This window comes from Dermacentor variabilis, chromosome 2 (genome assembly GCF_050947875.1).
Source record: "Dermacentor variabilis isolate Ectoservices chromosome 2, ASM5094787v1, whole genome shotgun sequence".
Classification (NCBI taxonomy): Eukaryota; Metazoa; Arthropoda; class Arachnida; order Ixodida; family Ixodidae; genus Dermacentor; species Dermacentor variabilis.
Window position 1 is genome coordinate 49,322,116 of NC_134569.1, and position 288,358 is coordinate 49,610,473.

Below are 288,358 nucleotides of genomic sequence, written 5' to 3' on the forward strand. Positions count from 1 at the left end.
CGAAAACGCTGTATGTATAAATGTATAATGTATAAAAGTCATGTATGATAAACAGCTGGCGCATCTGATCTGCGCACCAGATTTTGACGACCGACGAGTGTGCTTGCTAGAATCATTGTGCTGAGTGTTACCTGTCTTGTTGGGCACAGGTTTGCACAATAAACAGTAAGCTTCGTGACTTGCGTTGTACTACTGTGGCTCTTCACCGACAATAAAACATGGCAATACGTACACTTATAGCCATCACTGTCATGTGCCCTACACCTTCATTGTACCACTGACGCTGTTTTCACGAACCTGACAACGAAGAATTACATATAAACATACCCCCATCTTGTCGAGAACAATTTCTATACAATGCACATTCTTGTCCCCTGCATCATTATTTTTTTCTTCTAGATTCTTACTTTAAGTAATACATATTTATATGACCTCACCCCTTTCCTCCAAACAAACCACCCTATAACCACTGGGTTCTTGTCCAGTTTCTTGTAATGGGTGATTGCAATCAAACAGTAGTTGGCCCATGATGCACACTCTAGCAACCATCGTCATCCTTCTCGGCCACCTTTTACATATGGCGTGCCCCAGCGTGTGTCTCGTGCATCGTGCTGTGAGCCACGAGGTCAGAACAAAAGAAAAAAGCTTCTTCGGCTACTGCCATCGGTCCGAACGGTTCTCAGGCCTTTCACTTGCTGACTCACATATTGTTGTAGTGGACCCAACCTCAGTCCCTATAATGTGGTGACCCAGACGTGACTATTGTACAGTAAGCACAACGTCATGGACGAGGCCACAAACGAGAGACTGACAACCAGCGCAGAGGGCCTTGCCACGGTGCACATTCACCCGCCGACCTTTTTGGCCACAAAATCCTGCAGCCTGGTTTACTCAGGTGGAGGCCATCTTTGACCTTTGGCGCATTACCTCGCAGCGTGCGAGGTTCCTTCACGCTGTCTCGGCACTCCCTCCAGAGGTGGTTGGGGAGTTCCAAGACATTATGGACGCACCCTATGACACAAGCCCCTACGATGACTTCAAAATGACAGTGTTGCAACACAAGTCTGTGCCCTATAGCAACCATCACCACCTTTCTCGGCAACTTTCTAATATGGCATGCTCCGGCACGTGTGTCTCGTGCCTCGTGCTGTGAGCCGCGAGGTCAGAAGAAGAATTAAAAAAAGAGCCTCTTCAACTCCTGCCATCAGTCAGAACGGTTCCCAGGCCTTTTGCTCGCTGACTCACACATTGTTGTAATGGACCTAACCTCAGTCCCTATACACATAAATGTAATCTTCATCTATTGCAGTATTGCTCGTTCTGGCCTCCGAAATACATGCACAGACACCACTGCTCTCAGAGTCAGTGTGGAGCACAAAGTTAGCTTGCACTAATTTTTCAGCACTGTTGTTCCGCAGTAGCTTAGTGGTTAACACACTTGACTCTCAAATGCGCATTGTTTCATTGACACGGGTTCTAAATGACATGGTTAAAAAAAGTGCTACAGGACTGCAACACTCCCTGGCATCAGTGCACTTGTCAGGTGCATTGTTAAAGCTCTCATTAGCAGTGACACAGAGTGCAGCTCAGTGGCATCTGCGCAGGGCAGTGGTGGCATCATGTGCAGCGTCTGTTGCTAACCAACAAATCAGCCATTGTAGATGCCTAAATTCCCTCTTTATGGAGGAAAATTCATTATTGGTGGCCTTCATTGTAGAAGCATTCTCAGCACATATGAAAGATTGGAATTCAGTCGGGTTATAATGAATTCTTCGTTATGCAGGTAATTTCCTTGTAGGGGCTTTTGTTGTATAGGCGTTTAACCGCAGCTATTCGAGTCTACAGAAACACTATTTGCTCCTTATGTGGCTAGCAGAGTAACTTCCTTCGTATCTGCGAATCAGGCCCACTTGTTCAGTTGTCAGTGGTGGCGGCGGAAGTTCAGCTTAACCGACTAAGAGGTTTGTGTTGAGAGCAAGCTTTAGCTCAAGCCCAACTCCGACGCGGCCTATTCAAATACATGAAAAACACAAACATTTTTCTGAGATAACCGCTGGACCGATCTTAATGAAATTTGTTGCATTTGAGAGAGAAGGTTAAATCCTAGTGACTGTTGGAAGAGAAATTTCAATCTAGGGCCTGAATTTTGTTAAAATTATTTTCAAAAATACGAATGTTTGAAAAATATAGAAGCACAAAGTGTACAAATTGATAGCTCTGCATCAAGAAAAGATATTGCGGTTAGGTAAATGGCATCCATTACATTATTCAAAGCAGACAAATTAGATATGTCAATTTATATCTTAGGTGAATTTGTTGCGTTGTGTACAAGAGTTCTGCAAAAGCTGTATTTCCATATTACTGAATTTTTTTCAGATTCATGTGTAACATATCAATTTTGTCCACTTTAGATGTACTATTAGATGCAGTTCACATAATTGGGATATCATTTTTCCTTGCCGAGTTACAGAGTTGTAAACTTGATAGTTTCGTTTTGTGAAAATTTTCTATTTTTGCCAATCTTTAATAACAAATTGACAATCTAAATCAAGAACTTGAAACCAACAGTCACTAGATTTTAAGTTTTTCTTTTAAATGTAACAAACCCTGGTCAAATTTGGTGCAGTGGCTGCCAAGAAAAACGAATTCTCCTTTTACATGTATTTAGACAGGAGCACCTGAGCTAAAGCTTCCTCTTAAGCGTATTTTTTTTTACATTAGGCTTAAATGAAAACAACCAAATTCTCAGACACTGTTCCCTATGTTCGAGAATTTGGCTTAACCCCTAAACCGTTTTGGATGAGCCCTGCTTGTTCAAGCCCTTGTGTCCCCAAAGCACAAGTGCAGCTCGTCCGCAGCTTAACTGGTGTTTCGGTTGGCAGAGGACACTATAAAGGCACAGTGACTTCTTTCTTCTGCCTCTGGAGCACATTTTTCATGTGGCAACTGGTGGTTTCAAAATGGCATCTGATGGAAGCTATGCGTGTATTGCCGGCTCATCTTCTGAAAAAGAGGAACTTCTTCGTCTGCTTCGTCTTACAGTTGTAGTTCAGACACCGAGGTGTACATCGTTTGCCGAAGTGAAAGAAAAATTGGAGGACGCTTAAGCTTCGCCTTCAAGAGTGGAACGCGACAGCGTTCCCGTCGACCCGCCAAGGGGTGTAAGACAATGGGCTACGGCGCAGCGACTACGCGCCCCGCATCGAATGCGGTGAGCGTCGAGCAACGCAGCGTTCGGCGCGACAACGCAATGTGCGCCTGAGCAAGCGACGCACGCCTGAGCCTTAGAAACAGCTCGTTTCTAAGGCAACACCGCGTTCACTAGAGGCGCTTCTGTACCGCTTTGAAGCATCGAACTCGTGGCTCAGTGGTAACATCTCCGTCTCACACTCCGGTGACCCTGGTTCGATTCCCACCCAGCCCATCTTGGAAGTTGCATTTTATTTATGAAGTGCCTGCCGTGATTTATCGCTCACGGCCAACGCCGCGGACGCCGACGACACCGGCTTTTCTGCGACACGAGCTCCTTAACGCTATCGCGTTAAAATGTGACAATGACTGAGCTCAGTAGCTGCTCGGATGAAAAAGACAAAGAGGAAAGCTCACGGGATGACACTGCCAGTGGAATAAAATTTATGTCAACAGTGTTCTGCTGAATCCGCTAATGTTTCTTTCTGCACCCTATAAGGAGTTCAATGTAAGCTCACCGGCTGAGTTGTTTGAATATATGTTTTTTAGGAGACAAGCTGGTTTTGAAGACAGTCAATGGAATAAGTTGGAAAGCAACTCTGCGTAATCCCTTTTTTTTTTTAGCTGCACCACACGCTGCCAAAGCTCCTATAGTCAAATAACATGCTGTTAACTTGCGCAGCTAATGTGAAAAAGACTAAAAATTTCTCTATATATTTTGTTCCATAATTGTTGATTACTAGCTGGTGGTTGGTGCACTTATATTATGGGATACAATAAACTTCAGTAACCTACATTTATTTATTCTATGAGTCAGTTAATATTTTTGTCTAAATCACCTGCTTTTCGCAACAAGGATCTTCATCAATGGCAAGGAAAGGCATTCTGGGTAAGAATATTCTTAACAAAACAATATGGCTAAGGGATTAAGCAGGTTTGGCTTAATGGCAGTTTACACTATGCTGTTTCAAACTGCCTTCCTAGGGAAATAAAAGGCTCATTCTAAATATAATATGAAACAGACTGAGCAGACTGCAATAACATGATAATTGGCCATGACATTGGACTGTCAATAGAAATCGGGACAAGGAAAGGTGCCATTCTGTTTGATGAATAAGAAAATATTTCTGTATTCATACATCACCCACAACATATTGCATGTGTTGATATCAGTTGACTCACATGCTGCTGTGCACTTCCTGGCTCTTCAATGCAATGACAGAATTATTCTGAAAAAAAGAAGGATGAAAGCTTGTGAACGCACACCCTAAAATGATACAGCAGGCAAATTTTTATCGACAATACACAAATACAAGATGCAGAAATAAAAACAAACTGTCAAACAGCTTGTGTCACCATCCTGTACTAGCTATTTGAAGGTTAATAATTTCTGTCGTTTGGTAAAGAGCAGAAAGTGTTCCTCAATCTTATGATTTGAGACCCCCGGGGCTTTTGAATAGTTCGAAAGGTCTACTGAACTGGAGACCTTGCAGTGACAAGCATTGTCATAGAAACAGCAAGTGAAACATTTGGAAGGGCATTTCCAACTACTTGAATGAAGCCACATTCTTAAGTTTGAGATGGCTCAAACTGAACACAAGAAGTGGTACTGTGTTGACAATGATCGCAAATAGGGACTTGGGCTGTTTTCAATAAAACTTGAGTCCTCTAAAACCCTTAAGAAGCCACATTTCACATTGACAGTAGAGTGTGAATAATGTGAAAAGCACGTAAAACATAACCCTGGCAGATTGAAACGTGACATGCCTTTTCTTGCCAAGGTCTCAGCATGACATCTTGTTTCAAATTAACAATGCAAAATTTTTCCTTCAATAAAAAAAAAATACAAACCCAAAGGTGTGCCCGATAATCTGCAAGCTGGTCCGTGATGGCCAATGCTTCAAGACCTGCTGCTGCTAAGTGAAGCAATCATTACAATGATAATTATTCTCTTCACATGCTGTTCCCACTCAACATAAAGTCTTTGTATCTATGTATCTTTGTATCAATGATAATTATTCTCTTCACATGCTGTTCCCACTCAACATAAAGTCTTTGTATCTCTCCATGTAATTAGGTCACTTATTTAATGCTTAGCAGTTATCTGTGCTTACACAACTCACACATTTACTGCAACAGCCCAATTTCACTGTTGTATAAATACCACCGTAAGCAGGCACACGCAAACACGCACATGCCAGACAGGAACGAACAACACAAGAAGCCCCAATGGCAGATCAGTGCCTTGGACAAAGTCCACGTTTTCGAAGTGGTCTTGCCCTCCCTGCAAGGAAGCACTTCCTCCGCTGTGACACGAATCTTATCTCTAGAGGCCGAGCGGGAAAAACGAACACTTCCAGGCGGCTGCAGAAAATCTCTGTGGCTCATCACAAAGCCCCGATGCTCGTGCAGAGATAAGAGATCTTGCAGGACCATGATAGCCACGCTCTTTCTGTGCGGTCGGCAACAGTGGCACGGAAAATTTGCACCTCGAGCTGAGAGCTGGCAGAAAAACAGGTCTGTGCTGAGGGGACGTTTCTCCTGCAGTGGTAAAAACAGTGACCCCAGGACAAGCAGTAAAATGTAATGTGACTGCACCAATGTGACAGCACTACTGTTGCAGCAAACATGTCATATCTCATAAGCCGAGCAATGACAGGCGGCAACAAAGGTTGAACAAACACCAATGGAAAGGACAAAGGCTCACAGCAAGATGAAGACGAAGTGATTAGCTGTGTTTGGGATATTTCCGGAGGGCTGTTGCTGGGGCCAACATTTTGACAAGGAAACTTGTCTTCATCAAGGCAAAAAGTGCTTTCCTTGGCAGCATGTATATATAGCTCACCTTCCCCAGACTACAATAATGGGAAAGAGCAATAAGGGGATGTGTAGGGTCCGGGAAGTTGAAATATTCATGAAGAAGGGGTGTTTATTAGTGACAGCGAAAGAACGACAGATGAAGAGGGGTTCTGGTGCCAGTTCTGCCAAAAAGTAGGGGTGACCATAGGAAATAGGTGCCAAGAAGAGCAATTATTGCACCGATGAAGAGAAGTCCCCTTGTTATTTCATGTTGGCTCCAGTAGCATGCATCTACCAAGAGTGTTGCGTGCAGGGACATGCTTGAGGTCGTAAAGTCCTACTGCCTATCATGTGTGCCTGTCGAGTGGGTGACTGAAGAAGTTATTCCATTTTTCCTCGCAAACTTTACCAGTAACACTTCCCCCAGTTCAATTCACATTTTTCAATTAGTGCTTACCGATATGGTCGCTACAGCTCAGTGGTGCAATCCTGTTTACAAGTGTGCATATAAGTCAGAATACCCCATCTCTACACCAACTCAATCACTCACTGCTTTTCTTCAATAACCAAGCGCTGTGACACAAATCTGAAGTACCAGCTAAGACATGCAGTGCCCAATAAGAATGATATTGAGCAATTAACAACAAATGTAATGTACTGGTCCCTGGCGTGCCTCCACTTTATTTTACTCTTCACAATTCATTATCACTTCATTCAATAAATGAGCTGAAATGGTTCTCAATTAATCATGAAATGGTCATCTAAAAAGAACAACGCACGACATGACCCTGTGATTAAAATGTTGGCAGTCCGGTGTGATACAAGGACAATTGCGCAAGCGATGCACTTCTAGTGGTTGGCAAACTATAAGAGAAATTAGGAAAAAGAATGACCGAAAAGAAACACTGAAGAATTAACAGGAGACACTGCTCAAGATCCGTGCAGCATGTTCTTACTACACAGATCTGCATGGCTACTGCATGGTCACTGTGCATTTGCCTCACTTATATATATTATGAGGCATGGTGTGGTCACTGCAAGCTTGGGCAGAAAGCTGAACTTTAACTCTAAAGAACTTCACAGGTCATTTTATGTAAATTTATCACGTACAAGTAAACATGTCCTCAGTTATACTTTGCCAGTATTCAACTAAGGTTTTGCATCGGTAAAATGTTCACTTTCAGGGTTTCTTCTTTATTTTTTATTTATTATTATTATTATTTTTTTTTTTAGGCGTCAACTTGTCAGGACAAGAAGCATCTCTAAAGATTGAACACTGCATAGCTGTCCTGATTCACACACTGCGAAACGACCTCAATTCTCTACTCCTAACAGGTCACTATGGGCGAGCACCAAATTTGTTATTGGTTGGCATGTTACTCTTTTGTAATCGTGCCAGTGATTCTGCACTATCATAGGAATGCGACTTATTAGCAATGAAAATGAGAGCTGAAGGCCGAACTTGCCTTCAACCATAATTACAGTATAGCATCACCGATTTTATTCTCCACACCTCTACAATGAACACCTCTACAATGAAATGACCTGAATAACGAAGGACTGACTGTGTCCTGGCCACATTCCTACCTTTCATATTTATTGTGACTGCCTCTACAACGAAGACCACAGCAACAAATTTGACTGTACACGGGAGGAAGTTAGCTGATTTGTTGCTTTACAACAAATCGCTGCGTAACGATGCCACCACTGCCTTCCGCATACGCCATTGAGTTGTGCTCTGCGCTAGACCTAACGGCAATGCTAGTGACGCACTTGACGAGCGTGCAAATGTCAGTGAGCATTACAGTCGTGCTGCACTGCTCCAGAATCGACTTGTACGCTGCTTGTAATGCAGTAGCTGGTGCGATCGCTGACAAATCATTACTCGCTGACATCATTACTGACAAAATCATCACTGGCAACCAGTAATATCTTCAAAGCCATCTAGAGTGGAAAGGATGCGAACATCAACGAAAGCAACAGCAATGCAGAGCCGGCAAATGAACCAAGAATTCTGACTTTAGGGGGGCAATAGCAAGACTTGACAATGTGCAGCTTTATCTTGCATCACTCCCCTTTTTTGCTGTGGAGTATGCAGTGAACTTTGGTGCAAAATAAGGTTGACTGCACTTGCATATTCTATCAGATGAAGTGTCATGAAATATTAGCGAATTATTTCACAGTCTCCCTTGAATTCATGTTAAATAAAGGTTTTCTCTTGTTGAACGTGCATAGCCTATTCTATTGTGAGCGGTATGGTGTGTGATCTTTATAACAAAGTGATCTGTATGACGAAAGATTTTGGAGGTCCCAAGCACTTAGTTATAAAGGCGTTTCACGGTATATGGCAACATAAAAACATAGTCACAGTTTCATCTGCAAGGCGAATCATCGATTGCGACAGCAAATTAGTGGACAGCTATGTGAAGTAAGGATAGTAGTTTTATCGGCCATATAGGCTTGTAAACACAGGCACACTAGTTAACAAGCTTGGTGTCACACACGCACAAGCAAGCATGAACACATCTGACTTGATGACCGTGGAAATGCACAGTCAAAGTGCTGGCATGAGGAAACGCGTCAGCAGCGGTAAGCAAAGTGACATTCGTGCTGTACAGCGCTTCGATGAAAAGTGAGCGCCAAGGACACACAGCATGCACAAAGCTATGAGCTGCCGAAGCACCTAGACTCTGCTCCCTATGCATATTGCTCTCAAGATAAGACCGAGAAAGCATGAGCAGCCACCACACGTGCACTTGCAACTGGAGTAGCCCCCTCTCACCCTTCCTCCGATGCCTCGCACGTGACAAGAGATGGCGCACTTCCTGCCTGCTTTCGTTTCTTTCGCACGGGTGAGTTTGAGCCGCGATCATCGGCTTCCCTCGCATGACTTCACTCGCACATACAGCGGAGGGCGCACGGCAACGGTGTTATCGCCCTTGGACTTGATACGGAACTTCATGGCTAAGGCGATGCCGACAGCGGAAGTGCACAAGGAGTGGCCATATAATTGCTATCACAATAAAATGAAAACTGTTCTTAAAAAAAAGAAAAAAAAGAAGAAAACTTGGGTGGCTGCTCATGCTGCACTTGAGCGAGATGTAACTGGTAGCATGGGTGAGTTTGGCTCGCTCTTTACCTTTATAGTAGTACTTCTCTGCGATTCTCCTGCTGACGCTGCCACCTTGCCTCCACATCGAGACACAATAGCAAGGCGCACCCTTTTGTATGTTGGGCCCTCTTTGCATTGACACTTCACTCCCTGAATTGTTTCCAAACATATGGCACATTGCCCAGGCATTTCAACAGTGCATCACTGTCTATTCACCTTCTTGCAGCTATGTCTTTCGGCAGAAGGGTCGACGCTACCCTCTCCACATGTCCACCTAGGTGTGTCCTTTCCATTTTTCCCAGCAGCTGCGGCGGTGATAAATGTCAGCGCTCGCTCCACCTAATCACAGTGAACCTCCTTCTCAGGAATTTCCCGCTGTCTCTCCTCTCCTCCTTCCTTCCCTCAGAGTGGTCTAGGCCAAAAACTAAATGGCATACCCCTGCCACTGAAAGTCTGTAATAATCAGCGGAATGCAATCAAAATAAAGAATCAACTTAAAGGTGCTTTATGTGGAAAATACTGCTGTCTCAACAAGTACCAGGACTTCCACAGTACAAAGGAATTTTCCTTTCATGTCAGGAGCCTGTCACTGTGGAGAAACACCAGGTGAAATTGCATTCTAGTACTACAGAAATGGACTTCTACAATAAAGATTAACACAAAGAACCCTAATGTATCATACGTCTTGTCGTGAAGTCCAGCACCAGGCTCAATAATGTGTACACCTTGTGGTGTACGCATGGCAGTTATAGACTGACAAGTTTTGAGGCATTAGCCTCAAACACATGTTTGCACCTCTGTTCCTCATACATTTAAGGGACATTTGAATGGGGCACTTACCCAGGTGGACAGGTTATTGTGATAGTGTTTCCGAAAAAATCCCGCTCCATACCTCTGTGAACCACAACATCACGTGCCACGATCGAGAAGAAGCATCTGAAAGGCTCAGAAGCTAACCTCTGCCTAGCTGTCAGACTCCTTTGCGGCACCTGAACAAGCAGTCCTGTCTTACAGGGGAGTTTCATTCAGCCAAACACTTCACAAAGGCACAGCATCGTCAAGTGTTGCACTCCTCACGCAGTGAAGAGAGATGTCTCTCCCCTGTGTGGGCACTTCCCTAGCAGGGTTTATTTGGCAACTAAAGTCTGCAAAAAACAAACACAAGCCTGTAAACAAAGTGGACACTTTACACTTGTGTGAGAGGCTTACACACTGCACCTTCTTAAAAGATGCTTAAGATATTTTTTTCTTTTTCACCACATCTATACAAAACGAAATACACCTCAGTGGTGAGAATAATGGGGAAATAGCTGCATTTAAGACACTTGACTAGCCCTGTAATCTTCAGGAAACAAAGGCAACATGATGAATATTAAGTAAAGCCGTATTTCTAAACTACCCTTCTGCAATAGCAAAATGGCCATTCTTGGCCAGGGAGGAGGCTTGCCAAGCCAAAGAACATCAAAAAACAAGACAAGTTGGAACGTTGTCCTCAAGTTCCTGCACCAGCTTGCCAAAATGTCATGTGCTTTGACAGCGTCTACTTGGAGTCTAGTAAAACATTAATCGGCAAAGAACTTTGCATTCTACAGGAATTAAAGACTTAACCGAGCAAGTTCCAAAAACATTTACTGCGCAAAAATGGCCATATTACGATAAATTACTTCAAAATTTGTGAGTAGCACAGACACATTGGGGCTGCGGTTTTAGCACAAAATTCAAGAAGGGAAGTTTTTTTTCTCCAGTAATAATCAATCCTTTTACATCAGGCAAATCAAATTATAGTTTTGAAGAGATACTTCACCACTGCAAGCCGATTTAATGTCTCTAACTGTAGGCTGATTAGTTATGTCGCCAAGTACTTAAACATTTTCAGACTTCAAACACATTCTTGGGCAGGTATACTTCGGAGAAAAACTTAATGATTTAAAATATAGCTTTCATTCTTTTTTTTTAGCAAACATTATGTGCTCAAACCAGTACCTAACTTCCTGATATGAGATTCAATGCCAAGTCCGGAAACACGGTACACACCTCAGATGCAGGTTTCCAGAGTACCACTGATACGCCTAGTCTCTCAATTTCACTTGCACCCAGGTTGTACAAACCTAATTACAGGAACGAGCAAATGAGAGAATGAGAAAAAAGAACATGTAAAATTTTCTTTTTTTTTTTCGTAGTTGAGTGAGGAAATCATGGGATTTAACATGCCAGAACAATACTGGGTTTATGATCAAATGCATGACCTCATGCTCATCAGCAGAATGCCACAGCCACTGAGCTAACACAGTGCGTGAGTGCAGTTGATAAGATACACCCTCGAACGTCCCCCTAAATTTCCCTAGAGAAATCTGCAATGGCATTCTCCTCGCCATTCCACTCATTGCTACATTGAAGCAGTGGCAGGGCCAATACTCATGCGCCATGAACATAGCGACCTTGGTCTTAGTAAACCTCCACAAAATCCCCAAGTCAGTCCCAGCTATATGCATAATGGGGTGTATGAATCATGCAAAGGTTATAGAGGTATCACTTAAGCTCGTGTGTGCGAAATCGACCCTTCTCTGGATCGCACCACACCAGAGAAGCGGCATTTGCTTGCTAGCACTTTCGCAGCAGCCCTAGCAGTCGAGAGCTGTGAACCCTAACCTACGTTTCTTAGTGAGTCGCGACTGCAGTGGGTTCAGGCCAGTGACGACAGGGACAAATCTTTAACTGATGGCATTTATTCACCTTAGTTACACACTAACGACAAGAAAAGCAGGCAACAACAAAACCACAGTGCCAGACTGTTCTGCGCAGCTGTGGTTACAACCACAAAATAGGGGAAGCACACAAGGGGCTTATAATGGTTCAGCTCACCAAGTGTGGATCCCCACTCTTGGTCTTGGGGTGCTGCAGAGGGGATGGTGCCGGCAGCTTCCACAGCTGAGTTGAGATGTGGCCAGTCACAGACTCTTTAGCCGAAAGACAAAAGAGCCTCGAAGGAATTATGTTTGATCTTTAGCTGTGGGGAGAGGGAGTGTTACCAGAAAAGGGAAGTAGGGAAAGGGCCCACGAAAGTTAGCGAAAGCAGAAGTGCCCTCTTCACACAACTTTCCGTTAGCGCATGCGTAATCGTCACATAAATGTCACTTCTGGAATATTGCGGTGCGTGTGCATTCCGACAGGATACAGTATCAGAATTTAGTAGCTATATAAATCTGTGCCATAATGTATTCACCATATCAACGTAATCAAATGTTTAGCTCTTATTGGCCAGGATATTGTAAAAATATTCTTACTCCATTTTCATTCCAAATCTGGCATAAGGCCTCTGTAATATGCCAAAATGGCTCTGGCCCTGCACGAGATATTTTGATCTATCATGGAGGGCTAATGGCAGATTTGGAATAAAAACAGAGTGGAATAGCTCTTGCGTAATCCCGGCTATTGTCTGTCATACAACTGCAACTGAAGCATCTGACAAGTTAACCAATTTTACCGGACACATTAACTAAAAAACACCACGACACCAAGTTTCAGAACCTGAACTGCACGTTGCATTAATCTGTATGCATCCCACAGCAAGCAGGCAAAATTTGAACACATTCAGTGACGCACATAATTTATAAGTCAATTTTTTTTATATCACACTAGAATGGTACGCCAGTCTGCCAAATGTTTTCTCAATGATTTCTCAAGCATGAAGCAAATGATGACTTATACTACACTTTTATGCAATCAATTCCATCGATTCATCTGGAGGTGCCTGAATGTGTTGAGCATGGCCATGATATGTTTTTATTCCATTTGTCTTTCTCATCGCACATCTTCAGTGGTCCAAAAAGCGCTCTGCCAATGTTATCACCTGGATTGGCCAGTTGTGAGTGGTGGTTAGTAAGATATCTAATAAAATGGAGCAAAAAGAATCGCTGTAGTTACACAGGCCTAGGGTTCCTCTATACACCATGAAAGTTGAAGGTTATGGTCATGTGATATCAATGATGCACAGGTTAGTTAACCCAGTGCAGTGGTTGCGAGCCACACCATGATCATTTCACCTCCAAAAGCTGAGTGCATCAGGCACTCAACTGGATAACAGGGAAGATAAGCAGAGAAGGGCATCCGATGTTTCGTAATGCCCTTCAGTGCAGTAGCACAGTTAGAGTAGTAGACCAGGCTTATCTTGAGTCAAATGGGGAGAAGTACAGAGTGAAGGAGGGATGACTGGTTGATGAATAGCACATCCTGCCTTCAGCAACACAGAGAGTGTGTGGCTTGCAACATTGACGTTCACATCAGCAGTTTGTGATGACATGTGACCATTACATATGGCACTTGCAATGCATGGATGCTTAAAGAAAAGTTTAATTCTGGAGTTTTACGAGCGAAAACCAGAATCTGGTTATTAGTCATGTCGTAGTGGGGGGCTCCAGATCAACTCTGACTACCTGGGGCTTTTTAGCGTGCAACCAATGCACTGTAGGAATGAGGCTGCCATGGCCGAGATTGAACCCGCAACCCCATGCTCAGCACCGCGATGCTGTAACCACTGAGCTACTACGGCAGATGCATGAAAGAGTCCTGCTCACCACACCCCAATGCTTGGAAGCAGTGCTCCATTTAGCACGCATTTTTATTTAGTTGCATTAAATGATGCTATAAATTATGATTTAGTCGTGTTCAAGGAACTGAGGCCCCACACTGTCATTATGGAGTGCTCTTTAATAAAGCCAAAAAGAGGAAGATAAAATTTTCATTGTCAGTGCTCCTTCCAAGAAAAAGAAAGATGACATTTAATAACCCAATTTTACAACAACTGAAGTTGATTGCAGCATTTCTGGGAAACCTAACACCCCACGCAGTACAAGAGTCTCTCGCCGACACAGGCATACTGGCCTATGTACTTTTCCCAGTGGAGGCACATCAGAATTAACTGACTACATAAATGTGTGCTATCAAATGCACGTAGCTGTCAACAGCAATTTGGTCCCCAACTTTACCTTTCCTTCTCTTCAGTATGACTGGAACTAGACAAAATTAATCAAAGCACAGACATTTCTGGACAAAAAATACACGTTAAACTCACCTTTGCCATTAGCATAACTTGAATATGACATCTATATTAACAGTTACAAGTGCACAAAGCACCAAAGTGTTTGCTAGTTGTTGTGTTTAAGCCTAACATATGTGGCACAAATGAAATGCACATATTTGCACATATTCACATGCACATATTCTTGTATTAAAATATGGGAGGTTTGCCACATTTCTCTTGTACCTGATCCTTTGCCTACTCTATCACTGTTGCATGTTTGAAGGAAGGCTGACTGTCGCCTTTCTCACAATGAGTGAGTGGACAATGAGTGGACAAAATTCTGCATGTGGTGCTGATGGAAAAGGCAAAGGACCAGCATATAACAGAAATCTTGGAAAGCCTTCCATATTGTTCAAAGAAAAGGAAATATTCATGATCATTCCATTTATCATGTTAGTAATACCTTAGTGAAAGTAGTTAATAAACGTAATTTTTAACTTCGCATTTTCAGTATTAGTGAATTTTTGTCTTGCACATTTTTACAGCTCTTGAGCGTTCCTGTCAATGTATCTGCGATTAATTCATTGTTTATGCTACTACAGTTCTCCAATAATAATAGCTTTCTACTTTATATACATTTTAACTCCATTATAACGAAGTTGTATCTAACACAAAAATACCTTCACTGCATCCAACATTCATCATAAGCATACACTCATCGAAAGCCGATATCGGTGAGAATTATTTTAGATTTCCTTGCTTTCTTTAATCATAAGTCACATGCTCGCAAGCTATATCAAAGTTGGATTGTATTACTTGCTGCAGCTATGCCTTATCTTGTGTAAATCAAGTAAAAAGGGTAGTCAAGGAGGTCCTTCACGAGGCCCTGAAGCCCAGAGACCATTACCATTTCTTGACTTCAGGACCTCCTGCTGCATTTCCCTGTACTGGAATGCTTCAGCCTACTGATAAACTTGATTCTGATAGGTACTGAATTCCCTTTGTTTATGGCAGGCACATAGCCAAAATGTTTATCATTTTTCGGAGATCTAATCTAAGCCCCCAGTGCTTTGAACAATCTGTTCTCCCCAATATATATATATATATATATATATATTAATTTATTTATTACAAAGTTGTACTAGAATACCTCACACACAGAACAAGAATTGTCTGATGGAAATTAACATTCATTCACATGCATCTAATGCCCAAGTAATTCAAACTATGTAGTCAAGGTGGCACAATGTTCTGTACGCCTCATAGTGGAACACTTAATCCAATATAGGTATTAACTAACACGTCATGCTTTCCTCTTCGTGTGTTTGATGTGCTTTCATATATTATGACATAAATGGCATCTAGCTGATTATATATAGGCAAGCAAACTTGGGAAGGAGCACCAATCATGGATTACATAAATATATGCAGCTCTGGTCTGTCTTTTTTTTTTATTAGATTTGTTTTAACGCACCCAACAAACACAAAATGTCCAACATGGTGGCAAAAGATGCAGCAACAGGACACAACGGCAGCCATAAATGAGGGTTGGAGCTCGACTATAGATATAGTATTTTATACAGCGCTGCAACAATGTATACGCTTGCAGATTTAGGAGGCACAAGATTATTGAGTGAGAAGACATGATGATTCTACTATGCCAGGCCATCTCCTACATATGTGCTTTTAACAGTATGACCGTAATAATGGTCCTGCCTTTAATACAGTTCTGTTTTCTTTTAAACAATGTAGTTATGTCCCTTGTCCGAATATTTGCTTCACATTGCAATTTTCATATGCTGAAGCTTCTCCATAAACATGGAGATAACTTCGTTGACGCTATCTGGCCCCCCATGAATGGACAAGAGATCCAGCCGATTAACCTGCTCTTCAGCTGTCATGTTTTGCAAATATTTCTTTACTCTCTTCAGTGCTGACCCTTATGAATCATTTGAGGAGTGTGTGACAGGTCTCTATGACATTCAACTAGAGTGTCCATTGCACAGCCTGGAAGCTTTCTTTCCTGCATGGCTTGCCATTTCGCCTACCAAATCTCTCACTCCCCATTTAGCATAGTGACATGGCCATTCTCACAGCTCTGTATAGTGTTGTTGTCCGATCTCTCGAGCGGCGCTTGAGAGAGGTTGTCGATACAGGAAATGTACAAAGCTTCAATGTAGTGCTTGTCTAAGTAAGTAGAAGCATAATTACCCTGATATTTCTGTATGCCGAATGCGCACCTGTAGCACTTTGCACTTCCCTTCAAACTCGGTCACTTTGTGTGGATCCAATATGAAATTTCCCTGCTTGTCTTGCGGGGGAAAAAAAACCACGAAACTGACACTAGGCTCTCTTGCCCAAGTCAGCACACTGACATTAGCAATAATGTTTATGCCAGCCTATGACAATATGTTGGGGAAATTAGTTTCTTTGTATGCGAGCAAGTACGTATCTCTTCTGCGAGAGAAATGGGTGCATCACCGCTTGCACTTGCATTTCTCTTTCGTTTGCGAAAATGGGCAAAGAGTTTCATTTTGGGATGGGAGGGGGCAGTCCCCCGAGCCACCTTGGGCACTCCCTTGAATACGTGCCTGGTTTATGGATACAAATTAGACAAGTTCACGAATACAGTCCAAGCAGCAAAGCTTTTGTTTTTATTGTTTTTAGTTATGAATAAAACTAAGTACATATACATATTTAACCTCTTCTAGCCGGTTGCTGCAGTCTTGCAACATATTGGTCCTAAGCTGCTGAGTCCAAACTCAATGCTTAAGTAAGAGAAAGCCTCATACTGATGTTGTGTGTAGTTATCCAACGAAAATGTGTCAGCGTGCCAACATCTGTAGAATAGGAAAAACTGCTTTGCACATGAAGATTCTAACAAGGCTGGACATGTCAAGAAAATTTATGGCTGCATCTATCCAGGTGCACAAATTGTGCTTGTCATCTCTGCAGTAGTAACCGCTTTGCAGCTGCCATACGGTGTGGGACGGTCTTGCCTTCCAAATTAATGGATGCACAGCAATAAATGTAGTTAATATAAATGCGTTATTCAACACTAGATAACCGCAACGGTCTTTTGCAATAGCTCTTATTGTAGGGCATTAAATGGTTAGAAACTAATTTAAAGGTGTTCTAACCATGCACATAAGTACTCTTAGGTGATTAAAAAGTTTTTCAAATGCAAAAATAAATAAATAGATAAATAAATATTAAGCAATAGAACGTTAAATGCTGAAATAGCCCTTCAACTTCATAGTGCTAATGGGCTGCATTATGCTATTGATTCAGTAACATTTGTAGTACAGAAACAGTTACAGGGGACAACCCTGGCATTACAAGACATGACATAAAACAAAAAAAAAAGCTGATATATTTCCTTTGGTTGTCTATATTCTAACCTCAAATATTACACAATTAAGGCTAGAAACATACGATAAAATTCAATACATTTAAACATGAGGAACTCCAGTGTGCCATATGAACAAATACTTTGTACAGCAACAAACACTGAACACGAAGTGTTGAACTGAAGATAGAAATTTTAACAAGTGAAAAGAAAAGTTACATACTTAAATACCACAGCCGGCCCATTTCTTGTATTTGACATTAAGACAGTGTGAATTAACTCACCAGCTGTGTAGTAGGAAACAGCGCAAATCTTCATCTCACGATAGGTATGCCTGCAATAAAGACAAATATAAGCTCAACCGTCTGCATAAATAAAAGCTAGCAAACGGTGCTGCTACGTTTAGAATGGCAGAAGAGAAGCGACCATTTATTTATTTGTTTGTTTATTTATTATACATACTTTCACAACAGAAAGGGGTGGTGAAAATATACAATATTTGCAGTACAGGGAAAGAATAGAAAATCAAACTATAAGGCACTTTGAACGGCGATGTTGAAGTTAGTGGTGTCACAAATTGAAGCTGTGGAGGTGGGAAGGCAGTCCATTCAATGGCTGTTCTTGGCAAAAAGGAAGAATGGCACACATTAGTTCGACAAGATGGCCCTTCAATTTTGTGTTGATGGTCGATGCGAGACGAGATGTAACTTGGTGTGGTGAAAAGATTTTCTTTAAGAGCAGGGTTAAAATAATATATTTTATGAAAAAGACAGAGACGAAAGTACCTCCGACGTTACCAAAGGTTAGGTAGATCTAGTGTTCTTGTCATGGACATGATGCTAGAATGACATGGATAATTTGAGAGAATAAAACAGGGAGCGCGGTTCTGAAATGACACACTGTACTCAATTGTAAGCCGTCATCAAGACATATGAGCAGAAAAACTTACAAAATGCCAAACGAGTTTTCATTTCCTAGTAGACGACCTTTGCAGGCATGTGTTAACACGATCAACAGTTTGGACAAGCTCTATAACATATACAAAGGACACGGGTTTCTAACACAAACCGTCCCCTGCATTTGCTAGCAGGTATCAGCGCCTTTACAACATGTGGTTCGCGAAGATCGGAATTAATGCAGTACGCCCCTCTTGCAAAACACGTGAAGGAATGTCATCAATCACTTTCGAATCCCTGCAAGAACGAGCACAGTGTTTTAGATACTAGCTTGTCACTTTTGCCTGACACATTGTTTCTATCGCGGTACAATGACGCGTGTTTCTCCACTGCCACGGGTAAAGGCGACAAGAACGCGTGAGGGGCGGCACATTAACGCCGAAATAATGTAAACAGGTTGCATAGGAACGTCGCCATTATTACAAGTAAAGCTCCTTCTTTTTTTTTTTTTAAATATGTAAGCGTACTGACACTGACACATTTAGTACGTACCGTGAACTTTAGAAGCATTTCGTTGCAAGTCTCATAACATGTCCCATATTGTTTATTTCGCGTAGTATTGGCAATGTGACACGGCCGCCCGTGTTTCACATCGAAAACAGCGCAGTCAAAGCTGCTGCTCACGTACATTCTCAGTTCTTCTTACACCAGTGTTTATTCCGGCGTTACATTAAGTTAGATGACACTACGCTACCTGAGCCCTAGCTTTAGATCAAGCAAGCTCAAATCTTAGCGACCAACCTGTTACGCGAAGCAGTTTTCTTCTGTCGCATCAAAGAGCGAAAACGTTACGTTAGCTAAAAAAAAAATATAAATATATCTGCGCCAGACAAACGGGAATTAACAAACGTGACGACAATGAATGTCCACCAACGTGAAAAAGAGATTTGTGGCGCATTGCATGGTGTCATTTGAATCGTTTAGAAATCGTGTGACAACAAATAACAAACGAACCGCCCCTCTCACGCCTTTCGCAAATGATTTTTTCCATTGGTCTTGCGCAGCATCACGACCAGCAAATATTCCTAAGCATATAAAAGCTGCTAAATCGCATTCTTGAGACTACTGCACAGAGAGGACAAGAATAACGCACTGTAACATGCAGAAACATCAGTAAAAGTCGACAAAGAAACGCGCAGCGCCGGCAGTTTCGATTTTGATTTCGCCGGCAGCGGCGCAGTCGCGTTGTCCTCGTCTGGCAACGGCAGCGGTTGTTTACATCTTTGCGAGACCATTCCCGATTCCCCCTACGCGGTCGCCTTTCCCCCCCCTCCCACTCGTGATACTTGGACTCAACCTCTCTCTCGGGCCAATCAACGACTCCTGTTATTTGGTCTAAAGTGCTATGTACGGAAATGATTGATCAAGTGGCATGAATGTGGTGGCCGTGCGTTTTTGTATCCCAAAGCGGTAAAGAGATTGTTCACCCTTCCCCCACTCCGGGTGCCCCGCTACCGACGCAGCGAGCTGCCGCCGTCGGCCCGCATTGACCAAGGTGTATACACACAGCAGCGGTCCAAGAAAGAGACGCCGACGCCGCTGGTCTCGGAATATGCTACAACGCCGCGTCGGTGAAGCCAGTGCTGCCACACCGCCGGATTGTCTACCCGTCATGAGCTACACTCTTGTGTGCTGTGTTGTGTGTGGTCGTGCTTGACGCCGCCAAAGGAGTTCCGATATTTTCCGCTCCGGGCCTCCTTGTTTTCCTTCGACGCTTGCATCCATGTGGGCCGCGATCTTGTTTGGGTGCCCCGGTCCGTGCCAGCGTGCCTCGCGATCGGATTGCTGAGTTTCACCGCGGCACACAGGTGAGTCGGGTATTTACCCCACACCACATATGAGGGTTATTTAGATTTGCTACCCGCAAAACAGCTTTCGACGCCGATCGGCGTTCGCGACGCGAGGGTTAGCGGCTCGTTCGGTCGGTTTCTCTTCCAAAAATAACAAAAGGAGCGAAACATTCTGGACTACGCATTTGTGACCCCGGGCGATTGTGCCGCTTTTGCGCTCGTTATTGAGCGTTGTCGCTGTTAACGACGATTTTTGCCGGTGGTGAAGCCGACCGAAAGAAGCCGCGCTTGAAGTGCGGCTGCCCTCCGGCTGCCTGGGTTGTTTGCGATCGCATCGCAGGAACTTGCGCACGAGGCGGCGCTGCTCATTTTGTTTTTTTACTTGTTTCATTTGTGTTGTTTTCGTGCCCACGCTTCGGTCCGTGCAGCGCCTCGCGGCGTAGCCGGAGCTCAGGATCCCGAAAACCTTCTTTACGGAGAGTTTGGCGACAAGGAGGAGCCTGAGGCAGCTGACGTTTGGGGTGACGTCGCAAGGAAGGAAATCGTCATGTGGCGTCACAGCATTTGACCGCGCCGCCATATTTACGCACAATTCAACGTCATCGCAAATGACTGTGCCGCCATGTTATACGCGCAATTGCTAACATTGCAAACTTTACGGAAGCAAACATGGCGGCGCCCTTCCAACCGAATGGGTCGTCTCGAGCTAACGCCGGTCGTGGAACAACGTTTTCCTAGCGGGCCAGTATCAGCGTATGCTGACGCTGACCCAGGGTCACCGCTCTATTTGATAGCAATCGGCGTTCTGAGGCTGCGGTAGCCTTTTAATGGGGATTTATTACGAATCTAACTTTAATGTTGGCATTTGTTTGTTGAAGCTGAAGAAAACTTTGTTCTGTCAAGTCTCGCGACAGTCTTTCATGAACGCTGCCACGCACGCGCTCCGCGTTCCTTGTTCTTGGCTCGACCACCGCACCGTTGCTAGCCGCGTTGCTACGTTTTGATGTCGCGCTGTGACATCATCGCAGAGTGCTTAGTGTGGGCGGAGCTACGGTGTCGTACTAAATGATGTGTTCCAGATCGTATCAAGTAATCGTTTTGCCGCTATTGTAGTTTACAGAAACTGTAAATTTTGTAAATAGAAGGTTGCACGGAGATATAAACATTCAGGCTATGCTATGAATTCTCAAGGCGTTACCACTTATTTCATGTGAGACTACACTGGCGGACAACTTTCTGTCCGAGTGCTGGGACTTGTGTGAAATGCCACAGTTCTGACTACAAGCACAGGTAGCCTCGGCTGCGTGATTTCCTTTTTCTTTCTTTCTTTTATAATTCGAAGAAAGACATCGAAATAATTTCTCGCATCTACAGCGGCGACTGCCGACAGCAGGTGAACTCGCTGTGACTAGACCTGAACTTTGTGTGGTTTCTGAACATAGCACCGCGTCGCAATGTTTACCAGGATACGTCGTAACCTTACTTCGTAGCGGTAATGGGTTGTTTATTTGACTTTAACATGAGGGAAAGGCAAGTAAGGAAATTACTGCTGACCGTTCTGTAACCGCCTGGCTACATCTGCCGGCACCTGAACTGCTTGAAGCAGCGGGGTTAAAGTTAATGGGGAGGAAAGGGAAATAGAATACACGGATCACTATGAACATAACTTGCGGATAATTGCGTGAATTCTACCTCGAGCAGGGCACACGTCTTGAATTGTTGATCGCGAGAGCCCTTGTTCTGTGTCAAGAAAGCATGAGCGCGCCCCGATCGGTTCAGCCGTGCGCTCATCTCCACTGACTGCTTCGGAGAGGCACGTGATGACTGCGTTGTTTCGGCCGTGTGCCGAGAACTAAGCGATGTTGTATTCGCTATTGAGGCCGATCCGTGAATTTTGTTCTCGGCTATCTATCCGTACCTTGGTCGCGTTCGAAAGAAAAGGAGGGAGGTTGCGCGCGGGGTCGACCGTCGAGGGTAGAAATTGGAGCGGCATTGTCGGTATCTCGTTCTCGTCGTTCGAGGACGGCCTTTTCGAAAGCCACCGGGAGCCGCCGCTGCTGAAAGGCGCGTATTTTTTTCTTTCTTTCCCCTCCTTTCTGCCGTGTGTGCGTGTGTGTGTGTGTGCCGGCGGCGACCGCGTCAACGCGCGCTGTGCGGGAGGAAATAAAGACCGGCCAGGGCCTACAGGGAGGCCGACCGGCCGGCGCGTCTTTTGCTTTTTCCTGGGAACATTGGGACGTCGAGGTGCCTGGCTCGCTTGCCGGTCGTGTCTTGTGTACTACCATTGTTGGGAAGCCCGAAGCGAGCGGGCTTTTTTTCTCTCTTTGGCGCTCGTTGTCGTCTCGGGGGAAGCGGAGAGGGAAGGGAGCCGTAAAGCCGTGCGCGTGCAAGCCGGAGAGCTCTGTCGGCGGCGCCGTTCAGATGATGCCGGCGCCAAGCACAACAGCAGCAGCAGCAGCGAGTGTGTTTCACAGCAGCCGTCGCCGTCTCTGTTTTGTGTGCGCCTGCCCCAGCCGCCGCTACGGCGCGCGTTGGGGCTAGACTTAAAGCGCGAGCGATGCGGCCACGCGGTTCTTGTTCTTATTTTTCTGTTTGTTTTGCGGGGTCGGCGGGGTGGGGAATGGCGGGGGGCGCGGCGCGAGAGAGGGGGGCTGTGGGTACGTACGCGACTGCGCCGTCGCTCGCCGTGTGTCTATGTTGGGGGGCATTCTGCTACGGTTACCAGTTCGACGTCCTGTTGGGGAGGGTCCCCGGGTTCGTTCGTTCGTTCTCGGCAGCCGCCTCAGCCTCCTGCTCTCATGTGCTCCCCCTCTCGACTCGCCGGCTGCCCCCCGTCCGTCTGTCCGTTCGGCGGGTTTCTTTCTTTGCGTCTTCTGCGCGTTTGGCTGGTGCCCTCCGTTTCTCCCGGTTTCCGTGCGTTGAGGCGTCGTCGGGGCCGCACGGAAGCTGACGCAGACGTTGCTTATGCCGCGCAGAGCAGGGTCCTTGTTTGTACAGAAAGCTCCGCCGCCGGGTTGTTTACGTCTCGAGCGCCCTGGACACGCTCGGGATCGGCAAATCGGATACTTCCCGCGGCCAGCTCCTCACCTTCCTTTCCCAGCGTTAAATGTGTTTTCTCCGTATCGATTTGTCTTGCTTTCCTTTCTTTTTTTCCTCTCTCCTCCTCTCTGCAAATTCGGTGTGCGCGGTGGTGTCCGTGCGTGCACGCATTATCGACGTTTTCTTGTCCTTTCGCGGTTAGTGGCCATGGAGTTCGGTGTTTTCTTCCGCTTCTCTGCGTTGTTATTACGACAGATGTTCCCACACCGGGACAACCGGTGCATGAAAAAAGGGAGCGAAGCTGACGTTTGTCGCTCGCACTGTCTCCGATTACCGAGGGCCTTCTATTTATTATGTAGAATCGGTGTTTCGTCACTGCTCGATATATTATTTCAGTACTGCGTACCAATTTGTCGAGCAGAAACTAGGTGCCGTATATTATATCGTTATCCTTACATAAGCGAGACTTTGAGCGTATGAATAGGTGGAATGTAATGGTAACTGCTTGGTAGCGAAAATGAGGTTGTTTTGTACAGGTGAACACGCACTTTGAAGTAGGCTTCGCTTCCTTCTTGCCATTTCGGTTGCCGTTTCTTATTGGCCCTTGAGCACATATTAACTCGCGGCTTCCTTATTTTCATATCCTCCATATGTTGTGTTCAAACTTATCATTCCAACACCCTTTTTTTTTTATTCATTATGCTCCGTAAGTTAATGCGGCTTCATAACGCTGTATAAGTCATACACCTCCCCCCCCCCGCCTCGCAAATAAATAATGAAAAAAAGAAAGCAGCATGGCCGCTCGCTAGGAAACACGTGTGTGTGTGTGTGTGTGTGTGTGTGTGTGTGTGTGTGTGTGTGTGTGTGTGTGTGTGTGTGTGTGTGTGTGTGTGTGTGTGTGTGTGTGTGTGTGCGCGCGCTAGTCATGGTTTAAAAACGTTTCAGGTGCGAGTCGGAGCTGTCTCGGCATTTACCCGTCACACATGCCGCGCGAAGTTAGCCATTCAGCCGTGTGTGCCGCAAACCACCGAGAAAGGCGAGTGAGAGAGAGAAAGCGGAACTAAACACGGCACGATGCACGCACTGGTGCTGGTTTTGACCAATTAAGCTGATCGCCCTTCTTTTCGAGAGAGAGAGAAAAGGTTGACCTCCTTCCGTTGATATTCCTGCCGCTGTGTAGGCGCATTGAGGAACAGAACCGCTTCATGACGCTCTGCTGCTATGGGTACTTACTGATGCGTCTTCCAGCGCGGCCGTATTATCAGCGCACGTCGTCTCGGCGTGTTACAACAACACGACATCGACAAGCTATTGCTAAACTTAGTTTTTTATGCATGATCAGTGTGGAGGACGTGGGCGTGCCTCGTTAGGTTTTTTCGAGCGGTTGCCGCATCAATCTTCCTTCCGCAATCACGAGCGGGGGGAGGGAAGGCGCGTACTTACATTATGCATAAGGTTAGATCGTGCGCCTAGAATTCATTCCTGCGGGCTCGTGTCAGTATTTGCGCTTCGAAAATGCGCAGGGAAGGCACAGTTCGCAAAACATTCGCTGATGCGGTGACTCAGTGGTTCTGGCGTTGTGCTTTTGAGCCGCGGGTTGGATTTCCGCGGGCGCGCGGCTACATTCCGCTAGGGGGTGTAATGGCGAAAACGCTCGCGAATTGGGTACGTGGTAAAGAGACCCTAAAGAGAGAAAAAGAAATGGTTTCACCCCTATCAGTGAATTACCCTTCTACAATACCAGAACGCCACTTGCGATGTACACCGTGAGAAGACGCTTGGTAAGCTATGTTATTTGAAAGGCGCAAAAAAAAAAAAAATATAGAAAGGCTGGTGGCGACGCCGCCGTGAAGTTCCCGCACCCGCTAGCTCGCCGCGACGTCACAAATTGTGAAGGCGTCTGCTGGTCTCTAGTTAATCCTTTATTGTTGAGAAATGAACTGCATTATGTTCTAAAGGAGCCAGTAACTGAACATGGTGAGGTACGGGAACTTCTATTGTGTCAACGCTGCTCAAATACGAATATATATATATATATATAAATATATATATATATATATATATATATATATATATATATATATATATATATATATATATATATATATATAATATAAATTATGGGGTTTTACGTGCCAAAACCACTTTCTGATTATGAGGCACGCCGTAGTGGAGGGCTCCGGAAATTTCGATCACCTGGGGTTCTTTGACGTGCTCCTAAATCTAAGTACACGGGTGTTTTCGCATTTCGCCCGCATCGAAATGCGGCCGCCGTTGCCGGGATTCGATCCCGCGACCTCGTGCTCAGCAGCCTAACACCATAACCACTGAGCAACCGCGGCGGATATATATATATATATATATATATATATATATGAATCTGTAATTTCACACTGACGTATCTGGCGTTGAGATTTCGGCGCGAAATGAATAATAAATGACACTTTGACCTTCATTTTCTCTTTAATCAATCCATTATCGCAAAATTAATGACAGTATAGCTTTTGAAGAATGGGGGGGGGGGGGTGTCTAAACTGAAGCTCTCCACTACGGCGTCTCGTAGCCCTGCTGTTGCTATGAGGACGTTAAACACCCGCCGTGGTTGCTTAGCGGCTATGGTGTTGGGTTGCTAAACGCGAGGTCGTGGGATCGAATCCCGGTCATGGCGGCCTCATTTCGATGGGGGCGAAAACACCTATGCAACTTAGATTTAGGTGCACGTTAAAGAACCCCAGGTGGTCCAAATTTCCGGAGTCCTACGCGGCGTGCTCGACCGTTTCGAGCCCCGAGCTGCCCCAGTTTACAGCGATTCTTGCCGCTTTCTTTGGGGGCCCATATTACAAGCTCCAGCATGCGGGATCACGCTCGTTTTGCTCGAGTGCATTGTTTGCATATGCCGTCCCTACATTTATCGTCCTCGCCGCCCGAATTAGCATATATGCTAGGCGCACGCACGGCGAGGCCTCGAGTCTCCCCGACTCAAATTATCGCGAGACATGAAACTAATGTATGTGCACATTCACGCTGAAATGTGAGATTACACATTTCGGCCGTGCACTCACAGGCTGCTGCACGGCATGCGTATGTATACGTGAGCGCGTGTTCTGTAGTCGTTGGTCAACCAGTCCGCTTGCTTCGAGCCACTCGGGTCGAAAACTCGGTAGGAATACAGGGGAAACAAAACATCAACAATATGCCCCGGTCGGAGCTGGCTCAAGTGCTCGCGCGGAAATGGTTAGTTTGACTATTCTTTTTTTTTTTTTTTTGGCGCTCTGGCCGCGAGGCTGATTGGTCCTCGTGAATAAGTGAGTACTTCACGAATAATGTGTTTGTTTGTTTGTTGGTTGGTTGGTTGGTTGGCTGTCATCTGACGTAAGCTTTTGGCTTTAGCAAAAGGCAACTTCGATCTGGCGTACTTAGCCTATAGTCGTAGTGTCTTGAGTACGTGAACATTAAGCTTCGCCGCCGCGCTTCGGCTGCGTGATCGCTTAACGAGTACGTTTGCCTATTCGCTTAATAACAGCATTAGCTGGGCAGTTGCGTAGTTGACGCTGGTCGAGAGCGTTTTAAAGTACAGGCTGTTAACTAGCAGGTTTTTTTTTTTCTTTTTTTTTTTCGGCGCAGGAGCTGGAGACAAGCCGCCTGACTTTAGTAGCTTGGTCTATGCCGACTGTGTGATGCGAAAAAGAAATAAAATTGTCGCGGATCTTGTAAGTTTCATCAGAGAACGCTGCACGCCTTAACTAATGTGCGCCCAGGGTAACAGTTCTGATGCTAAGTTCGAGTGCTCATTTCGGGCTCTCATGAGAGGCCGTCGTGGCACCCTTTGTGGAGAGAGATCAAGCGCACGGTTCTGTCGCGTACTCACTGCAGATTCGAGCTGCGAGCAGATTGCCGTGAAAACTTTTAAACAAAAACAATATTGTTTTTATTTCAGAATTTTTCAAGCGGTCATCTCCAGCAACTGGATTTGTAGCGTCCCTTGGCCGCTGTGACCTTAGTGAGGTCGAATAGCTTTGCTCTGTGCGCATCTCGACTTTGTGATGATGGGCTCTGAAAACTGGGGTTGCGTTCTATAGCTATAGTCCATTGCGTTGTGCGCCCTTGAGGCCAGACGCATGCGCGGTTTGCCCCTTTTCGCTATATAGCTGATCGCTGGAGGAGTTTACTGTTCGGCCATGCAGTTGGTATGAGGCCCTGCGAAGAAAGGTTCGGTGAGTTTAATCTTACTGGCTATTATTTTTATTGGTGCAGTGCTCGAGCTATTGACTTTCGTTACTCGTGCGTGATTATAATGTTACAGCTTGCTTAGCATAATTGCTTTGTTGTTTTAGGGTTATGTTAAGGATAAACGCTCGCACGCAGCAGCCGCAGTAGTTCGGTGCGCTCTGCTGCGTAGTACGAGGTCGCCGGTTCGACTCCCGCCTGTGGCTGTCGCATTCCGATGGCAACGTAAATGGACTGCAGAAGCGCTGCTTGTGCACGGTGATTTTGGCGCTCGTTAAGGAAACCGAGGTGATCAGAATTATTCCGTAGCTTCTCACTATGGCGTCTCTTGTCTACACAGTGTTGCTTCGCGACACTAAGCTTGTTGTTGCTGCTATTATTATTATTATTATTATTATTATTATTATTATTATTATTATTATTATTATTATTATTATTATTTATGACACCGTAGTGCACGTTGCATCGCCCACTCCCTTGTTCGCAAAGTTCACAGGCGTGACGGTACTGAAACATCACAGTCCCCCCTTCTCTCTTAGCAATCGACGGCTAACCGGATCTCACTGGAGTGCTTGGCTCGACGTTGGCGTCCTTCTCAAGCACCTGGCTTCACTGTAACCTGGCTCCGTGTCCGCAGATAACCGGCTGATGTCGCTAGCGTCGCAGGCGCCCGCCCATTCAGGGACACTGTCCAGCAGGCCAGACGCGCTACTGTACCAGAGAACAATAACATATCCGCGCGGCGCCTGCCGGTTTTCAACATCGGCCCCGCGACGTATTCTCAGGCCTACTGTAGTCAGGCCCTCCTGTATTTCTCTCCCGATGGGGGTCGATTTCGGCGACACACACAGGAAAACATCCAGGGCCGTTCCCCGCACTGCTGCAGAGAGCGTGTCTTTGACGTCACGTTGACGTCACGACGTTTCTGCTGCCTGTCAGTAGTGGTGCACTGTACGTAGTCGAGAATACTATAAAAAGATCGGATGGGAGTGCCAGTGGCCGGAGCCGGCGCAGGTAAAGCCGGCGTCAAACGTATTGATGCGTAAGCATTCTTTGGCGAGTATCTCAGCAAAATCTGTGCGTCACACGAAAAGTGTTAACTCCTTGTATCTGCACAAAAATGTGTAATTTGCCATGTTAAGGCATTTAATCGTTATAATAGTGTAAATATAGGTTATTGGTAGCTTTATAAGTGATAAGGAACAATTCAAATCAAAAGTTGATCAGAGAGAATACCAATATGATCAGAGTTCTGCGTACCAAATAGGGTTACATAGGGCTCCATAGAATATGCATGGGGAAGCCTGCAGTAGGGGTGAGCCAACTGAAATTCCGGGATGAGCCAACTGAAATTTAGGGGCGGGCCAACTGAAATTTGGGGGTGGGCCAAGTTGAAATTCGGGGGTACGCTTACGCATACTTAGACAACTCCAGTGCAGCTTCTGCATAATTCTTTCTATGCAAAAAAGAAGGCCGCGAAAGCGAAAGAACGCGCGAGTACTTTCGTATTTTTTTTTTTGTTTAATCTGCCATAATTGCGCAGACTTTGTGTTTGGTGCGCGTCCTTAAGATGGCGGAGTCGGTCCACCCTCTGTGGGCTCTCCCTCCCATGGTCCGTGTGGTCGATGACCACGCGGCGTGGCTCGCCTTCAACGCGCATGCGCTCTGTCGTCACGTCCGCTTCGGCTGGTCCTGCATACTTCTGGAGCGATCGACGAAAAGATGATCCTATTGCCGACGCGCATAAGTTGTTTTGACGTCTGCCGCTGACAGTCGCAGAAGTCTCGCGCTATTTTGCGACAAGTTTATCAAGAAATAAATGCGCAGCGCCCCTTGCTCTATACGCTTATCTGCTACGAACCACTTTCACCAAGGTTGAGTAGGTTTAAGCGAGGCCGCATTCCGAGAAAACAACGCTAGCTGCGCGACCGCAGGAGGACGACACGACGCAGGCGCTTTCGCATTCTTGTGGTCCTGTAGAGCTAGCTGTAGGCGCTGTATTTTCGAATGCTGCTCCACTACTAGCATAACTTCGCACTCTTGTGAACGAAGCCGGCGGTAAATAACGAACGGCAGAATAGGAAAGAGGAGAAAAAAGAAAGCCGGGTTTTCTTTCTTCTTGGCATTTTCCCGTTTTCTTTCTTTCTTTTTTTAATTTCACAACTGAGGACCCCTACTTCCGTAAACGATGCGTGGACAATTCCCTCCCGAGACTTTCCTCAGTCAGTCGACATCAAAGAAAGTTTTTTTTTTTCTTTTCTTCTCGAAAGCAGATTGCTAGCATGCACCTGTTAGTGTTTACTCCAACCGAAATTACGAGACGAAACAGTGCACGCCTTGCTTCGCATGGCGTTCCACCAGCTATGGAGTCACACTGCTTCACATTGTGGTTGAGGCATTTGTAACGTATGCCTGTGCCTCATTACAGGACTGAAGCGTGCGTAGAAGATATTTTGGGAGGAGCTGAGCATGGCTGGTGTCCTTGAAAAGCGCGCGATAGCTCGAGTATTTTTTCACCGCAACGCGCTGCGCGGTATGAAGAGCGAGTGTCTCGTGTCCTCCCAAGCGAAATCTCAGCGGCGTGATTTCGCGCTCAACTATATATAGCTTGCGCGCACACACACACACACACGCAGAGTTAAGCGCGCCTAATTACGAGAACCTCGCACAAAGAGTTGTAAGCAAATATCGAGGAGCGTGTTTCAGAGAGCGGGAAGCACACCTCACCGAAAGAGGGCAGGATTGTTGGGAGGTGAGAATGGGCAGACCGCGCTGTTCGCAGCACGAGAAAAGGAAAAGAAAAAATAAGCTCTAGAATCATGAGTATAACGCGTTTTCACGTTCGGTGAGCGGCGCTGTTCGGCACCAACCGTGAAAGAGGGGCAGTAAATTTTCTTTTAAGTTCTTCTTACTTTCGTGGCACAGAGTGCCTCCAAGCTGGCGTAACCAGCTTACTTGGTAGAAAACTTTTCTTCAGCTGTCGTCGTTTCTCCCCTTCCATCAGAGATGGGACGCCATAGACGTTGCACTTGGAGAATAGACTTTATGTACAGAATATTTACATCGACAGCTATTTACAGTGGGTCTGACGTATCAACTCGACATAGCCGATAGTGCGTAGCACCACCGTTCGTACGTCCAGACCCTTGGGTTACACTGGGACCGGCGCCTTAACTCGGCAGAGCCGAAAGTGCAGAGCACCTTTCCTGCGCCCGGAACCACCGTGAGAGGTCGGGAGCTAGGTTTTAACCCTTCAGTTGCTCCTCCCGAATCCCCTCACGGCAAATCACGACACCCCAATCACCTGATTGGGTTAACTGGGCTGTCACTCATTGGACACTCTCTTTCTCTCACCCTCTCTCCGCGTTCCTCGGAACATTCAGAGAGATAGAGGGAGAGAAAGGAACCACCCAAACAACAAATAAACAAATAACATCCCAACCGTTTCGTCTCCGCGACATATATGGAAAAGCCTCCCGACACTTTGACGAACACTTACGGGAAACGACCATCTGCGTCGCCCCATCCTCGCACCTTAATTAAAACCATCGCGCACTGTGTGCCGCAAAGGGGCACCCCTGCCGAAGTGCACCCACCGATTCACCATGCCGTCTTGTGCATGGTTCGTCTCCTCCGGCGGGCCCGTGAAGCTAAGTGCACAGATGGATTTGTCTCGGGTGCCAGCCTGCCTTTCAAGAGACCGCGCGTCGGGTTACCGATTCCTCTGGCTTTAAGTTGCCCCTTTGTACCCCAAGCGTGCCCATTGACGCCCTAACGACGCTCTTCCCGTGGTCCGTCCCAGGCAGGGCGCCTCCGTCCGCGCTTCCGGGCCAAAGGGCCCCTAACGTCGCACCCTTTCCTACGTTTCAAGACCGCACGCGCGACAGGTTAAGATGTCCCGAGGTGTCGGCGCGGGCTATCTGCCGCCAAAGAGCGCCTTTCGACTCATTACGGAAGCGCCCGGCTGGTTTTACTGTCGGCGAACGAAAATGGCGACCTCCCACAATTCTGGGGCGAAATTACCTTTCAGCGCCCATGCCGTTTGTCAACATACTTTACAGGGGCCTTTGCCTCAAGCCGAAACGGTTGGTGTCGTTGGTAGGAGGGGGGGGGGGGGGGGGGGTGTTGTAAGGAGGTCATGAAAACCTCCTCGTTTGGAAGAGGCACCGCTCGGAAGCTCTTCTCAATCGGTTTGTTAAAGAGAGTTCTTCTCTCCGGCACCAACCGCGGGTCGACTGCACGTGGCTCTGTATTCATCATCCAGTTTTCGAGAGCTCCCGCTGATAGATGCCATGTAGGAGCCGCCACACACACACACACACACACACACACACACACACACACACACACACACACACACACACACACACACACACACACACACACACACACACACACACACACACACACAAATAAAAAGCAATCACCCCCATCTCCGCCCCCTGGAAGCCCCCGTCTCTTTTCACGCCGGTCGGTCTCATTGGATTGCACGCTCCGCTAGTGGAAAGATCGTTTGTCTTGGCAGCTGCTCATTGTGGACTGACAGCTTCAAAGGAAGGCACCGAGCAGCAGCAGCGCGATCTGCCGCCGACGAGACTTCGGGCGCGCGCGCATGCGTGTTCGTTAGTGCGTGCGAGATGAAACCACTGGTTCGTGTGCGCGTTCACCGAGAGAACGGAATATAATAAGGCGGCTTCGGTGAGCTTGAGTGCTGAATACATGTACGGTTTCCCTTGTCCCGCGCCGGCGAAGACGAGAGGGGGGGGGGGGTGCAACTGCCGCCGCCGCTGGCCACTGCCGTTACTGCTACGAGCCGAACAAAGCGCCCGAAAATGCGTGCAGACGCCGTAGCCGGGGGGGGGGGGGGGAGGCGGGTAGTGAACCGGGTAGAAAACATGCAGCGAGGCGAGGCGGCGCCAGCAGCGGGTCGTGTTTACGCTTTGCGAGGCCTGCCTCCGCGTCTGCTTACAGTGTGTGCGTGCCCACGTGTGTGCCCACGTTTATTATACACGTACGTCGCGAGACCATAAATCATAAATGTGCTCTCCTTTGGGCTGCGTTCGAGTCGCCCGTATTCCGGGGCGCCTGCGTTTTCTTTTTTAAGGTAGTCGATACACGATCCGAGCCTCGGCGATGTCTGACCCCGGTGTTGTGTCTCTTCTGCTTCCATTTCGCGCGGCGTTCGTCGGCTTTCTCGCCATCCGCTTTTCCTGCGCATTTAGCGCGCTACAGTTTTTAAGCACCGTGGGAACCTCGACGGAATCACCCCTCTCCCTTTTTCTTACTTTTCTTTTTACTTTTTGGTTTATTTCTCTGTTGCAGAGTTTCGGATGCTCTTTCGTTCGACCTGGGGAGGTACTCTGAGTCCACCTAGTGGACTGTCCATTTCGGCCGTTCCTGATTGGCTAGGTCCGCTCGTATACTCCTCGCTCGTACAGCTGCATCCACTCAGGAGCGGCCGAAATGGACAGTCCACTAGGTCGACTTTTACAGAACACACCCCCTCCCCCGGGTATCTTGCTGTTTCCTGTTTGAGCTAGGCCCTTTGGTAAGGGGACCGTACCTTCAAGCGATGCCTTCTGTTGGCGCCTTAGTGGATGTTCTTCTACTACTACTATTCTGAGCAGAGTCTGTCCAGGAGTCCCGCACCACGCATATAGCCAGTTTAGTTTGGCAAGTTCACTTCAGGCCGTTTTAAAAATTGACCAGAAACCGTAGACATTCGTCCCTGTAATCCCATAGTTCCCTTCTGCCTTAGTTTGTATTTTGTTTTCTTTCCTTTAAAAAAAGGAAAAAAAAAGACGAGGTCGTTAATGTCAAACATCAGCTTTCGCCTTGTAGGTTCCTCCAGCTTCCGCCAGACCAGTGCACCGGTACATGTACTACCCAGCAGCCCCATGACGCCGTTCCAGAAAGAGGTCCTAGATCCAGAGCGGCAGATAAACGCTATCAATCAGTCAACCTGCAAACCAATCAGTCAATCAATAAAGCAATGCCCTACGGATGCCTCTGCCTGCACGCCTGCGGGCGCTCCTCTGGGGCTTCGTCAGATCACACGCATCGGTCCCCCCGTCGGCTTAACAGGGGAACGGCGAGTCTGAGCGCTGGGTTCCGCAACTCTGTAAACAACCTCCATCCCCGCCGCTGAAGCGCTGCAGTGTCGTGCGAACGGCGCCGAAGTGCGAGTCATACACAAGCTTGCGTTGTTACTTGGTGCAGAAACAGTGAATGAGCCGCGCTTAAATAGTGTCTTCGTGTGCGACTTTTTTTTTTTTTTTGAGGAAGCAAATTGTCCCGCACGTTTTTTTCCTGGTGCGGCGTTTCGTCCGTCGACGACGCGGCGTCAGATTCGCTCAGCGTGGCGTAACCACGTAAGGAAGGCGATTGCCAGATGTTCCAGGAAAGCGTGGTGGCGCAACTTGCGTATGCAGGCCGAAAGGGGCTATTAGATAGAAGCAATTTTTTACAAAATCCTCCGTCAGTCGGCTCGTCAAGATTAGCCGTAAATATAGGGAACCGCTGCATTCGGCGCTGCCACATTATGGAATTCGTCTCTAATTTCATAATTAAATTTCAACTTTTAACATAGACAACTTTTTTTTTCCCTTCGTGTTACCTGGTCCTACCGTGTGGCGACAACGACATGAGTGAGGTGGGTTTTTTGAACTGCGCTGCCTATTTTCCTTCAGCGTTTTGTATTGTACCGAGACGGCGGTTAGGAGCTTGAAACTAGGCTTGCTGTGTCCGTCCGTCCTACCTCTTGCCCCGTACGTGTTCTCCGAGATCGGGCCGATAATAACAGCCGTTATCGAACTCCTGCCCCTGCGCGAAAGTTCAAGGGACCACGACATCATATATTGCGGGCTCGAATTACGCACTGCATGCTAGGGGGACATTAACAAGAAACGCTGTGTAATAATAATAATAATAATAATGTTTACTTGCATCAACATATACATGTTGCTGGAGGCCAGCGGAAGAAGGTGTCGACATTGACAGCTTGACGAAGCCACAGGCCCGCACTAAATAGCGGCTGCACAGCTACGTGGTGCCATACACGTAAATCGTAGTGAACTTCAGAAACATGTTAACAGTCCGAAGTTACATATTGAAATGCGACAGTTTTAGTTAGAAAAAAGGAGACTGTTTACATTCGCGGCAACGAAAAAAAAAAAGGGCGCAAGAAGTAACATTACAAACAAAGCCAATGTCACATCTACATATCTCAGTTTAGAAAAAAATATACTCGAAGAACTCCACTTTCGTACATATGACACTAATATGTTGATCATTAGAAGAGAAGATGGAGTTCATAGTTCCATTTCTCGAATTTTGCGCCGACACCACAAGGCCAATACGTCAGTGTGACGCAACTCACATCAGTGTATTTTTTTTTTTTGCCCTACATTTGGACCGTTGTGGTTCATTAGAAGTTCAGTCTTTCGCTTTTAGAACACCCTGTCACCCTTTAGTTCAACTTTTCCGGAAAAAAAAAACAAGAAAAATCGGAAACATTCTAGACTCAGGCAGACGCCGTCAAAAATACTTGACGTTACGGCGACGTGGCCACCAGTCTGTGGCATTTTTTGGTTGGGCGTCGTTGTAGAAGGTATATTTACTAACGCAGCTGAAATAATATTTCTCTTTAGCGTCTCTTTAAATAGTACGCCTCCCAAAATTTTGGCGCATTCGGTGCAGTAATGAACCTGTATTCGAAAAAGGAAAAAAAGAAATCTCTACGTGTATGTGTGTGTGTTTCGGAGTTGAACCGTAGTCTGGTGACATTAACGGGTGACAAAGCGACGCGCGCTCTGCGTTGTCATTTCGCGTCTCGGTATATATATATATATATATATATATATATATATATATATATATATATATATATATATATATATCCGCTTGGTTTCGTTTTCGCAAGCGCGTCTCGGCGGTCAGCCCGATTTTTATTTTAAAGGCGAGTCATAGTCCGACGTCATCGGCGCGCGGGCTTAGCGTCCCTCACGCCGGGAGCGTAGGAGCGCGTTGGCCGCGTCCGGTTACGTCGGCCGCGCCAGCGCGTCGAACCGTCGGTCGAACTACGGACGCTGTCGTCCTCGTAAACGTGACGTAACGTGTGCGCACGCGCTACGTCGGACTATATTTGATAGTGGTCTAAAGAAAGGAAGGACGCACGGTTCTGCAACCCGGACTATATTTAGCCCTCTTAACGTTTCTGCAGGCGTGCCCTGGTTTGTGCCGTTCTTGTCGCGCGGGTGAGGCTCGCGGGCGCAACGCTGCGGCGACGCCCTCGCTGCGCCGTTGGGCGCGCCTGCAAGTGCGCGAACGAGAGGGTCCGGCATCTCGGGCTTTCGGAATGTTTCGGAGCAAACGATGGCCGGGGGTGGACGGTTTCGAAAGACGCCGTTCTGCGAGGGTTACCCGCTTCGCCTTAGTTTCTTCCTTACCTGAAGCGTCCGCGACCAGTAGCACGCAGCTCGCTGTGCGCGTTGAAGCTGAAAAGAAAGAAAGAAAGGAAGAAACGCGAGAGGAAGGAACATTGGTAAAAAGAAGGAAAGGATAGTAGGCGTAATGATGACATTAAAACACCAGCTGATCGCAGCGCTTAATTGGGAGTTACGCGGCATGCATGCCTTATAAGAGAGAAGGGAGAGGAAAAAGTCGGTGGAACGAGGAGGACGGGGGCCGGGATCGCGACGAAGGCATGCGCGTTGTGTTCGCCGCGTTGCTGGCGACGCCGTCGCCGTTTCCTTCGACCTTCTGTGGGCAGGTTTCGTTGCACCTCATTACTTTCTTTTCTTTCCCCGTCTCGCGCCCCTTATTTTGTTATGCTCGTCGCAGCCTCGTCGCGCCGTGGCAATTTTATTAGTCTATATACGTGGAAGGAGACAAGACGGACGGGCACGCTTGCACGAAGGACGGGCGCTCGTACAGTTCGAATCTCGTGTGTCGATCGCGTATTCGTCGCTCGTGCGTGTGCCAGCCGCGAGGCAGGGCCGATCGGGCGACGGCATCTCCGCCGTCCCTGCAGCGCTGCGGAGGCCTGCCTGCCGGCGGCGTCCTCGGTGGTCCGTCCGCTATCACGCGCCGCGCACGTGTGCGCGTTGTTGCGGCACGCCGTCGTCGTCTCGACAGCTTCTCTGCGTGTATCCTCGCGAGTCGAACGGATCCACTGAGCTCTTCGTTCTCAAGTGCTCGTTACCGTCTTTTGGCCACTTTCGCCGACGCTGTATGCGCTCCGCATTCGCGATTGCCAGGAATTTGCACTTGCGAACAACTCCGGCGTAAGAGCTTTTCGTGTGCGCGGGCTGAGTGGCCGAATGCACAAAGCTTTTCGTTCGTAAGCGTTGTTTGCCGTTGGCGGGCGTCACTGTTGGCCGGCTTATGCTTTCTAGTGCAAAACACTTTGTGTGAAAATGGGCGAAGGTATTATTATTATTATTATTATTATTATTATTATTATTCCCCCTGTTATGGTGGAAGACATTGGCAAATGAATTCACCAAAACGATATATGCTACAGCAACGCAGCCATTTCTTTTGCGCTCGCTTGCGGCGTCAAGTAAGGTGTGCCAATATCGGTTAGGCGATAACAGCAAAGGGTGGCCGAAGGAAGCCAGAAAATAATGACACAGCTGCCGGATTTGCTGCTCTGCACACCGCCCGCCGCGGTTGCCCAGCGGCTATGACATTGAGTTGCTAGAGCTTATAGCTCGAGGTCGCGGGTTTGATCACAGCCGCGGCGGACGCGTTCCGACGGTGGCGGAATGCAAAAAAATACTCGCCTACCGTGCGTTTCTGATGAGTGGTAAACAGCCCCAGGTAGTCAAAATTAATCCGGGGCCTCGTAATCAGATCGTGGGTTGAGCACGTAAAACCCCAGAATTTTAATTTTTAACGCGACAGTGTTAAGGGCCCTGTGTCGCAGAAAATCCGGCGTCGGCGGCCCTGCCGCCGACGCCGACGAAAATTACCGTAGATATATATTTAGGTACATGTATATGCCACGCATTGCTGTATGACACGCGGTATTAGCCGGTTATATTTCCACACGTACCATTATCTCCCTAAAGTTGCTCGCACCATGTCTTACATTCTTGACGAAGTTACTCCTCGAAATATTGAGGATGACGCCCCACCAACAAATGTCATGGAACGTAACACCGACAGCGTACGCCTTTTATGTTAAATCTTCTCAGAGTTAGACATTGATGTCACGTTCCGCGCAAGAGTGACGGACTGTAACTGACGGTGTGTGTGCTGTGTTATGTGCTCTTTCTCTCTCCTCCCCATCTTTCTTCCCCCCCCATCCCGCTCCCATGTGTAGGGTAGCGAACCGGTTGAGCTAAACTGTTAACCTCCCTGCCTTTAACCTCCCTGCTTACATTCACCATAATCGTGTTTTTTGGGGGGTGGGGGAGGTTCTCGGTGTTAGTGGCCACGCTCCGCCATCTTGGACTGTAGTGAGCGCGTTTGCTCAGTTTCGCGCGCTGTGACGGGAAGATTAACCTGCCTAGGAAATGGTCATCGTGTTTGCGCTACAATTTTGTCGACCGATCGCCGGTTTGCCTGCAGATTACCCGTTAATAGCGCGAGTTGGTCCTGAAAAGGCGCTCGTGTAAACTTTCTCAGTCTCCTAAGGAGGGCCCGATGCGCGTATACCGGAAAATTACAACCTCAGGGTGTTGGATCACACGTTGTTTCCAGTTTCTGTACGATACAGTGCTACACGCATTTCTCCGACCTTTGTGTAATGTTGGTTTGCATTACGACAGATGCTTGAATTTAAGAATAAAAGGGCATTATGGGGCGGCGCCGCCCACTTCCTAAACCACCCCCTTTGCGGGTATCTGTCTGTGCCTGCGGTCGTCGTCATCATCGTTGTAGTAATTGGTTGTTTATTTAAATAAATAACTAGCTAAATAAAGGAAAAGGAAAGGAAGGAAAATTGCTGCTGACCGCAGTAACGGTCTAGCGCAGTGTACTGACACCTGAACCGCGGTCAGCAGTGGAGGGAGGGGGGGGGGGTGTAAAAGGAAAGGGAGATAGATGTAGCATACTGTTACAATACAGGATAACTGTGTACATAGCAAAATAGGTAAAAAAATATCAGTAGTTCGCTTGTGGAGCGACTTCCTGGAGAGATTCCTGGAGAACAAACACTTTTTACAAAGTGTTTTGTTATTTTGTTTCAATGTTTATTTGGAAAATTGAAAATCTCTGCCTGTGTACTGTACTGCCAAGTTGATAAAGGGGGCAGGACCTCTGTCAAGCTTACGAGCTTTTCAGGGTGTCTACCAACCGGGAAAACCGAGAATTCTCAGGGATTTTGAGTAGTCTGGAAAAACTCAGGGAAAACTCAGGGAATTTGTGCCTCTATCAGGGAAAATTAGCTGTAATTTTATTGAAAGGGTCGAAAGTCGCGGTAATGCTGGCTCGAGCAAGACAGTAATCGTTATGAATCGTCTTTGACGTCCTGTCGTTCGCTGAAGGAGTTGCCAGTGTACAGCCAACGACCGACTTTCCGGATTCCCGATAATTTGTTCGGCCTCGCGGCACCACCACGTACCCCATAGAGTCAATGTATCAGAACGTCTGAAATTTCGGACGCAAGAACTCTTCGCCGTCCGATTTTCCGGACGTTTTGCCGTGACTACGGGTCCGTAACAGCATTAATCAAAGCCACCACTGCTGCCATTTTGATTACCTCGCCGTCTGAAACCGGCGCTCTCGAACGCAGATCCGCTGGCAGCCGTAGCCACCGCTGCGGCAGCGCTAGGCCTAGCTGCTTCGACGTTCGCTATGAAGCTCCTTGCCGTGGGGTGCCGTGTTGTTTATTGAAAGAATTCGCTGCTGTCGGCAATTGCACGGACTCCATCTTTGCGGTCCTCGCGATTGGCTTAGAAGCTTGGAAAGCACGGTGCGTTGCATAATACCGGTTCCCGAAAGTCAGCTTTGCCTTCGTACGGAAATGAGCCCTTAAAGGCAGTAAATGAAATGCACTTATTTTTTTCCAACTGGTCGACTTTTCGGACGTTTTCGCGGACCCTAAGGAGTTCGAAAACTAGGACGTGGACTGTGCAACTGACCAAGAAGTTGCTTCAAGTGGTCCGTGGGGCGAACGAGTGACGGAAGGAGTACAAGAACAGAAAGGACCTACGCATTGACGAATGAACGGGAAAGGAAGCGTGCTGCCGCCGTTTTGACCTCAAAAACATAGTGTTCACTGATGCCGAGATGCAGGTGTCCCTCATCCAAACCAAAATAAACTCTTTAAAGCAGTGAAGCACAACACTGAGGCGTCGTGCGCGGCCTGAGAGTATGTCAGGACAGTTGAGGTTGACTTACAAGCTGTTGAGAGAGAATCTCAATTGTGACAAAGTTCGGGCCTCATACCACTGAGCTTGCTATCAGTTGATAGAAATAGTTCATGTTCGAAAATATTTGATTTTGTATGCATCTCCTTTTCTATTCGTATTTGAGACAATGTCCGATTCGATTTGCAGACTGAATTGAATTGAATTTTGTCACACGGCGCCGCGCACTGGCACTGTTAGGTCAGGTGGAGCAGCCGGTTGTCGAGGAAGTCGCACAGTGTTTTGTGAGCAACCTCCCGCGGGCGAGGCGGACCGCTCGGCCATATTAGCACCTCGGCGCTGTCGACCGGCAGACCACCGTGCTCCCGTTGGCAGCTCAGGAGTTCCTCCGGCGATGCCTCGAAAACGCAGCACCGCAGGAGCAATTGTGCGAGGGTCTTCACTGTACCATAGTTGTTGTAGACGTCCGTAGAGGATTATACGCGACCGAGGAGTTTACTGCGCGCTTGAGTGCACACGCATCCGTCGAGCAACCGTTGCAACCCCAACTGTTGCTGCCGATCATCATTATCATCTATTATCATCAATTTCAACGCTTCCTTGACATTGCTTCTGGTAAATGCCGGGAGCGCGACTGGCGGCCCTCTTTATCTGAACGTGTCATGTAGTGCCGACTGCTGCGCAACGTCAGCTCCCGTGATCTCGGAGGCCGGTGTTATCGACTCGCCTACAGAGCGAGGCGCGTCGGGTCGAATCGGCGATGCGCAGCCAGGAACATTGTTAGCAGGCTCTGTTGTCTCGCATCGACTCTGCGACCTCGTGGCGCTTGAATAGAGAGGCTCGCCGTCTCGCCAGCGGGGAGTTCACCTTAAACGTGGTCGGGCCGGGCAGGGTCGTGTCGGCTCGACTTCCAACTCGAGCCGCCCGCAAGAAGGTGTCGTTCGCGCCCTTTCAAACCCTGCGCCCCCTTGCGCTTGAACGCAGGACTTCGCACAGCCATCACCACCCTTTGCTACTCCCGCGGGCCATCTCTCTCTCACGCGCAGAACGTGGCATCCACAGCCCGCACGGCCTTCACCGTGTCCGTACCATGCGACTATACATGGCAGATGTCTCGCATATTGTTTCTCCATCCGCACTGGTCGGACCGACGCGTGTAACCGCTGTGTTCCGGCGAAGACGTGTTCTTTTCCTGTTGAATGGCGGCGTGCGCGTATCTGACGCACAGGATGCATAAGTTGCAAACAACGGGCCTGCGACGTGGCGATCGTTGGCGACGGCGGGAAGGGAAGCAGTTGCGTAAAGCGCCACTTGTTTGCTCGCTCGGCCGCCCGCATGGGTGGGCGGCCTTTCTTTCCTTCCCCCTGCGCTCACGAGCAACAACCGGACGCTCTATCGCCGGCCGCAGTCGTCGTTCTTGAGGCAAACAAGTCGCCGACCCTGAGCAGCAGCAGCAGCAGGGTGCGCGCCTCTTGCCGCGACGGCCCACGGCGTGCCGCGTGCAGTTCCTTTCTCACGCGGGAAGTCGCCGGGCGGGCGACGGCCGAACGCCGTGGGCGACCGACGCGCCGTCGCCCTCTCTGCGCCGTCTGCTACACACACACGAGAGCGACCCACGCATTTATCCCCGACAGTTTTAGAGGGACGCTTATTTGAAATGCTAAATCGGTCTAGGCAGGCAGGTTATATACACTCTTGTCAGAAACTGTATGGATTGTTCAGCATGTGAACCGAAAAAAAAAGAAATGAGAAAGAAACTTACCCGTCCTCAGTTACGCGTCAGAAGTGCAGCGCCCATGTCGTCACGGACAGCCACGGTACTTCCGCAATTTCGGGTCCGTGTACATTATTATTATAATTGTGCAGGATAAGTACAATAATGCAGTGGTTTATTTGTAAATGGTTAGTCACTACATTTCTTTAAAACGGTAACAGTTAACTAGCCCCGAAAGGCGCTCGCGCTGACAGTGACCTATTCGAGATACACCAGAAGTGTGTCCTGTACCAGTCCAAGGGTGCTCTTCTGGGAGTTGACGAATTTCGTCGTGTTGACGTTTTCAGCCAATCAGGGAGGGCGTAGCCTCCCTGTCAGCCAGTCGGAACAGAGAATTGAAATAGCGAATTTGACAGGGGAATCCGGGAAACCGTATTCTGTAACTGTTAGCTTTGGAACCGGTTAGGTCTAGCTGTTACGTCTGGGTGACGTCACTCGGAGAAAGAGTGGTTGCCCTAGCAACCCTCATGATCATGCTCGCCACCGCGCGCGACCCTTGACCGAACCACTTCTCCGCAGTTCCTCTCATGGCAGACGACGGGTTCCTTTCCAAATGATTGACAGCCTGGGCGACGACAAAAACATTTGTTGTCACGCCCACCAGGGATGACGACAACGAAGCGCCGACCAGTTGCGTCCGTGAGAGCGAACCGTTTCCAAAGCAAACCGTTACAGAATGCGGCCCCAAAATGCTGCAGCCGCAAATATTGGTCCATCCGCTACGATATGTTTGTCTTCCGAGAAAAAGGTCGCGGGTTCGATGCCCCGCTGCTCTGACCGCGTTCCGATGGCGGTATGCACTGACGTCATCGTTGTACAGCTATCGCAATGGAAAGCTCCGCTTCATCTGGACCCGCTTTTCTATATAGCAGCGCAGTGGTAGCTGTGAGTAGAACAGCAAATTGGCGTACGTGACGTCACTTAAAAACTCCTTATATAAGGCTTCCTGTTGGGCACTTAGTAACGAGGGGGGGTTACATGTTTGAGAGAATGGAGAGACGGCTCGCCCAGTGTCCGCCGCTAATCCTGCCGCGCATCCTTCCGTGAAGTTGGCGTCGCGCAAGGGGCGATCAGCAAAGCACGGTTACATAGCAGGGCAAATCAACTGCGGGGGCATCGAAATGAGAGAAATACAATATCTTATGCGTTAATAAGGCTGTGCGTCAAGTTTCCTGTGCCCCAAGTCAGAACTTTGAAGTAACAAACTCAGCGTTGCGTACCTGGTGTACGTTGGACATTACAGGTTCTTAACAGGGCGCGTGTACGCACTGCCCAGTACCGTTGACCCACTTATGGTATACGTTCGCTTCTGTGGACTGCCGGCCGCCCCCAGACGCATTCCGTCTCGTCTGCAGCCGTGCGCGCGCAGCGTCTCCTTCGGAATTTCCCCACGAATCCGCCCAGGCGGCGGCGGCGGCGACCGGCATGTGTGTCGCGCGGTGCGACCCTCGCGACGCGGCGTCCCGAAACGCGAGCGATCTGTCAACGCGGCGGCGAGCCACATATGCAGCAGCAGTGCGCTCGCGGAGGGGGGGGGGGGGGGGGTGCGGGAGGACCGACGAAGAGAAACACAAAGGAGGCCACACCGCGCGCATACAAGCGGGCAAGCGGCGCTCGTTCCGTGTGCAGTGTCGCAACGCCAAACGCCTCCTGCCTTGCATTGCCTGTCTGTGCAGCGGTGAGCGCGCGTCACAAGTGCGTTAGTCGGCGCGTTCGCAAACGCGCATTACGGGCCCGACTCGGCCGGCTGCGGTCAGCGGCAGCTGTGTGCCAGTGGAGGACGAAAAAAAAAAAAAAGGGTTCGACGAGCGTGACTGCTCTCGGCGTCGTGACGCTGTTTTCTGCGGTCCGCGTATGGCGTCAGAGGGGGCAGACTGGCGGCACGCCGCAGTACTACACGCTCGGGCTATTTTGTTGGGGTCTCGATCGGTTCCCTCTCTGGCGTAAGGGTGATATAGGCCGGGCGCTTGACATGTTATGTATGGGTCGAGGCGGGGCATAACGGACATATTTCTTTTTTCCCGCCCCACTTATTATTTTACAAATTTGTCTGTTTAAACGTTATCGTTACAGCAACTGAGCATATGTCAGTAGTAACACGTTTCACGTATTTATTAACGAGAGGCCTCATTTCAGTATTTTATACTCTGGGACCTATTTCTGTATGCTGCTCTACAATGTCAGTATGTATAGAAGGCCAATAACAACACCGCTCATATCCTTGCGATTTAGAGGCCGCAGGCGCCTCACAGCGGTTGCTACTACGATAGCTCGCCCGAACTATACCCGAAGAGCGAGCAAATCGGGCGGCCCACGGAGACATGGTGGGGCTTTGGCGCGTCTGTGCCCTGTTTTGATTGGTATATAACGAAGGATGGAACAACAGCAACGACGATAATACAGCGATACAACAATAATAATGTGTATTTCAGTTTTGTCACTAGCTTTTGCCGAGTGTTCTCCCTTCCTCTGTTGTGTCAGAAGTACCTCCCCTCCCCCTCCCCGCGCCATTCTAGTTTACTTTGCCATTGGTATTGCAGTGAAAGTAACGGCATATGTATTTATTTGCTCTTTTGTGCGCCAGTATTCATGCCCTAATTGCCCACAAGTGGCTGGCGGCCATTTCTTTTTTTTCTTTTTCTTCTCGCGCGACGAATTTTTTTTAGTTATCGAGTGCTGACTGCTGTTGGCTTTCAGCGCGGTAGCGGAGTTATGAGAGTGTTCTGTACGTGGACGCGTTTATAAGCGCAGCGACTGTAGAAGCAGACGGGGAGGGGGGGGGGCGGTGACCCGGCGACCGGCGGCGTAGTATTATAGCCCTGCCGGATGGGAGGGAGGTGGCTGCAAGGAGTGGTAGCCGTGGTTTATGGACAGCGCGTAAGGTGGGGGGGGGGGGGGGGCGGTGCTCAGGCCTGGCTTCCGCGGTTCGGTTCACGAGAGCGAAGTCGTTGCTTTGTCGCCCGCCCGTCGCGACCTCGCTCCCGTCTCCCTCTCTAAAACGTCCCGTAAACGGCCCAGACGTTTCCAAACAGCGTGGGAATGTTTTCCTTGGAGGAGTGCGAGCAGCGTCCCACGAGCTGCTAAAATAGAAGGCCCGCCAACGGCGATAATTTACGATAATGGCCTCGGAAACTGCGTGACTCCGTACATTGTTTCTTTAGAGCCCCTGTTATGCGTACGCACAGTGCCCACGGAATGAAACTCGTCAATTTAGGGCTAACGGATGCGCGTACTTTCGTTTCCACCGTTTGCAGTTCGTGGGACATCCGGCGTGATTCTCGCGTGTACACGTAGATCAGAGACCGCATCGCCTTTAGCGACCAGGGGCAGAATTCACGAAGCTGTTCGTTCGTAAGTGCTCTATGCATGCCATTGACCAGCAGCCTTCGCTAGTAATATGTCCAGTACAGGATTGGTTAACATTTCCTTTTACGAACAATTCTAGCGTAAGAGTCTTTTGCGAATACGGGCTCACATTCGTTGCGGCATGACATGGTACTCTGGAGTAATTGTACATACGCCGTGTTCTACTTAAAAATTTTCTCTAACGCATTTTATTCCATGAGCAATAGTTCATACACTGCTCGCTTCGCACGATTGTACAGACGATGGGATGAGAGAGCTGTCTTTGGAGTCCTGCATTGTTTTTAGGGACACCGAAGAAGAGTGTCGAGCCGGATTTGTAAATTAGACCAGAATACCATAAAGTCTTATCGCTGGCGGACCCTTGGTAAGCCATGCAGCAAGAGCTCTAAAACAGAGAACAGGCCTGAAGCATATGTTCTGCCGACCAGCCTTCGCTCCTTTAAAATAATAATAAAAAGGATATGTAGAAACAATATATCCGGCTCTCCTCAAATATCAAGCACGACGCAACGGCTCAAGTACTGTCAACCTCACGCACCGTAGTCGTGAGTTCCACGAACACTTGTCCGGTCAGCTATCACGTTAGAAAAAACAAAGGGTTGCATGTACCAAGTCGAAAGGTTACTTGGTCAGGGACCGCTATAATTTGTGTTTTTTTTTTCTAACAAACACTTGCGCGTGTGCGCACGAGTGCACCCGCGTCCAGCTTGAGAAGCAGACGACACCGCGCTCGTGAACTCTCAGAAATGGGGCGGCTCTCTCTTGCGCAGTGTGTGTGCGTGTGCGTGTGTGTGTGTGTGTGTGTGTGTGTGTGTGTGTGTGTGTGTGTGTGTGTGTGTGTGTGTGTGTGTGTGTGTGTGTGTGTGTGTGTGTGTGTGTGTGTGTGTGTGTGTGAACAGAGAGGGGGGGGGGGGGTTGGACCGTCGTTCCCGAAGCTTTGAGATGTGTGCGGGCTCGTTTCACAATCGTGTATACACGCTATTCGCTGACTGTTTCACCGAATGGCACATGAAAGGAAACTACGTGCGTGTGTCGATCAGTTCCCCGGCGCTGGAAGTAGCTGACAGTTTATACCGGGATAGAAGCAGTGAAGCGTGAGAGCCGGGCTGCTATCATGACAGATGGGGCCTTACGGCCCATTTGTCTTTACGAAAAGCTGGTACCTGTTTTAGCAGGTGCTGCTGTATACGCGTTGGCAGAAAAGGTTGTACCCAGCTTTTCAGTTTACTCTCTTTTCTGCGAAGAGAAAGTCTGACTGACGCTTAGAATACGATGCTCCACATTGTCTGCGTAAAAAAGAAAGAAACGAAAGAGTGGGGGTGATTGGTGCGAGGCCTGTGGCACTATAACGTAAAACTATTCCAAACTTTTCTGTTCCAATTCTGCAATCACGCCTTCGCGATTGGTGAAAAACATTCTTGGACCACCACCACTTCAACTGTCTGTCAGGCGACGTCACGAAAACCCCGATAGCTCCCCCATCTGATATGACGTGTGCACACTGATTATGCATTATTAGACCGAACAAAATGAAAATAGTTATTTCGGCGTCTTTTCTCCATTAGCCCTAGGCTATTGGTCAAAAGTTTTTGGGCTGCACCCCCTTCACCTGCCTGTCACGCGACGTCACAAAACCGCAAAAACTCACCGCGTCAAAGTGACGTGTACGCGTTAAAGATGCATTAATATGCAGAACAAAACTGAATTTTCTTCTGAATAGCCGAAGGCTGCCGCCGATCGCTCAAGCACTGGCTACTCGCACCTGTTGGAGAGCGTGGATTGATTTGCATCTATCAAAAGTTTTTGCGTGGCCGTGTAACGTTTTCGAGCACTTTCGGCACGTTTACGACGTCGTTCTGCCAACTCTTCTTTGCTGAGGAACCGTTTTAGCGTCATTTTTGAGCTTCCGTTGTGTGCCGCCGCGATTGTCGACGAGCCACCGTAAGCTAAGTAAGGAAAAGTGGACCAATCACAGACGCCGGCCCCACCCTCTTCACCCAGTTACCGATTTTCAGAGCAGTGGCTCGGCCCCATCGAATCCCTCTCCACTTGAGCGTGCTCCTCTCCTCTCGTGAGCCAATTAGATAAGACAAGCCGCTCGGTGTAGGCAATGTTATTCGTTTTTCAAGCAAACAAAAGTGACCTCCTATGAACGAGGAGAACGTTTGATGGGTCTGTTGAGACAACCCTGTGGGTGATCGCCCGATGATTGGGTCGGCGGTTACGCAAATTTGACGTCAGGAGATTGGAATAAAAACATATTAGAATAGTTTTACGTTATAGGGCCCCAGTTTCATGGTTCCACTCGCGGGGACCATTTTCATCTGCGGGCGGCAAGGATCAAAGACGCGCGTCTACGAATGCGAGTTTTCCATGTGCATAATAGTTCTTTTTTTTTCGGAGGGGGGGGGGGGTAGCTTATTAGTTACGTAACCTTTCGTGTCTATCCTTTTGTGCCGTCCTCCTCTTTCTCTTCTTCTTTCGCATTTCTTAGAACGAGGGTCAGTTCCGATGTCAGTTTAAAGACAGGTGAGGCAGTTACGAAAGCTGTCCCTTCCATTCCTTCTCTTTAAAGGGACCTTGCAACTTTGAGTACACGGGAGTAAAGATGGTGATGCCTTTCAATGAACATGTTTCCGCAGAAATGTTTGGAAAACGCAATTTCTACCTTCCCCACTTCTCAACACAGCGTTTCCTTTCAGCTGGGAAGACGCCGATAGCATTGCCCTGTCTGTGTTGCTGTTTTCATTTTTCCCTCTTTACGGGGTGAATTTATACAAAGACAAACGAGTGGTTACAGGACATGCTCTGGTGTCGCTATAGAGGGGCTTGCATGCGGGCTTTTGCTCCGGAGTAATTCGTAATCATCGACAATCGACCAATGACTGGCGTCTATGGGTGGCTGCGCGGGTCAGTGCCGTCATATAGGCAGGACGTACATACATAAAAGAGGTGCCATCGAAAGCCGCACGAGAAAGCGAGAGATCAGTACGAGATCGTGTGTTTCCTGATGCATAATATTTGGCTCACACGTTCACGGCAACAGTGTCTAGAGATCGCAAACGTTCTTTTGTCGCGCTCAAAAATTTTTGCGGTACACAACAACAACAAAATTATTTGGTTCGTCGGGGACGCGGGCTTCGTCAAATGATCATCTAGATTTTTCTTTCTTTCTTCCTCCCCTTTGTTTGCAAACTATTGTGAAACCATTCATTCCACGTGGACCGCCCAATTATTTTGCCAGCCAGTTCCAACAGCTGGCCTGGACCTCGGGCAGTCCACTGTATAAGCTGCGATACGAATTTTCTTATGGAAGTAGAGTGATTTAGCGTAGCGCTATCGTTGTGCTGTTACCTACTGCGCATCTGAAGTCGGAGTGGGGGTGGCGGGTTGGAACAGCCTAATAAAGCGCTTGAAAATACTCTCCGCACGTCACACTTACTTGAAGGTATTGCATAGCCTGATCGAAAACGCTTTCGTTTTATAGCGAAGCTGTATACGGCTATAGCCTAATCGTCCGTCCGTCGCCTGTACGCCGAAAACTCCGGCGGAACCCCCCTTCAAATGCGCGAAAAAGCAACAAAAAGAAAGAAGCAGCGCGATTGGCGTCGTCAGTAGTCGCGTCGTTGCTCTCCGTCGCAGCCGAGCGCGCGCGCAGCGGCTTTTCTCCGGCTCCAAAATGGATAGGCTCCGCGCCATACGTACTGCTGAGGAGCAGGCAGCTTTCGATCAGCAACGCCGCGAGCAGAACCGGGAACGAGCTCGTCTACGCCGTGCCGAGCGCAAGCAGCAACTGCGCACCGAGGATCCGGCAGCCTATACCAAGCCATCGTTTAATGTACCGTCGGGATTAATCCACTGATAAAAACCGGGGCTATACGTTTCAGCTTCGCTGGTTAACCATCTGTACGGAGTGCTTGGGCGGTGATTTCTTTCCCCATATATGCCTGTAGCTTCTCGAATTGCGTCCTCTGTTGTGTCCTGTGAGCAGGCTAACGGTCACATGAGGCGCGCAAATATAGTTGACGGCGGAACGCTAACCGTTTTGTTGGAGATGACCGAGTCATTGATGCCGCTGATTTGATGACCGAGTCATTGATGCTCATTTCTGGATTCGGACACGGCTCTGAAGAAAGGTGGCCTCAGCCTTTGTGACGTTACCCGTCGCCGGTGTCGTTGGGCTTTGTTAGCGACACCAGCTAGATATCATTGATCGATCTTAAGTTGTGGCATTCATATGAATGCGACAGTAGCGCATCGCATTTCTTAACGCAGCGTGGCAATACTGACGCGACAACGTTTACATGAGGCGCATTCCGTTTCGTCCGAAACAAGCGGCAACTTGCATGGAGCGATTGGCGTCCCGTCGGTGAGGGAGAACACACGGCTGCAGCCGTCTCGCTTTTCTTGGATACGATGCTCGCCGATAACTGTCTGTATCTTTGAAGAGAAAGCTACGGGCGCGTGGCTGCTGGACATGTGTTGCCGCGCCAAGCAGTTTGGTAGCGTTTGTCGGTGCTTCTGGTTGCTCGGAACAGACGCCGAATCGACGCAGCTTCCACGTGCGACGGTTTCTCCTTTGCCCCATCGCGCATGAGAAAAGCCGCAAAATAAGTTAACTTTCATGCTCAGTGGTACGTGTTCTGGCTTGTTACTAATAAGGTGTTTATGTTTGCCCTTCCTCAGTCTAACTTAACGTGGATTAAAACGCGGGACTCTTCTTCAGAAGCGCTCCCACTTGCGCGCGCTTCTGAAGAAGATAGTCACAGAAAGATGTCCGCGAGTGTGGTATTGCGATACGACGCGCCACTCGTCGCATTCATATTAATGCCGCTTTAGATTAAACCAGCTGGCAGCTCCGTCTAATTATCGCCCGAAGGCCACGAAGTCGATCTGCAGCCATATTGTTTAGAGCTGTCACAGCGCGCCGCTTCGCGTGTTCGCTGTGCGTGCCGGATTGCAGAATTCACTAGTATTAGTGCTTGCTATAAAGTACATTATAAAATGTAATTTTTGTATAGGCTTTCTCACCTCGGAGTCGCCTCAGTCTGATTCCCAGGTATTTTTCGTTTGAATGCATGTTCAAATTTATGCACGTATGTTTACTTGTACGCCCCTGTAATCCATCGTGTTTATATATATATATGTTGCGAAGGTTTGTGTTGTTAGTAAAATGACATAAGGAGAAGGAGGGAATTGGGCGGATGGGGCACCACAAGGTGTGTGACCGACGCGTGACTGGTGTCGCTCTCTACGCTGAAGGCAGCGCACGTCGGCGCCCATCGTACGGGTCGCGCTGCCGGTGCACTCATATTCCGCAGAGCGGCACGGCACGGCCTATTTAATCATCCTTGGTCGCTGTCAGGGGGAGAGGGGGGGGGGAGGTGCGCGTTAGCCTGCAGACTCATGGCGAACCCGTTTACGCGCCGGGCAGTGCTGCGGCACGCGCCGTCGCGACGCGGCCATGTATGTATGTGTGTGTGTGTGTGTGTGTGTACGCGTCTGCGTGTGTGCGCACTAACAGCGGTGTCGTGGAGGAGCCGCCAAGGGTGCGCCGTTGTCTCGCCGCCGCCGCCTCCTCGTCCGGGGAGGAAGGCGCGCGCGCCGCACGCCCCCTTCCGGCGTATGTGCGTCGCGTAAGCTCGAGAGCCGCGCTACAAAGTATCGCGCGTCTTCGCCGCTTCCTTCCTGCGTGGATCTCGCTCGGCTCTGTATATATACGCGCGAGCTTTCTCCCCGCCCTCCCTCCCTCATCACTGCCCACTCGAACAACGCAATCGAGCTTTTCAAACCCGCCTCCTCCCTCTCTCTCACTTCTTTCTCTTCTTTTCGTGGCTGGGAGTGGGTGGGGGGTGCTGTCGCAGAGGCGTGGGCGTGTGGCCAAATTTCGGTTGTTTCGTTTCTCTTTCTTTTGGCGAAGGCAGGGAGGCATCGCTGTGCGCTGTGCGTGGCAAATGTCCCGTGACTGGGGAGTAATTGCGCGATGCCTTTGAGTTTGACATGCGGCGAGAAAGTCTCGAGCAATTAAGGATGCGCTGCCTCGCCTGCAGAAACGCTTGCTTATACACAGCCTGTTGGATTATATAGCTGTCTTTCGCGGCAGCGCTGTGCTACATTTTAACGCAGTAGCGTTAAAAAGCCCGTGTTACAGAAAATCCTGCGTCAGACGTCGCATCGGCGAAAAGATTTTCGACCCAGGCCGTCCATATGATGCCAGGAATAGACTGAACTAATTGAATTTTCAAGCTAAAGTACGTAGAAAAGTCGTAAACTATGACTTGCACACAGCCTGCAGACATGATAGCTCTCGGATCGTAATTTGACTATACGAGAAAACATAATTCTGTTACGCGAAAACTCAAAGAAACCTCTTCACACGAGCGAACCGGCCGCGGCGTCCGCCATTTTGCGCGCGCCGCCGCGGTGAGTGTCTTGGGGCCCCCGGAGGGGCACGCCCGGTGTTACATTCGACCTGCGGGGGCTGGCGATCTTTGGGGAAGCGACCGTCGAAACCTGCCTGGCCTGCTGCAGCGACTCGCTTTGTAAAGACGACAATGCGCCGCGTCCTCAAACTGTAGCCGCCGGAATGTCTAGACGCCGTCGGCGGACCAAGTATTGTTAGTGGATTCGCCGTCACCGTCACGGTTTGTTTGGAGCGGAGGAGCTCCTGGAAGAAGATATTTTGCGGCGCCGTCTCACGGGCCTCAGAAGTCGTCAGTCAATGGACAGACGCGGCGACCACTGTCTGCGGGGTCAACTCTGGGACCAAGAGGTGCCTCACTCGCTCAGGGCAAGACCCGTGGCTGCGAAAACCCTCTCACCTCGGTGTGGTCAGTGAAACCTGTGCGGAAGTGAGTGTGTAAACCCTCCCCCTCAAAGGCGGGTCGGTTACGATGACTTTGGACGCTCCGAATTGGTCGAAGGTTGACGGCCGTTTTCCCTCACCTAGGGATCTAGGGAGGACCGAGTGTTTAAAAGCAGCCGTTGTCAGCTCTTCAGTGTGCATTCTCTTTCCGTCATGCTAGACTGATGAACTGTAACGTTCTCACGTAGATACTGTAAATAAATCCCATGTTCCTCGCTCTCGATGAGAACGAGTCTCTCCCTTCAACAACTTCCTCAGCGTGGACGAGTTGGACGATGGCATGGGCCAGCTACCATCTATTTCATGCCCGACCCCAATCCTTACACCGGTTCCTTGCATTAACTCCAGCTGGCGCTCCACCACAAAGCTCGCCTTCGTGTGTAGCGTTCGCGGCAAGCGTTTCCAAGTAAACAGTACGGTTACATGCGCTCCAGTTGCCGGGAAGCGCGAGAAGGAGTCAGGGATCTTTGAATGCTATCGCGTTCCACTCTTAAAGGCGAAGCTTAAGCGTCCTCCTAATTTTAACGCGTCGTCCGAAGTCGTTGCGTCACAGTTTGCCGCCGGAGCTCTGTGCTCGCGCGCGAGATTACGCCGTCACGCACCGGTGGCAACTGTCAGGTCTTTGTTGTGTCCTTACGGGCGCCATTAGAGAAGTCGCGTTCACACGGCTGATGATGAGCTGATTGCATTAATTAATGCGTAGATTATTTGTCTTGCTGGTAGTACTACGACGTGATGGCTGCAAGTGTACGTTAGAGGATGCACGTTGCAGTGGAGCTTGCTGGATTGCCGCAGCATATATTAAATGCCATTTTAGGCGGCATCTGTTTTTTGGTCCCCGTCAATGCTCCCTTCTCCTCTGAAAGAAGGGGGGGGGTGAGGGGGGGGGGTCACGCGTGGCAGTGTCGGAGGCTTTCAGCTGCAGCTTGGAAAGCTCTGAACTCTGTCCCGGCGATCAACTCACCTCTCGTATTCCGCGTTCGGACTGGCCCGCGTCTCTGCGTCTGGCTACGAAGCTATGACGAAGTACAATCAACACTCGGGGAGACAGATTTATTTTATGCGAGTGAGTGTTCTTTGTTTCCCTTCCGAGCGGATCTGGCAGCTATAAAAATGAATCAGTTTCGTTTATAGTTATTGAAATATTTTGGAGCACTGTCACTAATGAAGTACGAAATGGCGTCTGCCAGACTGTCTACGAATGAACCTTTTGAGAAAGCGCTATCGCGCTGTCGTTGTCGTGCGCGTCCCTTCTAGTCGGCACGATGTGCCTTCGCCATCGCGCACCGTGACGCTGAGGTTTCGCGTTAATGACGCGCTTCGCATCATATCTGCGCGACGCCTCACCGTCCTGAGGTTTGGTGGGTCTGTATGCGTTGGGCATCGCATCGTGAGAAAGCTGACTCATACCGAGGTGGCGGGCATTTTGCCATGGCGCCATGTTTAGGTATATGGAACCGAATTCGCAAAGTTCTTGATTCCTACGAACTGTTCGTCTTCAATCACTAGCGTTATAACGCCCGCTGTCGCGATCGGTGAGCGCCTGTGATACGAACCGATTAAACCGTAGGAACGGCTTTGCGAATACGCGCGCGCACCCTGTGTTTGATTGCTGTGACGACGACGGCGTTGAATTCACTCTCTTTATCTTCTCTGCGCACGAACGAAGGAAGCAGCCACAAAAAAATGAAAAGCTATTCCACTATGTGAAGGGGGAATGACCAGCTAACGTGTACCATATCATACAGGGTTAGACAAGGGTGCACATAGCAGTTTTTATCATTACGTAATGGTAGTGGCTATAGCTTTGTGGTTACTACGGTATACACTGATTGGTTCGGTTACAGCCTTTGACAGATTCTTAGCCAAAGTTTAATCTATACACGACCGTTGTTGAGTAATTGAGTGACTGAGATTGGTATGGTGCTTAAAACTTTTCTAGCACAAACTGAGTGAACCATTTCTTGTCTGGTTTTGAAATGTCCACATAAATGTTACCAGCGATGATCACAGGGGTAGTGTCATCACGGATAACCCATGCAAAGTGCGTGGTCATGAAAACTTCTCGATATCACACTTGGGTGTGCCTGGAGGTATATACACAGCAGATGTCACCATTCCGTCTTTCGTTTGCACGACGCAGACATTCCCACGGTTGGTAGCATGGCATTGTCTTGCGAGTCAAGGGTGTATGGGTGTACATACATTTTGTCCTTTGCGTATATGGCAACGCCTCCTGCTCGTGAGTCCGTGTGTGTTCACAAGTGATTCCGTATACCCGTCGACATGAAACAATGCATCATGATTTATTTATTTCATTTATTTTTATTTATTATTTATATTATTATTAGAGGCTGAGTGCCTGAAGCCTGCTTCTCCTCCGTCGCAGCTCGTCCCGGTGTAGCAGGTTATCCGGGATCGGCCCACCTTCATCTTTCTTTATTGTTGGCGCATAAACACGAAAAATACATGGAACCCTACTCGTATACGGCTTCTGTGTAAAATGGATCCTGCACTGGGTAGATTGACGAGCTGGTTGCCCTCCCAAGACGATGGCATCGGACAGTGGGCGAAATACTAATGGTGTTAGTGGGCAACCTTTTGTGTCTACCAGACAAACGAAGCAAATACGAAATGGTTCCACGCACGTGCATGCATGGGCACTGACGCGACAGTGCCAAGTAATAACACCTACAGAACAAGAAATGTGGGTGGTTGGAAAATGCTGCAATACAACTGACAGTGATTAAACTGTAACGCTGCTCCTCAGAAACTAAACAATTAAGATAGCGCTAAGCAGTGAAATAATTGACTCGAGAATATGTCCCACAGTTATTCCAGTGAGCCGAGTGTTATAGAGACCTGTTACTAATTTTAGTGCATCCCGTTTGGGAAGGAATGTGCATTAGATACGGAATCATCTGGGTCCGACCGAGTTCACGCAGTCTTTCGGTCTCAAGTGCTGTTTTCCGTTGGCTGACCGCCTTTGAGGAATAATATGTCCAACGTCGCCATCGATAGGCTGGCCTTTACCTATAGGCCTTTACGATCAGGCCTATAGCGTAAGAACTTTCTTTTTCTCTGTGAGCACGGGCCTTTCTGTGTTTGTGCGACATTGTTGCCGGATACGGCGCAAACACTGTGGTGTGTGTGACGCGTTTGCTCAGATTTAACTATTTGCTTAGTCGCGAACTGTATATAAATGAATATTGTTTGCGTACGGTATACTATCTACCCTCTCCCTTATCCGCACTCCCAATCTACCATAGCCTATGTACCTCCGTCCTCTCATCCGCTGTGCCGGCGTTCATCTGTCAGCCCTAAAGCTTATAGGGCGGTCGTCAGCAGGAATTTTTCTTCAATTCCTCCTCTCTACGATTAGCATAATAAAACAATCAACTACTACTACTACTACTACTACTACTACTACTACTACTACTACTACTACTACTACTACTAATCTCCGTCGTTCCCGATTCGTGAGGCCATCAACGAAGCTGTGCCATGCAGCAGTCTGTTTGTGCACTGTGCGTGGGGATAAATAAGCCTTCCAATGGCTTCGAAGCGGGCGAACTTGCCCTCCTCCCTCCGGTTCTGGCAATGCGGAAGGAAGGCCGCGTGGGAGCGAACACGAGCTCCGCCAAGGTGACGGCGTCGCGTTCTCGGCGCGTCTGTCTGCCTGCGGCGGCGTTGCTTTCGGCCGGCGGCGCGGGCGTCTTTTGTCGGCGGCGTACCCGAGGGAGGCCGCCGCAACCCAGTTTCTCACGGACGCGGCCCCCCTGTTTCTTTCTGCCCCGGTTGTTGTTGCTCTGACGGCGCGGCCTCCCGCGTCGCCGACGCCGTGGTGGCAGCAGTGGTTCAAGGGCTCCGCCACCGCTCGCGGAAGTGTACGGCCGACGAGGGAGCCGTGGTCTCCGCCACAACAGCGTCCCTCCTTTCACTTCCTGCTGTGTCGGCGGCGGCCGCGTTATGAGATTGGCCGGCCCGATTTGAGCTTTATGCGCCCCGTGCCAGGGCGCTTCCCATCCTTTTCCCTTTGCCTTGGAGAGAAGGCGCTGTACTCTTAGCGCTGCGCTTTTAGCTTGAAGATTTTCTTAGCGTGTTTTTTTTATATTTGCTTTGGTTTGTTCGCCGTCCTTCGCGCCCTGTTGATGTCATAAACTTAGCTTCGACGGCGCGTTTCATTAGCGCTGAAGTAGCGTTCGAGCTTGGCGCTTGTTATTGCCAATTCTTGCCGCTTGGGTGGCGGCATCGTATGCAAAAGGTTAAAGAGGGCGCCTTTACATACACTTGGTGAGGCCGTCCACCTGTGTAACGGGCGGTGAAATCTAGAGTGCGCCAAGCAATGGGCAGCGTGCGCTGGTTCATGGTGCGCTGGTTCATGCGCCGCAACGAAAAACTTGCGAATTGGTGTGATGCCCATGTGGGTGGGACCAACGCTAAAGATGAAAATACGGCAAGGGATTACAAATACGGCAGGCACTGGCAAACCACACGCCGTGTAATATGCATATGTTGCGTACACACAGGCGCTCGATTTCTTGTGGCAATCTGTTTCAGAGGGCGATTGTAGCGATGGCACTCGCACGCTTGCTTGTGTGCGCACGGCTTACGTCGTATCCTGCTATCGACGGTTGTAGTCTTCCTGTGTGTGAGTAAATCCTTCTGTGGCTTAATAAACTGCGATCTGATAGGATTCGTCTTTTTCGATATCCCACCACGTGTTTGTCTCGCCCCAGGACTCCTTCGGTATGGGTATACTTGCTAGTTTTCCTCGCCCTCCTGGTGGCGTCCTTTTCTCTTTCCTTTTATCGTCTTCCTTAGCTGCGGGACAGCTCAGGTGTCCACTGACAAGTGATATCGTAGCGAATCCCACCGGTGTATATGATTTGTTTCCTTCTCCCCCAGAAGGCCCAGCGTGTCATATTTGATACGTTGATTATGGTACTTTAATATGCTGATCAGAGCGGGAGAAACTTAAAGCAAAAGCCATATAGTGTAGCGTTTCTAACACGCTGCAGCAACAAACATTCAGTTGTCCAGAGATCAGCAAACAAGCTTCTCTCTCTCTCTCTCTCTCTCTCTCTCTCTCTCTCTCTCTCTCTCTCTCTCTCTCTCTCTCGTAATCTACACCTCGAGGCACGCCATTTATTTTTCAGTGCCACACACTTTGACTGCGTCTCGTTCCTAGCAAACCGATCGGTCATAATGAGCGCCTCGATCTTGCTCCCGCGGTATGGTGCAAGACTATTGCAGTAGCTGCCTGTCTTGAACGACTAGGAAGGTAGATGTGTACGGCGGAGTGATCGATCGACGTGGCCGGTAACTATATAGCGCGGGCAGTAGCGCATTCTGCCGCGCTTCCGTCGCTGTTCTTATAACTTATACGCCGGAGGTCGTCGCCGCGTTGCGCGGGGCGCTATTCGCGTGACGCGATCACACCTGTGCGACTACGAAGAAATTTTGCATCTGAGGGCTGCGACAAATCAGAACGGAACACAGCACGCGAACGCCTGCGTGTATGATGTGTAGTACAAGCCTTCCTGGTTTTAGTCCGCGCGTGCCCACTGCATTTACGCGTAATTGCGTCATACCGTTCGGCGCACGCGTTCTACCGCTGAGCGCGACGTGGAGCGTCCTGTTCGCGGCCACGTACAGGGTGTAGGCCTTGCTAAGAAAGCAGAATGCCAAAAGAAAGAAAGAAAGCGTCACACGTGGATCGAGATTTCGATGAACGCTTGTGGAACCCCCAGAGGTCGAAGTTAGCTGGCGGAGCCGTCCCTCTATTGAAATAAACAGCCGCTGATAATCAGTAACTCTCCTGGGTGACTTCTGAGCTGCGATTTCGTTATCAGGCATCTTCTGCTGAAGCGGGGAAGGGATTCTCAAACAGCTTCTCATGTCGCTTTACCGAAAGTACAGTGTCCTGTACTTTCCTTCGCGGGATGGCAACATGTAGCGGAGGAGGAGCGCCTTTCGAGTATACGGAGGCATGCGTGTGCGGGAACGGGACGTGTGGCGTAAGTGCGTCACGGTCGCGTTTCCTCCCCGGATCATCAGCCTGCGCTGTATAATATCTCTCCCGGCATGTCCTGTGCTAAGCGCGTCTTCGCTTGTGCAGTGCGCCTTGCTTCCTTCTGCTGTCACATTCCTGTACACTCACGAGGAAGTCGGGCGGATCGTGTTTGCTGTCGAGGTGCGACGCTGACGCCGCCTTCTTGCCGACGGGTCCACACGCGGCCGACCGAGAGCATATATAACGAGCTCGCGGCGATCGTGCGCATTTTGCCGCGTGTCACAAAGGGCGCTCTCGCTGATAACGCGTGCGACTCGCTTGTCTCGTCCGCAGCGTCCCTCTCATTCCTCCTGTTTCTTCGTGCCTTTCTTAACGGGAGTCAGGCGCCAAGGCGGGGGGAGGGAGGAAGGGCGGGTGCGCCAGCCGCAGGCAAGCGGATCTCGTGCGCGCAAACACGCGGGTCCGGTCCCGCGCAGAGGCGTGTGGCGCAGCGCGCGCGCGCGCGCGCGCCTGTGTAAACAGAAGGCGCGCGAAGACGCGGCACGCTTGGCTCACGTGAGCCGCGCGCAAATGAAACGTGCAACCGATGTCGCCGTTGCCGTCGAGCGCTCGCGCGCGCGTGCTCGCTCATTGTTTTTTTTCGCGTCTGTTGTCGTCGTCAGCTGTGGGGCGACGACTGCGTCTCTGTGTGCGATAGAAGGAGGAGGAGAAGAAGATGACCGCGGAATAAAAACAACCGAAAAAACGCGGGAGGAGCCGGCGGCGTCAAAGGCGGACGAAATGCAGGTCGGAGGACTGAAGGGCAGCGCGCAGGCAGAGTGCGCGGGGCTCTCGCCGCCTCCTCACAACAGCGACAACAGCGCTGCGCGGTGCTGGCGATGACGACAAGCGGGAGAAAGGTCGCTTCCTCCTGGCCGGCGCGTGCACATGGCCTTCGTTGAGTGGAGGAGCGAGCGAGCTTTGCTTGCCCGCGGAGTCGGTGGTGAGACGACCTGGTCGCGTGCGATCGACGAGTTTTCCAGTGCGTGCGCGTGAATCTGCCGAACAGCGTGTCTTCGCGGTCCGCAGTGTGTTCGCAGTGGTGTCTGTACGAACGCTGTAGGTCTGTGCTGCGCAAGCACGGCTGCAAAGCCCCGATCGTGGGAATAAAGCGAGAAAAGAAGAAGAAAAGAAAAATGGTGTGCGTCGATCGGCAGCAGTAGCAGTGAGTTCGTTGCAACGAAGCCCGCGGTCCTTGCGAAGCCGGCGTTGTTGTGCGAACGGAGTTTGTTTTGAGTCTGCGGCCCTGACGGTTGCGTCGGCGCAGTAATATTACATAAGCCAGCCACACGTGACGGTTCCGCATGACCCAGCAGCCGGGAGTGCCGTTTTGCTCGGACTCGTCCAAGGCCGGCGGCGGCGAACTACATTCGGCGGCAGGAAGCGCCTCCAGGTGGGTGTCTAATTATTGGCGCTCCTGTCTGGGTCTTACCGGCTTGCGCGCGGGGCCTGCGAGCGCGCCTCGCACGAAAGTTGCGCCGAGGTCCTGCAATGCGTTTTTTTTTTTCTTTTTTTGGTTACGCTTCTTAGGGTACGAAGGATGCACTCGCCAGTGCGCGCGCATCCGTACGAGGTTGTTGCACGATCCTACCTTTCAGGTTCGCACTATTTTTTCACGCGTAATCTGGGGCCTGGGAAGAGAGCTTTGCTCGAAACACTCGCTGAGGTTGAGGGCACGTTCAAGCATGGGCTAATTTGCTGTCTCAAGCACAGACAAGCAGCGCGCCTGTAAACGAACAGGGATAGGACATCTAGAGCAAGTCTCGTCATTGCTGTTTGCCTCCTCACGCTGAAATCTGCAGCTTCACGTGGTCTCCGGGGTGCTTGCATCCGTGCATTACAAATGCAGCCGCTGCGCCGCACCTGACACGCTCCGCCAGAAAAAAGAAATGAAAATAAAGTGGTATCATCGAAGGAAGGAAGAGACAGAAACAAAGAAAGAAAAGTAACTCAGTTTTCTTCCATTTTTGAGGCAGAAATATCACACAAGCTTTAGTTAAAATGAACCGGTCATTTGTTTTCCATAATTTCGAAGGAGGCAGGTTGTCACTTTACGTGACTTTTTCTGTTTGATGCTAAATCTGCTCTCTCTACATATAGCGTCTAAAATTATCTGCGTTCAAGAAGTATTCAAGGAAAGTAAAGTACGCGAGACGAAAAAGTTAAAAATAAAAACAAGTTATTTCTGTGCTGTGAAAGGCAGTATTCGGTGATTAGACGTCGTTGTGAGAAACTGAGCGGGAGAGCCATGTTTTCGGAAAACAGTCCAGTCTGTTGTATCTGGATTCTTCTTTGCTTTTGTATTCAGGCTCGTGTTTTGTCCATGCTGTCTTTGCCCCGAAGCTTATCGCCGCAGTAAGTTTCCGGCAGAAGTGACCCAGTTGTCTCTTAGGGCAGCTTCCTTCCCTGCCTTCGTTGCTACTTGCAGCGCAGCATCTATCTGCCTGGTGGGACTCGGTTGGGAAGCAGCTTCGCTGCGTTGCTTGTGAGTTGGCGTCGCATACGCGGACACAGCATGGCGGACAGTGCCCCTTGCAGCGTCTGCCGTTGAGGACGTTGGCGCGAAGGTATACGTGTTCGCTCGCGAATATTCTGAATGAGCGATTCTGCAAAATTCATTGCGTGAATGTTGCAGAATCGGCCTTCATCTTTCTTTCGCGTGGCCTTCGAATTGCGGGTTTTACGTCCAGAAGCTGCGAAGTGGGCTATCAGGGACGCCGTAGTGGATCCCTCCGGAGTACTTTTGACCAAGCGGGGGTTCTTTAATTCGCACTCAAGGTATGGTACACTGGCGTTCTTGCATCCCCCCCGCCCTCCCCTTGGGAACTCAGTCAGGAATCGAACCCTCGACCTTGTGCTCAGTACTAGAACGCTATAGCCACTGAGCCGGCGCGGCTGATGCAGGTGGTTTTCCCTCCTCGTGGCCTCTCAAGGATCGGGGCGGTGCGCGCGTTGACCGATCTCGGAGGCTATGGCCTGCTATATATAGCCTTGTCGCATCGTCCACCAGAGGTGAGTCCCCGTCGTCTTGTTGCCACTGTCCCCGCGACGCCTCGGCGATCACGTGACGAGGACACGACGTCTTGGAAAACTGAGCTTCGCCCGCGGGCCCGGGCTAACACGCACTTCGCCGAGGTGGCCGCACAAGCGAACTATGATTTGTCATATCTTCGAGCGACATAGTCGCTTTTATTTTATTTATTTATTTACTCGTTTACTTGTACCACATCGCGTGTATTGTGCAGATATTTTCCTCGGTCCCAGCCTATAGTCTCGCGACGTCGCTTTTCACATGTGCCGTGTGTAGCAATGTTTAGCGGAGCTAAAGTGCATCCGTCAACACGTTACAAAGCCGGGCTGCCGGCGCGAGCCGAAGGCCATGAACGGCGGCGCCTTGTTTACGCCACGAGGCGTCTTGTTGCTCGCCTCTGTTTACGACCTCGCGCGTTCGCGCCATCGCGCGGCCCCACAGGTGTGCCGAGCTCGACGTCTTTGGCGCTGTTTACATCGCGACGGCTGAAAACGAGCACCTCCGCGCCGTGTCCCCCGGACCGTCGCAAAATGCGTTCGCCTGTGTGCAGCGGCGTGTGCGACACTGCACTGTAGACTAAGAGGATCCTCCTCGGGACACGCTGAAGGAAAAAAGATACTGAGCCGCCTTGTAGATCGGTACATTACTCGTCGAGAAATCCGTCATCGTTTTCTCGGCACCACTGTACGACCGTATTGGGTATATATGCCGCCGAAGGTCCGGTTGCTGTGATCCTCAGCTTGAATCGGCCGCACCGAAGAGGACGAGTGGACTCTCCACCACTCTCTGGATTAGCGATTGCCGACGTGTCGCGTGAGTTGTACCAAATCGAAGAATAGGTGGCGCCACTCGAGATTTTTTCCGTTCTCGTCACTTACTTGGTCGCAAGAACTGTTTTCACTGCGAATGAATGATTCGCTATTACTGTAGCCTAATCTTTCAATCTAATAATGTCGTTTGGTGTCCCTAGGGGAGGCTCAGTTATGGCGTTACGGCTCCACAGAAAGTATACAGACGCTGAAAAAGTATAGACACGGTAAGCGCAGTTTTTTCCATCTTAGTTTACTTTCTGCGGCGCCGTTACACCAGAAATGAGCCCATGTCAACCAGCCCATATTTCATTACTTCTGCACAGATTTTTTTTTCCCCATAAACGGGGACCCAGTTTTCAAAACAGAAATAAAGCGGGAAAGATAGACGATGGTGAGTCGGAGGCGGCAAGAACAGAACCTCGCAAAGTTTTCAACAGTTTTCATCTCCAGGTAACCACAAGCATACAAATAAAATTTGCTGTAGAATACAGAGAAGAAAAAAATATGTAAGTATGTGTGATTGAGACATGATAGGCGTTTCTTTTATTCGAAAACTGGGTGTCTCGTATACCTTGCGGTAACCTGGAAATACGCTTTTGCTCAGAATAATAATCAAACAACCAATTTGCAGGCGCAAGTTGGAATCAGCTAGCGCAAGACAGGGGTAACTGGAGATTGCAGGTAGATGTTTTCGTCCTGCAGTGTACATAAATATAGGCTGGCCATGATAATGATGATATCGACCTGGCTAACGCGGTTATAACGTCCCTGCCCGTTCTTCGTCTCTGTTTCGGCATCCTTGTAACGCCCTCGAGGGGTTACGAAAAACGGTGAAGATAAATCGGATGGAGATTTCTTTCTCACGGTACCTTGTGACGCCTATACGTGGCAGTGGGCTTTCGCGGGGTGCTTGTAAACAAACACATCGGTAACTGCTTTTTTCGGGCTGACGCAGTTACAAACAAGGCCCGCTCTCTCGGCCCGGCTGTGACTGACATTTTTTTTTTTTTTTTTAAGGAAGTATACGCTATGCAAACACCATGCAAAGCCAGCTGGCCGCCATTTTTCCAGCCTCGCGGTCGCAGTTTTCGTTTGTTTATTTGTTTGAGGACAGAGCCACGCTAACGCCGAGCAGTTGCTGCATTTATATGATCGCGTTGGTCTCGGCGCTCTGCTCTGAAGAATGAACAATAACGGGGAAACAGCTAGTGCGTATATTCGCGTCTTGAGTGCAGCGCAAGGATGCGGTTTTATTGAAGGGCACTTCGCTACTACCACATTGTTAAAAATAAATTATGGGGTTTTACGCGCCAAAACCACTTCATAATTATACCGTACGCCGTAGTGGAGGACTCCGGAAATTTAGACCACCTGGGGTTTCTTAACGTGCACCTAAATCGAAGTACACGGGTGTTTTCGCATTTCGCACTCATCGAAATGCGGCCGCCGTGGCCGGGATTCGATCTCGCGACCTCGGGCTTCGCAGCCCAACACCAATAGCCACTAAGCAACCACGGCGGGTTGCCGCTTTGTTGTATCGCTGCATATTCGGATTTAACTCGTGGTAAAGTGCGTTCTGCGGGACGCTGTATAGTGGGTGAAGGCCTTCGGATTAATTTCGACCAACTTCTGGAGATTCTTAAAGTGCACAGAGTCAGTACACAGACGTTTTTTTTTTCTTTTTCTTTTTTTTACATTCTATTGCTTCCCATATTGAATGCTGCTAAGGCCGAGGTATCGATCCCGCTACCTTGCGCGCGGCTTCGTAACATAGTAGCCGCGTATACCGGGTGTCCCACGCAACAAGAGCTAAATTAACAATAAAAATACGGAAATGCCACGTAGCTGCATAGGCAGAACCAAAGCAATGCTGTTTGCCGTCGCTTGGAGATACTGGAGCTTATTTTTATGCATTCCACCTAATTAATAAGTGGTTATAATTAATCAACTTCTCAAATATAATTCTTAATAGCCTTCCGCCATTCGGGCGTGCAGTTTAAAGGGGGCGGCTTCTGAAACTGCGCACTTCGAGGCGCACGTAATCGCGCACGTAATCGCGCTGCCAGTAGTTTTTTCTTATTCCTTTTCCGTTTCATATCTCGATCGTTATTATTTCATTTCTCTGTAAAAAAACCAGCAATTATTGTTTGCATGCGCACGAGGTTGGACCTCCAGAGCGCGTGGAGCATGCTAAAACGGAGGGGGTGTCTTCGCAGACTTTCCGACTGCGTGCCTTAATTAGTTGCAATATAGCCGCCGGGTAGAAAGATTGGCGTTACATTGAACAGGCAACGGATGTAGGTGCGCGTCTTTATGCAGTTTCGTTATGCGCTAATGAGGGGTTGACGAATGTAAAACCAAGGCTGCTAGCTCTCACTCGCTCGTGCGCTTCCCATACGCGTAACTACAGGCGAGTAGAACTTTTCTTTCGTTTCCCTCGGGCGGTTCGCGATGGTCACTCCGTGCACAGTGCGCAAGTACGGTGGTGCGCGAAGGAGAGCGAACACACTTGCGTTGTTTAAGGCGCGTAAAACAAGGGACCGTGACCTCGTGTGCCTAAAGGCTCCGGTATATATATATATATATATATATATATATATATATATATATATATATATATATATATATATATATATATATATATATATATATATATAGTCAGCCATACCAGTTAATTGCGAGACTTCCCACGCGTGGTTTCACAATTCGGACACAGGGACCGAGCATGAGGGTCTGCTGATTGTCGCGCCACCTATAGGCTATAAGCGATGAAACTAACCATAAAACGCCGGTTTCTCGAGCGCAACTACGAGAAAGCGAGAAGTAGGCCTATACGCGAAACCGAACAAACGACGTTTCTAATTAGCATTATCTCTCCCTCTCGATCCTTTTTTAATCCTGCTTGTAGACTTTTTCATTAATTCTCTTTTTTTTTTCAGCCGGATTAGTCATCTTGTTATGTTTTAGTATGCTGCGGCGTTTGAAAGCGAATTTTCAAGTTGTCACGCATTGCTGGCGTGTCAGTCAAATTACCGCCGCGAATTGACGAAGAAGGGGGGGGGGGGGGGCATGCCCGGAATTCGAAGTGGTGTTTCGGGACTGCTCTGATCGCAGAACTCCGTATACGGTGTACTGCAAGTCTATAACCCACAACGAAGGTAAGGCCAGAATAGCGACCATTTCTTGTCGCTGTTTGATCCCGGCGTCGACGATCGCCATTGCTGTCCCATTACCCGGGTAAACGCACGCCGCCCGCATTGCGCCTCCCACTACGCCACCGAACCACAGCGAATGCACTCGTGTGCTAAGGACGGGTACGAAACAGATGTGCCACAACACGACACCACCGTCCACGAACCGACTCCGTGTCAATAGTCGCCGTTCCGGCATATCGTACAGCTCGTCGCGATATGTACACACGCTCCACCATTCACGGGGGAACAGAACCCCATTCCGGATGCGGCGGGTGTCTCGGCCGTCGTCTCCACCGAGACGTCGCACGTGTATACGCTCCGCGTGCTGCTGCATGGCTGCTATTCTTGCCGGCGCTCGCGAATGAAACTGGCAGTGCTCTATCGGGAAGCCCCCATAGCAAGGGAAACAACACTACGCGGGCGCAGTATCTGATTCCGCGGCTCGTTAGGCTTCCATCACTGACATCTAGCACGCGCGCCTTTCTTTCTTATGTGCGTGCTGCTGCCAGCCTCCTCTTTCCTGTGAGGGCAGCAGCAGCAGGGGAGAACACGTTGTTTGTGCCCGACGGCGTGGGCGCGACGGATGTCCAGAGGGAATCCGGTATACGCGTAGTTCGTGTGAGCACGCAAGCGAGGCCGGAATCGAGGCGTATAACTATGGCGAAACCATTTATCGGTGGATGCCGTGTTCGTTGCGCTACGTGTTTATTTGTGAGCGTGTGTTTTGCCGTTTCTTCGCGTCTGGCGCTTCTCTCTTTCAGCGGTGAATCCTGCAACCACCCTATAACTATAACTAGGTTTGCCGAATTGCAGTTATACCGTTCTGAGCATCTTTTGAACGCGTCTGCACGCGACCCTTTTGTGCGCTTAGTTTCACCTATGCCTCGCTTTGCGTCTATTCTGGGGTCGTTTGCTGCTCGCGCTTTTGCGGTATGTGCGCCTCGACGTGACCGCGAACTTGAGTGTCCTTTTACTGACGTTTCGGAAGCCGCGCAGGTTCCGTGTTCAAAATCAAAATGCACATACGGAAAATCCTACACCCTCCTTTTCTATACCATGTCACCGGACGAGGATAAATTTTCGTCTGCCCGGCATTGGGTAACGCGCGTTCGCGAGCGACGTCTTCTTTGGCTTATAGTCTGTGTGATCTAATTATCAGGGCTCCGTTGGCACGGGTAAGCTCAACAGCCCGCCTGACGATGGGCTTAGCTGTGCGGCCAAGGAGGCAAAAGTGTCGCGCACCACTATCTCGTGTTTTGCGGGCTTTCTCTTAGACTTAGAAAAAAAAAGAAAAGAACAACCACTGTCGTTTCGCACGTATTGAGCGCAAGAAAGATGGATTACGAATTTTTTATGATCGTCTACAATTTTGTCATATGCTCTTTTTGCTCTAAATATAACTTTTCGGAAGTTGATTATGTAATAACTAATTATGTAATTATGCGAAGTACAAGAAACGGTCTGACTTGATCCAAGCGACGGCACACATTGCTTCTGTCCAGCTGCGTGGCAATTGGGTGTTCTTAAATTTTGGCGCAAGTTACGGTGGGACACACGGTATACATACATTTGTGACGCCGAAAACACACGATTCGCACGTGAAACGTCAACCATTGGTGCATGGGAGCATACTGCTTTCAAACGTGCACTTCATGGTGTCACCACGCAAGCACATGGTTTCAGCAATAAGTTTTTATTAGATACACGATATGATTCTTCACGCCGACAGCGTTCTTCGCCTTTTTTTGCCAACTCAGTGAATTTTGCTATGTTCGTTGCGTGGTGCTTGCGGAGGTGGCAACTTGCACACAAGCTAGTAACCGAGGTTATAAACAGGGATAAGTTGCCTCAGAAAGACTGGCCAGCCATTCTGAGGCACCTTGTGCCTATTTATGACCTGCATACCGCATGTGCTACCGTTTGTCAGGGCTTTCTTTTCTTTTTTTTTAAATCTAGTGAGAAGAAATCCGCGTAACATGCGCGCGGCTCACGTTATGCCGCGCGTGCAAGCAGTGCCTGAGAGGCGGACCTCTCTCGCCCTCTCGTCGGCACCTCTCTCCTTCAGCATCCGAGGTACGCGGGCGCCTTCGCCCGGCAGATCGAGTTTCGGTGCTCTTGGAGACTCGCTTGGTCCCGCGCCTCTCTGAGCAAGGCGGCCCCCATTCTGAGGCGGAGCAGACTTCCCGTGAGCTTTCACCCGTAGTCTGCGACTGACACCCTAGTGCCGTAACCCCTGTATTTTACGCGCACATTGTACATGACAGGAAATAAACCCCCATTCGTTTGTACCACGGCTGGAGCCGTCTCTATACGCCATGCCGGTGAGTCAGCGAACCCGCCGCGGCGCCACTTTGCGTGCGCTGCGGATTGAGGTCGAGCTACGTGTCTCAGACATTAGCTAGCCGGTTCCGGGCACGTTGGCACGAACCACCGCAAAGTGGACGCGCGCTTGCTGCGCTGGAATGGCGCAGATTTTATTAAACTTTATTTAATCTTCATCATGGCAGCGTCACCCTTAATAGTAAATGAGTAAGTGGTCGTCGGCCAATGTGTCAACGTCTTCAGTGCAATAAAATAATAAAGTGATCTGTTAAACCAGGAAAGGTACAGTTTATGTAACACCTCACTGCGGCTGCGCTGCAAGCAAGTTTCCCGCGTCGGCATCTTTCTGTCGCGAGCTGTTGCTTTTCGGGGAAAAAAAATGATGAATGGTTTTCCCATCTTTATTATTCATTTTGCCCCTTTTCCTGCGCACGTGTACGTACGGGCAACTGCCGCTCGATCGAGGCTCATGCCTTGTGTTTTGATCGAGCGGCCGTTGTTGCGAGGGCACGGCGGCAACCGTGCGCGCACGCAACGGCTGCCGACCCGAAGGGAGCCGCGGTCGGCTCTAACGCGTGCAGCTATTGCGCTTTTCCTTTCCTTTCTCACTGAGCCGTGCAAGCGAGGCAGTGCAGGAAGACGCTCTCGCGGGCGCACAAGCACGCACACATACAGCGTCTCATTTTGCATTTGTGCCTGGCAGCGTCATCAACAGTCTTGTCTGCGCTGCAGCCGCCGCCCCATTGGCCGATGCTCCCTCCTCCTTTCTCGGTGTGCTGCACCAGCAGAAGCAGCAGCGTTGGCCGCTGGCCGGCCGTGCGCCGTTGTTTGTGTCGAGCATTGTGCTGTCGCCGGCGTTGGCCAAGGCAGCGCCGCCCGCCCGGCGGTTCCGAGAGCGATATGGCCTCCGCCCTCTCTTGCGGCGTTCTTGGCCCACTGACCGACAGGGCGGTTTTTCTTTTTGCCCCGTGTTCCAGAAAGCTTGCGGCTCGCCACCCAACCCCCACTCGTCGCTGTTGTGGACGGTGCAGCACGGTGGGGAGATGGATCTTACGCCTACTCCCCCGTGCTGAATGTCTACCCGGCACTGTTGCACAGGACCACACTGTATAATCTCTCTCTCTCTCTCTTTCTCTCTCTCTCCCTCTGTCTTCATTCCCCTTAACTCAAGCTTGGTCGAACCTATCCGCGATTAATTCACGTCGAATCGTTCATCTATACGTGTGTGCCTCCCGACCAGTTACTGTCTTTTGTCCCTCTGCTTGCAAAACGATACTTATCCGTTTGCAGAACTAGGCTTAGTCCGAAGCACACACAGCGCCTTCATTCGTGCCTCTTCCATCGCGTAGGCGAAAGCGTTATTTTGTTCACCGCACTGATCGACAGTAGCTTCGTATTATCCATCCACCTGGGAAAACGGCCAGACGAAAAAAAAAAAAAAAAAGAAGTTGAAGAAGTAAAAGAATCCTAAGTACGATCGTTGTGTAATCGACTAGTTCGCAGAAATACCAGCTGGGTATTACTCGCTCTTGATCGATAAATGCGAAGTTACTTTCGCTCAGCACGATGAAGAAAGCACAGGATTCGCTTACGCCTCAGGGCCTATGCGGTTCAAGCGGTATGGTGTTTGTCTCAAATAGCGTAGTGGAGCTATAGCCCGCACTACTTGAATGAATGAATGAATGAATGACAGTAGCTCGACGAAGCTCTATTTCTTTCTTTCTCTCTCTCTCTCCTCTCCCTCACACACACGCACGCACGCACGCACGCACGCACGCTGTCGGTGCGGTTTCAATAAGCAAGTGCGTGTATCCGCCGTTGTTAACTAAGCCTCGTGCCCGTAGCTTCATAATGAATATCCGCTAGTCCAGACAATTGCTTCCACGCACAGTCGAAACGACGGAAAGACGTCTTCCAGCTGAGCTGTAGAAAGCCTTCGTGCACGCGCCCACGCCCCTCGTGGGCGTTGTTGGGAAGGTTCTCCAATCTGCGCGTGATTCAATGCCATCTGCTTCGAATCCTTAATCCCTCGCCCATCTTTCGCCACTGTATTGTGAACACGGAAGAAGAAAATTAACTATAGGAGGGACCTTTACGGCCACGCAGTCAGCCTTCGCTAGCCAACTCCCCGTGAGTCCGTTCCCTTCACCTTTTCTGTCTCTCTCAGAAAAGTCGGCCCAACACTGCTCGGCGGACTCGGCCTAGTGTGCATGGTTCCTGATAGGTGTTAATTGACCTGCACTAGTTCGGGGGCCATCTGCAACCGTTCAGTGCACGTTTCACCCCCCCCCCCCCCCGATATGCTAGTGCAATTTCGGTCGTTTATTGCAGCAATTATCGTCTTCGTTGCAGTGTATTAGTGCGGACGCTGCAAGTTGTTGTTGCACCCATTATCCTTTGGGAAGAGCGCGCGTTGAGCTTGGCGTCTGATGACACAAAATTTACCCGTGATCACGTGTTCTGCCGGTTCTCTTTGCTTCAAATGCATTGTGCAATGCTCCCTCCTAGTTCTTTCTTTAAAACTTCATTTGGGCCTAGTTGGTACATAATTCTGAACTTAACGTTACAGCGCAAACACCTTTGCGTATGCGATAAGTTGGCAGATGTCAGTAATGTATTCTCTGCGCCTGCGCGGTTGTGTGGCCTAGGTAAATAATGCATCGACGACGAAGAAATAAAGAAGCTGTTAGTCAGCGCCAGTGTGTGTCGTGTCTTCCGTTTGTAGTTCGTCATAGGTGTTTGCGCTGTAACTTTAAGTTTAGTTCTTTCTTTCCTCCATGATTGCGAACTAGACACCCCCCCTCGGCGGTATTGCCGAAACGACTTTGCTTTCATGCAGCCGTCGTCGCACTTTCATTTTTGATAGTGATGTATCCCTATCGTGGAGATATCGTCAGGCTCGTGGAGTGCTGCATCCCTCCTCCATCTAACCTAATATTGGCACTTTTGTTTATTTTCTTTTTGCGAATTTCGCGAAAAATTATCTCGCGAATAAATTGCAGAACCGCTTTCTCTCATTTTTCTGCCCCCCCCCCCCCCCCCCCTTCTCTATTTAGAAGCGCCGGTCTTTAGAAGTATGGCGTATGTTAGGAATTTAATGCCCGCAAATTATCCCGCTCAGAAGGGAATAAATATGCAAAAAAAGATGAAAAACAAGAAAAGAGGTTTTTCGTTCGCGACATTTGCGAAGGTGAGACCATCGTGCTCGTGGAAAAAGAGACGAATAAAATCCACGGCTTCCGTAACGTCAGCAAAAGTTGTCATCTGCCTCGTCACTTCAGATTAACGTCATTCGTTCAGTGGAGGGTGAAAAGAGTGCGCACTAAGACGAAATGCAATATTAGCCTTTGATATCGCGAATGACCTTTCGGAGGTCTTTTCCTTGTGAAAGGGACATACAATGTAATCAACGATTAGCTCATCCCAAGCCTCTGTGAGCCCGAAACAATTACACTGAAGACGTCGTTAAAGACCCTTTAGCAGTTCTCATTCATTCATTCATTCATTCATTCATTCATTCATTCATTCATTCATGAGGACCATGTACATGATGGTCATAGCGCTGGTCATTGAGAATGAGGGAAATTTCTTTAGTGCTGCTGAGACTTCATTGATTGAATGATTCATTCATTCGTCTTTTTTTTCTTCTTGAATATCCGTCATTTCATTGCCCATATGGTAACAGCAACACCTCTCATTATGAATAATATCGAATTCCCGAGTGTTCCTGCCTGTCCGCCTTTTAATGAGCGGTGTACTGCTCAACGATACTCTAGCAGACAACACTGGTATGCTTTGCACTTCGATCACAATCTTCTGATCGCGATGTTCACATTTGAATGTAATGCAGTTTGCTTTTTTTTTAAATGTTTGTGCAGCGTTGTGCTCTTTAGGTGACTCACATTACCAGTAATTAATTCCAACAAAGATTTTCATGATTTCATTCATGATTTTATTCACTTCGTGGAAAATTCAGAACAAACGCGTAGCCGATGTTAGGCGAATATCAGTTAGGCTGAGGTTAATCTGCATGCTTTAATGCAAAATGTAAGCTGCCGTGAACGCGTGGATGTAACGAGGGGTCCACGGCCCTCTACTCTGACGCTGCACCGCTCCCAAAGAGAAATTTCCTTGCATCGGAGCAGCGCAAAAGACAAGACAGAGAGTAAAGAAGCAGGGCCGCCTGACGTACTCCGCACGAACGCACGGAAGTCCACGTGACTCACACTCGTTCTTTTCTTCCCTCTCTCTCTCTCTCTCTCTCTCTCTCTCTCTCTCTCTCTCTCTTCAAAACGCCGTGTGCGTCGGCGGCCGGTGTCGTAACACTCGGTACTCATTTTTTTTTTTTTTTTATCAGCTGTGGGTTTCCGTATGACGCGGGAAACAGTGATACATTGTGTCGCAAGCGACAGGGAATGGAGAATGGTGGTTATTATTTTGAATTCCTTTTTTTTTTTTCCTGCGGTGCGAAGCCATTGTTTCGTCGATAAAGTTTAAAAGGTTATACGCAGCTTTTCAGCACACGTGCATTGCTTGCCTCGTCGTTGTCGGCTTGTTTTGTTAATGCGGCGCTTTCTGTACAATCCACTGCATAAAGCAAATCGAATTGCGTAACGTGTCGGTATTGGCGAAGAGAACTAGACATGTATGCACGATGCAGCATTACCAGCTGGTGTGCTGCACATACATATGTCCCTGCCGCTGAGGTAACTCGCCTATTTCTTACGTCAATATATCTATATCTATATATTGTGGAGTAGAGCATGTGCATCATCACTGCGCGCCCCCCCCCCCTCCCCTTCCTCCAAATATCTAGATTGTTTTCTTTATTTCTGTTCTCTCTTTCGTCTAACAGGGCGATCGCAGAATTCGTAGCGGTCTTTGAAACTGCAGAAGGTCGAATGACCGTTCTCAGGACCTTGAGAGCTCTTCAGTTTCATCAAAACCTTATAGAGCTCATTCAATTTTGTTTTTCACCGAATTCATTAGCGGAATTTCGTTTGGATATCTGACCGCAGGCGTTGCGCAAACCAGAAGTCGAGCCAATAAAATCCTTTTAGCGGGTTTACCAGCCAACTACCCCATCTTGCTTGGGGTGGTTGGCTGGTGGCAAACTCGTCAGATAGGCGGCTTGCGGGAAATCTTTTATTCTTTAACATATTTTTATTCCACGTGCAATCCAAAAAAAAAAAAAAAGAATGTTACCTTGCTGTTTTCAAACTGTCTGGCAGACTCGATAGTGTTTTAGTCCTTTAAACAGCATGCTTCTTCAGGAACCCTGTATGGGAAGCCTTTGAAAACTCTTTCATCTTTGTTTTCTTTTTCTTTTTTCCCAGAAAGGCGGTGAAGGTACATATGGCGACGGTAAGGATTTAATCTACCTTGTTTCGCATTTTTGTATCCTTGAAGGGGCGCTCATAACTGTGGTTGCGGAGGAAAATTATATTCAGCATTCGGGGTGTAATAATACGCGCTAGCTATTTCATTCGTCAGTTTAGACAAGCGTGAACCCTCCTGTCAACGAGCGTCCCCACCTTTCTCTGGGACAGTGAACCGTGTACGCGTGGGGAGTACTTCTCACATGTTTTCAGTGAACAGCGATGGAGATTCTTGTTTGGAGAGAAGAAAAATTGGGATGCAGTGCAGCGCATTAACTGTCTCTCCAGGGAGGACACCTCAACCGCGCTGTACATGGGGTAGTGAGGGTTAAAAGAGGGAAACGCCGGGGTAATTGCGCTCACCCTCTCCCTCAAGGCGGGAGCCTTCGGCTACTTCGGACGCTCGGATTGGAGGAACGTATAAGCGCAGGTTTCCCTGGCCTGGGCATCTGGGGAGGACAGGGGGCGGGGGGAGGGGGATTTAAGCGGGATTTTTAGGCTCCTCTGGTGTCCTTCCATTCAGTCATGCTATAGACTATTGAGACGTAACGTTCTGTACTCTTCGTTCTCGATGAGAACCTGCTCCTCTCTTCAACAACGTCCTCAGAGTGGATCCAGCTACCCATTTTCGTCATGTCCGACCCGAACTCTTACAGCCGTAAGAGATAATGCTGACGTCTGTCCAGGGATGGCCACGTGATGATTAACGATGTAAACGAATTGATGCACGCAATGATAAATTCATCTCGACAACACTCAATTTTTTAATTTTTTTTTTGTAATCCGAAAGACATTTCGACCTTAAATTAACGAGAAAGGCTGCGAAGTATGTGGCTTCAGACACTGATGTCATCAGTGGCGCGGCTGCTGCGCGATTCAAGGCAAATGGCGACGTTTTCTCTTTTATTGTCATTATTAGTAGTGCTAGTATAGCAGTTACTGCAAAATAAAGTTCTGCATGGAGAAGTTGCTCTTGGAGTGGTGGTCGTCTACTATAAAACCCATACCTATCGCTAAACAGACGAAACGCGGACATGAACAAGAAACCAAAAGACACCACCAGTGCCGTCATTTGTATTCGTCTGGGTTCCGTCTTTCTAGGTGCAATTACCTCCTTTGCCTCCGAGAAGATTTCGCAATAGTACGAAGTACAATAATCAGGCGCGTTTGGTGTGCGTGCGTGCTTGCGTGTTAACAGCTTTAGTTTTGTTTTTGTTTTCCTTCGAAAAATCGGTGACATGCAATCTGCCCTATTGCATGCGAGCCGGAGTTTCTGAAGCGAGCGCTGTGAAACAGCTCATCATCTTTTTCAAGTCTCTCCTCGCTAGCGCAGCTATCGCCAGTGCGGTTCCTTCCGCTCTTCGCGGACGCTGCGCTCACCTAAAGAGCGTTCCCGAACACACTTGATCCTTATGGAAGAAGACACTCGACAGGCCCCTAGTTTACGCAGCGCTGTCGTACGGGTCGTATTGTACCTGTGTCAGGCGCTCACTTTGAGTGACCGTTGGAGCTAATTAGCATTAGCGAGCCTCATTGGCAACATTTTTTTTTTTTTTTGAGCTCGTGGAAGATAACCGGTGGGTATCGCGGTTTTTAATGGCGTCTGATTTCAATGATCTTTGGAAAGTGGTTGTGTCACGGCAGTGTTATAACATTACAAAAGGAAAGATTTCCACTTGCTCACTTTCGTCATATAGGCGACAAATTTTTTTTTTACGTGAAACTTCGTTCACTGGGCGGATTTTCAAATAAATTTCTTGATTATTGTGTTTTATTTCGCGCTGTGCTTTGCTTCCGTCTAGTTACCTTATGACGGGCCTTGCGCCATCGGGTAAATCTGATTAGTATTTCACTGATTGCCATTATTCGGCGCTATTTTCTTGGTTACTCTGTTCAGAGAATTAAGGCGAAAGCTTTCAAGTAATTTCTTCAGCTTTGAATTGATTTACTGAGGCTTTATTCTTGGGGAATACTCTGATACGAGGCTTAGATGTACACGCTGATGCTAGGCTTAGTATAAGCCAGCAGAAGCGGCAAGGACGAAAGACGCGGGTGGCCATGCCTCCCTAAAGTTACTGCACTAGCCTGTCTTGACGTCATATATGTTGACCGCGTTTACATTGCGTTCTATCGGCAATCGCTTAACGGGGCAGAAGGACTGCATCGCATTCTAATGGATCCAGAGAGCCGACATGCCAAGCTTTCAAAACTATTTCTGCGTCGAAACGGCCCCAATTGGGAGCTCCATTCCCCACTATACTTTATGCCCCGGTCTTTACGTGAGAAACCCAATTTTGTTGCACCTAACCACTCACCAAGTGCCAATTTGTAATTCGCGATACGGCAAGGCAGGCGTATAGAGCCAGTGGAGCGTCGTATAACCTTTGGATGCACTGTCGCGTTTGCTAGCGTACTCCAATATTTGCATGTGCTATGTAGCGAAGTTTTGTTCTAAGTTCGTCTTATGGCCGGCGCGTAACATATCAGTAACAGCTGTAGCACGTGCTTAGGTAAGTTAACTCTCGATTATCTTGTATGGAGAAGAGTCGTCATGCCCAAACGTAACCTTTCGCGAGATGCTCGCGCGCGCACACGATTGATGTGTTGGCGCATGCATGCCTTCCCAGGTGCATCCGCAGGTAGCTCTTTCTTCTTTTTCTTTTCACAGCGGGGCTGTATACACTTAAAAAAAAAAAAATGGGAGGGGGCGACGAGAAAAGAGGAGCCAGCCGTTTTCCTCCTCCAGGCCGGTGAGTTCCTCCTTGACGCGCGCGTCACATGCCGCGCCCTCTTGCGGCAACGAAAAGGGGAGGGCTGTTTTTACCTTGCGTGCGCATCTGGCGTCGCCGCCGCCGGTGACCGGAACATCGGCTGCTATAACTCCTTTTCGACGGAGAGTAATGCTAATTAGCATAACCTGAGGTCTAAACCTTTCACGACAAGCGAACACCAGTGTCAAACCTCTAGCTCGAAAGCAGCGTCCGGCTGCTGACTTACAGCGAAACGAGCCCGCAGTCAGGCATCTCGGCCTTGACGCCGCAGATACCACCAGCCAGCCTTCGTTTTGATGCGTGAAATTAGGATGAAGAGAAGGTTAAACTATATAAAAAAAATGTATGCATTTGTGGTCGTTTTGAAGCGCCGTCCGCAACGGCTTCGAAGCGAAAGCAAAATACGTTTGCTGGCGCCGTCGGCACGCTGCTGGGCCGTGTGAGCGCAACACCGCCGCAAACGACGCCGTCAAATCCACAGCTGGAGCGCGAACCCTTCCGCAGAGCAAGGAGGCGCTCGAGCGCTCCATGCAACCAGATATACAGCTGTATATCCAGCGTCACTTGCGTGCGCGTTCGTCTGCGTCTCCGCCCGCCAGTGGCGGCTTCTCCGTGACGCATCGTGTAGCGCGCACGACACTACAGAGACAGCAAGCACCGAACAACAATAGAAGATAGATACATTTCCTAGAAGGCGGGGCAAGCGTACAAACAACAAAGTATCCAAAAAATAAATTTGAAAGAAGCCTTTACAAATTGCTGACTTCCGCGTTGCCAGCTTTGCACATACGGCTGTCGGTGTCTGTGAAGAAGAGACGCTCTCGAAGATGACATGTAGAGGGACAATTGAAACTACAAAGTTACGAAAAGCCTAATGAAAGGCACAGGGATACGGGGCTAACGGATATTCCCAGATGTGAACGGGAGACCAAGCTAATGGGACACACATGGTGACCGCAGCCTAGTGCATTGTGTCGAGTGCCGGGATTCTAGACAGCTGCAGGGCACTGTCGCGCTTGAACGTCGGTACGTAGCGAAGCCACCCTCTCACTAGCAGAAAGCACGACTAGCACGGCGCAGACACAGCTTTGCAGTAGAGGCGCTCGGAGAGAGACGGCATACTCCATAGCCGGAGCTGTCCTTCCCGGTCACTTGTCGCGACGGTTACGCTTCAGCGACTGTATTTACGCTATGGTTATACTAGTTGTAGCCCAGCAGTAGACTGTATCGCAACAATCTTCGTTACCACGACTCTCGTGGAGATGGATATAACACAACAGGCGCCAGCAGTTAGCCTTCCAATATCGTCAATGATGAGGGTCACTAACTGACATATAACAGAGGGTCACTCACTGGCACTACTATGCAGGTCGAAACATGATGGCTATATAAGAAGATTCCAACGCGTATGGATGTAGGCAGCTCTAGCAGTGTTTGTGCATGTGCCGTGCGTTTATGTGTTGTAGTCGCTCTGTTGTGCACATATGCTATGTGTATGAAGGTGTTGCTCAGTCGTGACATAGCCGTACTGGAAGTGCAAAATAGAACGTCTATTTTTTTTTCCGTTAGAGTTACTGTATGCTAGTAACTCTATTTCTCGTCAGGTATTAGCGCCATCTATCGTGCAGTGCAGTAACTATACTGTTAAGTAGCTTGTGTTGCTTAAAGTGTGTGTGTGTGTGCACGACGGATTGATGTATGGATATCTCTATGTTTACGTAAGTTTAATGCCGCATGTGTATTTATTTATAATGCCTTTTCCGATGCCATTCCTTTTCGTGCTTCGACAGTGATTAGAGCGACGCATCGCCCGCGTTATCGCGTTAGCGGCAGTTAAAAACTTGCACATGGTTCCTTGTATGCGCCTTGAAATTGTGCTTTTGTCTTCTTTTTTGCAAATGTCAGTAACGTACAATATGCTTATGACGAGTACGTTGCTTTCCAGCTGCGAACTGGCCCATTTCGTAGGCCTACTTGCACCCATCGCTACTCTTGCCTGGAGTCGGCCATGTTGGTTTTGGAGAGGGAGGAAAGTTGCTCCATTTAAAGACGAAATTAGGGGACATTGCCGCTTCTTCCTTAGTGGATGTATGTCTGCCTTCCCTCACCTTTTTCAATGTCCGTGCCTCAGAGCTCCCGCGCCCTCTATGAGGAGGCAGAGCAAACCAGTGAGGCATGTGCTGATACCTGGCGGGGCAGGAGGAAAGCTAGTGTCTACGGGAGCTGTAATCTGGGTGGTTCAGCCAGCACGGCAATTATGGGAAGTACATGGATTTGCCTAAACTTTGTCATTGTGGCTTTAAACGTCTCTTTGGTTTTGTAAATTCATTTTAACTAAGAACTGTGTAATCATTCGCCGGCAGGATTCGAACACAGGGCATTTAGCACAGAAGCCCGACATTGAAATCATTACGCCACGGACGCATGCGGCACACAACGGCCTTATGAATTTCTTGCGGCCAAGCCAGCGCCCTCAGACGCTTGGCGTGTTTTAATTCGGACACATCGACAGCTTGAGCCGCTATTAGTCGCGAATGTGCGCGTTCGCAGAGTATTCTACAGACGCGGTAGCACCAAAATAAGGAAACGTTTACACTCAGAGGTGTGCGTGGTCTTTTTTTCACAAACTGGAATGACTGAGATTTTTTTTTTTTTATTGAATGTGCGTGCAGAAGAGGTTAGCAAGAGGGGGATGTCCGCTACTCCTCTCTTAGGCAGAATGTTTACTTATAAAGAAATCGACCGACTAAAGCAAGCAAACAAGAGAGAGAGAGAGAGAAAAGAAACTATGAAAGCCAGATACATTATACGTAACAATTAAAGATAGGCTGGCTCAAACAGACGCAAGAAAGAGATAGAGTATCCTGTTTTCCGCGACCGTGCGATATTTCAATTGATATTCGGCACTTCTGTCGCCTTTCTAATGTACATATTGTGTGTTTTGCCCGCCTTTTATGCCTCGAATTAAAACCAAGTTGATCTGAAACAACAACAAAAATTTCCTCGGCAATCTAATTCGGGGATTTCCGCATCACCCTCGTCGCCTCCCGCTGCCCGATATTGCCTGCATATGTAGCCTGCCTTTGTCGCCAGACGCTATTTCTGTTCACGACAGACAATCTGTCTCCAGCGTTAAAACAGCCCGCACACTCATGGGAAGTGCGTGCGCCTCGGGAATATATACGCAGCAGTCGCATTGTCTGTTGGAGTCACACATGTTGCAGAGCGGCGCAGATATATATATATATATATATATATATATATATATATTCGTGGCGCCTGCGGCACATAGGATGTACCACGTCCGCCGCCAAAGTTCCGGAGTGGTGGCGGTGGCTAACACTCCCAAGGTTAGTTCTAGTAGTAAAAAACATAAATACACGAGAAAGTGGATGGGAAAACGGCGCTGCGGTAGCTCAATTCGTTAGAGCGTCGCACGCGCAATCCGAAGACGTTGTTGAGCGTCACGGGATCGTCCCATTTGTTGGTGTTGCTCGCTCTTTCATACGATTCCAGCCATTCTTTAGCGTCTTTCTCATCGGCGCTGCTCAAGATGTCAGGATCTCGCTGACGCTGGGCACCGGCACATGCGATGCCTGGCGACGTCAGGCATGACGGACGGTAAAGTCCGCCTGCGTAATTCTAGGGTGATCGAAAACCGCAACATTCTATCTACACCGAAATCTAAAGCAAGCAAGCGAGATGACACGAGAGCAGCAAGGAGCCAGAGCAGCCCAGGTAATCTCGAGCTCGCGCCTAGCTCGCCAGAGAACTGGCAGCACCGAGTATTCCTCTTCATTACAACACACAGGCACACGAACGCACGCACGCACGCACACACGCACGCGCACACACGCATAGTTTGATTCTGCCTGCGCGCGCGCGAAGGCAGAGTTGTGATCTGCAAAGCTTGAAAGCAAACGTTCTTGTAAGAATGGAATCATTCAGACGATAGCGGAACATTTGCGGCGCTTCCGATGACGTCTGTCGCTTTATCGGGAATTGGGACTATAGTCTGGATATTCCGCCTTGTTTCCTCGAGGCGTGATGCAGCAAGGGCTGGTCAAAGATACTTTTCAGTTGTATCATGATACGATACAAGATACTCGGGCAACAAGTATTTGAAATACAGATACAAGATGCTACCGCAATTATTTTATCCGATTCGATACTTTTCTATTTTTCTATTAAAATACTTCGATACATTCGCAATTTTTATTATAGGTATATCTATGTAACAGCGAACGCGTATGCAGAGAAGTGTTCGCTTGGAAATTTCTTAACTCCGACCAACTTTCTTTCGTTTTAATGAAAAGTCTGTTAGTATCTCAAAAATTTTGTCTTGCTTGCTAAGGTATAATACTTTCATTCCACAACAATGTGGGAAAGCCACTAGACGCAAGGCAACCGCATTCTAGCATTCATCAGACATTGTAACAAAGCACCGCGAAAAAGAAACACCGATAACGACACTATAGCGGCATCAAAATTTGCGCTAAAGTTCGGTGGCTGCGAGCAAATGCCATAGCACCGACGCAACTAAACACAAGAAATCAAGAAAAACAGAAGGTCGGCTGCATGCAGACGTTCGCGCGCTTTTTCTTGTCAAGGCGGTGCCCGCTGCCACGTGACCCTGCTCCGCCAATAGGCCGGGACGCGCAGACCTCATCGCCTGCCCTCGCTGGAAGGCTCTGACGGAAAGATAAATAATGTCGCTGCGTTTAGTTTCATTAAGGTGGCTTAGTGACAGCATTATCAGCTTGATAAGCGAAGTTCAGCCAGCCTTTATAGTCTCGCACGGTCATGTTGCGATAGCAGCGTCTTGTACGTTAAGATACAGGACACATTCTTTCATGCATCAGAAATACAGGTACTAATACACGTCTTGCCAGACGTATCATGATACAGATACAATATACGCAAAGACTATCTAAAATAGTATCTAAGGTACGTGTATCTTCCATACTGCCCAGCACTGGATGCAGGCGCGACGCATACAATATGGCGCCGATGGTCCCAATTTGCCTTCGTAACGTGACGGAAATTTGACGTTTCACTTAAGAAACTGTAATGTAGGCCCTGAGCCCAACGTTCTCGATACAGCAAAACAGTTTTCCTCCTCAGTAAAAATGAAGCAGCTAGCCCAAAACGTACGATTATTCCGTCAACGGAACGTTTCTCGCTTCCCTCATCTGCTGTGTACAAGCCATCGTATGCTTCATTATACTCGCGGGCAACTTTCTGTGCCTATGAAGGGAAAGCTACGGGCGCGTGGCTGCTGCACATGTGTTACCGCGCCAGGAACAGTTGCTCGGAACAGATGCTGAATCGACGCAACTTCCACGTGCGACGGTCTCGCGTCGTGCCCAGGCGCGGAAAGGAAAAGCCGCAAAATAAGTAAACCTTTAAACACGGTTGTGTGTTCTGCCCTGTTTAAGTGTTGAATAAAGCGCGTGTGTTTTCTCTTCCCGGGCCTAACCTAACGTGGATTAAAACGCGGGACACCTTGCAGAGGTGCTCTCACTTGTGCGAGCTTTGCCTCCGTAGCTTTCTCTCCATAGCCACAAAAAAGTTGTCTGCGAGCACAGCCAGGATGCGTGTCCCCGAGAAACGGAATGACTCATCGTATATTGGCGCCAACGCGCTTGTTTTCTAATTTGAGACAGGACACGCGACCAACCACGTGGCGATGAGCGCACGTTCTGGGCCTCGTTATCCCTGGGTGTGTTCCAATTCTGACCAGCATCAGTGTACGTAGACAGCTAAGGAGACAGCCCCGAGGTCATGTAATGGAGCGCGTTTCGAGCCGTCTGGAAGACGTGTGGAAGACGCTTCTGCGCCGTGAGGCCACTGCGCGACGACATTAGAAAGGTGAAAAAAGACACACATTATTTGTGTACTTTAAGTCTGCGCCTGCGAACTTTTGAAAAACACGAAGCAGCTTACATTAACGGCGTAGTATAGCGTATCTGCGTTTTCTTGTGCGCAGACAACCTTCCTGTCGGCTTTCCAAGCGTCCTACTCAGCCACGATCTCATTTGGATATATGAAAGTAGCCTGCATCGTTTTTGACTTCGTGAGAATTGGAACGAGACTTAAGATAGCTGCTGTCCGCGTAGCCGTCTACGGCGACTATTGAAACACAGCCACTATCTCGTGAATACGCAAGTGACTCAGCCCGACTCGGCTGGCTGAGAAGCGGCCGAATATCACCGATAGCGTTGCGCGCGCCACAAGTAGCCGCTTGCACGTCGCAGTCGCCTGCGCTGCCCTCTCTCCGTTCACTTCGCTGCTTACTCGCACTGCGTGAGGAAACATTTTGCCGGAGTCCCCGCCGCAGTAGGCGACTCCGGAAACATTGGATCACGTGGGGTTCTTTAACGTGTACCTAAATCTATGTACAGGGATGTTTTCGCGTTTCGCCTTCATCGAAATGCGGCCGCCGTGGCCGAGATTCGACCCCGCGGCCTCGTGCCGCGGGGTCGAACACCATAGCCACTAAGCAACCGCGGCGGGTCCGTGAGGGAACATCTAAGGTGCAGCCTTGCGTGTACGTTTCCTTTTATAAATTAAAAGTCGCCGTTGTCATAACCTCTGATGATGTGAAAAGTAGTTACTCTTGCTTACAACACGAACTCATTTGTGAAAAGTGCGAAACGTCGCAGAAGCTTTGTAATGTTCAACGAATAGTGAGCATGCGAGCATGCGTTATCGACAAAAGATTTTCATGATCCCACATGAAGGGAAAAATGCGGCGTTACACATGCCGCCACCACATATTTGCGAAATTGCAGATGCATTGCATGGTCTTCTGCGCGCTACCGTTCACTTTCTTTTTGAAGCGCCTCGTATAGCTGCCAATGGCCAGAAAAAAGTATCGGTCAGTAAAATTCGCAGCTGCACGTCACGTGTCGTCATCTTGACGAAAACGCAAAATTGCATTTTGCAAAGCTTCCGCTTCCCGACACAAACGTTAAAGCACGTGACCTCTGGACAGCCAATCAGAGAGTCAACGTAGTGGATAAGGGAGGTCGGAGAACAGAGCCTCTGCGCGCCAGACCTTCAGCTTCGCAGTTTTCGGGACGCAAAACAAGTCCCGTACTGTTATACCCCTACTTCCCTCTCGCCCGTCCAATTTCCAAGTTATTGTTGTCTTTTCGTTTCGTTGCTTGTATTTGCTTGTTGCAATTCAAAAATTTAATAAAAATGTATTCTCCTTTTTTCTCTTTCTTTATAGTGCAGTTTAGTAAAGAGTGCGCTACTGCTACAAATTCTTATATTTGCCTCATTAATTGTCATCTTTTGTGTGTGTGCGTGTGTGTGATCTTACTTGACGCACTCTTTGAAAGTTTTGATTGTGTTTGTCTGTATTTACGTATGTGCTATTTAACGAGCAGTTTCTTTTTCTGTTCATGAGTGATATCCGTGCTTGCCTCATAATCAGGTCGTGGTTTTGGCATGTAGGACTCCGGAATTTAATTTTGCGTAAATTTAATTTCGCTGTTAGGTATTTTTGTTATTTCTAGCCTCCCGTGCCATACGACGCGTAACCAGGGGCCTCAGACCCAGTCGAGCTTTTGGTACTGTGCTTTCATACAGCTGCTGTAGCTTTTCGTCTTGGATTCCTCCCAAAGCTTGGGAGTGTGAAGTCTAGGGTGGTGCGAATGTTCGAAACTTTCGAATAACGAGTCAAATACCTACACGTAAGCACAAATATTTTCCGCATATCTAAAGCTGCGCGCAATACAACATAAAACAGGCCGCAAACAGGCAGTGGAACAGGCCGAAGAGCCCTGCGCACGCGAACTGATTACTTGTCCATAACTCTCCATTTCTGCTTTTAATAGACAACTCTTCATAACTTGCTAACGCTTGCTAACGTTATGATTACTAGAATTTGAACATCGTTCTATATTCGTTGCACATCATTTGCAAAGTATTATCTTTGATTCGCGTTTGGTACTGTTCGATTCGTGTTCGTTCAAGTCCGGTTCGGATTCTAAACGAAGACAAATATGATGTAGCTGCGCACAGACGCTCGTTTCTTCCGAGGCAGGGAGCATGCGTGAGTGGGCGGGTGCATTCTTGTAGGCCGGCTGCTGTTAAAGGAGAAGCGTAAAGGTCACGTGTGCGAGATGCCAATAAGCGGGCCGCGGAAGTCGTACGTGCGCGCTGCGCCTCTGGGAGGAAAACAATTTCGCTCGCGCACCGGATATGAAAACCCGGCGCAGCTCTGCAGCAATAGGCGCGGAGTCATCGAGCCGGGCCGCCGCCCTCTGAGAATGTTTCCTGTGTTTGGCTAACGCGATGTACACCCCCCCCCCCCACCCCTTTTCTCATTTTACCTCCTCCTCCTCCTCCTGGTCCTGCTCCTTCCAGTTTGCGTCAGTTGGCGCGCTGACGTGGAGGGGTCATCAGGCCGTGGAGGAAGGAAACAGATAGCAGGGAACACACCGCAACGCGATTGAAGCTAAGCCCTGTGGCCCAACACGTGATCGCGCGTCAAATTGCGCGGCTGGTCTTAGTGATCCCGCTCTGCATGCAGAACCGCGGCAGGGCAGCCCGAACAAACGCGCACCGAATAAAAACTACTGGCATAGCTACTGGGAACTAGAGTGTACTGGTAACCAAGCCTCTCAGCAAATCTGGATTCTTGCTCCGTGATCTCGACGCAAGAGGTCACGTGTTGGGCCTCCACTGTAGCTTGACGGAGCGTTCGCTTGCCAAGGCTGGCTGCGTGAGGTAACGCTCCTTCCCATATTTTTCCTTCCTCCATGCATCAGGCTCGCATTTTATCGGAGATTTCGCCGTTCGTTGTATGCACTGAGAGGGGAAAAGAAGAGAGAGAGAGAGCGAATAAAAGCTCTACTTCTCGGCGAAATGCGCAGTGTAGGAAATGCGAGAGCTTTCTTAAATGTATATAGGGTGTCCCAGCTAACATTAGGCGAACTGTTCAACGAAACAAAAGATTTCAAAAACACGGTGCAGGATACAATCATACGACCTACGGTGTTCGATCGTCACACCTCTGACAACCGAGCGCCGTAGGTTTTATCATCGTATCTTCCACCATCTTTTCATATTCTTTTTTTTTTCATTGACCAGCTTGGCTAAGGTTAGCGGGGCCGCAGCTAACTAACACTAACCGAGCTTGAAGCTTTGGTACAATGTTCGCTTATGAGTCTGTAGGTCTGCACGGTGTTCGGTCATCTGTCATCTTTCACCACCAAGATTATTTTTGTGAAGTCATTACTTGGCTAAATATAAAAAAGGAATTATTAAACAAAATTAAACAGCATAGCTAACGTATACGGCGAACAAAGCTTCTAGCACACTCTAGCTAGTGTTAGTCGGTAGCTAGGTCCCGATACAGTCTTGGAACTTTGGGACCTGCTTATGTGTATTACGCACATGTCATTTTCTGTATTTTTACCAATAAATAAAATTATTATTATCAGTTTGTTTATTTACTATAGAGCAAATAATGACACGTGTACTTGTTTATATTTTTCGGATGAGCGCTTTTCGGAACACCCAGTATATAATTTTCACTCAGTATCGCATTCGAAAGATTAATGAAGAAATACTGATATGATATTTTCGACTCTCCATTTTATGTATTAAATGACAGTCTGGGACACCTAAGCCCTAGAAAAAAAAACAATAAAAATAATGCTGGCAGACCCAAGGGCGTCCTAAACGATGTAATACGTGTTCTACAGCCACTTTTGTCGGACGTCATTAGAGAGTTTTAGAATAGGGGCCCCAAACGTTTTGGGTCCCCAAAGAAATAGCGTCGAAGCCACTGCGCATGCGCAAGACGCAAACTGCCTTTGGGTTTTGCGTTGGGAACGCTATTTCACCGATTTAGCGGGAGCCCAAATAGCGGCCCCAAAAGTTTTGCGTCGGCAAACATGGCGGCACCCATCGAAGCGACGGCTCTAACCTAGCACCAAACTGGGTTCGATTCGCGGTAACACGTGAAGTTCGCAAGCTAGGAGAAGTGACTGCAGTTATCGCCTTCTCTCAACTAGCGTGTGTTATGAAGATTGACTCATTAGACGCCGCTGATTTCGAATTCGATTGTGGATTTTATGGCTCGTAGGCCTAACGCGGCTAAGCTTGGCTGGTGAAGGCTAGTAAAGTTGGTTTGCTCAAAACAAAGCGCAACTGATTGTTTGCTGCTTTCAGAACAACATATAAATTGTAATTAAATGCGAATACACGAAAGTCAAAATTAATATTCCTATCATAAAATGGTATATTTTATTTCATTATTTCTAATAGCTTTTCTTTGACGCCGTCGTGGCGCTGTCAGCGCAACACGCTATCCGCAAACGTAAAACCCTATTCTAAAGCTCTTCACTCCTACGTGCCCCAACGCTAACACCCACAAAGCTCTTTGGGGCCCCAAACTATTGGGGCCCCTATTCTAAAACTCTCTGTTACCCTGCAGAAGGTGGTCACGTGGGAACAGGACATGGAGACGTTTCGGCACCCGCTCCGGCGGCCCCGGTCTCCTCGTGTGCTGTCAGGAGGCCCGATGTAGCAGAGCAGCACAGACGACCGTTCACTTGATGGTCGGCGTTTGCGTTGTGCTGTTCGTCCCTGCCTCTGTCTATGTTCGCACGCCTGCCTTTCAGTAACGCGAATCCCTGCCGACTTGCTCAACTATCAGTCGTCCTTATGCTGAATTACTGTGCTACTGCGCGGTTACATCCCGTTGGTATACATGCACGAGCGTGGGAATTTGACGACATTATATTCTTTGGAGTAAGCTTACCTTTTTAATAGCGCGATGTATTATGTTGCTTAATTGTATGTATGAATTGCGTGCGTTCACACCTCTATGCGAATATAGAACAGTATGTTTACATGTTGATTGTGTATGTTGCGTATGAGTATATGTGTGCATGAGCGTGTTTTTTTAACCTGCGAAAGTTATAAAACATTGCGCTTAAAGTATGTACGCCGTAACCGGCGTCTGTACAGTACCTTCGGTGAACGCATCTAGAGCGCATTCTAATTTTTGCTAGCCGTAGAACCCGTTAATGTGAGTTGGCAGTTGAAATATGTGGAAATTGCGCCACAATTTAAGTGACGCGTCTCATATTAAGACAGCTGCGTACGATTACCCTCCTCCTTAGCCATACTTTACCTCCTCACTTCGTTTGTCGAGCGATGGGGGCCAAGCTCCGCCTTCACTGGCTCAGGATGTGACGTCGTGTTGTCCACTTCCGGTTGTCTTGGAGCCGGCGCGCGAAGCTTCTCCGACCTCTTCGCTAGGCCTGGCCGCCGATCCCCGGCGAGAGCTATCCAAGCAGCGTACTACGTTGCAAGCGTTATGTCGCAGCGGCCAATCGCTGCTGGAGCCACGTGTTGTAGTCGTAATCCTGCGGTCTGAAGTGACGGTCGCAAACGCGTAGTTCTTTGCGCCGATCGGATAGCGACAGCCCGATGCGCTGCAGCCACTCCGCTCGCCTGTTACCTTGCCAAGGGACATGATGTCGCAGCTTGACATGCCGCCAGTCGCTAGATTTGCTGCCCACAACGCAACAAGGGCGACTCGTGGTGCTCGTGAAAAACAATCTCGTGACCAACACTGACCGCGCAGCTCGCGCCCACACGGAGCACGTTGTAAACACAAGCAGACGTACGACACTTGATCTATGCCGGAAGTGCTTGAGCGCAGTGGTAAATTGTCAGTGTGTATACTCTTTCCGTAATTTTTCTTTTTTAGCGATACATATTAACCAATATTCCAACTATTACGAACAACATTTGTTCGCTATAAAGGTTGAAAACTGACCGAAGGCACAGCGAGGGTAGCCAATCGAATAACTCGTCGGACTGACGTCACGCGCCCCCGCTACATATACCAGTGGACGGGGGCGGCTGAAAAGTTAAGGGCGCGGGCGCTCCGATGGGTAGCGATCTACATTTTTTTAAACATTTTAATGAGTTACATGCTTGATGTGGAGCGCTTAAACATGTCACTTAATGGCCAGAGGGACCTATCCTAACATCACATGGCACTCAACACTGTTGGGACAGCGTGCGCTTTACGAGCCCACGTTGCGGATTGTAATCGTGATTCACCTCCTTATTAGGGGCGTAGGCGCTGCGTATTCGTTGGTCGAACCGGAAGGAGGCGTCGCTTGAGAGTCACCACCACCATAACGGGTTTCTTTTGTACGCATATACAATTTCCTCTAGCTCGCTGCTTTCCACGCTCGTTCACTGACGTTCACTCATGTGATCCCACATTCATCAGTGCCGCAATATTAGCGAAGGGAGTGGTACATGACAACTTACTACATCCAACCGCGCTGGTTTGCGTCGCGTCGACATTTTGTCCCCCAGCCCCATAGAAAAAGAAATGTTGCCTTTAACGTCCAGAAATATTACAATGCATTATAAGGTACGCGGTGATGGAAGACTGCGAATTAATTTTCATCTCCCGTTTTTCAACAGGCCCCTAGATCGAGCGGTTTTTGCATGTCGCGAGCGCATTGTGTATGGAGCTTCGTTTGGAATATCTGTCCTGTCCTTCGTTTTCGGAAGAGAACTTAAATCGTACATGTGCTTGCATCTTGTTGACGTCATGACCCTAGCACTTCACATATATGTGAACAGTTGACGCGGGCCTTTACCTACTCGTGGATCGATTGGTCCGGGTGTCTCTCGAGCATAATAGCTTGAAGCACGCGGCACTTTTGTATCGGTCAAGTGCGCCTGGAAATTACCGAATCATTTCTTCTCGGCCTATCGAGCGTGTATGCTTTTATCTTTGCTGTATTTCTTTTATCGTGCCAGCTTGTATACGCCGAACGCGGAGAGTGGAGCGTGTTTGTCCCGATAATGCTTATCTCTCTGGAGAGTCTTGTTGCCTAGCTGACGACCTTTTCGTCTCTCTGTATAGACGGCGGTGCTACGTTATTAAAAAAAGAAATGGAACGACCGACTTCGTGGCATACTCTTTCATTAGTATGTTTGTTCGCGCGGATATCAGCGTCATTAACCGAGGGTGTACCCTCGAAGGCGCAATTCAGCACGGAGGCGTTGCCCCCTGACGTGATTCTGTTTCACACGCACTTGCATACTATCGCGTGTAGTGAGACAGTCGGAACCACACGTACTTACACACTTTATTATGAATGGCATCGCGCCACCTGGCACGTAACCCGCTTGACATTACTTGCAGCAACGTCCGTGTTTACGTTTCCCGGATATCCAGCCTGCAGTCTGTACATTAAAGTCATCATCATCATCAGCCTATTTATGTCCACTGCAGGACGAAGGCCACCTCTTCTTTCGATCTCCAATTACCCTCTTGCACTAAGTGACGCCATCTTATATACCTGCGAACTTTTCATCACACCACCCTATTCTCTGCCGTCCTCGACCGCGCTTTCCAATTTTCTTGGCACCCATTGTGTAACTCTAATAGAACACGTAATTGAAACATGTTGCGGCTGTCTCATGTATCAAACCGAGCCAAGATAGCGTGTTGGATACGACGCTGCAGCTGCTCTTAGTCAAGTGGCGTGGACCGTTCGAGCATCATCCGGCGACATTAGAGGGGCATGGAATTCTCTGCTACTTGCAGCCTGTGCGAATTCCGCGATAACCAGTGCAGCACTATGAGATAACGAAACTATACTGAGACGCGAAAACGTGGGCGGGGCTGAGTCGAGCGCGAACGAAACCTTTCGACCGCCCATAGTCGTTGTCAAGAGTAACGCCAATGGGCTCTTTTAGAGCGCCACTCTTAGGTGCCCGTTCCTGCGTTTAACGTCGGCGTCCCTCAGCGTAGCCGAGCGAAAGAGCACAGTCAAGGATGAAAGAACGAACGCGGAGCGCATCGGGGGATGAAAGACAGCTATAGCGAAGAGAGCACGAGAAGGAAAACGGAGGAGGAGGATATGGCGGAAGCGTGAGAACAAAAATGTGCTGCACAAGACGGGCACTGCGGCGACGACCGCTACGAGATGGCGTCAGAGCAGCGCGCCGTTGTCTGCTCATTGATGGCATGTGGCGAGCACGTCCACCGATACCATATATGGAAACAAAGCGCTGCACGAGCGGAGGTCTGTCTGCGGCGGCTGCTGTGAATCGCGCCCACGCCTCACCCTAGCGCTGCCTCTCGCGATCTCCGATTAGCGAGGGAGTCGCTCCACACTTGGCTCCGTTTGCAATGTGCCGCACGAGACAGATTGTCCGCGTCAGCCGATATTTCGCGAAATGAAAACGCGTATGATGCTGCGCTCAAATTTCGCCTTAGGGAGTATCTCAATCGTTGGTGTTCTTTTCTTTTTGTCTGAGTATAGAGTATAATTGCACAAGTAGCATTTTCTTCTGTCTTATAATGCAATGCAATGACCATTATATTACGAGTGGTTGAGTACTAGTGACATAATTATAATGAGGAGTGCCTGCGTTACGGGCTAGTACTTGAGTGTTCCGGGTGAGTAGCAAATCGTGTCCTTGCATATACTTCAATTTCTCCATTACCAAAGCTTTGTTTGCGATAATGTTAACGCATTAGACGTCCTCGAACATTGATCAATCATTTTCGCGCGTCAGTCGCTGCGCTTGACGTGCGTTTTGAACGGGTCGTAAGAGGTGCTGTAATAGTAATTACTTGTAGAGCTCTCGAGGAATTCAGTCTTTGTACCTTAAGTGTGGGGTCAACAGCTGCCCATCAAGTAAAGAAAGAAAAGAAAAGGAAAACGAATAGAAAAAAAGAAGCAGGCATTTCTGTTGGAACCAAGTTTTCTTTTGAACACATTATTAAAGAAAAGAATCAATTCATATCAGTAATGTCGGTGAAAAGAATGCCGAAATCTTTTCGCGCTCCTTTGTGCAATTGCACTAACTAGGGAGTTAAATAATAACCAGGAGATACGTCGATGCGGCAAAAAATAGCGATGAACACTTGCAGCACTGTAAGCACCCACAAGGCCCGAAGGCAGGCGCATGTTTCTGCCTGCTTGCGGGCATATATATATATATATGTGTGTGTGTGTGTGTGTGTGTGTGTGTGTGTGTGTGTGTGTGTGTGTGTGTGTGTGTGTGTGTGTGTGTGTGTGTGTGTGTGTGTGTGTGTGTGTGTGTGTGTGTGCGCGCGCGCGCGTCGGAGTTTCCTTGTATGGCGTGCGTCCCGCCGACCCCCTGCACTGCAGGGGCCGTGGCGTTCTCTAGATATTTTCATTGTTTGTGTTCGGACGTCGGAGGCCATGAGTCGTGTTCTTTCTGAGCAAATATGTAGTATACAGGATATCTGGCCATACAGAGGAAACCTGAACAGGTGGGCTCCCTGTGTCCCAGTACGTTCTATACTGGCTTCGAAGAAGCTAACCCGGTGCTTTTTTTAAGTATAGGAGAGGAAATAGGGCTACCATGGTGCGGCCGTCAGAATAAGATGTTTCTGCGACACGCAATGAGTGCGGAAGACCAACATTGTGGGGCTTGTAAGCTGTTGCGTAGCCTTTCTGTGCTTCGCGACGTTATGTTTGATATAAAGGTCGTCTCTCATCTTCATTCTCATCTTCAATGTCTTCATTGTCGTCTGCTTTTCCGTTATTGTCGGTTCTTTCCGTTCTTGTCACGGAAGTTCCTGCGACGGTTTGCACTCTTTTTGTTTCGGTGTACTTGCATGGTTTTCCTTTGTTCGCGATGCCGCGCTAACCCGACACTGCCTTTAGTAATACCGCATTTTGCGCAGAATATGAATATTTGGTTATCGTATTATATTTATAGGAAGCAAGGGGTAAAAAAGTGTTTGTCGATCTTACACGACCAATAATTGAGACGCTGGCTTTGCTGCGTATTCCGTTACCGCGCACCCAACTGCGCAGGTATAATGTAGTCAGTATACGGTGTCGTTAATGGTAAACAGGGCGCTATGTGCAAAATCTATTACTACGCTACCGTTACGATCACCGCCCCGTGCAGGCGCGTGCCAACTGCCCGTACGCTACAGCGATACTGCCAAGGCGCATGCGCGTGTGGCACCGCCTGAGAAACGCGGCAAGAACACACGCTAAGGCATTCTGCAGGCGAAGGAAACGTTCTTAAATGACCTGGAATCTCATTCGACCGTGGATGTTTCGTCAAACTGTGCCTAAGTGGCGCCCTCTCGCCCATCTCTGTACACGCTTGACACGTTGACCCTCGCTTCTGCTTGATGTGTTTGCTCCGATCGCATTATGTCGCTAGATAATGTCTTTGCATCAACCGCCCCCATAAACAGGGGTCGCCCGTCGCCATCCGATCTCGAATATTTCCCAGTCCTTTCCTGGGACTGAGCTCGTCACAACAGCAGCGCGCCGTCCACGGACGAGCATGCGCACGTACGGCATCATTCCGAACAAGCCCTGTTTACTGGAGAAAGCACCCCATGCAAACAGCGGGCTCCGTGCGATAAGCAACCGAGAGGCGCGAAGGTCAGCCGATTGTGTGCTGGCGCTGCTGCTGCTGCTGTTGCTTTGCTCAGCGTCCTGTCATTTTTTTTTGTCCGTGTGTGTGTGTGTGTGTGTGTGTGTGTGTGCCTGCTCGCGTAAAAACAACGCGCTCACTCACTTTCCCTGTCGTTTTGCCAAGTCGCCTGCTTCCCCTCACACTCACTTGCGATAAGGGTCGATACCGAAACTGATGCAGAACAGGTATTGCCTGTGTATTCAAAAGCATACACAGGCAGTTCCCGCTGCCTTGCGTGTATGCTTTGCATCAGTTTTTTTTTTTTTCCCGTCTGCGTGCTATATCCTAGCCTTATCTCCTCCACAGTGATGCGCGCGGCAGCTGAACAGACCGGAAAGAAGGGCTCGACTCGCGCTGTCTGTCTGTCACGCGCTCGAGCGAATTTCGGTACAGTGTCGCCTCGTAATTTGCTGCTCAGTTTCTTCCGTGTTTCTTTTTTTCTTTATTTCCCCTCCCATTGGCGTTGTTTTCGCAGCCGGCGGGCCTGCTGCAGATAACGAGATGGTACGCTAGCGCAGCGTGAACGAAATAGGATAGTTTGGGTTACGAGCGCAAAAAAGGAAGTTTCGTTCGTCACGGCGCTGTGGGACTTGCAGGGACGCCCTTGCGTGAGGTCCGCAGCGTATGCCGAAATCAACGGTAGCAACACAGAGATAGCGGGGAATGATCTCGTCGACCATATTGTGTCACACCAGCTGATAATGGGATTCCGGTGCCTTTCGAGCTTAAAAGAAGGGCAGCAGATGTTTAAAGAGCGTCTGAATGTTGTGAAAACTGCAGTTTGACTTTCTCTTTAAAAAAAAGTGTTTAGTTTAAGGTTATGGAAAGAGTAAGAGAGAGCGAGATACACTGACAATTCGCTTCAAGAGGAGCACGACGCCGACTCGCCAAAGTAGGGAGGGAACGGAAAAAGTCAATCGAAGGAAAGGGAAGGCACTGTCAAGCAGATGCAAGAGAACGAGAGGGTTTCATTAACCTTTCTGCTTCAGGAATGGATGACTCAGCAATTCGTTCGTTCTCCCCTGAGCGTGTCAACCTGCTGTTTGCGATGAGAGACCGTCGGCGTTTTTTTTTTTTTTTTTTTTGTCGCTCTTCCTGCCTAAATCTCGTGGAGTGTTGCACTGCAAACCATTTTTTTCTCGCCGATGACCGATGTACGCAGTCTTACGTTCTTGAAATCTTGTCGCTTAACGGCGACGTTTTTAATTTCGATGCCAGTAATGGTGTCAAGATAATAGGATTAGGTAATGGGTTCTCTTACTGGATATTCTTTTCTGTATATGAACGAGGATTGCCGGAAAGAGCGAGAGAGGACAATCTCGGGTGCGGTTGTGTATGGCGGTAAATGAAAGGTAGCGCATCCGGGCATCGTTTTAAAAAGGAACAAGTAAATGAAATGCAACTTGCGCCATCGTCGCTATGCCAATGAAAGGTTGTGTGGCAAAAGGAACTGGCAAGCTGGATTAATATTATAGTGGTGCAAGAGTCTACTCTCTGTTTCTTGGTTCCTGTACGTCACCATTGCATAAGCGACCGCAGGGGAACGTAAGCGGGAGTAGTGCCTCCAGACGGGTGACATATCACTGACGTGTGAGTGGCATCGCAGTTATCATCGAAACGGTCTTCCTCGTCGGCAAACGGCGTTGTCGCCGCCGTCCTTTCGAGCATTGCGATCGCGTCGACGGCAGTGGAGGCCGCGTCGAGGAAAAAAAAAAAGAAAACAATTTCTTGTACCTCACGGCACAACACGGTTGCGAATTTATCCTTATTTCGGATGGCCGCGTATTTCCCAGAGGGCGAGAGAGAGAAATGAAGGGACGGTGTTGTCGCTACGTGCAGTCGGTGACGGCGTGGTACGTATGCAAGAAGATTTGTACTGTTTGGCTGTCGTCCTCTCTGTACGATGGTGCATGGCTGCTTCGTTTTCCGTTGTGTGTGTGTGTGTGTGTGTGTGTGTGTGTGTGTGTGTGTGTGTGTGTGTGTGTGTGTGTGTGTGTGTGTGTGTGTGTGTGTGTGTGTGTGTGTGTGTGTGATTGAGGAGAGGGGCTACAACTGTAGAAGCAAACAGACAACGAAGCCAGCGAAAGCGTAGGAAAAATTACTTATTCTGTAACGCGGTTTAATTAACAAGCCAGGCAAGTCTGTTGATCGAGCGCCAGACACCGAGCGCGCGAGCTCTGTTCTGGAGCGAGGCGTTGACGATGGCCCTGAAGCACACGCCTCTCTTCTTCTCTACAATTTTTTTTTGTAATTGAAATGCAGTACTAATAAGAAAAAGGGGGAAATGGAAATATACGAAAGGGCAACTTGACGCACGCGGAAGCCGGACCACCATATTCAGCATTTTGTTAACCGTTAAGCTACCGCGGCAACATCCTCCCGTCTACTTGGTGGGTATTTGAGTATGCGTGCTGGATCTACAGCCCTGAGAGGATTAAGCAGCGCCACCCACGGCCGTGGTGGCGGCCGGGCACCATACTTCCAATCTCAGGCGTCAGAGTACGTGAAATGAGAAGCAGGCAACTGGTCTCTGAACCCTCGACTTTGGCATCAAGACTGCCAGAGTCCAGGCTTTCGCTGTGTGCGTGCGTGCGCTCACGTAAAATACTGGCCCTGTACTCTGCCTCACCAACGCCCTGCAGTCCCGCTACAACTCGGCCTGTCACCGACTAGAGCCGGCTGCGCGTCTCGGAGAACGGAAGAAACGGGACGCAATGCCTGCGCGCGCCGATATAATGCCGTCGTGAACCTCCATGCCGCCTTCGACGGCAGTGCCAGACGGTAACGCTTATCGCATTACCGGCGAAATTAATCGTGAGAAGGGTTCTGCCGGTATTTTTTTTTTTTCTTCTGCTTCTTGTTCGTGGTTGGCAGACGCGAACCGTAGTAGCTTGTGGCTGCATTTGGAAGTGTTATTTCGTGACGCAAAGGATCAGGAAATTTTACATAACTTATGCGGAATCTGTATGGAAAGTTGGTGAATGTGGCCAAGATTGACTTGCGTTTTGCTTATAGTTTACTTATTTCAGTGTACTTTCTGGTCTTTACGGCTTGGCAGCTTGCTTTTGATTGATTCCTGCTCGGACTGTTGCAGCGGAACGAACAGTGGTGTCCGCATGCATTGTCTGCAGCCTGTGAGACGGAAGCATGTAGCCTTTTCTGTGCAAATTATAATTCTGCGTGCAGCTGCATAATTTTTGTTTCTTTGGTTGTTTTGCTTCGTTGCGTCAGAGGCACTTCCACTCTCATATATTCTCGACCGCAAACACTCGCTAACCTCCCACCTCTCTCTGCCTGCTGTCTTTTCTGTCTTTATTTTTTTTTTCTAGGCAAATGGAACTCTTACAGAGTGTGTTCGCCCAGTTGCGCCGGACAGCGCCCTTGGCGTCGACCTCGGGATATAAACTGAACAGATCAATAACGCACCACATAACGACGCCAGCGTTCCCGCACATTGTGCCAGGCCCTTTTTGGCGGGGTACCAGAAAAAGAGCGGCCTATCGTAGCCGCGTTTGTTTTGATTTACGAGCGGACAAGCCGGGGCAGAGTATAGATGGCGTAGCAGGACGGCTACCGTCTGTCGGTGTCACTTCGTGATTGAGCGGCCTCGGCGAGTCAAGGTCCAGAAGGATGAGCTTAGGTGCGTTCTCTGCGGTTTCCGAAGCACGCCGGAAGCGCGACGTCAAGGAAGCCCAACTTTGTCATCATTTAGGAATTCGACTGCCGGCTTCTGACATGGCCGGCAGCTCTTAAACGACCCACTGCGGGCACTAAATAAGTCTCAGCTAGTGGTCTGCTATTGTAAAAACCTGCCCCCCCCCCTCACGCACAAAGAAAGAAAAGAAGATTGAAGGAACTTACTTGTTAGTTAACAGGCCTGCCATTTGAAGACCAAACGTGAGCTTCTCATGGGAAAGCGGAAAACGTTTGACAGATAGACAAGAACGCAAATACAGCCCTCGTGCATTTTTGTTCTGGTCTCGCTACCAAACTGTTCGCGCTTTCGCACAACATGATTGAAAACCATATAGCCCAATCAGTTACGTTGTTAAGGAAACCACCATGTTTCGTGGTTATTGTACACCGGGTGTCCCAACTATCGTCCATCAAGATTTAAAAACATGCAAATGTCACGTAGCCGGACATAACCAAGCTACTGTTGTTTGCCGTCGCTTGGAGGTACTCAGATAATTATTTGATTCCGTATAATCAACTTCTCAATTATTAATATTATATGAAAAGTGTAAATGAGAAGATTATAGAGCAACGTGAAAAACTCCCCGATACAGCTTTCTGTTGCTCAGGACGTGCTACGCGAAAGTGTTTTTCGGAGTGGGAAATAAGCCCGCGATTACGCGCAGAATTGCTGCGCCGCCACTGGCCGCTCGTCGCCGTCGCTCGGAAATTGCGTTCACAGGGTTGCGCCTTCAGACGAAGGATCAAAAGCAGCTTGTTTGTTGTTCGATCGATGCATGCGACGTGAACGCCACCGGAGTCGTCGCGCTCGGTAGAGTCGTAGTCCGTGGCGTGCACTTTCAGGACCTCCGGGTTGTAAACAGCGGCTCGGCCGCCCGCGGTGTATGTAAACAGCCGCCTCTGGCTGGTCCGCGCCTGCCGAGCGGGTGTCACTTTAGGCCCAGTCCGCGCTGCTACGGTTCTCCGACGGCGAACTTCCACGGAAACATCGCGCCGAAGCGAGCTACGACTCGTGTCGAATGTGGCACTCCGCTCAGGCTTCGCGTCGCTTTGCCTGACGCCTAGAGTAGCGCGAAGTTCGAAGGGTTTCCCAGAAAGAAAGCTTTGCGGAGACAAGGCATATCTAGAGTCTCCTTGACAATGCCGCTGACGACCATTTCCCACCCTTCACCCTGCGGGACAAGCGCTATATTGAATTGAGCTGGTTTGTCACACACAGTGAGAGCACTTGACGGCGCTGAGGACAGTGACGAGACAGACACAGCTGTGTTGACCCTGTCTTTAGCGCCGGCAAATAACTTTCAGCAACCCGAGTTCCGCAGAACTGATTTACTTATTTCATTCGCGTGGTATACTGATAGCGTCGTATATGAGAACGGTACAAGGTGGGTTAATCGGTTCGCGCGATAGGAACAAATGATATACCACTCCCGCAGAATGCGTTGTTGGGATACTCTCACGCCATGCATGCACAGAGGTATAAAGAGTCACACACTCCATTTGTTCCTGAAGCGCATTCTTATTTTTTCCACCAAGAATCACTCAAACGCTGCACGCTGTTCCGAACGGCTAACAGCGCAAAACAAAGAGAAGACGAGCGAAAGAGAGAAACAGAGCTCGCGTGTCTTCGGTATCGCGCTCTTGATAATGCATCACAACAAGCGCAAGGCTTATGTGCTGTCAAGAGTGAATGAATGCGACATTTATTATTCCAATCTTAGCCCCGTGAGCTACGTTGGATCTCGAGAATAAAACCCGTCCATAGGACGGACCATATCGTTGATTTTGTTTCCAGGATGACATGTCACGTTGGTTTAACGCTACCAATTACAATTACTCCGTGTCGGCTGCCTTGCAGGGGTACATTCTGAAAAAAAAAAAAAAGAGAGCGCCACCATTTGGAACCGATTTTTATTTTCATTCAACTTCAAAGGGGAAACGAACATGCTACTTGGCGGCACCCATAAGCCGAATCTAAACCGTGGACAGGTTCCCTCTTTACATTGAGTACCGCGTGCGGTGGGGACCTTTCGCTAGGGTGGAGTAAGAGAGAGAGAGATAGAGTACTGAAGAGAGCGGGCAGCCAGAAAGCCCCATTTCCGGGTTAGTACTGAATAAAGAAATAAAATACTATGAGAGCTCATCGGGGCTACGATGCGCCTTTTCCTTCAGTACGCTTCCTGCTTGTGTGAAATAGATGTATCTCCTGGACAGGAACCTTTATTTGGGGGGTTGGGGAGGGGGGGGGGGTGCTTCTCAGTGCAGCCAGCTGCTTATTGCGGCGATGTTGAAATAAAAAATAAAAATAAGCACTACGCCAGAGTAATATACCGGCCTCGGCATTTGTTTTCTTTTTCCGAGCAACTCAAACGGGTCCACGGATCTCGACGAAAATCTTCTGAAACCGTACCACTTCATTCATGGGAAGGAGTTCTTCACTCTCTCTCTCTCTCTCCGCTGCGGAGGCGTGCCGCGAAGGGACACGCCCAGACCTGTTCGTGCCAGGTATCGGTGTACGCGCATGCATGGGAGGTTGAGGTATGGCGGGGTCACGTGAGTTGGGTGCTCACTTCAAGGCGACCTTCGCACTGGCCCGTAAACAGAGGTGGGGGGACCCTGCGAATTTCTGGAACGTCACTCTATCCACAACGGCCGGTGGGCACAATAGCGTATGCCGCCCATTAGCAGGTATGCGCTCGCGATGGCCCCGGCGCATGTCCCGAGTAATATGCGCTGATAGCCAGTATTGTGAGTACCGTAAATATGCAAAGTATAGTCCCTCCTGAGCCTTCCCTTTTCATAGCACCCTCCTTGCTCAGATGTTAGCCATCGCCGGAGCAGTAAGCGGAATTCTTTTGTTCCTTTATTTCTTCCTACAACCACAGCGGCCACACGTACGCGACACAACCCGATGCGTCAGCGTCGAGTTGGGCCGTGTCGATAAACAAGACGGGGGTGGGGTTGTTGCTGCCACACAAACGAATAGCCGTGCAAACTGGATCCTCACTGAAACCTGAGCGATGTATGCGGGGCTCCCTGTCCTGTGGCTTCCATGACGGGAGAAACCCTGCGTGCATAGCAAGGTTTATGCCATGCGACGTTGCAGAAGAGGACGCCCAAACAAAGCAGGGTATCTTGGAAACGTTGGAACTCAAGCGGAGTTTGCGTGTTTTGGTTACGCTAAGCCGTTGGGGTATGCGGAATTTCTAACGTCCCAAAGTTCCATGTAGTGTTTTGACAGCTGTGAGCGTGCGCTTGTCCGAAAATGAGAGAAACCCTACATTTAATCTTTCTGTCCCACAAAACGAAGCAGACTGCATGGCGTTTATGGGTGATAAGAAAACTGGCGTTTGATAAAGTTACGGTTTAGGGGCTACAACTCGTATAATTTTCCTGCGAAAGTTACTGGGGGAAACTTCGTTCCCGTGGTCGCTCAGTTGCCGTGGGAACGATGAGTGCTTGTATAGCTTTAGACCTTCCTGCGGCGTTGTGTATTGCGTTTGGTCTTTCTAAATTTCCAAGCGATTATAATCTTCTAAACGCACGAAGACAGCAAGTTTCTGCGCCCAAGCCTAATCATTGCGAATTACGTATTTTCGCGTAAATAACGCGAACAAGAAAATATCACGGTTGTAACGCGAAGTGACGCCGCAGAGAAACCGGAATCGACGCATGCGAGCGGGTGCCGGCAGGGCGCTTTATTCGTCGTTACTGTGAACTACCGTCTCAAAATACAGGACGAGTGTATGCACAGTTAACCCGTCGTCACTGCTGACGTCACTGTCGGGGAAGACGGCATCGTCCACCAGGGCTTATGGACGGGCAACCCCTCAGAAGTGCTCGCGGCACAATCGAAAACGGCAGAGCCGGATTTGATTGCGCATGTTCGAACATAGGCGCTGTACGCGGTAGCGATCGCGGTAATGCGTAGGCAAATTGCAGTTCGAAGCACCAGAAAAGAAAAAAAAAGGCTGTGTTTTTGTCACGAATCTGAATATAACGCGATGCGCGTTCTGAGGCCGCGTCTAGATATATCTATACGACATGTCTATATATCTATATTGTAGGTCTTGTGTTGTATTCGTGCATATACGGTAATGATACGGTTATCATGTATAGCGCAATATTTTGTTGAGCGTGATCACTTTTCAAAGTCACGAAGCTGTTCGAAGCCAGGACGATGAAGTTTATGTAAATCAGTTATTTACGGACCTATCATTCCCATGCTGGCAGAGCGGCCATGCTTGCAGCTTCCGTACACACTAGTGCGAGAGTTCCTTCTAGTAATTTTGTGAGAAGCCAAGTGGCACTCAGTTCACTGATCGGCTTCTTGGAATTCGGTGAGCGTGGAAAAAGAGGCTAGAGCTCAGACACGGACGATTAGCTGTTGTCAGCTTCTGTACCGAGAGCTTGTACCGCTTCTTTCTTTGCTACGGGGAAGTAGGGAGGGAGAAAGGGTTCGAACAGGTGTTGACAATGCTAGGGGAAAATGTCCACGAGCGAGTCGGGATTTAGCCAGGCGTTCCGGTCTGCGCCACCGATTTCAACAGGCGCAGTCGTTTTCTCGTGGTCAGTTTCGAATGAGCCTCTCGCGCAGACGGATCCGCCTCTTTTGCGACTTGTAGCCGCCAGAGTGGGCGACCGGGGTCGCGCGAAGCGGACGTCTCCCGGGTTTCTTTTCGTTGCTTGCATCCGTCATGTTTCGGATTTCGTCCGTTGGCTCCTGTCAACCTTTGTATGACAAACGATGTGCAACTGAGCAGCAGCAGTCCGCCACATCGTGTTCAGGTGACCGGTTCGCCCCGCGGGGTGCTTCCTCTTTTGTCATAGAATCGGGGCTGAAACGCGCCGCTTTCATTGCTATACCCCCGCTTTGCTCAACGAGGCGCCAGTGTTCCAACGGCTGCGCTCCGCAAGAGTCCAAGTTGCGGCCGTTTGTATGTGTGCGTGCGTGTCGTTGTAGATGCTCCGGGCACACAGCCGACTGCTAGGCTTGTGATTAATACTTAGTGGATACCGTGGGGGACATTGCATCGCGTAGGATAGAGAAGCGAAGAGAACACGTTGCGTCTGGATTTCTCTTTTGTCTCTTTCTGCGTCCTCGTCCTACGCGCCGCCCCGGTGTTATAGCCATTTTTTTTCTTCCCTTTCATGTTTGTGGACGCAGGAATGCGTGTACAGAAAACAGGGCCACGATAACTACCGAGATACGTTGCACTTAGAACTAGATTATGTGTTAGTCAAGACAAGTAGCTCGCAAGAAGGGCTGCTGAAGCTTAGCTGTCCGGGCGTTTATGTCCTTGGGTCGATCCTGTGCCCGCGACGCCTTGCTAGCGACTTTTCGCTCGCAAGTAGTTGCGCGCGTTTTCAAGTGCGGTGATGCCTCTCGTTGCAGGCGGCAGAGGAAGGAGGTCGTCGTGCGGCGACAGGGGTTGGCCCGGCGGCTGGCCCCGTTCATGTAGCGGCGGGCCCATGGCTGGTGTCCGGCTCGGGGCGCTGCTGCACGCTGCGCCGCCGCTCCTGCTGCTGCTCCTGGCGCTGGGACCGGCGCCGGCGCTGGGCCGAAGCGCCGCCGCACCCGTCGCCCACCACGACTGGCCGCCCGAGCGTGAGTCTCTCTTTTGTTTATTCCTGGCACGGGCCTGCCCGATGCGAGCGAATCGCCCGACTTCCCCGCGGCCCTTGGTTTGGCGCTACGCCTGACGTTCTACTAATCTTACTCAATCTAACGTGGCTCCCGGAAGCGCCCCGGGAGCTGGCACGCGGTCTGCGCGTTTGGAGCTGGATTAAGCGGCTTTGCTGGCCGTTGTTGGCGTGTATGCGCAGCATTCCTCTACCTCGACCGAAAGTGGCTTGCCGCAATGCTTGGAATCTGTGATGCGCTGAAGGAGCCACAGGTGCATCGAACAACACTGGACAAACGCGGTTCTCCCGTGTGTGACCATGCGGTGTTGTCTTTGTCGGTTGGTAAAAAAAAAAAAAGTTGCCCTCTGAAATTGTCCAAGTTGAATATTGGCCTAGTCGGTCTTGGCATACTTGATAATGGAAATCGCTGTGATTCACATAACACACGAGAGGAGGAACACGCACACATTCCGCTTTTTATTAGCAAGCATTCCCTCTGAATGTTTGAAGAGCCGCAGGGTTCTCGGTGATAGTTGTATGTTGGGATACCCTGCTATTCGTTGTCTCTTTCCCGATACTTTTCGTCACTTAACGAACAACAGGGACACGGGTAGGAAATAAGGTGACACTTGGCACCTTCCATGTCTTTGTTCTTGGGCTTTGTGCTTTCAGACCGCTCGATCAACCGTTTTGGACGCATGTATTATTTTTTTTCTCTTGGTCAGAACGGCGCTTTGCACATTAGTATTTTTATGCACCTAACAATGTTGAGGCAGCTCTGAGCGATCTCTAAGACGTGCCACAGCAAGTTTACCAGTCGTTATTTTTGTTAGTGTGCTCGGAGCCTGCAAAGCTGAAAACGAGAGCGGGGAGCAAGTTCAGCGAGAAATACGCGTCCGATGAACTTGCCCCAGGCGCCTATGTGCCGTTCCTAAAAATGTCATTGACCCAATGGCCCCATCTTCGTAGCACCTCGTGGTCGACCCTACCTCCGTATCATGGCACGTGCGGACGACAGGGACTCCAGTTGCAAAAATCTATAAATAGACTCCCCTGCGAGTGCAATCACCACCATGCAGGAAAAGAGGGCGAGCTTTGTGTATTTATTTACAAGGACGTGTATTTACAAGTAAAAAAAAAAAAGGAAAGTAAGATCAAGATCATGAGTTACGATGAGAGCAAGCCTGGATGGCTAACTCTGCGACCGTCCTGTCTTAAGCCAGGTAACGCGCAAGGTCACGTCCAAATCGCCCACACTTCGTATCTTGCTCCACAAGTGCTTCCAGGTGTAGTGAAGTGTTGCACAACAAGAGACAACTGCATGGCAATATGTGCAAGGGAAAGGTCGCCTTGTCTCTGAATGCGTGCAGGGTTCAGCATACGTTGCACCGGACAGCGCGCAGCTGCCATTCACATTAGGGTGCTTCGATGTCCTCCTCGCCCGCCGCGCCGTGCGCGGCTGGAGGTGGGCGCTCAGTCTGACTCGCGGCGCTCCAATCTATAGGCGGGCAATGTACCGCATAGCCGGGAACACCCGGTGATTTGGGGGCCCTTTTAATACCAGGAAAAGCTTCACAAAGGGGCTGCAAATTTGCGCCCCGCGACGTATCAGCAACTGGGACTGCGTGGGCGATGCGTGATCACAACGCCGTCGAGGGGGAATGGCCGTGTGTGTTGTCCCCCTCCCCCCTGATGCTGAGCCGTGCTCCCTCACGGGTAGCAGAAAATAGCATCATATTCTCCTTCCTCCGAAACACTGTATACCTCCTAATCCTCGCGGAGGAGCAGGGCGTGCGGAGGTGGAGGCGAAGCTGATGAATAGGAACCATGTTCTACGAGTTCGTGGTCGAGAGCGTTTTGGTTGGACGTTGCAGGTCCCTCGTTTCCTTAACGTGCACCCGAAGCGCGGTACGCGAACGTTTCTGCATTTTGCCTCCGTAGAAATGCGGTGGACGCGGCCGGGAACCGAAATCGCCACCTCCTGCTCAGCAGCACAACGCCACAGCCGCTGAGCCACCACTTCGGACAGTTTCAGTTTATTGATGCGATTGAAATGTTTTACAGAAAAAGTAACTCTACGAGGTCCCATAGTCGAAGACTGGGGAGGGACCTCCAAGTGGTACTGTTGGGACGAAGCGTTTCATTCGGTGGACTGCGGCCGATTGCCTGGCACAAATGACGGGAGCGGGCATCATTCAGTGTACGCATCATCATCGTCAGCCTGATTACGCCCACTGCAGGGCAAAGGCCTCTCCCATACTTCTCCAACTACCCGGTCATGCATTCCCTCACAAATATTTATTCAGACAGTACGCGAAAAGAAATGGGTGTCTTTAATGTATGTAAATGGTTATAAATCGTCTATAGGCTTCTAATTTATGATTTAAAAGTGCGCTTCTCTTCACTACATGTGTTGGGGGCTTGTCTCTTGCGCATGATTTCATTACAGGAGCCACGATTCAACTTTGCATGTCACAAGACAAGCAAACTATGACTGCTCATACCTGCTGATTGCAAGAAACGACTGCGGCTCCCTGAGCTTGGCAAACTGCTTCGCGGGAAAGTTAGTTCCACGTTTTCATGCGCTGGATTCGTTGAGCGCAGACATGCACGAAAAAAAAAAAAAAAAAGCATACGTCGGGCAGTGTATCAGGCTTTCTATTTGCCTTAGCAGGATTTTCCTTTTTAAACAGATTACCGGTGACAGATGGCACAGTTCTACTACCCAGGGTATGTAACTATTCGAGAAGGCGGCGATCATAGCACGATGTCACGGTAAATACCTAAGTGAACAAAATCTGGCTAACGAACCTTTAATTAACTGTTCACGTAAGTTTGCATGTTGAGATTTATTCAAGGAAGCCACATAGTTCTCAAGGCACATACGCATGGTCTTTCAAAAGGCGGCAACCCGCCATGGTTGCTCAGTGGCTATGGTGTTGGGCTGCTGAGCACGAGGTCGCGGGATCGAATCCCGGCCACGGCGGCCGCATTTCGATGGGGGCGAAATGCGAAAACACCCGTGTGCTTAGATTTAGGTGCACGTTAAAGAACCCCAGGTGGTCAAAATTTCCGGAGTCCTCCACCACGGCGTGCCTCATAATCAGAAAGTGGTTTTGGCACGTAAAACCCCAAATAATATTATTATCAAAAGGCGGCACTCATTCATCTCACCGACCCTCTAGGGTCTCATCAAAACTACGTCTGGCCCATGTCTGACCACTTCACTCGTGAAACGGACCGAAGCACGCCAGACAAAGTGGCGCAGCTCAGGCCATACGCAAAACGTGCAAGCGCACCCACCCCCCCCCCCCCCATCTCGCCCATACGTGGAACACTAACGGCATCGGCGCCTTCTTGCACGTGCGTGCCAAGGGTGCATTTTGCGGACTAGCTATCGCCTCAAGATACAAAAACGGGGGCCGATTGACAGCTGAAGGTGTGTATCCGGATTCGGGTAGGAGGAGTAACTTTTTGGGCATATTGAGAAGTTTCCTCCCGCTAGGAAATGTGCGCGAATCCCAGGAACCGTTCCAACAGCAGGAACTGCATCCCCCCCCCCTCCCATAGAGTTTCACACAATTACCAGAGGGAACTATGTCGCTGTAGTTTCTACGGGAGCTGCAATCAGGGCGGCTCAGCCAGCATGCTAATGATGGCTAGTGCATGGATCTGTCTAAACTTCGTCCTGGCTTCAAGTGGCTTCGTGATTTAGCAAACTTATCGTTTTCAAGAAAGTAACGTGTCTTACATAATTAAATTTTAAAAAATAACAAGAAATTGTCTGATGGCAAGATTCGTACACAAGACCCCGCACAGAAGCCCAATATGGAAACCACGGACGCATTCACAAGCAGAACCGTCTTAACGACGATTTTGCGTGTTCCCCACATTTATTGCTTTCGGCATTGAAAAAAAAAAGTATAGAGTTATCCGAAATTTAGGCCAATGAAGGCAGATAAAGCCTAATAAACGAAGGTACAACACGAAGATCAGACAAGCCCATGTACTAACCATAATTCCTATGGTGGCCGAACGATCACAGTGCCACAGTTCCCTCTAGTAATTTTAGTGAGAAACTATGATTTTGCCTGCTCCTGCACCGCTTGTCGCCACCCAGCACCCACTTCCCGCACGATTCGTTCAAAAGTTAAAACGAAGGACATCACCTAATAAATTCGATAAATGCGTTTCGTGGCGGCTGCGAAGCGTTTTCGTGCATATCACAAAGTGGGACGACCCACTGACCTGTAGATGGTTTTAAGCAGCGAAGGGCAAAATTTAACTGGAAAATCAACGCTTCTTGAAGCCCAATTTAGGAACGCATATCGCAACAACCGGTGCCCGCCTCGATATCTCACCGGCTCCGATTCGTAAATTGCAGGATGCACTCTAAAATAATTTTAGCTGTAATTAGTGAAGTCATGTTAGTCATTTATGCGGTTTGATTTCTCGTGCGAGTAATGTGCCTTTCTTTTAGTTGTCCAGAAGGAATAGAATTGCGATATCTGCCTGTTCCTTTACACTAGGTCTTCTGTAAGTGCGGTTATGAACCGCATCTGCGCGCCTGGCCTCACCGTGGCTAGCGTTACAATCGATCTGCGCGGCCCGTTTTGCGGCGGGCGACAGAAGGAGTGGCGTATTCGTTTGCGGGGCACTGTTGGCGTAGCGGAGTGGACCTTTCTAGAGTTACTGTATGTGCTACCGCAGGTAGCAGAGTTGCGCGTCTGTTTTATCACGCCGCTAGCGCCTCTATTGGCAGAACGTCGTCACGTGGTAGCCAAGCAACCGTGCATTGCGGAGAAGCAGATGTTCGGGCCAATTTTTGTATTTCCCGACGCCGCCGCTGCAGCGAACTGGATTGACACAAGTTATCGCCAGTCAAATTCAAATCCAATCCGACCGATCTTGCCGTTCGCTGTTCACGTGCGTGCTAGCTGCGTAGCAACAACGCAACGTGCGCAGCGCATCTCACGTTTGTTTCGTCGGCCTGCCTCGTGAGACCTTACTGCAGTAATTGTTTTTCTTCCTTTGTAAAACTAGTGAAGGGTGTTCAGGTAAAGACACCTGAACAAACAAATTTTCAGTCAACTGCCTATTGCGTCAAGTGTGTATGAGATGAAATTGCTTGACTAACAGCTACGTGCTTTTTGGGCTGTGCTAAAAAATTTACAGCTGGAATATTAAAAGCTACTGCAAGTCTGGATTTTTTTTTGAATAATGGAAGCACGTAGAGTTATACAGGAGATTTAGCTGGAATTACCAGTTTTCACAGAAGTGTCGTAAAAAATCGTAAAGAAGTGCTTTCACAGAAGTGTCGTAAAAAATCCAGCTCACATTTTCATGATTATGCACTGCTTGGGTTGTTTCTGAATATGAAAGAGGTTACTACTAAGTAAATATATTTAATCTACTACAGCTTATGTGAAGCAGGATGCAAGAGGAATGAATGTCGTCATTTAACATACGGTAAGGGCCTAAGTGTGTTTTGAATTATTCCCTATAATGTAGCTATGTCAATGCTGTGAGAAAAACTTACGCTACACTCCCGCAGAAGGCTACTTTTGGAATCCCTGCAGTGAAAAGGCACATAATGAAATCACACTTGCAGGTGTAGCTGATATCCATTGCTTGCTGGTAGATGGATATGTTCCTGCACAAGATCTAATGGGGTACCAGAGTCGAAATATCAATGGTTGGTCATTGATTGACCAGTAATATTTTAGACTGGCTACATGTTGAGAGCTATGGCACATAAGCAAGTATGGGCCTCATTATATTTAGTACAGTTCCCTTTGTAAAAGAGCACCACTTGATAAAGCTCATTACATCAAAATATTTGCACGCACATACACTAGTGTTTTTGTTTTTTTCTCTGAAATTCGCATTGTGATTTTATTGCCAAAAAAAGAGGCAGTCGCGGCTCGGTGCTTTTTGTTACTGTTTACATGCTAAAAGAGCACTGCTCTTAGTAGCGTATTTATCTCTGTTGAAACAAAACCTGAGTGCCAAGCAGTATTCAAGCGAATGAAGGTTATTAACGTATCTGATTGTTCACCTCAATTACTAACGTTTGTCCAGTTTTTAATACGCTATGTTATTTCGAACCTTAAACTACCTAGTGAAGTAGCTTTTTCGCACAAAACTTTTTGTAGGAGTTCCGGAATCTATAAAATAACATCACCATATTCCCTAAGTTTATTCGGTGCGATCTAATCGTTACCGTCGCGGTTCACGAATGCTGCACTGATCGGCGTATATAGAATACACAATCTATTCTAGATACGCGAGTGCCCATGCGTTATTAGGGCGGAGAAAGTGCACAGGTGAATGCAAGTCCAAAAAACAACTAATATACGCGCTGCATCTTACGCCGCGCGCTAAAGAAGGGCAGCGCCTTTTTCTTCACAATCTAATCCAGTCAGCTGTTTCGATGCGCTTTGTTTGCGATTAGGCGGAAAAGCGGTGCACAAGCGATGCAAAAGCGCCCACGGCCGATCGACGATACGCTAGGCATGTCGCCTGCAAAAACGGAGTGCGGCTTCGCCGCATTGACTTGGTTGCTTCTCAGGCAAGATGGCGGACCTACGCGTAACTCTGCTACCTACGGTAGCATATACAGTAACTCTAGACCTTTCGTAGTTGCAGCGCCCCCTGGCCAAATTCAGGGTAATGAAAGAAAATAAATACACCTATTGATCGCTCTTATACAGTAAAACGTATATATGCATGCATATAACTTATTTCTCCATGAAGTATCTAGACGTGCGCTTGTAATGCGTTACCGGTCCATTTTATCCAATGGAAAATAAAGCGCCGTCATGGGGAACGTCACGTGATAGCCAGCGCGCTTGCTTTCTGCAGCCAATCCAATCCTTCCTGACGCCAACGCTAGCCAAAGCGCTGCGCAGCGCGCTCCGCTCAGGCAGCTTCTAAAGCGGACCGTGTTCCTCGCTCCGCTAGCCCGCTTACGGCTAAGCGCACGGCGCATGCGCGTTCGCGTTTCCGCTCCGCTTAGCTGTTTAGCGGAGCGTAAACACGCTCAACTAAAACACTCTAATATCGCCCAGCTTCTTTCAGCGAGTAAGTAGTTGGACCGGTGGTTGAGAATCCTTTGTTGGTGCCTGAAAGCAGTGGGAAAGGAGCGTTATTGAAAAGGGAGGGAGGAAGGTGATCGGGATGAGAAGGCGAAGCCACGTCGTTCGTTCACTTCTCAGAATATAGCGCTAACCTTTCGCTTTCTCATGAAAAAACCACTTCTCTCCCGCTCTGGTGTCAGCTAGCGAAACGGGAGCGACTGTCGGGCGATGTGTTCTTGCGTCCAAGAATGGCCTCCGCGGCGCCCCTTACACGGGGGGTGGTGGGTGCTGCAGCGCTGGGGTCGCCGACCTGCATTTCGCCGCTCTTTCGCCCCGTCCACCCTTTTTGTTTCTTTTTTTTCTGTCCTTTCAGGAAATGGCGTCTCGCCTGGCTCCACACTGTTCCTTCCCTCCTCGTTTTCTGCTTGTGTGGCAGTCAGTTGGCGCCTCTGGCGCGACGAATTCTTTTTCTGTTCTCTCTGCGCAGCGTGAGACGTGTCGGCGGTTGTTCTTTTCTCCGAAGAAAGAACGAGGGGAGAAGAAACCGTGAATCGCCTACTCCAAGCCGCCAGCCGGCTCTTCAAAGCTTTGTTTTTGCACTAAACAGCAGCAGCCAGTAGTTAGTAGTAGTAGTAGTACTAGCAGTAGCAGTATTTCAATGGGGGCGAAATGCAAGAACGCCCGTGTACCGGTCATTCGGTGCGCACTAAAGAACCTCAGGTGGTTCAAATTAACCCGGAGTCCCCCACTATGGCGTGCCTCGTCATCATATTGTAGTTTTGACATGTAAAGCCCCAGAACTCTCTTAAATTTTAATTTTTTTTTAGTAGTAGTAATAAAGATATAGGGTAAGGGAGTAGATATATGCCAGAGGAAAGTTCTAATAAAAATAAACGTCAGGAAAATATGAGGACATAGGTGACAGCGAATGGACATAACTGTAGATACGGAAATAATAAACGAGATAAAAAAATCATGCGGGAGACCCTCCTATGACGCACGTACATATAAGCTCAGCACTCTGTCATTCAGCCATCCAAACGGACGCTACGCGCTTTCTCGCATAGCGTTCGTTTGGGAGAACAGTCTTGTGCTTGGACCGCAGTCATACATACATTAACACGGCAAAATTGGCTTGGCAGGACGAAATTCGGTCGTTTGGTTCGTGGAAACGCCAGCGGCTTGGGTCGGGGATGAGTTCATTTAAGTCCGACTGTCTGGTACTCGCAGTTGATTGGCTAGACCCGGCCGCTTGGTGAAATGCATGTAAACACGGTCGGGTCGGTGGGGATCAGCCCGGCTTCTGATTCGAACGGCAGGCTTCGAGCTCACGTAAACAAAGCTAGCGGGTGCGCGTGTTCCTTAAGCGGTAACGCCTTTCACGTTGCCGTCCACTTGCGTTATTGAACGAAATACGCTGGGCACCATTGCTCAATAGATCACCTAAGGTTTCGATAGGTGTCGTACTAAGTGTTTCCGTTTTTTTCTTTTCTTACAGCGATAGTTCTTATTGGCTCACTCCCCTACCCCTTTTTGATGTCCGTCGCAGAAAACTCGGTGTGCGTTGCGAGTTTACAATGGCAAAAGAATGCGCAGTGCCCCGAGTGAATTCTAAACCGGGCAGCCCTCAGGGGTTTTTCCTCTCTGCCGATGCTACAGCAGAGAAAGATACTGCGCCTAGAGTGGGCGGTCGTGCTTCTAGCTGATGTGATGGGCTAGCGCCATTGAGGCGAAAGAACTTAAATGAAGCCATCTGTAGCGGTATACGAAATAGAGGAAGAACTAGTCGCGTCTCTTGATTGTTCACCGTTGAGGTGCGCCACTTCTGCAGCTGCTTCAATCTTGGTTTTATGCGGACGACATTGTGTTGTTTGCTGACAGGCAAAGTGATATGCAACGCGTGGCCTAATATCTGTCTACTGGAAGCGGATAACTTAGGATTTAAATGGGGCGTTAAAAAATAAGTTTTATAGTACTCAGTAAAAACAGTGAACAGACAGTGTCAATACAGGGCCAGGAAACTTTGGGTAAGTGTATACAAATACCGTGGTGTATGAATAAACGAAGGCAATACAACATGTTTTTTTTTTTTTAGAAGTTCCAGCGATGGAGGCGGCCATTACTTCTACGAGAAACCAAAATGCCTAATTCAAGAATTCACGTAATTATTACCCTAGCAAACTAGCTAAATTGTTATTTAATGATTTTACGGCACATATTTAAATCTATGAATTATAACCGTCGAGTTCGCAAGGTGTATTTACTTGGAATCAATTCTCTCGACTGCACCAGTTTCGAGATATTAATTTTCGGTGTCCGATGAAATGCATTGGTGTTCTAGTTTTGTACTTCAACATAAAAGAGCTTTTTTTCTAAAAGAAGAAACGAAGAGGGAGAGATAGGGAGGTTAGCCAACACCACCTAGAACAAGTTCTAGGTGCTTCTAGGTGGTGCTGTGTTACTCAAGGACGTGCCCGGTTGGTTACCTCGCATTTGTTGAGGGGGAAGGAGGAAGAATATATTAGAAGGAAAACGAAGAAAAAGAATAAAGAACCTGTCATTGTGAACAGACTAGCAGGGGAATGTCCGCTAACAGTCGCAAACAGCTTCCGCACATGTGTTACTTTGTCACATTGTCCAAGCTAGTTTCGGTATCTCTGACCTTGCGTAGTTTGTTTACTTGTTCAAGATTCCCAGGTGGTGGAAATTAGTGCTTAGCCACTACGGCGTCTGTCATAGCCCCCGCGTTGCTATGAGAAGTCGTTCCTCAGTCTGGAATTGATGCTCGTCCGCTGCGACTCGTCTGTGTGCCGCTAAGCAAGAACGTTTGGCCGGTTGGGGCTCTTGCCTATATAGCTGAAACACAGTAGCGCCGTCGTCCGCCTATCTCCTTTTCTTGTTTGTTTGCTGAGTGAGTTAGGATGTTGTAGGCACAGTTTCCGCAGCCGCGCACTGTTTTCCATGGGTCACTGCCAGCAATCGCAAGGCCTCTCGTGCGCTTCACGGGTCCAGTAGAACAGGCGCGATAACGAACCTGATAGCGAAGACAGCCACCAGGGACAGTGACGAACATCTCTTACCAACATATATATTTGTCGTGCTCACTTGCTTTATTCTAGGAACGAATCTGTATGTGAGGCGTCCTTGCGTTAAAAGGACGAATAATGAAAAAGAAAAAAATAATCTATCGCATTCATAGATTGGATGCAAGATTTTTTTATTTTGTGAAGTTGACGCAAGCAAAACACGAGACTTGACGGAAGGGACAACTCGAAGCGGTACTGAAAACTGATGGTTTAATGAAGCGAGCGCGAAGCTTTTATAGGTCAGACGCATGTGTGCACCCGGAAAGCAACGTAAAAACCAATAAAATACTCAGCGCTACCTTAAACAGGGGTGCGTTACAAATACTAAGAAAACGCTGACAGAGCACCGAACACGTGTGTATCACATGGAAAGAAACAAAAGTTTTGAGAAACCGCAACTGACGGCGAGCTAGCGCAGTCGCCATCGTTACAGCGTCGCGTGGCCACTGCCTTTACAATCTCTCTTTCCAGCTAGAAAGAGACCCTGCCATCACCTGCATCAATCTTATTGCCATATACACCTGTCAGTAGCGCCAGACCTGTTGCATGTATTCCTTCGTCTTCGTCTTTAGCGCTTTCTTTATGAAAACTGTCAACATTTGTTTCTTCCCATGTGATACACACGTGTTCGGTGTCTCAGTAGTCTATCAGCGTTTTCTTAGTATTTGTATCGCACCCCTGTTTATTGGTTTTACGTTGCTTTTCGGGCGCACACGTGTGTCTGATCTGTAAAAGCTTGGCGTTCGTTTCATTAAATCAGCAGTTAGTACCGCTTCGTGTTGTCCCTTCCTTCAAATCTCGTGTTTTGCTTGCGGCAACTTCCCAAAATCATGAATCACTAACTGGCCTACACCCACACTCAGCTATGTTGGATGCAAGGTTGAGTAAGCACTCGGATGCCGGAAATTAGTCCCGAGCTTGTGCTTTCTTTTTTTAGGCGAGTCCATTTATACGGCGATAACCGTCGCGCGGCCAAGGAAAGAACACTTGGCCCCCCCCCCCCCCTCCCCCCGCGCTACTTGGGCGTGTCGCATATTAAGTGGTGCTGGTGTCGCTGGTGGGCAACTGGCGCGTCAAGCGGAGCCGGCGCGACCGTCGTGTGTGTGTTGGCGCTCTAGCAGCCGGCTGGGCCGGAGGATGGGGAGGAGAAGCGGCGGCGTGCCAAGGATCGGCGGGAGGGCAAAGAGGGAGGAGGAGGAGGAGGCCGTTGGTGGCGGCTGCTCCGGCCCCTGGGACGCGTGTTTCGCCGATGACGAAGGAGGAACGGGGCCGGCCGGCGCAAAAGCGTGGCGCGAGCAAAGCGTGGCGTGGCGGCGGCGTGCCCTCGGCGGTGCGGCCGGCGTCCAGTCAAACAAGGCCGGCGTGGCGGCGGCGGCGTGCGTGCGTGCGCGTGCGCCAGGAATGCGACCGCGCAGGATCTTTCATTTTTTTTTCTCTCTCTTCGTGTTCTTTTCTTTTTTGTGTTCTCTTTCCTTCGCCGGGCCCTTCTTGCCCTTCGTGCGTGGCGCCGTCGGTCGATTCCAGACGGCCGTCCATGTTTCTTTTGCGCGTTGCCTCCGAGATCGCTGGAGCGAGTTTACGTCTTGGAAGGTGAGGTGTGAAGCGGCGTCTCTAAAAATAAATAAAAGATAAGTAAACCGCCGTACCTCGATGGCGAAGATCTGACTCGTCTTGGCGAAGATCTGAACGTAAATCACGCGGATGCAGCGGATTGATTAATCACCGTCTCATCTTACACGCTTGGCTGCTTGGTTGTGTAGGTTCGCATTAATCGGGGACTAACAGGGCGAAAGAAGGGACAATAATTACAAAGACAAACACAGCGCTGTGCCGTCGAAGATTTTCTTTTTATTGCTATTGGGCGCTAATTACGCCAACCAACCCATGCGCACACGCGACTTTACAAGGACGCGTTCATCTTTTATAGACTGCAGCGCCACCTCCTTTTGTGACGTCACAAGGATTCCAAACCTTGCAATCGGGAAGTTGGGGTGGGGTGGCGACGGGGAGAGAGGTGCACTTCGTCGTAGTTTGTCTTGCTTAACTTCATCTCCAGCAGTTCAACTTGACTTCAAGCTCCGCATAACGTGTTGGCACAAGCATTTGATTCTGACATCTGCCAGCAAGCCCTTAACAATAACTCTCTCTCTCTCTCTCTCTCTCTCTCTACTCTTTCACCAAGAATAGTCAGTGGCAAAGCTGAGGAGTTATTTGCTTCAGCAGGCACGTGGTGCCCCCACTTGAGGGAGAGGTGGCTCAGTCCTCCGCAAACATATATTCGTCTCAACGCCCTCGAGTCAGAATATAGTATTTGGATCTGACTGCTGGTACGATCTGTTGGGAACTCGGCGCTGACGCCCGTGGTTGTACCTGGGTCGCAAGCCCCAAGGGTAGCGTTGGCCTGGCGGCCTGGGGTACAACTGCAAGCATCCGAAGGTCCCGGCAAAGCATGAGTCGACAGGTAACAACGAAACAACTTGTTTATTTTAACATCGCAAAGAGTTGGCGGTCAGGTTTGACCGAAGTAGAGAGACGGGAGAGCACTTCACTCAACGGAAGAAATCGGAGCCCTCCTCTGGCGTCCGGGGGCAGCTGTTTTTATACTCTCGCAGTTGAGGGCAAGAAGGAACCCCTCAAAAGACGAGCACGTGAATGTACAATGGGCTAATGGTGACGCACACTGTCGTAGCGATGCCGTAGCACCATGTCGTGGCGCTGCGCACGATCTCGTAGCACCTGGTCGTGGCGCTGCGCAGCACACTGTCGTGGCGCTGCGCAGCATACTGTCGTGGCGCTGCGCAGCACACTGTCGTGGCGCTGCCGGTCGGACACAATGACTGTAACGAGAAGATGGTCCCTGCTTTGGCATCGCCTGTTTCGGGCACAATGACTGGAACGAGATCCCTGCTTTGGCATCGCCTGTTTCGGGCCCAATAACTGGAAGGAGATCCCTGCTTTGGCCTCGCCTGTTTCGGGCACAATGACTGGAACGAAATCCCTAGGCGGTCGCATCGCCGCAGACGCGCCTGGAAACACCTGGCGATGAGTGTTGCGGTGACGACGATCGGGCCAAAATGTCCGCCGCCCCGCCGCCGTCGCGCCGGCAAAACCACGTGTCGCAGGCGAAACGCAACAGACCGCCCCGCCGGGGAAAGGAGATCCCGATGGACAGGGGACTGCATCCGCTGTCCGGAGGGATGTCGCTCGATGATGCTCATAACCGAAGTCGGGCGTCCCTTGACGTTTCTTGAGCGCAGCGCACAGAGAAGGCCTCGTTCTCTCGTTCAGGTTCGCACGGGACACTGCAAAGTGACTTCGGGAGAGGTCACATTTTTGTTCTCGTTCCCGGCAAGCGTTAGAACTACGCTGAAAACTCAACCGCTCAGTCAGCAAGCACGGCACAACCCTCACTAAGCCCTGCCAGGCTCTTTCCCCTTTTTATACCACTGCCTAGTTCCTTACAGTAGTCTAGCATCACTCAGAACGCGTCCACAAATTGAAAAATTGCACTAGAAAGCATATCATCACTTTGAAACACTAAACAAAAGCAATATGTTAAAAAAAATCCTGCCTCAGGAAGAAAAACATCAGTAACAAACAATTTTGAGGCTGATTCCTACGTTAGGGGCTTCGACTTAAGCCATCGGCGTTACCGTTGAGACTCCCCTTTTTGTAACGCACCTCAAAGGAATATTGTTGTAAAGCGAGGCTCCAGCGCAGGAGGCGGCCATTTTTGGGAGAGATGGTCTGCAGCCATTGGAGAGGGCAGTGATCTGTCTCAATGATAAACCTCGAGCCGGCTAGATAGCATGACAATTTCTGAACGGCCCACACGAGACATGCACACTCTTTCTCGGTGGCGCTATACGCCTGCTCACGACTGGTCAGCTTACGACTAGCATACAGGACGGGGTGTTCTACTTCTCCATTTTCCCGTTGGCACAGTACAACGCCCATGCCTCGCTCACTAGCATCGCACTGAACAATGAACCCTTTTGTATAGTCTGGCGATCGTAGCACAGGCTGGCTTGTTAGGGCACTCTTTAGGGCGCTAAAAGCTCTTTCCTTTGTCTCGTCCCAGACGACTGTTTGAGGCTCTGTCTTTCTTAGAGCATCCGTCAGGGGAGCCGCGATATCAGAGTACCTAGGGATGTACCTCTGATAGTAGCCGGCGACACCTAAGAACGACCGAATATCGGTCTTTGTGCGCGGTTGCGGAAAGTCTCGCACAGCGGCCACTTTTATTTCAGAGGGGCGGCGACGACCCTGACCAATCACGTGACCGAGGTAGACAACCTCGGCCTGTGCTAACTGGCACTTAGGAGCCTTTACTGTCAAGCCTGCTTCGCGCAGGCGGGTTAGCACTGCCCGCAAGTGTGTCATATGCTCAGACCAGGATGCGGAGAATATCGCTACGTCGTCTAGATACGGTAAAGCGAATTCTTGCTGTCCCCGCAACACTTTATCCATGAGACTTGAAAAACAGTATGGCGCGTTCTTCAAACCATAACTCAACACTTTAGGACGGAATGTTCCCATTGGTGAAATGAACGCCGCATACCTACTAGCCTCTTCTGTAAGTGGAACCTGCCAATAACCCCTGACAAGATCTAGGGTGGAAATAAACTGAGCGCTACTAACTTTCTCAAGGCGCTCCTCGATGTTAGGGATCGGATAAATTTGATCCTTAGTGATGGAATTAAGCCTGCGGTAGTCGACGCAAGGACGAGGTTCCTTGCCCGGTACCTCAACTAAAATCAAAGGGGAGGTATAATCACTCTCACCTGCCTCAATAACACCGAGCTGTAGCATTTTCTTTACCTCAGCCTCCATAATATCGCTCTGGCGGGGTGACACCCGATACGCCTTGGATCGTACTGGCTCTGTGGAGGTAAGTTCTATATCATGAGTAAGTACAGAAGTCCTACCAGGCCTCTCAGAGAACAGACCTTGAAACTCTTGTAATAGCTGGTGTAGTTCGGTTTTCTGCTCAGGCGACAGCGGTGCTTTACTGATAAGGTCACTAATGACTTGACCGGTGTCTTCCCTGTTCGTCACTGAGCCTAGTCCCGGAAGCTCGACCGGAAGCTCTTCAGGAACGTTTACCATCATGCACACCACTGCTTCCCTTTGTCTATAAGGTTTGAGCAGATTACAGTGGTAAACTTGCTGTGCTTTCCGCTTTCCTGGCAGACTTACCACGTAGTTAACGTCCGACAGTTTCTGAACAATTCGCGCTGGGCCCTCCCACTGCACGTCTAGTTTGTTGTTTAGCGATGTGCGCAATATCATGACCTCATCGCCAACCTCAAAACGACGGGCCCTGGCTGTCCGATCATAATAAACCTTGGCCCTCTGCTGGGCCTTTGTCATTGCTTCACCTGACAACTCCTGTGCCCTTCTTAAGCGTTCGAGGAGCTTAAGCACGTACTCCACCACGACTGGGTCGTCGCCCCTACCTTCCCACGATTCTCGAAGCATGCGAAGCGGAGATCGAAGCGAGCGACCGTACACCAGTTCAGCTGGCGAAAACCCCGTAGCCGCATGCGGCGCGGTCCTTAAAGCAAACATCGCCCCAGGCAGACACAGCTCCCAGTCAGTTTGATGTTCAAAACACAAGGCTCTCAACACGCGCTTCATGACGGAGTGGAGCTTCTCAACGGAATTCGACTGTGGGTGGTACACTGAGCTGTGTAGCAGCTTTACCCCACACCTTTCGAGAAAAGTTGTCGTCAAAGCGCTAGTAAACACTGTGCCCTGATCTGATTGAATTTCTGCAGGAAAACCAACTCGCGCAAATATGGACAGTAGTGCATTAACTATCTCAACTGAGCTGAGTTCTTTAAGCGGCACTGCTTCAGGGAACTTTGTCGCTGGGCAGATCACAGTCAAAATGTGTCTGTACCCCGTGGCTGTTACCGGCAGAGGTCCCACTGTATCAATAACGAGCCGTCTAAAAGGCTCCGTAATGATAGGTACCAATTTCAACGGCGCCCTCGATTTGTCCCCTGGTTTGCCCACCCGCTGACAAGTGTCACATGTCCTCACGAAATGGTCTGCGTCCCGAAAACACCCTGGCCAATAGTACTCTTGCAAGAGACGGTCCTTAGTTTTCTTAACTCCTAGGTGTCCGGACCACGAACCCCCATGTGACAAGCGCAACAGATCCTGACGATAGCATTGAGGCACGACCAGCTGATCGAACTCCACTCCTCGGCGGTCTAGATACTTCCGGTACAGGACTCCACCTCTTTCCACAAAACGCGCAGTTTTCCTGGCGATACCTTCTTTGACATTGCAGCGCACGTTTTCCAGGCTGCCATCCTTTTTTTGCTCGGCTATCAAAGCCGTCCGGCTGACTTTTAGCAACCTATCAAGTCCGTCTGACGTAGGCGCGATGAGCAAATCAGTAGATAGCTCTTCTAACTTTCCCGCGTCGGGATTTTCCTCTCCAGTATCTGGCGCCTTCAACGCTACAGACTCAATTTTATTCTGTTCGGGCGTGCTCTGAATATCAGCTTGCTGCGCCTCTGACCCTTTTTCGTTGTTTGATAACGTCGGCCCCGCAACTACCGCCTTTGCAGCGAGCTCCCGAACCTTCGATCTGGTTAAGGCCTGAACACTAGCTTCACCAAACAAAAGCCCCTTCTCGCGCAGGAGGTGATCGGACCTGTTTGAAAATAGGTACGGGTACTGGGGTGGCAGCATAGATGACACTGCCGCCTCTGTCTCAAGCGCTCCGAAAGGTCCTTCAATAAGCACTTTTGCTACCGGCAGACACACGCTATGAGCTTCCACGGCTTGCTTGATCCACGCGCACTCGCCCGTGAACATATGGGGTTCTACGTAAGACGGGTGAACTACATCCATCGTAGCTGCGGAATCGCGAAGCACTCGGCACTCTTTCCCGTTTACGAGGAGGTCTCGCATGTAAGGCTCAAGAAGCTTCATGTTCTCGTCAGTGCTGCCTATTGAAAAAAACACAACTTTTGGTGTTGTTTCCGGACACTGCGCCGAAAAGTGACCCGGCTTCTGGCACGTATAACAAACGCCCGCTCGCCTCATCTCGAACCGCTTTCTGCGTTCGGCTTCGGCTGCCGTCTCTTTACGTTTGGTCGGATTGCTTTCACTCGCATCCTCACTACGCGTGTCCCCCTTAAATCTCATGGGCGTGAACCTTGGCCTCTCAGACTTGGAGCCAAATTCACCCTTTTGACCGTCCTTAGCTCCGCGAGCTCGACGCGTCACAAACTCCTCGGCTAGCTCAGCGGCTCTAGCCACCGTACTCACGTCTGGCCTATCCAAGACCCAGTATCGCAAGTTCTCCGGTAACCGACTATAAAACTGTTCTAGCCCGAAACACTGCAGAACTTTATCGTGGTCACCAAACGCTTTCTCTTCTTTGAGCCACTCCTGCATGTTCGACATAAGCCTATACGCAAACTCTGTATATGACTCACTTTTGCCTTTCTCATTTTCCCGAAACTTCCGACGGAACGCTTCCGCAGACAGCCGGTACTTTTTTAGCAGACTCGATTTTACTTTGTCGAAATCCTCTGCTTCCTCTCTATCCAAGCGAGCGACTACGTCGGCCGCCTCGCCGGGTAACAAAGTGAGCAAGCGCTGTGGCCACGTTTCCCGAGAGAACCCCTGCTTCTCGCACGTTCGCTCAAAGTTAACCAGGAACAAACCAATGTCCTCTCCAAGCTTAAACGGCCGCATCAGGTCAGTCATTTTGAACAATACGCGTTCTCCTGCACCGTGTGCCTGACTTCCATTACGAGCGCGTTCCATCTCTACCTCGAGACGCTTCATTTCCAAAGCGTGTTCGCGCTCTTCTTTTTCTTTCTGCTCTTTAAGTTCGCGCTCCTGTCTTTTTGACCTCTCCTCAATAGTCTCAAGGCATTCCGACAGCTCGTCATCCTCAGCCTCTAACTCAAGAATAGCCGTTATCAGTTCCGGTTTTCTTAGTTTGTCTGAGACATCCAGACCCAACTCTCTTGCAAGCTCCAACAATTTCGGTTTGCGCAACGACTTCAAATCCATGGCTGCTCTGAATGCTGCTTTCTCTACTGCTTACTATTGTCTTGCCGCAAACTAACCCGGCAGCAACGACAACCACAATTACCAGCTCTGTTTCTAACACTAACAAAAAGCCTGGCAACGCTCAGAAGAAGAAAGTCCCGCACTCACCAAACCTCGCAGGCAGGAATTCCGCGCAGTCGTTCCGCTGCAGGCAACCAGTCGTCACACAGGGCTCGTTGCACTGCTCCCGGATCGTCGTTGAGCTGCTCAGCATACTGTCAACTGCATCTCTTTGCTGCTGGCCTCCGTTGTCGCGATCTCGCCGCTGGCAGACAGTTGTTTGAAGTCGTAGGCGATCTCACCGCTGGCAACCAGATATTTGGATCTGACTGCTGGTACGATCTGTTGGGAACTCGGCGCTGACGCCCGTGGTTGTACCTGGGTCGCAAGCCCCAAGGGTAGCGTTGGCCTGGCGGCCTGGGGTACAACTGCAAGCATCCGAAGGTCCCGGCAAAGCATGAGTCGACAGGTAACAACGAAACAACTTGTTTATTTTAACATCGCAAAGAGTTGGCGGTCAGGTTTGACCGAAGTAGAGAGACGGGAGAGCACTTCACTCAACGGAAGAAATCGGAGCCCTCCTCTGGCGTCCGGGGGCAGCTGTTTTTATACTCTCGCAGTTGAGGGCAAGAAGGAACCCCTCAAAAGACGAGCACGTGAATGTACAATGGGCTAATGGTGACGCACACTGTCGTAGCGATGCCGTAGCACCATGTCGTGGCGCTGCGCACGATCTCGTAGCACCTGGTCGTGGCGCTGCGCAGCACACTGTCGTGGCGCTGCGCAGCATACTGTCGTGGCGCTGCGCAGCACACTGTCGTGGCGCTGCCGGTCGGACACAATGACTGTAACGAGAAGATGGTCCCTGCTTTGGCATCGCCTGTTTCGGGCACAATGACTGGAACGAGATCCCTGCTTTGGCATCGCCTGTTTCGGGCCCAATAACTGGAAGGAGATCCCTGCTTTGGCCTCGCCTGTTTCGGGCACAATGACTGGAACGAAATCCCTAGGCGGTCGCATCGCCGCAGACGCGCCTGGAAACACCTGGCGATGAGTGTTGCGGTGACGACGATCGGGCCAAAATGTCCGCCGCCCCGCCGCCGTCGCGCCGGCAAAACCACGTGTCGCAGGCGAAACGCAACAATAGGGATTTCTCGCTAAATTCATGGGCTGTTGTAAACCCTACCGCCACGTCCTGCAGCTTACCTGCAGATGGCACCACATCTTCAGGTACATGAAACGTGGTCCCTTGTTAAAAAATAAATATAGATTGGACATTAGGCAAAATAAGAAGAGCTTGGTGGCACAACCGACCGCCCAGTTTCAAAGGGGACGCTCGTTAGAGCACTGCACGGGCCCAACCCTGGCCCGGGTGTATGTGACCGAGCTCAGCCCGGGCCCGTGGTTCCCAGACTGGGTCCGCCTCGGGCCCGTGTTACTAAGCCCGGCCTGGGCCCGGGCATTTATTGCTAAGCATGCATTGCTTCCTCTGTTGCGTATGCGTTTAGCTTGATCGTACGATTCGGTCCTATGAGGACATTTAGCATGCGATCGCATATGCGTATACATTCAAACAGGCGAATTCACCAGCATACAGCTTGAAATAAAAGCGACACCCCTTGCGTTAGCGCTAAAATAATATAATAGGAGAGTTGTAATAGCGCAATCGCAATAGCGATAACAGGGAAATAGTTTGAAGAGCGTTTCTTTGTCTAATTTATTTTTCCTTACGTTGACACAATGTTTGTTTTTGAGGGAAAAAAGAAATTAGAGCGTCATCTGTTTTCAAATTCCTTTGCCAAGGTATACGAAGAGCCAGCTTTCTGCTCGTGTCACTTCTGCTCGGCACAGAATGCCTTGGACCATGCAATACATAATGTTCGCCTGTGCTCGAAGGCACCACTTATAGGCCCTTTAATCAGCGTGTACGAGTCCGGCCCGTGCATGTGGCTTCAAGCCCGAGCCCGGTACCGTGCACTGCTCTAACGCTCATAGCACGCCATCCATCCATCCATCCGTCCGTCCGTCCGTCCTTCCGTCCGTCCGTCCGTCCGTCCGTCCATACATACATACATACATACATACATACATACATACATACATACATACATACATACATACATACATACATACATACATACATACATACATACATACATACGTCCGTCCGTCCGTCCGTCCGTCCGTCCGTCCGTCCATCCATCCATCCATCCATCCATCCATGCCTAGTTCGAAGCCAGATTCTCCCATATGTTTGTTTATTCAGGATCGAGTGGGTAAATAAATCGTCTAGCGAGATTTAAGTCGTCGTCTGACCAGGGGAGTGACTCTTGCGTGAAACGCCTTAATTTCTTGAGTGGGTGTCTTGCTGTTCAGTAACTTACATGCGTTCGCGCGAAACTTTTCAATGACACATTCGACATGGTCATTTCAGAGCGCTCCATCCAGTGCGGTGAAAGACAGCGTTGAAGCTGTATATAAAAGATAAGTGGGCCCTGCAGCAGTGATAACCAGGCTTCAGTATTCCCTCGTTAAAGCTTAGTGGTTTTCTCACCCAATATGTAAGCTTTGCGGAAGAGCCCTGTGAACAGCAATAGTTCATGTCGTATAGCGTGAGTACATTTAGCCACGTGTGTGAAATGTTTCGCGATAGCTGCTACTGGTCTGCACAACGGCGTTCTATACTCACGCATAACCTGCTGTGGCAATACAGGGAGAACTACCGCGGAAGAATTTCTACACGCGTGTTACTGTGGTGGTAGTACGGCCGAGTTTGACTGCGCCTTTTGGTTTCCTGTCAGCTTTGCTTGCTACTCCCGATCGCTTTGCATGAGCCAAAACGAGGAAGAGTAAAGCGACAAAAAAAAAAAAAAAGTGTAATACGGAGTAGTGTATTTCGGGTCTTACTTTAATACAAGTACCGTAGAAGGATAGGTGCTTTCTGCTGCCCTATTTAAGCTAAGACGAATGTGACGTTGGGACGATTTTCAGGAACGCTGTCACGCGTATGAGCATCCGCGTTCCTAGCTTTCCCTACGGCGCGCCACAGCGAGCTGTTCGCCAGTATAGTTTGAGAAGTGTGCTAAGTGTTGAAAGAAAGCGTTCTGAACGCGCGGAACGTGATTTTCCGCGCCGGCGGAATCGTGAGAAGCGTTTGATGCGTGCGGGCCGCTGCAGCTGCGCACGGACGGCGGGTCGGCACGCCGAAATCGCCGGTGGAATGCGCGCGCCTCTTTTCCTGTTCGCCTGGAATGTGGAGCTCGTCTCCTTACATAGCCGCTCCGAGGGACGCAGAAGTGCTGCGCGTGCATTCGGCCACGTCGTACTTAAACTGCGCGTGGATACCCTCCGCGCTTCTTTTCGCGTTCGATTATAGTTTACGTTTCTTCGCTCGTTCGCCGCCACGGGCAGCGACCTCGGGCGGCTACCACCGATGCTCTACCGCGACTGTGCGGCCATTCACCGTGCCCCTGGCTGCTGATATACCCGACCACTCGTCAGCTGCGTGCGTCATTATATATATATATATATATATATATATATATATATATATATATATATATATATATATATATATATATATATATATATATATATATATATATATAAATAAAAAACTTCTAACCATTCTGAAAAAGTTTGAAGTGATGCGAGAGCACGAGAAGCGTATTAATTTTCCAGTCTTTTTCCATCGAGAAGTGAAAACAAAGAAAGAACTTGAAAAAGAGGAATTTGCAGAGCTTTTCATTCGTAAGTGCTGTTTTCCACTGACAGGTCGCCTTCGATATATATTAGTACTGTATGCTACCATATTAAGACACTGCGATGATTGATTGGCTCGTACGCTGAAACTGTTCGTAAGAGCAGGTGGCAGCCATTCGTGATTATTCCTTTCGCACGTCTGTAATAACTAACCTTACTTTTATCTCGCACCGGGCATAGGGCGCTGCGACGCCTTCGTTTATCACCCCAGTCTCGCCAGCATGTGCCCCTATAGAGATGCGACGAAAATGAGGATGCATTTCAAACGACACGGGCATGCAGGCTTCTGGGCGGCTTCGCTCGCCTGGCCGTCAGGCGTCGAGATCGAGTTCGCGCTTTCAGGAAGGGCCATGCGGGTCCAGAGGTAGACGATGGGCCCTTCGACATTTCGAAATCTCGGGCACCCTTGCCTCGTGATGGGCCGAGTATTGTCACGACGAATGCTCATCGCGTTCTGCCCAATTATAGTTTCCGCCACTCGCCCGTCTCTGTGTTCCAAGTTGAGACTGATCTAGCGTATCTTCCAGTTTTCTCTGCAGTCGCGTCACCCTTACAGCGGAGCAGTTACAAGACGCTAAAGATAGGCCTCGCGTTTGCGTTCGCGACCGTCTGTGTAAACGTGGCACCGTTGGCTGTCCGCGCACGAACGGAGGAGGGGGAAGAAACAGGACGAAACGATTGGGTGGCACTCGCGTAGCACCCACTCGTCCACCCCCATCCTCGTTCAACCGTTTCCGTCTCGGCTTACGCAAGCACGCCGCGGCAATTCACCGTCGGTGCCTTTTTTTTTTAATTTTTCGTACACTCATTAAGAAGCGGGTATAGTACGCGCGCGCGCGCGCGCTCGGCTGCGCGCGGGAGGGTAATGTTCCCGTGCCCGCGACACACGCCCGGCCAGCGTTGGCCCGGCGGCGCACGCTGGCACGTTTCTCGTACGCACCTCCCCCTATGCATTTCGCTCACTTCCTCGCCATTCGAGAGCAGCAGCGCCGGCTCTTTGTCTGCGATTCTAAAGGCTCATTCGAGCAGGGCGACTGAAAGCGGTCGCGCGACCAAGTTGGTCGCAAATAGTCGCTTTTCTCGGAAAGCGACCGTCCTGGGTCAGTCGCTCGATTTTTCGGTCGCGCGACCGTGGTCGCAAAACTGCTAAGCCAATCAGCGGCTAGTGTGCGTCTTCATTCGGAGTCCTCCTGGGTCGCACCAGATGCAAAGTCCACGCCGCCATGACATATTACAGGAACGTAATTGGCGTCTTACCTCGTGGTGCTGGGGCGCAGCAGTTCCAGCAACGTATCGAACGCACGCGGTAGCACTCGCAGGAAGCTAAACAGCAGCAGAAGACTGCACAAAAAGTACGCACCAATTCGCACGCAAGGCGAACTAGAAATTGGAACTTGCTCCCGGTAATACTCCTCGCCACGCGCGCGGAGTTCGGGCAGGAGGCGGCTATAGCGTGGCCGGCCACTTAATCGCGAACGGAGGCACGGACGCACGCACTAGCGTCGCTTTTTCTTCGGAAGGTTCCGCGACGCCACAGCTGACACCACGGCAGAGCAGGCCAGCACGGTGTACACGTCTTCCTCTCTGCTCGAATCGAAATCCGTTGCTGTTGCCTGAACGGGAAACTTAGGAAGTGCGCGCAAACTGCGTAGATCCCTGTAGAGTTATCGGTGAGAACGATAATCTCCAGTGGGAATGCGACTCGCAGGTCGCGCTCAGCCGGGCCTGCTGGTGTGAGCATCGGTCGCATTCAGTCGTTTCTTGATCGCCAGTCGCAAATAGTCGCGCGGCCTCTTCAAGTCGCCGGTGCGATTGGGCCTTAACGGTACACGGACGCCTTACGGCATTTCGTTCGTCTTTCTCCATCCGATTACGTGCCTTTGCCTTCGCCCACCTCCTTGCGACTGTCGGCCAGGTGAGGTCGGCAGCGTTCCACGGAAACGATCCCTGCCCCAATCCCCGTTATATCGTCTTATATATATATATACACACTTCTTGCATGAAAGGCAGAGATTTTAGCCGGCGTAGAAACATCGCTGACGTGCTACTCAGCGTGGGGAAGGGCATTGGGGAGAGGCAGAAAGAAGGAGAGAGGCGCGAAAGAAAGAAACGAGTTAACAAAAATTTGAGCGCCGAGTTTTCTGACTCATGGGCAACGGCGTGCAATGGTAGAATCCTTCAGTGCATGCACCGTCCTACAATGAGTTGACAGAATTCGCCGCGTGACAGGTGCATGAGCGTGACAGAGTAGAACTAAGGTTTCTCGAGTTGACCAATGTTTTCTAAGTATGTAAATAAAAAGTTCATCGCACGCCGCGGTTGCGTGACGCAGGTTAAAGGACCTCAGAAACAGTCAAACGACAAAGGTCTCTGTGTAAGCGAATGCATGCAACGTTCATAGAACGCACGCTCGTCGGCATACGCTTGACGCTCAAACAGGATATGCTTCACGGTTTCAGTTGAGCCGCAGTTACAGTGTGTACTTGTCACTTGACCGACGCGGTACCGTAAGCAGTTTCCGTAGGCGGTGTTCAGGCGAAGACGATGATATAGTTTCCAAATGGCGAGGGATGCTGGTTGGGAGTCTGGATCTGAGTTTTGGGCCGATTGAGTAAAGGAAAGGGTAATGTTGGGTTGGCAAGCTCCAGAGCCGTCGGAAGCAAATGATTTATCTAGTCTGGAGGCATCAGATCTAGTGAAATAAATCCGCTTATAGTTTTGGTGTTGAAGACCTTTGCGTGCCGCTTCATCTGCTTTTTCGTTGGCCACAATGCCACAATGAGCCGGTATCCACTGAAATGTGATACAGTGGCCTGATGCAATGGCCAAGTGATGTAAGTACGCAATGTCGAAAGAAACAGGCTGATGATTGTTTTTTTTTAAAACAGACTGCACAATGTTTGTAGTGCTCCCTTAGAGTCGGTGAAAATCGCCCATTGGTCCGGCGCACGGCTCAGTATATAGAGGACAGCTTCTTTGATGCCGTGAAGCTTTGCTGTCGTTGAGGTTGTCCTCCACTGCAGCTGATAAGAAAGCATTTGTCTTGTTGAGGGCACATAAAGGCCACAGGAGGAAGTCTCCCGAGTGGTTGAGGCATCAGTGTATATGTGAGTGTGCTGAGTATATTTCTCGGCTAAATAGAGGAGAGTGGTCTGCAGTAGCGCGGTCTGTGGCATGCGACTCTTTGTCCCATTTACACCGGGTACAATCTGGTTTAGATCTAGAGGCGAAAGTGTCCAGGGAGTAAAGGTCGGAGGCAGTAATTTTCCGTGGCTGAATAATCGGAGGAAGGTGCAGGATTTACACAGCTTGGCCAAAGCCAGATTTACTCTGGGTTACGTGGACACGGTACATGAAGTGCTTCTTCCCTTGGAGCACATGCCGAAGATGGGCACGCATTGTTTCTTGGGAAGCGATGACATCTAGAGGTAGACATCCTGCTTCCGCTACTCTTCCCGAGGCTGAAAAGCCCTTCGGGAGGCCCATGCAAATCCGCAGGCAGATGTTCCGCGCGGCTTCTAGAGTCCTCTTGTTTGCTGGTGATAATATCTGAGGCACCGGTGGGCAATAGCGCAATGTGCCTTCAATATAGGCTTTCTCAAGTAGTACCATTGAGCGGCAGTTGCAGCCTCATCGTGTTCCCGCCATGAATTTGAAAACTTACGATGCTGCAGCAATCCTCGCACGTAGTTTTTTAACCTGAGAGATTTCTGTCTATCACAATTCCAAGGAATCGCTGTGACATTACATACGGCAGCGGTCGTCTACCGAGTAGGAGTGAATATTTGGTCATCTTCTTTCTTGTGAAAGCCATGGCTGTGCTTCTTTCAGGCGAGGGGTGAAGACCTCGGGAAGCCAAATACACGGAGAGGTTCAGTAATGCTTTTTGAAGTCGTTGTTGGGTGACATAGCGCGATCTTGATGCGCCCCAGATGCACATATCATCGGCATAGATTGTGGTGTGTACTCCTCGCGGCAGGTTCCTCGTTATGTGTATCAGGGTGAGATTGGACAGGAGCGGGCTGATTGAATAGATTGAATAGGAGCGCATCTTCTCCACAGCGCAGGACTGTGTAGGACCGCTCGGAGTATTTATACATATTTTCCGCTTTGTTAAATAGTTTTCTACCGCTTGTATAGCTTTCCTCCGAGGTCAAGGCTAGCCAAAGCTGCGAGAATGGTGTGGTGAAAAACAGACTCAAAAGCTGCCTTGATGTCAAGGAAAACGGCTGTCGGGATGCGCCCAGCGTGAATGTCCTCCTCAAGTGGGGGTATGAGCCATTCGTTGTCTTTACGTGACGGACAAATTTCTCGTTGGGCAGCCATAGAAATGCTTACGCATTTCTGCTGGCTGCGCTCGCGCATGGCAGCAGCAGCGATCGCAGGAACGCAGCGAATGTGTCATAACGTTGAGCAAGGCATCGCCTCGTGGGTACCGAAACCAGTCCTGGATAGGGCGCATGCAGGTGACGTCACGGACGCTATGTAGGACGATGAGCTTCAGATAAGCAGGAAGTAAGCGAATCGAATTGAGACTCAGGTTTTCACGGTGACTACATTACTGTTATTTCCCCGTAGGAGGGGGGGGGGGGGGAGAGCGTATTGCGTGCCCAAACCACGATATGATTATGAGGCACGCCGTAATGAAAGATTCCGGATTAATTTTATCCACCCTGGGTTCTCCAGCGTACGCACAATGCACGGTAAACAGACGTTTTTGCATTTCGCCCCGCATAGAAATGCGACCGCGCGGCCGGGATTTTATCCCGCACCGTCGGGCTTAGCAGCGCAACGACAAAACCACTGCGCCACAACGGCGCGTGCTGTTAACTTCCCACACACTGTCAACCCCAACAGAGCGCTGCATTTATCCCGAATAATGAAATGAACTTGTTTCACTGCTATATGTAGTTCCACTAACTGCTCCACCAAGGACTGTTGGACGCCCGCCCGCACACACGGTAAATATTTTCGTCCCGCTAAACGTCGCATGTAGAAGGCAAGAAATTACGGAACATCGCCCTTTACGTTTTATACGGAGATGTGGCAGCGATAACAGTTCTCATATTTTCCGTGGCTACCTTGTTTTGGAAACTTCCTGTCAAATTCCTGTCAAACCACTGTCAAATTGAGCCACGTTGGCATTTGGGGCCAATCAGAGCTGCCTTTTCAACCAGTCAGAGCTGACAAGCTTATAGGAACTTGAAAATAAGGAGGAATTCGACAATTTCCGGAATAGCAACCTCGTTGTGCACAGGCAGCGTTGTGTATGCTGGTGTCGGTCAAGGAAATGTCAGTCGAGGCAGTTTCCAGATCATTTTATCAGCTTTGGAAAATGATTTGGAATTTCATCTCCGTTCCTATTACCCTTGGTATAACCTCATCGCTTCCTCTAACCCTCTCCCTAGATAATAGTGTCTGCTTTCGTTCTTCATCGTCTTTCCTTTTTTTTTCCCCCACTAGCGTTCTTGAAATAGATCGGCATCAAAGAGACAGTGTTATCTCGGGGGCTTGGCCAAGCCGGTATACGGGTGGCGAATACGGTTCAGCCGACACGGTGGAAAGAGGGTCGGCACGTATCCCGTGCGCATGTGCGGACTGTCGAGGAACGAGTCCTTTCTAGGGCTAAGCGATTGACCGATCAACTAGACGCCTTAATCGCGACTTAATTGCTCTGTAACCTGTTGCAGTAACGTGTCCCAAATTAAACACGCGCGCCTTTGAAATTTTCTGCGTCGTGCGACAGTTCCTTGGCTCAGGCGACCCGCGTCTTCTGTCGCAGTGGAATGTCGGTCATATGTTCTTTGTTAGTCGCCAGAGTGCTTGGAAAATGTCAATATGAAATACCGCTCAGCAACGATCGCTGTGTAGACACCATGTAAGTGTCGTGAGGAAAAAAAAAATTGGCAGTGGCTTAGCTCAGCTATGCCAGGATATACGTAGCGAAAGCTAAGGCATGGCATGGTTTGCCTCGGTTAATCTTGATTGCAAGTCCAGGTTAGTCTGGTTGTCTAGCTATGTTGCGGCGTTTAGCCAGTCGTTCGGCGCGCTGTTCGTCAGTTTCCCGGGCGATTCTTTTTCCTCTTCATCTCGTTCCGATGTCGATTCCAGGCCTCCTCCTGCTTATCAGAATTGTCGCCGTCCATACTGCCGCCTCAACTGTGGTTGCGGCGCACGCGAGCTCTCCTTTTCAATCCTCCGACATGTTGTCAGGCATGCGACGCAGATGGCGAAGCAAGCGGAGGCGAGCGCAGCGACGAGGAACGCGGTGTGACGTCATACCAAACGGCGGGGCGGAAAGGCGCCGCGCTGCGCAGCGGCGGGACACCTGTGCCTCGGTGCTAATTGTGGCGCATGCGCAGTAGTGACTAGGGAGCGAGAGAGAGAAATATCCGCGGCGAGGCGGGCGTTGTGACGTCATGTGCTTCCTCGGAGCACCGCGACGGCGAAATCGCAAGTTCGCGACCAGTAAAGCTTTCGCTTTACAAAAAAAGTCGCAATTTCGCCCGAAAGGCGAAGCATCGATTGCGATGGCAAATTAGTGGACAGCTAGCTATAGGAAGTAAAGATAGTTGTATTATCGGCCATATAAACTTGTGAACATAAGCGCATTAACTAAATTAACAAGCGTAGTGTCACGCGCGCATAAGCAAACATGAGCTCATCTCACTCGATGACTGCAGAAACTCGCTGTCGAAACGCCGGAGGGAGGAAGCGCGGCAGCAGCAGCGAGCGAATTGACCTTCGTGCCGCGTCTCGCATCAACGCGAACTGAGCCGCGGAAGGATCGAGAGCGCGCGGCGGACTTCGTCCCCGGCGCAGATGGCTTGCAGGATAGCGCGGCCTCGCCACGCCGCCCGAAGTACACTTCCCCCTCTCCCACCCTCCCTCCAGAGCTTTGCGCTCGACGGAGGACGGCGCGCTTGCTCCCCGATTCTCTCCTTTGCGTTCTCTCCCTTGCATGCGCGAGATTGAGCCGCGCTCGCCGGCTCACCCTCGCAACGCTTTCGCTCGCACATGCAGCATACGGCGCGCGCCGACGATTTGATCGCCCTTGGACTTTATACGGAGCCTCACAGTGACGCCGACGGCAGAAATGCGCCTGGAGTGTCCATATAATTGCTGGCACAATAAAACTATAGTATAGTGTATCTCTAATGCCCCCGGTCAGAAAGGTTAGCGCGAGTAATTTTCGTCTCAGTCATAGTTGTTGAGTTAGTGTCCCTGTGAGCCTATGCAGTGACTAGATCTAGCTTCCTTTGCGTGAACTCGGCGCCAGCAGCTCGAGTCTGACGACGAGTTCGCCCATCCCGACCCGACCGCGTTTGCATGCCTCTTGCAAAGCGGTTGCGGCGAGTCAACCCACTCCTAGCATTTAAACGTAGTCAGTGGTCGAGCTAGGGTTCCTGTGAGCATGTGCAGTGACTCTATGTCAAGCGACGAAGGACCACATGCGAGACAAAATTTATCCCTCGTCCCTCGAAAGTTTACTGTGCAGCAGTTTGCAGTCACTCGCGCATAGTTAGTCTATACCCCCCTCGTGGATAAAATGCTTCGTGAAGATGGTGCTTGGCTCATCTCTGGCCGACTTCTTGTGCGTCAGTAGCGAGATGGGATTTCTCGGTAGTGTACGGAAATGCAGGTAAAGAGGACACCTGGAGTACTGTACTTCACCGAGGCGCTGAATCGTCGCGTTCGTGCTGGGAAAACACAGGTAGATATGAAAGCGCGTCATTTTTATGGTGAAAGAGATATACTTGCACATAATGAACGTCTTTATGGAGCCTTATCCCGTATCGTCATGCCGCAAAGGCCACGTGCCTTGTGCGTTCGCATCGCTTCTGTGTGTTTGAATCTTTTACGACTGCTGTGTCACAAAACCCTTGTTTCTCCTGCTGGTTGAAACTCGTCTTTTTCATTTTCTTTGCTATAAAAAGTTACACTTAGCAACTGAAGTTATTATGGAAGGCTTGGGGCGCTCTGATAGTGTTCTGATTGAAAGCAATGATTTGACCCTGCATTAATCTTCTTTACTAATATGGGCGAGTGTCTCGCGCCCGCTGTTAAAATGCATGCGCTCTTGACCTAGGCATGTCACGTCTCGAATGGAAGTGTCCGGATCTCTTGCTTTCCAGCATGTGTCGCCTTGAGCCTCTCCCCGTTAAGGTGCCTGCATGCTCTCCCACTCCCTCGCATTCAGGCACCTTACACCTTGTCATCTCGGTCGTTTAACTGCTCCCGTTTTAATGAGGTCACTTCCGGCATCTTTCGTTTCCCTCTCGGCCTTCTCTGCATGCCCCCTCTAATGATGATGCACGATGAGACGATGGAATCTAAAATCGTAATTGCGTCGTCGTTGTGCTTGCGGGTTGCGTTCTCAAAGCGTCGAGAGTTTCTAGAGCTTCCCTTTAGTGCGCAATTGTTTTTTCTCGAACACATGCTTATACCGAGTATACCGTTGTTGTTTAGCGTGCTTTCAACGCGATATCGCTGTATGGATCAAAGCTTGTTATTCGGCGATGTGCGGAGGTATGTCCTCGGTGGAACAACTGGCAAGCTGAGAGCGACGAAGCGGCCGAGGTGGAGCAGTGGAGTGGCACGAAGCGAAGGCGTGCGACAGGAGCAGCAGATAACGAGTAGCAGTAGTGTGCGAGATCATAACTCATGGATGATCATGAGGTATGAGAAGTTATTCAGCCACGCCGCGGACTCTCAGCGGCTATGGCGAACTGCTGCTAAGCCCGAGGTCGCAGGTTCGGTTCCCGGCCGCAGCAGCCGTAGGCCGAAATTGCAAAAGCGTCCATGCACTTAGATTTAGGTGCGCGTTAAAGAACACCAGGTGATCGAAATTAATAGAGCCCTCTAATACGACGTTTCTCATAGCCCTAGCGTTGCGTTGGGATGTCAGATCCAATCAATAAATCAATCAATCAATCAATCAATCAATCAATCAATCAATCAATTCGAATGTTGATGTCAGAAAATGATAGGATCTCATAATTTTATCGCGTTACAGTTGCTCAGCAAAGCATGCGCAAATGCGAGTTTTTGTTTGATTTCTCGGCATATCGCGCATATACGAACTGTATCGTTCAGGCCTCGGGGACAGGGGTTTGAGCTGTTGCGTTTACCGCCGATGCCGGCCTCATGCTCTTGCTGTTTACTGCAGCTGCTGTCTCGCTAAAGCCTGGGGTGCTACGGGGCTCGACATTGTTGCGTGCTCCAGGGTAGCGTACCGTACTGCTGCCGAGAAGTAGCGGCGCCTGCCTATCGAAGCTCGACCGACATTACTTATTGGGTAGCGTGGCGTTGTCGGCGGGCTGCAGGCATCTGGTAGATCATGGCGACCAAGCAGGGGCGAGACGATTTGCTAGTGCGAAACTTGCACTGTTTATTCAAAGGTAGTTGAAAGAAAATAAGAAAAGCATGAAGTATGAAGTTTCAAGTATGAAGTCTCTCAAAAGTACATTTCGGAGCCCCTTAAATAGGCTCTCTACAAGTGTGGGCGGGATCTTGCTTCAGTCGATGACACGTGACAGGCACCGAGATAGGGCCCCTCCTCCTGCAATACCGAGCATGGGAAGGAGAAGTCGATCCTCTTTTCGACGAATCCGGGGAGAAGGTCGGGTGAATGACCTCTCCGGCGCCGTGGGGTCCGGCCAGAAGAGGGTAAGGGGATGACGTATCACCCACGCTGTCACGACCATGAGAGGTGAAGGCGATGAGGTAGCACCCATGGTGCCACGACCATGAGAGGTGAAGGCGATGAGGTAGCACCCATGGTGCCACGACCATGAGAGGTGAAGGGGATGAGGTAGCACCCACGGTGCCACGACCATGAGAGGGGAAGGGGATGACGTAGCACCCACGGTGCCACGACCATACCGAACAACACGCGCACAGGCAAAACACCTGCCTAACAGAAACACTTGCAAACCGCGGCACTTTCTTCGAGCTTCATATCGTCTTGAGACCCTTTGTACATTATAGTGCACATTGCCTTCAGTCCAACTGAAAATTAATTGGGAAGCTGTTACGTAACGTATTCACCCCGAATATGATGTCTGACGCATGCCGTATCGCATGAAAGTGGTTTAATCATTTTCTTACCGCCAGCTTTCGAGGAAATTGGCGCTCATTTTATCTAAGCCGCTGCTTCGTCAGAGACGACGAAAAGCAACCATTATAGGCGTTTCGAATACCGCGAAATGATACGAAAATCCAGGATGCAGCGTCAGCATGGCGACCCACCTCATGTTGTATCTTGGTCTATGTGTTTATGCAAGGAGAATCGGTTTTCATAGTGTATGAAACGTGAGACGAAAGTTACGTGCATGGAGATGGTGCTTCTGGAACCCAACAGTGGCATCAAAACACTCGTCTTTCTTTTTTTCTTCTTCTTTTTGTTCGTAACATACGCGCTAGTAATAATAACCGACTTGAACGGTGATTATGTGCCTGAGCTGTTTTTTTCAGGTCTCAGACGACATACCCTTTTCGTTTCGTGATATACTATAGCCATAACATGCACGCTGATGGTAGAGCAAGGCGAAATGCCTTGTGAAAAATGGGGCTTCCGCGCAGAAACTCGCCGCTTACGAAATATGTTTTTCCTTTAAACGCTCGTCGAAATTCTGTATTCCGTTCGTTCGTTGTGACTATTGAGAATCGCCATGGGACCGTTGTGAAATAAGAGCTCGACAGAAATCGATGCTCGTGAGGCCGTGTCACGGTATACGCGTTGCTGCTTCCCGTACTGAGCGCGGCTTTTGTTTGTGTGCCTCACTAGCAGTGCCGCAATAAATTTTGAGGAAACTCGTATCTGCACCACAATAACAAATCTCACGCTGCAGCACCAGTTTCTATGCGGAAGATCACGCGCTGAGCGCGCCAGTTGAAGACAACTAAAACCTACTGCGACGTGAACACGTCTTCGGCCCACTTTGGTTGGCTTCAATCATATCGCGTGACGTACTGCTAGTTTCTTTCCTTGCTCCTTGTTTTTAAAGCGAAGGCTTTTTCTTTGTGGCGTCTGACCGGTTTATGCGCTTTGGTCAGCGGTGGTGGCTGTGTACTGCGGAGAAGGGAAAGTGGCGGGCGGTCAGGAGGCGGAGTGGACGCTAAAGCTTCGCTTAACATCGGTTCGCCCAGCGCGTGGTATCTGCATCATTTTTTTTGGAGTTGTGTACGCGCACAGTGGCGTTGTCGCTATTTTTCGGCGGGCGACCTGTTGCTTGGCACGCTATTTGCAAACATAGTTCTGACCGCTCTTCCGGTTGCTGCGCTTACGGGCGTCCTGATGAGCGAGACGCTTCAGTTTGTTGGCGCTGCCGGTCCCCGAATTGGCTTCATCCAATCGCAGAACCTTAGCGTGGAGCGCATAGGGAGACCGTGTTCGGGTGATTAACCTATACAGAACCGGTATACGCATACTGTTCCGGTATACACATTCTGTGATCACAGCGAATCCCTGTTTATCTCTTATAGAAGCCACCGTCGATGGTCCCTCGCTGGCGCGTTGATCCTGTATGTACTGTACATCACTATAAACCGCAACTCTGCGTAGGAAGCCTGCAGCACGTGAGCAGCCCGGATCGTCTCGCCAGAACTCGTCTGAAATCTCGGGCATGTGCTTCGTCGGTTAATCGTGCGATGTCGCAAATTTTGCCGCTGCCCCTCCTGCCAGTTAGCTTTACAGCGATATCTACAAGGGTGCTTTAGCGTATACTCTCCTGACGTCTGTCGCTGGAGCATAAATATTAGACCACTTCGAGGAGAGGTGCTTCAGCAGCTATATACCACTGTTGCTCTACTACTAACTGGGCTGCGAATTCCGCGCCACACTGCGGTGTATGATTTTACTCGACCCGCTCACGTCCCCCCATCGCCGATCGCTGTGGGAACAAGTCTGCCTTCTTTCTCCGCCTCGTCCCAGTATCTGGTGCCGCCATCTTGAGCTGTCAGCGAGGAAGCTTCTCGCGACTGCATAAACTCGCGGTGTGTTATTGGCCTCGTGGCCTATTTGCCAACAGTTGCGCTCCTAACGTGTCTTGCTTTCGTTCACCCGAGCACTGGCGCGTTTACACGCCCGGAGACCGAAATGATATACGCGCACCGTGCCGGCGCGCTTGCGGTGCGATACGCAGAAAGCGCGGTCCAATCTGATATGCACTAACAAGTCTGCAGGGCCGCAGCCGTCCCCGCACCCATGCGAACGAACGAGAGAAATCAAAAGCAAATCAAAAAAGGAGAAAGGAAATGAACAGATGTGGCGACGGCGGCGGCGGCGTCCTTCTGCTAACCAACACGTCCTCATTTCGGCGCACTGAGCTTTGATCGTATTCACCGGTGCGAGTCGTATGATATACGTGTGCCTCCGACGCAGAGCGTCATGGCCGCAGTCTACTGGCTGCATGGCTGGCTGCGAGTGTCGGCGTCTTGTTTTTATTTGCCCGCGTCATCCGAGCAGCGCCCCGTATACTATATTTGTGCGTACTACGCCGAGTGCGTCGTCGCGTCTCCGCTGCGCTTTTGTTTTGAGATCGCGCGCGCGTGACTCGCTGGGGACCTGCTGCTGACGTTTTGTTTGCTTCGCCGACCCAGCGACGGCTCTCTCCTCTTTCTTCCCGCGGTCCCCCCCGATCTCTTCTTGCGCGTCTGTAAAAGAAGGCCGCCGCCGAGGTGGAAGGAGGTCCGCTTGTCGACGACGCGTGGCTTCTCTGAATGCTCTTGTCTCCATTTTCGCCGCCTTCCTGTTGTCTTGCCTTGTGCGCGCTCCGTCTGCGCTGTCGCGTTTCCTCCCCGCACCAACCCCTTATGTGCGCCGCCGCCGCATTCGTCTGCTTGCCGGTCGTCGTCGTCAGCCTGCTATAATAGGAGCCGCCATTGACTCACCGTTGCTACACGTCTGCGTTGCATAGCTTCTCATCTTGCTTTCCGTCGTGTCCCGCTCGCTCGCTCGCTCGCGCCACTACGCACGCGCACGCACGCACGCACGCACGCACGCACGCACGCACACACACACACACACACACACACACACACACACACACACACACACACACACACACACACACACACACACACACACACACACACACACACACATATATATATAGAGAGATGCACTCTCCGTGTCTGTGTGTTCCTGTTCTTTCTTTTTATTCGGGGGGGGGGGATATCGCCGACTCGCTTTGGGACACCGGGAAATATTGTCGAGTTATCGAGGGCAACTTGCAAGTGCGCGCGCTGACGAGGAGGGCACCGGCCTGCGGTCAGCGCTACATGGAAGAAAACAACGGACCTCGAGGTCGCTTTGTGATTTCCGGATAGGAAGAGACTGAAGGAATGACTTATTTACGCACGCGAGCAGCATCAGGGGGAACGTGTAATTTTGTTTTCGAGCAGCGATTACTCATCTCGTGTCGGGGTTACAAGTTAGAAAGGTGAATGTATGTGCGTTCTCGATATATGAGTACCTTGCTTAGCACAGATGCGCAGAATTTCGGTGGATCCCTGTACACATTCAATGGCTCATGGATAGCATATTTTTACGTGGGGCATGAATGGCGCGTAATGACGCGCGAGGGGATTCGGTTCCGCTAGGCTGCGTCCGCGCTAGCGAAACCGCCTTCGGCCGGGGAGCGGCAAACGTCGTGCGGCAAGTTGCCGTGCGGCTGATGTGAACGCACCCTACAGCGCTCGATCCGCGAGGTGGAACCGGCGGTTCAGTACGCCGTGTGAATCAACGGTTTTGCGGCGTTCCCCTTCGCCATATGTGCGGGAACTCGGGCACCTTGTGAGCCCATAATCGTGCCGTCAGCTGCCGCCCCGCTTGCACGATCCACGGCGTACGTCTTGCAGCTGTGGTATATGTATAGTAATGCCGCGGTGGGTGGCCTGTTGCTTCAGACGACAGCAGCGACAGGCCGTTGCGATAGAATAACGTAGGAAGCATTCGCAGACGCTTTGAAAACTTGTGTTTTCATTGTTTTACACTCCTATACCTCCCTAGACTTTGCGATTCCATTGTTTTGCTTTCCCATAACACTACGTTTCCCCTCCTCCTTAGAGGTTGGCGGATGATGCGCTTCTTCTGGAGTTAGTTGCCAGTGTTTCCTTGAGTCATGTTTTTAGCTTAAAATAGCACTAACGATGAAGTGACCTTCCAGAGGCCGCATGTAGATGGCTATGATAGAAGCTTCATGGTGGCTGCATGGTGGGCCAGGGATTTTCATCACCTTAGGTTCTAAGATTTACTTGAAGCCAAAGCATGGTACAAAGTGTGCGCAAGTGCTTTTTTTTCTCATTTTTTTGCATTATGCGGCCGGAATTCGAACCTGGCCGATCTCGTGCTCTGCATCTCTAAGAACACCAGTCAGTGAACCGCCACAGCAGTTTCTCGCCACGACCGATCGCTCATCACGACCGATCACGACCGATCACGACGATCGCTCTCACACACACACACACACACACACACACACACACACACACACACACACACACACACACACACACACACACACACACACACACACACACACACACACACACACACACACACACACACACACACACATATGTATATATAGAGAGAGATGCACTCTCCGTGTCTGTGTGTTCCTGTTCTTTCTTTTTATTCGGGGGGGGGATATCGCCGACTCGCTTTGGGACACCGGGAAATATTGTCGAGTTATCGAGGGCAACTTGCAAGTGCGCGCGCTGACGAGGAGGGCACCGGCCTGCGGTCAGCGCTACATGGAAGAAAACAACGGACCTCGAGGTCGCTTTGTGATTTCCGGATAGGAAGAGATTGAAGGAATGACTTATTTACGCACGCGAGCAGCATCAGGGGGAACGTGTAATTTTGTTTTCGAGCAGCGATTACTCATCTCGTGTCGGGGTTACAAGTTAGAAAGGTGAATGTATGTGCGTTCTTGATATATGAGTACCTTGCTTAGCACAGATGCGCAGAATTTCGGTGGATCCCTGTACACATTCAATGGCTCATGGATAGCATATTTTTACGTGGGGCATGAATGGCGCGTAATGACGCGCGAGGGGATTCGGTTCCGCTAGGCTGCGTCCGCGCTAGCGAAACCGCCTTCGGCCGGGGAGCGGCAAACGTCGTGCGGCAAGTTGCCGTGCGGCTGATGTGAACGCACCCTACAGCGCTCGATCCGCGAGGTGGAACCGGCGGTTCAGTACGCCGTGTGAATCAACGGTTTTGCGGCGTTCCCCTTCGCCATATGTGCGGGAACTCGGGCACCTTGTGAGCCCATAATCGTGCCGTCAGCTGCCGCCCCGCTTGCACGATCCACGGCGTACGTCTTGCAGCTGTGGTATATGTATAGTAATGCCGCGGTGGGTGGCCTGTTGCTTCAGACGACAGCAGCGACAGGCCGTTGCGATAGAATAACGTAGGAAGCATTCGCAGACGCTTTGAAAACTTGTGTTTTCATTGTTTTACACTCCTATACCTCCCTAGACTTTGCGATTCCATTGTTTTGCTTTCCCATAACACTACGTTTCCCCTCCTCCTTAGAGGTTGGCGGATGATGCGCTTCTTCTGGAGTTGCCAGTGTTTCCTTGAGTCATGTTTTTAGCTTAAAATAGCACTAACGATGAAGTGACCTTCCAGAGGCCGCATGTAGATGGCTATGATAGAAGCTTCATGGTGGCTGCATGGTGGGCCAGGGATTTTGATCACCTTAGGTTCTAAGATTAACTTGAAGCCAAAGCATGGTACAAAGTGTGCGCAAGTGCTTTTTTTCTCATTTTTTTTCCATTATGCGGCCGGAATACGAACCTGGCCGATCTCGTGCTCTGCATCTCTAAGAACACCAGTCAGTGAACCGCCACAGCAGTTTCGCGCCACGACCGATCGCTCATTACACCGCGCGCGTGTCTCTCTCTCTCCACACACACACACACACACACACACACACACACACACACACACACACACACACACACACACACACACACACACACACACACACACACACACACACACACACACACACACACACACACACACACACACACACACACACACACACACACACACACACACACACACACACACACACACGCACGCACGCACGCACGCACGCACGCACGCACGCAGACTATTCACCCATCGCGGCTGCTGCTGTTGCAATCGACCATTATTATTTTGCGGTTTATGTGTTCTCGCGGAATGAAATGAACGCGCTGCACAAACTCGGCTGCACCCTCCGGACCATGCCGGCTTCGCGCGGTGCAGCACTCACGGTTTTTCTCATGGCCAGGTGCATCTTTCCGCGCGGCTTCCCCCGCGCGGAGCGCGTGGTAATGGCGGGGTACGGAGAATAGACGAACGCGGAGCTTCTGTTCGTGCCTCGCCGATTTGTGTGTTTGTTACATTATCGAGCGTTATTGCCTATTGCGTGCACGCGCCTCGCTCGTTCATTTCTCTTGTCGCGACGCGCCAAGTCGCGAGGGCCTTGTCTACGGCTGGGCCTGTTTCTATTCTGAGTGAGTCCTTCCTTGTTATCGCAAGATACCGGAACACTCGGCCGATTCGGCGCACTCCAGAGTCGTAGGAGTGAAATCAAGCGCTCGCGTTCTTTGTAGCGCTGGTTTCACTATCTATGCAGGCACATAAAGGTTGGTGGCGGTTGCAATAGAGCTAGTGCGCTTGATAGTCTCGACAGCAGCAAATTCTTGGCGACTATACTTTGGCCGCTATACTCCGCAGGTCTTGCGTTGCCATATGTCAGTTGCAGAAAGTCGGAAAGGGCGATGGTTGTGGACATAGTTGTGAGGCTGGAGGCTGTTTGCAATTTCCTGTCTCCAATACTTCCACAATTGTTATCAGCGATCGTGTAATTTGTCGCCATTCAGGCGGGAGTTCACGTTAACCTTAACCTCCGAATGCTGATCATGTCGTCGAACACTTCACGACGGCGAATTATCTATGGGCCACTGGGCACATGTTAGAAAACGTGTTTTATAAGAATTGACGAAAGGCGCGCCACAACTCTATATGCTGGAGCGTTTTCTTTTTCTTAAACGGACATATACAGCTGGGGGGTCACTGCGCAGGGAAGATGAGTCCTTGGCGCAGTATCAAGCCGCGCATTGATCTATATGCTTGTGGCACAACTGCGTTTGTAAGGGGGCGTCCGACTCGTAAATGGTCTTTGTGCTGGGCAATCTTTTTTCTTTACGCGATTTCCTTCTTGTCCCATTTATCGCTCTCATCGTACTGAAAGGGGGACTAAATTAAATTTTATTTTCGGAGGTACAGGGGCCTGACTATTTGGCTGCGTGTGTTAAAAAAAAAAAAAAATGCCCTCACCGTTGCACTGTTCGTGCTCAAATTTTGCAGAACGATCGCATTGTGTTGTCGGCTTCGTTTATTATAACACTTGGCACGATTAGTCGCCTGTTTTTAAAGTAAAAAATGACAAACTGCTTTCGCCTATGGGAGAAATAGCGTCTGAAAAGCCGGCCCTGGCGGACTCGTGTCGCCGCCTGCCGGCAGCAGCAGGAAGGAGATGCTGTCGCTAAGCGGCCCATTTCAAGATGCCGTTTCGTCTGCGAAGAAGCTCCTTCCTGCCGCTGCCGGCAGAGGGCGGCACAAGTCTGTGCCAGGGCCGGCTTTTCAGACGCTATTTCTCCCATAGGCGAAAGCAGTTCGTCATTTTTTACTTTAAAAACAGGTGACTAATCGTGCCAAGTGTTATACTAAATGAAGTAGACAACAAAATGCGATCGTTCTGCAAAATTTGAGCGAGAACGGCGCAGTGGTGAGTGCAAAATCTTTCTTTGAACACATGCAGCCAAATGTTCAGGACCCTGTATGCTGTAAACTGCGCCGCATGATGATCACTCGTACGCCCCTTTCCACGGTCTAGAGTCACAACTTATTTCTGAAACGCCGAAAGAGGAGACGACTAGCGGCCCTCATTGGCACTGACGTGAACTGCTAAGAAGCACGAGTCATATAACACGTCATATGGTTGGTTGATGCCTTCGTATATTTTGTTTGACAGCACCGAAATTCGATGCGAATCGTGTTTCATCCCATTTTTATGCAAGGCATACGTATACCATGGGCCCTATAACGTAAAACTATTCCAATATGTTTTTATTCCAATCTCCTGACGTCAAATTTGCGTAGCCACCGACGCAAGCACCGGGCGGTCACCCACGGGTTTGTCAACAGACCAATCAACCGCTCTCCCCGTTTATAGGAGGTCACTTTTGTTTGCTTGAAAAACGAATAACATTGTCAACACTGAGCGGCTTGTCGTATCTAATTGGCTGACAAGAGGCGAGCAGAACGCTGAGCCAGTGCACTGAAAATCGATAACCGGATGAAGAGGGTGGTCCCGGCGACTGCGATTGGTCCGCTTTCCCTTATTTTGCTTGCGGTGGCTGGTCGAAAATCGCAGCGGCATGCAACGGAAGGTTGAGAATGACGCTAAAACGGATCCTCAGCAAAGAAGAGTTGGCAGAACGAGGTCGTAAACGTGCCGAAAGTGCTCGAAAACGTTACACGGCCACGCAAGAAGTTTTATTACAGGCTCTCCGGCAGGTGCGAATAGCCAGCGCCTGAGCGATCGGTGGCAGCCATCTTTTATTCCTTTCGGAACGGGGCAGCCTGCACCTATTCAGAAGAAAATTCAGTTTTGTTCGGCATATTAATGCATCTTTAATGCGTACACGTCACTTTGACGCGGTGAGTTTTCGCGGTTTTGTGACGTCGCATGACAGGCAGGTAAAGTGGGTGCAGCCCGAAAATTTTTTACCAGTAGCCGGGGGATAACTGCGAAAAGGCGTCGAATCAGAATTAACTGTTTTTCTCTTCTCGGTCAAATCATGCATAATAAGTGTGTACACATCATATCAGATGGGGAGGTATCGCGGTTTTCGTGACGTCGCGTGACAGACAGGTGAAGTGGGGGGGGTCCAAAAAAGTTTTTGACCAATCGCGGAGGGCTGATAGCAGAATTGGAATAGAAAAGTTTGGAATAGTTTTGCGTTATAGCGCCCCATGTTTGCATCTGTGAAAAAAAAAAAAAAACGCGACAGTCAGCTTTCGGTATCGGCGTTCTCGAGTTGCCCACTGATGAGCGGCTTCCTGTGAAACTCGGCTGGGCTCCTTTAGTATACATGACCTCCTGCGGTGTACAATCCGGGTCCTACATGGCGCCTCAATTCCGGTTAGCATTTAGCTTAGCGCCAGGTAGTGTATTCATAAACATCTAAGGAGCGCCGCGGCATGGAACGACGCGCACAGAAGTGTGCATTCGTACGCGTTATACATTATAATCATTTTCTGAGCTTGCGTCTTCAGTGGTTAGCAGTGTGCAGGTTAGCAGACACCGTTTAGCAGGGTGCGTTCAGGTCAGACAGGCATCAAAGCCATGGATTGACTGCTTCGTGTGTAGCTGTTTCCTCGACGACCTGGGAATATGGGTCGCGAGAGTATAGCTAGCGGACCCAACGTAATGAACTTGCGTAAAGGCAAAGTCACCACGCGTGTACGGTAGCGCTGTAGTGAACTGTGGTGCTATTCTCAACCACGGCCGAGCTATAGGGGAGACCTTTGGCTCGGCCGTGTCCTTGCATTGTTGAATTCCGCCATGTTTTTCGGTTTCGCCATCTTCTCAGCTTTGATTGGCCCCGAGGGCTGCTATGGCCTCTCTGATTGGCTAAAAACGCCGTCATCACAGAATTTGACAGTATGGCGGAATTCTATCATGTCCAGCGTAGCACTCCTGGTTTACTATAGGTAACACGTATCGCAGTAAATATTATTGGCAGCTCGCTCCCTATATTGGCTTATATTCATGCGACATTGGGAGCGTGGGAGGTACAAACGGGCTTTCTTTATAGGAGCAGCATTAAATTCCCAAGAAGTCGCGCTGGTGGTGACATCTTGCGACGCTTTCATCGTAATAGCCGACTGTATGCCGCATACATGCTGGCGTAATGAAGCGATGTGAAAAATAAAATTAAATTGTAGGGTTGTACGTTCCAAAACCACGATCTGATTATGAGGCACGCCTTGGTGGGAAACTTCGGAAATTTGGACCGGCTGAGGTTCTTTAACGTGCACCTAAATCTAAGCACACGGGTGTTTTCGCGTTTCGCCCCCATCGAAATGCGGCCGCCGTGGCCGGGATTCGATACCGCGACCTCGTGTTTAGCAGCCCAACACCATAGCCACTCCACGGCGGGTTGACAGCGATGTAACAAGGAGAACACAATTTTGCGTTTTCTCCGTTCTTTTTCTCTCGGTTAGCCCTCTTCTGCCTGGGTAGAGTAGCGAGCGGGACGCGTGTCTGTGTGGCCTCCGTGCCTTTTCTTCCCCTCCCCCTTTTTTTTCTCTCTCTATCTTCCTTGCTCATTTTCTTTTGCTAATAGAAGGGTCTCGCAAAGGAATGACGTGTTTTTCTCGCGCTTTGGTTGAACACAAGCGTCGCGAGACGTCGCCATCGGCGCTAATTCCGACGGCTTGGTTATTCGCCATTTTGCTGCTTACTAACAGAGGCCGTGGCAATAAATAGAGTCACTGGGAAAAAATTAAAGCCCCGCCTTTCCTTTTCGATCGTACTCATTTTTTTTTTTTGCAGGCCCTTTAATCGAATCAGATCATTAAGATGAAAAAATATATTTTAGAAAGAAGTCTCTGACTTGCTTTGTGTTGTCAGCAGAATTGGCATCACAAGAAAAGCATGCAATCACAAAGTTAGATGATGAGGCAAAAAACAGGTGTTTCACAACAGTAACATACAGCACTAATGAAAGTATTTATTGCGACACCAAGTAGTTTTCACACAACAGCAGGCATTCGACTGTAAAAACAACAATATAGCCCGATGGCTGTGTTTATTTTAACAACTACAGAGTTAATTGTGGGCAAGCAAGGGAAGCCTCAGCCTAGAGTTAATGGTTCGACAAGGGGACAAGGGGGTCTTGAAGCGTCAGGAGCTCCTTGGCTCCCTGTTCCTTGTGGTGCGTCACCTGAACCTTCTGGGTTATCAGCTGTCGGCAACTTGGTCGGTCGACATTTGCTTGCAATGAGTATCAGAGTCTGTGTTTACGCACAAGGTATTTTTACTCACGCTGAAAGTTTATTGCTAGTGAATCAGATATAACTAAAAAAGAAAAAAAAAGAACTCACGCACGCGCAGCTTAACAAATTTGAGTGGCCCCCAAAAAACCGCAAGACGTAATGACGTCGCACCATAAACAAGATAGCGGGTTCATCTAAGTATGCATCCAGGGAGTGTATTTCTCCCGTGGTTAGCGCTACGATGCCTCGGTTATGCATTTGTCGTCCCTCTCCCAAATCACACTCGCGTTGTTGGCGCGGTTGTAGCGTCGCCTTTGCGTCGCGCTGCGTGGGGCGTCGCCCATGTCGTTGCGGGATCGAGCGACACCACGCGAAAACCTGTGCGCGCGCGCTACAAGTTAAATTTTTTGTATGTTTTTTTTTCCCCGCGGCCGACGCCGCAAGCGATGACGTGACGCGCATGCTACGCGTGCGCGAACAAGTTCACTCAGCCCGTTCCAGGTGGTCAGCGGAATTCCGCGCAAGCTTAAAATGCAACAGTGTTGTAGCTCCTCCGTAGTGCGATTCGGAGAAGCGTGCGTCACCGTCCAGCAATGCTCGTCGCACGCGCGCCTTTAGCGAGACGTTCGCGAACGCGCACCTTTTGATTTATTTATTTTCCCTCTAGCAACCTGCACCGTGTACCTTTGTGTGCGTCAAAAAACGGCGCGTGCAGCTTTCGTGAGCAGCGATCCGATCACTGCCGGATATAGAGCACGAATATAAAGCGTGGATCCAGCGGAGTGTCGAAACTCTTGCAAGAAAGAAAGGACGAATGTATGCGGGCCGGACTCGATAATCCCACTGCTGTGAACATTCGCGAGATTTCAGATGGGCAGCCCGTTAATGCGTTAGTACAAACTGTTCTTTCATACCGGTACTGCTATGGGCTACCTGTAATGGTCAGGCGGCGCAGCGATCGGCTCGGCCGGCAGCGCCACCGTGTCAGCTCCGCGAAACACCGAGGTGGCCACTGCAACGGAGACATGCTGTTGCGGCGCTCGTTTGAAACGTGTCGGTCCTTCTAAATTGCGGTTTTAAGGCAGTCGAAGACATCGAGGCCCATTTTGGACCACCGACGCTTGAGTAAGGACGTCAAATTTACGACTACAACCATGTGTCAAAAGAAGTGAACAGCACAGACATCGCAGCGAAGTGCTAAAATTAAATTATGGAGGTTTTAGGTGCCAGAACCACGATCTGATTATGAGGCACGCCGTAGTGGGGGACTCCGGAATAATTTGCACCACCCGGGGTTCTTTAACGTGCACCGATATCCAAGTACACGGGTATTTTCGATCGCATTTCGCGCCCATCGAAATTCAGCCGCCATGGCCGGGATTGATCCCGCGACCTCGTGCTTAGCAGCACAACACCGCAGGTCACGAAGTGCTTGTCACAACAAAGCAAGCATGCTTACGACGTCAAACACAAAGTAAGTTAACGAATAATTATTTTGTGCCACCTAAGTGAGGAAATACGGCCGTGGACGTTTCTCAAATGTCTTTTGTAGCTTCATCATTTGGAGCGTGCCTTGCACCTCACAATTGTAGAGGTTTTGGCGAATTGGCAGGTAAATGCTTTTTTTTTCTCCGTCGACAAAGTGCCTCGAGCACATTCTGTCTGGTATTGTCGTCCGGGCTTGAATGTGAGAGGTCATCACTGCTGAAACATAATATAGAGAGCGTTCAGCTGAGACTAAACAGCGTGAAGGCTGAACGAATGTGCACTAGCGTGCGTGAAAGAAATGCTAATTTGTAAGTACTCGTCGTGTGCTGCGGTGTAGTCTGACCTTTGTTCTGTTGTTCTAAGCGCGAGAAAACATCGGCATGAATGAGCCCGGTTCCAGCAGTCGCGTCTTGATCTTGGCGCAGAAAGAAGCTGCACGCTGGCTTATTAATGCACAACAACAGCAACAACAACAACAATAAAACACACACACAGCGCGTACAAAGCTCCAGCACAGAGCGCTTACGAAGCTAGATTTGACACGTAACAACTGCGCGTTTGTTTTGGAGCGAAACGATCTAAACAACTATCTAAACCAATTTACAATAGCGAGGATCGGTTCACGCGTTTTTACGGAGTTTTCGCTTTATTGTGCGTTTTTACGGATGCCGCTGCTGGATTCATTATTTTTATTTTAAATGTTTCATTTGCATCTTAGTTCGTTTAGCAGTAATTCGCAAGAGCGACACGAACCACGACGATCCACTTCAGCCGCCGGGTTGCTTCCCACGGTTTTCAAGGGAAGCGACGCAATTTGATGCCGACATCTCCTTCGCGGTTGTGGCAATCCTTAACGCAGCAGTATCTGCGCCTGTTCTTTTTGTTCACACTTGTCACGGAAGAGCAGCCAAGAGGCCGCGGTGAATCCACTCGAAAACTGGAAATGCAGCCATTCAGGTGGGCCTGAGCGCACCACGGACAATTGTGAAATGGCGGGGAGGGCCTACTCGCGGGTACCGACCGCCGCTGCTGGGTGGTGCGACATGTACAGACAAACTTCGTTGCCGGGTGATGTGTGACAGCTAAGCGTTTTTTTTTTTTTACACGTCTTCTACCATTCTGTAACAAATGTTATGACGTCACTAACGACTTGCGGTCACGTGCATTTGTAGAGTACTGCCTTTAGGAAATAATGTGGGGACGGGTTGTGGAAAGGGGGGGAGAGGTTCTAACCTATACGAAACGAGCAGGCCAAGTACTGCGAAACAAACGCACACAGCCCTCTCCATTTCTGGTGAACCTGCATAGTCCCGACAAAGGCATTGGTCCTGCAGGATAGGGGGCCGTGTAGTAACCTTGGTCGCCGTTTCCCCGTTTCGCTGATTATGCGAAATGAACTGACGACGCATAGCGTTCTGTGTTGCCCGCTCGGCTTTTGTACTTTTCTTATTTCTATAAATATGTATAACTTCCCTTGAACGGACATAGGTGGTCGGGATTACCCGACGAAGGTGTCACAGTTAAGAGCAAAGCGCGGAGCGTGTTTTCGTGCCCGGTCACCTTGCAGCATCGGGAGCTGGAAGACGGTTGTAGCCAGGGGAGCGAGCAAGCTCTCCCCTTCTCGTTAGGCACGGTTTGTTTGCGTTGTTTTCTCTTTTTTCTTCCCAAGGATTAAAGTTCGCACACGGGGAAAGCGTTGTTGCAAAGGCCGTGGCGTGACCGGGATGCGTTGGTTCGGCGGGTCCGTCGTGTGAGCGCCCCGCGCCGCGCAATTTATTCCTGGAATATCGATCGACCCGTTGTTTCTCTTTTTTCCCTTCACATAGTCTTCACTGTTGTTCAGTCGCGGAAGGGGCCGGATGAGAAACCGGCTCGCGCTCTATAGTGTCGCTGCGAGCACGATGCAATAATTCTCGGGAGTTGCTGCAATGATTCGGCGCGCATATCTTTATCGGCTGCCAGAAGCATTTAATGCGTGCGCGCGCGTCTCTGTTTTTCAGGGGCTGTTTATCGCACCCATCGACCCGCGCTCTTTTATCGCGTGGGCGGGCTCCCCGTTTTCTTTGAACGCCTCATTTCCTAGAACATTTACCTGGGTTGGGGGGGGGGGGGGCAACATTTCTGCAACGTTCTTTTTTCTTCCTGTTGTAACCAACCGAGAACCCACCGAGAAATGTGGTTGGAGAGCGTTATTAGCATATAGAAAAGGACGTATCCGGAACCGGCAGCGCTATGGTGGTTGCGTCTTGCCGCGCTGTGATCAACGGAGGAACACTTTGAAGGAGCACTTCAGCACCTGGTTCCCCCGATCGCGCAATAACGAACCTTTCAGGCAATAACGAACCGCTCCTTCGACTCGTGCAGCACAGCGAAAGGACTTGTCAGCCGACAAGAATAGAGGCCACGTAAGAAGGGCTCCTTCGTTGTCCGCCTATGTGTCGCAGCGCGGCTCTGACTGAATGGATGTTTTACGGAATGATTAGAAGCGCACAATGGGGCGAAGCCTGCCTCCATTCTCTGCAACACGAATCCGGCTGCCGTTACTGATTGTGTAGCGTGTAATGACTGCGTTACTGTCGTGACACGGCCCCTACGTAGATTTCTGTACTGCATGGAATTGGTCGACATCCTTCTTTCTCGGCCATTTTTTTTTTTTCAACTTGAGTAACTTGTTCCGAGAAGAATGCTCACGATCGGAGTTGATCCCGGTAATTTTCGTTTCTCCTGTCGTTGGTTTTCAGTCCTTTAAAACGTGGCACATATATATATCCGCGAGGGGGATTGGATAGACTTGCGCATACTTTTATATCTGCGAGAAATTAGGCTTCGAACGAACGCCTGTCGCCGTGGAAGTCTTGGCGAGTTTACTTTTTCTACTTTCCCTTTAGTTGTGTGCTTGGCCGTATACAAAGTTGTGATAAATGTGTCAGGCATAACATTGCTCGCAGACCACTTGTCAGTTCTTATGTCGCCATAAAGCACAAATAATTCACTATTGCACCGATCGCTACACTTTTTTTATTCCCCACATCATGTTAAATAAATTCTGTTTTTGTGGATATACCTGGACATTGTGGACTTGCACTTAACGAGATGGCAGACAGCATAGTAGAGGCAGCACTTGATGGACCAGTGAGTTCCTTTATACCCAGCATCACTCTGCTAGCGGTAACAAGATTTCGAAGGCTACAGCAAGTCTTAGGTAGAAAAAAAAAGGGAGCCCCTCCTTGCTGCACGGATTACAAACATTTAGCGTTCCCTTGGAATGTCCGGTCTTGTCCCTCTCGACACTACGAAGTTTCCGTTACACTATTACGATATCGAATACCGCAACTAAATCTGCACATGAGTAGGTGTGGGTTCGCACCATCGAAGCTTTTTGCATCAAGTGGGGATATATAATCACTGGTCCATTTCCTCCTATTTTGCCGAAAATATAATTCCGAAAGAAAGACCTACTTAGAGCAGCCCCTATCGCGTATGGGTCTTCCTCTCTCGTTCATTTAACATTTCATCTCTTGGGAAACTACCCTTGGCCGAGCCTGAAAGGAAATGTGTCAGATTGTACGTGAGTACGTCATTGCGACTGGGAGACTCTCATGTTAAAGCACACCTTAAGCTCATGTCGAGCACAGCTCTATTTCATGGGTCTTATCGCTGCGATGAGGTTGCATTGCGCAATGCCTTGTCTTGACCTTGTCCTGATACTATAATCGAGACGTCCCACTGCTCCCGCGCAAGTCTCGGGGCTGGCGAGCCCGACTCGACGCTTGTTCAGTCCGACGGGCTAGCGTTTACACGAACTCGACAGGCATATTCCAGCCCGACAAAGCGCCTCAATCCATTTCTGTCGGGTCCGCGTAAAACGCCCTGAAAGACGAGAAAAACCATGGTGCCAAGCGGCCTATAGGTCGAGAGTATTGTGCAGCAGCAAGCATAACTGTTTGCCGAATTGTGCATGGACATTTATTTATTTCATTAGAAGCATTCTAAACACACGCTACGTTACTTTTAATGCAAAGAAAAATTAACACTTTTACAACAATAAGTATGGACACGAAAGTACTCCCTCAGCGGAAGGGCGACCGTGTGACAGCGAGTGTATCTCGCTCGAGATAAAGACGACGGAGTTAAAAGGAGTTCGCGGGTGCCCGTGTGACAGGGGTATTGCACACGGAGAGGGAACAACAACGCATCAATGGATAAGAAACATTTCCCTCATGCCACCGCGCTTCCCTGCAAAATGATTCACAATCCAGGCAATCACCAGACACTGCATATATTTCCAGACTACCTCTTAACATCCAACAAAACTGATCACAACTCTTGCAAATGCGGAATACCTGCAAAAGAGATCGATGACCAGCTCATAGACTGCCCTCTAACAAGAAAGGAAAGACTACTCCTGACACGCAAATTTCCAAACACTACAGATTACAAACCTGAAATAGTCAAACACCCGGACGGTACATACCATGCCCTTGAAGAGCTTGTGAAAAAAATCGACCAGATCAGTGACCTTGGCTCCACGGCAGCCAGCCTTCGGTAACGCTTCTGAACGGAAACCCATCAGTCAGATGTTCCCTTTCTTTTGTTAAAAGCTCTTCTTTCTTTTTATTTTACATTTCCTCTTGTTTCTTCTTTTCTCAACTCTCCTTGCCTATTAGTTATCATTCACTGAGCTATTTTATTTATTTCACCAATTTAGTTATAGACGAGCTATAAATCGGCTGTTTCAACCAAAAATTTCAAATATAGCCTTTTAACGATATCGCGATGGCTTTCTCCAGCACGTTATTACCTACGCTAGCAGACATAGTCAATATTTGTGCACTGAAGTAACCACTGCCTAGACTTGGCACTCCAGGAGGTCGCAAGGAACTGGGATGTCGTCGGCGGCGCTCTGAGCATTGTAAAGGATGTTTCCAATGCAATCCTCGAATCGAATAACAGGAAGACTGTTTATTCGAGCGTTGTACTTCCTCCGGGTAATGATGCCGGTGAGCAGCATTGTTCCAGGCCGAACACCCTACTGCTACCACTGTGTCCAACGAGGTGTACAGTAAGAATGAATCAATGGACAAGTTCGTTGAGAACTATGAAAGGGTGCAGGCGACTCTGCGGGAACTGGTACAAGTTCAAAGCTCCCTCGGTGCTCCAGCAAGACAGCCATAAAAGGATATAAGAAAGTATTAAAGAAGTTCGAAACTTTATTGGTTATCAACCTTTCTATAGCCTTGTTTGGCCCATGCGAGGAATCAGCGAGGATGCTTCAATGCCGTTTACCGTGCTGCAGGAGCAAAAGAAGCAGCAGAGACTCTCTGTAACCGCTTGTCAAGGCTATGGTCTGACGCCTCATTTGACTTCCTATGACAGCGGACGAACTCAAGAGCAACAGAGTTTGGTCTAAAGGAACCTCGTGTGCCCAGAGTTCCGCAGCCGCCCAGAAGGCTTCAATTCACATACAAGCCTGCGGAGCCTGCAGCGCTTGACGGGAGGTCGTCACAGAGAAAATAGTTTTTTTTTTTTTTGTCGCTATCGATCGTATTACCAGCGAGATCCGACGGCGATTTGAACAGCCTGGCATGGAGCAGCCGATAGCCTCGAGCGCATTTTGACTGACGCTGCTGAAGGTCGAAACTTCGCGGCAAACGACGTCAGTGAGCTTTTAGGAGCACACACTGCAGATTTGACATCAGCATGCTTTCCGCGCGACTCATGATTCTCCCGACGCTCCTCCATGACTAGGGTCCGACCCCATGTGAATGAATGAATGAATAAAACTTTATTTGAAAGTGAGCGCATTTTACAAATACTGCAGGGGACATCTGCAGATTTACGTAAGATGATGGACCAGGTTGTCCGGTACCTGCAACTAGTGTTTTCTTTGCCTGCGTCAGCTGCTTCGGGAGAACGATCTTTCAGTGCTCCGAGGCGAGTAAAAACATTTTTGCGCAATCGAATGACGCAGAGGAGGCTGACACACCTCCTCCTCCTCCACGTGCACAAGAAGATCGCTTCGGAACTGCACTTGGTTGCAGTTATTTTCGAAAGAGTTCGTGCCTAGAACGGCAGAACGAACAGCGACCTTCGGCATCCTTTGACAACCTCTCGAGACTACCCAACGCCCTCTTGTCGTGCCAGCCAGGAAGCTCGTCAATGTGCGATAATAGCTTTGTACCTAGTGCCTACTTTCGCTGTCTACTTGTATCGCATCTGTTCACGTTTGCTTTACAACGGGAGCGACTGCAGGAATATTAAAAATGATTTCTCGCAGCTTTCGAACCAGTTTTGTCATTTGCGTGGTCTGCGCAGGTTTTCCGTACTTCTGAAACTTCCAACCATTTTCAAAGTGTATACCAATGCAGCATAAGCGAGGATGCAAATATGTAAAATCTAATATGGCTAAAACGAGTGAAAACATTCATAATTGATGTCATTAAAATTATACTAATTATTAAACTAATAAAATGTAATGCAACTAAATAAAAATTGACAAATATTGAGAACAAAATAAATAACAAACACAACATACAATCAGAGAGCGGTTTTGGCGCGTTAAACTCCATAATTTCTTTTTCTGAGCACAGGAACGCACTCGCATTGCAGCCTACGTTTCTTCCCCCCCCCCCCCCCCCCAATCTCAGCTGCAGCACAAGGATCGCCGGAACGGGCCGTCACTTGTATATGTGTATTGTGACACTGTGTTACTTTGCACAAGTTGCCACCTTTCTGTCTCCCGTCCGGGCTCTTTCTGTATTTGCCCCCCCCCCCCCCCCCCGTCGCCTATTGCCTTTTCTCTCTCCAGCCACAACAGCGACACGCGCACTGGTGCTGCGCAGCGACCGCTCTCTCCTTCCCTGCTTCGGTGTGTACGCGAACCGCTACTCTCCGACCGCCCTTCTCCGAATCATTCCCCCCCCCTTTTGCTTCTTTTTTTTTTCTTTTTTCTTTGTGGCCTCCTTGCGCCTGCATCGTTGCCAATAAGGCTGCTGTAAATATGTCAAAGTGCCTAGGAACTGTCAGTCACTGGCACCACCGTCCCTTTTCAGCGACAAGGTACGCTGCCTGCTGTCTTCACCATCAGTTCCAAAGCGAATTTTCTTTTAAAACCCTGGTGAAGACCAGTCCACTAGCCGAAACTGTCGAAATTAAACACTTGTTCTGTTTACTTTGTGTGTGCGTCGCGCAAGTTATGTGCGTTTGAAAGGTAGTCTGAATAATTCCCCCCCTCTCTCTCTCTCTCTCTCTCTCTCTCTCTCTCTCTCTCTCTCACACACACACACACACACACACACATACACACCACGAGACCGGCTTCCCACACTTCGCACACATACACTTTTTCCTACTTTGACACTCAGAATGCTAACGCATTAAAAGAAAAAGCACGTTTTTTTGGAAAAGTGAAACTGAATCTTCGTCCCAAAGCCGGCTGTGCGTCATATTGCTCGTATTTACTAAGACGTCTTAGGCACACACCACGGTTCCTGGAGTAGCCATCACCAAGACAACTCGTGCTTGGCGTTGCGGTGTTTCGTGCTGAAGGAAGCCAGAATTTGCCGCACTGCGTTGCTCAGAAGAGAACAATGTGACGTCACTTCCTCGAAGAACTTTAACATGACAGTCGGCTGGGTCGGTGCCTGTCGTTTTCTGCGGACAATATGCAAACTCGAGGCACCCTTTTCTGTGCTTCGTGCGCAGTTTAAATAAAGAGACTCGACGTGACCAGGTGCCGATGTCACGTTCTGTCTTTACGGTGTACGTTATAAAATCCCAATTATGGCTGCTGCCCAAGTCTATGCAGAAGCAGAGAGAAGCACTGTGACACTGCGTACGCATGCTATCAGACGTCTGAGGACGGTGCAGGTCCTATCCGATTCGAAAACAGTATGATACATACATACATACATACATACATACATACATACATACATACATACATACATACATACATACATAATACATACATACATACATACATACATACATACATACATACATACATACATACATACATACATACATACATACATACATACATACATTCTGTACGTACGTACGTACTGCGTCTTGCAAAGAAAGCACTTGTCGTTCGCGAGGTACGGGGCGCAAGGAAGGGAGAACCCATAATTAGCCCATTGATTACAGCTATGACATAACTTTTGCAGCTTCTGTCTATATATCTTGATTGTCTGCCGGACGCTGAAAATGCGAGGTACTTTCCGTTAAGAGTTCACAGACTGCTTCGGTACTATTGCATTTATTAGTCTGGGCCGGTGCTCCCTCTATATGGGGACCATATTTCACACGCCTTCTGTCCCCCCAAGATTATGAAGCAGACATTGGAGATTTGGTGTGTAGATCTCGGTCGGTGCTGTTTTGTGGTCGAGTTGCGCGAGTGTGCTATTGACCGCACTCCTAGAGACCTAGCAGTGTGCTTTGTTTGCTGGCTGTGCGAGCGGCTCATTATGCAAGCAACACATTGGACGGGTCTGTTTCGCATACGCGGAAGTGCGAGAGATGGCAATCGATGCACTTCATGCACATGTCGGCGCGCTGCCGTTAGTTACCGCATGCTGCCCGTCGGACGTAAGCTGCGCTTTGGTTGCCTGCTTGTGCTGCGATACCCGAGCACACATCTGCGCAGTTAGCGCTTCGCGTGGACGGTAGCAGTTAAGCGCTGACGCGATAACGGAAAGCTATAAAAGGGAACGCCGAGGTCACCGCTGGTACCACCATTACAGGCGATCAGGGCTCAAGAGGCGGCGGGAGAGAGATACGGAGACGGCCTGGAGAGAGGGGGAGAGTCAATATAAGGAAGTATATTAATTACTGCGCGACGGCAAATTGGACCGCTCACATTTGACATTTCGTGCGAGCGCGTGGTGCTGCCGCTAGCAGGCCGTACAGGACCTGTAGTACCCACTCGTAGGAGGACTCGTCTATAAGACCCAACGGACATCGGAACCGAGCGTGCCTACCATCTGGTACTACTGTCAGTTCTGCGCGTTCTCCTCGCTTCGATGCCTTGCGATCAGATAAGCGGGCGGAACAACAACAAGGCCGTCGTCCCTTCGCGGGGCTGCCCCGTTTCCCATCGGGAAGTGCGCATTCGGCGCCGTGCGCGCGGGTCCTGCCCAATGTCTCGTTGTTCCCGCGATCGAGCGAGAGCGCCGGTTTCGGCTGGCGCCGGCTGCGCTTTCCCCTCCCTGGGCGTGTTTTGGTCCGGCGAGGCTGTTTGGTGACCCGTTTGTTTACCTACGGACTATGCCTCGGGCGTTTCTTTCCCGGCGCGGCCTTGCGACTCGACCCGGTGCGCATTGCGGTTCTGCGCAGCCGCGCTGTCTGATTTGTTTTGTTTTGGGAGGATGAACGGAGGAAGCGTGGTGTCACGTGGTGCGAGCGCGCGAGGGGGCAGCAACCTTGGCGAGAGGTAAGCAAACGCGCGGAGTACTCGGGGGGCTCACCCTCCCCCGCACGCTGCTGTCGGGCAAGGAAGCGCGGTGGGATGGGCTGGGGCAGGCGGGCTGGCTTCTGGTCGAACCGAGGGGTCCTCGGCAAGTCACTCTGCGTCGTCGCGTGCGTGCGAAAGTACGCGGGCGCTTTGCGAATGGTTGAATGGTATTTGCTCAAAGTGGTTTTGGTTGTGGTTGGCGCTTTCGCGCATCACACAAAAGAAGGGGCGCACGTGATAGCATAAAGGCCTTTCTTTTTTTTCTCTTTTGTGTAACCCGCACGCACACGTGCTCGCACACTTCACACACACTCGCGTGCACGAGCGCGCAGTTATGCTTAATAGTATAATTTTGCGCATCTGCAATTGTTGGAGCTCTGCAATTGTTGAAGTTGGAGCTCCCAGCATGTCCACAAATTGCTGTGCGTAAGTTGCGTCATTAAATGCACCTTATGTTTTCTTTTGAAAAGCTTTGATCACATTGTGTGCGCATTTGTTTTTTTTTTAGTAGTTTATGATGACGTAAAGAATGTTCACAGTTGCAAGTGGTGCGGCTATGGTACAGGCGCCCAAATCTTTAACTGGCGTGCGCGAGCGGCGACTTTTCCGTGCGTCAACGCCGTATGACGGGGCGCGGCTGGAAAGAGTCTGAGGCTAAGCGCATGCGGACAAAGCGCGCTCAGCTGGGCCCATCGTCTGCTAAGCTGTTTCCAGCCTCGCCCCGTCATACGGCGCTGACGCACGGAAAAGTCGCCGCTCGCGCACGCCAGTTAAAGATTTGGGCGCCTGTACATGCACAGCCATGCTACATGGCTGTGAGTGCGAACTGCAGAACAGTGATGCCCTGCAGTGTCTTTCAATGCATGCACATAAGTGCGTTTTACCTAGTGCGAGTTAGCGAGTCCACTAGTTATTTGTGGTCTGCCTGTGAGATGCAGCATACCGTCAACTCTCTGTGCGAAAAAGGCTTCTTAGATAAAGGGTTTGTCAGCAGTGCCAGAATATCCTAACCTTTGTTTAGCTTCTAAATGATTGGTGTACACTTTGACAGAAAATATCGAAAAGGCGCATATATACAACTGTATGAATTATTCAGCAGGTCCTGGCTCGCACTTGTCGGCTTCTCTGTCACGCTGACATACTATTGCGTTCATGCTTACTTATCGGAGTTTCCAGCATAGAACTTCATGAACACAAATTATCATATAAATAAAAAATAAATGTGTAAAGTGTTCCCCTGTGTTCCTTACATAAATGTTAAGCCCTGCATTGCATTGAAAAAGACGGGTGCTACATCAACTGTCAATCCTTGCAAAGAGCTTGATTCTCTAATAACAAGCCTTTCTTTCTTTTGTTTTACCCCCACTGAACAAATGTACCTAGACGTCTGAGAATAGTAATAGCTAGATTAGTCTTTCCATTTGAGTTAGTGCTCAAGGACGCAGAGTCGCCTAGACCCACTTCATTGGGTGAGAATTTTAAGCTTGAGAAAAAAAAAAAGCATTTGTGCTGCACTTAAATATATTTTACATGATTTTAGAACATCCAAAATTGCTTTCACACCATTTGCTATCTGAAGTTAAAATTTGAAGGGTTCTTATCAAAATGTACAGCAGGCATATAACGCAAAAGAATGCCACTGTAATGGCATGTTTTCTCACTGTATGTCCTCTGAATTGCATGGCAAACTGCCTTGCACCTTATGGTAGCATGTATAATGCCTGGTGTTGGAAGAGGTGACACCTCCTCTTATTTGTACACCTGAATCGATGCAGACATCTGAGTTTCTTGGGAGTATTCAAGCTCATTGGAATATACATGTGCAATTTTTTATGTGAAAGATAATGAAATTCCGACATGTTATCATTGGACAACTACACATGACTCCAGAATCTAGCGTTGTCTCGCTTATACATACCGTTCCAATTTGGCTGCTCAGAACCAGTATGTTGTGAAATCGTGAGAACAACCTAGATGGTGTTAAACAAATGTTCTAGATGCTTTAGCAAATTTCAGCAAATGAGGTCACCAGCAAAATGAGGTGACATTTGAGTACTTCATGGCATAGCCCACAAACCTGCAATTAATACTATAATGGCTTCGCGCTTGTAATATCTTTCATGATGTCGTCACCAAAGCAGGCCAGCATGAAAACATGGAAACCTGAGTCTTTCTCACTGCCTTCATTTTGCTTGGATGTCTATCTTGACGTAAGAACTCTCATGCAGAACGCAAAACACTATGTCAATGTTTGAACATTTTGTTTTAAGACAAAACATTTAGCTAGTGCTATGTCCTCTATGAGTACAGTATGCCCGGCCCCAGCTACCTCTAATAATTATGTTATCCATACTCATTAATATAATCTTAACAGAGGCATGGCATGTCTATGGAGGTTTGAAAGCAAGCTGTGCATGTAGTGAGGGCAGCAGTGCAACAGGCATTCAGCTGCTCTCTTCTGAGCTTTGTGGCTATGAATTCATGGACCAACACTGAGTTCTCTGAACTTTGTCTCCGGCCCATAAAATGCACATATTTCACCTTTGTTTTACATCAGCACAAACAGCATTATACAAAAATTGGCTGTTGAATCAGTGCTCGGTAATTCATTAGTGAAACAACATTTCATCTTGACAAAGGGCATCATGAGAAAAGAGCATGTTAAATACCATATTTATATCTTGTTTCATGTTGAGCACTGAATTGCATTGAGCACTTTTCACCCAGAATACTCAGACTTATACATCTTTTGCTGTAGACTTAAATGTGTGTTAATGTACTGCACAATGAGCTTTAGGTCCCCAAATTGCTGAATTCTGACTCATTTGTACTCAGTATTGGAGTATCCATTTGAACAGACATGTCGACCCAGCTTCCCTGTTGTGGGCAGTGACCACAGATCACTCAATTAGTAATCTTTTTATTCATATCCTCTCTTACCCTAAGGAGGTGTGAATAGGTGGCATTGGTATTTTTATTTATTTATTTTCAATACTGCTGCTCTCCTTCGAGGGCATGGCAGTTGGACAGCACAATAATTCATCCGTACAGTGCAAGGAAAACAAAGTATAGGTTATACAAAAAAAAAAAAACATAAGCAGTGCAAGTTATACATACTATACAAGTAATACCATGTTAAGATCAAACTGAATAGTAAATAAAAAAAAAGAAGAGTTTAATAAAGTTCACATTGCCTCATATAAAATGAAGGCATAAAAAGCAACAACTTACTGTGCTTCTAGTTTTGTACGTGACAAGTGTGTATGCCTGTGCCTATTGTTCATATTCATACGTGGGTCATGTGGTTGCACCTGACTGGTAGCTCTGTTGTCCTAACCTCTGAATGCGATTATCTTTGCCTCTATGATGAGGTACAGTTCACTTCAACATCTCTTAGTTATGTTTGCTGGCCACTTGTAGCCTCAATGTATATTAAGGATTAGCATAGTGTCTGTGCACTTTGTATGATATTGTGGTCATAGTGACTTTTCAGTGAATTCATTCTAGTGTGTGTAATGGCATTTTTAACACTATTTCATTTTCTTCCACAACAGGCATTTCAGCGTTGGTGAAGCGGAGTGCCACGCAGCTGGCCCCATATCCGGCCAGCCGTTACTCTAGAAACCCAAATCGCACGAGTAAGTTCTCGAACAGATTTTGTCACTTTTGTTTTCAGCTTTGCACCCCTTAAAGGGCTGTGGGACTGTTTCACGTATTCCTTTATTTCTTTTCACATCGTTGTGTTCTATCAGGAACCGTTTTAACAGGACTGGGCGAAATTAAAGAAACAGGGTTTGATCGTTTACTGCTGAAAAATAATGCTGAAGCAGGAATGGCATTTGAATTTGCCAATCACTGAAACAAGTTTGGCCCAGGTACTAGCGATGTACCTATATCATCTAATGTTGGCTTACGTTCGAGAAAAACATCTAGAGGCTCAAAGGAAAGTGTGCAAATTTAGGCCACGGGAAGAAAGGTACATTTTCTGCGAGGACAGCAGCAGCACCGTGCATAATGCTGACATTGTTAAACTGTACGGACTTGTAGACGCATTAAAAGTTGTTCTAATCAAACGAACTCATTGTGGCTAAATAATGCAAGGAAACACATGTGTCTGGAAGACGAGACAAGGACAGCCACCTTGTGGTTTCTTATGTTTCTAGGTTATAATGGGAATATCCTGCACATACTATATTTGTTCATGTACCAACTTTAGTTGAAAGTCAGCGCCTTCTCTTGTTCCTTCTCCTCTGTACATGTGTTTCCTTTAGCTGTTTAGCTGCACGTACAGAATTCCTGTGTTTTTTTAAGCTCTTCTTAAGTTGTATACTGTCGATATAAGTATGCCATAAACTTCAACAGATCTGCATTGTTTCTGTGTGAAATTGTTTCACTATAGTAAATGCCTCCTGTCACTCAAATTTCTTGGCATGGCACTACCACCTTAATATTGCCATCCCATATACACACAGTGCATAGCAATCACAACATCAGTAGTGATAAGGTGATAATGGTATGCTAGAACAGTCTATTAAACCAGATTGGTTCCTCCTAGAAGCAACTTATTATCCTTGACATAGACAGCTGCAGATCTCAACATATCGGCTGCTCATTCTCCAATTTTATAAAGGTATTATTATTATTATTATTATTATTATTATTATTATTATTATTACTATTATTATTATTATTATTATTATTACAAGGGCTTACAACTTAAGTTGAGTGCTTTTTTTCTCTCAAACTTGTTTCAATAGCCTATGTGCTCAAAGTCACCTGCATTATTTTTTTGTGTTATACCATGCATCTATTTAAGCTCAGAAGTTGAATCGGTATTATTATTTATTAAATGTTTCTTTTTTTATTTGCAATATCCAGCATTCGTAATGTAATCAATTTTCCATAGTGCTTGATCCAAAGAGCTTGATGCCCTCTTACATTATAATAATTTGGGGGTGCTGTCACACTATGATCTAGGCTTTTCTATTAGTAAGTCTCTCTAGTCTTCTGCACTGAGAAAATATGCGAGCATCCATGAGTATCATAACATTGCTTTTGCGCTGTTGCCTGCAAGTGGCTTAGAGTGGGAACTTTTGCAACAGATGGTAATTAAGGCTGTGGGCATTGCCAAGTTTCTACATGCAGCCTTGTATACAGCTTAGAAAAAAAGAAATTGATAGAAATAACAGGAACATTTTCTCTTCTACAGTCATCTACAAATATTGCAAACCTGCTTGCAAATTAAGGCGTAAAAATGTCTATAGTGCTGTCTTGTCGTGTCCACAACTTTTTTGTGGAAATGCACGTGTTGCTTTACGAGTTGCCACACTGTGGCGGCCAAGTTTCTCATTCTGTTGTATCACAGTGCCCGAATTCATTGGGTCCAGCCGACTTAAATGTGCAACACAATCATGGGGACTGATGAGTTTGCGGTGTCTGACAGATCGGGTCAACTTTCTGGACTGTCTGTGTGTTGGCACTCCTTTCCTTACAGGCAGCCTTTGAGGTAATCTGCCTTGGTTGGCAGCCAAGTGTTGGTGACACAGAGAAAGGCTCTGGGCCTGCCTGTGGCGTGGGCAACTGGCATCTCTTGGGGGGAGTTAAATTTAGAGCACTGTGTCACAGAGCCAAAAGCTCCCGTCATGCTTGCTTAAATGTCCTTTGTCTAGCTCGGTGCATGCTTCTCATCTTGTTGTGACTTTATATTTCCTTGTTGCTCTCGTGCTTCTTGATGAGGGATTTTGATGACACATCAGGGCATCCTGCTGTTATGACTGGTGTGGTGCACCCTTTGCCAAGCCTGTCTCAGAGTGCCTGAAGGTGTAGGGTATTGTAAACTGTGCAGAAGACTGGGTGGTTTTGTTCTACTGTTGACCCCTGCTATATCTTTTCTTTTTCTTTTTTTTTTTAACAAATTGCTCTTTGTTGAGAATCTTCCTGGAAAACACGTGTCTGACACAAGAGGGCTGGCATTTGCGCAGTCATGTTGGTTTGAAGACTCGCTGCCAAGTTCCTTTTGTAAAGCACTTACTCATTTCCGCTTGCCTGTGCAATTTGTTTCTTTCAGTTCAGGGCGGTGACCCAGCATAGCAACAGGCCCATCATTTATGTCCGAGCTGTAGCGAATTCTGGAAAATTAATTGTGAAGGTGTTGCGTTTGAAAATTAAATATGACACCGAGGTACTCTGCATGTTGCTGGTGGCATTTGTTTTTTATAGTGGTGCACGTATAAAGGATCATATGGTTTCTTACATAAATACACTTTGATGTAAACATAAGCTTGTCAACACATTTACTATTGCTTCGCCATTCAAAAGACAGTTATTGCCTATCTATGGTCCTAGGCTCACCTTAGAACATGCAGAAAAAGAAAAGCTTGTAGACAGCATTGTAATGGATTTATTTTCATTTTGTGGCTTTTGACACCAACAATTTGACGATGGCCTTTATGGTTAGATTTACCCAAAGGTCTGTCAGTAACTAGAAGGTTAAAGAAACTAGCTGGAAGGCACATAATGCTATTCGTCATATTTTTTTCTTATGTTTTGTCTAGTTTGATGCTTTAATGGAAACAAAAACCTGCTCCGATTGTCCTCCGTTTGCCTCCTTGCATTAATATTCTTTCCCTCGCATGTTTCTTAAGCTGTCGCCTTTAAAATAGCAGGACGCCTCACAAAGCTAGGGTAAAAATTAGAGGCACATCACCAATGAGGACTGTCTGTTGACAGAAAAGTGAAATGTCTGCTAAAGTACAGCATTTGTCTACTTTGTGTTCAAACAATCTCATGCTGTACTGTGCACTCTTAAACAAATGTAGTACACCCTTTGGGTCATATCTTGCCATACAACAATAATTGTCATCTGATTTGCTTGTGTTTCCTTTCTTGAAAACGCTGTGCTCGCAACTTTCCTGTCGAGAATGCTCTATCCTGCTGATAGCATGCATGCCGTTTGTGATTTGGAAGTACCGAGCTCACAGCGTTAAAGAAAGAAAATGCAGACAAGCCAGATGACTATTTTTGTGTGGCAAGATACGACCCAAAGGGCATAATTTTGTTTAAGAGTGTATGACACTACATCAGCAATTTCAGAGGCCAGGCTCTGCTGTGCACTACTGCCTTCTTTGGATCAAGCAGTTGCATGGAGAGGGTGCCACAGTCCAATTGGAGAGGTGCCACAGTATCATTTAAAACATTTAAGTACACAGCAGAAGTATAAAACAAATGGGTTTGGTACCCTGCTCAACCACCCCGTTGCAAGAGTGATGCCCTTATCACCAGCATTACTACAACTGTCATCAATAATGCAAATAACAAGAGCACTGTAAACAACGACCATAAAAAAGCTTGCAAGCCGACTCTCATGCACTGTGGCAACCCGTACTGTAATGATAGTATAAGCATGCAGAGCCATCCAGTGCTTGGACACACACCTTATATTGTTATTATATATATATATATCTCAGGATGGGAGTAAACGAAACAAAGGAATAGCCCATATCTCTGTATGTTTTGCTGTTGTTAGTGACAGAAAAAGAACACTGGAAACATAGTTGTACCAGCTCAAATTGTAGCATGCGTTCGTTGTCGTGGCTGTTTGTTGCCGTCTGTTTTCCTGCACATGCATAAGAGACAGCACACTGTTTTAAGTAGTGGAATGATGAGCAAGAAAGTCCAGACGATCGTGGAAGCCAAGTGCTCGATAGCTACTTTCCTAAGGCAGCGATCCATCACTGGTGTGTTGCAGTATGTGGCCACATCGAGGTGCGCAACTGGGTGAGCAGCCTAGTGACACAGTTGGGCAACTGCTCAGTGGTGGAAGGCTCACTCATGGTCATGCTGACGCGTCCGAACGAAGTCTGGGCAAACGTGAGCTTCCCCCACCTGACGGAGATCACAGGATTCCTGTTCTTCTACCGAGCCATGGGACTTCAGTCGCTGGGACGGCTGTTCCCAAACCTGGCTGTCATCCGGGGAAATCAGCTGTTTGAGGTACCCACTCTTTTCTTTTCTTCATTGATTTATTTACTCACTTGTTCATTTCTATTGCAGTCTCTACAAGAAATTTAGCCGAGTGTAAATATAAGCATATACAACCAGGAGTAGAAGTCTAAATATCTTTTTAACTGAACTGCTTTGCAGTGCAATATTATGGTCTATAGCTTTTATTGCTTATAGGAATGCAAATATGAGTGAACATAGTCTTTGTCACTTCACTGTAAACTGCCTAGCGCTATTTGGGATAATAATTGCACATGTTTATGTAGTAGTAACAGTTTATTGTGGCATTTTGGACATTTCAATAGCTGCAGAGAAAGCAGCTACAACCTGCTGTCAAAAATCTTGTCTGAAAGTCTTAAAGGTAACACTGAGAGGCAACAACACCTCACCTACCCCTCACCCCTGTGTTGCACTTACTCTAGAGTTTCCTACAAAAGTTACTAGAGGGAGCGCTGGTGGCTATGATTGTTCAGCTACCATGGGAATGACGGGCTTGTACATGGATTTGTCTAATCTTCATGCTTGTGGCTTCAGGCATTCTTGTGGGATTATTACATGCTGCATTTGAAATTTTCAAGCAATCATCTTTTTCTTGAAGGCAATAAGACTGCATGCACAATCAAGGAAGATTTTTCCATTTTTAGCACAATATTTTGTTTGAAAATGATCAACTTGCAATGTCACAAAGTCATTTGAAGCCTGGAAGACAAAGTTTAGGCAAATCCCATGTACAGCCCATCATTCCCACGCTGGCTGAACCACCACACATGAAGCTCCCATTGGCAATAGTGCCCGAGCTCCCTCAACTAATTTTTGTGGGAAGCACTTCCATTCCAATACATCACTGTGAGGTTTACGAGTACAGTGTGTGATGGATTAAAGGCTAAGCTGCATTGCCTGTCTCTGTGGCTCCAGAATTATGCCCTGGTGGTATACGAAGTGGAGTCGCTGGTGGAGCTGGGACTGTCGCGGCTGACGGACATCCAGAGGGGGGCTGTGCGCGTTGAGAAGAACCCCAACCTGTGCCACGCAAATACGGTGGACTGGAACCGTATAGCTCCGCATGCGGCTGACGTCCACCACATTGTGGACAACCGGGACCCCACGGAGTGCACGCCCTGTCCCGAGCACTGCCCCTTCAGAGATGGTCGGGTGGGCGTGGGCAGCCGCCTCTGCTGGAACCGTGAGCGGTGTCAGAAAGGTGAGTCTTTATTCTTGTGGAATACTTCTGTTAATATCCTCATGAACACCATTCGCAAGAAATTCAGGTTTTTGGTATGTTAATATCCTCATGAACACCATTCGCAAGAAATTCAGGCTTGTTGGTACAGTTGCCTTATCCAAAACATTATTTGAGTGCAGAACAAATTATAACAACAAGAAAAGTAGAAGCGAACAGCACAGATTGCTATATTTAACTCCCCTGAACAGAATCTTGACTCTCCTGATCTAGATATAGGTTCGTCAATGCTTGCAGGTGATTGACATCATATTCTAACAGTGCAACCAATACACTGTTGTGAGTAGCATTGGGGCTAAGTTGCAACAAAATTTAGCTATCAGAGAGGAAAGCTTCATAATGAAGGATATTCTATTGCAGTTAATCAAGAATATTTCAAATGTTCTAAGATGCCAAGGTGCGTAAATGATGGTCAGCAACTAAGCAAGCGCACCATCGTCATGTCTCCTACAATTCTTGTGTTGCAGTGTGCCCTTCAATTTGCGACCGGAACCACACCACCTGTGACAATGAGGCCGGCACGCGCTGCTGCGACCCCAAGTGCCTTGGTGGCTGTGGTGCTGGCTCAGAACGGGAGCTGTCAGTCTGCACAGCCTGCCTGCACTATACCTATGAGAATGGCTGTGTCAACACCTGTCCACCAAATACTTATGTGGTGAGTAAGCAGAGGCTTTGTGTGTTTGCTTCTTGTGCTCGAAATACTAAGATTCCTTCAAAGATGCAAAACAGTATATTCCACTGCCATTTCCATTATGCTTGTCTTACAAATGTGCTTGGACTCAAGATTGTGATTCCAATATGCTGCTTTGACCAGCATTAATGGCACCTTTATTCTTGTTATCACCATCTCCATCCTCCTTTTGTTCCTTTTTCCCTTCCTCCACGGCAGAGTAGCAGGTTAGAAGGACATAAGCTCAGTGTAACCCATCTGCCTTTCTGTAAATAATTTGCCTCCTCCTTCTGACACATACTGCTGACTTGGGATGTTGTTATGTGCCAATGAAATGCATGCTGGTGATATTGCAGTGTGTATCAAATTGTTTGTGCTGGTGTGCAATGCTTGCTGAATTTTCTGTAGCAGTTGCCATCACAATCCCAGTGTGCACGCAACTTTTCTCTTCTTATGTTCTATAAGAGCTTACAGTGGCCTCTGAGATCTATGGAACTTACGTGTAAACCATGAATCTCACAGGCGACATGCTCTCCCATCATTGCATGTTACAAAGAGAGTGAAAATGATTTTTAAAGAAATTCACGAGCAGGCTACCATGCAGTTTGTCATTGTATTGTGATTGAAAAGTACAAACTGTTCTGCCATCTGTCCATGGTGCATAGGGCCCTACGAATGCGACAATGGTGTATTAAGTACTTGGGCTGTGTTGGTCTGGTGGTTGAATTCATTTGCTTAAATTCATGTTGATTGGCTGCAGTTCATGGGACGCCGCTGTGTGGATGAGGCATACTGTCGACGCCAAGAGGCGACAGTGGAAGGGACCATCTGGACCTTCATTCCCTTCAATGGTTCCTGTACGCTTGAGTGCCCACCCAACTATGTCCGTGAGGGCCAAACATGTCGCCAATGCCACGGAATTTGTCCCAAAGGTAAATTGTACTTCTTTTGTACATCCTAGTGTTCACGTCCCATCATTCATGTCCGGTCTTTAGGAAGAAGTTAGTACCACAGGTACAACTGTCTCTTCATTCATTTGTGAAACACTGTCCAGAATGCACGATGGGACAGTGATCACCAACCAGATCGTCATCATCATCATTTGTTACCTTTAAAGACCTTTTTAATTAAGGGAGAAGCAAACACATTAGTAAAACACAAGTGTCACCACTATAAACAAAAATAAAACAGCAACGGTGAACTTGGAACCTATCATGGACTCGTAGATTTTGTGATTGGTGGTGCGGCCTATCCTGCGTGGTATCACTACTTGAATACCGCAAAATTAGCGTGCCAAAGCTATGGTAAGGCTAGTCAGACACAGGTAGATCTGCCAATTGGAATGTCAGCCTGCCAACACTGAATCAAGTTGAAGTGTGCTAAAAAGCATCTTTCGATGATTCAGTCTTGCTTCCGCTATGTCACAGGTTTGATCACTCTGCTGAGATTGCAGCCATAAAAAGAAACATTTTTTGATGCGAAAGCATCAAATGGCCCATTGAGCAAAAAAGCTGACAGCGTCTGTAACAGCGAAAAAAAGACGGCACCAAACTTCGCATTGGCTGTGACGCCACATCATGAGCATGCAAGGCACATTCATGACGCTGGCTCACGCTTGCTGGCTCAAGCCTGGAAAGGGAACACCTGCTGCCGCGTTATTGCATGAGGGGAGAGGGCATCGCCGTGATGCCACATTACCCTTGCTCTTGCTCTCGGAAGTCTATGTTATTCGGGGGTTCCTCGTCTGCGCAAGCTCTCACCTGCATTCTAACTGCACATCGGTACGGCCGAATAAAAATGCGCCGACATGTCAATGTGCCGACTCGCCTGTGAGGAGTTGATAACACGGAGGACGGCTCAGCAGCATTCAATTGGACATTAATGCTTCTGCATTCACAACTCGCAAAAGGCACTTAGGTGTCATCCGATTTCTTTCTTTCTTTCTTTCTTCTTTAGCATCTTTAGGTGTTTTCATAGTGTAGCTGTAGCACCGTGGGCCCACTTGGCGAACAATGCAGAATGCCTAGCATAACTTGAGTTCTAAGCTTTAAGGTAAAACAGACTGATCTCTATTTTTAAATTATAAACTGAGCACCACTCTCACATAAACAAAAACAACTTGCAGTCGAACTTTGAATTGAATAACTCATACTTGCGGCTGCAAGATTTCTAAAATTGGAAATGTAGTTGAAATGGTAGTTTCCTATGTTTCATTAGGGCAAGAGCAATCGTTCTGGTTGCCGTGTTGTGAACAAACATTTCTTTACTAATGTCTAATCAATCAATAGTTGTGTGATTGAACGTGTTGGAACTGCCATCATATTTTTATGCAAAAGCATCAAATGGCCCATTGGCTGCGATGCTACATCACAAGCGCGTGAGGTGCGCTTGTGATGCTGGTTCACGCTTGCTGGCTCGAGCCTCGACAGAGCAGAGCGGGCGAAAGGGACCAATCATTGCCCCAGTATTGTGTGTCGGGAGAGGGCATCACCGTGATGTCACGTCACCCTTGCCCTCGGAAGCCTGTGTAATCCGCATGTTCCTTTTCCGTCCAAGCTCTCATGCACGTTCTAACTGCACTTCGGTAAGGCCAAATCAAAACACACCGAGCATTTCAATGCACTCACATGCCCACGAGGAGTTCATCATTCGAAGGACCACTCAGCGGCGTTCACTTGGACATTAATGCTTTTGCATTTACAACTCATAAGAAGTGCTTAGGTGTCCTCGGTATTTCTTTTGTTGTCATGTGAGTAGTATGATGTAAAGCACATGTGTAATCGTTGTGAGTTAAAGGGAGTGACAAACAGTTTTTGGGGTACCCATTTTTTTAATGCAGTGGTCAGAGAGTCTAATCATGAAGTGGGAATGCAGAAAACGCTGTGAAACATTCTTTATCAGAATTTTTCTTTCTGCAGTGAGGATGTAGGTGTCCACTGGAAGCTTGCTGAGAATGGTCATAGGCGTGTGTGATAGCGATTATACACCGATACTAATGGCAGCCAAATGACAAGTGTGGCCATAGCTGCGAGAAAGTATTATTTTGCTTATCAAGTCAGTGTTCCTGCGATTAATATTTTCCTAAGTGTTAAAGTATTTCTGTGATAGTAGCTACATGTTTTCATGGTTTCCTGTCCAAGTGCTTTGATATTTAACCAGTCAAAAAGAAACCGATCGGATTGAAAGCGAAACAACGCTTTCACACGTGATAAGCTGTTCAGCGTGTTGCTGTAGCCATGCGTGTGCTTTTAATTTCTGAAGCAGAGAATAAAGCGCAAGTGTCTAATAATATACCAACTGCTATTTTAAGCAATAATTAGACTGCACTTAGTAACAGTTCAGTTACGTACAGTAATCTCATAGACTACATTGTTCAGAGACAGTCCATGGCGTCCATTCTAGCGCACCTTGACAATAGACCATTGTCAGTTGCAACCATTTTCACATATCGCCGACTGAAGTCATCGCAGCTGAAGGCGACGAAGGGACTACTTCGGTTTATGAAGGATACGGGCTTGGACAAGCGGCCGTGACAGTGATGTCACGTACCGCACAAGAGTGACAGACTGTAACCAACGATGTGTGTGCCGTGTTATGTGCCCTCTATCTCTTCTCCCCATCTTTCATCCCCCCCATCCCGCTCCCATGTGTAGGGTAGCAAACCGGTTAGTTAAAACTGGTTAACCTCCCTGCCTTCCTTCTCCACTTTTTCCTTCCTTCCTTCCTTCCGTACCAAGGTTTCATCACCAGGCCTCTCCACTTACTGGCGTGTGAGACTTTATTATCCAATTTCACAGTATAATTCCTACTTAAGTTTCGAAGAGCGTGCCAGATTCTGTCACTATAAATCAAGGTCATTTCATTTCCATCAACGTCTCACAACACATTCTGGCCACTTGTCAGTCCCTTTGAGGGGAAGCACTGTGGGCAGTGTCAGTCACCCTATACAATTGGAACTTCATTATCACTAAGTTGCATCAGACACAAAAATACATTAATTCCATTCAATATTCATTATGAGCATACATTCATTACATGGTGATACCAGTGAGCTTTGGTTCATTATACATACATGATAATTTGTTATATCCACGTTTGTTATATTGAGGTCTGACTGTATCGCGCAACAATCTTGACTACCTATGGTTGCTGGCCGTGATGATCACTGTATTCCTCTCTTTCTTTTTGTCGTTTTCACAGTGTGCTCGAGTTTTCTGGTTGACAGCATTTCATCTGCCCAGAAGCTCAAGGGGTGCACGTACATCAACGGGTCACTGGTCATCCAGATTCGAGGAGGAGGTGAGTGCGCAATGAAAAGTATAAAAATTCGGCTCTATTTTCATCAGTTTTTGAGAATCGGCCTGTTGGCTAGTTGGTCTCCCTCTTCATTGCAGTCACGCACAAGTTAATCAAGCATGTATGCATACACATGTGGTCCGGGAGCACACATGCTCATGCATTCTGTTCTGCATCTCCGCACTGGGTCGGCTTGATCCGTCTTAGGTGACCTGGCCACCACTGGGTGCCCCTAGGGTCACCCAGTGGCGGCCAGGTTGCCTGTGAATTCCCAGGGATGGGAGTGCTGCGTCAGTTGCGCCATCTTGCACCAAAATACTAATTTCGAATGAAGTTGCCAAATTTAGTAGGATGTGCTTGTTCACTGGCAACCACACGGCCCGTAGACATGCATTGGCTAGCACTTCGCCCTGCAAATCAAGCCTGAGCAGCCCGTTTCAGCGTTGGCATCTTCAGAGTGTGGGTGTGGTGGCATAATTGTAACTAGGCACAGGAAAATGAAAACTGTTTTATGCTATACAATGCATTACGAATGTTTTATAAAAGTGTTACGCCTTTGCGTATATGTGGACCAGCTAAAGAATATTTGAACTGGAACTGGCAACGAAAGCCGCGTGAATGAATGAGGTCGTATAGTCTGCTTACTGTTTAGCTCATCGCTTTCGTTATACATTCTTGCACTCGGTATTGCTCCCTATTGGTGCATCTACACCGATTAATGGGCAAATGCCATGTGTGCAACATTCCAAATCTATTTCGCACATGTACCTTCTCCACTTACTGGGGTGATAGCGTGGCACGTTACCAAGTGACCCGCTTGCTTTTATGAAACTTCTTGGTCACAAATATCCAATGGCAACCGCAATCATCACTCAGATTTACACTCAGGCTGCACGATGTTCTTCCTGGCCACACCACACAAAGTCAAGCTGTTGCCCCATAAGAAGGAAGCCAAAAATTTAATGTTTCATATTTAGTCACAGATTCACAGACAGATTGTGGTCATAATGAAATGTCTGGCAAAACCTCAAACCTCAGAAATTTTGTTTGTGACAACAATATTCACGATGATATTTGCGCAGATTGAATGCAAAATTTGTAATAAACCATCGTACGGCACATAAAATATTGGTTGCTGTTTTACACTGGCTTTATGGTGCCTTTGGCGGAACCGCATATAAGCTAGAATATACAAGCTTACAATATTTACTCGATTCTTAGGCGCCCTCGATTGTAATGCGCACCCGTTTGCCGTGACCTAAAAAAAAGAAAAGTCCTTTACAGTACAGTGCACCTCATTCTTTCATACCAAAATACAGCTTTCTCTCATTTGGAAAGAACAAATGCTTACTCGCAATGCACTAAAGTTGCGATAAATAAAAGTAGAAGTTTCGCCCGAAAGGTGAAGCGTCGATTACGATAGCATATTAGTAGACAGTGTGGGGTCCTCTCACACCCGTGCTCTTGGGACAAAGGAACGACAGTACACACTAGTGCAAACAATCACAAGGGCATTTATTGCACCTTTCATAGATCAGTGCCTGCTAGCCGAGCTGCTATCCACAAAACATGCCGGTGGGCGCGCGACAAATCTAGAAGTCTGACTCACCGCGACCGGAAGCGAGCGAATATGTTCGCCCCATGCTGGATCCCAAGGCCTGGTCGTTCGCGTGTATGGTCACGCGAATCGTGGCGCGTTCGAGGGCGGCCACGCGAGGCGGTCTCGCAGGAGCATGGGTCGGCGCGCACGCGGGATACGTCCCCGCCGCGCGCCGACCCGACGGGCAAGAGGGTCGCTGCACGTGCGGCACGGCCGTCCCGCTTCCTGTCTCGAACCCAACAGCCCGAGCGCCTCGTCTCCCGACGCCCGAGTAACCCCGCAGCGGCGAGACGCTCGCGCCATCTCTCGCACCGCGCTTGTACCACCCGACCACCGCGGGCGCCAGGCCACGCGGCGGGCGAAGCCGCCCTGCAGGAGACGAGCCATGCGGGAAAACTAGATCTCAGGGGAGGCGTGAGAGTCACGCATCCCCACATCCCCCCAACCTTAAATCACTACATATTCCGGCGAGACATGTGACACGGTGTAACATCAAACTGTGCTTCGCAAACAAGGTAGAACATTAAACAGTGGTCGCGCCGAAGAAATGTCCGCACGCTGTCCATAACATGCGAGCCGACATTGTCCTTGGGTGCACCGCTGGCGTCCGCCGGTCACAGCAGCAGCTTTGCAGACTCGACGGCACGATGCCAGGCCAGAACTCCGGAGACGACGACGCAGTAGTCGGTACGAACAAGCGTCGCTCGCGCCGACGCGCCCTGCTGGGAAGAGCCGCCGTAGCTGTCGGTGACCGCCGGCTCTTTTGTCCGCCACCGAGGGTTGTGAGCTGGATGCAGGAGGCCGCCGAAGTCGCCGCGCCGAACTGGCCACAGCATCACCATCGCCCGGGGTGGCTCGATCGTAGTCCGGGGCAGCAGCAGACGATGTGCAGGTGACGGCAAACCAGGGGTGACTCCAATCACGCTGCGTAAACTCAACACACTCGGCAAACACTAAAGTAGTGCAAGGGAGAGGAATTATGCATGCGCATCGCCCACGTGGTACGATGTTCAACTCGGCTAGCAAAGATCGGGCAGCTACTCAGATGCTAAGTTCACGTGAACGAAGCTCGCTTTCTTGAGTCGAACGAGTAATTTCAGTTCGTGCGAGGCTAAATAGAATGAGGGAAGCGAATTGCAACACCTCAACGCCACGGTCCACCAGGTTGTGTCCCTCCACGTGCGACAGGCAGCTTCGTAAAGCCTTAGGCCTAAAGCGTCGCTACCCTGACAACAACCGGCATCCAAAAACAAAACCCAAAATGGGCGCAAAACAGGCAGCCGCGAGGAGACGTTAGCTCTGTGAGGTGGTCCTACTCCGCTCGGTGCACAAAGCATCCGAGTTGACGGCGCCCACCGTCCCAGACGGTGTCGGAGCGCCCGGTGCCAGGCCGCAATACCAGTCAGCCCGTAGTGGCACCCGTGGCCCGCGGCCACCCGGCTCCCAGAGCCGCGACTTCATCCGAGTCAAAGAGATAGAAGAAGCTATTTACATAAGAAATTCGGATCACCCACGAGGCTTCCGTACTCACTCGCTTCAGGCTTGCCACTGCTCTGCGGGCGCTCAGCCTCGCTCTCCCAGGATGCAGGCCACGTGGCTCTCGTACCGAAGAATGCCATTAAGAAAAAACACTTGCGAAAAGGCTTAGCATGTTGACATGTTCAAACACACTACCGCCACCATCACCTCGCTCAAGAAAGCACGCCGCCGACGCTAGCGATCAAAATTCACGCTAGGCCTACGCTTCGGTTCAAACAAAGGTCTCGAACGAAGCAAACTGTTAAAGCTATCGTCCGATGCCCCAAGAGTCCCACGTTGGGCAGCCAGATGTGGGGTCCTCTCACACCCGTGCTCTTGGGACAAAGGAACGACAGTACACACTAGTGCAAACAATCACAAGGGCATTTATTGCACCTTTCATAGATCAGTGCCTGCTAGCCGAGCTGCTATCCACAAAACATGCCGGTGGGCGCGCGACAAATCTAGAAGTCTGACTCACCGCGACCGGAAGCGAGCGAATATGTTCGCCCCATGCTGGATCCCAAGGCCTGGTCGTTCGCGTGTATGGTCACGCGAATCGTGGCGCGTTCGAGGGCGGCCACGCGAGGCGGTCTCGCAGGAGCATGGGTCGGCGCGCACGCGGGATACGTCCCCGCCGCGCGCCGACCCGACGGGCAAGAGGGTCGCTGCACGTGCGGCACGGCCGTCCTGCTTCCTGTCTCGAACCCAACAGCCCGAGCGCCTTGTCTCCCGACGCCCGAGTAACCCCGCAGCGGCGCGACGCTCGCGCCATCTCTCGCACCGCGCTTGTACCACCCGACCGCCGCGGGCGCCAGGCCACGCGGCGGGCGAAGCCGCCCTGCAGGAGACGAGCCATGCGGGAAAACTAGATCTCAGGGGAGGCGTGAGAGACACGCATCCCCACAACAGCTATACGAAAAGTGAGGATAGTAGTGTTATCGGCTCTATAAACTCTTAAACATTCGCTTACTAACTACCATGAAAACCAGCGCATAATACAAGGTTTTTCCCTATTATTAGCGTCTGAAAGTTTCGCCTCATACTATATGCGGATCCGAACAAAAATTTCAGTCAGAAATTTGGGCTAGAAGTTTTGGTTTCGTTATTGCTGCGTGGCTGTGGCTTGACTTCGTTATTGCTGTGTGGCTGTGGCTTGGCTTCCTTATTGCTGCGTGGCTGCGGCTTGATTTCATTATTGCTGCGGGACTACAGCATCGTTTCTTTATTGTTCAGCGCAGACCTTGGCAGCATGCATGTGAACCATGTTTCGTGAAGTGCATCTCTTTTTTATTCCGCATTCAAGGACCAAGATGTCTGGACTGAGGAAGCTGCTCCAAAGCTTCCTTAGTCACTTCCATCCCTTATTCAGAAGCACGTGGCCATTTGAGCTGAGCATTTTTAGGGAATTTCTCATTGCTTGATCAAACCACCTGTAATGTAGTATAGCACCTTCTAGTGTGTATTACGCCTGGTGTTCAGCATGACGTATAACTTTGGATTGTGCTAGGCCATCTTAGTTGAAACATTGAATCTGAGTAATTTCTTGTGTCATTTTTTTTTTTGCAGGGAACATAATGAGGGAACTGGAGGCCAATTTGGATATGATAGAGGAGATCAGAGACTACCTCAAGGTCACACGATCAAACCAACTCATCTCCCTGAACTTTCTGAAGAACCTTCGGATCATCCACGGCAAGGCGCTTGACCGAACATAGTGAGTGAGGTTTTCTTTGCTCCTCCTTATTTGAAAACACCAATACAGCTGGGTAGTAAAGAATACATTTTGCAGTAAAGTTACTGAAGTCTTTGGGATTGTTAGCACACGTGTGCAGTCCACTCTCATTTAGTGAATGGGTATGTATCGAATTAGAGTTGGCTATATAGAGCTCTTAAGAAGTTTTGTTGGAAATTTCAATAAAGCCTCATTATAACCATTACTTTTAGTCTTCCCACACAGCGAACATTGCATGCAGGGCAAGGGGTTACAGCATTTCAAGGAATTAAACAGACATGATAGATAGAGTTTAAAAACAGCTTACAGGCTGTTTGTTTTAAATTTATATTTGTTGAGTTCCTTTCGGCCTTTCTGTAAGACCCTTGTCATAGTTATAATGTATATCTAGCACCAAGCCGTGTTGTAGATAAATTTTTGATAGATTTGAATGTCAGGTTCTGCGCTGTACTTATGAATGTGTTTTGTATGAGCGAATTCGGTAGTTGCTAATTCAAGATTTTGCACTTTTTGTCTCGTCCTCCGCAGCTACTCTCTCATCGTCCTGGACAACCAGAACCTGCAGCTGCTCTGGGATTGGTCAAGTCGGCCGCCCAATCGCACGCTCACCCTGAGCCGTGGCAAGGTCTTCTTTCACATCAATCCCAAGCTGTGCATGAGTGAAATTGTGGAGCTGAAGAACCACACGACCATCACGGGGTGGAGCGACCACGACGTATCACCACACACCAACGGAGACCGGGCAGCATGTGAGCCTCTATATTGCACAAGGGAGAGCCTGTATGTGGGAAGATGCTTAGAGTTTCCAACATGAGTCACTAGAAATAACTGGGCCCTAGTGTCTATGTTAAGAAGGTATCCATAATGCATGCCTTCCAGAAGCGCTTGGATTTAAAGTGGACAGGAAGCATCATCCGGTCAGCAGTCGAGATAAGCGGGAGATGCTTGGAGTATTGGTGGAAAAAAAAAAAGCAGGAGAGAGGTTGATACGACCAGATCCGTTACAGGCATAGGTAGTAGTACAAGGGAGATAGAAAAAGTTTTGAGGAAGAGAAAACAGATTAAGTAGATGTATGCATAAAATGTTAAAATGAAAAGCATGTATAGCATATCTTATTAACTCAAGCAGGCTAGGGGACTATTGCTCACTGCCCATTTCAAAGGAGATGCTTATAAATAATAGTCATCATCATCATCATCATATGAGAGCTGCCAGTCTTGCAGTTTATTCAACACGAGAATGATGGGTATTCATAAGATTGGACTGAGCTTTGTCCTCTTGGCTTCAAACTTCTTTGTAAACTGGGCAAATTGGTCATTTTCAACAAAATATTGCATTGTAATTGCAACAATCCACAGTTTTTATGCATGTGCATGTGTTTAAGCATTGCTGCGCTTAGAACACAGTGAGTTATAAGTAACATCACTATAGAATGTCCAAAGCCACTAGCATGTAGATCGGACAAAATCATGCACTGCTGATCATTTCCTCAGTAGCTGAACGATCGCACTACCAAAGTTCCCTTTAGTAAATTCTTGTAGGAAACTCTTCCGGAAGACAGCGTTGGAAGGGGGTTCTGGTGGTTTCCATGTGTGTAAGCACTTTTTTGCATGCGAAGGTGTATAAACAGGAAGCAGAGGAAAGACGATGAAGGAGGCAATGTTGTCAGTGTGTACACCTAAGTGTGTGCAGTGGGTGTTGCCCGATGCGTGCTTCTTATACAGGGAAAATACATGGGAGAGAGGAGCACATGGTGTGTTGGGTGCTGAGGAAACCTTGTGTCTGCTGGATTTAGGTACGGCAGGCATAAAGAAAGAGTAGAAGTGCACATCACTCAGTCAGTTGTATGGTTTTGCAAGGTCAACAGGCACTTGATCAACTCTGAACTTTATTCCACGGCTTTGTCTGGCCATGACATTGGCCAGAAGTCCTTAAAATCTTGCTTAAACAGGCATGATATGTAGACAAGCCTTTTGAGAACTGAGTGTGACTTGATACACACTATCACTAGTATGGAACAGCCAGAAAAAGCCGGTTATGTAGTCACTGCATACTCAGAGACTTGTTCAGACGATGCTTTAGAGGCAGAAAGTAGCTGAGTAGATGTGGGGTGTATTGCCTGACGAATGTTAGTTAAGCTGAATTCCCGGGTATGTGATAGTTCGGGTATTTTTGTTTACTTTCTCATAGATGCAGTACACTTCTGGCTGAACACATGTCAGGATGAGCAAATTTTCAACATTCTTTCATGTCTGTGGTAAAGGGAGTCTAGCACAATTATGTGAACGAAGAAGGAAGCCCAACTGAATGTTCATGATTGAGCTCGCCTTGCCAACACTTGAGCAACAACATATCAACATATAGCCTTGAAAACCCTCAGCAGTGTTGAAGTATGTATAGCAGCCAGTGTTATCAGAAAGGTTGTGGGCATGTGTGCCGAAGGCAAGGCTTTACTGATTGAACACGCGTATCTCCTATATTTTTTGGACACTGCTCAAAACCTGCGATTGTGTGCAGTGCGTAGAATCGCAGAAATTGTTGGTTATTTTTATACGATGTTCGCTGCTGCTTTTTGTTGCAGGTGATGTTCACAGGATCAATGCCACACTTAGAAAAGTGGGCAACAAGTTTGCTGTTATCAATTGGTCCCTCCAATTCGAGCAAGAGATCTATGACAAACGGTCTCTTCTTGGCTACGTGGTGTACTATCGCGAGGCGTAAGTGTTGAATTCCTGCATTTTGGCCACGTGTTGGAGAAGCTCCCGCGTTTAGCTGTTACCGATGAACCATGCTTGATAACTTGTCACATGAGGAGTTTTAAATGAAGAATTTTCAGTGTCAGACAGTTTAGTTCACATGTTACCTCATTTTTTGCAGCCCGTTCCAAAACGTCACCCTCTATGATGGTCGGGATGCTTGCAAAGGAGATGTGTGAGTATGGCTGCTAGCCTCCTCCTTTTTGTAATACTGTTTCGGTAATTTGAAGTCTAAGCTGATTGGCAGCTTTGGATTGATGTCACATTTAGATTTCGAAATGTTTGTGTTAGACAGAAATGGACTAAACGCAAACATTGAATCAATTTATATTGTTTTGTATTGCCCTTCTACAAACCGCAAAATTTGTTTCTTGTTGAAGATGACAAAGTTACAGTGAAAATAGCTATGCAAGGAGCCATACAATCATGCCCGCAATTGTGCCCGCAAGCTAGAATTCCTGTGTGCGTAATGCCAGTGGTCTCTAAAGCCGTACTCTGTTGGACTCTACTGTCTGCTTTGAGTTGGAGGCTGCACATGAAGGGCAATAGTATTGATTGAGGTGTGTGAACTGGGTGCATCAGTGAGTTCTTTCATGTGTTCCAAATTTAATAAAATCGGCACAAACTGCATTTTAAGGTGCAAGCCTTAAATGGCTCATGGGTTGAAAAATCCATTGTCCGGCGTTTTTGAAAAATTGACCTTAAGGTGTTGTGGCACCAAAATTCAGTGGCACCAAAATTGACAGTGCCACCCACGACCATTGGTAAGACTCGAATCCATGACGTTTGGTGGGGGTTGAACCCATGGCCATTGGTGGGAATCAAACCCATGACCTTTGGTGTTAATTAAGGCAAAGTTAATTAAAGCACTCGAGCCTATAACCTTTGGTGGGAGTCGAACCCTCGACCTTCGATGGCACCAAAAGTTAGTGGCACCAAAATTGGTGGTGCCACCATTGATGGTCAAGCCCACGACCTTTGGTGGAAGTCGAAGACACGACCTTTGGTATTAATTAAGGCGAAGTTAGTTAAGGTACAGTTCACTAGGATAGTTCTAATTAGGGCACTCAAACCCACAACGTTTTGTGGGAGAAAACAAGTGACAGAAAGTAGCAACACATTCGAATGAGAATGTCAAGTAATTTAGTGAATGTCTCGAGAGCATGCAGGCTATCACTTTCATCCTCTTTAGTGTATGCTAAAATGACTGTCATCTTTTTTTTCCTTTTCTTTTTTCTATTGAAACTTGACTTATTGCGTTCCTTATTGTCAGCAGCTGACTGCTGTTTACGATTCATAAATGGGTCATGTTACTTCATGGGACAATAGTGGCACCGATTCTTATCTATGTTCTTGGATGTATGCCTTGTTGCAGCTTTTCTTTAGATGTTTTTAACTGTTCATTCTTTCTTACTGTACTTCAGGTGGAAGATGGTTGATGCAGACGTAGGTGTTGATGTCCAGATCATTGCACACCTCAAGCCATTCACACAGTACGCTGTCTATGTCAAGGCCTACACGCTGTTCACAACAACCTCAACACAAGGAGCACAGAGCGAAATCTTTTACTTCAAGACCCTTCCTGCATGTGAGTAGAGTTCTTAATCACAATGCCCGCCATAATACTGAACAAAAATTTGGTTCCTTGCTTTTTTAAACATGCATTGCATGGTGCATATCTTTAGCTGTTACATTTGTCGCCCCACTAAACTGCATCACTGTTCTTGTCCCTGTTGCATTTCAGCTCCAAGCCAGCCACAGGACTTAAAGGCACATCCTGCTAAAGACTCGAAACTGCTCATCAGCTGGGTACCGCCAAAGTACCCTAATGGGGACGTCCGGTACTACCGGGTGGTGGGCATAGCCCAGCCCAGTGCTCCTCAACACCAGTACTTGGGCGAGAGCCGAGACTATTGCATCGACCGTGAGTAGTACAATCTTTAGGAGGGTTAGCTGTTGGACTAGTTGGCACATATTTCTAAAATAAACAACAGCGCAAGGAATGGGACAGGAAAGTGTGGCAAACACAGCACTCTGTTTGTCCCACTTTGCTGTCCTGTCCCTTGCGCTGTTTTTGATTTAGAAATGGTACATAAATGGCCGTTACAGGGTCTTTTCAGTAGTGCAGTCGCCGACCATTTATTCGAACCTAACGGGGACTGTGAAAATGTCCGAATAAACAGATGTTAAAAAAAGCAGATTAAAAAGAAAACAGAAATCCTTCATTTCCATGCACTTATTCGGGCTCGGCAGTAGGCTTGAAGAAATCGTGAACGCGCCATTGCACGCTGTGCCGTTTACGCGCAGTCAGATAAGCCGGAATCTCGAAGAGGGTCGTATGGTCACCATAGGCAGCTGAAAGCACAATCACTGCTTGTACACGCTCCGTATGCGACGGCAGCGTAGCACATGGTGCGTCATCTTCAGACTCGGAGTCATCGTCCGGCGGTGCAGCAGAAACCTGACGAATGATCTCGCCGTCGTCAAGTTCTGCGCATGTCAGTACAGCAGTGTCAGCACCTGTGAAACTGTCAAATGTGACGGTGTCCGGAATCGCAATGCAACCATTGCGCAGGTCTCGGCAGAACAATTCGGCGTCAGTAGGGAGCACATCGGAAGGCAGCAAATCCTAGGCCTCCCGGCACCTGCTTGCCGGCATTCCCCAGTGCAGTCTGCGTGGGCACTGTCGGCGCCATTAGACACTTGACGCAATGTTTCCGTATGCCGCGTTGGATCACCGCAACCTCGACACAGTACACAAAGCAAACATCACCACGCTGTCACGCTGACACCAGTCGCACAAACAAAAAACGTGGCCTACTTGCAGCGTCGCGCACGAAGAAACAAATCAGCTGCTGGATTGTCTTGGCATGGCTTACTAAGCTGAGGCCGGAACTGCTATAGCCACAAACCAGGCAGAAACGATGATAGTGAGTGGGGATTTGCAGTAGCGCCACTTCGTGGGGCAGCAAGGAGGCTCCGTTCAAAACAAAAATGGCATTCAGCAAATTGAACCGTGCGCCGGTCAGAGTCGGTGCATGGTGCTCTCGAACGAGTTGGCTCAAGGAGTGTCCGAAAAATCAGACGAGAGGTTGCAAGGTGTTCGAACTTTCACCAGTTGTTATACATTATGGTCTATGGGGAGAACGGTGGTGCTGCAAAGCATACCAAATAATCGAGCATGTCCGAATTTTTGGGGTCCGAAAAATCAGTCGGCGACTGTACTCATTAATGTTAAAGAGGCCCTGAACCACTTTTTATCAAAGTCGAGAAATGCATTTGAAGTTAAAATCGACTTTTGCATAAATACTTTGCTGCAAAAAGTACTTCAATGCGTTGGTGCTTCCATTCATTCTTCACTGACTTGCACTGCGAAGGCTATGGCAGAGTGGGGTGTGCCCACAATGCTTCACTTACTGAATGTCACCCTAGTGTATAGTTCAAAATTGATTTTAGACGTTCATCTAGACTTCCGATTTTAGCGCCTACAACATGCCAAGCGCGATTGTCCTCAGTGAGCTGCAGTGCGTTCAGCCATCAGACTCGTCACAGCACCTTGTGGCGACCGCGGTATTTACGCTACATAGCAGACCACAGCTACATGCAACTGCAGTGCGTAGGCACAGCTTTTGCTTTGTGCACCACAGGGCTTGAGTATGTGCTCACGCTCATACGCTCCAGTCTGGCCATGCTGCGTTGTGTGGACTAGATTTGTCCTGCACCAGATTGACCAGCGGATAGCATCCACATCCAACTTGTGCATTTTGAAGTGCTCTGAGTAGCTCAATATGAAGCAGAGTCTGCCAAGGCGTCTCACCAAGAGCGGCCAGGAGGGAACGTATGCTCACAAGCATGCATGTGGTCTGACGTTAAGTTTCACATGGCTTGTGAAGCTAGTTGAGTGTTCTAAACTAGTCGAAATTAGTGAGACTCGACGGCTATGACACCGATAAGCACGGTGGCTAAAGTTTAATTCCTACATGGATGACTGCGGCCGAGCGTGAGCAGACAATTTGTAGGCTTCTGACGGAAGTACGTAATTTTTATCGAAATTCAACAGCAGATTTTCGCTTACTTAAAGCAGTTCATTAAGCTGCGTCAATTAAGATACACAGTAATAGTAGGAAGAAGCGCACTGATCTAAACAGCCGTCTTGATCGATGTCAGCTATTAGCCAATAGCAGCTGCAAATGGGACTCTGATATATTGTGAAATAAAGAGTCCAGAAAATAGTGAGGAGCAGGCTTCTGTTGAAAAGAGTGCGTTTGAGAAAAACATTAATTCAGACTCCGCTTGCGAGCTCCACGTACCGCGGATGACTGCAAGATTTGGCTGAAATGTTCACATCAGCGCATGCTATCTGAGGACTGCGTTTTTCCACCAAGCCCATTGGGTGGTTCAGGACTGCTTTAATGTAAGCATGTAGGTAAATATGCCAGAGGTTGAAATAAACACCTCTTCCTTAGGACAGATGACTAGGTTAACTGTTTCACTGATGACAAATGAATGCTCAAATGAATGCTCAAATGAATTTTTGACATTGGTTGAAACTCTGTGTTCAACCAAAAAAGAGTAGTTCAGAAGCCTACAGCAAGGTTTCAGTCGTGATTTAATAAGTATGTCATATATTTTGAATGAGTAAAAGCATTTGGGCTCTCAATGGGGGAGGAAAAAGAATGTTGGGAACGGCAGTTTTGACATTCCCTCTGGTACAAAGAACTTTTGTGGCAGCGCTCTTGTACGTTGTGTTATCTGAGATTCCGAAGCAGTAGGCTGTAACGCACAGCAATACAGTGAAAGCCAGCCAGCATTTCACGCCGCCAACACTTGGATTTTGTCTGAAATCACATTGGTTCAGGGTTATGTTGAAGTGTTCTTTTTTTAACGAAACATTAAATCTTAAAAATTGTAAAATTATTGGGTTTTGCTTGTCAAAAGCACGATATGATTATGAGGCATGCGATAGCGGGGGACTCCGGTTTAATTTTTACCACTTATATTTCTTTAATGTGCACCTGATTCACAGTACTCAAGCGTTCTTGCATTTTGCCTGCATCGAAATGCGGCCATCGCCACCAGGAATTGAACGCACAGTGTTGTTCTTAGCAGCACAGTGTCATAGCCGCTAAGCTGCCCCAGTGGGTTGTACATTGTGGAACCGAAGTGCACTCTGTTTAAGAGCACTTATTATTTAAGACCATGTCATTTGCAAGTAAAAAATTAAATACAAATATATCAACCTCCACTGGGCTGCATCCTGACAACTACACATTTAGTGTCACATCACTGCCATCCCGTGAAACAATTGAGTGACACTCTGTCTTTTACTTGCCACAATGGCTCAGTGGCTGTGGTGTTCTGCTGGCCGTGGCAGCCATTTCAGCTAGGCAGAACGCAAAAAAAAAATGTAGTTGCAATTTTGTGATAAATGTGAGAGAAATACATTAGCATTTCATTGCACCTCTTCGAGCTCCTGAATCCATGATTTAAGCCACATTCATCACATTGCAAAATTTTGTTCAGGAGCTTACGTACTCGACACTCCTCCTGCCTCTTTGAGTAGTGAAGTTCATCCGATGGTGGTGCGGAGCAGACCACCTTCAGTTTCACTATGTGCACGCACGCACACACACATGCGCACGCACACACACAAACACACACACACACACACACACACACACACACACACACACACACACTTCTACTACGTGACCAGCTTCACATGCTTTTCTCCGTTTTGGCAGTCCTAATGCTAATGCATTAAAACACGTGTGTACTGTGGGTTCTCACTAAAGAACTCCAGGTTGTTAAAAATAATCCAGACTCCTACACTATAGCGTCTCATGGCCACAGCATGGCATTGGGACATTACACCCAACAGTGGAATTTAATTCAATTTCTGTCATTTCTATTGACCACAGCGGCTCTGGGAATTCGAGGCAAGCCAGATAGCAAAGAGCCACTAGCCCCTACACCATCAGAGCCTGCCGACAAGCCAGCAGTGAAGCCAGTTGACAGTTCACTTCCAAAGCCACCATCGAGTGACACCTGTGCACCTTGCCCAAGTGCGCGGGACCGTGAGGTCAATGAAGAAGAAGTTGAGGAGCGGACAAGCTTTGAGGACGCCGTACACAACGCCGTCTTCCTGAGAAGGTACGTACTTGTTAAAATTGTGCCAATCATGCTTCATGCATTTCAACTATTACAGTGCCAGTACCTGTGTCACTTTATTATTATTTCAACAAACAGTTAATGGATGGCAGATCTTATGCAGACGAGGGTCCCAAAGTCAGAGACTGCAAGGAGACCCTTGCTTAATAACAGAAATGAGAAAACATATAAAAACAGTAGCAAACAAAGAACAAACATGATTGGGTAAAATATGTTGTAACGAAAATGCAACAGCTATGAAGTCAGGATAGAATGTTCTAATTACATACAATAAAGAAATATGAGGGGGTGAATTAAAAAGTTTTTTCCTCTATTGTTTATTAGTCAGAATAAGGTGTATACAGGTAATTACAAATATACATACTATTCTGTGTACCTTACACTATTTTTCCACATAGTCCCCACCACACCGTTTCAAACATTTGTCCCACCGCAGCGCTAGATTTGAGATGCCCCTGTCGTCATTCAGCGATGCACGGGGCCTCCCCAAACGCTCATTGTCATGTAAGTCTTCATGGTCTTTCGCGAACTTACAACACCACCACTTCACACTTCTCAAAGTGAGACACCCTTCCCCCCATACATGGGCTGCATTTCCCTGTGCATTTCGATGGCTGTTGGTCCCTTGCTACATAGAAAACTAACCGCACTGTTCCTTGTACGGCGGGGACGTGTGAAGCGCAACTGCCGTTTTCAACAACTGACAGCAGCGTCGGGCCACGGAGCTTCCGGCAGATAAGGCTGGGCCGGTCCAAGAAAGGTCCGCCGCTGGGAATGGATATGTTGACTTCACACTTACAGCCATAATTTGCCCCCCTCACCCCCCCCCCCTTCCCTCAAAGTAAGGGCAAAGTCTTTCTGATTCGCCCTTGTATTACGAGAGTGTGATCATTACATGAGTAAATACGGCAAGCATGTTCGAATTAAACGAGATTTGACCGTATTACTTTTCTTAATGCGTTGTGGAAAACCTTGCTCCGATACATCAGTGCAACCTCACGGATTTCAAAACAATCTTGTATTTGGGCCATTGTGATGCAGTAAACGTTCTTGAAGACCTGCTAAGTTCAGTCTTTGGTGGCTGTAGAACTCAGTGTAATCAATGTTTACCAACAAGCGATTAACTAGGCCCGAGCAGGCGCTGTCAAAATCTGCAATGTCACTGCGAGCTGATGCGGAAACTTCAAGGCTGCCATGTCAGCTGTATTTAATTCCTGCATCTTATCTGGCTTACCAAGTCTTTTATGGTAAGAGTGGATTCTATTATTATTATTATTATTATTATTATTATTATTATTATTATTATTATTATTATTATTATTATTATTATAGGAGCATAGTCTACCAATTCAGCTCAACTTATTTCGCTTTAGTGCATCTTTAAAAAGGAAGCCTTTGTAGCAGTGGACCTCTGCCCTCTAAAGAAGGCTTTAACATTGTGATGTGCCTCAAGTGATTTTTCTCTCTTGTTCAGGCCAAAGAAGGACTCGGAACAGACCAGCACAGGGGAACGGCACAAGCGCTCTTACCTGCAAGGTGGAAGTGAGGCAGGGCGGGACAACGACCTGGAGGGGGAGAGCGCGCACACTGTAGAAATCACCACTTCTCCAGCACCGCTGTCCCTGCCCTCCTCAGCTCTTCCGCCGACCCCCTTTAGCTTGCCTTCTGCTACAGCTGGCAGTGGAAGTGGAGGCGCCTCTGTCAAGGACATGCTGGATGTCTTCGACGCATGCAGTTCATCTAGCGGCAACGCATCCTCTGCAGAACACCACTTTTGTTCCTGGGTGTCGAATCAGACGCAGATGCTGCAAGAAGGACTGCATCACTTCACGGAGTACTCAATACGGGTGAGTGGAGCCGTGCATGCATCGGAAGTCTTCTTGATACATTAGCATTTATAACACTTGTCTTTTTCCTAGCAATCTCCTGTCATGTGACAACGAAAAGTGATACGAAGGAAACAGGATCGCGGGCAGCCGCATTCGTAGTGGCAGCATACTTGGTACAGCATAGGTGCTTCGAAGAATGCCATTGTTCTCAGCCAAAGAAGCCAACTTAGTTTAGCTTGCATGCTGTAAAGCATACTGTGATCAGTAAGAAACCGTCTGTCATTGTATAGAACTGACATTATTGGAATAAAATGAAATGCGAACAGAGGAGCTTGTGACAGAAGGTACAGTTTACACCATTTGCCGATCATTACCAAAGACAGATCAATGTTGCTCACAGAGAATGAGAATGCACACTACACTGTGCCCTTTTTCCTTTTGTTTTCTTTGATGCTTGTTATCTCGCTTTGCTGCTAGAGCACTGCATGCCTTGCTTCAACTGGCTGCAACTCATGCAGCACACTATCACCAGCAGCCACTTCGCACTAGGATAATGACAGGGTGAGCATGCAGATCGTGGGGCAAACCTTGAAAGTGTGGTTGCCGGGTGGCTGCCACTTAAATAAGTCACAGAGATGCGTTTCTTGGGGTGAGGGGTGGTGGGGAGGAAGCCCATAAGTTGTCAAAGGACAGGTGCAGCTGTGACAAACATCTCTTCTACCCAATGCAGTGGCTGAGCATGAGGTCATGGGTTCAGTTTCCTACCGTTGTGATAACATGTGCACATGTGTGCTTGATTAAGGGGCACATTAAAGAACCTCAGGTGCGCAAAATTAATCCAGAGCCACCAGTGCAGCATCTCTCATAACCCATAACTTGATTTCATAAAAACGTCTGTTATGAGAACTCACCCTTGTGCATGAAGCAGAACCTTTTAGGTGTGCTTGGCAATTTTACGTTCAAGTTGTCTGTAGTTTAAGGTCGTCACTTCAGGTGTACGAGTGGGGCTGTTTGTCATCTCGTGGCATATTTCTGTTTTTGTGCAGGTCCTTGCGTGTCACAAGAAGTTGCTGAGCCGTGTCAAGCACCCTCTGTACGATTGCGAGACTGATGCTAAGTTTGAAAATGAGCCTATGTGCTGTAGTGTCGAGTCCCTCACACAGATCCGCACACTTCCTCTTGGTAAGTTTCGTTATGTTTGAGGGAGAATTACTGAAATCAAAATTTTTATGATTTTCTTCTTCCTTTACAATACTGCGTATGCGGTAGCTGATCCTTAATTACTGCTCAAAATTCTACCAGCGCATAATGTTTAAACACTATCATGTAGTAGTTTTGACTTCTGGTTGACCGTAGTGCAGCTTAAAGCAGTTTGATTTCTCAAGGAATAAGGAGCAACATTGTAAGGTGTGCAAAATTTACTGTTAATGTATACATTGCAGTAGGTTCCGCACAGCATTTCGTGAACCATGAAAAATTAATTCAGTTGCCTGCGAACCAAATTAGGGAAGTCTTGAGCTTGAACACTGTTTCCTTGTTTGCACTGTGTAGCTGACGCAGATGACATCGACAGCTCTTCAGTTGTCGTGCAGCACGAGAACACCACCTCCTCTGACGGGAGCGCCGGCGGACTTTTTGTAAAGTGGGCACGGCCACCGGACCCCAACGGTTTCATTGTGTCTTACCAAGTGGAGTACAAAATGGTCAACCAAGAAAAGGTTCGATACACTTCAGTTTCTTTCTTTCTTTTTTTTTTTCAGGGAAACAGGTTATTTAGATCAAAATGTTATTTTAGATCAAAATGAAATTTTATGGCAGGCAGCTCTCTTGTCTGCACTTGGCCTGTGCAATTTCTGCCAAGACCTTGAAAACAACACCTTGCATGTGTTTTTTTTTTTTTTTCCGAAGCACTTTGCATTCTGAAAGACAGGCACTGCAGCTTTCACCCTTCACCACACCACCCTGTATAGTTATAAATAGCAAGTTCAATAATGTGGACAGTTGTTCGCTGTATATGATGTGTGGCTGCTAAATGACTCTCAGGTCTCAGAGTTTTTCCTCCTTATCCCGGCCACGGCGACCACATTTCAATGGGGGCGAAATGCAAACACACCTTTGTACTTAGATATCATCATCATCATCAGCCTGGTTACGCCCACTGCAGGGCAAAGGCCTCTCCCATACTTCTCCAACTTAGATTTTACTTAGCCCATTAAAGAACCCCAGTGGTTCGAAATTTCCGGAGTCCTCCACTACGGCGTGCCTCATAATCAGAAAGTAGTTTTGGCATGTAAAACCCATAATTTAATTTAATATTAATTAATGTTTCCCCCCTTCCAACATTACATGTGCCAGCACTGACTAAGAATTGCAACTCGTGACTTTTTGTCATGCTGTAATTTACTGCATCGGCCTGCATAATGAGTGCACCTTCTTTCAAGAAAAGTTTATCCAAAGTGGTGTAAACATTGTGGAGATTTGGAATGCCGAAAGCGAAAAGAACATTTCAACAAGTCTAGCTTGCATGATGATTCAGGTGAATACCCAGCTTCTAGAACCCGAAACTACCTAGTAAGAAAGGCCTGATGATAAATATTGTAGTGCGTGTTCTGGAGACTTTCATTGTGCTCTGTGATTAGCAAGAAAATTGCTGTTTTTGCAGGTAAAATAAAATAGGAAAGGAGGTGGCTTGTAATTTTAGCAGCTTTATTCTTTTAGTACTTATATCTTGTTTTATGGACAGCTATGGAAACGTAGCCAACTAATAGTGTTTTCATCCCTTCTTATAACCCTCAAATTTGCTGAAGCATGTGGGAATGCAAGCTTCAGCTTGTTGAGTAAGAAAGGATGACAAAATGTCATTTAGTTGTGCTGATGACAATCCCTGCTTAATAATTTATTCTAATGTGTGTGCCACTGTCATTTATATTTTTCAGGCAAAAATGTGTGAATTAGCATCTAGTAAGTATGCTGATTGCTTTCTGTAGCAAGAAAAAGAAAAATTGCAGTTTGGAACCACTGCACAATACCCTGATAAGTTCACCCTTGCATCTGTGTGAATGTGCTGCCTTACTCAACGTTTTGTCAACTTTGACGCTTAACTAATCAAGTGAGGCATAATTTACTGATATTGAATATTATCTTTTCGTAGACACCGATATGGGAGTAAGGGGATTTTTGTGTGAAATATGGACATTTGGAAGCATTATTCCAGGAATAGCTTAAAGATCTGAACTCTCCAGCGACGCTCTGCAGCGATACAATGTATATTTGTAAAATGCCTATTTTGAACTGGGTGGATATTTTTTCTGCTTCTTTTTCCAGTTCAAGCCATTCCAGTTTTGCGTCTCCCACAGTGAATTCTTAAGACACGGTGGGCGCGTTATTCATGGTCTCGCACCAGGTAACTACTCCTTCCGTGTGATGGCGTCATCGCTGGCTGGACCTGGAAACTGGACACATCCAGTTTACTTCGTCATTGCTGAACGCACGGGTGAGCCATAGCCAATTTCATCGTAACTGATTACTGAGAGCTGTTAAAACTCGCCATCACATTTATAAGTGATTGTTTATTTTATTTAGTGATCTGACATAATGACAAATAATGCGAACCAGACTGCCAGATTGAGAGATTAACTTGGCCAGAAAGAGGAGGAAATAAGGTTGTTTTTCAAAAAGGGATGGAACTGTTGATAAGTGCCTTGATGCCTAGAAAAGAAAGACTCAGGTAACCTTATTGGCAAACTGTGAGGGGGGAAAAACCTACAAAACTGCGTCTTGAATAAAGGTGTCATGCAAAGGGTAAAAAAAGAAAGTGCAACTATAATGTGCCTCACTGCTGGCTACTAGAGATGATTGTGCGGAACTAGGGAAAATTATATAACTACAGAACTGAAATTAACGCAAGGCTGCCTTTTCCCTATGATAATGATAATGCCTGCTTGCGGAATGTCGCAATTGCTCATTTGGTGTGCCTGGTATCAAGGTTAATCTGATAAATCAATCTTTTTAAGATAACCTTATCAGCAGCTACTCACAGACTTAAGGAACACAGTCGACTTACATTAATTCGACCCTAATGTGACTGGCGAAATTGATTGAAATGTCTGATGGACCAAATTAAGCAAGATGCAGAAAAAAAAGGACTAGAACACACCGCTGATTCATTTGGCAATATCTGCTTGATTCTAGCATGCTCTCGAACCAAACGCTTGCCCACTTTCTATGTGCTCAAACTAGAAAACTTGTGTAGAAATGATACTAAAGCACCTAAACATAGTGGAAACCTAATGCTCACCCAATTTTTTTAGCAGGAAAAATGGGCAAGGCTCTAATATGTGTAGCACAAGGGCGGCCTGTTTCTTAAAGGCAGCTTCACCGCAGTACATCTGTGTTACCAGCTAAAGCATACGAACACCTCGAAGGCGATTTTGGTTTTGTACCCAATTGCACCGCGCAGACAAATTTAGGTTCAATCGTCTTGGAAAAAAAGAAGGTGCACATTAGAATAGTGTAGATACATACCATAATCGTAAATTATGGGCTGCGGTTATTATTGCTTTAGAATGAAGGGTGTGCAAATACCGAATAGCAAGTTTTCAATCAAATATTGAATCGAATCAAGAAAATAAAGCTGAATATTGAATCAAATATTGGGAAAATTTTCACAAAATTTAATGCTTACAAATTTTGGGCAAAAATATACAGTGTTGCACATGCTCGGGAGCCTCCTAACATTGCATAACAAAATTTAGCAAGCTATTAGTAACTTGTACATAAAAATCGAGATACCGTATTTACACGATTGTAAGTCGACCCCTTTTTTAAAATTTGAAAGTCTGAAGTTGGGGGGTCGACTTACAATCGAAACCAAAACATGGCCCCGCCAAAAAAAAAAGCGATACCAACGAGAGCTACAACGTAGTTACAATTTTATGTTTGCTCTATGGTCCTACCCGTATCTTTTCGCTATCCCGCGTGTTTGTTTGCTTTTCGGAAGGGTTTTTCAACATTTATGAGAGTCTTACAGTGCATGCAACACTCATGGGGGGTGTCGATAGTTGATGGAAGCGCCGCTGTTCCCATTTGCGGCGGCACCCTTAGAACGGCGGCGCTTGCGGGGAGTATCGGTAGTTCATGGAAGAGCAGACATCGTTCGCGGGTTTCTCTCTCTCTGTTTAAAGGCATTGGCATTGGTTTGACCAACTTTTTGACGCGCTCCACTTGACTGCCGGCTACGTGCTACTTCTATGCTTCCCCAGTCGTCATGAGTGCTGCAGGCCCACTAATCTTTCGGCACTCGTTCACAGCAGCGTTCAAGAGGGCTGCCATCCTTTATGCCGAAGAAACAAATCACTGCCCTGCGGGCCGCAATTTCGATGTTTCTAAACGGGTGGTGCGAGAGTGGCGACTGCAGCGAAGCGAAATTTTCACCCTGTGGCGGCAAGTGAGAAATTTCCCACGTGCCGCAGTCTAGACGCTTTCCGGAGCTGTAGGCTAAGCTTGCGACAGGGTCGCTGAAATGCGTGATCGGTCCCTGCCAGTGAAGTGTGACGTGGTCATGAAACAAGCCCGGACCTTCGCCTTAATTTTAAGGTTCTGCTCCGCCGTGAGTACGAGTAGCTGGCGGCAGAAGACTGCGAAATTACGCCAACCGGACCTGTCAAAAGAGCCTCCCTGACGGCTGCGTGTGGTTGGGTGCATTTGGCGTGGGCTGCTGTTCTGCAAGATGTCCTGGTGCGGTCGTTTGCCAAATTTGGAATTTCGCTGGACCACGACGCGCTGTGGGACCGCAACAACGATGACGATGGCAGCACTAGTGAAGACGAGTAGTCCAGTGACCATGTCAGCTACTAATAAATTTTTGTTATCGAATGCGCCCTCGGTTTTTTTTTTTTTTTTTCCGGTCAAGCGATATGGGGGGGTCGACTTACATTCGAGTCGACTTACAATCGTGTAAATACGGTAAACAGTTTGGTCCACTCTTATTTAAGGGGACACCAAATTAGTAAGCTAGCACTGATTACAGCTCAGTTCTAGTGTATGAAGGTCTGATATGTATGTATATTCTTTTTATTTTAATATATTCTTTTTATCAATAGAACTTGTGTTGAATAGAACCAAGTGCTTTTTTTTCTTCTGAAACTAATAAATTAGCGACATTCTGTTGCACTGAATATCAACGAAGTTCTCGGTTTAATAGTGGACCTGTGTTTCATGGCAATCTTTTATTTATTGCATAAAGAGTTTTGCTTTCCCATCTGTCTCCAAAATGCAGAAGGGCTATCCCAAATTTACGGCAGATTGGTTATCATAAGGCCAATCCGCGTGACGAACGAAAGGACCATGCATCACGGGACTCGATCACCGCTCCGTGCATAGCTTGCGGCTATAACGGTAAAAGAGCAGGTGCCGTCTGCGTTTCAGATTCTGTGTGATTTGCCACCTGTCAAAGAACCTGAAATCTAGAGGGCCAAAGAAATTTCGCAGTGCTTTTTAGAATCAAAATAACGAAAGTTTGGGCCTATAGAGATGTACGGGTGCCAACCGGTACCTTTGGTTGGTATTGAATTAACCAAAAAGTTGTACTTTTGCCTGAAAGGTGAAGCATTGATTACGATAGCAAATTATTAGACAGCTGTACGAAGTAAGGCTAGCAGCTTTATCGTTCGTAAAAACTTGTAAACATCTGTTCACTAAATAAATTAGCAATCATGGCGTCACACTTGCATAGGCAAACACGAAGGCATTTCATCCGATGACCGTGGACACTCGCTGTCAAAATGCTGGCGGGAGGAGGAGCAGCAGAGTCAGCGAGCGAATTGACCTTCGTGCTGCATCTCACTTCAGCTGGAACGACGTGGCAAGAACACAGCACACACGAAGACAGCAGCCCTCAACGAACCTAGACTCTGTTCCCGTCACAGATTGCTTTAAAGATAGAATCCGTCCAGCCGTGCTCAGCTGCACCATACACAGCTGCCGCCGGAGTAGAACACTCCCTCACATGCAATGGAAGATGTCAAAGGCGTCGTGTTTCCTCCCTGCCTTGTTCTCGAGATCGCGCCACCATCCTCCTCAGCTCACCGATGCATGATTTCACTCGCACACACAACAGATGGCACGCAGCCACAATGTTATTGCACTTGAACTTTCTGTGGTACATCACCGATGCCGATGATGACGGCTGAAATGGGCCTGGAGGGTGCATATAATTGCTGTGGCAATAAAAATCAAATTACCCATAATGGAATTCTCGGAAGTCTATTGTATCTCTGAAAGCTTATAGTGAAGGTTGAAGTGAGAGGGCTTTTATTCATATCTTGAGGAGCTAGTGCACAAACATGGCCCAGTCTCTATGGGTAGGAACTCTTTTCTTTTCTTTTTTGTCATTTGGCCTACCACTGTATGTTATTCTGCTTGGTGCAAAGTGCACAATGTTAAGCAGAAGGATTGGGACACTTGCTCTCTTCACTTCAGTGCTTACGTTGCACTGAGCGTAATAACCTGCCCAAGAACAAGCTATTTTGGAATACCAAGCACTGTGCAAGTAAATAGTGACATCATTTGCTTCCCTTTCTTGTGTTTAGTGCTGTGCCTCGAGAATAAATGCCCCCAATTTTTTCCTTTATTCTTTAAAGTGATCATTCTCTTTCTCTTTGTCCACCCCCTCCTCCTTTCTTTCTACATTTTCTCCCTCTCTCGTGTGCTTCCTGGTAGAAGTCATCTCTCAGGGAGCCATTATTGCCATCTGCCTCGTGGTTGTGGCCATCGTAGCCGCAGCTGCTGCTGTCATGTGCTTCATCTACCAGAAGAAAAAGTAAGCAGCTTGCACTGTTTTTCATTGTGTGCAGTTCTTGTTTCGCATCTCTTTTCCAGCCTCGATCAAGCTCAGCTTCAATCTCATCCATCAGCCATCTTGTCGAGGAAGCATTCACCTTATCAAGCTGCTAAATGTAGTAGCTTTTAGTGAATGCTCCTTCCTTTCATTTAAAGGAATGTAATTGAATTGAATCTATGACAGGTTCAGCCAGGCAAATGCTGCTGCAGTGGAACCTTGTTAAACTGTACGCGAGGATGAATAAAAGTACACCTGAACTGGTAATATAGCTTAACAGGCCCACATTGTGCCAAGCCAAGATGCGGCCGGCCCTGGCTGCGCTCGAACAAGGCCAACGGCACTACGGCTGCAAGTTCGTCACCTGTCCATTTCAGACTCCAGCTTTAACTTACGCTTTTAAGAAGAATACGCTGTTTCAATCCGCATTGTTCTGACTATCTCCCACTACAAAAGGAAAAGCTATGCGTTGGCCGACAGGTATGCGATTAATTGCCACAGTTTAGGCGGTAGCTAACTTCATTGAGTTCAATGGCAGCACTGTCCGTGATCCAGTTTGGCTACTGTTAAACCGAAGCTATGGCCTAACTGGTTACGTCTTAATGAGGTTCCACTGTATAGCACAGATGTTGGACTGTTTTAACTTGTATAAATTTTTCCAGGCACTACCTGCACAAAGTTTAAAACTGTGAGCAAATTTGCACATAGGTAAAAAAAAACTTTCCTGCAGGTGGCAGTAAAGTTGTGGCAGGGTAACCTGATGAGTGACTAACTCGTGACAATTGAACTAAATATTTTACATTGGTCTCTCGACAACTTGCCAGACAGATTTAGCTGATCTTTGCTAATGGTTCACTCCACCACCGTCTGATGCCATTGCACATTCCACTGAACATTGATTTCACATTCCACAGAAGTGACGATGCGCTGTCAGGTTGGCTGCAAAACAACTGAGAACCAAAGTGGATGCACCATTACACTCTGCTCAAATGGCTATGGCTGTGCAACGGAATGAGGGCAGCATTCCGCCTTCTGCCGCAAACATGAGCATTGTGTAGGAATGTGCTCTCATTCCCATTGAGCGACTGCAGGAAAATTCTAAATATGCACCAGTCTGAGTGAAGAGGGCTGTAAGCACCAAGAAAAAAATTGTGCAGAAACCATCGACGATGATTGTCAGTCTAAGCAAATGGTCACACCCTTCTAAAGAAGTACTCACTTTATTCAAGGAAGGATGTGCTTGACGACATACATTTGTTGTAGTGCGGATGTCATTTCATTGCGTAATTCTGTCGAGAGAAGAACCCTTTCACCAGCACATCTGTAGCTATAATGTATAGATGCCATGGGCGCCTTAAAGGGACACTAAAGGTAAATATTAAGTCAAGCAGAACAGCACTCTCTTCACTCGGTCTCTATCGTCGTCTCTTCATTATTTTTTCACACCATTACATAAGTTACAAGTTTAAGTGATATCTTATTGCTCAAGAACATCTGAGATGTCACTGTTATCACGAACAAAGCTCTATTAATTGAGAAATTGAAGTTGAGACAGGACATGATTTGCGACTAACCCGGGACATTCAAGGTACTAGATGACGTAGGCACTCCCTCATTATGATTCTGTCACTAGTACTCAACCTCTCATAATAAAGATATTGCATAGCCTTATAAGACGGAAAAAAAAAATGCTGCTTGTCCAGTTCTGTTTGATTTTTAAGTAAAAGCTCCCTGACATATTACCCTTGACAACGACACGGGTGGTTGAAAGGTTTCATTTTCTACACTCTGCACCATCGCACTTTCACGTTTCAGTAGTTTCATTATCACTTGGTGCCGTGCTGGTTTTGCTGGCTCGTGAAACTTGCACAAACTGCAAGTAGCAGAGAATGTTATGTCAATGTGATGTTGTGGGATTTCCGATGGTCCACGCCACTTGACGAAAAGCTGCTGTAGTGGTGCATCCAACGCTCTGTCCTAGCTTAGTTTCTCCATGGCCGTGTGTTTGCATTTTGTGCAAAAAACTGTACCACTGTCTGTCAGTCACCATTTTGCACACCGACGGCAGAAAGGGCAGTGATGACATTTGCCGCATTTCCACTCTAGCGATTATTCTGATTATTCTTTTAATAAAGTTTATCTATCTTATCCTATCCTCGCTTGGGGGTAGGCAATTTGAGTTTGGCTAAACATATGCGGACCCTTCAGATGCGATTTCCTTGGAAACTAAGTATTTTCTTGGCGTAAAACAAGTGCTTCGAGGTTTCCGGAATGCTATTTGAACAGTCTACATCAACTTAGTATTTGCCTAGAATGTCCCTTTAAAGGGCTATAATATTTGGTGTTCGGCCATGAGCACGCCTGGCAACTCAATACGCGAGCACATGTGCCCTTTGCATCGGTGCCTTTGTATCACTGCTGAATGTTCAACCAACAATCGTAAAACTGGCAAAATAGCCAAAGAAAGGCATTTGCCTTAAAATTCTCTCATGTGTAGCAACTGAATGTTGCTTGCATGCACAGTGCTTTTCGCCCATCAGGAAGTTTACCTGCTGGTAAAATACAACATGAACACAGGAAGGTATGGACCAGTAAAAAAAGTTCGTCAGAGACACTTAAGACTGCTTACGTGTGGGAATGCGAAAGCATTATAGTTCCTTTGGTGAAGTGTTTCTTTCCATGCATTCCTTGATCGTGTAAGCTCTTGCCTTCATTCTAACTGCTTCTCAGTAAAGCCAAATCAAAACACACCAATCCTTGAATGCGCTCGCTTGCCCGCAAGAAATTTGTCACTCGAATGATCGCTCAGCAGAATTCAGTTGGACATTAATGCTTTTTATTTTATACACTCATGACATGGCGCCACCTCTTCCCCATTGGCTGTGGCGTCACGGGCCCAATGACTTGCGCACTAGGCACGCGTTTAGTCAACCAGAACCGTGGAGCTGCCGTGACGTTAGGGAAGTGTGCTCGTCTTGCACCCACCCCGGAGGACCGGGTTCAGTTCCCACCCAGACCGAAACCTAGCTCATATTATTTTCAAAGCCATTGATTTACTTTGTTTACAGGAACCTCCCTGAGAAATTTGACATCAATCTGAGCACTTTCGACGTGTGTTTACTCTGCCCATTTTTGGTACCACTGCTTGCTGGCGCTGCTAATGCCACTAAATTTTCACGTGATAGGGTGTATACTGCTTTTGCATTGAAGAAAGTGAAATCATTTTTTTTACCGGTTCATACTTTCCTGGAAAACATTACCTTTCTTCACCACTGTTCAGTACGTGGCCAAACTGCGATCGTACGATTCGTTTTCTGGGCCACTAGATCTCACGTGAACAAGACAAGGTGTACTAAGACACGCAGCGCAATTGAGAGCAGTAGGCGCTTGCCACGGCAACTTTCAAACGATACTCGCCCTCCCATGTCATCTGAAAATACTGTCACCTACTCAGTTTCCTCTTCCGCTACCAGCCAATCTACTGGTGGCTCTTTGCAGATGGCACTCACAGCTATTGCTGCCAATCCTATTGCGATAAACATCTTCACCCATCTGTTCCACAGCTTGTTTGACGTAAATCCTTTTGGAAGCGTACTGCACACTTTTAATAAGCACTAACCCAAACGTGCCATTGTTTGCTGCTGCATGCAGCTTCAAGTGAGCATCATGTTTCACTCTGGCGGCATCGTAGGCATCAAATTTAGGCGTTGCATGACAGCTCAATTTCATTTCGGTTTCGCATTGCTATCTTAAAACACTATGCAATATGAGAATGACAACATGCATCTGGGGTCGCTGGGGCACCACTAGTTTGATGTGCCTCCGCGTTTGTATCCCCGATTGGGCACGTGAAAGTTCTCATGAAAATTCTGTACTTGAAAAAGCTGCGGACTCGGGCTGAATTTGAGGAGCGCAAGCGTAAGCTTGCTGCAAACGGGACAGTGCGCACCAGGACTGCTCTGGCCCCACCAGCTCTGCGTGCGTCGGCGTCTCATGCTGCAGCAGTTTGCACAACATGTGATGTTACATAGATGTCAACTACCGCAGAATCTGTCAAATTTTTTAGGGACTGTTTATCATATGTTTTCCCAGTTAGTACATATGTTCTTGCATTTCTTTCCAGAATGTGTGAATGAGGTTCTATTGTATTACAGTAGACACTGTTTCAGATGAACACAAAGCAGTGTTGGAAATTTGTCTTGTCGAATGTTCAGCCTAGCAGGGGTGGGATATATCTATGGTAAGGTAAACAACTGTTCAGCTTCTCAGAGAACTTACCTTAACAGAATTTGAACACCATGGAGCAAGAAACATTTAGTTGAAGAAAGCTCCACTCTCCAGCATGGCCAGACAAGATAACAAGCACTTTGGCGAATTCTGAGCAGCTGCATGTTTGTTGGTAGAACCTTGCTGCCACGGATTGCACTCTGCTAGAATGCCCTGATATCGACATATTTTGGCCATCATTTCATTCTCCAATTCCTCAGGCATCTTCTTACTAGTAGTTAGTCACAGTTGCGGCATTTGCTTCCTTTGCCCTCATGAATACTTCATAATAAAAAACAAAAATCTTGCCCATCAAGAAATACCACCTTGGCGTTTCACTGAAGTGTAGCGTGGTTGAACACTGAGTGAGTGTAATTGGTTGTTGCATTGTTGTTCAGGGCTCCAGAGATGTGTACAGTGTGGTAAGCTGTTAAAGGGAACGCTCTAATGTGAACACTGCTAGTGCTGACTGATGCTATGTCAGTGCACTGCACAGGTTTGTAGAAAGGTGCCAGAGCCACCAATCACTTATGATCTGCTGCAAAGTTGAGTGATTATAGACTTATTGGAAGAGAAATTTCACATGCGCTTTACACACATGCGTTTCTTCCCTCTAACAGTGGACCACAGCGCACATGCGCTGAAAGTTTTTGTGTATACATACAGATTTTACGGACCCTGCTTTCGTTGTTGTTGTTTTGTTGTGGACCTTTTGTTATGTCTTACTAACATTGTGAAAAAAAAAAATCCTTCATGCAGACGAAACCCAGAGGTTCCCAATGGGCTTCTTTACTCTTCGACAAACCCGGAGTATGTCAGCTCAGGTAGGTACTAAAAACAATTGTCGAAATATTTAGCAAAGCTTTTGTGCTGCTGACATTGTAAGTCCTCTGTTGCGACTAAAGTATTACCATAGGCATTATGTGATCTATATATATAGAAGGCTGTATTAACCACAGAATGCATGAAGAACAAATCAAGTGTGTGTCTAGTGAACAGTGTGCAGGCTGCAGTAAGCATTTCTACTGCATGCATCAAAAGGTTTAATTCAATTTATGGAAAATAAAACATTTTTATGGAATTTATGGAAATAAACAGTCAGTGCCATGTCACATAACAAATTCCTGATATAAGGAGCATGGTCTTAAGTACCAGCACTGACTTCACAAAACAAAAGACTGAAGAAGGGAGAGACACACCAAGTGCTACACAACTTTCAACTGAAGTGTATAGAAAGAAACAAGAAGCTTTCGTACACAAAAACACAGAACCAGCCAAAAAGCACCGCATTATGCATTATCATGGGGTTTGCCTAAAATCCATCTCTTCTTTTAACACTGATACCGACGTCTGGCTTTCGCACATGTCACCACTGCAACGTGCAGGGTCCTGAATATTTGGCTGCGCGTATTCAAAAAAAAAGAAAAGGTTCTCACTCCCTGCTGCACTGTTCTTGCTCAAATTTTGCAGAACGATCGAATTTTGACGTCGACTTTGTTTAGTATAACACTTGGCACGATTAGTCGCCTGTTTTTTAAAACAAAAATGAGAAACTGTTTTCATCTATGGGAAAACTGGCATCTGAAAAGCCGGCCCCGGCACCGACTTGTGTCGCCACCTGCCATCATCTGCAGAAAGCAGAGCTTCAGGGGGGCTGCCACATGTTGCCCACTCCTGGAACAGGCGACTGCCCTCCCTGAAATGTGGCTTTCTGCAGATGACGTCAGGTGGCGACACAAGTTTATGCTTGCACCGCCACGACAGCAGCTTACATCCCCATAAGTGCAGTGACATTTTCAATTTTTTTTTCCTAAAAACCAGGCAGTTAACTGTGTCAATCGTTATACTAAATGAAATCAATGCCAAAATACGACCGTTCTGGAACATTTGAGCAAGAACAGTGCAGCGGTGAGCGCAAAATCTTTTTTTTTGAACAGGCGCAGCCAAATATTCAGGACCCTGTATGTAATATGCCTTGGCTATCTCCCTTGTCTTCGTGTCATGATGCCTAACAGCACTGTGGTTCTTTGAAACTATGACTGGCATTCACACATGGTGCAGTGCTGAACCAGATATGGACAAGGCGGGCGTCTTAAAAAATAGCTGTGTTACCGTAATCACATGTTTAGACAGTGCCCAGTTTGGCTGATATAAACCAACTGTATCAGACCAGCAATGCCTGTTTTGTATGATTGTCCATTATAACCTGGCGTGAGTGAGACATTCACTTGTCTTCCCCCCTGCTCTCCCACTGCAGTGTATGAACCAGATGAATGGGAAGTGCCTCGCGAGTCCATTCAGGTGGTGAAAGCACTGGGCCAGGGCTCCTTTGGCATGGTCTACGAAGGAATCATCTACAACCTGAAACCAGACAAACCAGAAACCAAATGTGCCATAAAGGTGAGCATCCTTTGCTCCTCTGCACGCCATGCTCTTAGAGCAGTGTTTTCAGAGGCAAATATATCTGTCAAATTGGAAGTTCAACTGCAGTAGCGGGTAACATGAGACTGACTTCGAGTGACACTGAGGCAGATGTTGATTACTTGCTCAAAGGAAAGTTCATTGAGTAATATGTCACCTGTTTTGGTGACTGCTGCGTAATAACCTTGTGTGGCCACCATTTGCACAATATGAGCATTCTTTGAAGGCCCATGTGTAGGCAGGCTGTAGGTGGAACACAGTGAAATGAGGCTTTCCTAGGTGTGCATTAACGCTATCAGGGTTCCTCAGAAGGAAGATTGTTTGGGAGTCCTTGACATATACATGTAGTTGCACATATTGTGTTCAGGTAAATGCTCAGCGGCATTCTACCAGATGATGGCATGTTCTTAACCTGGGCCCATATTCTCAGCCAGTCACCCCCTTTTGGTGACACTTTCACTTCTGGGTGACACGACATCCGGTCTGCTCTTTGTGCAAAGATGGACTTGTAACCCTACCTTTTGTTCCATCGCTTCGTTTCCAGACGGTCAATGAAAGTGCCACGATGCGTGAACGAATAGAATTCCTCCAGGAGGCATCTGTGATGAAGTGAGTATAGCTATCTTTGCTTCACTTGCTGCTACTTTCTTACATCAGCATCTGCATGTAAAACTACTTATGGCGAGAATTTCCTAGCACCATACTCAAGTGACCTAAAGCATATGGCATGAAGATACTCTATACAATGAGAACGCATAAAGATCAAGTCCACAATGAGATCTATGTAGCGTCTTCACTCCCTAGAGGCAAATAAAATGTATTACCACATTTTCTGATTAGCTTAAAGTTATTACAGCTGTAGCTGTTACGAGCTCACTCCACTAATATATTCAATGTTTGCCTCTGGCACCGATGTTTGCTGCAGGGATCCTAAAGTGTTTTGCAAGAAGAACTCCAAATTCAAACTTTGGTGCTATGGAGTGGCATTTAGACGTTTTATCTCTTAGCCACTCTGCTGATAAGAGTCACTCTGCTGATAAGAGTATGGCATCTAGAGAGCAGTCACACTGCCAGCTGCCATAATTGGTTGATGCAGCAGCTCCTCAGTTTACCTCTAAACCAGCACCAAAGTGAAAGGACTTAAAAGGGCTCCTGAAACGGTTTGGACAAATTTTGTAGACGCGTAGGGTACCGCTAAAGTTAATTATCCGCACCACAATTTGTGTGAAGCGTCTCATATTAAGGGAGCTACGGACAATTACAAGTTACCCTCCTCCATAGGCATGCATTTTCTCCTCGACTCTTTCGCCAAGTGGTCGTGGCTAAGCTCCACCTTCACTCGCTCTGCATCTTGATTACACGTCGTGTTTTCTAGTTCGGGTTGTCTAGGAGCAAGTGCGCGAAGCCTCTCCAACCTTTCTACCAGCTACTTGGCAGTCAACCCCACGGTGTAAGCAAGAGCTGTTGAAGCAGTGTGCGTTGCGAGCATTCTGTTGCAGCGCCAAATGTGTCTGGTATTGCGGTAACCACAGGCGAGCTGGACGTTTCGACGAATGGGTGGAGGCTTAAACTCAAGCTGATGAAGGAACTTTAGCATAGACATACGTGAGTGGCCTTACCGGTCTGCACGGTACAGCCACCTGGTGGTGCAGAACTTAACCAGCCAAACAAAGAGCTAATATTGCCCTAACCAAGTGTAAAACATTTTAAACATTTACAAAAACAACGTTTTAATGATTACACTCCTGCGAAAAATTTACACCAGCAGCAAAGAATACACGTCGCTACTGCTACTGTGTTTGGTTGAGCTCTGTGCCACCATGTGGCTGCACCGTGCAGACCATTCGCGTTAGTGCTTTTGCTTATCCCATGAAACGGTACGGTCAAATGGCCAGGCTTAGTCTCCTTGCGCTTGCGTTTACCCAAATACTGTACTCATGAAACGCAATTGTGGTAGCAATCCTCCAGTGTAGGCGGCCACAAACGTGCAAATCCTGGTGCTGATCGGATAGTGACAGTCCGGTGCGCTGCAGCCACTCCGCTCGTCTGCTGCCTTGCAGAGGGACACGATGTCGCAGCTTGACATATTGTCAGTCGCTACCGTATTAAATCGACTCGAATGTAAGTCGACCCCCCCATATCGCGTGACAGGGGAAAAAAAAAACACAAGAGAATGCCCGAGGGCGCATTCGATTACGAAAATTTATTAGTAGCTGACATGGTCACTGGACTACTCGTCTTCACTAGTGCTGCCATCGTCATTGTTGCTACGGTCCCACAGCGCGTCGTCATCCAGCGAAATTTCACATTTGGCAAACGACCACACCACGACATCTTGTGGAACAGCAGCCCACGCCGAATGCACCCAACCACACGCAGCCGTCAGGGAGGCTCTTTTGACAAGTCCGGTTGGCGTAATTTCGCGGTCTTCTGCCGCCAGCCACTCGTACTCACGGTGGAGCAACTCCTCGCAGGGGCGTCTGCGTCAGCAGGCGTTTGGTGTGTTGCGACACCACGTACCCGAGCACACGAGGGTTGGACCCTCCCGCGTTTAACCGTGCGTGGCTTAGCCGTGTCCAGGGAAAAGGGAATCCTGGGGGTTGAGCCGATGCCGGGTGTACGGACCTTTAAAGCCCCCCGGCGGAGGCAACACACCTCTTTGGCCTCTGCTTCACGTAGACGGCACCCCCGGACTGACCCACCCGGGGGAAATCGGTAGTTGCCTTTTCCTGTTTCTCTCTCCCTACTACCTTTGTCTTTCTCTTACTTTTCATCTCTCCTGTCTTCTCCTAGCTTCCGCTTACTTCCAGTTTTTCCAGGCAGCAGGGGTTAACCTTCTGTGAATAGCCAACCTAGGTTATTTCATATTTGGTTATAGTGGTAATGTACAGCTGGCGTTTGCAGGCAGTGTTTCACACGCCCTGCAGCGTCCCCTTGTAGGACTCCATGGTGGGTGGCTGGCATTACTGCCGAAATTACAATCTTTTATGGCTACTTCCTTTCCCCCACTACCTGATTGCTCCCTGAAGAGGGGGTGCACCGATGATGTCTTAGTTTTTTGCCCGTCAAAAAGAAACCTTCCCTCGCTTCCAAGTAGTCCACTCCGAAAAACCAGACAAACCCGTGCGAACAATCTCTCCATTCCTCGTTTCTAAGTCTCTCACCCAAGTTCTTGGTACAGGTTACAAAGCATCCAAAATGGCAAGCGGTCATCTACTCTTGGAGCTCCACAACAAGAAGCAATATGAAAAGCTACCCAATCTTGTATCATTTGGCGACGCCAAAGTAACAGTAACTCCGCATCGTACTATGAATACCACCTGTGGTGTACTCTCCGATGATGATCTCTTGGAGCTGACAAGCAGAACTCCTGGAGGGCTTCAGTGAGCAGAACGTCATCAACGTTAAACGAATTAAGATGAGGCGTGACAATAAGGAAATACAGACCAAACACCTGCTACTCACTTTTGGCACAAGTGTTCTGCCCGAGTCCATCAAGGCCGGGTATATCAAGCTTCGTGTTTGGCCATACATCCCTAATCCCCTGCGATGCATTAAATGCGAGCGTTTCGGTCACAGCTCACAGAGCTGCCGGGGCCGCCAAACCTGCGCGAAATGCAGGGCTAATGAGCACACCTCTGAATCTTGTGTAAACTCTCTCCACTGCGTAAACTGTGATGGGGAGCATGCTGCATACTCGCAGTCGTGCCCATCTTGGAAGAAAGAAAAGGAAATAGTTACAATTAAAGTAAAAGAAAACATAAGTTTCAAACAGGCACGCAGGCGGGTATCCTTCCTGCCAAAGCACACCTTTGCCGATGTGGCGCGTCAGGGGGCAGCGCCACAACGGTCTCCGGCGGCTGTCCGACCCACACCTAGTGAGGCGGCAGTGACGCCATCCGCGCCCCCCCTGGCGGCTGCAGCTAACGCTGCTACGCCAACCCAGCAGACGGGGCCATCAACCCCAAAGGTGGGCGCAGCCGAGGCTGCCCCAACCTCCCCGGCCCCTTCCAGCGCTGGCAACAGCCGGCGCAGCCAAATCCCTTAGGGAGCCCCATCTACTTCCGGGCTGGTGGGCGCAGGAGTCTTGCCTTCCAAGGCAGGACTCTCACGGAAATCTCGCTCGCAAGAGCATGTGTCCGGCGCCTCACAAGAGGCAATGGACACAACACCTGTCCTCACGGCGCGCCAAGCGCCTAAGGAGCAGCGAGGCTCCCTCGAACGCTCCAGAAAGGGCAAGAGCCCGATTACAGGGCCTCGAAAGAGCTCTGTAATTTAATCTCTGAAATCTCTGTAATTAATACTTCTGTTTCTGTACACACAGCACCTATTTACTACCAACATGGATACACAGATAATTCAATGGAACGTCAGAGGTCTTCTTAGAAACCTTGATGATGTGCAGGAACTTATCCAAAAACACAATCCAAAAGTGCTGTGTTTACAGGAAACACACTTAAAAAACAAACACACAAACTTTCTCCGACAGTATATAACTTTTCGAAAAGATCGCGATGATGCTGTCGCATCATCGGGCGGTGTTGCCATTGTCACTCATAGAAGTATAGCGTGACAGCATTTACAGCTGCAAACGCCCCTTGAAGCAGTGGCGGTTCGAGTTGTCCTACTAAACAAACTCATCACCATTTGCTCGCTTTACATACCCCCGCATTTCCAACTCAACAAACATGAATTTCAGTCCTTGATAGATCAATTGCCAGAACCTTATGTTGTTCTTGGCAATTTCAATGCGCACAGCAGCCTGTGGGGAGACTCGTATCGATGCGCGAGGTCGTCTCGTTGAACAATTCCTTTTTTCGTCCAGTGCGTGTCTGCTGAATAAGAAGACACCCACATATTATTCTCTCGCACACAGAACATTTTCTACAGCACACAGCCTAGTTTCCCCGTGTATACTGCCTGAACTCGAATGGGAAGTTACTAACAATCCTTACGGGAGCGACCACTTCCCCATACTGCTAAGAACACATAAAGAAAACGAATGTCTACCACAGGCTCCTAGGTGGAAGATCGATACAGCCAACTGGGAGAAGTTCCGAACTCTCACCAGTATCTCACGGAATGACATGTCTTCTTTAGGAATTGATGCTGCTGTGCAGTATTTTACAGCCTTCATTATAGATGCTGCATCTAAATACATATCAGAAGTAAATGACTTGGCATGTAAACGGCGTGTCCCGTTGTGGAATGACGATTGTAGGATTGCTGGTAAGAAACAAAAGCAAGCGTGGGGGTTGCTACGCGCTTCTTCCACTGCAGAGAATCTAGTCAACTTTAAAAAAGTAAAGTCCCAAGGCAGGAGAACCCGCCGACAGGCCAGAAGAGAAAGCTGGCAGAAGTTTTTATTGAGTATTAACTCGATAAAAACAGATGAGGCCAAAGTTTGGAACAGGGTAAATAGAATTAGAGGGCGACAAACATATTCACTCCCTCTGGTAAATACACAGGCCGATACACTGCAAGATCAGGCAGACTCACTTGCGGAGCACTTTCAGAGCGTGTCAAGTTCAAACCATTATTCGCAATCTTTTATCAAATATAAACAAATAGAAGAACGTAAGCCATTAACAAGAAAAAGTGGAGAGAATGAGCCTTACAACCGTCCTTTTAGTATTGCCGAATTGAAAGCTGCCTTGAGCGCATGCAAGAGCTCCGCACGAGGATCTGATAGAATCATGTATCAAATGCTCAAAAACTTACACAATGATACGCAAGTTACACTACTCACACTTTTCAACGCCATCTGGGATGCAGGGTACCTTCCAACCGCGTGGAAGGAAGCCATTGTGGTCCCTGTTTTGAAACAAGGCAAAGACCCTTCCTCAGTGGCAAGTTACCACCCGATAGCCCTCACAAGTTGCATTTGTAAGGTGTTTGAAAAAAATGATAAATCGGCGACTCATTCATTTCCTTGAACAGAGCAAAATGCTTGATCCTTATCAGTGCTGCTTCCGAGAAGGGCGCTCCACAACCGATCATCTCGTACGTGTTGAAGGAAATATCCGGGACGCATTTATACATAAACAGTTCTTCCGATCGATATTTCTCGATATGGAAAAGGCGTATGATACAACGTGCTGTTACGGAATCTTAAGAGACTTGTTAGAAATGGGCATCCATGGTAATATGCTTAACCTAATAGAAAGCCATCTGTCCAATCGTACCTTCCGGGTAAAAGTCAGCAATGTACTTTCACGTCCTTTTACGCAAGAAACGGGTGTACCCCAAGGAGGCGTGCTCAGCTGCACGCTCTTTATCGTGAAGATGAACATGCTTCGTGCTTCATTACCACCGGCCATCTTTTACTCTGTCTACGTGGACGACATTCAAATAGCTTTCAAATCTTGTAACCTCGCAGTCTGCGAGAGACAGGTACAGCATGGCCTGAACAAAGTGCCATTGTGGGCGGACAAAAATGGATTTAAGATCAATCCTAACAAAAGTTCTTGTGTTCTTTTTACAAGAAAGAGAGGCCTGATCCCAGATGCTTGTTTAGAACTATGTGGACAACAGATACCTGTAAACAAAGAACACAAATCTCTAGGTGTTATACTTGACTATAGACTCACTTTCGTCCCCCACATTAAGCATCTTAAAGAAAAATACCTGAAAACAATGAACCTAATGAAACTTCTATCCCAGACTACGTGGGGTAGTGACAGGAAGTGCTTAATGAATCTCTATAAGAGCCTCATTCGTTCACGATTAGATTATGGTGCCGTGATCTATCATTCTGCTGCCCCGAGTGCGCTAAAGATGCTAGACCCTGTTCGCCATCTAGGTATCCGCTTAGCCACGGGCGCTTTCAGGACAAGTCCCGTTGAAAGTTTATACGCAGAATCGAATGAGTGGTCACTTCATCTCCAGAGAACATACATCAGCCAAACATATTTTCTGAAAGTCCACTCTAATCCTCAACATCCGTGTTATAATACCGTTAACGAGATGGCATATGCTACACTCTTTCATAATCGTCCCTCCGTAAGACAGCCTTTCTCGCTGCGTGTGAGGGAGCTTAGTCATGAAATGCATGTTCCACTCCTCGAGCTTCGCCTAATGCATCCAGTCAAGCTGCTACCTCCTTGGGAGTGGCAGCTGATACAATGCGATATATCTTTCATGCATGTTACAAAACACGCTCCAAAGATTAAAATCCAAATGCATTTCCTGGAACTCCAGCACAAACACTCTTGCACAGAGTTCTACACAGACGCATCGAAGTCACACGACGGGGTGTCCTATGCAGCCGTCGGTGCATCCTTCTTGGAAACCGATGTACTGCATCCGGAAACTAGTATCTTTATGGCTGAGGCCTACGCACTCCTGTCGGCCGTAAAGCATATAAATAAATCAAAACTCCAGAAATCAGTTATATATAAAGACTCCCTTAGTGTTGTGAAGGCCTTGATGTCTTTCTGTAACCACAAAAATCCGGTAATTATTGAATTCTAATCCGTACTGTGTAAAGCATATATATCTAGCCAACATGTGATTATATGCTGGGTGCCTGGACAAGAAAGAGAGGGGCATCGAGGGTAACATTCTAGCTGACCAGATGACCACATCAATTTCATTGCATGCAGTTAATCCTACTGCTTCGGTCCCTGTCACAGACCTGAAGCCTTTCTTAAGAAGGAAACTGCAAAACCACTGGCAATGTATGTGGTACACAGAAGTAAATAACAAACTGCACGTGATAAAGCCACAGTTAGGTTCTTGGCCCTCCGTAACAAAATCGCGGCGAACAGATGTCCTATTCTGTCGCCTCAGAATAGGACACACATTTGGCACGCATAACTTTTTACTCACTGAAAATGATCCTCCAACCTGCGGTAGATGAGGGGAGAGGCTGACCGTCCTCCACGTCCTCCTGGAGTGTTGGGCAGCCGAATCTGAGAGAAGGAAACATTTTTCCCTAGCATACCGGCAGCACATCCCCCTACATCCCATAATGCTACTCAGCCCAGAACCTTTATTTGACACCAACACAGTCCTAAGTTTTCTGAAAGATATTGTCTTGCATGTTGTTAGCCCCACATGTTTGTAGCGGGTCCTCTCTTCAGAGGATGCCGCTGTGATAGCTCTTTCGTATCGCACATGCCTCTAGGCCCTTGTGTTTCAAGGGCTCTGGCGAGGCAGCAGTGCTCCAAGTAATTTTACCATCTCATATATTTGCAATTTTGCATCATACTTCTACGATGGATTTTAATGTTCATAGTAGTTGTGATTAGTCATCGCCATAATTTTATAGCACATAGATTTTACGCACTTTACAGCGACTATTTTTAGGCCCCTTTACAGCCAAGTCACATCTTCTTCACAGAACTCATCATTCCACTGCGAAATCACTAACACTGTCTTGGCACTCTTTGGCCATATCTGGCCCTTGCGCCACTAAACCACACACATTCATTCATTCATTCATTCACGGCAGAGCAGGCCTTTAAAAGGCAAAGGTCCAGGCTTGTTTCGTGACCATGTCGCACTTCACTGGCAGGGACCAATCGCACAGCATTTCAGCGACGTACACCGCAACCTTAGCCTACAGCTCTGGAAAGCGTCCAGACTTCAGCACGTGGAAATTTTTCACTTGCCGTCACAGGTGAAAATTTCGCTTCGCTGCAGTCGCCACTCTCGCACCACCCGTTCAGAAATGTCGAACTTGCGACCTGCTGCGCAGTGATTTGTTTATTCGGCGTAAAGGATGGCAGCCCTATTGAACGCTGCTGTGAACGAGTGCCGAATGATTAGTGGGCCTGGAGCACTCATGACGACTGAGCAAGCATAGAAGTAGCACATAGCCGGCAGTCAAGTGGAACACGTCAAACCAATGCCTTTTATCAAACTATGGAGAAAGCTAAGTGCAACAGGGAAAGAGAAACCCGCGAGCGGTGTCTACTCTTTCATGAACTACCGATAGTTTCCGCAAGCGCCGCAGTTCTGAGGGTGCCGCCACGAATGGGAACAGAGGCACTTCCATCAACTATCGACACCCACCTTTAAGTGTTGCGTGCACTCATGCGTGCACTGTAAAACTCTCAAAAATGTTGAGAAACGCTTCCGGAAAGTGAACAAACATGCAGGATAGCGAAAAGCTACAGGTAGGGCCATAGAGCAAACATAAAATTGTAGCTACGTTGTACCTCCCGTTGGTCTTGCTTTTTTGGCGGTGCCATGTTTTGGTTTCGATTGTAAGTCGACCTCCCCCACTTCAGATTTTCAAATTTTAAAGAAGTGGTCGACTTACAATCGTGTAAATATGGTACATTTGCAGCCCACAATGCAACAAAGGTGAATCATGGTGCTCGCGAAAAGACCGAGACCGACACTGACCGCGGAACTCTCGTCAACATGTAGCACATTGTAACATAAGCAGACGACACTTGCTGTGTGCCGGAAGTCTTTGTGTAGTGAGTGTTCTTGTGCATTCTCTTTATGTTACTTTCTTTTATAGAAACAAGTTAACTAACATTCCAACTATTACGAACAACATCTGTTCACTATAGAGTTGGAAAAGTTATCGATGACGTGCCCTGGTCAGCCAATCAGATAGCTCGCCCTACTAGCGTCATTAGGGCAAATTATGTCAAATGGTTAGGGGCGGCTGAAAATTCAGCCGAGCGGTATGCTGCGTTCGGCAGCAATGTACATTTTTAAAACCTTATAATAAATTACACTCCTTACGTGGAGCACTTAGATGCGTCAATTAATGATCAGAAGGACCTACTCTAGCGACTCAGTACATTTGTATAAAATAGTCAAAATCGTTTTAGGGTCCCTTAAATGAAGCCAGCTGTAAAATACAAAAGGCAGGAAGGGAAAGAGGAGGTAGGAATTATCCATGTCTTTTCCCTTCATCTACAGGGAGGCAACCTTCCCAGAATATTTACTTCTGAAAAGCAGATTGCTTTTGCCCACCTGTGAATGCTTACTCCAACCGATACTTGACGAAACCGCTGCATACAATATTGCACCAGCTATCACGTCATTGCTTCACGTTATGGGCAAAACTGCAGCTTTCCTTTTTCTCTGAGCAGCAGCTCAAAAAATTTTGAGGTTGCTTAAGCTTCGCCTTTAGAGCGGAACAGATAGCATTCAAAGTTCCTCGATTGCTTCTCACGCTTCCTGGTAACTGCAACGTATGTAACCGTAATGTTTATTGGAAGACGCTTGCGGTGAACGCTATGCACGAAGGTGAGCTTTCTGGTAGAAACACGGCCTCTTGTGTGGACCGTGATGCGGCGGAGGCGAGCGCCGTGTGGAAGTGTTTCAAGGAAGCGGGCACGCCACTGCGTGGACTCCGGGACATTAACGCACCGGCTCGTGCAAATTGCAGATGCCGTTGGCAGTCTTCGAGTTGTAGAAATGCTGGAAAAGTGATTTGTTTGAGTTTTCATGTAACAGAATTATGTTTTCTCGTATATTCACATTACAATCTGAGAGCTGTCATGTCTGTAGGCTGTGTGCAAATCGTATGATTTTTCTACATATCTTAGCTTGATAAATGCAATTAGTTCAGTAAGTTCCTTGCGCCACATGGAGAGCCGGGGTGGTTCGAAAATCTCTTTGCCGAAACGATGTCCGACACCGACACCGGATTTTCTGCGATACGAGCTCCATAACACTATCGCATTAAAACCTTTATTGATTCCTTATGTGGTGTTTACCTACCGTATTTACACGATTGTAAGTCGACCAATTTTTTTAAAATTTGAAAATCTGAAGTGGGGGGTCGATTTACAATCGAAACCAAAACGTGGCATCACCAAGAAAGCGAGACCAACGGGAGCTACAACGTAGTTACAATTTTATGTTTGCTCTATGGCCCTACCCGTAGCTTTTCGCTATTTTCGTGTTTGTTCACTTTTCGGAAGGGTTTTTCAACATTTTTGAGAGTTTTACAGTGCACACAACACTCATGAGGGGGTGTCAATAGTTGATGGAAGCGCCGCTGTTCCATTCGCGGCGGCACCCTCAGAACGGCGGCACTTGCAGGGAGCATCGGTAGTTCATGGAAGAGCAGACACCGCTCGCGGGTTTCTCTTCGCCTGTTTGTTTGACACGTTCCACTTGACTGCCGGCTACGTGCTACTTCTATGCTTCCTCAGTCATCATGAGTGCTCCAGGCCCACTAATCATTCGGCACTCGTTCACAGCAGCGTTCAAGAGGGCTGCCATCCTTTATGCCGAAGAAACAAATCGCTGCGCAGCGGGCCACAAGTTCGATGTTTCTGAACGTGTAGTGCGAGAGTGGCGACTGCAGCGAAGCGAAATTTTCACCTGTGACGGCAAGTGAGGAATTTCCCACGTGCCGTAGTCTGGGCGCCTTCCGGAGCTGTAGGCTAAGCTTGCGGGGTACGTCGCTGAAGTGCGACATGGTCATGAAACAAGCCTGGATCTTCGCCTTTTAAGGACCTGCTCTGCCGTGAGTACAACGAGTGGCTGGCAGCAGAAGACTGCAAAATTACGCCAACCGGACCTGTCAAAAGAGCCTCCCTGACGGCTGCGTGTGGTTGGGTGCATTCGGCGTGGGCTGCTGTTCCACAAGATGTTGCGGTGCGGTCGTTTGCCAAATGTGAAATTTCGCGGGACGACGACGCGCTGTGGGATTAGTGAAGACGAGTAGTCCAGTGACCATGTCAGCTGCTAATAAATTTTCTTTATTGAACGCACCCTCGGGTGTGCTCTTCTCTTTTCTTTTTTTTCCTGTTGCACTATATTGTGGGGTTGACTTGCAATCCTGTAAATACGGTAAGTAAGGCATTTGATTCTAAATCAGCACAGCAAATAGCACTTTGTTCGCCTGCATTTTTCTGCCTTTATTGCCTCTGTAATGCAAACATTGCTTCAGTGTGCATAGTAATGCTTGTCTGTACCTGTTTTCAGGGCCTTCAGTTGTCAGCACGTCGTCAGACTGCTAGGCGTGGTGTCTAAAGACCAGCCTGTGTTTGTCATAATGGAACTCATGTCCCACGGTGACCTGAAGAGCTACCTACGTTCACACAGGCCAGACAATGATGTGAGTACTGTCTGTTACAATGGTTGCTGACTTGTGAAGAACCATGCTTTGCTGCTGCTAGTCATAGCAGCTGAACCATGCCAACGTTCAGGTGCTTTATGTTCCGAGCACGTTGCTTTATGTTCCGATGCTTTATGCACACGTTCCGAGCACATTTAGTGCTAGATGTGCTTCATCTCAAATGTGTTCCGGTCACACATGCTCTCCAAAATATTTGAACAGGCATTTATTAACACCTGTTACACATCCGTCAAAAGCATGATGCAGACATCTATGAGGGGATGTCTTTAGGATGTGCAAAGTACAGTCTAACCTTGATATGCAGTAAAAGCTTATTAATTCACAACTCATTAATTTGAAATTTCGGATAATTCGAAGTAGCTGCCCTGGTCCATCCAACAATGTATTGAAAGGAATATGTAACACATACTGTGAAGTCACACTGAAATCCACACCACCACTGATAATTCAAACTTTGCACCATCGTGGATGGGCAGAGTGCTAGTGCGCGGGAGCGCATTGACGACGCGGGCTCTTTCCATTTGCTCTTTCCTTATGTGGTCCTCTGAGGCGTGATTGGAGAAAGACACATTCGCACCTGGCCAGCTATGGCCAAAGCCTCTGTTGCAGGTCGCCTCTCTCTCTCTCTCTCTCTCTCTCTCTCTCTCTCTCTCTCTCTCTCTCTCTCTCTCTCTCTCTCTCTCTCTCTCTCTCTCTCTCTCTCTCAAGAACTTAAAAATAAGAACTTAGACGCGGCGCTGCCGTTTTTCTTTTTCTTTACATTTTTACATATTTCTGTTACATCTTGGAGGCTATGCTCTTTCTTTACGAGGTGTTCTGCCTAGAAGCGGCACCAGGTAATCTCTGAAGCATTGTGGCTGTGACGTTTATTGGCGCTTGCAATACCAAAAAGCATAGCCTTTGAGATTCGTGGCCATTACACATATCCTAGCATCGCTGGGATACGTGTATGGCCACTGCCTGTACAATAGGAGAACTCGGCGGCGTGCAGCCGGTGCAGCTATGAAAGTACAACAGAGAGCAACATCGCAACAGGTTGTGGTGCATTTCACGAGTGCATTTTAGAGCGTAGCTCTTGTTCCTGTGGCGCAAAGGCACGTTTATAGCCCAACGTTTCCGGCGCGCAACGCTTGCGCTGTGCCAGCCAAAATGCCAGCCGAAATGCCGTCTCCTCTAGACTTCGACGCGCGTGCCGTTGGCTGCTCTCTTCAGAGCATGTGCAGAACGATCCCCAATCTGTGTGCCGCTTTGATGACTGAACGGTTGTCTGCGACCTTCAGCTAAGCGGCGTCGGCACTTCTTTTCTCTGCACCATGCATTGTGGGGTGACGCAGTCAGCGCGACAAACACACGGATGAAGCGACATCCACCTTCACGTCGAGCACGTCGGACCATGTTGGCTGCATCTAGTTACATTGGCTGCACCAGTGCTTTGAACATAGACATCGTTCTCGCCAACGTGATGTAGCTAGTGCACACGCTTGCTCACGCTACGTCGGACTATATACGCGCCTTAACCGGGCGATTTCTCTGACTTTGATTCTAATTTTGTATGATTCGAATTTTCGTAGCATCCCCGTGGAATTGAAATTAACGAGCTTTTACCATAACAAACGCTGATATAATGTAATAAATAAAAAATTTCGTTGGCTTAGCTTTATTTGAATGAAGTAGAGGTAAACCTCAAAGTAACGAAGTCGTTAAAATCAGCATTTTGCTTTGTTATATTGAAATTCAACCTTTTATGCAAATCATTACAGTCGCCGATAAATTCTTATTACACGGAAGGGGCCGGAAAATTTTCCCAGTCATCGGGCAATCGGAAAAAGCAAATTCGAATGAGAAAAAAATTTATTTTGTTGAATTTGAGAATTGGCGATGAAAAATACGGTTTAAGGCCATGTCTATGAAATGTTCACATCAGTGGTATGAAGGGAAGCCAGCCATGCATTCGCGTCCACTAAGTCCCCGTGACTGATAGTGTCACCTGCAGAGGAACCACCCTATCGCGGAAAGCACCGGCAGTGGGGAGTCAATGTTTTGCCTGCCTCGCCTTCAACACATCTCCAGAACTCGACAATATGCAACCACCAGTACTAAATGCACTGGAAGAAAGCCAAGCTGACAGCCATGCGTAGCCACGGCTGCGCTAAGAAAGGAGACATGCAACAACCTGCCCCCAACTCCTTCCCCCTCCCCCGGATTTCCTCTGGTCCCCAAAGTAGTGAAATCAAATTAAATAAAAACGGGGGAACCCGTACCTGCTGAGAAGCAATAACAAGTTTAAAGCCTATGAAAACTAAAAAATTCACACGTTTGGGATGTCACCAGCATGGTCGTCAGCCCTTTCACCAGCGCTCTGAGGAACTGAAACTAGCAAAGCGGAGTAGATCTAGTAGTCATCGGCGAAAATTCGGTGTATGCATTTGCTGCACTTTCGTCTATCTGTAGCCACAACATGACAATTGTCTAGACATGGCCTGCAATTTCCGCTCTATCCTATGCCACTTTAATCGTCCACTGTTCGTGGTTAGCTGATCCTGTTAACACGTGTGAGGTGTCACTCTTACCACTGACAAAGCATGAAATATGCGAAAAGGAATAGCATAATAGGCGTTGCTAGAAAATCATGAGCATGGAACGTCTGCGCCAAGGGCAAGCACATGTGCGCTCAGCAACACGCATTGACAAACTTGTGCCGTATTTATAAATGATCACTTTCAAAAGATACTTTTGATTTTCATGGTATTTCACGTGACTAGCACCAGACGTGTCGACGGGTGGCAGCATTTCCGCATAGTGGTAAGATAGCATGTTCGGCACTGTGCCAAGAATCACGTCGCTTGTAGACACCAACAAGTCTTGCACTAGTCATATGAAAGATGCCATGCTTGGCAGAGTGCCAAGAAGGCCGTCGCTTGCAGATGCCAATGAGTCTTGCGCTAGTCTTGTGCCCTATGGTCAGATACAACTTAAGTCTGCAGTGAAGCCCCGCCCTCACCCTCATAACCACTAGCCACTGTTCCTCCGCGAGGCTGCAAATAGTTTGTACTTAAAACGTTCCCTGTTACCTAAATAAGGAGGTAACCACAAAAATAAGATTGTAAGCACGTAATTGTATACGTTTTCACTCGTCCATTATAGTGGAACGGTGAAAGCCTATTTCTTTATTGAACTGAAATAAAATGCTTGCTTCGCTGCAACTACTTTACTTTCAAGTTTCACTTCAGTTGGCATTGAAGTTTCGTGAGTAAAACAGGCTCAACAGTGAAGTGAATTGTACCGTGGTCTTTTGAAGAGTGAAGTGCTCAGGCTCCATACACTTTGTCCATGTGTGGTGCACACCTCATCACTTCCGTCGATGGAAAGACTGTTCAAGAATGGCAGACGCTCCAGATGTATCAAGTACGACGCCATTTTGAAGACGTCACAGGATGATGACGGTGTTTGCATCTGTGGTTGGCTAGCTGGGTAACACAATGCCGCACAGTCTGTGTGCCTTGGTTGCCAACTGCTGTTTCTTTAGGTTGTATCCTACTGTAGTCACGTGACACTGAAGGTATCTCTGATAGAGACAATAGGAATTAGGGCACATCTTTTTTGGCCACTTGTGAAATAGTTTTTTTTTTTTTTTTTTTTTGCCGAATCAGGTATTTCGGACTCCCAATTATTTGGATGTTTTTGGGGCTCCCCGTGAAGTCTGACTTATCGGTCAGCGACTGTATCTAATCTGGTAGCAAAAATGTCAGATACAGTCGCTGACTGATTTTTCAGACCTGCACGATTCCTGTGGCACTGCCACCTACCCCCAGCTCCAATTTACGATGGCAGATTAAGAACGATAATTAAGAATGCCATACAGTGTATCAGGCATGAACCATGCGTGTGATGCCGCAAACATGGCAGCCATGAACACATTTGCCACCTTGTCAACTAGCATCAAACTGCAACTTTGGTTGCCGACTCCCAATGAAGTGGCCCAAGCAGTGTGGCCAGTGGAGTCATTGGTGATAAGCCATTGTGGGAAGCTAGCCGCCATCATGTTTGCACTCGCAAACCTTATCGGTGATCGAACGTGACACCAGATGTACGGGCTGGACTGACGGCCATGAGTATGGATCCATGTGTGGTCCCCTCCGTGTCCGAAAAGTGCGCCAGAGTTGTGCCCTATTTGGCCAGAGGCTTGGCCTGGATGGACCGTAGTTGGCAAACCAGTGTACCGATCCCATGAATAACACTTATTGCTTGGTTGTGATTACAAGCATATACATGCATATTAGCGTGAAAAAAAAATCACGGTCAGGTCTATCCAAAAGAAACACAAGCAGCGTGCCTCTGACAAGCCATCAAAAGGTCTCCAGTGGATTTTGATAACCCATCGATATCTTGCTGTGCCAATACGAAGCATGGGAACAACAATAAAATACATGTATGCACTCTGTACTTTGCAAAGGAGCTGCTTTCATGTCCAATGCAACTTTGTTATAATGAGGTTCAGGTGTACTATCTTTTTGTCATAGAACATAGTCTAGTGCATTAATGTGGATTTGTGTCCTTGTGCAGGAAAAGGCTGCAAGGTTGGTTTGTTAACTTCTTTCTTCAGAGCAAAGCAATTATTTAACAGTGAACAATAAGCTAGCGTTGGTGGTTATGTGACATCACCGGAAATGCACACAGGGAGCTGAAGATGGCGTTCCCACCTGGTCTTCACTCTTACCTCCTCTTTTGGCATACCATAAAATCGGAAAAGTGACCTGTTGGCTCTTTCTCAAAAGTGTAATCTTGCATTCTGTCTTGTTTTGACATTCTCTCAGCTCTGCACTTGGTTATACAACAATGTCGCAGCCAATTGGAAGCTATTGTTGACATAAGCGAGCTGGGGGTATGATAACGGGAACGCACGGAGCCTTGCACTAAGTCTCATTTTTGGAGCGGTTTTGACGAGTTGCTCATGTGCAGCCTTGAACACAGCCTCAAGTGCACAGAATGTGCCTCATAGCTTCCCTTCCAGTGCCGCATTATTGCTGGAATGCTATGCAGTTTAATTCGAATGATACAGATTCTCTCAGGAGGGGCTCAAAGAATGATATCACTCTAAAACATAGATATCCGAGAAATTAAGGGGGAATGTGGCAATGAAATGGCTGGCTTGAAAATTTCAGATTTTTTAATTAATTTTTTTTCCTCAACCCTAAGGTCTTCCTTTATGTCATGGTGAACTATTTGGATGAAATACACAGCTGAATGTGAAAATTGCATGCTTTTAGTGCATTGTCTTCAAAATGGGCATGAAAATTGGGCTTCTATAGGTGCCATTGCACTGCTGATCATGTGAGCGTGGCTTTCCACTGATGCAGTGCTACCATCTTGGTATCTCCATAAACACAAGAGATTGGATATTCCAGATAGCTGCAACGCCGTATTTCTCAACACAGAAATAAAAGTAGCAGCGAACATGAAAAGGGACAACTAGTGTTTCAATTCATTAATTGAGTCACGTGGTGTGCAAGGAGCACTCCTATTGGCTGGCATGAACTTGAATCACTGGTGCGCTTGTTTTGTGCACTTCACGTGTTCTGACGCTTGGTTATCTCAAGTTTCTTTCGTTGCTGGGTCCTAGTTGCTGCATGATGGTGATAACGACATGATTTGCACAAGATAATGGATTCCGTTTACTTTTCTTTGCGGTGGCGAAGGTACTTCGTATCGGCAATCTGATAGGTGCAAAGGTAGAAAAGTTTTGAGTTTTCATTGGGCGCCGAAGACGAAAGGAAGGCGTGGAATACAGATTTAAGGCTACCCATGGAAGTGAATGCCGCCTATCTTGCTGCCTCCGCAAAATCGGGCTGCATGTCATTTCCAGCTCGAGGTAAAGTTGCCAGGTGTTTGAAAACAGCTTACAAGTTGCATGTTACTGCATAAAGCAAAAGCTTTTCATGTCAAAGTAGAGAGATGTAGTTCGCCCTGGCAGCAGGAACTTGATTGGCATGGCAGCATAATTGTTTGTGTCATCCACTGTCATGTGAAAAGCACTTCACAACTTTAGAAAATCTAGCAAGTTGTAAGTCAATGGACTTGGGCCAGGACTTTTGAAAAATTCGTGTAATCCCGAAATTCGTGTCAGGTGTGAATCACATAAATTCTACTGTGCAAGCAGTGGCCAATACAGACTGGATTTACTAACACTAACAAACTTATTTATTCTTACTGAGCTTGAGGTTTTATAATGAGGAAGACAGGACGTGTGCTGATAATTATCTGTATAGATAGAAAGATTTATGCATGATGATGATACGTACAGATGAGAAAGGTGGACGTAAGATATTGCACTCACAATACTTCATTGCACCCCATTCCTCCTGCTATTATTTCACCTGACAGCCTAATGACGAGACCACACGACCACGAGGCACTCCTCCCACGCTCAAGCAGATCCTCCAGATGGCAGCCGAGATAGCCGATGGCATGGCGTACCTGACAGCGAACAAGTTTGTGCACCGGGATTTGGCTGCTCGCAACTGCATGGTGGCGGAGGACCTGACTGTCAAGATTGGAGACTTTGGCATGACACGAGACATCTACGAGACGGACTACTACAGAAAAGGGGGCAAGGGCCTGCTTCCTGTGCGCTGGATGGCTCCTGAATCGCTCAAGGACGGAATCTTCACCAGCCACTCGGATGTCTGGTTAGTGGCTTGTGCTGGTATTATCATGCAATGAAATGCATCATTTTAGGCCTGGCTAATACAAGTACTTTCATTTCTGCCATCTCTAGTTCGTGCTACATTGATGTAGTTTTGGTTCCTATGCTTAGCTATCAGTTCATGGCACATCTGGCATCCATATGTGTAGTGACATGACATCACACTGTTGAGTAATTCCACTTAGTGAGCGTTCTACTTTAAAATTTCCCTGTCCCGTTTCACTCCATGAATATAGTACCTGAAAGCTGTGTTTTATTCTTGCCTTGCTGATTCTGTTATTAGCCTTTCTGATAAGATTTGGTTTGCAACTTGCTAGAAGCCTTAACAACAGAGTGATGTCACCGCACTCATGATGTATGCGCTCCACTCCTTCTGGCATTACGATATGCCATTAGTCCTTGCTGCTTTACTGCTTTACATAGGCTGAAAGTTTTTTTAGCCGAATGCCGAGGTGCCAGTCACATTGTGGGTTTTGCAAGTGGAACAATCGAAGAGAGGGGTATCTTGGTGCAAGCGTGCCTCTTCAGCCTTACTTCTTATCTTTTTCCTGAATCTTCTTAGAATTTTGAACTTTTGACTTTCTGGAGTAAACTTATAATTTCCTATACAAACTTTTTCTAGCCATCATTTACGTTTGCCTGTTCTACAGTGGCAATGACTAACTCCTTTTTATTAATCCAAACACTTGGTAATTGAGAGGTTTTGAATATGTTATTACCAATGACTGCCTTTGACATCATTGGAATTCTCTGGTGCCTGCAGGTCGTACGGAGTAGTGCTGTGGGAAATGGCGACATTGGCCTCCCAGCCTTACCAAGGTTTGTCTAATGAGCAGGTTCTAAAGTATGTCATCAGCGGCGGCATCATGGAGAAGCCAGAAAACTGCCCTGAGAAACTGTAAGTGGGCTTATTCTTTTTTTTTTCTCTCCTTTTTTCACCCAGTGGTATCTTATTCTTGTTTGTGGCTTTGTCATATTTGTTGTACGTATAGGCCACACATTTTTTTCTCTCAATTTTGACTTGGCGTTGCCTTTACAGGGGACCAAACCTTTTGGTAAAAATTGTGCACACTCTGGATGCACCATTGCATCAGAGGTCAGCACGCAGCTTTTGCCATTTAATAGCGGCACGCAGAAGTATGCAGTGCGAAAAAATTCGCCAGTGTGCACGCCCGGCATCGGGGCACTGAACGCGACTGCTTCTCCGTTTGAATTTTTTAGAACAAATTTTGGGCTGCCAAGTTGAGGGGACCTTTACAAGGGTGCGGCCTTTACACGAGTCCATACAGTAGTTTGTTTGTTTGCTCATGCACTATTTAAAACAAATCGGCTGGGCATGATTTGACGTGCCTCACTCTTTGAAGGTATATTCCCGTGTGTTTCTTTTTTCTCTCTCTCACTGAACACTAAGCAAGGTTTGCATTGACAACTGAAGAAACATTTTGAAAATTGTTTGTTTGGTTTTTTGACTTCAAATTATATAGATGTTTGTAAACAGAACTAAAATGATGCTCATTTTGATTACTCCAGAAATGTAAAACATTGTTTGAGATGTCTTACAAAATTTTACACATTGGAAAAACAAGGAAGATGTATTTTATCCCCTCAGCCATGTTCATTGCAATCTGAAGAAAAAGTATAAACGAGACATCACTCCTTCCCTGACAAAAGGTAAATGGCACTGGCCTGCCGTGCTTGGCCCCACCATGACACGTACAAGGTCTGTCCGATTAGCCTGCACCACTGTGAACCAGTTCAAGGAGGGGCACGACAAGTTCAGACATTGTGGTGCAGCTCAACTTTGGCGGTGCAGGCACAGCACGACACTTGAAACGGGTACCGAGGTGAAGACACGGGTGCAGGTGTTACGTCTTGTCAGCCTCAAGTGCATCATTTGTGTCAGTTTGAGAGGTCTCAAACTGCAGGCATGGTTGGCTTCTGAAGTGTAAACACACCCTTCATTGCGCAGACACAGTGCACGCATGTAAGCAGGGTGTCAACAGCGCTTACGACTGCCTGCTGCGTCGTCTGTTACACTGCTGATTTGTGCCTGTATCATGTTGGCACCATCAGTAGGGAGGGTGTAGAAAAAATGGTTTCCAATCCACGCTGTGAATGTGGTTAGACAGTAAAGCTGTAAACAACAGCTACAATGGTTACTCATTGCGACTTAGGTTGAAGTTATCCACATGGTGACGTTCACATTCCCTTTACTTAATTATTAGCCTCACATGTTTTCATGGCCTGCAACTTGGCTTGCGCCGCTATTTCGTGCACCTACAAAGATTAGAACAGAGAGAAGTGAAATTCTACATACTTTGTATGCACGCTGCTCTTCAGGAGTCCTCAATATAGGTGGCCTTTTCATAGCACTGTCACAACACAAAGCAGTTGCTAGGTGGGTTCTTCTTTTACGTACGAAAGTGTAGTTATGGCACTCTCTGCTTCGTATTGTCACATCTGTGCATTACAAAACTAACTTTTTATTGGGCAAACTTGTGCCCACAAAAGCAAGTTACACTCAAAGCGCAGTGATAATGGCAAACATGGTCGGCAATCGGTGAAATCTGCTCGTCAGATCAAGCGTGTCAGCTTTTATACATGAGCCATCGAAGTTTCGAGAGAAATTGCTGGTGCCTGCGTGTCTTCCAGAAAGTACTACAGAATTCGCCTCACGTGTACATGCAAATCAGATTAAGCAAGGTTCAGTGACAACAGACAGCATATAGAACCATTGGTAATATTCCAGAAACTTCCTGATACATGCTGGCGCGTCCTGCGCTGAGCAATAACATCTGTCAGACAGTGAAACGTGGTCACCTGATGAAAGATAAACAAGCACACATGTCAATACACCCCTCTTAAAAGCATTGTCCCGATGCTGCCAACAAACACGAAAGTGAACAACAAAAACACAACGTAGTAAAGATAAAGCAAAATAACAAAGTTTGTCAGCCAGCGTAAAAGGACTTAAAATGCACCACGTGGACCACTTCACATCGTACACAGTGCCGCTGGGATTGCAAAATGCCATCTGGCATGACCTCATAGTCCAGGGGTGCCAGGGGCCAGAGGGTGGGGTGGGGGGGGGGGTCATATACGTCTGAAGACACCCCTCGTTCCGCCGGCTACACCGGGGGGATGGGGGGGGGGGGTGACAAGACCTATGGGCCCCAGGTGACAGACGACCTAGCTACGTCACTGCTTGTAGGGTCCGAAATAGCATCGCAGTTGTTTTTCACTAAGTCCCTGTCGATGTATCGGTGTCCAAACCCAGACACGGTCGCCGGGCTGGTATTCCACGTAGCTTCGTCAAAGATTGTAATGCTGGCTGTCAGTCCTCTGCTGTTTCTTGATGCGCAGGCGGGCGAGCTGTCGGGCTTCTTCAGCACGCTAGAGATAGGCAGCGACGTCAACATTTTCTTTGTCGGTGACGTCTAGCAGCATGTCGTCGAGAGTCGCCATTGGGTTCCTTCTGCAAACCAGCTTGAATGGCATGGTCTGTGTTGTTTTTTGCACTGCAGCGTTGTAAGCAAATGTGACAAATGGGAGCACGGCATCCCATGTCTTGTGTTTGATGTAAATGTTGATATTTTCTTTGTCGGTGACTTCTGGCGGCATGGCGTCGAGAGTCGGCGTCGGGTTCCTTCCGCAAACCAGCTTGAACGGCGAGGTCTGTGTTGTTTCTTGCACTGCCGCATTGTAAGCAAATGTGACAAACGGGAGCATGGCATCCCATGTCTTCTGTTTGTTGTCAACATACATAGCTAACATGTCGGTGATCGTCTTGTTCAGTTGTTCCATTAGGCCATTTGTCTGCGGGTGGTAGGCAGTGGTCCGCCGGTGATTTGTCTGGCTGTACTGCAGGATGGCTTGAGTAAGCTCAGCTGTAAAAGCCGCTCCTCTGTCAGTAATGAGGATTCTGGTGCACCATGTCGCAGCAGGATGTTCTCGACGAAAAATTTGGCTACTTCCACTGCACTACCTTTGGGCAGGGCTTTCGTTTCGGTGTAGTGGTCAGGTAGTTGGTGGCCACAATGATCCATTTGTTTCCAGATGCTGTCGTTGGAAAGGGTCCCAACCAATCCATCCCGATCTGCTGAAATGGTTGGCAAGGAAGCTCAGTCAGCTGTATTAATTCTGCCGCCTTGTTGGTGGCTTCTTTCATCGCTGGCAGTCTCGACATGTCTTTATGTAACGGGCGACATCAGCGGTCAGGTGCTGCCACTAGTACTTCTCTTGTATTCTTGTGAGTGTACAGGACAACCTGAGGTGCCCGGCTGTCTTATCATCGTGCAAGGCATGCAGGACTTCTGACCGGAGTGCTGCGGGCACAATGAGAAGGTAGATTATGCGGGCTGGTGAAAAGTTTTTCTTTACCATGACGTCTTTTCATAAGAAAAACGAAGGCAATCTGCACCTAAATACAGTTAAACCTCGCAATAACAAAAGCGGCGGGGAACACGAAGGAATTCGCTTTCGCGAGAATTTCATTGTTGCGAAATGAGACAGCACAGATAGGTAATGCGTCACAGAGCGTAACTTTACTGTCAAAATTCCGTTAGCTTAGTTTGGCAAGCTTGCTCGAGGATATAACACCACATTGCCAACAGTGCAAAGCGTGCCACATGCGTCTATCAGCAGTGGCAGCACTGCCGCGGAGCAGTATTCTCGGTGTATTGCTTTCCGAGATATGATCACTTTTGCGAGATCTTGTGTAACTCAGCATTGGACTCAGAGCAACAGTGCTCCACGCATGCAGCAGCATTTCTACAGTGCACGCTGTTGCCCATAGGCGGCAATGAGTCTGATGCCGAGTGTGAAAGCGATCTTATCTTGTATGCCCAAATGGCTGTCAATTGAAATTACAGCTTCTTCACACAAATCTACGTCCGGCGCCAAATCCGCACCCTATGCCTATCAGGTGGCACTAGAACCAGCGTTCTTGAAGCAAGGAATGCGTATTCCCAGACTATTGCTCAATCACGGCCCGATGCGTTGCGCGCCATGCTCTGACTGCCATCTCAAGCGCCATTAACGATTCCACGTTGGTGGGACGGAGATTTCCTTGTTCCTGCTGCATTTTTCTTGCCGAGGCGCACATTACGCACTGCACTAGGTGTGCAAAAACCGTCGCCACATGTCGGCAGCAACGTGCTGCCGCTTCAAATGGGTGATCAACAAACAAGATGGCAGCCACGACATGTTTCTGGCACGATCGCTTCCGTTGCTTGGAAATGATGGCGCCCACGTAAGTGTTGTGTGGGGATATTTTATGCAATTTTAATGCAAAGCAATCGCATTTGAGCACATTTTGAAGCCTGCTAGCCTCGTGCGAGTAGGTAATGTGCAGGGTTACGTTCCGGCAAATTTCGTTGATGCATGATTTTAGTACAGCGACATTTTGTTGTCGAGAGGTACGAAATGCATTGAATCCTATGGGCATTCGCCGGGAATACGAAAATATTTCGTTGTCGCGAGAATTTCGTAGTTGTGGGATTTCATTATCACAGGATTTCGTTATTGCGAGTTTCGACTATACCCTCAGGACAAAGTCGCTCTTGCCTTGCAAGTACACAGCAAAGCTTCTGAGCTCCGGGTCCGCTTGCTGGTGCTCGGCAAAGTTATCTGCACTTAGTGTACCTAAAAAGGCATCCTCATGTTGGTCATCGTGTGATGGCAGGTCCATGGGTTTGCAAGACAGGCAGTTGGCATCAGAGTGTTCTCGTCCGGATTTGTAGATTACAGTGATGTCATATTCTTTCAGTCTGAGGTTCCACCGCACTAAGCACCATGTAGGCCCTTTAAATTCGCTAGCCAACACAACACGTGATGGTCGCTGATGACTTTGAACGGCCTGCCATATAGGTAAGGGTGGAATTTTGCTGTAGCCCAAATGATGATGAGGCATTCATTTTCGGTCGTAGCATAATTTCCTTCCGCTTTTGACAGCGACCGGCTAGCGTAAACTATAGCTTGTTCAAGTCCATCTCTCCTCTGGACTGGACACCGAGGCCTAGGCTACTGGTGTCATTGTGGATTTCTGTAACGGCATCCTTATGCCTGGTGCGCATTAAGAGAGTTTTCCCTATCGCCGATGCCTCTGTCGAAAGCTCAACTGCAATCTTCAGTGGGTTGCAGGTCAGTTCGGCGAAAAGTTCTTCCTTGTAACCCCGCATCAGGAAGCGGACTTTTTTCTCCTCTGACGTTTCCGGGTCAGCATGCCAGAAAATACGGGCCATCTCCTCCGTTAAGATCACGATAGCCTCATTGGGTAGCTTCACTCATGTTTCTAGTAGAGCTTAGGCTTGCTCCTTGCACACGGCACTTGTGAACGTCTGCAGGAAGCCGCTTCGGAACAGGTTCCATGTTGTTTAGGTGGCTTCTTAATTCTCGAACCACGTCCTGGCGACGCCTTGCTATGCAAAAAAGACATGGCGCAGCTTTTCGTCGCTGTTTCAGCTGTTAAATGTAGCTACTCTCTCATACGTCTCAAGCCAGCTTTTCGGGTCCTCGAATGTTGAACCACGGAATGTCGGTCGGCGGCTCCCTGGGCTGCTGCAGCACGATCAGTGTTGGCGACACTGGGGCGATCATTGTAGCTGCTGTCGTGGTCATGCACTTCCTGGTCTTCTCAGGCAAAAGTCCATGCTCCGGGGGCAGCCCTTGCAGCCTGCGGCTAGATCGCCGGTCCTTGCTGACGTTGGTGTTGTCTTCGTGGCTCGGGCTTGAATAACGGGCTTTGCAGGGGCATTTGGTGCATGAATGCACGAGCACCTCCACCAGATGTCACGTAGTAGGGATGGTGAATAATACAGTGGCAAATCTCTGAACGATGAAACTAACTTTTTATTGGGCGAACTTGTGCCCACAAAAGCAAGTTATACTCAAAGCACAGTGATAGCGGTGAACTTGATCGGCGACCATCGAAAACTGCTCAGCAGATGAAGTGCGTCGGCTTTTATACATGAGTCATCAAAAGTTCCAGAGAAATAACAGTTCAATAAAAGATAAACAGGTACACATGTCAGTATGCTACAGTCAAGCTGTCGTCACCGCGGCAGCTTGCGCAACGGTAATCTTTACCTGGAAATGTATACGGGGAGTGCTACGTGCTTCGTATTGCGTGTAGGCATAGGAGTGCCTTATTATCAATTATGTGGTTTAGGTGCTTGTTTTGAGCTTGTTCTTTATTGAAATGTATGCTGTACTGTATGTTGCATGCGTGATTCCAAAGAATGTATGCACTGTTCGCTTCACTTTGTTCAGTCCTTGTAGCCTCTGCATTACGGGGTTAGAGCCATTGCATTAGAGGGTATGAGTCATTGCTGATGATAGTTTTCTGTTGATGTTATACCATGAAGAAATCCCGGGATCCTAGCCGTATACAGCTTCACTGTAAAACCGTGAACCTATTCTGTGCCTTTCCTGCATCTTTTGAAACAAATGCCATGGTTCAGAGGTTGTCATTGCTGTATCACTAAAACGAATAGCAGGGTGCAGCACCTTGTGAACTGGTTCAGGTGGTGCACGTGATTTGAATAGACCTATGATGTCATGGTTGAGCAAAGTGACCGTATGTTTTATTTGCAGATTGGAGCTGCTCAAGCATGCTGTCTTTTAGAAGGCGATTATTGAATCTTCCATTCTGTTAATACTTGGCTGAGGAACTGTGTTTTGAAGGCCATTTCTAGAGAGTAACTTCCTGAATAATATGCATATCTATTTCCTTTGTATGCTCTGCTGATCTCTGTGGAACAATGTGTACAAAAGGGCTGAGGACACAGAACAAAGTTTATTGATAAAGCAAATGCACAATATGTGTGTGTGTGTGGAAGTTCCCATAATACCTTGTTAGCAGTGCGTACATGCACATTGATTGACTATATTGCCCTATATATATATGTATCATTTTTTAAAATGTAATATCAGGGTGTCTACCAACCGGGAAAACCGCGAATTCTCAGGGAACTTGAATAGTCTAGAAAAACTCAGGGCAAACTCAGGGAATTTGTGTTTTTATCATGGAAAATTAGCTGTAACTATATTGAAACAGAACGAAAGTCGTGGTAATGCTGGCTCCAGTAACAGAGGAATCGCAACAAATCGTCGTTGACGCCATGTCATCGGCACGAGGTATTGCCAGAGTAGTTAACAACCGATTTTCCAGACGCCCGATTTTTCGAACATGCCCGATAATTCGCACGGCTTTGCGGCACCACCACGTACTCCATATAGTCAATGTATATTGCCCTGACTGCAGGTCTCAAATGGCATTAATCAAAGCCACCACTGCCATTTTGATTATCTCGCCGCCTCGAACCAGCACTCTCGCACGCAGATCCGCTGGTAGCTGTAGCCATCACTGAGGCAACGTTAGGCCTAGTTGCTTCTACGTTCGCTATTAAGCTTCGTGCCGTGCGGTGCTGTGTTTTTCATTGAAATAATTTGCCGTTGTCAGCAATGGCACCGGCTCCGCCTTTGAAATCCTCGTGATTGGCTTCGAAGCTCGCAGAGCACAACGCGTTGTGTAATGCGTCTCTGAAAGTTAGCTTTGCCTTAGTACAGCAATGTTACGTGGTGAAGGATAACAAGCGTAGGAAGGGGTGATTGTCTAGGGACACACTATGTATTCCTTAATTATACACACGTGCACTCCATCTCCTGTCACAGTACGAGCACTGATATGCCTAATGAGTGTAGTGGCAGGGCTTAAGAGCTTTTGCGGGCGTGCCTGTGGCAATTTTAGCCCTTAAGGGCAGTTAAAGACGTGCATTCATTTTTTTCGGACTGCCCGATTTTTCGGATGTTTTTGCGGCCCCTAGGCAGTCCCAAAAATCGGACGTTGACTTTACAACTGACCAAGACAATGCTTCAAATGATCCATGGGGTGAACGCGTGGCAGAAAGAGGATTATAACAGAAAGGACCAATGCACCGAGGAATTATCGGGAAAGAAAGCGTGCCACCGCCTCTTTGAAGGAGCTTGAGCTCAAAAAACAAAGTGTTGGCTGACATCGAGATGTAGGTGTCCCTCATTGAAACCGAAATAAACTCTTTAAAGCAGTGAAACCCAACACTGAGGTGTTGTGTACGGGCTGAGAGTATGTCAGACAGTTGAGGTTGAATTTCCAGCTGCAGAGAGAGAATCTTAGTCGTGACAAAGTTCAGGCCTCATACCGATAAGCTTGCTATCAGTTGATAGAAATAGCTCATATTCAAAAATATTTCCTTATGTACGCATCTCCTTTTCATTCGTATTTGAAAATGTTCAACACAGTTTGTAATGGGTTTTGCCATGTTTTTGCCATAGATATTACTCCTTTCTATTCAAACTGGATTTAGTCATTTTTTTGTTTCAACAAGCTTACTAGAGAGTGACAGCACTGAGCAACATGGTGCCAGCCTGCCTTGACATAAAACAAAGTGCTGGCTCAGTCAGGGAATCTTGCAAAGGTGCTCAGAGGAAACCTGGAAAACTCAGGGAATTTGGAAATGTCAACTTGGTAGACACCCTGAAAATTCACTAAAAGGCAAAATTTTTGTACAGCCTCTTGCATACAGCTATTTATCAAAGAGTACACCTAATACTTGTGATAGACAGCTTCTGCAGCACTCCTCTGAATTCCATGCGACAAGCCAAGGCTGAAAGGAAAATAATTTTCTTTGTGACTTTCTTATTCCGAAAAATTCGGGAGCATGCTTGTGTACAAGTACTCATGTGACCTTGAAGAACAAACACATATGCTGCTGCTGGTGGGTAGCACTAAATACAACTTCTACAATCTTCTTTCTTTTCTTTCTTTCTTTCTTTTTGTACACGTTTTAGATGATCAGGCATGTGTGAAAGCTACAATCTCGCGGTCTCGCAGGTATCAGATCATGAAGCTGTGCTGGGAGCGCATCCCAAGGTCAAGACCAAACTTTCTGCAAGTCATTGAGATGCTCCTGAATGACGTGGGACCCCACTTCAAGGACGTGTCCTTCTACCATACTTGCTACCTCAAAAACCAGGAGAGGTGCTCGTCTGTGCCCACAGAAAAGAATGGTGCTGGCGCCACTGCTGGCGACTTTGACGAGGAAGAGGAGGAAGAGAACCTAACAGCAGAGACTCCACTCTGCAACGCTCCCGCTGCTGCTTCAGAGCAGCGGCCTCGTGGCTTCATGCCGGATGTGTCATCGCTCAACGACATGGATGAAGACCACTTGCAACGTTGCTTCTCTGACGAGATAGAAGACGACGATGATCCCGACATGGATGCTGCCGATCTAGCCTTGGACGCCGGTGAGCCACCTGTGTCAGTGTACATGCCACCGTCGCGGGGTGGACAGAATTCTCCGCTTCGTGAGGAGCATCAGCAGCGACCAGGTGACGAGCTCCCTCCCTCTGATGGGAGCAAAGGGAGTAAGGTGAGCAACCTGTCCAATGGGAGCATTGTGAATGGACGCATGTGCTTTCCGCAGCTTGGAAGCCGGACTACTGCGTGCTAGCACTGGTCCACCTGAGGGCTCTGAGGGTCCCAGGGGTTTTCTGCGACACAGTGGGCGTGCCAGGTGGCTGATGGGGGGTGAGAGGGGTTCCTCCCATAGGGAGGCGCATTGCGCCATCCCTCGCCTTCTGCTGTCACCATTGTTCCTGTTTGTTCGCCATGTGGGGTGGCGCGATTCTCTCTGGCACCACCTGGGTGTAGCACCCATCAGCCAGTCCACACGACAAGGGCCATCACACTGGCAGAGGACGAGACCTGACAGAGTGCACCGTGTTTGTGTTGGCCCTCATGAAACTCACCCGCTGCTGTGAGGTATTTCTAGTAGCACACTTACTTAATGCTGCTAAAAAACAAACTGCGGAAATGCATTTTTAGCATTCCGGGTGATGGCACTGCACGTCAAGGTAGAGTCCATGGCTTTTCTGCAGTTCTCGTGTGCCTCTTGGGAGAGTCTGGGTCACTGTTGACCGATAGGGGCTGTCCTGAGTGTGTCACGCTTGAGGGCTGGACAGCTGCTGTTGAAAACCACATTAGTCCCAACCATGTTGATGGAAGTGTAGCTGTGCATGATTTTCTTCGGAACGCCACTGTGAGAGTTGCGCAGGCCTTCTCAGCAGGCCTGTAGCACTTATTCTAGCACATGAAACTGTCAGTTTAAGGGTCACTGCTTAGATGATCGCCTCATTTGCTTTGTCATCAGCACAGAGGTGCGGTGAGCCCCGATCATTGTTTAGATGGAAGGTGTCGCCATTGCTGCGGTCACGGTCCACTGTGTGTTCTGGATGTGTTATGCATGTTTCCAGTGAACACAAGATGCGGAATGCCTGCCATGTATCGTGAGAGACGTCTGTCAAGTTGCAGTCTATCATACAGCCTGATATTTGAGCTGTAGCGGCAGTAACATTAGCAAGTCGCTGCCGAGCCATTCTGATTGTCAATTTGTAACAGCACGCCGTGTTGCGGTGACAAACAGTTCAAAGACAACATTGTAGCCTTTTATTGTAGCAGGAAGTGTGTGAGGATCTTTTATGTGATCGGGCATTTCCAGCTAACTTGAGTTGTGTATAAGCTTGCATAGTCTTAAGGGTGGTTTATAGAAATGCCCATCACGGCATATTTTGTGCTAGCAAACAAGGCCGCAGTTGCACTGACCATTGCTTCTAGGGGGGGAAAAAATAAGCCTGTATTTAATGCACAGGCAGCTTTAGAAATGGGCACTGAAGTTTGTCCTTTAGAAGTGCAAGAGATTTCACGATCAAAGGAAGCCTGTCAGGCTGGCACCTCCAGCGCTCAAGCACTGTCAATCTTGCTTAGTGAGAGTGGCCACGTTGTCACTGCACAATAGCCACGAGGTCAACACTTTGTTGACAGGAGCACCAGAGCAACCCTCTTTTAAAAAGACTAAAAAGCAGCATCTTTTGCTTTTGTGGTCATCATAGTCATCCTAGAACTTTACTGTTGAAGGTGGCAGTTTTAGCCTTCAGGTATTTTGATGACCCGCTTACGGTATGGCCTAGCTCATCATTTCTTTACTTTTCATGACATGTCCATTTAGGCTAAACTGTCGTCTCAGGGAGTATTGCATTGCCACGACTGTGCATGATGTAAAAACAATGCTGCATGCAGCCTTGAGACGTCGGCTAGCACAAGCATGTTTTCCTGCAGTTACTCTCAAAAGATAATTCTATTACTTTGTGTTATCGCTGAACAAATGTATTTAGGGTCACTGCGTGCGTACACGTTAAGTAGCACTTCTGCACTCAATCTGCTTTGGAAATTGCCCCATTTCATTCATATGCACTAGCCTTGCATATGTATTTCACTTCCCTACTTTAATATCAAGGCATTTTGTTTGGAGAGGAAGGGGTTAGGGTAACAGCACAAGGTATACAAGCGGGTATGCATCTGCATATGGCAGAAAAGTCATCTTTTACCCAAATCATTGTTTTCTACTTTTTTTTTTATTTCTACCGCATGCTACTGTCTGGTGCTTCATCATGCCACCAGCTCTTTCGTTTTTAAGTATTTTATGCCACGATCATCACCACATCTAGTCACATCTTTTTCCTCTTCCTTTGTTTGTACGTAATTGTGTAAGATAGTTTCACCGAGCACAGGCACCTTTGACCTGACATCACAGGCCTTAAAACCATTTATATAGGGAGCACAATTTTCACTTAGCTGCACTAAAGAATGAATGAGGGGCGGGCCCCATAGCAATTTTCTTAACACCTGTGAATTCAACCTCCAGCCTCAGTTGCCCTTCTCTGTGGCAAGAATATGCTCACACAAAATTCAGCTTACTATCATGCCTATGTTGCTCATGTTTGTGTTTCCATTCTTTTCCATTTTCTTGTTGCATCTGCTTTTGGCTCTTCGTTCGTGTTCAGTCTGCTCAGTGACTGAATGTACCGTGAGCTCTTTTTTTTTTCCCCCTTTCTTGGTGACACATTTTGTATTGGTGTTGTCAGTGCAACTGCTGCTTCACGTTTGTGGCCAAGCGCCTGAAGCTTTCCTCACCCCATGAGCTTCCTTTACCTCCGGCTATCAAGTTGCATTGAAATTAACCTTGCGTTGGTCACCAACATTTGTCACAGCGCACGTGATAGCTAAGTAATTTGAACACTTCTGTAACCGTGCACAAAACTAGCTGTTGCGTTGCAGCACGATTGATGACTGTTGCATCTCCTGGGCCACCCAGTATCACTCCAGCGCTCTTGTCATGTGCCTAGCTGTGTGCGCCGCAGCCATTGCGTGTTGTTGCAAACTAGCGATCCAGATGTGTGCAGTCAATTGGCAGTGGCAGAACGACATTGCTTTCCATACGGGTGTTTTATTACCTTCACTTTTGTTTGTTTGTTTATTCATGTTGCTTTACCATGGTTTTGTTGTTCCAGTTGCCTTTATCACTTTTTTTTTTCTTATTTTATGCCTTTGCATGTCCCCCCCCCCCCCCCCCTTGTGTCATCCTTTTTTTTTTTCTGTTGCTGCCTTGTCATATTATTTGTGTATTTCTAGTAATGTGAACTGTCATAAAAGGCTGGTGAAAACAGAAAGTGCATGTACCCACTCATGTTGTGTTGCTCTTTGGGAGTATTTGTGCCCTTATGTTTTTTGTTGTCTTCATTATTTAAGTGTCTCGAAGGCATCTTCTCTCTTTGTCACCCTTTGCCCTCCTTTCTCCCATTTGTGCGTGCGATGGTGCCAAAGATGGTGGTGAGAAAACAGTGCTCACTGGAAGGAAAACAGCGTCTCAATCTTTGGTTCGCTTGTAGTACCTTCATACGCTTGCCTGTACTCTCATGCTGTGGCTGTGATGCCTTAAGTTTGCTTCACACCTCCATACATGTTTCTTTCTTTCTTCTCTCTCTAGTTGCATGCATCTTGCAAAGCTTTCATACTATCACAGTTTCGTGCTGTTACATCATGCTCCCTGCCCTCAAGGCCATTTGTGGTGTGAGTTGCAGCACTGGCATATGCAGTGTCAGCCAGGTCTGGGATTGCCTAGACTGTCATATTCAATGCAGGAAGCGACCACCAGAAATGTGTTTTTGACTGAATTTAAGGTGTTGCACATCACTTGGAGGCACGTTCTTCGCACCCTTATGAAATTTGGCTTTGTACATAGGAGGCCATCGTCACCATTAACGGTTTGTGCACATTGTGCTGTCTAAAGGAAAATAATTAAAGCTAACCTGAGGCCCCTTGCCATCTGAAAATTGAGGCATAGCACATGTTGTGTGCGGCCATGTGGGAAAGGAGTTGCAATCATATTTCACATTGGTTTTATACTTTTACCCTTTCTTGGGTGTCCTCTAAGAGCACTTCTAGTGTTTCACTTAGTTTAGAGATGGTCTCTTCATCTTGGTCTCTTCATCTTAGATAGTTGTAGAAATTTTGGCCTAGTACCTGGTTTACATAGAAGTCGAGCTTTATGTTAATTTTGCTGAGATCGTTATCTCATGAGATGACTTCCCAAAAAATTTCAGTGGCGTCTGATTGCTCCAACTGTACTCTCTCTTTTGGTCTTATCTCTCGAATGTCTCATGCGGATAAATGCATTATCATGGGCATCATGCCATTGAATGTGCATATTGACTAAAACAGAATTTCATGCAAAATAAAAGGGATGGCCTGCTCTTGCGACTTACCATATTTTAGAGTTGTACAGTCGGCATCACCCTTGTGTAGACCGTGGGAACGGCGGCCTTCGGGCCCAGCAACTACCGTTAGATGTTGCTGGCTGGCTCCTGAGTGCCCCAGCAGCCATCATTCCTGCACTCTACATAAGGGTGTCACCGACTGTACATTGGGTAAAACTTCATTGCCAACTGCTAGAACAAATACCATCGTCACCCATTCCACTGTATGTGCAAATTTGCTTCCCATCAAGTTAATGTTACATTTTTTTTTATTGTGTTGTTGCTTTTCAATTGATGCACTCAGTGGCCTAAAGACCATAGAGACAACTTCCTCAAAACATCCTCATCGCAGCATGTGGTGCCACTTGCAGAATGTTGTCTTGACTCACAACAGGTTGGGCAAGATGCCACCTCCCCCCACACACCCGTGACATTACGTACTGTGGTAAAAAGCTTGCTTGTCTATGTCTATGGACTTGGCTATTTACTATGGACCTTTTGTAGCTTACAACTTCCTCGACTAGATAGAACGGCTTGATGCACTTCCTTCTTTATGGGCCATTGATTTCCACTGTTTATTTTGAAAATTTTTCATCTTTCTTTTTCTTTTTTACATATCATTTTTCCATGACTGAGGTTTACTTTCAAGCAAGCTGCGTTCCTAAATGACGCCGTTTTGTGTTGGGATCTGTCAAGTCAAGGTACATTCCAAACATGGTGGACGTTTACTGTTTCTTTTTTTTTTTTTTTCCTGGTATTTAGGAGGCAGGCCTGTTTGAACTGGTGAAGCTTTGACAACCATCACTATTATTGTATAGACAAGTTGAATGGCTGCATATGCTGAGTGAAAATCTTGGTCCACCTTTGCATTAAGCAAAAAGGCAAATGCTTTGTTTTCTTTCTACAGTTAAAATGGCAGCAAAATTGTGGCTAATCTCTCTGTCTGTCTTCTTCTTGTTTGGGTAGTGCGTCTGATCATGTAATGCCCTTGTTTCACTGCTAGCTTTTTTTTATTCTATATTGTTTAGATGTAATTATTGGAATTAATTATATATAAGAATTCATGCAAGGCACTGCTTCAGTCTCCTCATTGTAATCAGCCCCTGAAAGTTCAGTTTCTAGGAAAGTATCTGCGCATCACTTTTTTAAGATTCAACACATGAATTTGTAATCTAGGTAAAAGACCTCATTCACTTTACTGCTACCTTAGGTGCCTTAGTTTTAATTCAAGTGGTCCTGATCTCTTCACGCTTTGTAGCCTATCTTTTTGTGCAGACTTACTTTAATTTCATTATAGTTGCAGTGCATGTATAATCATGCTACAATCAAAAACATTCACCTCATTTATTTGGCTTTCTTTATGTCAGCACATTCTTTTTGTTGAAAAACTAAGCTAGCTTTCAGCAAAATATACTTCTATTGAATATTGAGAGGTGAGCTGCAATCTTGGCATGCATCCTAAGGTGAGGTTATGCTTGCATGAAAGGGAAAAAGTCATCATGGCCACATCTCATGACATCCTTCAAGCTTAAATATGGACTATGGTTTCTGCCGTTGCTGTTGCTTTCTCTCTTCCAGTTAAGATTTTTCTAGTGCATCTCTCGTGTACTGCACTGCCCGGGCTGACCTTTGTGAAGTAATGACTGTCAGTTAACCCTGTCAGCCCATTTCGTGTGCTCGTTGGTAGTTAATATTTGTGTTCATACATGTACACAAGGTGCATATTGTGTCCGCATCACACACACACGTGTGCACACGTACACATTGTTTTTTTTTGTTCTTTTTTTTGCTTTCATCCCAGCGTTATCAACATTGCAACATAATCCCACTGTGCGGCAAAGCAGCGCATAATGTCATCCACAGAACAAATATACATCATTCTCTAGCATGCTTCTCGATACATATGGAGTTGTGCACTGTATGGGGTCTATCAACGCCTGGCTACTTGGTCGGCTTGCACCTATTTGCTCACATTATTTTTTCTCTCTCTTTTTGGTGAATGCCTTCACATTTGCAACATGAGCAAAGCGCAAGACATTTTTGCATTCTGCTGGACAGGAAGCTGCATCCTTTTCACGCTGTTCTTGTTCACAGCAACCTGTGCTTCATCGCATGGCATCGCCAAGAGCGTGAGAGAGGAAGAGCGTAATGTGGTGAAGGTGGCATCATCTCCCATTTTTACATTTAATATGCCAGGCTCTCTAAAAAGCTTCAGTTCTTTTTTTCCCTTTCCCCTTTCTTTCTTTTTATTCGTGTGAAACACCTGTAGCACAAAGAGTGTCTAATTTTTCAGATCTGCCACTTGCTCAGTGCTATGAACACACTACGTATGTGGAAATCCAATGCCTTTGCATAGCAGCTCGAACGAGGTGATGAGGCTGTTGGAAACCGTAGCAGAATTAGAGGCCATTGGCGTTTTGGTGTTCATACACTATCTGGCCACACGTGTCTGCTGTTGTGTCTGCGGTGCCGCTTTGCTGTTTCCGTGGTAATCGAGGTGGATGTCAGTGCAAATGCTCTATGCTATGAGAGTGCATGCATGTCAAATGTACTTAAAAAAATCGCATGTGCATCTATATGCCAGGGAGGTTGAAGCGTGTGCAAATTTGAACACACTTGTGAGAGACGCTGTGTGAACGTAAATTCTTGGGAAAATGCGACGGCTTAAGTATCTAGGACAGCATTAATTCAAACAACTGCGGGGTGAATTTATGCACTCCTTTTTGTGACAGCTCTGTATACATGCACTGATCCCTTATTCGCAATTTGTGGTTAGCAAACTTTAGGCAGCCACTGGGTACTGGTGAGTCACATCCCCTCCATTTTTTCCTAGTTTTTTTTTTCCTGGAGACATCTTGGCACTTACATGTACATTTCTTACCATGATCCATTCTTACTTTTTAATGACAGAAGAAGTGTATTTGTGCAGCGTGCATTTTTAAAAGAGAAGGATGCTTTCCCCTGCCACTGGCTCTTGCACTCTTGTTTTTCTCTGTCCTTGTGATGTATATAGTTTGTATTTATTTCAGCTGAAGCAGCTGTGGAAATGTGTGTGTGACAATGTTTCTCACTTTTCTTGTATTGCCTTATCTCTTTCTCTCCTTCCACTTATTCGAGGCAACCCCTCCTCTGACATGTGTGTACATATGTAAGATAGGACACTGCATCATCTTGTGTTGGTATGGCGACATTATACCATTATGTGTAAATATATACATATGTATTGTATATGGGGGTCATTGACCCAATTTGGACTTCAGTGCCAATATTATGCGTCATAATAAACCATTATTTATTTCTATATGCTGCAACGTACCTTGTGTTCCTTGTTCGATGTTCTCATTTTCCTACCTTGTAGCACTGGGCAACTTTTTGTTGCGCTTGGTGTTCCCTAGAATATCAAGTGACCAATGCCAACTTTAACCAAACACTCAAGTAAAATAAATCAAGTTTGCCGTGTGCATTGCCTTTTGGAATATTGGCTTTAATGTTTAAAAAAAATATGCAAATGCAACGCACATGCTGCAATCTGTGTGGAACAGAACTTTAGCAAAGCAGTTAATTAAATGCATTACAACTAAGTGCAATGCATACAATTATGTTTACTTTCATACCTGTAATCTCATGGAATGTGTATGCTTGTATACCACAAAGGTCACAACTTTATCGTCATGCAATTTTTGTTTATGCACTGCATCGTTCACAAGCTGTGGCGAAATGCAAACTCCAAATAGGGTGGACGCTCAGTGCAAGGCGTATATTCAGAGACGTCAAAAAGATGATGTACGATGCTTGTTGAGGAAAGAATAGGGATGACAGGTGCACGCACAAGAGAAGTACAATACATATCCAACATTTAGGGATTCTGTAGCTCTTGTGCCAGTCTGGAGAATTGGCCAAGAATAGGCATGTTCCCGTTGGTACATACTGAATGGCTAAACAAAAAAAGTTAATCAAAGAGTCCGTGAAATACAATTCGCCATTTTACTGACAGGTATGTGTGCTTTAGAGATGCCTGTGAGCCGATAGTGTATTTGCATGTTTTCTTTCTTTTTTGTTACACAGAACAAAGGTGCGCATGCTTGGTCAGCATACAAGGGCTATATAAGCCAGTTCGCTGGTACTTTCATATAACCTTTGTATATCTATCCAGAAATATATCCGCCGAGATAGCAACTGATCCAAAATTCAGGCAGTCACGGTGAACCTGGGAAAGTAGGCGAAGGAAGTTTTGCTTTAAAAATACACCATTGACTTCTAATTCGACACTGACGGGACCAGCGAAATTGACATTCGGCATAATCTATGGCAAATCGGTGTGGGTTTGGATCCCTGTCGGAAAAGAGAGCTTAGCCAAAAAAATTTTTAACCATCATGAGTGTAGGCTTTGCTGAAGTGCAGTGCCCAGTTGAATCAGCAGGCGACGCTGGCTCCAGCTTGGTAGCTGGAGTCCAGGAAGAGCTTCGAATCAGACAGATTTCATATTGGGGTAAGCCTCCAATATTGCTCTTCATGGAGATACTGTCACCAACTCAATGGCTTCGATGACAACGAAAGGTAAATAACACAAAGTGAACTTCGACACTTCACCCTATCACGTAGGAGATGGCGGGGTCAGCCAGTTCTTGGAGCTCCATTGCACTTTATAAAGCTTCGTGGTGACGGAGGAAAGAAAAAAGGACGGAGCATCACATAACAATCTTGAAGTCTGTAGTTATTAAAATAAAAGTGGAGTCTTGGGGACTTGCGTGGCTAATTTAGTTTCTGACGGCCAAGGTGGTACACAAACCTACCACTAAACAAGCAATGTACAGCGTGCTGTTCCAAAAATTCAACATATAGTCAGCACATTCAGCGAGTGAAAGCAAGGAGATGTGCTTGGCGATTTCCTTGGCTTTGTAGACATGGAGGTTACGCTTTAGAGAAGTGGTTCCAAACATCGAATTCCTACACCAGAGCTCTCCATATGACAAGAGAAAGCATAGGTGGCCGCATTGTAGGCTTTTGGTAGCAATTTTGCTTTGTCATTTGTGGGCGTCATCTACTTCGACATAGGTACTCAGTGTAGGCTACACGGTCAGATTGTGTGTCTCAAGGGAACCGCTTCATATCAGTCTTCCATCGTTGTGTTCTTTCCAACATAGGCACAAAAGAAAACTTCACCGTTAGCGTCTATTAGTACGAGTCACTGCACGATGATCTTCTGAACTTATCAGTTGATGCATTTTACCGTGTAATTGCACATTGATAAGTGTCGCAGATCTAAATGTCGCTGCGAAATTATGTTTACCAGCAGTTACTACTGTTGCTCCTCATTAAATCAGCTTGGAGTGGGAAATTATTCTTTAAAAATGCTGTTTTCGGTTATCTGGCAGAATATAAGCTTAGTACGCTATTGGGGGAGAAAATCAAGCTGAATTGAACCTGGCGGTCTTGGATTTCGCGCCCCATTTTCAATGTTGTGCTTCCTATAGACGTCGGAGTATTTAAAAGTAAGTGTTTTCAAAATTTCCTACACTCTTAAACGGTTGCACCCTTTTCAGTGTGTATTTGTCCCGCGCTCTTAAGCAAAATTACACCCTTTTGCCACAAAACGATAATCGTCATCTGTCTTGTCCGCATTTCCTTTCTTTAACGCGGCGAGCCCGGTACATCCCAGTAACGAAAGGCATGCACGTTATCAGCATGACATAGCGTTCCCGACAGGAAAGCAGCGGGCGCGGCGTTTTCAAGGAAGGAAACGCAAGCAAGGCAGATGACGATTATCGTTGTGTGGCAGAGATGCACCCCAAAGGGTATAACTTTGCCTTGTAGCGCACGCGATACATTCAAGGCACGTTCACACCGAAGGCGGAGCGGACAAGCGGATCCGGCCAAGTGGTCGCGGATTTTCCGCTTTGCGGAAAATACGCGGCCGCTTGGCCGGATCGCGCCCGGACCGATTATTTCCACGCGGACAAGTTGGCCGCTTTGGCCGCAGCCAATCACAACCCGACACGGCGGAAGCGCTGGTGAACGAATGTAAAGGAATGTCATTCTATGGGCTTTTCGCTTCTGTTCTTGAAAAGCGTCAAAACGGCAAGTTGGGCCAGTTGGTTGGGATTCATAGTAAGGTTTGTTACAGCGCAACACAAGACAAGGACAAAAGAAGGTATAAAACGACGACACGGCGCCGTGTTGTCGCTTTATACCTTCTTTTCTCCTTGTCTTGTGTTGCGCTGTAACAAATCTTGAAAAGCGAGTTGACAAGTGGCGAGTAGTTGTTGTTGTTGTTGTTGTAGCCTGTGGCACGTGTGGCTCCTACCCACGGTGGGGGATTGGCCAAGAAATGGGTGGATTATACCAAAATAATATAGAGCATAAATTTCCTAATATCTATTGGAATAGCATTGAATAGGGTTGAAATACCGGTTAAAATGTGGCGAGTAAAATGCCAACGATCTCGTCTTCTTCGTCCGAGCTCATTTTGCAGAAGTAGATAGCGGACGGGAGCGCGCCAACCCACGACGAAAAAAATATCGAAAGTGCGCGTACAAACCCAAAGTGCCGCGAGATGGCGGCACGTACTGAAATTGCTAAAGAAATTGCGAGATGCCCCGCCTTCCCGGCGGCGCGGGCGCTCGCCGCCTTGAAAATTCGCTAGTCCGCTTAGACGCTCCGCTTTCGGTGTGAATGTGTCCATGGTACGGCATTACCGCTCTTTAGATACTTTTTTTAATGGTTACCAAAACGGGAAAAAGCTGCCGTTACTGAATTTGTACAACCGCCCATACAGAAAGTCTATACTGTATACAAAGTTACACGTAGCCGAAAAGCCAACGCGAACGCTTAATGCGCACCGCCTTATGGGGAACGTGCAACACCTACATGTAGCGCAACAATTCAGTGCGCCAGCGCCACTTCAGTTTCGAACTGCCGTCTCTCAGTCTGCTACGCCGGCATTGCATGGAAGTGCGTGGGCGCGATGGCGACAGGTGTAATAAAACGGATAGGTTTCAAGAAAGTTTACAGTGCAGTATTTTTAGGGCCTCAAACGAAGGGAAAGGATAAATTATACCGAAGCAATCATGTTTTCGACGTGGCAGAAGAAAGCGCGGACGTGCGACCGAGTGTTTTGAAAGGGCGATGCGTGCGACATGGCATACGCCCGTCACAATGGAAGTTAGTGTGCATTCTTATTTTTCCTGCTTATTACTGAGTAAAGGATGACACTTGCGTCCGACATGTGGTGCAGCGTGATCTTAAAAGTAAAACGTACGATCTCCGAATGGTGTTGCAATTAATGGTGCCGCAGCAGTTGCGCGACGTTTTCTGTGCTGTAGTTCCGTTTCTGGACGTTGCTCGGGCGGCGTGAGTGCTTGAGTTTGTGGAGTTGCTCTTGGGACAAAGGAACGACAACACAGTAGTGCAAACAGTCACAAGGGCATTTATTGCACCTTTCATATATCAATGCCTGCTAGCCGAGTTGCTATCCACAAGACATGCCGATGGGCGCGCTACAAATCTAGAAGTCCGACTCACCGCGACCGGATAGCGAGCGAATATGTTCGCCCCATGCTGGATCCCAACGCCTGGTCGTTCGCGTGTACGGTCACGCGAACGATGGAGCGTTCGAAGGCGGCCACGCGAGAAGGTCTCGCAGAAGCATGGATCGGCGCACGCGCGGCACGGCACGTCCGCACTGCTTGCTGTCCCGAACACCAAGAGCAAGCACCTTGTCTTTCGGTGCCCAAGTAAGCCCGCCGTCGGCGGCGTTAGCAGCGCAACACTCGCGCCATCTCTCGCACTGCGCCTCAATCATTCCGACCGCCGCGGGCGCCAGGCCACGCGGCGAAGCCGGACTACAGGAGACGCGCTATGCGGGAAAAACATATCAGGGGACGCGCGAGAGTCGCGCATCCCCACATCCCCCCAACCTTAAATCACTACATATTCCGGTGAAACATGTCACACGGTCTAACATCAACGCGTGATCCGCGAACAAGTAGTACATGCAACAGTGGCCGCGCTGAGGAAATGTCCACACGCTGTCCATAGCATGCGAGCCGACTGTCCTTGGGTACACCGCTGGCGTCCGCCGGTCACAGCAGCAGCTTTGCAGACTCGGCGGCACGATTCCAGGCCAGGACTCCGGAAACGACGACGCAGTAGTCGGTACGAGCAAGCGTCGCTCGCGCCGACGCGCCCTGCTGGCAAGAGCCGCCGTAGCTGTCGGTGACCGCCGGCTCTTTTGTCCGCCGCCGAGGGTTGTGAGCTGGATACAGGAGGCCGCCGAAGTCGCTGCGCCGAAACTGGCCACAGCATCACCATCGCCCGGGATGGCTCAATCGTAGTCCGGGGCTGCAGCGCAGACGATGTGCAGGTGACGGCAAACCAGGGGTGACTCCGTTCACACTGCGTACACTCAACACACTCGGCAAACACTAACGTAGTGCAAGGGAGAGGAAGTCTGCATGCGCATCGCCCACGTGGTACGATGTTCAACTCGGCTAGCAAAAGATCGGGCGGCTACTCAGTTGCTAAGTTCACGTGAACGAAGCTCGCTTCCTTGAGTCGAACGAGTAATTTCAATTCGTGCGAGGCTAACCAGAATGAGGGAAGCAAAGTGCAACACCTCAACGTCACGGTCCACCAGGTTGTGTGCCTCCACGTGCGACAGGCAGCTTCGTAAAGCCTTAGGCCTAAAGCGTCGCTACCCTGACAACAACCGGCATCCAAAAAGCAACACCGAAAATGAGCGCAAAACAGGCAGCCGCGACGAGACGTCAGCTCTATGAGGTGGTCCTACTCCGCTCGGTGCACACAGCATCCGAGTTGATGGCGCCTACCGTCCCAGACGGTGTCGGAGCGCCCGGTGCCAGGCCGCAATACCAGTCAGCCCGTAGTGGCACCCGTGGCCCGCGGCCACCCGGCTCCCAGAGCCGCGACTTCATCAGAGTCAAATAGATAGAAGAAGCTATTTACATAAGAAATTCGGACCACCCACGAGGCTTCCGTACTCACTCGCTTCAGGCTTGCCAATGCTCCGCGGGCTCTAAGCCTCGCTCTCCCAGGATGCAGACGACGTGGCTCTCGTACCGACGAATGTCATTAAAAAACACTTGCAAAAAGGCTTAGCATGTTAACAAGTTCAAATACACTACAGCCACCGTCGCCTCGCTCAAGAAAGCACGCCGCCAACGCTAGCGATCAAAATCCCCGCTAGCCCTACGCTTCGGTTCAAACAAAGGTCTCGAACGAAGCAAACCTGTTAAAACTATCGTCCGATGGCCCAAGAGCCCCACGTTGGGCGCCAGATGTGGGGTTCTGCTCCCGTGCTCTTGGGACAAAGGAACGACAACACAGTAGTGCAAATAGTCACATGGGAATTTATTGCACCTTTCACAGATCAATGCCTGCTAGCCGAGTTGCTATCCACAAAACATGCCGATGGGCGCGCGACAAATCTAGAAGTCTGACTCACCGCGACCGGATACCGAGCGAATATGTTTGCCCCGTGCTGGATGCCAACGCCTGGTCGTTCGCGTGTACGGTCACGCGAACGGTGGAGCGTTCGAAGGCGGCCACGCGACACGGTCTCGCAGAAGCATGGATCGGCGCACGCGCGGCGCGGCACGTCCGAACTTCTTGCTGTCCCGAACCCCAAGAGCAAGCGCCTTGTCTTTCGGCGCCCAAGTAACCCCGCCTGTCGGCGGCGTTAGCAGCGCAACACTCGCGCCATCTCTCGTACTGCGCCTCAATCACTCCGACCGCCGCGGGCGCCAGGCCACGCGGCGAAGCCGGACTACAGGAGATGCGCTATGCGGGAAAAACATATCGGGGGACGCGCGAGAGTCGCGCATCCCCACAAGTTGTAGAGGTGAAGCATGCTGTTTCCGATTTTTTGTTTTGGTGTCGACCTGGCCCTGTCAAGCGTCATCTGTACCTGCCGAGCGGATTCGACACGCCGTGTAGCAGCTGAAACCGTAACGTTACGTGGATATTTTTTTAACACACTGCTGCCGTTACGTTACGTGCCAGCGTTGCATGTGGTATCTATATAAGCCGTCACGCAGCGTAACACAAGTGTGGCGCGGCTTCGCTTGCACGTGCAGAGCTATCAAGGGGCCAACGCAGTAGTGTGAAAGAAATGCTCAAATACGCGAGGTCCCTGATGCATTGTGCCACGCTACCGGGGCTCCTTACTGTTCGCGTTTACGAACTGTGCAGTCTGCTGGTATTTAGCGCGCAGCATATTTTTTTACCTGAATTGCGCCCAACTGGCTGATACCTCTATGTACCTGGCAACTTGTCAGCTTGCACTAGGCTACCTATATGTAATCCTTGGTCTCTGCTTAACAACACACGTTTTGCGGTAGGTCGGCGGAAAAACAGCAGGAGCGTACGACCGAGAAGCTGGATCCGTGGATAGTTTTCCGATTACGAAATGTAGATTGCAGACTCGTGACCACTTTACCGGCTGCCATTCGGCTCACACATATCATATCAAACATATCGATTGCGTGGAGCGTAAATTCACAGCGAACTAGCGACAGCTTGCAGTTTGTAGATGTCCGCGATCACTTCACACAGCCCACACTGCGAATCCAGCGTTCCCGCTGGTCTGAACCATGGTCGCGCCGGAAAACTAAATACCTTTGTTCCAGGTGGGCAGCTCTTATAGCTATTAGCACATTTTTACGACGCACCAATTCATACGCGACATTGCGAAGCTCCACTAACAACCTGACACGGCTCTACTTGGTGGGCCGGCTACTGCACTGAGCACGTGAGACGCGTTCACTTGCCCCCACACTGCGGCGCCACCGGCTTATTGCATTAAAACCTATCAAACTTCCTAAAGTAGCAACACTCTCCTACTACGCCTTCACTCCTCCTCATTTGTCCTCTCTTTCACTCTCCCTCCTCGACCGTGGCGCCGCCTACACCGCTCGAGCGTAGCAACGGCGCCAACATGCGCTCCTTGCCACTCCGCAGACGATTCTCTAGCAAAAATGGCGCTGAAGCACGGTTTGAGGGCCCACGTGATGCCATTAGGCCAATAACGACGCGGCGTCGGCCTCGGCCAGAGCGCGCGAGGAGGGATTCTTTAAAGCGCGGCGCTACTTTACGAAGCTTAAGGGGCTTTAATTTCATGTATAACCTCTTTAATTGCACGTTCCCCCATTCACTCTGCGAAAGGTCGTCCGCTACGCTCGAGCGGTGTAGGCTCGAGCGGTGTAGGTCCAGGAGGGAACGTGAAAGAAAGGAGAAACGAGAAGGAGTGAAGACGGAGGAGTGTGTTGCTACTTTACGAAGTTTAAGGGGTTTTAGCCATAGAGTTAGTATAGTTTTAGCGGATGGATGGTAAGATGGATGGATATTATGAGCTTCCTCTTTGGAACGGGGCGATGGGTTGCGCCACCAAGCTCTTGTTATTTTATTGCCTAATGTCCTACCTAGGTTAAAAATAAAATAAAGAAAAGAAAGACAGTATGAACTATCACAACTAAATTTTCTGATCCCCTATTGCGAATTTTGCTTTTTTTCGTCCCCATTTTTTGTCGTTTCCCTACTTTTCTTGCAGCAATCCTACAATCACCTCTTACTAATCTCTATTGCCGACATGTTTACTTTTCCATTGCTCTCGCTGAACCCAAGGGCTTCAAGGAGGCCAGTGCTGCCTAAATCGATCGCTGGACAGACGTTTTCACATTCTAATAAAACATGCTCCATCGTTTCCCTAGCTTTACCGCAGCAAACACATGCTTCTTCTTCCTTCTTATATCTCGCTTTATAGGTGCGTGTTCTAAGGCATCCCGATCTCGCTTCGAAAAGTAATGAGCTTCCCTTTGAGTTATCATAAATTGTTTCTTTCCTGATTTCGTTTTTTCCTCCTAAGTAGTTACTCATGGCAGGTTTCTTTTCCATTGCCGCCACCCATGAGATTAGTCAGCCTCTCTGACTTTCCGCTTGACGTTCTTTGTTGCTGTGTTGCCCACCCTACAGGCCGCATACTTGCTGGTAAGTTTCCTAGTTCTTTTCCTCCACTGTGAACCAATTTTTTTGCTGTACAGATACCTCAACACGCTCCCAGCCCATTTACTTTCTTCCATATTCCTCAGTCGTTCTTCATAATCAATTTTACTGCAAGCTTCCCTCACTTCAAATCTAGTCCAGCCCGTATCACCCTGCACAGCTTCATTTGTAGTCTTCCCGTGAGCGCCCAATGCGAGGCGTCCCACTGACCTTTGGTTCCAATCGAGTCCTGATTGTACCTCTGACTTAAGAGGAAGCTTTAGCTCGAGTGCTCCTATCTAAATACATGTAAAAGGAGAATTCGTTTTTCTCGGCAACCACTGCACCAAATTTGACGAGGTTTGTTGCATTTAAAAGAAAAACGTAAAATCTAGTGACTGTTGGTTTCGAATTTTTGAGTTAGGTCGTCAATCTTTTATTAAAAATTGGCGAAAATCAAAAATTTTCAAAAAACGAAACTATCAAGTTTACAACTCTGTAACTCAACCACTAATGATTATAATACAATTCTGTGAATTGCATCTAAATGTACATCCATAGCGGACAAAATTGATATGTTACACATGAATATAAAAAAAATTTAATCATAGGGAAATACAACTTTTGTAAAACCATTGTAACCAACGTAACAAATTCATGTAAGATGTAAAATGACATATTGAATTTGTCCGCTTTGAATGATCTAATGGATGCCGTTTACAGAACCGCGATATCAGTTCTTGATGCATAGCTATCAATTTGTAAACTTCGTGCTTCTATTTTTTTCAAACGGTCAAATATTTGAAAATAGTTTTACGAAAATTCAAGCCCTAAATCGAAATTCCGCTTCCAACAGTCACTAGAATTTAACTTTCTCTTTCAAATGCAACAAATTTCATTAAAATCGGTCCAGGGGTTATCTCATAAAAACGTTTTTGCGTTTTACATGTATTTGAATAGGCCGCGTCGGAGTTGGGCCCGAGCTAAAGCTTCCTCTTAAAGCAAACAACCGCATTTTCAAAGGTAAGTCCTTGAACCATTACACCTTTCCACATTCCTCGGAGCACCTCGTAGCTATTGTATCCCCATAGCGCTCTGTGCTTCACTATGGCTGCATTTCTGCCATTTCTCTTCCCCTTCAGTTTTATTCTTTTTTCCTGTGTTTCCATATATCTATTGCCTTCGTTTATTTGTATACCAAGGCACTTATATTCTCAGAATAAGGGCTTGGGTGCGAGCTAGTTGGTATGGATCATTCATATTTAAAACAGCGCCAAAAACACGGACAAGGGAGGACACAGGACAGCGCTCGTCCTGTGTCCTTCTGTCCTGTGTCCTCCCTTGTCCGTGTTTTTTGGCGCTGTTTTAAATATGAACTTATATTCTGTTACCCGAGGTATTTCCTGGCCCCGTAGTGCCACTGTCTGATCACTGTTTTCATTGAATACCATAACACCTGATTTTCTAACACTAAATTTCAAACCTAAATTGTTGACTTTCTGTCCACAGATACCTCTGTGCGACGTAGCTGAAGGTGGCGGCGCAGAAGCCCCGCCCTAGACAGGCGAGTTGTGAAAACGTCTCCCCCTAACTACTCTAGGTACCATACCGTAACTGTACCATAACCACCCTTGCTGATGTCGGGGACAATTTGTTTGTGTATTTGTTTGTGTTTGTGTTTGTGTATTTGTGTATATCACTTCTACCGGATGCGTATTTATTATTATGGGTGACATAAATATTAACTTATTGTCGAACGATTCATGTGCAACGCAATTCAATGATACCGTTGCATCATTTGCCTGCTGGAATTGCATATCTTTACCCACAAGGGTAACTGTCGAAACAAGTAGTCTACTGGACGTATGTATTACAAATCTGGTGTGTAACAACATTCTCTCTGGTGTCCTCTCCCAGGACATCAGCGATCATTTGCCAATCTTTTGCTTCCTGCCTGTCATTCACGACACAGATGTGAAAGTCCCACGGTTATACAGAGTAATTAATGCTAACACGTTGAGTATGTTCAAAACATTAGTCGAAAGTTCACATTGGGATAATGTGTACGATACAACTGACGTAAACAAAGCATGTAATGCATTTATTAATCAGTTTCTTTGGTGCTACGACACTGCCTTTCCACTAAAGGAAACTAAAACTTGCAAAAGGTTTAAAAAGCCTTGGATGACTCAGGAACTATACAAAAGAATTAAAACGAAAAACCACTTCTATCACAAGTTTATCAAGAGCCGTGATGCCAATACCTTCGTTGAATTTAAAAAATACAGAAATAAACTTAACCAGGATGTTAAGATAGCTAAATCTACTTACTATATTGATCGGTTTACCAAAGTGCATTCTGACAGTAGAAAAGTTTGGCGTGAAATTGCCTTTTTAACTAATAAATGTAATCCGGACCTGCCCCTTACTATTATGACAGTCAATGGCGAACTTGCAGGCTCTGATCTCGCTACCACTTTCAATGATTTTTTCATTAATGTAGCAGATTCTGTATGTACGTCATCAGCACCAGACGCACTTTCTAATCTAATCACTCCCTTACAAAATTCTATTGCGCTTATGCCAACTACTACTCATGAAATAGCTTCATTAATACATAAGGTAAAAAATCATGTTTCACCAGGGCATGATGGTATACTAGCGGTACCTTTGAAGCATGTATCTTCTTTAATATGTGACGTCTTGTGTTACATCGCAAATCGTATGTTAGAAAGCGGAGTGTACCCAGATCAGCTGAAGATAGCACGTGTATGTCCAGTTTACAAAAGTGGGGGAAAGAATGACATATCGAATTATAGACCCGTTTCTGTGCTACCCATCTTATCAAAAGTTTTTGAAGGTGTCATTAATACTCGTCTCGAGAATTTTTTACATAAGTTCAGTGTTATTACATCCTCGCAGTATGGATTTCTGAAAAACAAATCAACAGAGCAGGCGCTTTTAACAGTAAAATAAAAAATTATTAAGAATATCGAAATGAAACAGTACACTCTTGGTCTTTTCTTAGATTTCCGAAAGGCATTCAAATGCGTTCATCACAACACCCTGCTACGCAAGCTCAACAGTTATGGCATACGTGGTATTGCATCTGACTTGCTAAAGAACTATTTAAATAACAGATTACAGTATGTTCAAGTTAATGGCATACCCTCAGAGAAATTGGCAATTCAGCATGGTGTTCCTCAAGGATCTATATTAGGACGGTTATTATTTTTAGTATACATAAATGATATCGCTAGCATATCCGAATCGCCTAATCTGGTCATGTACGCTGACGATACGAATATATTTTTTTCATCCCACTCCTTGTCCCAAATGGAGGCTACGGCAAATGCATATTTAAGAAAGCTACATAACTGGTTATTGACGAATAGGCTAAGCCTCAATTTATCAAAGACTAACTACATAATTTTTCAGCCTATTAATACAGTAGAAAGTATCACTCTGAAAATTTTCTACGAACATACTGAATTAAAGCGTGTTTCAAACCAGAAATTTCTTGGTGTTTGGTTCAATGAGAATCTTTCTTGGAATTTTCGTACCACCAAATTAATGTCTGATTTAAGTAAAACAGTCGGCTGTTTGTATAAGATATCTCATTTGTTGCCCCCCTGGTTAAAGATATCCATGTATTACGCACTTCTGTACTCAAGGTTATCTTACTGTATCCTTGTATGGGTAACTACGACGTCCAGCAATTACCTCAAACTAATTTCAATTCAGAAACGCGCTATGCGTGCCATTGAGGGGTTTCATGGCAGACCTTCAGATTTACCTACGTTACCACTATTTCAGAAATATGGCATCCTTAAAGTAAAAGAAGTGTACAACTTCTGTCTACTTAAGTACATCCATCATCATAGATTGTTCTTTTCTTGCCCAGATATATCCAGCAGCCGTTATGCATTTCGGACGAAACGTAAGCTTGTTCCTATCACACGCACCAATTATGGCAAGCAAACACTAAGCTACCAGATTCCCACGGTAATAAATAACTTTCCCTTTGAAACTGAGTATTACCTTCCAGAAAAACGCTTTAAATCTACAATTAAAAAATACCTATTGGAACAAACGGAATGATACATTTATTTAGTCGACATACTTTGTATTTATTTGTATTTATTTTACTACCTTTCAAATGTTTTTTTTTCTATAATGCACATGTTGTAAGCTGTGATATTGCTTCTGTGTTTTAGGACTGATATATTTATGTTTGTATAAAAAAGATATTGTGTCTTTACACCACTAATACGATAAGTTGTGTATTCAATTTATTCTTTTCTTATACAAATTCTGTGCATGTTACCTTCCTGCTTGATGCTTTTACAATGCTTGAGAAATTCATTGTGTCTTTTGTTGTGAAGTACTCATGCACAATGCCAGCCATTTTACGGGTGACCGGGACCTTGTCAGGCTCTTGCCTTTTGTCTTGGCGCCCTCTTTTCGTTGAAAAGAAAATAAACTTTCACTTTCACTTTCACTTTCACTGAACCGCTTTTCGCCTGAAGCTTCGCGACCTATTTGGACCGACCTTGCAGTAACTCTACAGCTCCCTAAAGTTACTGTATATGGCTCCCAAAGGATTAGCTTTGGTAGCAGTACAGTAACTCTGCAATGGCTCATCGATGATTTCTACGCTTTTGCTTCTGCCAGAGGCAGTGCTGAGACGAGACGTCCAGCTATTGTATATATATTTAGATGTTCCTCACGGGCTCCTATACTTTGATACATTGATATTGTAAAAATGTAGAGCACATGAAAACTAGCAAACGAAAACGAAGAGACACGTTATATGAAAGCTGACTGCAATAAAAAGAACACTCTCAAGTCACCATAAAAGTTTGTCGTTGTGCAAGAAAAAAATAATGTTATATATAGTTCAAATGAAACATTGAGAAATAGCCATGATATTTGCAATCATTAAATAGCTTTAGAAGTGGTTAATATTGCGTTTCTGAAAGCAACCTGATCGCGAATGTCAGTTAATACTATCTGGGAGAAAATTCTAACATCTAATTGCACGTGGCAGCGCGGACATACTGAATTCTTGGGGTACTAGTGCACTGTACTACTTGGGGTTCGAACAAAAGGACGTGCCAAGCTCTGTTGGTTATGCAGCAGGCGTGACGTACGATGAGGCTGTCCTGGTGACGCACCAAGCGTGCTGCGAACTATTTGTAAGAGTAAACAAACAAAAGCCGTCTTTCGGCGCGATTCCAGGGATGAAAGTGCGAATACGGACTTCGTGCGAGTCACACTAGAGCGACGACGATAGTTCACGGCGATTAAACATGCTGCGCGGTTTTGTACTGATTCTAGTGAATTGATTAGATAGGCTCGATGCGGTAGACCAGATGGGTGATGCAAATGCGAGTTAGTGCACTATGTATGGACATCGCGTTATCATCTGCGTAAGTAAATGGGGGTGAGTGGATGGGTGGATGGAGCGGAAAGTATTTTGGAATGGTTTTCGAAAAGTTGAAGGGAAGGGCAAGCAGCCTTCCAAAAGGGATCGCGGGCTCCCAGCTATATATAAACAAGAAGAGAGGGGGTTGACCGAGGGGCCCGATTTTTATTAGTCATATCATAAGAAGCCAACAAACACCAAGGACAACATAGGGGAAATATACATGTGCTTAATAAATGAAATGAAGAAACGATAAATTAATGGAAATTAAAGTGGATGAAAAGACAACTTGCCGCAGGTGGGAACCGAACCCACAACCTTCGCATTTCGCGTGCGATGCTCTACCAATTGAGCTACCGCGGCGCTGTTTCCCCATCCACTTTCTTGGGTATTTATGTGTCCTAGTACACTCCCAGGGTTCTACTAGGACACATAAATACACAAGAAAGTGGATGGGGAAACACGCCGCGGTAGCTCAATTGGTAGAGCATCGCACGCGAAATGCGAAGGTTGTGGGTTCGGTTCCCACCTGCGGCAAGTTGTCTTTTCATCCACTTTAATTTCCATTAATTTATCGTTTCTTCATTTCATTTATTAAGCACATGTATATTTCCCCTATGCTGTCCTTGGTGTCAGGGTTTGTTGGCGTCTTATGATATATAGATATGTGTGTGGCTGGGGAAATCACACTACGTACGCTGAATTAGCACAGTAAATTTCACTGACGTTTCGGCTGGTGGACCAGCTTTGTCAAAGACCACTTTGACAAAGGCTGGTCCATACTTTTTTTTTTATTTAATACTGCGTTTTCCTTGTCGGCTGCTGTCCCGCGGTTTAGAGAATATCAGCTGCAGCCCCCTATTCTAGTTCCTTTCAATCTACGTCTGCAAACAAAACTTTCGCAGCAGTTTAATTTGTTCAGCTTCATGCGTTGCAAATCCCGTGGCGCTACTGCGGGCACGCCAGGTACAACAGCGTACCTCGGGACAAATCACCTCTGGACCCGCATGCACCAACTCTATATGGACGCTTGCATTCATAAAAAGTCCACTTCATCGATTATTTGAATTTGCCATGTTTGCACCTGGAAATCTGAAACACTTTTTCCGCGGCTCTTCAAATACCTTTCCTTTCTCGTGAAATGCAAAATAAGTTTCCTCATTCTCACAAATTGATGTATTGTTACAGCTTTAAATGAATGAATGAACCGGCAGGCTCCGGTGATTCTTTTATTGTATTAACGTAATTACTGTGAATGGCAGTTATGAGGAAATTTCTCACGCTTCTTTTCCGTCTTTCCCGGTCCGCTTATTTTTCACAGCGAAGCTGCATATCTCTACCCCCCAACGCTTTTGTCGTTTCCGTGGGCACAAATAATCTCTTTCGGGGGCCGACCCCGCAGGTATGCAATGGTAGGCTAAAATTGAAGCGAAAATTGTGCACATCCTTTCGAATCACACACAGTGCACACCACATACGTCGTTTCAATAAAGAAAAGTATAAAACGTGTCTCGCGTCAACATGATGGATGATAAGGCGGCCGTTAACAATGGGAAGCACAGAATGGTTTATAACGATATCCGCTTGTAACAGGGGGCGTGACCTCAATGCCCGCATAAAATACAAACTAAAGTTCAGGTTTGTGGCAGCACAGTTTGTAACGCAGGACGTGACGTCACTGCATTACACATATATAAACAGGGTCCGCCTAGTACGGCATTGCATTTGTGTTGTGACAGTGCTATGGGAAGGCCATTCATAGTGAGTACTCCTGAAGCAGCGAAGAGAACAGAGACGACAGTGTCAACAGCGGAGTCGTGCTCGTGCCACGGATGAACGTCGTGTCCAGGACGTTCAGCGCAAGCGCCAAGCGCGGAAGGATGATGATGAATGTCGTGAAGCCGAAAACGCGGCCAAGCGACGAAAGTACAACGCAACTAATCGTTTCAAGGGTGCAAATTCTAAAGTTAAGAAGAATTGTCTCGACGCAGAATTTGTATTTACTTGCTCCGTGTGGGGTCGGCAGTGGTTCCAGGTTATAAGTGCATTTGTCTTTTCCCTGGTGCACCCTTTGTAGGTGCACTACGTCTTAGGCTAGTAATTAAGTAAAGTGCATGAGAATGTCACCATGTGAATAATTGCAAGTCACGTTGCAATGCGTAATCGTTCTAGGCATCGTTTACAGCTTCGGTGCCCAACTACCTTTGCTGCGTGCATTCGGTCCCAATTTTTTCTTGCTTTTTCTGTCTAAAACCAAAGTTTGCAGCGACGGGGTAATGCGAGCATATAGCTGCTCTGGCTCTAAACCGTACGGTCCTAGTAGGGCCAGAGCCCAACAATTTTTAGCTTCTGCCTCAACATTTTTCTGTCTGACGATTTCGAAGAATTCGGTCACGGGCTGCTTCTTTTCGGGCGTATGCCCTATAGACCTCGGTCAGGTGGTGTAAGGACCTCGGCTGCGGCTCTCCATCCTCCCGTCCGATGGTGAGCATCGTCTTTAGTGGCGACTTACTGCAGTGTGATAGCGACAGCGGGCGCGAAGCTCTCTCTCTCTCTCTCTCTCTGAAGAATTCCCTTGCTTCCTACTGCGCATCGTTCTGCGCAGCTTAATGAATCTGCTGAGCCAGGAACGTTCAGCCAATTTCCTAGCATAGAACGGTTCACCGCAGCAGGAGGCAGACGTGTAACATTGGTTAGAGTGCTGTGCTTGAAGCCACGTAAGTGCTGGTTTGATATACCAGACTCGCCACACATTCTCTTTAAAAAAAAATTTGGAGGACGCTTTGAAGAGTGGAACGCGATAGCATTCAAAGACCCCCGACTGCTTTTCACGCTTTCCGGCCAATGCAGCTTATGTAGCCGTATAATAGACAGTTTTAGTTACACGTACGTACAGGCTTTGCGTACGTAGAGCTTCTACGTGTGAGCAGTGCGCATGCGTAGAACGTAGCGGGCGCGCGCGCGTCTCACGGACGTACGTGAGATTCAATTCTTTGCGTGCGTTTCTTGCGCACGTAGACAGCTTCGCGCGGGAGTTCCGCAAGATTACGAACAAGCGGTAGAGGGCCGCGCGCGCGCAGACGGCTCACATCGAAACACGGCGACAGGATTGAATTGGCTACCGCCGTGTTCACATTTCCCGATAGATGGAGCTACGTGGTCCCTCTTCGCGTGCGTCGCGTACGTGTAGCTAAAAGCGTTTCAGATGGCGTGCACGTAAGGTACGTAGGCTTTTCACGTTTGCGTACGTGAAGCCTCTACGTACGTGTAACTGAAACTGTCTAGTGTTTGCCGGGAAATGCTGGCGGCGAACGCCGTGCACAAAGGCGAGCTGTCTGGTATAAACGCGGCCTCTTGCGCCGGCCGATCTCCTGTTATTGTTTTGCACTCTGAATATTTCAGCCTGAGAAGATCTAACATAAAAGGTATGCGCTGTCGGTGTTTTGGTTTCATGACATCTGTTTGTGGGCTTTCTTCTCACAATTCCGAGGAATAACATTGTAAAGAATGAAAGACAATGTATGAGCAACGTTGGTGATAGAAAAGTGGTTGGGTATGCGTGGTTCGGGATGCTTGGGTACACAATAGCAACCATTTCCTTCCCTTTCCATGCGTCAAAGCTGCTGCTTACCGTTTTTTTTTATTTGCAACCCATCGCGAGAAGCATCACGTGCATGCTCGCGCGAGCGAACGCTGTTGGCCAAATGTGTTGGCGCGCAGCGAAGTATGGACGGAACGCCCAGCGCAGCATAGACGGAACGCGCGGAGTGATAACTATTCTTGGCCGAACATTTTGCGTAGCTTCCACAGCGTTGACTGCTATGTATGGAACGTATAGCTCCGATTCAGTACAGTTCTGTCTGAACTGCGCTGAATCGGAGCTAGAGATGGTTGCACATGACTGCAGTAGAAAGAAATCGAGACACAATTTAGCACGAAATGATCCCTTTCTTTATGTTTTTCTTCTTTTTGGTCCGTGTGGTTCAGTACAACGCTTGACATTTTTGCCTAATTCGCTCCCCCCCCCCCAAAAAAAAAACGGATGTTACGGCAAGATAGTATGGTATTGCCGGCTGTTGACAACATTAATGCGTGAACAAATAAGGAGAGCAATGATTTAAAGAGATTTATTAAACGATTGATGCGTACCAAGAAATGATATCTTGTTGCCCTTTGAGCGCAGCCAGGCCAGAGTTAAGCGCGAAATCTTCTATTGAAGGAAAACGCCGGGTCACCAAATAGTAAAAATTATAAGTGGAGGTGGGGCTCGCTAGATTTGATTTTTGGACTTGCAATCCTAATGTGGTCACACTTATGTTAAGACCGTAGTCGAACTACAGGTAAACCTCGATTTAACGAAGACGGAGAGATGCGATAATTATTTCTTTAAATCGAAAGCTTCGTTGAATCTAACACACTTAGACCATTCATGTGAATCACACTATTTTATTCAAAAGCAAAAGAAGGATGCAATTCTGACTTGCATACGTACTTGTTGCAATTAACGTAGACAGCGAGCCCGTTAGGCTTGTGTTCCTTCATAGAAACGGCAAATCTAAAAAAAAAAGAAAATAAATCAGGCCGAACACATTCCTTATGTCTATCCGTTTAAGCGAAGCGTTCTTAGTATTGGAGAACGGTGCACTGAAACAGAACGCATTGCGTGGCCGACGTGCAGGCCTCTTTATTTACATGTTACGAAGTGTACATGGCTTCAGGTCGTTTCCTCTTCTTCCACAACTGTCTGGATGCCTTGAGGCGGCGCTATTCACAACTGAGAGAAATGGTCTTCTCCAGGGTCTCTTTCATACACACCTGATAAAGTAAATTGCCTCATTTTGATTGGTTAGTAGTTCGCAGCACCTTTCTTTAGTTGTTTGCGAAACGCAAATGTTCTTGCTACTACCGAAAGACCCCGCGGTGCTGACGGTTACCGCGCATTTAAATCACTTGCTGCTAGGCACATGCGTCATAAATCACGTGAGAGAACTAAAACACTTGTAGTGCACAACCTTTAGTCAAACGCCTCAGACGACCCCGGTTGGACACATATTCGCGCCTGAGAGTCAACGGTGTGGAAAAGGTGCAGTATGTGCGGTCCGGATTAGCCACTATATAAGCCGTTACCAAATCTTAACAGTGCGTTATGAGCGACGCCGTAGTGGAGAGCTCCGGATTAATTTTGATCACGTAGGGTTCTTTGACATGTACGGCACACAAGTGTTTTTGCATTCTATGAATATGTGTCGAGGAATGGAATTCACTTCGTTATATCGACCATTTCGTTAAATTGATGTGCGACTGTAGTTGGGTTTCTTCGAACGTTGTCACACTTATAGACTACAAGTTGGGCAGTAGTTGTAATGGATTTATCTATTCGCAGTATACTACTTCACTGCGTTTCTAGAAGTGGCTCTTTTGCATCTCTTAACCCCAACTTTAAAGCCGATTGTGCCGTCCTGTCTTCACTCTGTCCTCGTGTCTTTACGCTGTCCGCTACCATGAATATAATCTAAGTGTAGCCAAGCTTGTAGACGTCTAAATTTTAAGCTAAGCCCTGCGTATGCCCACAGCTCTCCCGTTGTCGGCGGCTAAAGAATATTCCAGAAAAGGGGAAAAATAATGATCTCTGGGTACTCCTGCATGCAGCGGCGTGCTCACTTACATGCAAAGTAACTCGCTCGTGCACGTAGCGTCAATAACTAAGCCACTGAAGACAAAAATAACCGAGGCATGCGCGTCGTTCGCGGAAAGTTTATTCACGTTTGATGTCGTTCTTCTTGGGCATAAAGAAAGCTGCCCGTAATGAAAGGATCGATCGATATCTGCAGCATGGGAGGAAAGTCATTGCCGTCGTTGTGTAGGCAGTGTTTCGAAATCAAAAATAAAGAGAGAAGGAATACTGTTGGCGCACGACTCAAGTGACTATGTATACTACAGAAGGAAGCCATTAATTATTGACGTATAGGCTGGTGCGCAAGAATCGCAGACGAGGTCTGTTTTCGTCGAAATCTCCGTTAGACGCGTTCGAATTTTCGGGATGTTGGAAAGTAGACGTGGAAAGAAATGAAGCAGGCAGTAATTACGAATATGAACATGCAGTGCCTAAATCACACACACACACACACAGGCCTGCGCGGTACGCTCAGTACAGTGATAGCCTGAGCTGGAGCAGTGTCTCAATAGGAGACCGTCGTAAACTAATTGAACACGGTAACCGCAAGTAGTAAGTACATTGAAAGTCGCATATTTATTTGCGTACATTTATTGAAGCCTACTCAGGTGTGCTTTATGGTCGGAAAAGTAGGTCGAGAAGGACATGCAGCGGGGCATGTTAATGAGGTAGTTTGGTGTTTGTAAACACAAAGTCCAAACAGAAACCGGTGCGCGAAGAGCTGCATTGTGTGTTTGACACAAATTCTATGCCGAGGCCTTCTTGCACACACTGTACTATCCAGGCGTTGTGGGGATCCTTCGTGTTTACATTATAATGACACGTAATAATTAATGGCACATCGTGTTGAGGAACGAATGCATGTGCCAAGAAGTCCGCAATCTTCCATGTTGAGCACCTGGCGACACATATACACTGAGGCAACCACAATGCCCTCGGAGTTGCGCACTGCGCACATGTCGGCAAAGTCTACGTCCTGTGCTACTACGAGTTTGAATGGTTCACACTCATTTCCTCTTTCGAATATTGCCACACTCGAGACCCGGTGCGCAGTTCAATTTGCTGACGCGATACACCTGTAGCCAGTGATGTCACGTGGATAACCCCAGGTCTTGGAGAAACAGAGTAGCGGCACTCGCATTAAGGTGCAATCATGCGTGACGTCAAGCCTGCGTGAAGCCAGAGAACGTACGTTGAGAGAGCAGACAGCACACCGGTAGGGCTGATCGAGCAGTGCACATCACCGTTGCATGATTGTGTCAAGGCGATGTTGTTTGAGTCTATGTAATTCGTCAAGCGGTGCTCGGTCTGGGTTTTCGGCGGCGTGGTAAATAGTGAAGCCATCTTCAGCGTTCGTGATGTAAAGGCCATCAAGTGAAGTGGCTCGACTCAGTGCCACGTACACAAGTTTCTGGGGGTGACGTTTGCTGTATTAGTAAACAGCGCTAGTATATTTGCCACCCTGAGACTTATGAATCGTTATTGCACTAGCCTGCAACACGAGAAACTGTGCGGTGGCATGTTATGCCAACCTTACGGTCCAACGTTGTGGTCACCGTGCGTTTTTCAATTGGTACCAGGCCCACTTGGGGCGAACCGCGTTCCCGAGTACACTGCGCTAAGGTGCCGCCTTGAGCCGTACCAGTCTTCCCGTGTTACCGCAGTCGAACCGGAGCCACAGTCTTTACGCGAGTCCCGACTTGTCTACCTCTTGTGTGGGCGAGGTTCCCAGCCGCACCTTGCCCGTCCATAACGTCTATGCTGACGGTTATCCTATACGGCGAAGCTCCCGGGCCTCATCTCCTATTGCACGCACTTGAGGGTCTTCGCGGCGAAGTCTTTTTGCGTCGTTTTCTCGAAAACGAAACGAACTATCCGCCCGGTGTCGACGACGGCGACCTGCGACTTGTGCTGCGCTCTGCACTGTGTCTGCTGAGCCCGACGTTGCCTGGTTGCAGCCGCGCGCGCAGCTCTACGAGTCAATTCTTCAGCAGCGGTTCGTATACCTTGCGAGGAGGCGCCATAACGCGTTGCGAAGAGGCAGCACGTGTAGCGAGACTACGCGGCGCACATATCACGTCCCTTGATACGTGGCACAATACGATGAGAGTGGAAACTGGAGGGTCCAAAGCACTCAGTCCGCAGACATACTGCTAGTTTCATCTGCGTAGGAATTTTTGCTCACAAAAAAAAAGGGGGAAAGAAAAGGGTATAATTTTAACATTAACAAAATTTAAAAATATCACCTGTGGCATATAGCCGAAGCATATTTAGTGGGCGGTATTACTCGAAAAAACGGACATTACTTACACTAAAAACCAAATGCATAATTGACTAGTTCACAAAATTTCACCAGTCAACTCGTTAACTAATTCATTTAGCGCACGTATATTGCAAATTCATGAATATAAATCAGTGCACATCGACTTGGAACGAACTTGCGAACTAGCACCAGTATTAGAATAAGCGCTGGCATAACTGCGGTAAAAATGCAATGCTGTTCCACTTATATATTTAACAAAATGACTTTTAACGTTGAAGCTAACAGATTGCTGAAACACGAATGCTTTTCGTGGCGAAATTTGAGAAAGCTTGTTTCGAAACTGGTGTCATCCTCAGAACTAGCTGGTTCCAAGTGGATATGACTTTCGGAGTCAGCGGCTACAATTCGTAGTAAATTACAATATGTTCCGTGAATGAATTACTTTATAGTGTAATTAACGAACATTTTATATTAGATCGAATAATTATTTGGATTTTTTTCGTGCGAATAATGTCCGCCTCTTAGAGCAATCTAGCTCAAGAAATAGAATTGTTGTACATGGGGGGGGGGGGGGGGGACTCGAGTGATTTAAAAAGAAATTGTTAACAATTAAAAGAAAACCGTTTGTGTGCCATTTCTGAATCGCGTCTGCAGTTTCTTTTTGGCAAGAACTCGTAATTGCAGATTGAATTCCACAATGGATACAGGAGCGGAACCTGCCAGTGGCCTCGAGCTAGATCCAGGGCAGAAATGAATCGGGCGCTACTAACTTTCTCGATCCGCTCTTCAATATTTGGTATAGGATAAATCTGACCTTTAGTGATCGCGTTTAGCCTGTGGTAATCTACGCAAGGACGTGGATCCTTGACTGCCACCTCAACTAAGATCTAAGGCGAAGTGTAATTGCTCTCGCAACGCTCGATAACACCTAAAGTCAAAATTTTTTTCCACCTCCGCATCCATAATCTCACGTTGGTGTGGTGACACTCGATAAGCCTTTGAGTTTACCGGCTCCGAAGGAGTGAGCTCGATGTCCTTCCTGGCCTATCTACAATTAAGTCCTGAAACTCTTGCAGGATTTCCTGCAACCACGGTGTGCCTGCAACTCTGGCATTTGTTCAGGCTCCAGCTGCGTGTTAGGGACTAGTTCCCTAATTATTGTTCCCTAGCCTCTCCGTTACTGACTGACGTACACGAGCCCCGGAAGCTCTACCGGAATCTCCTCGTGAACGTTTACCATCATGCGTACAACTGCTTCCTGTTCTCCGTAAGGCTTGAGCAGATTACTGTGATAAACCTGCTGTATCTTCTGCTTTCCAGACAGGCTTATAACGTATAGTTCGTGTCAGAAAGTTCCTAAACCACGTTTGCGGGACCTTCCTACTGCGCCTCGAGCTTGTTTTTCTGCGATGGTCACAGAATCATTACTTTATTGCCGACTTCAAATCAACGGGTCCTGGCTGTCCCGTCGTTATACACCTTGGACATGTGCTAGGCTTTAGACACGGGCTGTTCTGACTTCTGTGCCTTCGATCTTAAGCGTTCTAGCAGCTCAAGTCGACTTAACTCGACCACAACTGGGTCTTCCCCGCGCCCTTCCCATGATTCTCGGAGCATGCGCAGCGGCGATCGCAGTGAGCGGCCGTATACGAGCTCCGCTGGCGATAAACCGGTTGCTTCATGCGGCGCAGCCCTCAACGCAAACATGGTATACCAGGCAAGCACAGCTCCCAGTCTATCTTCCTTACGAAGCATAGCGCCCTTAAAGGGAAACTCCGGCATTTTTTTTAAAGCCACATTAGGATATTGTCATTTTCAAATGGCATTGACAGTCCTCTCACCAGTAGGATGGTCCAATTTGCTTAGAAATTCAATATTAATTTTAAATAACCGATAAACGAGATACCGAAACCGAAACGGTAGCCACTTCGTGTGACGTCGCGATGGGTCCATGCCGTCAGATCCTACACTACCATAATGCAAACACGCAGAACGCGTGCTAAACACGCAGTACACGTGGCGCTAACGCCAAAGAAGCGAAGCTGATGATGTCTCCTGACAGCACAGGGAGATTTTACAGATTTTACGAACTAGACAGTGGTGATTTTAGCGACGAATTCAGCGACAGTGGCGGTGCAGTCTCAGACGTCACAAACACAGGGTGGCCAGTAAAAATTCATGAGTCGGGAATGGAGCCAATATTTAAAATTCATGTTCAGGAAAACTAAATGAGTTGTAGCTATACTGTTTGGCACAGATAATCAGAGTGCAAAAGAGAACGTATGTTAAAAATTTTATTGAAATCTGCGGATATCGAAAAATCGCCGGAGTTGCCCTCTAACGCGCGCTTCATAATAGAGTGTAGCTTCGCTACATAATTGGTCTGCGGATGATAGACTGAGCTGTGAATGAGCCTTCGTTCTGGAATCGTTCTAGAAAGGTCCGTGGTGGGACCATTTCCGGGAACTTAGTAGTAGGGCAAATTGCTGTTAATGACGTACACGTCTGTGTACGTCATAGGCAGAGTTTATCAATTACCGGTGCTTGTTCGAGCCGGCCGAAGCAAAGGCTGACACATAGGCGCTGACAACAAACACCATCACCTCGCCCGTGCCTCCGCGTGCCGTCGCTTTTGGGATGTTTTATTTATTTTATAGCCGTGATGAACCTACTGGACCAAGCGCCAAGTGTCACCGCTGTCACTGGCAGCGCCAGCCAGGAGTCGAGTAAAAAGTAAGCCGATTGACTGGTTTAAAAGAAAATTACGCGTAACTGCTGTTGTGTATGCTTCTAGGTTTCGGGTATAAGAACGTTTTGATCGGGCCGCTTTCCTGACACAGCTTGAAGCTTGCGATCTCGACCCTTGAGTCGCGTGGAAACTGCATCCCCCCATCCCAACGGGTCTTGCGCTCCCACCTTCACGTGAGTACAATAGAGGTTTTACTTTTATCCGTTGCATTCTTGGCAAGCTGTGCCGCTGAGTTTCTTCGAAGAAAAAAAAAAAGAACAATACAAAAATGGGGGAATCGAATCTAAACTTAACACCAGCAGCTGTTGCACCAGGCGCTGCCGCTTTTGCTTGTATATAGTCATCTTCCTTCTTTCCTTTTCCAGGGATGATTAATGAATCAACGTTCTAGGTTCTTTTTTCTCTTTTTAATAAAAAGAGTCTCGTGAGGTGTTGTCACCGAGGTGTGCGCGAATGTCACGCAGTTCCTGAGGAGTTCGGTTCCTCCTTGATGGATCGTGGGAGTGCGTTAACACTACGGCTCCTACCCAGCGCTGAGTCCTCATCTCCCTTCGGTTGTTGCGCGTATCCTTGTACACGTGACGTAGCTTCCTGTCGAATGCGCGGGTTTTCGTGGATCGAGTAAAGCTTTGAAGCTTCCGGATCCCGTTGGCAAACCGCGTCCTTGCATCTGGTGTTTTCTTTCGCAATGTTTAATGCCACCGTAACTTAATGTATTCTAGCAAAAACGTTTGTCGAAGTCTGTGTCTGCGTTTACAGAAACGTACACAGAAAACAGCTAGTCGGACAGCCATGTCGAGGAACGAGATCACTGACAAATAGAAAAGTGTAAAGACGCAACGCCTAAGCGTGCATTATAATTGCTTAGGTGCGCGCATAATTGAGCAGGCTGTGCGACGCGGTCAGATAGTCTATGCGCGGGCTGGCCTCTTGCAATTATCGACAGTTAGCAGTTACTTTGCACATGCGCCGTAAATCACGTGCGTTATGCTAAAGGTCACTAGTTAAGCCTACTAAATTTGCTAGTATACTCGTATAATTTGGGGATGACTCGTGGTTCATGGCGTGAAAGGCATGTATGAAAGTGAACTGCTTACCGCAGGCGATTGTTCGCCACTATAAGCACTAATGCACCGGTGCCATCCCGGTGCTATTCGCTTTACTTCTTTTTTCTTGAGTTTGTTTGTCCTACAGCACGCATCGGAAAATGAGTTACACATGATTCTGAATCCCTAACTTCAGTTTAAAGCTCGAAAAGGAAAGATGACTTAGTTCATGAATTCAGCTGTGCAAGTCTGGCAGCACTTGAGATGAGCACCCACACAGCTTAGACTACCTCGACGGGCCGTTTATATAGGCCGGCATCCTGGCTTCATAGAGTATGAATTAATATACAAAGGAATGTATTAGTGTCTACATAAAGCCATGCTGTATGAAGCCATGCTGTATGCAGCCATGGTTTCATACAGCGTGAATTTAGTGTTTTTCGAACATTCTCTGTTCTCACCGAAACGTAGTTAAGAGTAAGGACTCGGCGCATGTTGCTAATTATTATTTACAGAACGCCGAGGCTTGGCAGTACTGCAGCGAGCATTACGCATGCATGTGCAGCCCACGTGTTTCGAGATCGTTCCCGTCTCATAGTATCCATTAAACTTTCAAGACAGTACTTAGGTCTTAGCTTGAGAATTGCTGATGTTGCACGGAAACTTGTTAGAGTAGCCTATATATACAACAAGAGAAACCTTCATTGCGCTACAGAAGTGCCTTTAGTGAACGTAGCTGCAGCTATACACAACCAAGCTTTATGCGTGAAGAAGCCGAACCCCGGAGAGGGTCAGTGCGCTCCGTGAAATTTTTGACAAATAATCGAAACATCAGCGACTTCTGCGAGCTTTGCGCAAACTCCGCTGTATACCTGCAACGCTTTGTGGGCGCGCTTGATGACAATGCCTTGCGAGCGTAGACGCCGTTATTTTTTGCCCAACACAAGTGCTGTCGGCCCCTTCACGGATGTTTTCGAGTTCAGCTCGAAAGTATATTTTTTTATTTCTCAGTTGGTCTCTATATAGCATTTCGCCAACTCCCACATTGTCTGCACCCAATCGCTTTTCGTTCCCTTCAGGCTTGCTTTGTCGCCGTCCTCCTTTCATTCGCATACGCCCTTGCCACATGGGCAGATGCGTTCAAAAATAGAGGTCGACGACTTTAACGCGACTTTTCTCATTGTCCAGCTCAGGACGGCACGGGTTTTGATTGCATCCCCGTGCTGGGCCCGATGGCTCTTTTATAACCGAGAGCTGCTGAGGGACTCGGAATAAAATTTTCTTCTTGTGCATCATTCGTGCACCATTTATGGTATACCTCCCGTTGCTCCTCTTAGATGATGCAACAAGGCCGCGGTCTGTTGTTGGTTTGGCGAAGAACGCGCATGCGCGCGAGCATGGTGGTGCACTTTTCGGAGAGCGCTTGAGCCACGCTCGCGGGCTTCCTGCAGGCGTGTGCGCAGATGGCGCAATGCTTTCCGACGTCCTTTTGTGTCCGGCCTCGTTCGTATGATCTTTCGCGTACACTGCGCCACGGCGGAGCGGAGTTGTGCATCGCAGCTCTGCCGGCCAACTGATGAGTCTCTGCCCGTTTCAATCGCGCTCGGTTTCGCGACCGTCTTCCTCCTCATCCTCCTATTCTTCGGTCCGGCCCAGTGCTCTCGACGCGAGTCCGAACGCAGGCCTCCGTCTCCTGTTTTCTTCTTCTTCTTCGTCGGCTTACGCGTACGCGTTGTACTCTTCTGCTCCACACTGAAAAATGAAACGTACACGCAGCAGATACACAATACGCGCGGTGGCGTGTGTGTAGCTTTGCCGCATAGCCCCGCCGCGATTCTCCCGCCCACTTTCTTCCAGTTCCTCCCTCCCGCTCGCGGGGCTCCCGATTCCCCGGCGGCCTTTGGCAGGAACTCCCTCGTAAAAGTCGTTCGCCGTAAGTAATGAAACGTGTCTCCGGCGTATATTCATCAATCCCCACCGCCACCGGGACCACAATAAGGATCGTCGCTCAGTTGTGGCCGCTTCGCTGCCGCTGCGCGGTTCTTCAGCGGCCACGGCGCGCTCCCGTCGCAGTCACTGCAGTCGCCGTAGACGTCGCCGTCACAATGGTGGGACGCACTCCGCCCGATGGCTGGCGAGCGGCGGAGTATGGCTTTGACGGCGAGAGTTGCAACTTCACCATATTTCGCCCGCCCTCCCCCTCCTTCCCCGCAGCGACGGCGTTCCGCTAAAGGAGCACAAGTCTACGGCGGTCGGTGCAGCGTGCGGTCATAAATCTGGAACAACGGCGGCAGCTTGGCGAAACGTTGCGGCTGCTGCTGCGCGCGCTCTGGCGCCCCCCCCCCCCCCTCTCTCTCTCTCTCCGTCCGCAACCTTCCCTCTAGTTATGCTCACGAAGAAAGCGTTCTGCCCGCTCCTCACCTCAGCCAGTTTTATATCCTCCCGTCCATTCCTTTCCGCTTTCTAATGCGAGATGTCTTCTGGCCTCGCGTGGAGTTTGTTGGTTTCGCTCTTTATTTATTTATTATTATTTTTGTTTCATTCTTCATTGTTATCGCTCGTGTCTCCCCTCTGAAGTGCTCTCCTATAGCCGCAACTGTCCCCCCCCCCCCCCCCCCCCCCCTTTTACCCTTCCCGGCCACCACGTGGCGCTTTGTTTTGCGGCCATCATACGGCGACATATCGTCGTCGTCCGGACCAAATTTCGACGACGACGACGACATGGCAGCGCAGGAACCCGTGCCATATTGTCCGCGCTGCTCGGTATTTTTTTTTTGCTATTATTTATTTATTATTCTCCTCTCCATACAGGCAGCGATTCAATCGTTCGGTGCGCTCCTAACGCGGCTTCGTTCTCGACATGAGACGTATACGCAACGGATGTTGCCCATTTTGTCTTCCTTTGATGTCGCCGCTCTTGACGGGGCTCGTTCCTTTAAAGACCCGACGAATTGCTCGATCCCGGTGACATGGTGCTATAGGTTTGACTGGCCTTTTTCTGTTACTTATTTTGTTTTCTTCTGCACGCTCGATTTTGCCATTGGCGTTTGTTGCCAGCGTGTGATTCAAAATCGTCGTTTCTGTGCCGCGCTTTGTTTCGGAAACGCTTTGATGGGTCGCCGACGAGTTAGAAGACAATATGGAGGATAATGACAGATGACTTGGGGATATAGGTCAAGCGACTGCTGCTGCGTTTTGCGGTTTCTCGGTGTTCCACTGCACTGGAAGTGCGTAACGGTACTGGCGGGAATCCTCCTTAGACAGAACGAGCGAAACTTGCCAGTGGTATTGCTCCACCATCTGGCGACTAATGGTAAGCAGTATCGACGTCACACGCTGGTTAATAGTTTGGAAATGGAGCGTGCCTTCGTTAAAGGGCGCCATAAGCGCGTGGACTTGTAAGTACTCGCTGTCCATGATAAAGCAACTAGATGAATTCAACATCCGTGCTTGCACGTTGAAACTTCCTGTCTTGTTGAGTGAGGTTCACGGTTAGGGAGGGAGAGAGAAGTGATAAAGAGAAAGGCAAGGAGGTTAACCAGGCTAAGCCCGGTTGGCAACGATGCCTCAATTGTACAGCGCGGCGACATGTCCACTTTTAAATTGAGCTAACGAAAAGTCGAATTCAATTGTCGCAGTGACGGAACGCACTGGAACAGAGGTCAAAGTTCATCGGCTGCCTATATGCCATTCTAAGAATCTTGCTCCAACGGAGGTATTCCGTAAGAGTCCACCTAGTGGACATGTCCATTTCTTCTGCTGTTGAAGTTCTGATTGGCTGTGGCGCCTGGCTGCTGTGGACGAGAAGCCGAGCCCAGCCAATGAGATCTTCAACAGCAGACGAAATAATAATAATAAATGCTTTATTTTTCGTAAAAGCACCAGATGCAAAATGGGTCAGCCGAAGCCAATGAGGCTTGTCGGGCTGTACCCGGCAGTCAGTTTCAGGAACACAATAAGCTACAGGAGTAAGGAAAAAAAAAAAGAAAAAGAAAAAGAACAAAAACAGGGAAGAGAAGGCAGTAAATTGGGGTCCAATGCTAGATGAAGAAATACTTAAAATTTGTGTCAGATCGGTTTTCCCTTAAATACAATTTCAGAGCACGTTTCGATGAAATGGAAAAAAAATTCTGTGGGCACAGAATTAAATTTATCGGGAACATAATAATTTCGCAAAAAACGTCCAAATCGCGTATAACATCGGGGTGTACAAAACAGAGGGTGACGCCTAAGTGGTCTTGTGGGCACAAAACGAAACAGAAAATCACTATTCCAGAAATGACAGCAAATAACAATCTGAAAAACTAATGCAGCAAAGGGAGGCAACTGTAAATCAGAAAACAATCTAGTACCACAGGGAATTTTAACATTATAGGCTACATTTCGTAGCAGTGGTCTTAATATACAGTTTATTTTTCAACGCCATGTGGAAGAACGAATGGGCAAGTCCACTAGGTAGACTCTTACAGAATACCTCCCCAGTTTAGCTACGCCGTCCTGCTCACTTGCCCTCTTAAGAACGTTGTTCTAGTTCAAGTACGATGTCCTGCTCGCATGTGATTTTTCGGATTTTGGACAACTCTGTCTGCTCTATCTCTCTTTCCTCCTCTCTTTCTCTTACTTCTCTGCGCGGCAATCCAAGTATCATTGAAAGCGGGACCAATGCTGGACTAACGTCAAGTTAAAGCCAATGTGCTGCATTGATTTTTCTTCAAGTGCTGCTGCGAGAAGCTCCTCCGGCCGACAACTTCGCCTTTTTCAGATTGAAAATTATTCCTTTGTCTCTCAAACTGCTGCAACGCCATATTCCAACGCCTGCTGCACGCATATAGGTAGGTCCCTGTGGGACTTGGTCCGTGATGCTGTACATGTTCCTCCTCGGTCGGATCTATCTTGTTCCTTTCCCCTGCCTCCTCGCTCAAAACGATAGAACCGGGGACACCTTACTATGCCGTCAAACTTCATTCGTCCATCAATTCATTTATTCGTGCATTCAGGCGAAAGCCCTCGGGAGTTTCACATACAGGGCTGAACAGAAGTGCGACGCGCCGACGAAGGCGCAATTCGTAAGCGTCAACCACAAGCAGCGCATTTCCGGCGTATCTCCGTCGTGGCGTCGACCTGTGTGCCTATTTACCGCTGCATGACAACAGCACTAATATTTCGACCTAAATTCCTGTTATGTTCCTATCATTACAAAGATGCATCACATTGAACAAACTTTGATGGTCGTTATGCAGTGCAGTCATTGAGCGCAGAATAATATATACGCCGGTCGACGCCACGTTAGAAATGCGTCCGAAATGCGATCCTTGTGGCCTGCCGCAGTTCATCAAGTACAGAAAAAAAGAAAAGTGAGGCAACGGTTTGTTTGCTGCAATGCCTTAACACCGGCCATTGGCGACGATCGCAATTTGCCCGCTCATTTCATTTGTTTCCAACGTGCACCTTAAGTTCAGGCTATACCTAGCTAACCTGCCAAAATATTGAACCCCCACCCGCTCCATCCACTACACGGAAGCCTACTCGTTCACGCCGCAATGACCTGCAGACGGAAGTACGTACGCACCCTCCTACAGCGGTTCGCGTCTCTTCCTGTATACTCGTTCCTGTTGCTTGAAAACGCGCGGGCGCGCGCGTATTCAATCACGCTCGCGCGCAAGAACTTCCGCGTCTTCGCAAGTGTTCCTTCTCCTTCATTCCTTTCTTTCCCTGCGTTCAGACATGCGCACCCACAAAAAGGAATAGGGAAAGTGCAAGGGTTCCTCCACGCTTTAGGGAGGAACGCAAAACGACTTCTCGTCCGCCACTGGAAACCGCAGTCCCCCTTCTCAAAAGAAATCCGGAAGAGCGGGATTAAAGCGAACTCGCAAGCGAACAAGCAGCGGCAGATGGCAGAGTGAGACGACCGGTATACAGCGAACACGCGCCAGGTATATGCTGTAGGCCGGGCTCGGTGCACTGGAGTTCTTCTCCTGCCGCAGCGGCGCCCTCCCATAGCGCACGTATAAACAGACCGTAGTGCATGCATGCTGAGATGAGAAGGGAGCGATGGGCGTCCGCGAGATTCCGCCGTGCCGTCGTCGTCGTCGCGGTGTGCCCTCTTTTGAACTGTCGCGTCCAGGTGCGCGGGACACTTGGCCCCGCTTCCTGCTCGAGTTCATCTTGTGTTTTTGTGCACGTTCCTCCGCTCTGAACTCCGCAAGCCGCCACCGCTTCCTCCTCTGCTGCTGCAGCGACCACGCAAGCTGCGGTTGAGGCTTGTCTCTTCGTTTTGGGATTCTTCGTGCTTTCCTTGCACACTCCTTCTTAGTTTTTCTCGTTCTGTGGGTGTGCCTCTGCGCGTAAGCCTCGAGGAGGTGCGCCAGCAGAGAGATGCGGCTTTACCCGTTTGCTCTGGCGGGTTTCTGCGCATATCTGTAAGCGCCTCTCCTCGTTTTGTCTTCTTGATTTTATTTTATTTTCGTTCCTGTTCTGTTGTCGCCGAGGTGCAAAAAGGAAAACGGCCGGTGCGGGAGTCGGGGACGTGTGGTCCCGACGACGGGTCGCTCGTGGTCGCGCGTATGCGCCGAGGCTCGGTGGAGGGGTGCATGCCGCGGCACGCGGGGTTCGTCGCCGCCAGTGCGCTAGGCCGGGGTCAAGATCGATGGGCGAGCTGCTCACTGAAGCTTGGGTCCCCCGCGAGTGCGTAAGCAGAGCAGAAGAAAGCGGTATCGGTTGTAAATGAAATGAAAAGTTGAGGCAAACCAGAATTGAAAAGCAGAAAAGAGTGGTTGTGGCGCGCTTGACGCAAAGCGCCTTTGGAAACGCGCATCGATGTGAAAAGTCGGCAAGTAATTGGACTGAATTCTCGGGTTTCACGTGCCAATACCACGATTTCATTGAGACAGGCCGTAGTGGGGGACTCCGGAATAATTTTGACCATCTTTAACGTGTCCCCAGTACAAGGGACACGGGCGTTTTTGCATTGCGCCCCCATAGAAATACGACCGCCGCGACCTCATGCTTAGCAGCGCAACACATTAAGTTGCTATGCCACCGCGGCGGGTAAAAATTTAGCAAATAGAGACTTGAGGAGGAGGAGGAAATAACTTTATTGCGTGTCCTGCGAGTTGGTGGGGAGGGCCAAAGGCCCCGCCTAAATAGAGATTTGAGAAAAAAACATTATTTTAGGGATGAATTTAAGAGAACTGACTGTTAATTCTGTGTCGTGTGTTATATACGTAGAGACATGAGGTGATTGTCTACGTCATCCCAGACATCATCGTCGTCACCTTCGTCGTCGTCAGCCAAACCGATAACCGTAGCGCAACTATCTCGTTTCCAGTCTCCTTCCAAATCGTGTGCTTCGAGCTCACGTCAAGTTTCAGCTCCCGCGTCCTAGAAAAGTTCACCTCGGGCCAGCCTCTCTGCGTTCCCTTAAAAGAACTTCCCCGCAACCTACTTCACGAGGTGTTCGGAGAAAGGTGGTGAGTAGCCCCGTATCCTTCAATGTCGCTGCACACGACACTCTATAGCTCGACTTCGGAAAGTGGAGTGCTGCTCCGTCCCACGACTGAAGTAGTCACGGTGCTTGAACAACGGTTTGTGCTTGTGTGCCTTTCGTGCTTGTGTGTGTGTATACTCAGCAAAAACGTGCAACCTCAGTAAGCACGAGCACGCTGACCACAACAGGACGTGGATGTGGCACGCGCCTGCACACGGGGCGAAAAACCTCCCTTGGCACGAGACGGATCCAGGCTCGCGCAACTTGTAAGAACGGCCGCCTTATGCAGCACACGGCATCGACGCTTCCAAATCCGACAACTCCTCCGAACGGCAAAAGCGGGCGAGCCTCCATCTCTGCACACACACTACACGCACTCGCCTTCTGTCCTGTAGGGAGTCGTCGGCGCGAGCAGCGGCCCGACAGGCGCTCGCATGTTCCGCAAAGCGGCTTGCTCTTCCCACGCTCGGATGAGCCCGCAAGCCGCGTCGGTCGATGCCGAAAGCAGCCTAGCCGGCTTGCCTTCCCGATAGATATCCAATCACGGGACGCTTCTTCTGGGGCGCCCACCGCGTCGGGAGCACTTTTCCTTCTGTTTTGTTTGCCCTGTGTGAGTGGGTTTGTGTGCGCGAGTGAGGAAAACGAGGGCGTAGTCCAGATGGGTGGCGAGGGATGCCTCGCCGCATCATGACTCTGTCTTGCGGCGCCTCTTCGTGCAATCCTTCTTGCGGGTGCAACTCTGCCGCAGCCGCCGCCGGGGTTCGTTGCGGCTCTCGCCGGCCGACTCGCGGGCTTCGAACGCGCGAAGTCTTGTCTGTTTGCCAGCCGCTTGAGGGTGTGTGCGTGTTTGTGTGAACACGCCTGTTTGTGCTTATGGATCGTTCGCCGCCGCCGGTGCTGCTTTTGATGAAGCCGCACTCATGAGGTGGAGGAGCATCCCAGCAAGGGACGCGTCCCCCTTTCTCTCTCTCTCTCCCCCACCTCCCCGTGTTTTCCAGACGATGTGGGCAAGCAGGGAAGGCGGACGCCGAGTAGCCGACATACCTGGACCGGCTGGCTAGTTCATTTCTCCCGGAATGTCGTGTTTGCAGTATTGTCCACCTAAATGGTAATAAATCCAATCTACGCGAAAAGATTGATCAATTTTATTACAAAGTGTGGCTGGTACGAAGTGTTAGACGGGTCATCTAAGCATGAAAAAGTAAAGTCTGCCGGTCCGCATGGCAACATGGCCGCAGCTACAGGCAAGTTTGGCCTGGCAATCGATGCCGGAAATTTCCCCGCACGGGCGTATCGTGCAGTGCCAGTGAGGCACGCCGTCAGACTTCCGACACGCCATGTGCAACAAACACAAGGAAAACTGACACCTTCTTACGAGCTTTGATGGATCCTCTCGGAAACACCAAGTGTTGTAACCGCGCATGTGGAAGGCCTTTATTCTGAGGGCTCTCGCGAAGGTGCGTCTTTTTCAGCACGGTAGTTTGGACGCGACGAAGGAAAGCATTCAACTTGTGAAGCTTCACTTTTATCAGAAACTAAGCGGAGAAATGGTATGCTCCGTCTTATATAGTCACGCTAGCGTGCATCAATTCTACTTAAACAATAGAGCAGCGAGGCTTCTTCTCGGTAAAGCCGTTTGGTCACATGTGGCTCATATGGCATAACATAAAGAAATAGAGCAGCTGAATGAGAGTAGCATTCCGGGCTAGTTGGTAATCCATTGCTCAAGTAATATTACGCAACAAAGAGCTACACGGACATAAGAGAAGAAGACACATCAAGCGCAAACTTTCAACTAAGCTTATTGTACCACTGAATCTGTTTTATACATGGGAAGCAGTGTAGACTGTGCATGCGCTTACATGAAAACGAATTGCGCATTCGTGTAACATAGTTACGAGTCAGCTGACAAATTTATTTTGTCCACACAGACTGCACTGCTTCAGTGGCCTCATTCACAAAGTCGCATGAACGAACGTACGAATGGCGAATCATGATGGCAGACGAGACGGCATCCGAGCCCACAAGCAAATTTCGAAGTTACCAATAAAGATGATTCTCTGTTCCACCCGAAGACGTCGTACAAGAGAAAGAACCGGTGACGGAATTAACTAAGCTTAACTTTCCTTACGGCTGATTGTCATTAGCAGATATCGTTTGCCGATAAATGTCTGATAATACGACAGATTGGTACCTATTTTTAAAAGGACACTAAAGAAAAAGATTGGTTTTAGCTGCGTTAGTAAATTCCCCTTCTGCAATAGCACCGGGAAAGACACAAAAACGAAATACGGGTGGCGTCGCCGCCTTGAACTTTCCACACCAGCTTGCTATGACGTCATGCATATTGACGTCGCCTGCTCAAGCCTTGATAAACCTTTATCGGTAAAAGTGGGCTACATTGTATTTTAATAGAGCCAGAGATTGAACTTAGGATGTTTCAAGTACTTGTACTGAATCACAACTGCCGAAATGCAAAAAAAAAAAAAAGAAGGCACTTGGCAATTCGTGTGTGAAGTGATTTTTTTTAAAGAGAAATGGAAGAGATAAGTGCAGTGCCGTAACTGTCTCTCACAGGAGGACACCTGAACAGCACGTCACGCTGACATGCCGGCCCTGTTGTTTCGGCGCGAAATTAAAAAAAGAAAAAACGGAACTGACCGTTCGTTTTCTCTTCGAATAATCAGCCTATTACCGCTAAATCAACGCAAGTAGACTTCTTCAAGAATACTTTATCAATCTAAAGCGATTCAGTGTTTATATTTAGTGACCCCCTCAATAACAGCTCTATCATCTCAGCGAACACGGGCCCAGCTTCTTGCCATGTCGACTTCTTTGTGACTGCCTACATCGCAAGCAATGCGTCGACAAGCCAAGGCGTAAACAGGGCGCGACGTTCCGCCGACGTCACTCGCAGCTGACGAGATAACGCTTTCCGCTCGGTCCATCCGCGAAACCTAAACCGTCCCGCACCGGCAACCATACCGAGCACCCTGCGAAGCGCACGTCCACTCCATGTGCAGCACAGAAGCACCGTTGGCCAATCCACCCTCCGCTGTCTCAACGCGCGATCCGCAGAGGCGAAAGACGGCGAGAAAGAAGTGAAGAGGGTGAGCGGACGGTGTTGATCGCCCATCCCGTTTAGCGCACACTATTCTATGTCCTGCTCTTGACTCTGTATAGTTGTACAGAACGAGTTGGCCAGGTCCATGCACCTCGCAGAGATTCTTCCTGGGGTCCCATCGGCCTGAGCGTGTGTGTGCGTTGTGAACAGAAAAAGGAAAAAAAAAGAATAAAAGGTATCGGGGGCAGAGGTGTGAGGGAAGGGGATGTATACTGCCAACTGAGCATCATAAGTACGCGCGCTCGACGATCACAGCTCGCCCAAGGTGAGTGGGCGATGAATGCCTAGATGAAAAGGCGAAGGAGGTTGACGATAACTGGCACCGAGCAAAGTGGCGCCCCGTCTGTGGAGGGATTCGGCGAACCCTTGCGTCGAAGAGCGACCTAGCTGTTTGAATGGTTGTGTCTAACATGTATGTTTGGCTGCATGTTCCGCAGGTGAGTGTGCTGTCGAGCTTGCGGTACGACGTGTGCTCTGGTATACATTACAATGCGCGAAAAATGTATAAGGAAAGGAGGTGAGTGAAAGAAGTCAAAGACGAAGAGCTTCTTATGAAGTCCCTAACGCAGGCTTGCCGGCGGTTTCCGGTTTCAGTAAGAAGCAGAGTCAGCTGGCACATAAAAAAAAAGTACTTTTCATAATTTGCTATTATGGCATATGACAGGGAAAATTGTCATCCACACAGCTGCAGCACGAAGATGCAAGAAAATTCATATACGGGTTTATCAAAAAAAAAAAAAAGATCACCGTCATTGCACTCCTGCGAAAATGGTTGGTTAGCGAAGCTATATATGTAGATGTGTTGCGCCTAATGTAGGGCAACTTGTCAAACACTGATCCTATGATGTGTCCCCGTTGCGCACATTGCTCTTAAAAGTGATATATGACAAAAACACACCTTTCAGTGCAGCTTACGAAACCTTTATTTTATTTATTACTTTGAAATCACTAGTTTGACTGTTTCGTGGTCGCTATGATACACACAGATGTTTTCCGTTCTTATTTGAGAAACGGTTTTCGCCAAAGTTAAATCTATGCATGACCCGCGTACGGTAGTTGGTTGTATCGGATCGCTGACGTTACCGCGGCCAAACTCTTCCACGAAGTGGGTGAACCACTGCTTTGTGTTGGTTTTGAGATGTCTACGTTAAGGTCTCCGACAACGACCATCGACCAGGAAATGGCGGAAACGTACGTTGATCAACGTGGAAGTGCGCTCGCCTCGTCATCAATCATGTGGTTTGACGGCTTTTTTTATTTGTGCGCTTCGTATTGAAACGAAAGCTGTGCTGCGTGTTCGCTTCACGCCTTCACCTAACGGGGGCGTGAGCCATTGCTCCTGGCCCTGCACTGCGGACGAGATCGGCCCACTGGGTTTTCTGTCGACGTGACGGACGCGAAAAAATTCTGGGATCCTAGCCATAGACAGCGTCGCTCCAAAAAAAGAAAAAAAAAACAGCTTTCTTTTCTGCGAAGCTTTTAGCAATGCTTCAACAGTGAGGCTTTGTTCCATGATGCATCCGTGTGGGCTTTTCCTGTAGCGTCACGCTACAGTTGGGCGGGCGTCAATTTTACCTTTCACGAACCTTCCTCTATGGGGAACCAGCGCTGAAGCTTCGCCTGCCAACATCAGCATTGCTTGCGATGTAGGCAGTCACAAAGAAGTCGACATGGCAAGAAGCTGGGCCCGTGTTCGCTGAGATGATACAGCTGTTATTGAGGGGATCACTAAATATAAACACTGAATCACTTTAGATTGATAAAGTATTCTTGAAGAAGTCTACTTGCGTTGATTTAGCGGTAATAGCGCGACCGGTGGACACAATTTTCAATAGCACGCGCTGCGATTTCGTATCAGCAAATTCGCCGATCGTCTCGAGACACACTTTTCACTGCTCCTCCCATGACAGGAAACCGACGAGCTAGGTCGTAGCTGCACATGCGCTCAACGCAACGCGCATGGCATGGCTCGGCAAAACAAATGTTGATACAGGCGCGCGTCTGTTATCGTTAAATATGTTGTCGGCATAGTTTAGTTGCACACTAAAACTGTCGTAGCGCCTCCTGGCCAGCGCTGGTTGCTTGCTTCCGCAAAACTGAGTTGCGATTATGGTTATATATGCTTATATTAGAACCTTGAAGACAATCTGATTCGAAGACTGCTCCACTTTTTTGACACTTCTAAAGCGTTTGTGTTCCGAGGTATTTGTCATTAAATTTAATGCTCAGCACACTAATTTTGCATTCAGAGGTGGAAGTCTAGATACAAAGACTAGCCCTCCACGTGACGAGCCTGATTGAGGGGGAAAGCCTGAAGCGAACCGAGAACAGGAGCGCAGCCATTATTAGCACGGCCCGGATTCTAGACTAGACTACATACAAAATCAGCTAGTGGTTACTCGAATCTAACGCGCACTTTTATTTTGCGATAGAACGGATCCCGAAATTCCATGCGCTTTCGAATCGAGCAAGACCCTAAATCTGCGTTACCATATCGCCATCGGCTTTTCAATATGGCCGCCCCGTATGCGCCTCGAGCCGAGCTGCCGTATAGTTTCGTTCATGTTCTGTAGTACGTGTGGTATACCGTTTGTCTTGCTGTTTTTTACGTTAGAGCATGCAAGTACCGACCTCGAAGACACGCCGCCATTTAAAAGAAAAGTGATCATGTGTGTGGAGACAGACGGAAATCGAGTCGCATCCCGTCCCTAAACTTGCGTGTGGGACTGGCGCAAACAACAGGGGGGGAGTTCTACTCCGGCGCGGCTGCTTATGGTGCCTGCTCCGGTTGGCGCTGCCGCGCGTGCTTTACCTTGAAAGGGGTCTGAGATGGGGACAGAGTCCACGCGTCTAGGCGCACCGAGGACCGATAGCTTCGTGTGCGCTGTGTTCTCGTCACTTATTTCGCGTTGAAGTGAGGGGCAGCACAAAGGACAATTCGCTCGCTTCTGCTACCCCGCTTCTTCACCCCAGCGTTTTGATAGTGAGTTTCCGCGGTCATCGAGTGAGACGTGTTCACGTTTGCTTATGCGCGCGTGACGCCATGCTGGTTAATTTAATTTGTAAGCGAAGGCTTACAAGTTTATACCACCGATAAAACTACTATCCTTACTATTACAGGTGTTTCCTAATTTGCTGTCGCAATCGATGCTTCGCCTTTCGGGCGAAACTGCGTCGTTTATTATTCATCGCAACTTTATTGCATTGGATGTGAATCCCTGTTTATCCAAATGAGAGAAAGTTGTATTTCTATATGAAAGCATGACATGCGTGGTACTGTAAATGACTTTTTTTTTTTGGTCACGGAAAACGGGTGTGCGTTACAATAGAGGGCGCGTTAGAATCGAGTAAATGCAGTACTTCAGTGGAAGGCTGGGGTGGGGGGCGGAGGGCGGTACAATTTTGTGTCGGCACTCTCATCTCTGAATGCGAAATTAGTATATTGGGCGGAGAATTTAATTATGACTATCTCAGATTACAAACGCTTTAGAAGTGTCCAATAAATGGTGCTGTCCTTGAATACGTTTGTCTTCTATTATGTAAACAAACACCATAATTGTGAAATTCAAGAAGCAAGTTAACAAACTTTCGTTGATTATGTATTTGCATGCTCTACTTGTTCGCGAAAAATTGATTCCGACAAAGCGTGTAAATCATACGAGCAGTGTTATAGTATAACCTTTCTATTTCTGTCGCTATATTAGTTTGAGGACTCTGCATACGTAAGGCATGGTAGTATAAGACGCAGGCGCCAGTATATTCGCAAAAACATGGCGCAAGTGGGGCTGGCATGTGCTCACTTCCATAGATAGGTAGACGATAGATAGTGTGAGACGTCGACGCCGCGATGTCATGAGGACTAGGGCCAGAGAAGAATGGTAATGAGAAGTGCATTAATCGGGGGGGGGGGGATAGAGAAGAATAGATATATAAATACATGTAGGTGTTCTATGCTCTTTGTGTAACAGTGGCGCATACCTTTCCAATAAGATTGGTCAAGAGTGGGCGTGCACATACCCAGTGGTACATTCCCACTGAATACAGAATGAAGTTTCCCAATTGTAAGAAAGTTAAGGAAGTCCAAGAAGCTGTCGAAGATCATGCGCTATTCCATCAAAAGTTTTGTGTGCTTTTGTGAGCCGATATTATAGGTACAGGTTCTCTGTCGTGATTTGTTAATTTATTAGGCAGGACAGAGGTGGGCTCACTGGCTATACTTTGCTGATCGAAATTCCGGACTATGTGCATAATCTACTCGGCAGCGAATCAAAGAACGACGCGAAGAACACTGGAGAAGAGGCAAGTAAAGTTTCGCTTTAGATGTTGAGCGAAGAAACGCGTGAAAGAAACGCCCTTGCCGCAACGGATCCTGGTTTGTAGCCCAGACGACGCGTATGGGAAGAGACACAAGACTCGCAAAAGAAGAAAATGCAGGTTCGGAGGAAGACGACGAAGGCTCCACTTGTGAGTCTGCGCTAAGAATGCGTACACAGTGAACTTTAGAAAGCAGCCACACCACAATAGAGGTTGTGACTAATCGATGTCAGCTCAACTGCTGAGCAATGCGGGCTCTTGCGCAAACATTGGTGATGTGTGGCGTCGTTGTAGCAGTTTGAATGGTAACGCATTTAAACAGCGAATGGAATTTGAGGCTAAATGTGATTTCAAGTCTGAGTCGTATATGCAAGGTGACCCGTTTTACGGGTCACCTTGCATATACGACTCAGACTTTAGAGTGTCGGTGGCCCGTTTTACGGGTCACCGACACTCTAAAACTAGAAACTTTGCACTTTCTTCCCGGCATGACACCGCACTTGTAGACTCTGATTGTTGGAGAATAAACAAGGACGAGCGTCCTTGTTTCTTCTCGGCTGTACGCGTGTCTCCGCGCTAACTTTTTCAGTGTGCATTTCAACCAACTAGCCAAACTTTATGCTCTCCTAAATGGAGAATAAGCGTTACCTGCCGCGTTGTTTCAGTGGAGGTGGCATACGGCTGCTGACGAGCCTGCTCACGAGGTCCCGTGTTCGATTGCCTGCCGCGGTGGCCGCATTTCGACGGAGATATAAAATGCTAAAGACGCTCGTATACATACATTTGTCTTGAGTCTATCTAGTTGGTAACACATAGTGAATGCACTTGACGTCAGTGTTGTCTCTGCCTCGTTCTCGTCTTTAGCGCCTCCAAATCCACTTGTATTTGTAACTACAGCGCGAAATTGTACGACGAGGAGAGAAAGACAGGACCTACCTAACGCTGACTTAACCAATTATATTTAGGTGAGTGCTGAAAAATCCAGGTGGTCAAAATTAATCTGGGGCCCTTTATTGTAAAGTTTCGGGATGTTATAAGCTCGCTGTATTTCCGTCTATCCCTGCTTCCTCCTCCTTTATGGACGTTAAACACCGCAGTCTTGTTTAAAGCAAGCGTCGCATACAAATTTCTGTATTGTTTTCTTCTATTCTAGTAACGGAGGATAACCGCACGATGTTCTGACCTAGGAGAACCGTCAGACTCTTTCTAAACGCATTATAAACCGTGCGCGCATCAACCACGAGCGAATTGCGAGGAAAGCCGAGGCCAGAAGGCCAGACAGGTCTATAGCTTACTCTGACATATAAGTTGGCAAACTCTAAGACTCAGAGATAGAAAAAAAAAAGAATCTTGAACGCTTAGAATACGCCAGATTCGACAGCTTCGCACGTCATACGGAACCAAAGAGAACACGAATAAGAAAAACAAAAATTGCGCGGGAGGCCCTGACGACGTCTACCGTCCACCAGGGGAGACGTCCGCACTGGCCTCGCAACAATATTTGACATACAAGAGCCTAGAACAACCGCGGAAAGGTTATGCGCGCTTTCTCGGTGACAAAGCGCATACCTCCGCCGCATATCTATTTTCTTTGCCGAGGTATCCTGCACGTCACAATCGCTCTCTTTGCTTATTTTTTTTCTATTCCCTTAGAGGTATACAGTCTAGATGTTTGCCGCTTTCAAGCCTGCCGAGCTCTACCGTGTGTCTTTCGCGTATTTGCGGATCTCCGCTTGAGGTCGCAGCGTGCTGGAGATAGTAAATGAAAAAAAAAAGAGAGAGAGAGAGAGAAAGCGTGGTGTTCCTTTTTCCCCTTTTCGTGTTGCATCGTTTCTTCCCTTTTAATCTTTTCCAGGGAAGCCGCGCCACAGCGGCGCAGGAGTCGCTGTGACGCGAGCGTTTCTGGTGTCGCTCTATTTGTGTTGCGCGCATTCGTACGCCTCGGCTGTCACATTTGTCCGCTTCGAGAGCGCCTCTCTCGGAATCTTTGGCGCTCCGGCCAGGGACGGCGCACAACTTCTCATTTCTTTCGTTCCATCTTTTCCTTTCTTTTTTTCCCACCGTATTCCTAACCTTTCGCCAGCCTCCTCCCCCCTTCTCGCTATCTTACAAGGAGAATGCGGAATAAAATAAAGATCCCTAGAAAATTCCTCTCGGGTGCGAGTAAATTCTGCGTGATTTGTTTGCAATTGCGCGGCTGTTTGGCGAGGCTGTCACAGAAAACGGCGCCGCGATTTCTCTGGGTTCAAGCCGCGCGCGGCTATGCTACCGTTCTTCCTCTGCTGCTTACTCCCCCTGTTCCTCTGCCTGTCTCTCCGATCCTTTTCCGTTTGTGTGTTAAGATGGAAACACGCGTAGGGTTTCTGAGACGGAAGGCTGCGGGGCGTGAGACGTGTAAGAAAGCGACGGATCGAGAATAAACATCCTTATTTACACCTTGTCCAATGTTATGGCGTGTAGCTGGTATACAGACTAACTAAAGTGGGGATGATTTGGCTGCGTCGTGGCTCTGACGAATAGAGTATACTGCACGGGAGGATTGAGCGAGGAAAACGGGCGATGGGGAACAATAAAGAAACCGTGTGTTTTATTTCCTAGGTGCAATACACGTGGTATAATACTGCCGGACATAAAACACAAAAACACAAGAAAGTAAAATTGCTTCGCGCTTGTGATATTGTCTTAACAGGTGATGTTAGGAAGTTATCTTCATAAGCCGACGATTCCTCTCGCTCTGAACTCATCTACTGGGGCAAAAGATGGCTCTCACGGTGGGCACCGCCACTTTCTTTGCGATGTACAGAATGCCACCTTCGATCGCTAGAATATCGCCTGTTGTGGCCTCCGAAGAACTTGCACATACGTTCTAAGAATTACACTCTGCGTGGCGTTCGAAACCTCACACAGATTACGAAGCGACAAATGTGCGCGATAACGGAGTGAATCGCGCGACTAGCTCCCATCTGCACATTGCCGCAGGATCATCTATCCGAATTGCAGTGGCAGTGGTGGGCAATGTTTTGTTTTTCTTGGCTATATTGTGACGGTGTAGGATATCTGTACCAGTGTTTAATTAAACGCAATAGCGAGGGCTCCGAACCATAGTGATGATGATGATGATGATGTCCTTGATGAGTTTGGCGCTTACCCACTCGCGGGGATTGGCCAAGAGTCGGGCAGACTTTGCTTAAGTATGCAGAAAATGGAGGTAACAACCTAAAATTTTGTTACATGAATTTAGCCGAGAGAAAATCGAAACGGTTCAGTCGACTGTCATGCTACGTAGAGGAAAAAAAAATTATCTATAATATATCAATGCGGCAATAGAGGACGAATAAATAGAATAATGTGGTCATCAATGAAATCGGTTTGAATCAATAATAAATTTTTCTAAGGCGAAGCACACATTCCTGTGTGAGTGCCCAAGCACAGACGCGCCGAAAGACAGTAGTACCGGAGTGTTCAATGGCAGGCCAAGCTGTCGCACTGTCATTTCTAATGTCATGTTCCTCACGGAGGAGAAACGCCGGCATTCCAGCAAGTAGTGCTCAATCGTCTCTAATGCATTGCAAAAATGGCACAATCGGGATATTGCCAGACCAGATCGGTGCATGTAAAAATTTAGAGATGGGACTCGATAACGTAGTCTCGTTAATGTAACTTCCGTTTGTCTTGTTTTGCAAAACTTCCTGCTCCAAGGGAATTGTAAGTGGCGTAGTTCCAAGGATGATTTAAGGTTCGATTGTGATGTTAAAAGGATGTATCTTCTAAACCTGGCGGACGTGATAAAACCCATCGTTGGAAGAAGGGGAAGCACTGGGCCGCTGATAGAAGCCTTGGCCAAGCTGTCTGCCACCTCATTCATAAATATGCCTTTGTGCCCAGGTACCCATATTAATCGTAAAGTTCTCAAATGATTAGGAGCCAGTGAGTAAAAAGTTTTCAATATATGTGACTCGCCGGGAGCAGTAAGTGAGGTGCACAGCGACAAAGAATCTGTGATTATTACCGCCGTTGTCCTGGAAGATTGTAGCTTTCGTAAAGCTAGGACAACAGCTAGGAATTCCGCTAGGTATATTGGAGTGAAGTCGGGAAGCCGAATAGAAAAAGACCAGTCCAATGATGATGAGAAAATTCCAACTCCTGCCTTTTCTTCACTCTGCGAAGCATCCGTTGCTATAATTACGTTAGTGTGGAGTTGAGTCAAGTGATCCTGGAGTAAGCCGTTAAGAATATGCGAGGGAAGCTGCTTTGCATTATTTGGGTATAGGTCATCATAAGTAATAACTAGTGAATTTGAGATGCTGTTTTCCGTGATTATGTCATTTATATTTACGTCTAACGGATTCAATAACGATTGCGATACAATGACTTGTGGCGTGTGAAACCGTGGCCATCTGACTCCAAAAAATTGGACTCGTTGTTTGATGAAGATGGACTGGGATCTTCTTAGTGGGGATTCATAGAGCCTTATAAATGTGTGGACGGTAAGTATTTTAAATCTCATTTCAAGGGAAGGTAATCGTGCTTCCTTGTAGAGCACAGCGTTGGCTACAAACTTTGGTAGCCCCAGACATAAGCGAAGCGCTTCCCGTTCCAGCAAAACTAGTGGGCGTAGCTTGTAAGCCGCGGCGCCGGAGAATAACACACAACCGAACTCTATTATAGGTCGAATATACATGCGGTAAATCATTATGAGTGTGTCTCTGCGCATGCCCCATCGATAATTACTTATCCTTCGTAATATCCCCATTGCACGAGAAACTTTCGAAGATATATGGTCAATATGCTGACGCCAATCAAGATTACTATCATAATAATTCCAAGGTACCTGACCTTTTCCACTTGTGGGATAGTGGAATGACGGTATGAAAGGGATATAGTAACTGGGTCTTGTAGGGGAAAGACAAGAACTGCACACTTATTTACATTAAGGGACAAGCGAATACTGTCCAGCCATGCTTCTAGCTCGCATAAGTATTCCTGTAAGCATTCGTACAGAGACTGAATATCCCTTGCTGATGCAAAAAACGCTATATCATCAACGTAAACGTACGTGCTTACATTTTGATGATGAGGAATGGAGCTGAGTAGGATGTTAAACAGCAGCGGGGACAAAACTGCCCCTTGAGGAACCCCGCGTGTTTGTCTGAATTTTCCCGATGAAATTCCGCTTTGAGCACAGTAAAACTCCCTGCCCTGCAAGAACTCGGCAGTCCACGTCACGAAGTAGTCTGGCAATCCAATATCCTGCATCCTCTTTATTAATAAAGGGTACTCCACACTATCGTATGCTTTAGAAATGTCTAATGTGACTAGGGCAGCATATTGTTTTTGGTAACGAGCCAACTGAATTCGGCTTTCTAGGTCGATATGTGCGCACCAAATGGACATCCCAGGCCTAAATCCAATTTGGCAGGGGCTCAATAATTCTCTTGTGGTCACAAACTGAACCATACGTGCGTTTAATAATCTTTCTATTAATTTTACGAAATTTGATGTTAGAGAAATGGGCCGAATATTGTCAAGGACATACCCTTTGGTTTGGTCTTTCAGCAGAGGAATCACCTTCGCAATTATCCACACAGGAGGGAACCATGCATATTGTACTGAGTAATTTATGATATCTAACAAGCCGTTAGGAGCGACTTCAAAGAGAAGCTTAATCATCTTGGAAGTGACTCCATCGGGACCTGGGGCTGCAGTTGATAAACAGGAAACGGCTTGGGACAATTCTGCCATGGAAAACTCTTCGAAATCTTCTGAATTGCCCTGCGCGTAAGGAGAGAAGGGAAGAGAGGTAGCGAAGCGGGTCTCTAACCCTTGCGCGATTACATTTAGAGTGTCAGCTTTTTCACTTGTGGTTAAAACTACCGACTCCCAGTTCAAGGGACGTGGAATCATTTTTTGGGATTTTAAAAACCGAAATAATGCACGCTAATTATTTGCTTTCGAAAGGAATTCGAAATGTCGGACATTGTAATCGTCTTTTGCCTTACCTACCATTCTTTTAAATGTTCCAGCAATAAATTTATAGTTTTTCCAGTTTTTCGGAGATTGGTTATGCATGAGTTGTTTCCATGCAGCCTTGCGTCGCTTGTAGTCCCGCGAGCACTCGTCATTCCACCAATTTGTAGAAGCAGTGTTTTGACATGCCTTTACCTGGAATTCTGATCTTTTGCGCGAATTATCAATGATTGAGCAAATATCCGCGGCTTTCAATGGAGAATTTTCCATTGATTTGAAAGTAGTCCGCAAGCAATTTTTAAATGTACGGTAATCCACAAAAGATTGGATGAGAGCCTCCACGGTGGACTGCGGACCTACCACTTCAAACACAACAGGCAAATGATCGCTGGTCGTCCCGACATTCACCGTTTCCCATGCGGATGTGAGAATACCTGGACCTGAAAATGTAAGATCCAGCACAGATCTGAACTGTCCGCGAAGAAACGTAACTGATCCCGAATTTTGACACGAAAAGTTATTTGTGATTGCCCAGTCCCACAGACACACAGTATCGGAAAAAACAGTCAACCTCGTCTTCTTCCGCTCTCGCGTTGCCGGCGCACACCATACTGTAACATAAACCCTCGGGGACAAAAGCGCAGTCCCGGTGCTGCCTAGTGCATACGGTGCTAGTCCAAGTGGCTTGAACCTCGATATGTGTACAAGTTCTGTAGGCGGGGCGACAGACACAGTGAGGGAAACCACATGGGATCGTATGCGAAGTCAGTCACTCGGCGCACCACATGATAGGGTCCAACGTAACGGGGCAGCAGCTTTTCGTAGAGGCCTACGCGACTAGAAGGCAGTCAGAGAAGGACCGGTGAGCCAGGATCAAAGTGGGCATCTCGGTGGTGGCGATCGTAAAGCGTTTTAGGAACAGTCTGAGAAGCTACAAGACGGTCACGGGCAATGCGGCGAGCGGTTTCGGCGCGGGCAATATCATCCAGGGCGTACGAGCAAGTGGCAGATGAATTTGTGGGAAGCAAGGAACCAAGCGGCAGGAGCGCGTTGCGGCCATGCAAAAGGTAGAAAGGTGAATAACCCGCAGTTCCATGGCGCGAAGAGTCATAAGCGAAGGTGACAAAGGGAAATGCGCAGTCCCAATCACGATGATCTTCCGACACATACATAGCGAGCATGTCGGTAAACGTGCATTTGAGGCGCTCAGACAGTTCAATTGTTTGGGCAGGGTAAGCTGTCGTGAACTGATGATGCCGCGATCAGTTAGGAACTGACGAGGGGCAACGTGTTGCAGAATAACATCTCGAAAGAGAAAATCGACGACATCGGTGGCGCCGCTCGTGGGGGAAGCTCGCGTGATAGCGAAGCGAGTCGCGTAATCTGTGGTGACCGCAATCCATTGGTTGCCAAGTGCTGACACAGGGTGGTCTGACCCAACGGACGACCACCAAAATTGAAGATGTCTTGGTACTAAGCTACGAGCGAGCAGAGAGCATCAACGTAAACAGGCCGCAGGTTAGGGAAAATTATTCGGCGTAATAGGTCCTCATATGTGGAAGTTTAATTCGACTCTGCGACAGTCAAGTCAAGGTGAGGATCAGTAGCCAGTGCCCAAAACACTACGGGGCTGCAAGGAATGCAACGTCGCTAGGGAAATATCCAGCGGGAGAACTTGCGTCGTTGAATCGAAGTTCGGAATGGGAAAGCACGCTTGATGATACCATGCTGTAACAATGGCGTTGGGTAACGTAACGAGGCGGGTTAAGAGAACGTCAGTGAGAGCAGGGAAGGGCACCATTTAGACCTATTTGCGGTATGGGGCGGCAGAGGAACGAATTGGCCGCACCTAAGGTGGGGCTCGTCTGCGGCGTCGTCGGCAGTACATTGGGCTAGATCTAGGCGCAGAACTCCGGACGAGCAGTAAATAAGCCCAAAGTGCAGTGTCGAAAAGTCAATATCTAGAATCAGATCATGAGGGCAGTGGTCGATGACGGCAAAGATGACAGACGTAACACGGCCGGCAATGTTAATACAGGCAGTTCATACGCCGAGTACGGTACTTGTGCTGACATTGGCAATTAGAACGGCAGGGGAGGCGCCAGGTGTGAGCACTTTCTTAAGACGTCGGTGGAGGGCAGAGCTCATTACGGATATCTGGGCACCTGTGTCTATTAGAGTGGTTATGAACAGACCATCAATGATAACTTCGATACGGTTACGTTGAAGAGCAGAGGTCAAGAGAGGATTTTCGGTCCGGGTCGTCAATGCAGCGTCACTTCCGGGCGCTACACTATTTAGTTTTCTGAATTGCGATGGGGGTACGGCGGAGACGGCAAATGTCGACGCGGCGGTGATCGGAATTGTCGAGCTTGAGGCGAAGGTGAACTGCTGGGATTATACGCCGGAGCGGGGGCGTCACCACTTGTAAAATCGGGGCGAGCATAAAATTGGCCACGTGGGTTATATGCCGAGCTGCGATCAAAAGTGACGTTAGGACATGGAAATTAGTACCAGCGGCTGCGGTAGCACGTGAAACAGATGGGCCGGTCGTCTGACGTTCGCCATTCAGCTGGATTGCGGTAACGCACTGGTGGGTACCACAGACTTTGTGCAGCTGAAGCGACCACTGGAACAATAGGGAGGGGATGGCTGCTTCCTTTGTTGGGGAGACCCATGTTGGCAATCTCTTGTCGGACGACAGACTAAGTGACACGGTCATCAAGTCGTCGTCGATCTGTCGAGAATAACGGATCGCTAGAGCTACGGCCTCCAGTTCCCGACGGACGATCTTTGTCACGGTAGGTGTACTTGATGGCTGACGAAACGCTGGAACGTCGTTCCAGGAGGATGTAGCCGTGATGTTTGACAGGCGATTGAATCGCTGAGCAGTGCGTCAGTTTTAAGCTTGTTCGAAGCGTCGGCACGCCTCAAGGACTGCACGAAATGTCGCACAATCTTTGCACAAAAGCTAATTTAATGCGTCATCTGCAATTCCCTTCAGCAGATGGCCGACTTTATCCGATTCCGACATGTCTTTGTCTGCTTTTTTACAAAGAGCCAGCACGTCCTGTATATAGGAAATATATGACTCTGTGGACGACTGAGCCCGTGTCGCAAGCTCTTGCCTGGCTGATAGCTGACGTCCGGCAGGTTTTCCAAATGCGTCACGCATCTTTCGCTTGCAGAATTCCCAGGTAGTCAGGTTTTCTTCGTCTGTGTCATACCACACGCGAGCCGTACCTTGAAGGTAGAAGATTACGTTGGCAAACATGAGTGCCGCGTCCCATTTGTTATGGTCGCTGACACGTTCTTACCAGGTGAGCCAGCCTTCCACGTCTGTGCCATTTGTGCTGGTGAATATCCCTCGTTCACGAGGATGCGATAGCACTAGATGTGATGAAGACTGAGCGGATGTGGATGGTGCGTCGTCGTTGGAAGACATCGTGACGGAACCGATGTGACGTCCACTACGGAGATATAGCGAAGCGTCATAGCGAGTGTACCCCGGACCTTCCACCAAATCTGACAGTGTAGATCTGCACCGGTGTTTAAATAAATGCAACAGCGAGGGCTTCGAACCACAGTAGGATATCCTTCTTCGATGGCGCGTACCCACTGTGGTGGATTGGCCAAGATTTGGATGGTATTAGGAAGGTGTTATTACAAAAAAACTGGTAACAGTGTCATGTGGAAACGGATAAATATAATATATGAAGAACTTAAGAGAATCGCCTTGAGACAACTGTGAATTCCAAGAGAGACGGCTCCTAGAGAAAGGATATATAAAATGGAAAAATTTTAACAAAGTTGCGTGAACGTTGGTTCTAACATGTCTTTCCTTAAAGGGCCCCTCACCAGGTCTGGTCATTTTGAGCTGACAAGCGCAGAACATACAATACGCGATAACGATCGTGTCTGCAAAGTATTAGATGGCTACGCGCCGCGGAAAGATCTGAAATTTCAAATCGGACGTCGTTTTTCCTTCTCCTCACAGCTACCGCGCTCCAAGCCGGAGGATGACGTACACGTGCTAGTGCGGCTACGTACGCGTGTCTGCTGTGACGTCGCTCGTGGTGACGCGTGACTTCGATGATTATTCTAGGGAACATCTGTTATTTGTGTAATGTGTTACTTGAATAGACGAAGTAAAGCTTAGAGAAATAATAAAACACACAAACAGAATGTCTGCATGTTTTTGTTTTATTTCGCACCGCAGCAAGAAAGATGTACTTCCGTTTCGTGTGCTTGTCCCCACGTCGTGCAGTCACGCGGGCAGACGCCGAAACTATGTCATTTCCTACTGTGTTCCAGCGCGGAATGATGCTCTATGATACGTTTGCGTCTGCCTCAGCATTCGTACCTTGAAACAGACAAGTAGACAGTAGTGTGAAGAAGACATGTCCTCTTGTCGAAACGTTGGCTCCTGCTTTCACCTTGTTCTCGTTTTGCTCATCGTTTTGCTCAGTATTCATGTAGCACTGACTTATAGCGCTAGTCATGTGTCCTCGTGCACAGCACGCAAAATCGTGCGCTGCGCGAAACGAGGCAATCACAACAACTTGCGCGCAACGCCGTCAGCGGAAGTGCGGAGCGCTGAAAAAAAAAATGAAGGCGGGGCCCGTGACGTATGCGTCACGTGGACCTCGAGGTCCGGTAAGGAAGAACGCAGGGAAAGAAGGAATTTCGCTTGCAGAGGCTAGACGGGGCAAGTGGAGAGAGTGTCTCCCTTGGCAGTGGCTCTCGCCTCCTGAAATCATGGGTTCGCGGCACTGAAATATTTCTATTTCGGCGGTTAATGAACCAATTTCAAAAATTCTTGCGGCAGAACGCTCCTTAGAGGGCACGTAGCTTCCGGCGTATAACCTAAATTTGTTATGTGGCCTGGTAAGGGGCCGTTTAAAGAAGAGAAACGGCGGCAGAATAAAAAGAAATATCTATGGTTTCAACTACTGCACAGAATTGGGCACAGAAGGCAGGGTGCCAGACTAGCCCTGTGACGATAAAAGTTTAATAATGATGTTCGACAGCGTAACCGTGTAAAAATTACTCCAGTTTTTCTGGTGTGAAAGAAATTTTTGTGCCAAGGGAATAGGACGTGTTGATATTCTGAAAAATTTGCTATCGCTTGGTTCAAGAAGTCTGGAGCAACTGCACATTTCCTGAATCTAGTATTAATTAGGTATGCTGATACCGGAAGTAATGATAGTACATGGCCATTGAGGGCCGCTCTCACGAGACTGTCAGCCATTTCGTTCATGTATAATCCCCTATGACCAGGCACCCAAAGTAATCTAATTAAATTTATGTGGACAAGCACTAGAAAATAAAGTGTACGTAAAAGGTTAGTACCATTATTTATTGTGAGCGAT

At 47.9% G+C, this 288,358-nt stretch overlaps 2 protein-coding genes and 1 non-coding gene across 15 annotated transcripts; 1 reads left to right on the forward strand and 2 right to left on the reverse strand.

Moving 5' to 3' along the window:
- Window positions 1–4,289: 4,289 nt before the first annotated feature.
- Window positions 4,290–19,638, reverse strand: LOC142571810 (uncharacterized). 10 transcript variants are annotated; one of them, XR_012825954.1, is made up of 6 exons: window positions 19,167–19,638; window positions 17,754–17,803; window positions 11,963–12,057; window positions 11,135–11,208; window positions 10,058–10,245; window positions 4,290–5,730 (listed from the first exon to the last, which is right to left on the reverse strand). XR_012825954.1 is itself a non-coding variant. In XM_075680443.1 (5 exons), the coding sequence occupies exons 1-4, from the start codon at window positions 19,196–19,198 to the stop codon at window positions 11,170–11,172; spliced, it is 216 nt and encodes a 71-aa protein (XP_075536558.1). In that variant the 5' UTR covers window positions 19,199–19,635; the 3' UTR covers window positions 4,290–4,418; window positions 11,135–11,169. The 10 variants fall into 10 exon arrangements, 5 of the variants coding, with proteins under 5 accessions (XP_075536558.1, XP_075536557.1, XP_075536554.1 ...); XR_012825957.1 differs by having other exon boundaries at window positions 11,963–12,107; window positions 19,167–19,604; XR_012825955.1 differs by having other exon boundaries at window positions 11,963–12,107; window positions 18,918–19,602.
- Window positions 19,639–19,687: 49 nt separating this feature from the next.
- LOC142571809 (insulin-like growth factor 1 receptor) lies at window positions 19,688–236,239 on the forward strand. 4 transcript variants are annotated; one of them, XM_075680435.1, is made up of 27 exons: window positions 19,688–20,233; window positions 100,940–101,152; window positions 158,757–158,840; window positions 162,950–163,194; window positions 164,119–164,404; window positions 164,911–165,098; window positions 165,874–166,045; window positions 169,314–169,412; window positions 174,097–174,244; window positions 174,791–175,011; window positions 176,845–176,980; window positions 177,141–177,194; window positions 178,444–178,607; window positions 178,764–178,943; window positions 182,941–183,172; window positions 184,665–185,037; window positions 186,066–186,201; window positions 186,571–186,737; window positions 188,344–188,512; window positions 192,739–192,838; window positions 197,882–197,946; window positions 199,380–199,522; window positions 200,088–200,152; window positions 211,451–211,583; window positions 217,986–218,290; window positions 219,071–219,205; window positions 228,179–236,239. In XM_075680435.1, the coding sequence occupies exons 2-27, from the start codon at window positions 101,017–101,019 to the stop codon at window positions 228,795–228,797; spliced, it is 4,755 nt and encodes a 1,584-aa protein (XP_075536550.1). In that variant the 5' UTR covers window positions 19,688–20,233; window positions 100,940–101,016; the 3' UTR covers window positions 228,798–236,239. The 4 variants fall into 4 exon arrangements, with proteins under 4 accessions (XP_075536550.1, XP_075536552.1, XP_075536553.1 ...); XM_075680437.1 differs by having other exon boundaries at window positions 192,742–192,838; XM_075680436.1 differs by lacking the exon at window positions 19,688–20,233 and adding an exon at window positions 58,398–59,251.
- A 14,414-nt stretch (window positions 236,240–250,653) lies between these two features.
- Window positions 250,654–250,726, reverse strand: TRNAS-CGA (transfer RNA serine (anticodon CGA)). The gene has a single exon. It is a non-coding gene; the product is annotated as a tRNA-Ser (tRNA).
- Between the last annotated feature and the right edge of the window lie 37,632 nt (window positions 250,727–288,358).

Coding starts and splice junctions, on each gene's coding strand:
- LOC142571810 (XM_075680439.1), bottom strand. CDS start 19,198: ATGCGACAGAAGAAAACTGCTTCGCGTAACAG. Junction 17,804..19,166: donor AAAACTGCTTCGCGTAACAG/GTTGGTCGCTAA, acceptor TCTTTATTGCAG/GCATACCTATCGTGAGATGA. Junction 5,731..11,962: donor AGAGTGGGGATCCACACTTG/GTGAGCTGAACC, acceptor TTACCACTGCAG/GAGAAACGTCCCCTCAGCAC.
- LOC142571809 (XM_075680435.1), top strand. CDS start 101,017: ATGGCTGGTGTCCGGCTCGGGGCGCTGCTGCACGCTGCGCCGCCGCTC. Junction 175,012..176,844: donor CAACGGAGACCGGGCAGCAT/GTGAGCCTCTAT, acceptor TTTTTGTTGCAG/GTGATGTTCACAGGATCAAT. Junction 178,944..182,940: donor CCGAGACTATTGCATCGACC/GTGAGTAGTACA, acceptor TATTGACCACAG/CGGCTCTGGGAATTCGAGGC.